General features: G+C 44.5%; 1 protein-coding gene and 1 long non-coding RNA gene across 6 annotated transcripts; one reads left to right on the forward strand and one right to left on the reverse strand.

Moving 5' to 3' along the window:
* Positions 1-18,742: 18,742 nt before the first annotated feature.
* EEPD1 (endonuclease/exonuclease/phosphatase family domain containing 1) lies at positions 18,743-143,979 on the reverse strand. Of its 5 annotated transcripts, XR_009696680.1 has the most exons (9): positions 143,518-143,979; positions 142,028-143,081; positions 61,655-61,706; positions 33,427-33,537; positions 30,414-30,548; positions 28,096-28,234; positions 27,249-27,333; positions 27,027-27,138; positions 23,262-23,387 (listed from the first exon to the last, which is right to left on the reverse strand). XR_009696680.1 is itself a non-coding variant. In XM_061165375.1 (8 exons), exons 2-8 carry the CDS (start codon positions 142,909-142,911, stop codon positions 19,186-19,188), a joined length of 1,716 nt encoding a protein of 571 aa, XP_061021358.1. In that variant the 5' UTR covers positions 142,912-143,081; positions 143,547-143,979; the 3' UTR covers positions 18,743-19,185. The 5 variants fall into 5 exon arrangements, 3 of the variants coding, with proteins under 3 accessions (XP_061021358.1, XP_061021357.1, XP_061021359.1); XM_061165375.1 differs by lacking the exons at positions 27,027-27,138; positions 27,249-27,333 and adding an exon at positions 18,743-19,385 and having other exon boundaries at positions 23,193-23,387; positions 143,547-143,979; XM_061165374.1 differs by lacking the exons at positions 27,027-27,138; positions 27,249-27,333 and adding an exon at positions 18,743-19,385 and having other exon boundaries at positions 23,193-23,387.
* LOC133072814 (uncharacterized) lies at positions 104,199-107,440 on the forward strand. The gene is made up of 3 exons (XR_009696814.1): positions 104,199-104,519; positions 105,555-105,727; positions 106,391-107,440. It is a non-coding gene; the product is annotated as an uncharacterized LOC133072814 (long non-coding RNA).
* Positions 143,980-281,289: the final 137,310 nt, after the last annotated feature.

Here is a 281,289-nt window from a genome sequence, read left to right on the forward strand (position 1 = left end):
GCTTCACTGACTACACTAAAGCCTTTGACTATGTGGATCACAACAAACTGGAAAATTCTTTAAAAGATGGGAGTACCAGATCACCTTACCTGCCTCCTGAAAAATCTGTATGCAGGTCAAGAAGCAACAGTGAGAACCAGACATGGAACAACAGACTGGTTCAAAATTGGGAAAGGAACATGTCAAAGCTGTATATTGTCACCCTGCTTATTTAATTTTATGCAGAGTACATCATGTGAAATGCTGGGCAGGATGAAGCACAAGCTGTAATCAAGATTGCTGGGAGAAATATCAATAACCTTAGATATGCAGATGACACCCACCTCAGTTATGACAGAAAGCAAAGAGGAACTAAAGAGGCTCTTGATGAAGGTAAAAGAGGAGAGTGAAAAATCTGGCTTAAAACTCAACATTAAAAAAACTAAGATCATGGCATCTGGTCCCATCACTCCATGGCAAATAAATGGGGAAATAATGGAAACAGTGACAGGCTTTATTTTCTTGGGTTCCAAGATCACTGCGGACAGTGACTGCAGCCATGAAATTAAAAGATACTTTCTCCTTGGAAGGAAAGCTATGACAAACCTAGTCAGTGTATTCAAAAGCAGAGACATCACTTTGCCGACAAGGGCCCATACAGTCAAATTTCTGGCCTTTCCAGGAGTCATGTACAGATGTGAGAGTTGGACTATAAAGAAGGATGAGTGCTGAGGAATTGATGCTTTCAAACTGTCATGCTGGAGAAGACTCAAGAGTCCCTTGGACACCTAGGAGATCAAACCAGTCAATCCTAAAGGATATCAACCCTGAATACTCATTGGAAGGACTGATGCTGAGGCTCCAATACTTTGGCTACCTGATGCAAAAAGCTGACTCACTGAAAATGACCCTGATTCCAGGAAAGACTGAGGGCAGGAGGAGAAGGGGGAGACACTGGACGAGATGGTTGGATGGCATCATTGACTCAATGGACATGAGTCTGAGCAAACTCTGGGAGACAGTGAAGGACATGAAAGGGTTAACAGCTAGGCAGGTCGCACCAGGGAGGCCAGAGGTCCCCAAGCCACAGGAGGAGACAAATGGCAAGCGGTGGATCTTTTTTTTCCCCTCCTGCATTCCTTTGCTCCTGCTTTAACCATGAAGGAGGCGCCTTTAATTCTGTGTTGCTATGACGACAATGGGTTCTGCCTGAAAGTTAACTTTTTTCCAACCTTGCTGCTGCTGCTAAGTCGCTTCAGTCGAGTCCGACTCTATGCGACCCCATAGACGGCAGCCCACCAGGCTCCACCCTCCCTGGGATTCTCCAGGCAAGAACACTGGAGTGGGTTTCCATTTCCTTCTCCAATGCATGAAAGTGAAAATTCCCCCTTGAGCTGCTGCTAATTCCCCCAACAAAACAATACATTTTACTCACAGAAATGTTTTTCTTAAGCCACATTAATGAAACTATGTATCTTGTTTGGAAGTCTGTTTTCCTTCAAGACTTATACAATATATCTCTCCCAGAGAGGACTCCCCTTGTGCAGATAGTATGTTGTGGGAGAGAGTTGCACCTGATCCAACTGTCTCAGCCTTGAGGTGTTTCTTATATCTATGATCAACAGCTTACTAAGGAGTATAAGATGCCTTGCAAAAACTGGCAAGGGGGATACTCTCCTGCCCCCTTCTAGTGCCTATTGCTGAAAGCTTTCTCTATCTCTGTTGCTTTAATAAAATCCACACAAAGCTCTAAGTGACTGAGAGTGTCTTTGGTCCTGGAGTTAAATCTTCAGAGGCCACAAATCCGGCAGCACCAGTCACTGTAAGCTATCAGACAGGGGAGCCTGGCATGCTGCAGTCCCTGGGGTCACAAAGAGTTGGATACGACTGATCGACTGAACAACAATAGCAGCTGAAATAAACACAATATTTTATGTCAACTATATTTCAGTTTTTTAAAAAGTGGAATTTCAGTACATGGCAACCATTAAGAAACTGGGAATGAGCTAAATGTGAAAAAAATCATAACACCATATATATAAACATCTAAAATTTAGATAAACCAGGTATTTGGTTTTCTTGCCTTTTACAAATAACCTTTATCATAATTATAGTATTTTCCTAGTTTATCACTGTACTTTGTAGTTTAGATTTTACATGTAAACTGATCTTCTTGGGTTCAGTGGAACAGGAGCTGTTTTTTGTATTGGAAGATAGAGTTCTTTCAATGGTAAGCTATTTGAGCACTGGAGGTTCTATGAGCCCCCCAAGTCAGAAAGTGTCCAATACTGGGGATCAGTGGAGGGCAATTACTAATAGCTCCAGAAAGAATGAAGTGGCTGGGCCAAAGTGGAAATGACACGCAGTTGTTGGTGTGTCTGGTGGTGAAAATAATGTCCAATGCGGTAGAGAACAATATTGCACAATAACCTGGAATGTTAGGTCCATGAATCAAGGTAAATTGGATGTGGTCAAGCAGGAGATGGCAAGAGTGAACATCAACATCTTAGGAATCAGTGAACTAAAATGGACAGGAATGGGCAAATTCAATTCAGATGACCATTATATCTACTACTGTGGGCAAAAATCCCTTAGAAGAAATGGAGCAGCTCTCAGAGTCAACAAGAGAGTCTGAAGTGCAGTACTTGGGTGCAATCTCAAAAATGGCAGAATGATCTAGATTTGTTTCCAAGGCAAATCATTCAATATCAGAGTAATGCACATCTATACCCCAACCATTGATGCTGAAGAAGCTGAAGTTGAATGGTTCTGTGAAGACCTACAAGACCTCCTAGAACTAACACCGAAAAAAAGTTGTCCTTTTATTCACAGGGGATTGGAATGCAAAAGTAGGAAGTCAAGAGATACGTGGAATAATAGGCAAGTTTGGCCTTAAATACAAAATGAAGCAAGGCAAAGGCTAACAGAGTTTTGTCCAGAGAACACACTGGTCATAGCAAACACCCTCTTCCAACAACATAAGAGACAACTCTACACAGGGACTTCACCAAATGGTCAATACCAAAATCAGACTGATGATATTCTTTGCAGCCAAAAATGGAGAGGCTCTATACATTCATTAAAACAAGACTGGGAGCTGGATGTGGCTCAGATCATGAACTCCTTATTGCAAAATTCAGGCTTAAATTGAAGAAAGTAGGGAAAAGCACTAGGCCATTCAGGTATGACCTAAATAAAATCCCTCATGATTATGCAGTGGCAGTGGCGAATAGATTCAAAGGATTAGATCTAGTAAACTATGAACTATGGATGGAGATTTGTAACACTGTACAGGAGGCAGTGACCAAAACCATTCCAAAGAAAAAGAAATGCAAGAAGGCAAACTGGTTGTCTGAGAAGGCTTTACAAATAGCTGAAGAAAGAAGAGAAGTAAAAAGCAAGGGAGAAAAGGCAAGATACACAGAACTGAATGCAGAGCTCCAGAGAATAACAAAGAGAGATAAGAAGGCTTCTTTAATGAACAGTGCAAAGAAATAGAGTAAAACAATAGGATGGGAAAAACTAGAGATCTCTTCAAGAAAATTGGAGATATCAAAGGAATATTTCATGCAAGGATGGGCATGATAAAGGACAGAAACGGTAAAGACATAACACAGGCAGAAGATATTAAGAAGAGGTGGCAAGAATACACAAAAGAACTGTACAAGAAAGGTCTTGATGACCCAGATACCCAAAATGGTGTGGTCATTCACCTAGAACCAGACATCCTGGAATGTGAAGTCAAGTGGACCTTAGGAAGTATTACTATGAACAAAGCTAGTAGACATGATGGAATTCCAGCTAAGCTATTTAAAAATCCTAAAAGATGTTGTCTTATCAAGCATCTTTTCTGATAACAATGCTATGAGATTGGAAATATAATACAAGAAAAAACTCTAAGAAATACAAATATGTGGCAGCTAAGCAAGATGCTACTAAACAACCATTGGATCACTGAAAAAATCAAAGAGGAAATAAATACCTAAAGACAAATGGGAATGAAAACAATGTTCCAAAACTTATGGGATGCAGCAAAAGCTGTTCTAAGAGGGACGTTTATAGCAATACAATCTTACCTCAAGCAATAAGAAAAATCTCAAATAATCTAACCTTACACCTAAACCAGCTAGATAAAAAACAAAACCTTTTAAAGTTAGTAGAAGGAAGGAAATCATAAAGATCAGAGAAGAAATAAATGAGATAGAGACAAAACAATCACAAAGATCGATGAAACTAAAAGCTAGTTCTTTGAAAAGATAAAATTGATACGTCTTTAGCTAGACTCAAAGGGAAAAACTAGAGGACTCAAATCAGTAAAATTAGAAATGTAAAGAGTTACAACTGACTCCACAGAAATACCAAGGATCATAAGAGACTACTATGAACAACTGTATGCCAATAAAATGGACAACCTGGAGGAAATGGACAAATTCTTAGAAAGGTACAAGTCTCCCTAGAACCAGAAAAAAATATAAAACATGAACAGACCAATCACAAGCACTGAAATTGAAACTGTGATTAAAAACCCAACAAACAAAAGTCCAGGATCTGACAGCTTCACCGGTGAACTTAATCAAAATTTAGAAAAGCATTAACACCTATCCTGAAACTGTTCTAAAAAATCACAGAGAAAATTTTCCAACTCATTTTATGAGGCTACCATCACCATGATACCAAAATCAGACAAAGATACCACACACACACACACAAAAAAAAAACCTACAGTCCAATATCACTGATAAACATAGATGCAAAAATCCTCAACAAAATACTAGCAACCCATATCCAACAATACATTAAAAAGATCATATTCGATCAAGTTGGATTCACCCCAGGGATGCAAGGATTTTTCATCATCTGAAAATCAATGTGATACCATATCAGCAAATTGAAGAATAAAAACCATTTGATCATCTCAATGGATGCAGAAAAAAACTTTATCAAAATTCAGAACACATTTATGATAAAAACTCTCCAGAAAGTGAGCATAGAGGGTACATATCTCAACATAATAGAGGCCATATATGACAAACCTACAGCTGGCATCATAGACCTCTGAAAGCTGAAAGCATTCCCTCTAACATCAGGAACAAGAAAAGGATGTCCACTCTCACCACTTTTATTCAACATAGTTTTGGAAGTCCTACCTACATCAATCAAAGAAGAAAAAGAAGTAAAGGGAACTCAAATTGGAAAAGAAGAAGCTAGACTGTCACTGTTTGCAGATGATGTGGTACTATACATAGAATATCCTAAAGATGATGCCAGAATACTACCAGAACTAATCAATGAATTTGGTAAAGTTGCAGGTTACAAAATTAATACACAGAAGTCTGTTGCATATCTATACAATAACAATGAAAGATCAGAAAGCCAAGTTCAAGAAGCAGTTGCATTGCATCAAAAAGAATAAAATACCTAGGAATAAACCTACCTAAGGAGACAAAAGACCTGTACACCAAAAACTATAAGATGCTGATTGGAAAAATATACCATGTTCGTGAATTGGGAGAATCAATATTGTCAAAATGAGTATACTGCCAAGGCAATCTACAGATTCTATGCAATCCCTATCAAATTACCAATGGCATTTCTCACAGAATGAGAACAAAAAAATTTCAAAATTTGTGTGGAGACACAAAAGACCCTGAATAGCCAAAGCAGTCTTGAAAAAGAAAAATGGAGCTGGAGGAATCAAGCTCCTTGACTTCAGACTATACTACAAAGCTACAGTCATCAAAACAGTATGGTATTGGCACAAAATAGAAATACAGATTCGTGGAACAGGATGGAAAACCCAGAAATAAGCCCTATGGTCAATTAATCTATGACAAAGGAGGCAGGATTACACAATGCAGGAAAGACAATTTCTTCAGCAAATGGTGCTGGGAAAACTGGACAGCCACATGTAAAAAAAAAAAGAAAGAAAGAAAAAGAAATAATATCATTCTTTAACTCCATAAACAAAAATAAGCTCAAAATGGATTAAAGACCTAAATGTGAAACTGGACACTATAAAACTCCTAGAGGAAAACACAGGCAGAATGCTGTTTGACATAAATCACAGCAATATCTTTTTTGATCCATCTCCCAGAATAATGGAAATAAAAGCAAACATAAACAAATGGGACCTACTTAAACTCAAAAGCTTTTGCAAAGGAAAGGAAACAATAAACAAAATGGAAAGACAGCTCACAGATTTGGAGAAAATATTTGCAAATGATCTGACCAATAAGGGATTACTTTCCCAAATTTACAGTTTATGATTCTTAGTAGCAGCAAAAACAAACTCAAAAAGTAGGCAGAAGACCTGAATAGACTTTTCTCTAAAAAGTACATACAGAAGGCCAATAGGCACAGGAAAAGATGTTCAATATTGTTAATTATTAGAGAAATGCAAATCAAAATTACAATGAGACTATCATCTCACACAGTTCAGAATAGCTATCATCAAAAAATCCACAAACAAATGCTGGAGAGGGTGTGGAGAGAAGGGAATCCTCCTGCACTCTTGGTGGGAATGTAAATTGGTTCAGTCACTATGGAGAACAGTATGGAGGTTCCTTAAAAAACTAAAAATAGACCTACCATGTGACCCTGCAGTCCCACTCCTGGGCATATATCCAGAGAAAAGCATGGCCTGAAAAGATACATGCACCCAGCGTTCATTGCAGCACTGTTTACAATAGCCAAGACATGGAAGCAACCTAAATGTCCATCGACAGAGAAACAAAGAAAATGTGGTGCATATATACAGTGGAATATTACTCAGCCATTAAAAAGGATGAAATAATGCCATTTGCAGCAACATGGATGGACCTACAGAGTGTCATAGTGAATGAAGCAAGTCAGATACAGGAGAAATATATGACATCCCTTATATGTGGAATCTAAAAAGAAATGATACAAATGAACTTACTTACAAAATACAGACTCACAGACTTAAACAAATTTATAGTTGCCAGGGGGAAGGGACAGTTAGGGACTTTGGGAAGTTCATGTACACACTGCTGTATTTAAAATGGATAACCAACAAAGACCGTATAGCACATGGAATTCTGCTCAATGTTATGTGCCAGCCTGTTTTAGAGGGGGATTTGGGGAAGAATGGATACGTGTGTATGTATGGGTATGGCTGAGTCCCTTTCCTGTTCACCTGAAATTACCACAACATTGTTAATTGGCTGTAACTCAATACAAAATGTTTTTGATGTTAAATACTAAAAGATGATGCCATTAAAGTGTTGCACTCAACATGTCAGCAAATTTGGAAAATTCAGCAGTGGTCACAGGACTAGACAAGGTCAGTTTTCATTTCAGTCCCAAAGAAGGGCAATGCCAAAGAATGTTCAAATTAGCACATAATTGCACTCATTTCACAAGCTAGCAAGATTATGCTCAAAATCCATCAAGCTAGGCTTCAGCAGTATGTGAACCAAGAACTTCCAGATGTACAAGTTGGGTTTAGAAAAGGCAGAGTAACCAGAGATCAAACTGCCAACATTCGTTGGATCATGGAGAAAGAAAGGGAATTCCCGAAAACATCTACTTCTGCTTCTTTCACCACATTAAAGCCTGTGACTTTGTGGATCACAACAAACTGTGGAAAATTCTTAAATAGATGGGAGTACTGTACCACCTTACCTGTCTCCTGGAAAGCTGTATACAGGTCAAGAAGCAACAGTTAAAATTGGACATGGAACAACTGATTGGTTCCAAACTGGGAAAGGAATATGACAAGGTTGTATATTGTCACCCTGCTTATTTAACTATCTGCAGAGTACATCATGGGAAATGCTGAGCTGGATGAATCACAAGCGGCAATCAAGATTGCTGGAAGAAATATCAACAACCTCAGATATGCAGATGATACCACACTAATGGCAGATAGCACAGAGAAACTAAAGCGTCTCTTGATGAAAGTGAAATAGGGGAGTGAAAAAGCTGGCTTAAAACTCAACATTCAAAAAACAAAGATCATAACATCCGTTCCCATCACTTCATGGCAAATAGAAGGGGAAAAAGTGGAAGTGCTGACAGATTTTATTTTCCTGGGTTCTGGAAAGTCACTTCAGTGACAGCAGCCACGAAATTAAAAGATGCTTGCTCCTTGGAAGGAAAGCTATGACAAACCTAGACAGCGTTTTCAAAAGCAGAGATATCAGTTTACCAACAAAGTCCATATAGTCAAAGCTATTGTTTTTCCAGTAGTTGTGTTCAGAAGTGAGAGTTGGACCATAAAGATCATGTAGGAATGTGAGAGTTGGCCCATAAAGAAGACTGAGCACCAGAGAATCGATGCTTTTAAACTGTGGTGCTGGAGAAGATTCTTGAGAGTCTCTTGAACAGCAAGGAGTTCAAACCAGCCAATTGTAAAGGAAATCAACCCTTAATATCCATTGAAAGGACTGATGCTGAAGCTCCAATACTTTGGCCACCTGATGCAAATAGCCTATTGTTTGGAAATGACCCTAATACTAGGAAAGACTGAAGGCAATAGAAGGGGGCAGCAGAGGACAAGACAGTTAGATAGCATCACTGACTCAATGGACATGAATCTGAGTAAACTCCAGGAGATGGTGAAGGAGAGATGAGCCTGGCGTGCTGCAGCCCACGGGGTTGCAAAGAGTTGGACAGGATTTAGTGACTGAACAACAACAAAGAGGTCTTGAGTGAATTTCTGGCTGCCACTCCACAACTGTCCACTAGAGGGACCACAAACCCTTTGTTCCCACTCTTAGCTCTTTTTCCTTTTCAGTATTTTATGTCAGACCAGAGGCCCGCTAGGGCTTCCCTGGTGGCTCAGATGGTAAAGAGTTTGCCTGCAGTGTGGGAAACCCAGGTTTGACCCCTGTGTTGGGAAGATCCCCTGGAGAAGGGAATGGCAACTCACTCCAGTATTCTTGGCTGAGAAATTCACAGACAGAAGAGCCTGGCGAGCTACAGTCCATGGGGTTTGCAGACAGTCAGACATGACTGAGCTACTAACACACACATACAGAGGCCCTCTGGGCTTCGAAGGTGGCACTAGGGGTAAAGAACCCTGCTGCCAATGCAGGAGACATAAGATACATGGGTTTGATCCCTGGGTCTGGAAGATCCCCTGGAGAAGGGAATGGCAACCCACTCCATTATTCTTGCCTGGAGAATCCCAGGGACAGAGGAGCCTGACAGGCTACAACTCATAGGGTTGCACAGAGTCTGACGTGACTGAAGCGACTTAGTACAGCACACCACTTTTCCAGGAAAGATTTGTATACCACTTTAAAGAGCTCTGGAGGAGGAGTTACTGACGTGTCTGCAGGTCTTTCAAAATCTGTTTCCTCCCTTCAATTTAAACCTCTTATTGGCCAGTTTGTCATAAAATCCCTTGAGATGATCTATACTGAAAAGCAATATATATACTCTGTATATAAATATACAGAGTCTAGTCTATGCTAAAGGATATACTATTTACAGTCTTGAGAGATATCTTTAATAACATTTTAATGTCTGTTTGAAATAGACAATACATGGAATGTGAGCAATTTGAGATTCAGATGGTATTTTATCTTAACACAGCCTCCTAACATACTTACCTAAGACATTTCTCAGGAAAACCAGTATTTTGCTTTTAGAGAAATGAGAGAGATGCTCTGACTGAAGAGATTTCTTAGCTCAGCAACTAACAGTGACCCACAACCTGGGGTCCCCCTTGTTTCTGGATCTCACACAGGTGAGCCTAGGAAGTGATGATTTCTCATCTTGTTTTGATATATTAACACAATAGCTCTGTGGTCTTTAGGTCTTGTGTCACAAACCAGCTGCATGTCACAATGCAGCTGTCAGACTTTGTAAGCTGGGTTATATTAAAATACTGGGAACCACAGCAAGTTCAAGCCATCTCTCACCTCACTCCCCAAGTAAACAGATCTATAAATTGGGATTCCTGAGGGCCTTTGGGAAACACTGGAGGTGTCTTGGGGTTGGATGTGTGACTAGATTTGTCAGGGATAATTTCGGGCTTTGAGAACTGTATGCTGCAGATGAGAACTGAGGCCAGAAGTTGCCTGTGAAGGTGGATGCGTCTGATCCTGCCAGGCATCCATTGTACCCTGATGACCTCAGCACCGAAACCACTCAGTCTGACTGCTGCTTGCGAGCAAGCAGGCCCATAAACCCCTCTGTGAGCTAAATGTGAAAATACTGGACTTCTAAAAATTTCTCTGGTAATTTAAGACTTGGATAAATACACGATGAAGAATATGTTCAGAAAAATTCAGAAGAAAAGTTCAAAAAAATTCCTAGAGCGCCAGTTGCTTAGCAGTTTTCTGAATATTAATAGTAAGGATTTACCCAACACAAATCTTTGAAAACTGGCCCTGTGTTTGGTTACTGAAGTAATGAAAGATCCTCTCTGCCAGTTGTACTGGGACAGCAAGCCAAGAACTCAGACTCTTAATAAAACACGTTTGTCACCTTTGACCCTTCATGTGTTGAGCACCTTGTTGATCTCCTTCACAGGTAGTTACTGCCCCTGGTGAAGGAATCCCTTACCTAGGCAGTGAGAGCCACACTAAAATTCTTATAAACTCGTGCATGTCTTCATGTTTCAGTCACCTCATCTCTATCTTGGGTGGTATTTATAGTGGATTCAGCCAGTCGTCTCCGTACTCTGTTTAAACGAATTCCCCTCAAGTCTCTCAATGTGTGTCTCAGGGTACCGTCACTGACCCACCCAGACCACACGCAGACCTAACCAGCATCCTAGCATGGACGCTTGGGGTCAGGGCTGCAGGCCAGCGAGCTCCTAGGGAGACCCCTTCAATGCACTGATGCGGGAGCCCCACTGCCCAGGAAAGAAACGCTCCTTGTTTGAAATCTCAGTCAGAGGTAACACTGTGGAGCAGGATGGAACCTGAGGGCCTGGGAAATGCTGGCCACAGGTGGCCCACCAGCTGGGCCTCATCCTGGCACTTCCTGACTCCCTGTCCTTAGGCTTTTAAAGTCAGTGAATGGGGGGATTTCTACAGCCTAGAAAATTCATAGGATTCCTTGAAGCATAGAGCAGTTGAGGGTGCCCCCTTAGCTGAGAGGTAAAGCCATCTCAGTAGTCTCTTTTAAAATGCCACTTTACGGTTTCAATGTGATTAAAGACCTAAATGTTAAGACCTGATACTATAAAATTCCTAGAGGAGACCATAGGCAGAACATTCTTTGGCATTAATCACAGGAATATAATTTTTAATCCATCTCCTAGAGTAATGAGAGTTAAAAAAAAATAAACAAATGGGACCTACTTAAACTCAAAAGCTTTTACACAGCAAAGAAAAACCATAAACAAAACAAAAAGACAACCCACAGAATGTGAGAAAATATTTGCAAACAATGCAACTGACAAGGGGTTAATCTCCAAAATTTACAAACAGTTCATGAAGCTCAAGATCAAAAACAAATAACCCAATCCTCCAAAGAACACAGATGGCCAAAGGCACATGAAAAGATACTCAATATTGCTAATTATTAGAAAAATACAAAACTACAATGAGATATCACCCTACACCAGTCAGAATGACCATCATCAAAAAATTCTATAAACAAGCAAGGACCTACTATATAGCACATGGAACTCTGCTCAATGTTATGTGGCAGCCTGGAGGGGAGAGGAGCTTGGGGGAGAATGGATCCATGTATGGCTGAGTCCTTTACTGAAGCTATCACAACATAGTTAATCTGCTATACCCTAATATAAAATAAGTTTTTAAAAAGTCTATAAACAATAAATGCTGGAGAGGATGTGGAACCTGTGTACACTGTTGGTGGAAATGTTAACTGATCCAGCCACTGTGGAGAAACAGTACGGAGGTTCCTTGAAAAGCTAAACAATAGATCTACCACACGATCCAGCAGTCCCACTGCTGGGGATGTTTCTGGAGAAAAATATGGTTCAAAATGATACATGCACCCTGATGTTCATGGCAGCACTGTATAAAACAGCTAGGACATGGAAGCAATTAAAATGTCCATTGACAGAAGAATGGATAAAAAGATGTGGTACATATATACAATGGAATATTACTCAACCATCAGAAAGAAAGAATGGCATTTGCAGCAACATGGATGAACCTAGAGATTATCATACTAAGTGTCAGAGAAAGATAAATGTCACATGACATCACTTGTATGTGAAATCTAAAAATATCATGCAAATGACCTTGTTTACAGAACAGAAACAGACTCACAGACTTTGAAAACAAACTTATGGTTACCAAGGGGAAAAGTATAGGGGGTGAAGGGCTGAATTAGGAGTTTGGGATTGACATACACACTGCATATATAAAATAAATCAACAAGGACCTACTGTACAGCACAGGGAATGCTACTTAATATTCTGTAATAACCTAAATGGAAAAAGAATCTGAAAAAAATAGATATATGTATTGAATCACATTGTTGTACACCTGAAATTGATGCAACATTGTAAATTATAAAAATTTTGAATAGAAAACCAAATTAATAAAAATGCCCCTCAGGACATCTCTGAACTCAGAGTGAAGACACCTTCCCAGGATACAGAGTGAGCCTGGGTCTGGAGGCCTGACACCCTCCTCCAGCTTGCAGACTTGGGTTCAGCCCAAAGCAGGCAGTTCTGATGCAATCACACAGTGCCAGCCAATTGTCCTCATTCACCATCACAGTAAAACCTGAGTCCTTAAAGCTCCCCACCAGCAACAAATCACTGAATTATTATTTAATCACTGAATTAAATAATCCATCATGACGGAGGCCGCAGGGCACTTAGGAGCACCCATCTTTCACCACAGACTACTGATGGGACCTCAGTTGCTCAGCACACACTAGGAGGCGCCCCAGAACCACAGGCACCTACTACAGGCTGCCTTGTGCAGTTTGACCCCCAGATGCAGGAACACGCCGGCAGGTGGGACATCTCCTCTGGGGCCTTTTCTCTCTCCTGTCCCCCTCCCGCCCAGGCCCCCTGGCACCCCCTGTGCACAAGGACCAGGCTCTTGGGGGACGAGGCAGTGCCCTCTTTCCTGCTGCTCTTCAGCCTGTGGGTATCACTGCTCTCACTGGCCTGCGTTTCCTGTGTTACCAGGCCCAACCTGGCCCCCTGGGTACCCAGATCTGAGGAAAAAGAACGTCTCCCCTCCAGCCCCCAGCCCTGAGGTGAAGAGAGAATGGTGATGCCAGGGTGCCCCAGACCACACCTTGCCCCTGTCTTTGAAGCGCGAAGCTTGTCCTCCCTGCTCCAGGCTGCAAGTATCTGGGGCCTGGCCACCCCGGCCCTCTGCCACCTGCTTCTCTGTGTGCTGCTGCGGCAACCCCAGCTCAGCCTTGGCCACTCGGCCTCCCAGTTTCCGGAGGGCAGGAGACCACAGAAAATGCACCTGGGCCTGTGGCTTTATTCCCCCCTCCCGCCTCCATGCCCCCTGCCTTTGTCACGGCCACTTGTTTTCCACAAGCCTCCTTATCTGCTTGACACGTTCCAGGCCAACTGCATTCCTTATCACAGCAAAACCTGAGTCCCCAGTGCTCCCCACCCATAACAAGAATCATTTAATTAAATAATTCATCACGATAGAGACAGCAGGGTGCTTAGGACAGCCCATCTCCCACCACTGACTATTGATGGGAGCTCGGCTTCTAAGCAGACACCCTTAAGTGTCTCAGAATCCAACGTGCCAAGTGAAACATGCATTGTGTGGTCTGACCCTGAAAGTGAGGGTCATCCCCCCATCCCCATGAGTGATCCGTTTCATGCTCAGCAGACTCTTCGCCAATGCAGGGCCCTCCTGCCTCCACTTTCAGGCAGTGGCCTGCTTCTCAGTGGTGGTCAGGTCTCCCCGCACCCCCACTCTTGATCAGACCCCGGCATCTGATCTCGTGTCCCTCTTTATGGCGTTGTTCACACAAAGGAGCCTCATTGTGCTTGGCTGGGGGCCGTGTCTGGGCACAGAGCAGCAGTCTGGGGACTCCCCAAACACTTCCACCTCCCAGAAAGGCTTGGCCACCACAGAAACTGCTGGTGATGAGGAAGGGAATTGCCACACACACCCAATAGTTCATTTCTTATTACAAGGAGGTAGAAACATGTCCATTTTTCAGCTATGGAAACAGGCTTACAGAAGGTCAAGTAACTTGGCCAGAGTCACAATAATAATAAGTTCCAGGTGGGTTTAAACAGGAGTCTGGGTCTGTAACACTCACTACAGTTGAGTTCTCAGTACCTCCTAGAGCTGTCCCGCCTCCACCTTGCTGGGCCTCTAGCTCGTCCTGTAAAAGTTCCAGGGCCCTGCTCCTCGGGGGTGAGGGGGACCACTGTCCTGGCCCCTCCATGCCCACCGCTGCTCTACTCCAGCCTCATCCCTTGCTCAGCACGTTTCTTGCCGGGCTCTGCGGAACTCCAATGCTGCAGCCTCTTTCTCTACTTTGCACAAGGTCTGCAGAGCAGCCTACCAGCTCCCAGGCCTGCTGCCTTTTAACTCTGGCCTTGGGTTCTGTTTAGTCTTCTCCCCACAACCCTTTATAAACTTGCCAGAGTGACTTAGACAGAGCCCTTCCCTCCTCCACACCCTTGTCCTCAGGAGCCCCTGCCCAGAATACTGTCTTCTGCCTGCCTGCACTGCCCGCACCAGTCTTGCCCATTAAAGCTCCAGCTCAGAAAACTTTCCCAGGAAGACTACTCAGATTTGCCGCCAGGTGAAAACATACCCTCTTCCTCTGATTTGCACAGCACTTTATATCTCTGCTTGACAAGTTATTTTGTTTATTCTTAAGTATGAGCCTCCCCGCGCCCCGCCCCCGCCCCCCCCCCCCCCAAGAACTTTAAAAACAAGGCCTTTGCATTCAGAGCTGAGTCAGGAATCCCAACTTTGTGACTTACCAAATAATGGGGGTGGTGGAGTCGGCCTCAAGTCCTCGGAGAATGTCCTCAGGTTAGCTGTGTAAGTCACTTGGCCAGCCGTGGAACACTCAGGAGGCAGATAGTGCCCGCTCCACTCCAGACCCCTTCTTCCCAGTTTCAGCAAAGCTACCCACCTCCACTCCTCTGAGCCTGCCTGGCTTCAGCAGCAATCAGGCTAAGCAGGCACTCCTGCGGTGGGCGGGGCTCTCGCCGTGGAGGCAGACATCCCAGGGGGCCCATCAACCCGGAAAGGGTGCCTCAGATGGGCAGACCTCATGCTGCCACTCTCCTCACTCTGGACTTCCTGAAGGGAGTCCAGACCCACCCAAAGGTCCTCTCAAGGGGCAGGAGTTGCTGGCCTCCAGGTGGGGTTAGGCAGGGAGACTCCCATCTGCCCCCACAAGCTGAAGATGAGGAAGCCCGTTCATGATTCCCTGGCTTGTTTCTTTGCCCCCTTGGGGAAAATCGGTCAATTGTGTCTGACTCTTTGTGACCCCATAGACTGTAGCCCATGAGGCTCTTCTGTCCATGGAATTCTCCAGACCAGAATACTGGAGTGGGTAGCCATGGGTTCCCCTCTCCAGGGGATCTTCCCAATCCAGGGACTGAACCCAGGTCTCCTGCATTGCAGGCAGATTCTTTACTGACTGAGCCACCAGGGAAGCCCCTTTGCCCACTTAGGTCTGTACCAAAGCTCATCTGTGCTGTGGGTGGGGGCATGCCAGCAGTGCCTTGAGGTCAGGGGTCACAGCATGGAGACCGGGCAGAGAGCTGGGCTGGAAGGAACTGGCCCTCCCCATGGAGCACCCACAGTCTGGGGGCTCAGGGTTCTGTTTTATGAAAGGGCCTATGGTTTTCTTATGAAATGGAAGATGCAGTAATGAATCACTTTGTCTGGCTCCTGCATGAGGATTCCCAGCTTCCTAAGGCCTAGCACTCAGATTCCTGCTGGCTGCTCCTTCAGGGGAAACCCCTCCACCTCTTCCAGGCTCACCAAGGGGAGAATGGAGAATACAGGGGATTCTGCAACCAGGCCCTTGCAGCAGCAGGAGCACCCTGCTGGAGACACGCACAGACCAACCTCATGGGTGCACCATGTGTGATGAATGAAAAGCAACCTAAGGCTTTTAAATATCCCTTTCTTCTCTTCATTCCAAATACCTATATTTTAATTTTACCTCCAAATACGTATATTTTATTTCACCATTCCAGAGTTAACACTTGATCACTTGGGTGACTCCTTCCTAGCAAAATGCCCCTTCAGGGAGTGGCATAAGAAGAAAGAGTTATAATGCCCTCCACATGTTTCCACATCTGCTGTGAGGACTTCAACATACCTGGCCTACAGGAAAATGGAGTATTTTTCTGTTTAAAAAGTATAAAACTTTGAACATTGTCATTTTGGGGCATATTATGTATGTACGTATTTCATTGTGACTACGAAACATCTAAAAGAGACAAAAGTAGAAGATTGTCATGAATCCCTATGTTCCTATCACCCAGCTTCAACAACTATCCATAATTTGTAAATTTAAGTATCGTTTGGATTTTAAGCTCTACTCAATTCTCTCATACTTACTGTGCAGGGGGAGAGAGAAGAGATGAGCCATTTTATTATTAATTAATCTTAACACTTCTAGAAAACTTGAGCTTTGAATTCTGTAAGTTTTAATGAAAATCCTGCCTCTGGGCTAAAGGCTTGCAGGGCAGGGAGGAGCCTAGGGAGGCACTCTCTGCTGGGGGAAACCTCCATCATCCCACAGCCTGGCTGGGAACTGCAACTTTCAAAGGCTAAGTGTGCCCACCGTTAGACCAGCGACGATACCACTTGAGATTCCACGTCTGAATTCAGCTGCTACTCCTTCTGGGAGACAGTTGGCCATATCCTGTCAACTCAAGCAGAAAAAAGCATAGGTTCTATTTCTGGATGATTTACTGGGTGTCCTATAAGGTTTCTTCGCCAGGGGGAGCTGTGAAGGGCAGTCTTGGACGCTTCCAGAGCCTTTACGTCTTTCTCAGTGGAATGTGGGGCGGGATGATCAGTGACAGGCTCCACTGGGTGCGATCGTTACTTTTGAGAGCTCAGTTGGACCAGTGGACAGTCCAGGATAGCATACTGTTGGGAAACCACGAAGCATCGGTTCCAGTTGAGGGTACCAGAAACTCCGGGGATAAAATGAAGACAGCAAAAAATGGAAGAATTATTTTTAAATGCTGCTGCTTGTTGAGTTCTCACCATGTGCCAGGGGGAATGGCTGCCCCCCCTGGAGTTGAGCATGCTGGGAATTTTATAGATGTTATTTATTCTCTGCAGCCCTGAGGAGTTCTATCCTCACTTAATAGATAAGAAACCTGGGACTCAGCCAGACAAACAGAACCTGCAGAGGCCACAGCTTGGACACAAAAGATCTGGGACTCGGCAGCCACGTCTGCTGCCTTCAAACCCTGGGCCTGTGGCTACCAAGCAATGCCTTCACTTCTGGGGTCCTCAGGTAACAAGCACTGCCCCCTCCCCATTCTGTGTCTGGGGTGAGAGGGTGCATCCAGCCAATGCTAAGAAGAGGCACTGAGCCAACTCCAGTGTATGAGCTACCATTCAGCTCCCCAGCCTCTGGGGAGAGGGACTTTCACAAAGGTCGTTTAACTGGATTTTTCTCCCCTCTTCTCACCTAAGAAGCCCTTTTCTTTCCACAGTTTTGTGCAAAAATCTGGCTAAAAGAACTTGGAGCATCTGAATGATGAATGCAGGTGGAAGTTTTAACTGCAGATAAATTACCAAAAAAGGTCAGCTCAGCTGAGAAGCACCCCTTCCTACCCACCACAATTTTTCATTCTAATGCGACTGCTTTCAGTCAAGACAGCTATCACAGGCTCCAGGTCTCCAGGCGCTGCTCACCCACCCACTGGAGAGACAGCTCCTGGGAGTAGTGATGGGTGATAACCAGGTACCCAAAAAGCCCCCGGAAAGGGGCTTCCTTCCTGTGCTCACAACCAGTGGTGCTCCTGGGAGCCCAATGCCCCAGGTGTCCATCCTTTGATGGACAGGACCCCTCTCACTGCCCATCCAGTCCTGGGCCCAACAAGTCACTAGATTCCCACTGGTGGTGATGGTGGTCCACACATTCACTGCCATTGTTAACTCTCTCACACGTCAGTGTCAGCAGCTTAGGGCTGACACGTGTGCATGGGCTTTGGACTGAGTGTGGATCCTGTCTATGTACTTACTGGCTGTGTGACCTTCAGGAGGTGAAACTCCGTAAGCCTGTTTCTTTGGCTGTGAAATGGGCATTATAATCCCAGCCTCATGAGGACCCAGAGGAGACCCCAACCTGGGAAGGAAAGAGTACTTGGTGGCAGTTAACCCACACTTCCCGCCCCCCGCCCCCAACTCCCACCCTCAAAGGCGGGCCCTCCCTCTCTTGATGCTCCCAGGCTTAGTTTCCTGGGGATCCAGAATCAACAGCTATTCCTCAGGGTCAGCAGATGGAGGCTCTGGGTGGGGAATGCCTGGGGAACTGAAAGTGAACTGAACTGAGCGGGGAAGGAGGAAAGATCATTCAAATGGTTCTTCAAAGTGATAGATGGTCCGGCAAAGGGGTCAGAGGATGAAGCACTGGATGGGAGGGAGGAGACAATCTAAAGATTGGACAGAGGTCTCCGGGGGTCAGTGAGGGTGTGACGGGTACCTCTGCGTGATCTCAAGGTGAGGATGCAAAAGGAACTCCCAGGGTTAGGGGTGCCGTGTGCAGGACCCTGCAGGCCAGAGCCTCTGCCCTTCCCCACCCCGCCCAAGACATCAGAACAGGCACGAAACCCACCCAGGACCGGGGACTGCCCCCAGGCTCTCACTGCAGCCAGGCAGGCTCATCTCTGTTTATTTTTTTCAAAACAAAACTAAAAACCATCACTCAAAATATTTGAGGAGAGTGCTCAAGTTAAAAGCTTTTCACAGGATTTGCAGTCAGAACATCGCAGACTGGTGGTCAGGAACGAGAGCTCGGCCTCCAGCCTCCACTGCTGTTCCCCGTGAGCTGCAGTCCAGGCACTGGGGTGATGACCCCCGGTGGCTGAGGCTGGCAGCATCCACAGATCAGAGACGTTCCAGTTCTGGTCAGACCATCCAGCACCTCGAGGGCCTGCTGGGTTCCCTCCCCCATAAGAGTCCAGAAACTCTGTGAGGAAGGCAGCCAGGTCACAGCCCAAGCACTGTCTGCTGTCAGGGCAGGCGGTTCCGGCTCTGCATCTTCACGGGGAAGGGCGAACTCCCCAGGGGCAAGGGGTGGAACGCCTATTCGGTGTCATCATCGCTCGTGTTTAATGATGGCTTCACTCCGCTCCAGGGTGAGCCCGTTGCCGTTCCGAGTGCCCTCCTTCCTGCTCCAGTCCTTCTCCGTGTAGAACTCCGCAAGCACGGGGCAGTGTTCAGAAGCCACTCCGCCCCAAGACCAGTTATCTGGAATCCAAGGGTTCGTGAGGCCTTCTCTCACTACAGCCCAGTGGCCTGGAGGCAGAGAGAAGACAGACCCAGAGGTCAGGATGCGGGGTGGGTGGAGGCCAACACTGTACATAGTCTGCAAGCCTGGGCTCCCTGAAGAGACCCCTCAGTCACCTGGCTTGCCTGTGCAAATCAGCTGTCTCAGCCCATTGGATTTCCCAGACAAGTGAGGGTTTGCCAAGGAGGCGCTGAAACTACCCTGGGTCCAGGTCTCCTGCCCATTCACACACCTCCTGGCCCCCATGCCGTCCTTACTTTGAAACACTTGCAATCTGACCAGCGAGGGTAAGTGTTCAACACAGGGACACAGGTCCCACAAAGGTGTCCAAAGTGAAGGTCCTATTTCACAAAGCAAAGCTGCAAAGGCAGGTGGGAAAGGAGAAAGTTCTACAAAAAGGGTAAAGAAGAGAAAGTTACAGAAGTTTATGATAGTAAAGGTATTTTTAAAGTCAAGATTTAGAAACATGTGAAACTCAAGGTGTGTTTAAGAAACAGTGGAAGAGTCACAGAAGGAAGGATGGAGCAGTTAGAAGCATGGCCGTGGCCCTCAGTGAGAACTGTCCCAGATAATCAAACGGACCCAGGCCTGAACTCTGGTGGCTTCCCTAGTGGCTGAGAGGGTGAAGAATCTATCTGCCTGTAATCAGGAGACCTGGGTTCAATCCCTGGGTTGGGAAGATCCCCTGGAGAAGGGAATGGCAAACCCACTCCAGTATTCTTGCTTAGAGAATTCCATGGACAGAGGAGTCTGGCAGGCTACAGTCCACGGGCTTGCAAAGAGTTGGACAAGACTAAGCAACTAACTGTGGAAAATTCTTAAAGAGATGGGCATACCAGACCACCTGACCTGCCTCCTGAAAAATCTGTATGCAGGTCAGGAAGCAACAATTAGAACAGGACATGGAACAACAGACTGGTTCCAAATTGGGAAAGGAGTACGTCAAGGCTGTATATTGTCACCCTGCTTATTTAACTTCTATGCAGAGTAGTCAGTCAGTTAGTCAGTTCAGTCACGTCCGACTCTTTGTGACCCCATGAATCGCGCAGCACGCCAGGCTTCCCTGTCCATCACAAACTCCCGGAGTTTACTCAAACTTATGCCCATCGAGTTGGTGATGCCATTCAGCCATCTCATCCTCTGTCATCCCCTTCTCCTCCTGCCTTCAATATTTCCCAGCATCAGGGTCTTTTCCAATGAGTCAACTCTTTGCATGAGGTGGCCAAAGTACTGGAGTTTCAGCTTCAGCGTCAGTCCTTCCAGTGAATACCCAGGACTGATCTCCTTTAGGATGAACTGGTTGGATCTTCTTGCAGTCCAAGGGACTCTCAAGAGTCTTCTCCAACACCACAGTTCAAAAGCATCAACTTTTCAGCATTCAGCTTTCTTCACAGTCCAACTCTCACATCCACAGAGTACATCATGAGAAATGCTGGGCTGGAGGAAGCACAAGCTGGAATCAAGATTTCTGGGAGAAATATCAATAACAGATATGCAGATGACACCACCCTTATGGCAGAAAGCTAAGAACAACTAAAGAGCCTCTTGATGAAAGTGAAAGAGGAGAGTGAAAAAATTGACTTAAAAGTCAACATCCAGAAAACTAAGATCATGGCATCCAGTCCCATCACTTCATGGCAAATAGATGGGGAAGCAATGGAAACAGTGACAGACTTTATTTTTTGGCCTCCAAAATCACTGCAGATGGTGATTGCAGCCATGAAATTAAAAGATGCTTGCTCCTTGGAAGAAAAGTTATGACCAACCTAGACAGCATATTAAAAAGCAGAGAAATTACTTTGTCATCAAAGGTCTGTATAGTCAAACTATGGTTTTTCCAGTAGTCATGTATGGATGTGAGAGTTGGACCATAAAGAATTGATGCTTTTGAAGTGTGGTGTTGGAGAAGACTCTTGAGAGCCCGTTGGACTGCAAGGAGATCCAACCAGTCCATCCTAAAGGAGATCAGTCCTGGGTGTTCACTGGAAGGACTGATGCTGAAGCTGAAACTCCAATACTTTGGCCACCTGATTCAAAGAACTGACTCATCTGAAAAGACCTCGATGCTGGGAAATATTGAAGGCAGGAGGAGAAGGGGATGACGGAGGATGAGATGGTTGGATGGCATTGCTGACTCAATGGACATGAGTTTGAGCAAACTCTGGGAGTTGGTGATGGGCAGGGAGGCCTGGCGTGCTGCGATTCATGGGGTTGCAAAGAGTCGGACATGACTGAGCAACTGAACTGACCTAAACTGAGCAACTAACACCTTCACTTTCAGGCCTGGGTTCTGTTGTGAGTTCTGCTGCCCAGGCAACAGTCCCACAATGGGGGCCACTGCTCCCTGCACCTCACTTTCTACAGCTGAAGAGCAAGGGGCAGATGCAATGGTTTCTAACTTTCCTCCAGCCCCGTCTGCTCAAGCACTCCAGCACCACCTCCCACTGCCACCGACCTCTGTCTGGCCAGTGGTGCATTTCTGCAAACTGCGTCTTGCCCAGTCTCATGACTGACACTCCCTCTGAGACCCACTTTCTTCATCCTTTGTATTTTCCTATGACACAGTCCAACAGCACACTGGTGCCCGGGACTGGAAACTCTAGTCCTGAGGATCCAAGTCTTGGCTGCACGTCCTGGTCTCACAGTGGGACTCCACCATTGGTACTTAAATTTTTTTTTTAACGTTTCTCTGAAGTATAATCTGCAACTATTTGTGTTTAGTAAGGGCTTCTCTGGTGACTCAGACGGTAAAGAATCTGCCTGCAGTGCAGGAGACGGGTTCGAACCCTGGGTCAGGAAGATTCCTTGGAGAAGGGAATGGCTACCCACTCCAGTATTCTTGCCTGGAAAATCACATGGACAGAGGAGCCTGCTGGGCTACAGTCCCTGGGGTCACAAAGATCGGACATGACTACAACTGATCAACTGACACTTTTCAAACTTTTGGTTCTTATCTTACTCTTCTTATCTTACATCCAAAGACCCTACTGCCGCGTCTGTATTTTTATGAATGTTTCATGACCCAAGGTCTGCTCAGCAAGTGACTGGTTTTGGGGGAGTGCTTTTCAGTGCTGAGGTTACCCACCACACCCTGGTCTGGCAGAGTCCTGCCTAAAGCCCTTCCACATCCTAGAGTGATGCCAGGTGACATGTCAGCTCACCCCCAGCTGCTGCTCTTCAGGGTGCTGATGGCATTGGTAAATCTCAGGCCACAACACACTGCCTGAGCATGACAGGGCTCGAGAAGTGTTTGCTGAAGGACTAAGTATCGTTAAAATGAGGCTAAGTCGGGGCTTTCCGGGTGGCCAGTGGATAAGAATCCACCTGCCAATGCAAGGGACATGGGTTTGAATTCCTGTCAAGTCGTGGGGCAACTACGCCCGTGTACTACAACTATCGAGCCCACGCTCTAGCGCCCGTGAACCGCACCGCTGAAGCCCACGTGCCCTGGAACCCATGCTCTACAATGAGAAGCCCACGCACCACAACTAGAAAGTGGCCCCTACTCAGTGCAACTAGAGAAAGTTCGCAGCAAGGACCCAGTGCTGCCAGTCGATAACCAGGTCTGGCCGGGACGCATTTGCTTTGTCCCTGATGTAGGTCAGTGAATGCCTTTTAATTAGTTTTCAGAACCCCTTCACTCTCAAAAGTGGCTCTGTGTGAATGATAATTATACAGCCACCTGAACGGTAACCTGGTAAATGCCCGCAGAGGAGGGAAGGGCACTCCTGCCTCTCGCTCAAACCAGACAGTCGTGAACTGCCAGCTCAGGCAGGTGACTCTCACCCTGTTTCTGAACAGCACACATGCTTTACCTGTGAAAACCTTCTTTAAGCTTTTACTGATCCAGATGTTGTCCAGAGTCTTCGAGCCTTGAGGATTCTTGGTGCTGATGTTGGTAAAGGTGTGTGCGGGGATCAGGTGGTGGAATTTTTCTTTCCTCAAGATATCATAGTCACTGCTGTCCGGCCCCTGGCCAAAATCCCCTAAAACTATCACGTCTTTTTCTCCTAGAAGTAGAAGAAAGAAATTCAGAAGTGTAAGAGGTGGTGGGGAGTTAGCCCAACACTGACCACCACTCATTTAAGTAGGATCGTGACTGTCTGATCTGACTCACCAGGGTTCGGACTGTGGCATGGTTCTTATTCTCCCAATTTTCCCAAGTGCTCTGTGCAATACCTCCTCACCGCACCCCCGGCCCCGCAAGCTTTCAGAGTAGTTCAGTGACACATTTGGTTGGTGTCATGTCAACATCACCTCTGTTCTGGATCATGGGTTCTGAATCTCATAGCACGAAAAGACCCTAAGGTTCTTGCCCAGATTGTTAACAAAAGCTCAACAAACATTTATTGAGCACAGAAGGAAGCCCGAGTGAAGACACAGGAAGAAGACAGTCATCTACAAGCCGAGGAGAGGCCTCAGAAGAAACCGCCCCTGCCAACACCTTGATCATGGACTTTCCAGCCTTCAGGACTGTAAGAAAATAAATGCCTATTACTTAAGCCATCCAGTCTGTGGTAGTTTGTTATGGAACCCCAGCACACTAATATAGGGCAAAATACTTTAAAGTATTTTCAACATCTCTCTCAAACTCAAGTTTGATTTACAAGAGTAAGTGGGATAGTTATGAAGTATTTTCCAAAGTGAGGAGACATTCAGAAAGGACAGTGGGCCCCAGCTTGGCTCCCTGGGATTCCCGTCCACTGCCTGACCATCACTTCCTGTCTCGAAGTTCCCCTCAGGGGAGCCACACACAGGGAGAAACATTGCAAGAAAAGCTTCAAGGAAAGCAGTTCATAACCAAGGGCCAAATGCACCTGAGACACTCAGCAAATCTTCGGGGACACAAATATGCGTCAACAATGGCTAGAGATGAAGAAATCTAAAGTGAAATGACACAAGCCACCAGCAGAGGGCACTCATGTTCTGCATATGACACCCTCTTCCGTGGGGTCCTGAGGGAGGGAAGGGGATAGAAGGAAGTCTTTCCTGCAGCCATTGTGTGACCAACAAGAGAGGCAACTGTGACCCTCATGCTAGATCCTAACAACCCTGGCACCCAAAGCGGGGCGAGCCCAACGAAGCTGGTCGTGAGAAATCAGTGAGAACTTCCAACAGGAAAGTCAATTTATGAATAATACTAATAACAACTCCTACGTGGCCAGTGTTAATGACCCTCCGCTGAGTCGTCACCGTGTGCCGGGGACCTCTTGCAGGTGAGAAGCTGAGGCTCTGACCAAAGCCACCAAGCCAGCCCTCAAATCCAGGACTCTTTACACAGAGCTAGGATGGAAAAGCCCCACACGCTTGAGAACAGAGTCTGCTGCCTGGCAGACATAAGATAAACACGCACGGAAGAAATGGTGAACAAAGCATGAGGAAAACTGCAGAATTAAGGTGCAACGTATTTTTTAAAAGGAATGAATAGAAAGATGCTACCTTTGTTAAATTTCAAGGAAAACAGGAAAGACTGAGACAGAAGGTTTCCATATAATGAGAGGTTTTCATTAGGATACAAACATGAAACATTTGAACCAAAAAAAGACAGCTCTGGGGGTTTTCCTGGCAGCTCAGTGGTAAAGAATCCACTGACCAATGCAAGAGACATGGGTTCAATCCCTGGTCTGGGATGATCCCACGTGCCACAGGACAACTAAGCCCGTTTACCACAGCCATTAAGCCTACACTCTAGAGCCCAAAAGCCACAGCTGATGAAGACTGCACATCCTACAGCCTGTGCTCCACAACAAGAGAAGCCACTGCAAAGAGAAGCCTTTGTACTGCAACTAGAGAGTAGCCCTCGCTCACTGCAACTAGAGAAAGCCCATGTGCCACAATAAAGACTCAGCACTGAAAAAAAAAAAAAAATATATATATATATATATATTTTTTTTTTTTTTTAAAGAAAAGAAAATTCTAAACCCAGGAGAGATGCTGGTGTCAGGTGTCAATAAACCAAGCTCTGTGTAACTTCAGGAATGAAAATAATGGCTCATTTTGAATTGGACTGTCCAGGTTTCTTACAACTGAGCTACTTTGGTTAAAGCAGTTTGGTGATGACATGGAGACACTCCCTGCCTCTGACAACCCACAGACGTGCAGGGCCCTAAATTCTCCTAGGAAGCTGTCCACCAGGGTGGGCTCCACAGTTATCCTCTGAGATTCTAGGAGTTAGGGCTTCCCAGGTGGCCCTAGTGGTAAATAACCTGCCTGCCAATGCAGGAGACCCAGAAGACGCGGGTTTGATCCCTGGGTCAGGAAGATCCCCTGGAGGAGGGCATGGCAATCCACTCCAGTATTCTTGCCTGGAGAATCCCATGGCCAGAGGAGCCGCCTGGCAGGCTACAGTCCCTGGGGCTGTAAAGAATCAGACACTACTGAGCACACACATTTTCCAGGAGTGAAGGGAGAATGTTTGGGGCTGACTTCCTCAGAGTCCTAGATTTATAAAATGCCGGTGACAACAGCAGGAGCCAGGCCCCACTGGGGGTGTCTTACTCTGATGCCAAGCATGACCCTGCCTTGTTTGACTCTTGCTGAGTTCACAGAGCAGGCCCTGGGGGGGTGGGCAGTCTGAATGAAGAAAATTCTATCAGTGGATGGGCACCCCACCCTCAGCCCTCACTGACGTCAATCAATCTGGGTGCACATTCCAGACAAAGGTGGAAAGGCCCAGAGTTTGCTAATCAAATCGACTCTGTTTGCTCTGATAGAAAGAAGCCTGTGGAATAAAGGTTCAGTCTTTGTTTGAGCCAAACCACCTCTGCTCATTGATTTACCCAAGCTGCCCCTTGGGCAGGTTGCAGCACTTCCTGATTCCTTGGCTCTGCCGTGTCACTAGTTAACAACAGGTTGGATGTTAGTTACACGCAGGGGGACACAGGGACATGAGTTACTGTCCTTACCTGGGCATGTCAAGGCTGACAAATACCTGATCCCTACCTGAACATCAGAAAAGACAGCAAGGGCCTAAAAGACAGCAATGGTTATCAGAGAAGTGAGAGACTGGCATATTCCCTTCCTCCTCTGTATAAAGGAAAAGCTTGAAATCAAGAACAACAGAAATATCCACAGATTTAAAAGCTATCAAGTCATCCTTCATAATGGGTTTAGAGACTAGCCGTGGGTGAACAATCTCCCACATAGTTGCCCCTTGGATGAAGTATCTTGACTTAAACATCTTTCTGACTTTTTTTTTTTTAGCCCAAAGGCTCATAATTTAAGGAAAACGCTGGTCACAGCACATCCTGGTTTGAAATGTAAGCTGTACATCAATGTTCATAAAAGCATTATCCATAACAGCCAAAAGATGAAAACAAGTGTCCAAGTGTCCGTTGACTGACAAATGGAATAGTATTTGGCCATAAAAATGAAAGGAAATTCTGATGTATACTACAAGCCATAAAGACATAATGTAAGTGAAATAAACTGGCCAAAAAGGGACAAATATTGTAAGGTTCCACTTAGATGAGATGCCTAGAGTGGCCAAGTTCATAGAAACAAAGTAGAAAGGTGACTGTCAGAGTCTGGAAGGGAAGGGAATTTGTGTTTAATGGGCACAGAGTTTTAGTTTGGGAAGATGAAAAAGTTCTAGAGATGGCTGGTGGTAATGGTTATAAAGTAATGTAAATACACTTAAAACCACTGACCTGTAACTTTAAAATGGTTAAGATGGTAAGTCTCATGTCACGATAAAACTCTTCAACTCTTCAAAATGAACTATCTTTGAACTATCTTTGTAGCCAAATCTTCATAAGTCACCTTGTAGGGGGCCAATTTAACAAGGGAAAAAAGGCTTAGCAAGCTAGGAATATGGATTAAGACTCTAGAATACAGAAGAGAACTGCAGGCCTCCAGCTGTGAAACCTCACCTGGAGAAGCTCAGTGCTCTGAAAAACCAAGCCAAGCTGAACACACCCCAGTCTTTATAGCTGTGTCAACTTTCAACTCTTCCTCCTTGAAAACCACACACAGAAAATGTTTGGTATTATTGGGGGCAGAGCTGGAAAGCACAGAGCCCACCTGTCTTCTGAAGTCCCGCTCTTTTCAGTGTTCTCTTCATCCCCCTGGCATGTTTTTGAGTCAATTCATGTCCGCTGAGCCCCTACTATATGCTGGGTCCTTCATCAGATGTCCACCTAGCCCTGGGCACCCTGTGAGCCCCTGAAGAGTGGTGACCTCCCAGACATCCTACAGCCATTTGAAGGAGCTAAGATTCAAGTCCAGTGTTTCTGTCAGTGTCAGGGCTCTGCCAGCAAGATCTGCAATCCACCAGGAATAAAAGGATTCATCAGGACTCCCCCACTCCCCTAGTCACCAACTCTCTTTCACAAGAAAAGCAGGCACACATCTTCAGGAGACACCATCACCGGAGCACACGGGGTCAGTGGAGCCCATGATGAGGGTCACAGGGGAGGGTATCATCACTCAGTTTCTCCTTCTCCCAATGCTGTCCATCCAAGAGAGGCTGGAGAGCCAAAAAACCCCCACCGTGGAACCCACATGCCAGACCCACAGAGACAGCTGTGAGCGTGCCCACGGCACTGGGCTTCCCAGGATGCAGGAGGTATAGCGGTTTCCTGTACATCACTCAGTATGCATCACTGCCCACGGGACAGCCAGCCTAAGGGAGGGGAGAGACGCCGGGAAGGGGCACCCCTCACCTATCCTGCAGAAGTGGGAGCTGCTAGCCCAGCCGTACAGAAAGATGGTCCCTACCTTTCAGGGTTTCCTGCAAGGTCTGTGTGAAGCTAGCCCAGCGATGGCTGTCACCGTGATTCTTGCTCAGGTTCTCACCCCCTGGGAGGGTCAGGGTCGCCAGGTGAAGGTTCACCAGCATCAAGTCATGACTTCCTACCTGGGCAAGATGAAACAAGGCACCAGAGACAGGTTGAGATGCTCTCATTGTCTGCGTCCATTACCTCCAACCCCGAAGCAGCTTCGCGAACAACCCTGATGATAGGAAATGCACACGAGGCAGCTCACCCTGGTGGAAAGGGAGGCAGCTATCGTAAGAGCTTCCTGAGGCCCTTGCAGGACCGAGGCCTCTCTTGTCCTGTCACGGGGACCCCCTACATTGCACCCCTTTACTCCTCCTTAGGGCCTGGAAAATCAGGCACATCTAGAAATGTCAATTTTTTGTTGTTTTTTTTTCCTTCTGAGCAACTATAAAGGGGACATCATCTTTATATGATGTTAGCAGCTGGTTGTTAATGAAGACCTGGGGCTCTCCCTACAGGGCCAGCCTGTCACCCCCGACCCCTGCCAGGATTTGCAGCTGGGCCCCGCCTCCTTCCCCACTTCCCCACATCCCACCCACCCCTATGCGCTCCCCTCCCCCCTAGAGATCACGGTGCCTGATGCTCAGTGATTTCAAACATGAAGAATAAAAGCTGGCTGAGCCCTGGTAGCACAGGCTATGCCCCTCCTGCATCCCCAGAGCAGGGGCAGAATCGTGACATCAGAGTCAGTCTCCTGGGCACCAAAGCACTGCTCAGTGGCTCTGGGTTTGGCAACCCCACCCTTCTGTTTGTCATGGCAACAAACACTAACATCTGCCAGGAAGCGGGGGTGTGCAGAGGGCACCCCCAAGTGGGGGCTGCCAGTTTCCTCTGACAGAGGTGACCCCAGTTTGCCATCGCCACCGCCCCGCCGGAGAGCTCTCTCTGCAGCCGTGGCTCTGACCTCAAGGGAGACACCTTCCGGCCATGGGCAAGGAAACCCTGCCTGGGGAGAGGAGCCACGTCTCTGTCCCCACAACCTGCCTGGCCTAGGATGTGACACGAAGCACAGTGGCCTCATACCTGTCCAGGGGATCACTTCCTTCAAAGGATTTGAGCCAATAATTCACAATCTGAGAGCATTTCTTAATGATCTTTAAAACCAGCCCACCTCTGAGAGACACTAGCTGGTTCTGCCTGTTGCCTTGCTTGGCCAAAGCCAGTGCAGCCACTTCACATAGAAAAGGGACCTGGGGAGGAGGGTTCAGGGGTGATCCCTGGCTGACTGACACATCAGTACCAAAGCACAATCCACAGACACCCCGGGTTGTGTGTATGCACATGGAACGCCAGCATCTCTGCAGCTTTGCGAGTGAGGAGAGGGCGAGTGTGGGCTAGACCCCCAACCACAGTCAGCACAGCCGCCAGCTCACGGGCAGCCCCAGCCCGGAGCTGCCAGAGAGAAACTGCTGAGGTCTGCGGCAACCCTCTGGCTCCAGAACTGCTCTGGAGCATATAGGAGGGGGTGTCCCAGACGCCCGGCAGCTAGCTTGCTGGGCTCTGGGACAAGGGACCACTCTCGCCCAACCCTGTGACTTCTGAGGGGAAAGGCCAACTGCTGACTTGGTGATCTGTTTTGGCTGCTGCCTTTTCCTCCTTCCTGATGCCCAATTTCTGACTGTTTGCTGTGCATGAATATTTCCCAGGGCATCCAGGGGAATCGGAGAGACAGCTCAGGTCGGTCTGCTTGCTGCTCCCAAATTCTGGAGAGAGAGAGCTCGTCTGGAGGTGTCAGTGGCCCCACCACCCAGAAGCTCCTTCTGGGCCCCTGCCAAGCCCCAATGACCCCTGGAGGGCTCCCTAGTAAGAGAATGGTGTCCTCAGAGCAGTTCAGCTGTCCTCTAATCCAGAGATTCCAAAACACCCAGCTTCCTTACCCAGCGCTGTGAGCACTGATGAAGCGCAGGAGGTGATTCTGGAAACCAGGCATTGTGTGTGTCTGGAGCAGGGTCCAGGAAACCCTGATTTTGAGAAAATCTCTCTAGGTGATTCTGCTGCTTATCAGGTTTGGGAAGCAGCCATTTGACCTCCTTCCCGCCCAGAGGTCCAAGTTACCAGAGCTATGATCTCCCCCAAATTCCTCTCCTTCCTGCTATGGACAAGTTCCCAGTTGAGGGAACCCCGACTGTGTGTGCTGACCCAGCCCTGAGAGAGAATCAAACCCAGGCAAAAAGCTGAGCTCCTCTGGCTCACAGTTCAAAGTAGGCTTTTCTCCTTTTCAGAAGGAGTGGCCCCGCACAGCAATAGGAGCGATACCTTGAACCTCGCGAGGTACGGGCTGGGGCACGCCGGCTTTCCATGCCCGTTGCTGGGCGAACTCTCCTGCCAGGCGGCATCTCTCAGCTCCACCCCGGCCGCCGTGTCCCACAGGAACCCTGCAAACCCGGCACCCTGCGGGAGAAGAAGAGGTGTTAGTGTGCAGAGAGGTCTGTCTGGTGGGGTGCTCAGCCCCGAGCTGGGAGCAGCAGGCAAGGCCAGGAGGAGACAGAGGGAAAGCTGCAGACTCTACACTGGGTCTGGGGGTGACCTGCGGGGTCACTGGGTGACCAGGGGCTGTTTCTGAGACAAAAGCATATCCCTAAACCACAGCATGGTCCTCCTTGTCCCCCCAACAAATTTCCCAGACCAGCAGTTTCAGAGGGGTTCACACAGCTGGGGTGCCTGGGCTCTTCTTTAGAAGGGGCATGTTGCAGGGAAGATCCCAGACTAGGCACAGGATTATCTTTTTAATCATCACATCCCATAGGATGGCCACTCACATGCCCATCTGTCATGTGAAGACTCAGCTGCTCAGAGAGGTTAAGTAACTTCCCTGAAACCCCACAGTTGGTAAATGGCAATGCTGAGGATCAAATACAAGACTCCAAGAGGTGGCTTTGGTTACTGAGCAGCTGCCAGCTTCCAGCTCAGCACCGCCTGCTGCCTCATGGGTACCCTGCCAGGCACTGGCCCATGTCTGCTAAACAAGCATTCAATGCACAGTAGCTTTTAAAATTCTATAGCCACTCTGTGAGTTGAGGGAGGAGCTGTTGATCCCATTTTACAGAAGAAGGAGTTGAGGCTGAGCGATCTGAGAGGCAGCCACACACTGTTACCCAGTGGCCTTGACACCCGACCTGGAGTAGGTTTACCTGACTTGAAAATCTCCAACAGGCTCCGTCAGGCTCAGTCAAGGTCCTGGGCTTGCAAAGAGTGAAAGAGGCCAGGTTTCTGGGTCTAGTTTTCTCACCATGAACATCTAGTATGTAGCACAGTGCCTGACACACAGTAACTTTTCTAATAATTTGCTGAACAGATAAACAGTGTTAAATGGACTATAAATGTCCTGTGAACCTATATATATACGTGTGTAAAGTGCCTTTTTAAAAAATGTGTGAAAGTGTTAGTCGCTCAGTTGTGTTTGACTCTTTTTGACCCCAAGGACTATATCTCACCAGGCTCCTCTGTCCATGGAATTCTCCAGGCAAGAATACTGGAGTGGGTAGCCACGCCCTTCTCTAGGGGATCTTCCCGACCCAGGGATTGAACCTGGGTCTCCCGCATTGTAGGCCGATTCTTTACCATCTGAGCCATTAAAAACATTTTTTAAATGACTTTTATATATTTATTTATGGCTCTGCTGGGTCTTCATTGCTACACCAGCTTTTCTCCAGTTGTGGCAAGTGGGGGCTAGTTGCAGTGTGTGCATTTCTCACTGCAGTGGCTTCTCTTCTTGCAGAGCAAGGGCTCTAGAGGGCTTCAGTCATTGCTGCATGTGGGATCAGTAGTTGTGTTTCCTGGGCTCTAGAGCACAGACTCAATAGTCATGGTGTGGGCTGAGTTGCTCCGCAGCATGTGGGATCTTATCGGACCAGGGATGGCACCCCTGTCTCCTGCACTGGCAGGCAGATTCTTTTCCAATGAGCTACCAGGGAAGCCCCCCAGCCCTGTTTTTTAAGTTTATTTTTATTTTACTTTTGGCTGCACCGTGCAGCCTGTGGGAACACAGTTCTCTGACCAGGATTGAACCCGGGCTCCTGGCAGGGAGAGTGTAGAGTCCTAACCACTGGACCACTAGGGAAGTCCCCTGTTAGTATTATTTCTATGATAACTGAGAAGGGACAGTCATGGGCTGGAGTGGTAAAGGCCAGATACCTTCCAATTATCCTGTATTTCCAGCCTCCTGGCTACCCCCTGCAGTAATCACTTACACCCCAAACCCGGAGAAATAAGATTTACAGCACACTTTAAAGTAGGAGCTAAAAAGAAAGCTTATTGTCAATAAGTGACTGGATACTTTTAATCCAGTAAACATTACAATTTTAAAGGTCCCAGATCTCCATATCACTCAGATAAGTATTTATATCATGTGTGTTTATAAGCATATTAGGTATACTAGAGATACAAACGGGCTTTCCACATGGCTCAGTGGTAAAGAATCCGCCTGCCAATGCAAAGCCACAGGAGATGTGGGTTTGATCCCTGGGTTGGGAAGATCCCTTGGAGAAGGGAATGGCAACCCACTCCACTATTCTTGCCAGGATGATCCCAGGGACAGAGGAGCCTGGTGGGCTACAGTCCAAGGGTCACGAAGAGTCAGACAGAATTGACATGCACACAGCACCAACACCTAGAGATAAAAATATAACATCTGCATTTATAGGAAAATTTTGTAATCCACTCATAATTAACTATCAGGAGCCTTTTTTTAAAATCTAAAACTCTACCGATGTTGAATATTTCAAGTGAGTAAAAACTGGTCTTGAATATATGTAGGAGTGAAAATATATACATAGAGATATTTACCTAAACCCATATGGGCAATACTAGTGAGAGAAAATTCAAAACTAAAATCTGCTGAACGTTTCCACAGACCATTTCCATATGCACAATTCTTACCACTAAAGCGAATATTTCATGTATGAATTAAGTGAATCTGAAGTTCTCAGTCAATGAACAATGGGCTCTCTACAAACTTGGCAGAGGCTGGAACCGTGGAGAAGGGATTAGAACGACAAAGGACAGAAATACCCCGTTTGCTGCCTTGGCTCCAGACAGGATTTCTCCTCTCCTCCCAACACCCAAGTTCCCATTTCTGTCTGGGCAGCAGGCCATTCCTGATCCAAACAGGAAATAAGAACCAGGGCATTTTGCAACAAATGGCAAAGAGCTAAAAAATGGGCAGAAATACAACATTACATCAAGGATGTTGGCAAAGGAAAGGTTTTAAACGTCTGTGATTGGAAAAAAGAAAATGGAAAGAAAATTCCCGTTCTGCAGGTGAGGGTACCTTTTGGAGCTGAGTCGAGGGTGCCTCTGAAACAACGGCCTTCCAGCATCCCCGGGGCCCTTTCCACTTGCGGATGTTGGGCAGGATTGGCTGGTTTAGCTCCGTACAGAACTGTGAAGACAGAGAATGCGTCGGTCTGTGTTCCCGCCTAAAGCAGTTCCTGCTGCAGGCAGCCTGACAAGCCAGAAAATGCGGGATCCTGACTCCTCAGCCTGATTCAGACACGTGTCAGACCTCGTCCTTGTGTTCTTAGAAGCCAGGGTTTATGAAGATCAGGATGACAAAACAAGTCTCGAAAATTAAAAAACAAACTGTCTGCCGGTGAAATATACAATTATCACCTAGAGAATTTTAGCTTAGAGCAAACCATTCTCTTTGTAGCAATCCACCACAAATAGTTCAAAAGCAGTTGTCAGAATCTTTTTAATCCTTGAAAATATCAGTGGTTAAGGTCCCAGGAGAGTCTAGAACAGTATCAAGTGCAGAGGGAAGAACATGGATACATGGTACTTTTCCACCCCTGTTAGAGGCACAAAAATAGACCTCCAGAAAGTAGTCAATAATTGTGAAATAACTTTGAATAGTGACAGGTGGTCACTAGATTTAATGTCGCGGTCATTTCATAATGTATAAAATTACCAGATCACTATGTTGTACATCTGAGACTAATACAATATTGTAAATCAATTATACTTCAATTTAAAAAAAAGTACCAACTGACCCTCCCTTCACCATGCACCACCATATTGTTCACCTTGATTTTCCTCTGAGAAGAAAGACCCCTCATGGGTGGTTACTAAGCCTCATGTATGTTTTCAGGGTGAGCTCCTTTTCCTGTATGTGTGTTTCACCAATATTTAACTGTAAGGTGACTTTATCATCAAGGCAAAATGAAATCGTACAGACAAAGTATTAATAAAATGAGGAATTGAAAAACTACAGGTTTCAGAATCCATGGGCCAGTTCCTCTGAGTCGTGCCTCAAACACAACCCCATCTCTTGGGGCTGGTTCTTTTAAGGGGTCTCTGGAATTTGTCCGATTTGGGCTGTTGGAGATGCTCTGATACCTGGTGCTGCCCGTTCCGGGTGACACCTCCGGTCCCTTCACTTCACGCACCTTGGGCACCCTAATCAGCCCTTCCTCTGCCCGGCCCTATCAGCCAGTCTCTGGGCTTCCTTTCGGAGGCATCATTGCCATCTCCTCAAAGAGCCACCCTTAAGTAACCTCAGCCCCACAGCTTCAGCTTACACTTCTACCCCAAGCGCCCCCAAATCTGTACCAGCAGCTCAGATTTCTCTCTTGAGTTTTGAATTGTATTTTTTACTTCCTTTTTAACATTTCCATCAGAAGATTTCCACAGAAGCACAAACCCAGCAGGTCCCAAAGGAACATGCCGTTCCCCTCCCCCAAGTGCATCTCAATTCCTGGCATAAGCATCCTTGCAGCTACTCTGACTCTGCCCTCTCCTCCCACGGCTAGCGCTCCCCAGACCACATGCAGCATCACGTCTGTCGGAAGCGCCCTCTTTCTATTCTCCAATCCCACTGTTATGGTCCATTTCAGAGCTCCATATTCTCCCACCTGGCTCACTGGCATAGCTTGTTAGAGGTCTCTCTGCCTCTTGTCATTCAATCCCCTCCCATCTGTCCACTGGGTAAGCTGTGATGGCTATACTGACACACCATCCCTGTGGTTCTCAAAGTGTGGTCCAGGGCCCAGGAACATCAGCATCCCCTGGGAACTTGTAGGAAACTCTCTGGCCCCACCCTAGACCTGCCAGATCAGAAACTCTAGGGTGAGGCCCAGTAAATGTGTTTTAACAAGCCCGTTGGTGATTTGGATGCCAGCTAAGATCTGAGAACCACTGCAACTGACACTCTTCCCTAAGCATCCGCCTCAGATCCAGGTGGTGTTGCGGGCTGGCAGCAAGTGGTCTGCAGGCAGCCTCCTCCAGGGATGCCTTGGCTGCAGAGAGTTGCTCTCATGCCCTTCCTGGGCCATTCACATCCAGCGGCTGAGAGAGGCCAGGGTCTGATGGTCTGGTCTTTGCTCTCCTGTTGCTCGAGCTCTGAGAGAGAAGACGAATCATTTCTCTAGTGACAAGCACTATGCAGGAAACAAATTCGGCCAAGGATGGAGCCTCTGGGGAGGGTTACCTGCTTTTACAGTTACATGATTATGTGTCTGCCTCTTCCCAGTAGTGGATGCCAAAAGAGCAGGGGCTCTCCCCAAGTCGACTTTAGAAAGCCCATCTGGCAGAGCATGGTGCCCAATGAAGCTCTACAAGCATCAGCTGGTGAAGCAGGAAATTTCAGGGAAGATCACCATCCCCAAATCCAGGGACAAATGAGAGACAAAAGGAGGAATTTCTTCTTGAGGCTATTTAAGTAACTGCTTCAATCTTAATCTGACTTTGAGTTTGCCTGGGAAGGGTTCTCTCTGGGATCTGGTCCTCGGTGACTTTTATCCATTCCCTTTTAAACACTGCCACGGATGGTGTTATTCCCAATGGGGGGACTTCGCCCCGGATGAATCCCCATAGCCAGATGGTCCTGGCTGGTAGCCACCCCTGGGTAGGAAATGAAGCACTCCGGAAATGCATGCAGAATTTATCGACTCTAACTTTAGGAATCCAGCGAGGAAATGTACTTCCAGAGGGTCCAATTTCCTGCCGGGGAATCATTCACTTGTGGAGTGATCATTAGAGTTGAATCCAAGAGTCATTAAAAGGAGCATAGCTCTCCAGTGTCCATCTGGTGCCTCACTGCTCTCCACATAGGCAGGCCTGAACCTGGCTGCTTGCCTGTATCTCTGAGGATGCACCCCAGGAACCTCTGGCTTTTAAAAAGCCCCTGAGGTGATTAGCCAACCAGCTACACTGGAGAGCTCCAGCCTCTGAGGCCATGCTGTGCTGGGAAGAGCAATCTGCAGGCAGCCAGAAAGCTCATCTCTCCTGACCCTCACAGGTCAGGAGAGACACTGTTTTTCATGCACACCTCTCTCAAAGATGGGCTCTGGGGACAAAGCTTTGTGCTGGTTCAAGCGTGAGCATCAGTATCACCTGGGAACTTAAAATGCTATCAAAATTAGAGTGTCTGAGTGAGACCTGGCAAGCTGCATTTTAACATCCCTCCCAGGTGACTCTGATTCAAGTTTAAAGCTGGCATTATGGAATGAAGGAAATACATTTTCCTTTTCTTTGTTTTATATTTGAAAGTCTTTCCCTGACAGGTAAACTCTGGAAGACAAGGAACCATGATTCCTGAACCTTAAGCGTAGCCTGTAATTTGTAGATCTGAAGCTTTGCCCTTGATGCTTCTCTCAGCCCACAGAGTAGGTTATCCTCTCTGCCTCCTTTTTCAGTATTTCTTATGTTACTGGGGACAATTAATAATATAAGGGGGGCTTCCCTGGTGGCTCAGAGGTAAAGAAATCTGCCTGCAAGGCAGGAGATGCAGGAGACCTAGGTTAGATTCCTGGGTTGGGAAGATCCCCTACAGGAAGAAATGGCAACCCACTTCAGTATTCTTGACTAAAAAATTCCATGGACAGAGGAGCCTGGCAGGCTACAGTCCATGGGGCTGCAAAGAGTCGGACGTGACTGATCAACTGAACATGCATACACAATATAAGGGACCAAGGAGAACAGTGTTTATGGCTGAAAGCATTCTATGCCTCAATTTTCATGATCAGCATTAGGTAACAGGTATTTTCTCCTATTTCTAGAACTGAAAAAAGAATTGCCACAATTAAAAATGAAATTTAAAAAAAGAGCCAGAAAAAAATTGCCAGCTTGATAACTTAGCTGACCACTTGCACTAACAGTTCACAGCAAATCTAAGGAGGAGAGCACCTTTAAATCCTTGCTACTCAGTGTGTGGTCCACGGACCAGTAGCATCACCTGGGGGTCTGTTAGAAATGCAAGCTCTCAGGCCCACCCACACCAGTGCCCTGGAATCTGCACTGTCACAGGATCCCAGGGCGCAAGTTCGGCAAGCTTTGAGAAGCCTACTCCAACAGCCCCCTTGTTTGGTCCACACCATTCCTACTAACCACCAACAGATCACAATACCAGTTATTCAGGAGGAAAGTGCTGTTCAGAAATGTTAGGCCCAAACATAAGTGAGTTGAATGCAAGATTCCACAGCAGACAGGGTTTAGAGGGAGGTGTGAATTGAGGTCTGTCTCCTAATGCACCATCTCCTGGCCAGAACAGGTGGACCACGTGGGGCTAGACACGCTGCAAGGGGTGGGGCCAGCCGGCCTTTACCAGTCCTCAGATTCTTTCTCCCAAACACTTCAAAGGGAAACAAAAGCATCCTCTGAGAGCCCTCAACCTGAACTCTGCCTGAAGTTGAATTTGTTTTTAAAGAACAGCTGGTTCTCAAATTTTCTGCTTCACTCACACACCAGAAGGAAGAAAATATACTTTAAGCAAAAGTGGTTCCCAAGGGCAGAATGGGTGGAAATGGAAGGGGCAAGGTGGGTATGATTGGAAAAAAGCCTCCCAGGTAACTGATCTGCACAATCTCAACACAGGGCCCTTGCCTGTCACCTGTGTTTCTAAAGTCCCAGGGGCTAACCCATCACCTGTATTCAGCAGAATTACACCAGCTCTCATTTTAAACCACAGGTTTGCCCATCCCACCCTGACTGAGTCGGAATCTGAGGTTAGGGTCAAGCTGTGCACTCTCAAGTTCCCCAATTTTAGACTAAAGCTTGAGAAGTTCAGAGGAAGAGAGACAATAGTTGCTTTCAAACTTGGTCTTTGCATTTTTAATACCTGTAGTCAGGAAAGACAATTTGTATTGTTCAAAACAAATAAATACCATTTCAGCTCTCCCACTCTGCCCTGTGTAAGCATCTGACTGAGGTCCTTTGCAGATCACTCTGTGAGATAAAGGCATGGAGGGAGCCCAGCCACCATATACACACAGGCCTGCAACGGACGTTTGTTGAATGAATAAAGGCATGTCTCCTGGGGATCCCACCTTAGGCTTTTCTGTCCCAGGATAAATTACAAGAACCCCCCAAATGGGCTGGATTTGTTTCTTGAGCTTCAGACCAAGTAGGGGGTAATATCAGTCTTTAGTATGTGCCCCACAGTCAGCTACTCAGATGCAGAACTTGATTGTCAAGGCCAAATTCACCCCTCTTTCCACTTCGGCTTCTCAACAGGGAGCCTAAGTCAGACCTTTAAACTCCAATCTACAAGATGCCCAAGTTGCTGGCATCCAGAAATGTCAAGTCCTAAAAGACAGGACTCCTTTGGCTGTGCTTAGGATGTGCTGCACACATCAGGTCTGTCTGGACCAGCTGACTGTTCATCTCTGCAGAGACAAGAGGTTCCAAGGCTTGACACCAAACTCTTTCTTGGTTGGTGGACTTTTTGGACTTTGTTTATCCCTTCTATCCCTCTCCTTTCCTAAAATGAATACTCCTTGGTTCATCTGGTCCTGACCAGTAAATAACAATGGGAAAGATGTCCAACCTCACTCAGTGGCTTGTGCAATCACCAACGAGCTCCGTGGTCCCCTCATCTTCCCCGTCCAGTTAAGGTGAAATGAGACCTGGGGCTCTGGGAGCTAGTTACAAAGATGCACTGCTAGTGCTGACCATACAGTCAGCTGGGGACAGAATGTCAGGACGACAGACAGGCCTTCAAAGCAAACTCCATATGGTCACCCTTCTCCTGCTTCCTGGATGGGGAGTAGGGGTATGTTTTCATTTGGAATCCTCAGGGCCAAAGTTCCAGATGAAGCTGCCTCACTGAGTTGGCTATTTTGCTTGCTCTCCTAATTCTTGAGGTGACGTCTCTTTGACCACAAGCTTTCCACTTGTTACCCACCCGTTCCCTCTGGGTACTCAGCAGCAGCTCTTGGAAACACAATCACTGTGGTGGATGGAGAGGCACAGGTGCCTTAAGAGGATGAATGGCCATCATATGAAAGCAGCCCTTTTTTGTTTTTTAATTACAAAAAAATGTTCTTGGTTGCACCACTTGGCATGTGGGGCCCTAGTTCCCCAAACAAGGACTGAACCATGCCCCCTTACATTGGAAGCATGGGGTCTTAACCACTGGACCACCAGGGAAGTCCCAGAAGCCCTGTCTTAAGCCTGGTGAGGTCAAGAGACTCAACTTTCTTTCATTTGAGTACCACAGGAAACAGAACAAAGGACACAGACAGTGTTTGTTTTTGAAATGTTAATAGTAAGCAAGGGCTTAGCCTTGCCGGGATCACCAAGCACATGGGCAACATTAGAAGCCAGCAGATCTCTGGGTGTCTGTCAGTGATCACGTGGAGAGTGAAACCACGGGATGGTTAGGGTCCTTAAAAATGTTAATATACCCTCAAGGAACAGTGAACTGTGCAAAAGCTGACTAACGTCTGCATGCATGTTAAATTGCTTCAATCACGTCCAACTCTTTGTGACCCCATGGACTGTAGCCCGCCAGGCTCCTCTGTCCATGGGATTCTCCAGGCAAGAATACTGGAGTGGGTTGCCATTTCCTCCTCTAGGGGATCTTCCAGACCCAGGGATCAAACCTGTGTCTGTCTCCTGCATTGGCAGGCATATTCTTTACCACTAGCACCACCTGGGAAGTAATAATCATGCTTGGACTTCTAACGATAAGCCAATTACAAAGTTTTCTGGGCATATTTAGACTTTCAGATGTTGATACTTTGTAAGGTCATACTGCCTATGGAGCAGCAATACACTCATTTATTGCTCTGTCCTACTAAGTGCTAAGTGCCTTAACCGTTCTTAACCTTCTTAAAGGCCCTGGCCTCCTCTCCCCAGAGTAAGGCACACACGCAAAATGTAACACGGACACAGAGCCAGGGCAGAGTCTTTCGCTCCCCCTCTTTCCCAATCTGTATCGAAAAGAAAGAGATCATTCCCACAGAGCCGTGACAAGGTGTAGTCACCTCTGCTCAAATGCAAACACAGGCATGCATGCCAGAGGGGAGACAGGTGCAAGGTAGACCAGACAGCCATGAGTTTGGGGCCCTCAGGATTGCTCAGAGCCCCTCACCCAACACTGCTGCCGCAATGGGTGTGTCTGGGAGCCTTCCCCAAGGGCCCAGGTGTCTGTGGAGGGCGACAGCGTGGCCATTTCTCTGCCCCCGGGGGCTCACGGAACAACTACCATGTTCTAAAATTGAAAGAAAGAAGTGGGCTCATTGCCTTGTAGCTTTGGAAGGGCACTTCAAGTTCTAACACTGCATGGTTCCAGAACACTAGGAGAGAGGCAAAGAGGAAGGTGCAGGAAGAGAAGTACAAGACTGAAAGAGAAAACAGTGTTCTCAGAAACAGTAAAACGCCTTTCTCTCTCTTTCTCTGTGGTAATCGCCCCGTGAACTCCATAAAGGAGCTGACTGCTCTGACGGCACATCAGGTTAACTTTCTGAAGGCTTTCTCCCAAACATGGAGAACGGAGTCCACTCTTTTGAAAAAGAGCATCAGCCCTCCTTAATGTGCCCTGAGTCCCACCTGGAGACCCCTTGCTAAGCTGCCTAACTAAGAGCTTACGTTTCCTAGGCAGTCATTCTAATAGGTTTAAGTTTAGACACATCCATCAACTGTAAGAAAACATAGGTGGCCAGTAATTCCCGACCAGTTAGCTCTGAGTCCTGTGAGAAAGAGAGCCAGAGGCCAAGGAAGGGAGGGCAAGGGATGGGGACGAGCATTCATGAAGCGCAGCGATTAGGCGCTGTTCACACATTATCACATCTGATCCCAATGACAATCCTGCGAGGCAGTTAACGATGCTCTCATCTGACACGTGAGGAAAGCAGGGCTTAGAGAGGGACCACAGCAAGGTCACCCACGCCGGCGAGTGGGATAAAGTCCAGCGTAGCCAACTCGAAGGCTCAATTGCACTTCACTTAGGAGAGAAGTCTCAGAAAACACGGATTAGACCCACTGCCCTGTAAGATGATGTGTATGTGTGCTGCATCACATGTGTTCCAAATTTGGGATTCTCTGGGGCTAAAAGCCACACCACCACCACCACACTGCGACTGCCTGCTTCCTCACCAATGCTCCAGGTTACCTGGGTCCTGGGGACACCGTCCTCCCAAGGGAGGTCAGCACATCAGAATTATGGCCTTCCTCCCGGTAGGGGTCAGGGACCAGCGAGACACATAGCCAAGCTTTCAGAGCTTCGCGGGGCAGCCCCTGCCCTAAAGGCTCAGGCCCGTCCTTCTCCATCCATCCAGAGAAGCAGTGAGCTTTCCGCCCTTGCATCACCTGGCCTGCGAGGCCCTGCTCTGTCAGCTCTATGAACATGCTCTTCCTAGGGACCCGGAAGGATTCTGGAGGGCTGTTCATCCTTGTTTAAACACCCCTATCATGCTGAGGAAGACATAAAGCAAACAAGGATGCCTTCCCTCCACCTCCATAATCAGCTCATCATCAGCTGCTTCTTCAGAGTCAAGGGGAGGGATACCCGTGCACTCCTGTTGCAGAGTGGCTTCCGGTTCTAGTAACCTCTCCTCCATGCTCCCAGGAGCTCCTCAGCATACATTTCCCGAACAAGATGGTTAAAAATAAGCACAGGGGGAGGGAGGGTACTTTGCAAGGCAGTTATATATATATATATATATATATATATATATATATATATATATATATATATATATATATTTTTTTTTTTTTTTTTTTTTGCAAGGGCAATTATAAAATGGAGAGTAAGAGAAAGCTGAAGATTCCTGGAGAGGAAGGCAGGTTAGGATGGGGAGTGAGGGGCACGGGGCCTGGGGCCCTCCTATGAGGATTTTATGCTCCTATGTTGCTGCCTCCATGCTTGTCATCACCTCATCACCCCTTGCTTTCACCCTTCAGGGATGCTTTCAAAGGTTCTTTTCTTCTCTAAAGCTCTTTGGATGCTAAGACTCTTAATCTGAGATGCGAGTTAAGATTGTACTAGTAATTCTGTGGCTTTTCCCCCTCCTCCTCTTTAAACTGAGGCTTGCTCTGGTTTCAGTAAACACAAGCTCATTATAGGACGATTTGTAAATTAGAGAAACAAAGAAAAATTTAAGTAGAATATCACTGTGCAAAGACAACCACTGCTAACATTTTTGGTGGATTCCCTTCTAGGATGTTTCCTATGCGTTTAATTGATATGTGTATAGTTGATTATTCATAAAGACACACATGGTTTTCTCTAATGGTGCCACAGTATTACAAACTCTTCCAAACTCTCTTCACGCACCATCTAACACACCATCATACGGACACGGCATGCTATCCCACTAGTGGTGGATGCTTCATGGGCTGGGAGGAATTTCTGCTATTTAGGGGCTCGTTTCATTTCATTATAAACATCCTAAAATCACCTACTATGGTAGCAATAAAACCTCACTATTCTACCCTGTGCCATACTTAGTCGCTCAGTAGTGTCTGACTCTTTGCAACCCCGTGGGCTGTAGCCCTCCAGGCTCTTCTGCCCATGGAGACTTTCCAGGCAAGAATACTAGAATGGGTAACCATGCCCTCCTCCAGGGATTGAACCCAGGTCTCCGCATTGCAGGCAGATTCTTTACCATCTGAGCCACGTGCTCACAGTGCTTATATCCACATGTCTAAAAAAGATCCCAAATAAGTTAGTTTAAAATCATAATGTCTTTGTTTTTGAAAGTAAACAGGAGGCTTTAATTTTTTTCATGCACATACCTGTGATAAACAGGTGGCAGCTCAGGGGCCTAGAGAGTAAAGGACCAGAGACATCAAGCCCCTGAACTGTGAGATCAGAAAGGAAGCAATAGACTGTTTCTTCCATCTCTGACTGACAGAAGAGGTGGGAGTTTTCCTAAATAGTTTCGTTCATCTGCAGATAAACCATTCTCACCTTTATTTTTTCCCTCTAGCTTTGTTTTTAATGTCTCTTTAGAGAATTTGTCCTGACATCAACCTGTCAGGGCCCTCAGGTTTAAAGGGCCAGCAGATCACAAGCCAGAATTCAGTGGGAATGTCACTGTGGGGCCTTTAACAAAACTGTCCAGGATCGGGAGAGCACCCCCAACACCTTCAGTGGAGGAATCCTTCCCACATGCTCAGTGCTTAAGTGGGTCACATTCATCAGTTAAGGGTGAGAGTCTGAAGAACACAGGCTCTGGAGAAAGGCTGGCAGGACCTAAACTTGAGCTCTGCCACTTACCAAGAGTTTTGACTTTGGGCAGATGGCTCCCTTGCTCAGGCCTCAGTTTCCTCGTCTATAACAAGGGGACAGAAATCATTCCGGCCTCATGAGTCAGATATTTCTAAAGCGGGGTGCCCAGGGCTTGGCACACAGCAAGTCCCCTCTGTTCCTGCGGTGGTCACACAGACTGGGCCCTCCCCAGTACAGGGCCACAGACAGGGGATCCTCACCCTTGACTCCCCACGCCTGGCAGCACCATTCCCCAAACACACCAGCCGGGCACGTGGGCGGGAGGAGGGGTTGTGGCCAAGGGCCACCACACTGCATGCCAGAAGCTAGAGCCACCCAAACTCAGATACAGAAGGAGAGACGGGACACCGTAGTGTTAGTATTCTTCTCGGGTGAAGAAGAGAACGGATTCATCCCATCATTCAATAAAAATGTAACTAGAACTAAGCACTTGGTTAATGGGAGCAAAAGAGTTGTGTTTCCCTGCCCCTCTGAGCTGACAGTCTGGAGATGAGGGGTGTGGGGATAGCAGTGTAGGTACAGTTATTTATTTTTTCAATTAAAAATTTTTTAAATTATTTTTAAAAGTTATACTGATTATACTTTTATTGAGATTATTTCAGGGCCATGTATGTAACACATATGAATTTATTTCATTCTTGCAACAGCCTTCTAAGGTAGGTATTATTATGATCCCTGTTTGACGGATGAGAAAACACGGGCACAGAGAGGTTAACCAACTTGCCCAAGATCACACAGCCAACAGGGACAGAGCCAGCATTTGAACCCAGGCAGCCTGGCTCCAGAACCCAAGTTCTGCGTGCATAGTTGCCTTCTGTCTCTGTAGGCAGTCATGAATCAAATGATCATCCAAATGTAAAAATGCGGCTAGAACTTGTGCTGCAAAGAAATGGTTAGGAGCCTGTGGGCCTCCATGATGGTAGCACTGGGGGTGGAGGTGAGTTTGACTGAGTCAGGGAAGGTTTCTCTGAAGAGGTGAGGCTTGCGCTGGCAATTCCAGGATGAGAAGGCATTAATTAGGCAAAGAGGAGAGGCTAGCCTTCCAGACAACAGGGATAGCATGTGCCAAGGGCCTGTGGTGGGGGAGAGCAGGGAGAGTTTATAGGACAGAAAGATCAGTGTGTCTGCAGCCCAGATGGGGAGGGGCAGAATAAGGAATCATTAGATACCTGGCCATGGCAGGACCTGCAAGGAGTTTTCTCCCTACCCTCTGAGCAATCCTAAAATCAATGTAGGGTGTGAAGAACAGATCTGCATTTGAAAAGGACAGAGGGCTGAAGTGTAGAGTCAGGCTGGAGAAGGGCCAGACCAGGTAAGTAGTGCAGCAAGAGACCAAGGTGGCCTGATAACAGGAGAAAAGTGAAAGTGAAAGGGGGCTGTCATGTCTGACTCTTTGGGACCCCATGGATGCATGGACCCCATGGACTGTAGCCTGCCAGGCTCCTCTGTCCATGGAATTCTCCAAGCCAGAATACTGGAGTGGGTAACTGTTCCCTTCTCCAGGGGATCTTCCCAACCCAGGTCTTCTGCACTGCAGGCGGATTCTTTACCAGCTTAGCCACCAGGGAAGCCCAAGAATACTGGAGTGGGTAGCCTATCCCTTCTCCAGAGGACCGTCCCAACCCAGGAATCGAACCAGGGTCTCCTGAATTATAGGCGGATTCTTTACCAGCTGAGCTACCAGAGAAGCCCAGCTAACAGGAGAGCAGTGGACAAATCAGAGAGATAACTAGAAGATAGCACAACTAGGATCAAAAGAAGGAAAACAAATACTGGTATGTGAATCTTCACTGCAGCACTACTCACAAGAGCTAAAAGACAGAAATGACTCAAGTGCCCATCACTTGAAGAACAGATAAACAAATGTGCTATATCCATATGTTGAAACAGTACTGAACTACCGCCTAAATGATACCTGCTACCTCGTGAATGAGTCTCCAAAACATACAAGTGAAAATAAACAAATTCAAAAGGCCTAATATGGTATGAAATGTCCAGAACAGGCAAACTCATAGAGACACAAGGCAGAGTGGTGGTCACCAGGCACCCAGGGGAGGGAGGGAGGTGGACTGACCTCTCAATAGGTACCAGTCTTTTTTTTCTGGATGATGAAAATGTCTTGGAACTACACCGAGGTGGCAGCCGCACAGAGTTGTGTAGCTACTAAATGCCAGTGAATTGTTCACTTTCAAGTGGACTCTTGATTAATTTTATGGTTTATGTCACTAATTTAAAAAGTGACTTGGGCAATGGACTAGATGTTTAAGATAAAGCAGAGGAACCATTCTCTCATTCAACAAATGCCATGTGCTAGTCTAGGTACAGCTGTGACGCTGGGCTGTCCCTGGATCAGGTGGGGAGCAGGGGAGCAGGAACACTGCACTGGGGAGGCTGCCTCTAGACAGGGTTACCCCAGCCTTCTCTCCACGTGGTTATAATGCACGTGGGAGAGACCTGCACAGCCTGGTAATTCTTGGACTATAGAAGCCTCACTGAAGCTTAAAAAAAAAAAAAGACAGTTTTAGGGCAAATAAAATAAGTCCTCTGTCCCAAATTAGACACCACACTTGTGAGTAATGATTGAAACTAATTATTCTAAGTGGAAGCAGTTCTGAAAATAGCAGCATTTTGGAGGATTTTTGCAGCTATTTTAGAAGCATACAAGAGAATTGCTGGCAGAGTTACGTACCCCAAGTCAGAGCAGAAACCCTGGGATGGTCCTGCCATGGCTTGCACCAAATATGCCATTCCACAGACCCTAATGTTTTTACATGGCTGGAGAAACACGCCAACAATGAAGGTGGATGGCATAGAGTTTCAGTTGGTACTTCCTACTGATACACTGAACTAAATTCAACAGGAAATGTCAACCATATATATTACAACATTTTCCTTGTAAAGCAAAAAGGCATCTCCATCAAGCAGATGTTAACATATCCTAAGACAAACTGTGATGACTTAGCCAACCACGGTTCTTTCTTTTCTCGAGTCTTCTTTCCTCTTTGACATTTTCAAGTGAACAGGCTCAAAGAATAAGATGGGTATAGATGGAGCAAGGACTGTCTCTAAGCACCAACAAACCATCCCACAGCACAACTGATTACTAACAGCATTTTTACTCATTAGCAAGATAAAAGGTAGGGGCAGAGGGGGAGAAAGACAACATAAAAGGGTGGGAAACAACCAGGTAGGTATTTAAATCCGAAGAAAATCATGGAGGAGCAGACAAAGCTGGCAGTTTACATTAGTACCCCATCCCTAATCTCCCACACGAACACTTATGTATTTTTTAAAACCCCAAGGACACATTTTCTCAATCCATAAACACTAAAGACTAGATCTCTCTTAGACTCACTCTATTCCAAGGCTCCAGCACTTCCTATATGAGTTTCTGTGAAGAACGCAGAGTTATTTAGGAACTGTCACATTAAACAGAATTAGTACTTATGGACCCTCAGGGAGACTGCTATGGTGGCCATTTTTCTTATAAAATGCCAGCCTCCAGCTATATTCTAAATGGTGTTTATGCAGCCTCCCGTTCTCCAGAGCAATAATCTTAAGACTTCAAAGCTGTGGGTGAAAGTATTACAGATTCATGACTTAATTTTGATTTGCATTATGCCAAACCCTAGTCTCTAAAGCCTGCATATTTCCTATTTTATTTCAGGGCAAACCACATAGATTTGATTGTTCTTTTCTGTGTGGGCAGCCAGGGATAGAAAGACCTACAATTTTTCACTCCCAGACACTTTATGGCAGTAAGAACTATAGGCGGAAGTTCATGAAACAGCGCTCTATCTTGGAGAATGTTCTGAGACTCCTTGGTTCTCAATTTTATGTGCTACCGGGAGGAATGGAGAGGCAGACCCCCAAACTATCTTCCAGTCAACTCCTTTCTCATCACGTTTTTGGCCAAAGGAAATTAAAATTGGCCAAACTGATGTTACTCTTAGAGGCTTTTCAGGCTCCCTTCAAATTACTGGAAGTGGGTAGCGTGAAAGCTAACGGGACAGAAGGGAGTGTCACTGAGGTCAAGCTGCACCCAGATGGGGACCATATAGATGCCAGGACCGTGCCACGCAGGCACGACGATGGATGCCTTTACTGGCACGCTTGCCACATGCCAACCACCACTGCTGGCTCTTCACACACATCACGGGATGCGACCATACCATGGCTCTGCAAGGGAGGAGTATCCTTGCTCAAGAAAGGAGGAATATAGGGCTAGAGGGGTTAAGATCACCCATAGGGCAAATATCTGAGCCAGAACCCAAGCCCATGTGCATGAATAGATTTGGAAGCTACTCGGCTTCCAGATGAAGCAACTACAAGGAGGGCAGTAAAAGGGTCAAACTTGCATTTCAGGAGGGTTACTCTGGTAACCATACAAATAAAGAATTGAAACAAAAATTATAGAGACCAAGTAGTAATTGCATATGTTTTAACTTTTCTCTCTGCATTCACATTTTTTAGAAATTTCACTTTTCTAGAAAGTCATACTACAAATATCAATTAAAATTGGCTTGAACTTTATCCATACAGCACATGTGTAAGTGCACACACACACATACACTTTTCTCTTCTTCATAAATAAAAGGTGATTAAGTGCTGTTACTAAATAAATTAGGCACCAAAACAACATTTAAAATTGTCCCTGTCATATCTTAACATGAAGGCTAAAAATAAGTGTTACTTCTTCCTCTCTTGTTCACAAATACAGCCGAGCAAGCTAAGTGCATAATAAGGATGTCTGGGTGATGAGGAACAAAATGAACAATCAATATACAGCAATTTATTTTCTAACTAGAGGTTTCAGCCAGATGGAGAGAGGGAGTGAGACAAAGCATGTCTGATAGAGAAGATCAGCAGTAATGTAAAACTACTGTCTCATGACTTCATAATAAAAAAAAAAGCAGGGAAGGCTCTAGCACTCCCACCCCCACTCAACCTCAGAGCTGGTGCAAATTTGGAAACTCAGGCAAAACCCCAGAAATTGCTACCTTCCCTTCCAGGTTCAGCCCTTCAGCTTATAAACGGTGGGGACTTTTAGTCCTGAGTGCTTCTGGTCCCTCTGGATCCCTAGAGCTGGACATATCAGGAAGATGCTCAGTGACCCAATAGTGTTTCTACAGAACATTGAAATCTGGTGGCTGATCACTTGTGTAGGAAGCCACTAACCACCAACTAGGAGGGCAGGTAATTTTAGAGTAACTCATACATGGGGTGTTGCCTTGTTTTCCCTGGCTGTCTTCTTCCAACCTAGTTAATTCTGCATAGGAAATAAGCCTGCATTTCATGGACAAGGGTGAGTGGGGACAGACCTAGGGCTAGAGAAGAAGTGGGGTGGCAATACTGAGTGTGGTGAGGAAACGAGTCTAGAATCTAGAAAGGGGTCTTGGATTATTCTCATAAGGGATATCTGCATGTTGTTCTGAATTTCTACAAAGACAGATCTACATCTCTAAAGGTGGGTTGGATGCTTTTGCAGAAGTTTGGAGTCTTGTTAAGGTCCAAACTCACCATTTCAATGTCTCCCAAAGGTTCACAAAAAATATTTTATCAACTGTGGGAATTCCTCATTCTAAGTGGGTAGTTAACAATTGGATAGATCTCGCCACTGAATTAATTCTGGCAAAGCCGGTCTTAATGACCAACTCAATCAGGATAATTTTACCTACTGAGAACATCCAGCATAAATCTTTTTAGCAACTGAACCAAAGAGTTTCACTTGCCTGCCCTTCTGTTTCATTTAAAATTCCCAACTGGCCTATACTTTGCTGAATCAAAGTCATGCTCTCAAGAAATGAATGAATGAATCATTCACAAAAAGTCTCAGAATTCTCTAAAACAGTGAATTGAAAGTTCTCTCAGTACCAACTCATTGTTAGCATTTCCTGATAACAGAAGCATTTGAGGGTGGGCCAAATAAAATAGGAAATTGTATATAACTTCTGTCATCATGGTTGTGTGAGTGTTTGTATAAGATGATGACTACATGCAACAATTTTGAGGGGGATGCAATGAGTTGGGCATATTTTCTTACTGTTGAAAAGCAAAAAAGAGTTGAGAGACTAATAAAGCAGGCGGGAAAAGTGCTTAGGATATACCCGAGAGTAAGCAGAACCTTTCCAGTGCTGGAAAAAAATCCTAGAACAGGCTGTCTTCCCCTCTTTCAAGCCAAAAAAAATGGTCTAGAATAGCAGTTTTCAAGCCTTTCTGACCATGACTCATAGCAATAAATAAAATTTTATATGGCAATCCAATATATGCTGTCTTCCTGCCAACTATGTATGTATACCTGTATCTATCTATCCATACATCCTTCTATCTATCCATTTATTCATCCATCTACCCATCCATATACAGCAGTGAAACAAATGATGACTATAACTTACTCAGTTGATTTCATAACCTATAATTTGAGAATCAAGCTCAGATATTTCTTACTACGAAGTCTCTGGTCATACTAGAATATCATAATGCTCTATACTTTCATTTCTATCTTTGCCAAAACCAAGTGAAATGTTTTGCTGGACTTTATGTAGATAATGCCTTACAAGTCTCCTCAAACAAATGAAATTGTATCACTAAAGTTGAATGAGATTCAGGACACTGAGTAAGTATGAGCCACTTGTAACCCCATCCCAAATAAAATGTGGCATGTATGGGCTCAGTCGTGTCTGCTTCTCTGTGACCCCATGGACTATAATCTGCCCGGCTCCTCTGTCCATGAGATTTTCCAGGCAAGAATACTGGAGCGGGGTGCCATTTCCTTCTCTAGGGGATCTTCCTGACCACAGATTGAACCCGTGACTCCTGCATCTTCTGAAATGGCAGGTGGATTCTTTACCACTTGTGCCACCTGGGAAGCCCCTTCATTAAAACATGGTGCCCAGGAATACAGGGGCTTTCAAAATCCACCTGTTTCTAACAAGATTAGCAGCTAAATTTCCATCAGAAACAATGAAGGTCAGAAGGCAGCAGAATGACATATTCAAAGTGCTGACAATGAAGAATCTTATATTTAAAAAAAAAAAAAAAAAACACCTTTCAAAAATGAAGATGAAATACACTCCCTGACTAAAGAAAGACAAACAAACAAACAAACTATGAGAATTTGTTCCTGGCAGACCTTCCTTATAAGAAATACCAAAAACACTTTATCAGCCATCAAGCAATAAATGCTGGAGAGGGTGTGGAGAAAAGGGAACCCTCTTACACTGTTGGTGGGAATGCAAACTAGTACAGCCGCTATGGAAAACAGTGTGGAGATTTCTTAAAAAACTGGAAATAGAACTGCCATATGACCCAGCAATCCCACTTCTGGGCATACACACTGAGGAAACCAGATCTGAAAGAGACACGTGCACCCCAATGTTCATCGCAGCACTGTTTATAATAGCCAGGACATGGAAGCAACCTAGATGCCCATCAGCAGATGAATGGATAAGGAAGCTGTGGTACATATACACCATGGAATATTACTCAGCCATTAAAAAGAATTCATTTGAACCAGTCCTAATGAGATGGATGAAGCTGGAGCCCCTTATACAGAGTGAAGTAAGCCAGAAAGATAAAGAACATTACAGCATACTGACACATGTATATGGAATTTAGAAAGGTGATAACGATAACCCTATATGCAGAACAGAAAAAGAGACACAGAAATACAGAACAGACTTTTGAACTTTGTGGGAGAATGTGAGGGTGGGATATTTCAAAAGAACAGCATGTATACTATCTATGGTGAAACAGATCACCAGCCCAGGTGGGATGCACGAGACAAGTGCTCCAGCCTGGTGCACTGGGAAGACCCAGAGGAATCGGGTGGAGAGGGAGGTGGGAGGGGGGATCGGGATTGGGAATACATGTAAATCCATGGCTGATTCATATCAATGTATGACAAAACCCATTGGAAAAAAAAAAATAATAATAAAAAAAAAAAAAAAAAAAAAACACTTTATCAGGCTGAAAGCAAGTGACACCACAGATGAGGCCAGCAAAATTCTCTCTAGTTGATGATAAACTGATTCTCAGCAAAGCATGGACAGGGTTGATTTTTCAAGGCCCCCTTGACTTTCAAGCATGAATGAAATGATCCTTCTGCTCTTGTTATAGGCCTTATTTTGGCCCCTGCCTAAGTTTGTATTCCACATGGCTATTATAAGACTTCTCTTCTTTTGCTCTATAAATCCAGAATCAGTTAGGAGGCTAAGAAGTAATGCAGATGTTAGTATGAAGACAAAGAAATAGAACCATCAAGGAGAGTGTCCCTAAGGACAACCATCGCAGGTAAAAGACAGCAGTTGATTCAGGCTCCCCAGGGCATGCAACTCACCTAGATAAGACAAGCTCTAGGAATGATTTCCTTCCCTTTCCCATTCCTAAATTCACAGCACTGTATCTAAATGGCTGCAAAATTTTAAAAAATATTTTTAACACAAAAGCATTATTCATGCATTATAAAAACAGAACTGACTCATTGGAAAAGACCCTGATGTTGGGAAAGATTGAAGGTAGGAGGAGAAGGGGACAACAGAGGATAAGATGGTTGGATGGCATCACTGACTCGATGGACATGAGTCTGAGCAAGCTCTGGGAGTTGGTGATGGACAGAGGAGCCTGGTGTGCTGTAGTCCATGGGGTCGCAAAGAGTCATACACAACTGAGCAACTGAACTGATAGAAACAGAAATAGGTACATATGCCACAAAAAAGGATAATTGCATATATAATTTTTAAGTACAATATAAAATTGTTTCACAATAATTTTTAATAGGAAGCAAAAAACATTTTTAGTAAAAATGCTGGGGTTAGAAGTTGGTAAGAGTAAACTATGATTTATTAGATTAACTGGGATAGGGGCTAGGCTCCTAAGGGTTAAGGACACCTGAAAGGGGATAGAGGCTGGTTGTGTAGGGTGGGAATTTACGTTCAGAGTAACTATGAGTACAGAACTTCCCTGGAGGCCCAGTGGTTAAGACTGCGCTTCCAATGCAAGGAGCATAGGTTCAATCCCTGGTTGGGGAATTAAGATCCCACATTATGTAGGGTGCAGCCAAAAAAAAAAAAAAAGATAACTATGAGTACATGAAAGAAGAGAAATAGGACAGCAATGGAGAGGAAAGTAGGACAAGTAGCAACACACTTCAGATTTCAGGAGACCTAAAAATGTCTCAAGTTACCAGGGAAGAAAATGATGCTAGAAAGAAAGGGGAGAAGAATGGGGTCACGGGTATTCTATGAACCAGATAATCTCCTTAGAATAACCAATATGGGATCAAGCCATAAATCACAGAAAGGTAACCCAAAGGATGCTGTTTCTGTGCCAATGGGATGGCTCACCTAACATCTGACTGGCCTCTTACCACGTGAAGGACCCTCCCTGCAGACCTTGAACACTGTACCTTCCTGGGAAGGGTTAGCCATCCACTCTGAGACACATTTCCTCACTAGGCTACCATGTTGCAATGAGAGAAGATATTTCAGCATTTCTGAGGTAGAGAAATGAGTCCTACTTTCATCAAGGACCAGAAGTATGAACCTGAGGGACTTCATGGAGAAGCCTCAAGAATATGTACATTGAACTACATGTATAGGTTCATATGTGCATTTTCTGGATGGCATCACACAGCTCTCACCTGATATTTACAGGGGTCAGAAGCCAAGAACCACTGATCTAGGAGTTGGCAAACTTTCTGCAAAGACCCAAGTAGTGAATAACTGGGGTTGTGTGGGTTATATACCTTTCCTGTAGCGACTACTTAATGCTGACATTGGACTGTGACAGCAGGTAAATGAATGGGTTTATCAGCATTTTAATAAAACTTTATGTATGAAAACTAGCTATTGCCAGCTTTGACCCGAGGGCCCATGATCATTTGCCTTGACGGAGAGAGACCCTCCCATGCAGGATTCCGGGGCACTCAGAGAGCACTTCTGCCTTGGTGCACAGCCCCATCCTCCAGGTTACCTGTTGTCCACCTTGCTCCTTCCCCCTGGCTCCTCCAGCCATCATTGGAGGTCTTATGGGATCTTAAAAATTTGATTCCAGGAGTACTAAATGAATGACAAAGGAAATTTTAAAGGAAAAAAGAATTACCTAATTGTTTTTTTTTTCATATTTCCTTGATGCTATGACAGCATTAAGTGCCCCCCACCAACCATGACTTAATTTTGTTTTGGTGTTTTTGGGGGGGGCGGCAGTGTTTATCACTATTGTGTGTAAGTGCACATTTGTGTAATTGCTAATGTTTTCCTCAATACTGATGTGAGTCACAGGTAGATAGGAAAGAATAGTCTTGGTAACAGCTGTATAGGTCTCCTAGCCCAGCACAAAGCCTGACACAAGTACTTAATAAAAATTGGTTGGAAGGATGAATACGTGTACTTTTACATAGTCGTAATTAGAGCAGGCACGACTGCTTATCCTTCTTTTTGTAAACATTATATAAAATTTATACAAAGCTTAATGATTATCAGTTTTAATGGCCACCACACACCTGTCCATGGGCAGACCTACCACAGACTGTTTAAACTCACCCTTCCCACTGAGCAGTGAGCTGCCTGCAATGATTCATAATTATAAAGCATGCTGTCAAATGCTTTTCCACATTTTTATGGATCATTTTCTCTAGATACACTCCTAGGAATCTACCTTGGTCATAGCGTAGGGACATCTCAAAGGCAATGAAATACACTGCCCCAGAGCTTACAAAAGGGCAGTGCCTTATCACCGCCCTCCTCAATGAATGGGGAGGCTGGTGTTATCACAACTTCAGTATTACATATTATTGTTTAAAAACCTTTACCAGTGTGATAGTACATTTAAACTGATCCCTCATTGCTTACTTTAATTATCTTTGAAAGCTAATAAAGCTAAAAGCAATTTAAAAGTCCTATTTGTGAACTTTACTTCTTGCTCACTTCAAACAAAAGCTTTTCATAATAAGAGAAAGGTAGTGGGAGCCCCTAAATATACATGGTATATTGTGATGGTTTTAAAAGAATAGGAGAAAATTTAAAAGAGCATGAATAAAGAAAATAAGGAGTTCAATGAGCTGTGAAGCCTGGCCCGTAATTCACCAAGATGCTCCATTTTCTGGCGGCTGAGGGGCCTGCAGGGGATTCCAGCCAAAAGCCCTTTCCCAAATGGGGTCACGACCCAAGTGTGCAGTCTGCAAAGTGGAGCCGGTGAGCAGCTGGTTGCGGTGGCCCCTGCGGGCCTGAGCTAGACTCCAAGCAGTGAACAGCGGGAGGCTGAGCTCCACAGGGGCCCCCATTTCTGCTCATTAGCCCTTCAAGGAAGTAGCAAGCTGTCTGCTGGAAGGGATTTAGCCAGGAACATGAGTACAAAGAGTTTAACCATAATTAGGCACTGATTGGCTCAACCCACTTAAAGAATCTAACAGATACATGAATACTGATTATTCAAGATGGCATTCAAATTAAGCTCTGACTATGGGCTTCTCTAGGCTTCCCTGCTGGCTCAGTGATAAAGAATCCACCTGCAATGCAAGAGACACAGGTTCAATCCCTGGGTTGGGAAGATCCCCTAGAGGGCATGGCAACCCACCAGTATTCTTGCCTGAAAAACCCCATGGTCAAAGGAGCCTGGTAGACTAAAGTCCATGGGGTTGCAAAGAGTCAGACACAACTGAAGCGACTGAGTATGCATGCATGCATGGGCTTCCTGGGTGGTTTATCCATAAAGAATCCTCTTGCAGTACAGGACATTTGGGTTTGGTCCCTGGGTCAGGAAGATCCCATGGAGAAGGAAATAGCAACCCATTCCAGTATTCTTGTCTGGGAAATCACACGGACAGAGGATCCTGGCAGGCTACAGTCCATGGGGTGGTAAAGGAGTTGGAGATGACTTAGTGATTAAACAACAACAATGTGAAGGACTAGGCATGGGACAAAAACAAATCCAGGTTGCTGAAGAATCTCACTCTGATATTTTTAAATCCACACAGAGTACTGTTTTGTAAAAGGCACATTTTATGTTAAGATTCTTGAAGCAATTCATTTCGACACTGACCCTACAGAGGGCATGTTTGGAGCGTGTTCTCTGTCCTCTTCCATGTTCCTCATGGCCATCCTTTGCAGTTGTCCCTGACTCTCTGCAGCCCTCACACCACTGAGAGTTCCTCTGTTCTCAGATGCTCCCCCAAGAGTGTCCGAATCCTGAGCCCTGAATCTCCGATTTCCTTCTCCTCCAACCTCCACCCCATGTTCTCTGTCTTCCCTGCTGGACCAAGGAGTGCCCATGGAGACAAACAGCACAAGTCCATGTCTGTTTTGCCACATGGATTAGAAGACCTGGGTTTAAATTCTTCATCACCTGGACCAGGGACCAACTGTCTGGATCTGCTCCCAGTCCTGGAATATGCAGAGACAGAAGCCCCCATAAAGTCCACTGAAGCTGAAGATCAGGATAAATGAGACGAGAGAACACAGGTGGTGGTCACGCTGAAGAGAACACTGGACGAGAACCGAGTCCACTGGGGCAGGTCCTGATTCTACAACACAACTGCCATGGGCCCCGGCAAGAAGGACGCTTCAACACCTCTGTGTGCTGTCTGCACAGTGACGGATGACAGGGCTGGACTCAGTGGATTAAACAGCTTCCCTCAGCTCTGGCATTCTGGGATTCCATATATGCCATTCAAGTGTATTTTTATAATTTTATCTCCCTTGGCATGTAGTACGATTTAGGCACAGCATGAGCACTCAACTGCTGCACAAACTAAATTAACAGGAAGTCTAAATCACAGATAAAAACACCCCAAAAGAGCATAATAACAGAGTTAGAGCTTATATTTGTGCCTACAATGAGGGAGACCTGGGTTTGATCCCTGGGTTGGAAAGATCCCCTGGGCAAGAGCATGGAAACCCACACCAGTATTCTTGCCTGGAGAATCCCCATGGACAGAGGAGCCTGGCAGGCTACAGTCCATGCAGTCACAAAGAGTCAGACATGACTGAGCGACTAAACACACACACATATGCATGTGTGTATGTTTATAACATACCACCACCATCAATTAGAGATACAAGCACTTGGCATCCTTAGTTTATTCATACAAATCTATGTGATAATCATTTACCTCTTATTTCCTTCTGAAAATCTCCAGGAAGCTACTAACTACTTAAAATTTTTTTTAAAATTTTGATTTGGGGTACAGCCAATTAACAATGTTGTGATAATTTCAGGGGAACAGTGAAGGGGACTTAGCCATACACATACATGTACCCATTCTCCCCCCAAATCCCCTTCCCTTCAGGCTGCCACATAACATTGAGCAGAGTTCCATGCAGGAAGCTACTAACTTCTAATTCCCACATTACTGACCACTAGGGTTCAGTTGGAAAAGTCCCTGCTTCGCCACCATATGCAAACACCACGTTCAATTTTTCTAGTCTGAGGCTTGTTGGTGAAATATATATGCTTCATCTCACATGGAAAGCATGAGGCCACAGAGGTCATCTGCTCCACCTGCAGGAAAACTGGACTAAGAGTGAGACTTCACAATGGAAATTCTAGGAAAAATGTCTAGCCGCAGCAGCAGGCATGGCGACTGGCAGGCATTTTGTCCTAGACAATTTTGCAAATGGGGTGGCGGCCGAGGTGGGATAGGATAGGCGATGACTATGAGTTGGGCATCCTGAACCCCCAGGAGACCTGGCTCTCACAGACAGCTCTTCAGGCAGACTTGGGTCTCGGTTAGGGTCAGCTGGTGCCCTGCCCTCTGGCCCTTCCAGGGAGAGGGTGACCTCCAGCTGGAGGGAACGGCCAAAGTATTATTTGCAGCTTTGCAGGAAGCTGTTTGAAAGGGTCATTGAAAAGTGATCTTACTAAATCAAGCTGTACTAATATTTTTGTTTCCTTTCATGCAATGCCATGTTTAAAGGCGTTAGATGGGGCCTATCTATAAAGCCTGGGAAACAAGTCTGTGTGACTTAAGTTCAGAAAAACAAAAGCATCCTGCTCTTAAAGCACAGAAAACAGAGAAGGTGGGAAGACCTACATCTGTCTCACAGCAAGTCCTTGCTCTTGGCACCTAATGGATATTTGACAAAAAAAAAAAAGAAACCCGAACACTTTTTCAAAGAAAGGTCACATATCCTGACAGTTATGCTCAAACGATAAAGAATCTGCCTGCCAATGCAGGAGACACAAGTTTGATCCCTGGGTCAGGAAGATCCCCTGAAGAAGGAAATGGCAACCCACTCCAGTATTCTTGCCTGGGAAGTCCCACGGAGAGAGGAGCCTGGCATGCTGCAGTCCATGGCGTCACAAAGAGTCAGACACAACTGAACAACTATCACTTCTCAAAGTTCTAACAGATCTTTAGAACAAGAAGCAATTATTAATTGTATGGTCTATAACTTATTTTTTAAATAAATGACAAATAACTGTCACTTGTCTGGGAAATGGCTTTGTGTAACATTGATGGAGAAGAGAAATTCAGAGACTTGACCTCCAAGATATTCCCAGTCTCCATACCAAACGATGATACCTGAATTCAGACAAAGTGTTTGAAGAGGTAAAAACTGGGAACCTGCTGCTCTGTGTATGGTGATCACTGGGCAGGTGTTCACCATTCTCCTCTCCATTCAGATGAAACACGGAAGCCCCTCAAACCAGTAAGAATTACTGGATCAAGGAGCAGAGAAAGAATTAACAGAGCATGAAAAGGAGAACTTTCCTCTCTTCACGATGTGATCAAGGATCATCTGTGAAACCCGACTTTTAACGACTTTTAGAGGAAAGATCCACAGGAGGAACAGAAAGCAGTTACGTGGATAAGGAAAGAGGCCAGGGCCTCTGAGGAAGGCAGTCTGCCAGGTCTAATGGCTAAACAGCCGGGGCTGGGAGGGGACCCCCGCTCTCCTACAACAGTCTCCCCATAGTTCCTCTGTGCTCTGTAGAAACCCACAAAGCCTTGGTACTTCCTAAAATGGACAAGTTCTCCACCTAAAGCCAGGGAAAGTACAAGTCAGACAAATGGCTGCTAGTTTTGAACTAAAATGCTAATATCACAACACTGTCTAACATTAGCAAGAAAAAGCACTAAAAGTCTTATTCTTGTAGCTGTAGCAGCCGCTACAAACCTGCTCCTGCTAGTTTGTAGCCTTTTATGTTTTACATAATTTAAATATTTTGCTGGTGAAATTTAACCTACAAATAGCTGTGAGGGAAATGACTCCTTTGGAAAAGCCTCCATCTTATAAGTGAAAGGCATGTGTAAGTCCCCACTGTTGGGACTGTCTGGAAGGGACCAGGCCTATTGTGGTAGGATCTAAGGAGTTCAGTAATTGCAAAACCCTAAAGCAGGTTGCCACATGAAGCCCAACTGCAAAGATAGTTAAAGAGGTGCAAGGTTTGTAGGATGTGTGTCTGAGGTCATTCTTGCTGGCTCCACTTATTAAATTAACTAAGCCTATTTTATCAATGAAAGGAAAAAGCAGGCAAACTAGAGATAAAAACTGAGTGCTTACAAATAGACTTCGGGTGTTTTAGTTCTCTTTTGACACAAGAAAGCAAGCCTGATTGCCCACTAAGGCAAAAAGCTGACACCTCAGAGGTTCTCTATGAAACTGGACTAGTCAACAGCAGTGATCGTGATAGTAACTGATACTCCTCAGGAGAACTTCTTGGACTTTGGTATACATGAACCACCTGGGATCTTGTCAGAATGAAAACTGAATCAGGCAATGGGGCCCGAGAGTCTGCATTTCTAACATGCTTACAATGCTGTCAGTCTGCAGAGCACGCTCTGAGCAGCAAAGCTATTGCTATAGTTTACTGAGAACTTTCCTTGGTGATTCTTTAATTTGTCTGGGTAGGTGAGAATCTGTAATTCATAGGCTCTTTAGGGAATGTATCTTATTCTAACATGAACTGAACCAAAGTGCAAAAAATAGCACTAAGCCAGGTATAAGCCACGTGTCACTCAAAATACAACTGGCTGCCAAGCTCAAGTCTACTGATCACTTCTGGGCTTTTCTAGAAATGTTTGCTACTTGCCTGCATACTGAAAGCTCAACAAAAGCCTGTAGTGTGAATGAATGAATGAACACACAAATGAAAGAGGGAAGAAGGAAACTGAGTGACCTTGACTTCTAGCTGGCCCCTGTGCATATTTAAACTACTTTATTGGTTTTTCTACTGTTCATTTATGGAGATAGGGCAACAGTACAAAACCATCATCAGACATGGTGAGAAAGAGGGAGGGAGGGAGGAGGAAGAGGAAGGGAAAAAAACACGGGCAGTAGCTGACTCTGCAGGACCACTGAGCACCAGGTATGGTGTTAAGTCCTTTACATAGGCTGTCTACTTAATCTTCTCAAATCTTCTGTGAATTTTGGGTTATAAAGAGTCCCACTTAACAGACTGGGAAAGTAAACCACAGAGAAGGCTGATAACTAAAGATAACCCGCTTGAGGACGAGGTGGCTCTGGGCCCTGCTGTCTGAACCCCACACTATTGCTTGTGTGTGCTCTTGTCCAAGCTTGTAGATGCTAAAATTGAGGCAGTGAGGTTAGGGAAATTGCTCTAACTAGGAAAATTAGCTAAGTGGCAGAGTAAGGATGCCCACTCCACGGGGAGCCTGCTCCACGGTAGCTCCCTTTCTGCTGGACTCCACAAGCTGTTAGTATCCCACAGCGGCTTGGCTGTGGAGCCTCTCCACAAAGGGTATTAACACAACTCTAAAGAGCTATAGGTATTTTTTGGTGCCTGTGCTTCTACTGTGCTGATACCCCTTAGCACATGGTCGCCATGTGTTTACCAGTTTTGTCTAATTTTTTTTTAATTGAAGAGTAAACAAATACCTGTAGTGAATACTGAGAAGAAAATTGTTTCTGGAGGGGTAACTTTTTTAAAGTTTCAAGAACATAGGAAGAATCTTCATGTACACCTAGTATGTTTTAAAGGCTGGATTAAGAATTGATAGGAGTAGTTAAGAATTCATGAGTCGAGAACTTTGGCACTTAGGAAGCCCTTCCGCCGCACTAACTCATTTGGTTCTCATGTCATCTTTCTGAGGTCAGGCAGGCAGCACCACCCTTGTTCCATCTGTGATACAAATAAGGCTGGAGGGACGTGAAATTCAGAGCCAGAGTTCAGATAGATACCTCCCTCCCCACACATCACTTCCTGGTGCTTAAAGACTTTGCTTTAATGACAACCAGGACTGACCACTACTCAAATATTTTAAATTATATGAATAATATCATTTGGGTGCTTATCTCGCTAACCATTTTCTTTTTCATTACCCTTAGAGAGTCTAATTAGTGACCATGGCCACATACTCAGCAAGAGCCCTGAGCCACCCAGGGGAACTGCGTGGGAGGCCCACGGGGTGCCACCTGGGCCACCCAGCACACGGATTGAACCCACAACTGGCAAAAGGTCCCCAGCTGAGTGGAACGTGGAGAACTAAGACATTGACTAGTTCCTTGCAGGGCACGTGTAGGATGGAGTTTCCCAAACCGCAGAAGTAGCCCCCAAAGGAGTTCAAACTCATGAACTTGACTATTCAACAGAAAAAAAAACACTGGTTTTAGAAATAAAACTATGGGGCTCAAATCCTTACTCTGCCACTTAGCTAATTTTCCTAATTAGAGCAAGTTCCCTAACCTCACTGCCTCAATTTTAGCATTCACAAGCTCGGACAAGAACACACACAAGCAGAGATGGAGGGAGGTACAGAATCTGGCATGCCGGCAGCATCGCGTGTGTGGTGTTTCCAGGCACAGAAAGCCTGCTCCAGAGCCTGGCCCACAGCAAGGCGAGCCTCTGCTTTCACTCAGCTCTGAAAAAGCCAAGCAAGAGAGAGTTTGCAAGCCTTAATGGCCTATGAGCAATATGGGGGCATTCTGATTAAAAATCTGCATGGTTCACTGACTGTTACGAATACAAAATAACAGACCAACTTTGTTGCAAATGCTGTCTCTGGCAATAGAGAGTTGATTTTTTCCTGTGTGTGGCACTCTGCTCTAAGTTTGTGAATCTGGGGTAGGAAGAATAAAATATTTACCTTTTCCAGGGCCTCTCTGTCAAGTAGTTCTTGCACAGCTAGCAGCTTGATGCTGTAAGAAAAAAAATAAAACCACACTTGAAAACAAAACATTTCACGTCACCAAGCATGAGACAAGTCATGAAAACAAAGGTCTGAAATTTCAGCCTGCATTTCTATACCACCCCCAGTCTGAAGGTGACCTTTCGTTTCAGCTGAAATGACCATTTCAGAACCATCTAAAATGTTTCTAAATTGCAAAAATGATTTTACCATATAATCCAGCAATTCCACTTCTTGGCATATACCCAAAAGAGTTGACTCAGATATTTGCACACCCACGTTCACAGTAGCATGATTCACAATAGCCAAAAGGTGAAAACAACTTAAATGTACATCAGTGGATAAACGGATAAACAAAATACAGTACATACATATGATAAAATATTATTCAGCCTTAAGAGAAGGAAATTCTGGCGCTTGCTACAACATAGAGGAAACTTGAAGACATCATGCTCAGTGAAATAAGCCAGACACAAGAGGACAAATACTGTATGATTCTTCTTACATGAAGTCCCCAGACTTGTCACACCCAAAGAGACTGAAAGTAGATTGGTGGTTGCCAAGGGCTGGGGGAGGGAGGAATGGGGAGTTATTACTTATTGGGTATGGAGTTTCTGTTTGGGAAAATGTTCTGGAGATGCTGGTGACGGTTGCACACAAACTGAATGCGCTTAATGTCAGTGAAATGTACACTTATTAATGGTTGAAACAGTAAATTTTATGTTGCATACATTTCCCCACAAAAATTTCTAAAAGTAATTGATAGTTGCTTACATAAGCAACTTTAATAAATTCAGAGGAATATAAAGAAGAAAACAGTTACCCACGTTCAGCACTAATCTTCCCTTGATGTCCCTCTGGTGAGAACAAATAGCTAAAATCACTCCTTATGAAGACGGCCTGCTAAGCCGCTCATTTGTTACTGCATATGGATGGAGCCCTACTGGGTGCAGGAAGCCAAGAGCACCTGATGACTATGACCTGCTCCCTGCCCACAAGGAGTTCACAGCCTCCCAGAGGCCACACTGAGGGAAAGGACCAGCAGGGTGCCAAGGGGACTGGCTGGGGAGCGGAGAGGAGCCCAGCCCAGCCGAGGGCAGAGGTGGCTTCCTCTAGGAGGGACCAGGTTAGCCATGCCAGGGGAGGGGACTGGGGAGAAAGGCAACCAAGGACAGAGGCACCAAGGAGGAGAAAGGGCTTGGAGTGTATACAACTCGCCAGTTTCCAGTTCAGCAGCCAGAGCCCAGACTTCAGCCAGCAGCTGAGATGAGGGAGTTCAGATGTGTGGGAGCAAGTCCCTTCTGTGATAAGTTGCTTTTAAAGTGTCCTGGGACACAATGAGCAGGCAGCCAGGGCAGGACTGCCCAGCACACAAGAGGAGGTGGGAGCTTGGTGAGATCGTTTAGGGGGCAGGTCAGCTCTCCATGGTGTCATTCTGCTCCCTCCCCACTCAGCTAATCTGCTTGTGGTCACTGGTCACTGCACCCCTACCAACCTGCACAAGCTCCCCAGAGCAGAAATGGGCCCCACCTATACCACACACCTCCCTCAAAGGAAGTTATTCCCGTAACAAGTTTCACCTCAATCTATAGAATTCTAATAATCTTTCTATACAGATAGGCAGGCACTGCCCAACCAAATGCAAAGGTTTACTTAAAAGCAAGTTCAGCAAGTGCAATAAAAGTGTTAAAGGCCTACAAGAAACCACCACCACCACCAATAATTTAGCAGACATCAGGCCTAAGGGACAAGACCCTGTGCATTCCCTCTGCTCCAGTCACTGAGTTTCCTTCATCTCTTGGATGTGTTTGCTTTTGCTGTTTCTCTGGCATGGAAAAGTCTTCCCCAAGACCTTGACAACACCAATTACATTTAATTACATCATTCCAGGCTAAGTGCAAATGTTAACTTCTCCAAGCAGCATTCCTGGTCACCTTGGATGTTTTTTTTTTTTTTATGTGCGCTTACTGGTTGTTGTCGTTTAGTCCCTAAATCATGTCTGACTCTTTTGTGACCCTATGGGTTGTAGCCCACCAGGTTCCCCTGTATAAGGGATTTCCCAGGCAAGAATACTGGAGCAGGTTGCCACTTCCTCCTCAAAGGGATCTTCCCGACTCAGCAATCCAACCCGAGTCTCCTGCATTCGCAGGCGGGTTTTTACCACTGAGCCGTCTGGGAAGCCTAAAGCATTTATTTGTCAGGTTGCTTTTGTCTGTTTCCTCTCACTAGCAGGAAAGCTCTTTGAGGCCGGGGGCTCAAGGGTCTTCTCACTACATCTGCGGTGTCCATAACTGACATGAAGGACACCCAGGAATATTTATTTACTGGCCGCCTATGAGGGCCCAGGGGCTTACAGACCAAGTCGCTATTGGTATGGACAGCTAAAATCACTGGTCAAGCCTCAGTTTCCCCATCTGAAAAGGAAGGCCTCCAATGAGATGGCTCTGTGTGTTTTGTGTTTTCCTCGGGGTGGACAGTGCTACACACATTTGTAGAAATGCCTGCTCTGTCTGGTGGCAGGTCAAAGCTACCAGCCACTCCTCAGCACCCTCTAATTCCCAATGCACACCTCTAGATTCCAGGTTATCAACATGGACAGCAAGTTACAGGCTAAGGAGAGTCCAGCTGTAACTCAAGTTTCAGAAGCTTAAATTGCTTCTGAAATAACTGCTGGAAAATATTTATTTTGGAGGAACTTCTAAAACAGTCTCTTGTTGCTGCCCTTCTCTACAGTCATGAAGTCCAATTTAGGATCCGATATCAACAGGTTAGAGAAAAAGATGTAAACACTGTTAATATACTCAACTCTGTTTTTCTCCCTATTCATAAAGATACTATATTCAAACCACTGTAGAACATGATCTGAAAACCAACAGTCTCAGGCTTTGAGTGAAGATGAAATTAAAACAATTTCTGTTGACTCTTTTCAGAGTCAAAATCCGAAGGATGCTATTCCCTGCTTTCACCAGGTTACTTTCCTCTTGAACAGGGATAGCAAATATTTGGCAAGCACACTCTCCAACCCTCTTCACCTCTTTGCATGAAACTTCCCCCTCTAGCTTATATACAGCTTCCGAACCCTTCTGAACACTCCAGTAAGCCACAGCCAATCCAGTGAAGTTGGCATGTGAGATGAAACCAATTTAACTTCTGCTCTAAAATCAATACCAAATAGGATTTGCGTATTGAATGGGAGCAGAAAAAAATAAAGACCTTTTCACACTACTAAAACCCAGCAACACAAACGAGCTTGCTTTAGGGGCAGGTGGAGAAAAGATAACAGGACACTCAAATCTAGATGGTTTGAGGTTCATAATGGAAACAATACATGTTAATCAGAAGTTACTGCTACAGCTGCTCATAACAGTGGATTTCTTCAGAAAGCTCGGGTTTTTTCCTCATTAGAGTTGTAATCTTCAGGAGTTTCAAGATTTTTCCCGTTACATAACTATCCTACTGTTAGTTCTCACCTTACTGGAAACTCTCCAGGTTTGGAGTATTTGTTTCAGGGTTTATGGTATCAGATTCTTCCAGCACATCAGATACTCCCTGGGAGGAAATTTCACACACACGAAGCAGCAATGGACCAGTTGACCAAATCCTCCATTTGACACCTCTAACTTCTTACCCTGGAAGAAATCTCATCTCTCAATTTCAGTTTCACCCCCCTTCTCTCCCTCCCTTTTTCCATGTCTCTCTCCTTCCTGCCCTCTTTCCACCCTTTTGCTAATTCCACAAACATACATCGGCACCAGGAAACCAAAGATGAATGCATTATTGTTTCTGACCTCAAAGGGGCTAGGATGCTGCTGGGGCACAAGCTATGGGAAGCATGTCTCTCTGAGGCTCTCCAGGTTCCAACGTGGACCAGCAGAGCTGGGCTAAACAGGGCATGACTGTGGGGTGACCTGGTGCTGGGTCAGCATCCTCTGAAAACAGCAGAGCTCCCACCAGATAGAAGCTACAATTTTCTTTTTCACACTTGACTTTGAGAAGAGAGGCAAGTCACACAAAAGCAGCTGACAGCCATGATTTATTTGGAAAACTGGCCATTTCAAGGACATGTTCTGAAGTCAAGATGGGCAACACTTAGAAGGACCTAGAATGCATGCAATTAATGTTTGCTAAGTAAGCAACAAGGAAGCAAAGCACTTGAGGGCAGATGTCTTATTCAGCTCATTAGTGGCTGGCACAGTGAGGTCTGTAATGGAATTTGAAGTGGTGAAGGGAAACGAGTCAGGTAGACACTGACAGCAAAGAAAAGAAGAAGCAAAGTTAAAGAGAAGATGGAGGCACCCTGTTGCTTAGGGTGGCAGGCTGGATGAACCTCAGCGACCCCTGTAAAGGCAGATAAAAGGTAACTATGTGGATGCACAAAAGCACTTAAAAGAATAAACTCCCAACTATACAAAAACTCTCGCTTCTAGAACAGATTATGACTCACGTGGCACCAGAGTCAAGAATTCACTCTAGCCTGCTTTCTCTGAGGATTCTGACACTTTGAGTTTCCACTGCATTTATTAAGTGCCATAGCTTAGTGCATGAGATATAGTAGGTTTCAATAAATGCAGAAAGGGTGTAATACAATGGAGCCAGCATTCACTGCCCAGATAAAGTATTTAAGTGGTAAGTATTATATACCAGGCACTACTGGATGCAGAGCAAACAATGATGTACAATGATACAACGTTGCCTTTGCCTTCAAACTTCTAAGTTTAACAGAGGAACCAGGTAAATGCATCAGCCAGGTGAAGAGCGCTCTCTAGAGGCACACTCAGCTGCTATGAAGCCCTTTGGAAGAACGTAGTAACACAGAGCTGGGAGGCTTCCTGGGAAGTGACTCCTAGGCTGACACTTGCGGGCTTGCAAGGCAGAGAGGTGGGGTGGCAGGAATAGCACAAGGTGGGAGGTGAGGCACCGCCCCCAAAGGGACCGCAGAATGACCAGGGGACATGGGGTGTCCGGGGTGTGGCACACGTGCTCAGAGTCTTCTGCAGAAACAAGCAGGGCCAGGCCTCTGAGAAGGCTTGTTAAGCCACATTAAGGAGCTTGGCCTGTACTTGGGGGGCAAGGAGTGGCCAGACCACTTAGGGCTGTGGTGTGGCAGAGGACCCAGGACACAGGAGATGCCTAATAAATGTATAAAATGGCTCTGATGTGGAGAACCCATGGGGGTGAAGTGGGATGGAGGACAAGACTGGAGGCAGCGAGACCTAGGAAGAGATGAAGGAGGCTGGTGTGGGGAAAAGGCACTGGGCTATTTCCAAACAGATCAGCAGCTGGCAGGACCTGATGAAGAAGCAGCTGTGAGGGGTGTGAGACAGAAACATCCCCTTGGCTCCCAGCCTGTGAAAATGGGGGCTGGAAGGACCAGCTATGTGGCCTGAAGACAATGAGTCAGGTCCTGGACACGCTGACGCTGGGGCCTGTGGGAACTCTCAGTGGGGTATGAACAGCAGCTGACTGTCCCTCCGCAAGTTCCAGGCTCTGCAGTGGACAACAGGTGCATGAGGATGGTGACTGAGGAGTGAGGCCACCCGGGGGCTGTGCAGAGGGACAGAGCCCAAGGACCATCACCACATAAGAGGCAGGCAGAGGAGCAGGGCCTGTTGGGGGGACAGAGAAGGAACTGCCAAGAAGGTGAAGGAAAACCCAGAGCACGAGGCCCAAGAGCCAAGGGGACAGCGCTACACACAAAGGTGGGGGCGCTGGCTCTGACTCTGAGAAAGCCAGGGGAGCTGGGCTGGCGCTCTGGAAGAGAGAGCTTTCAGGAAGTGGTACAGACAACCAGGTTTCACGGGGTGAGGAATGGATGGATGGGAGGCGAAGAAGGGGAAACAGTGAGATTGAATTCCAGGTAGAAGAGGTAGGGTGGTAGGTCCCCAGCACAATTTGCCGCAGGGGCAGAAGGTAAGCCAAGAATTCCTCACCTTATTAAGTGCACATAATTATTATAATAATAAATAAATATCAGTTTAGTTCAGTCGCTCAGTTGTGTCCAACTCTTTGAGACCCCATGGACTGCGGCATGCCAGGCCTCCCTGTCCATCACCAACTTCTGGAGCTTGCTCAAACTCATGTCCATTGAGTCGGTGATGCCATCCAACCATCTCATCCTCTGTCATCCCCTTCTCCTCCCACATTCAATATTTCCCTGTATCAGGATCTTTTCAAATGAGTCAGTTCTTTGGCATCAGGTGGCCAAAGTATTGGAGTTTCAGCTTCAGCATCAGTCCTTCCAATGAATATTCAGAACTGATTTCCTTTAGGATGGACTGGTTGGATCTCCTTGCAGTCCAAGGGACTCTCAAGAGTCTTCTCCAACACCACAGTTCAAAAGCATCAGTTTTTTGGTGCTCAGCTTTCTTTATAGTCCAACTCTCACACCCATACATGACTACTGGAAAAACCATAGCTTTGACTATACGGACCTTTGTTGGCAAAGTAATGTCTCTGCTTTTTAATATGCTGTCTAGGTTGGTCATAACTTTTCTTCCAAGGAGCAAGCATCTTTAAATTTCATGGCTGCAGTCACCATCTGCAGTGATTTTGGAGCCAAAAAAAAAAAAAAATAGTCTGCCACTGTTTCCCCATCTATTTGCTATGAGTGATGGGACCAGATGCCATGATCTTAGTTTTATAATTATATATAAATATAAATATGGGGAAAAAAGTGATAGTCACTCAATCATGTCTGACTCTTTGCAACCCATGGACTGTAGCCCATTAGGCTTCTCTGCCCATGGAATTCTCCAGGCAAGAATACTGGACTGGGTTTCCACGTCCTTCTCTAGAGGATCTTCCAGACCCAGGGATCAAACTCAGGACTCCTGCACTGCAGGCAGATTCTTTACCATCTGAGCCATCTAAATATATATATAAATATATAACAAAGTGCAGACATGACCCCTCTCACGGCTTCTTTCCTTCTCTCCCTCTCCCTCCTTCTCTCTTGCTTTCACCACCCCTCCCCTGTGGTATCATAATCCCCCTCCACCATAGGTATCATCACAAGGCTCAGATTTTCTTTCAGAGCATAATCACCATTTGTATAATTCGGGGGAATCATAAAGGTCAGAAAGGGGCTTCCCTGGTGGCCCAGATGATAAAGAATCTGCCTGCAATACAGGAGATCCTGGTTCGATCCCTGGGTCAGGAAGATCCCCTGGAGAAGAGAATGGCTACCCACTCCAGTATTCTTGCCTGGAGAGTTCCATGGATAGAGGAGCCTGCTAGGCTCGCAAAGAGTCAGACACAACTGAATGACTAACACACTAAATATCAAAAGAGTCCTAAACAATGCCAGGGTGGTTTTGTTTTGTTTTTTGGTAGTACAATATTTCCACAACCTCTTGGGCATGAAAAAAGGGAAGGAGTGTGCAATTCCTGGGAATGCAAGTTCTGTGCCACTGCAGCAGCCCAAACTGTCCCCGGGCCTGGCAGCCAGGCCACTGAGGACAGCAGGGTTTCCATGCACACCTTCAGCAGGAAGCCAGAGTCTTGGCCACAGCAGAATAAACTAGTGGGGTGGAGACAGGCAGTCTTCCAGCAAGGAAGAGGAGTCCCAGGAGGAGAGGATGGAGAGAAGGGCAGAACTGTAAGCAGGGCCGTTGGTCCCAGGAACTGGCTGCTCTCTACTCATGTGTCCCATGTAGGATGGGGTGGGGGCACTTATGAAACTTCACAAAAGTCAAATTCAGAAAGCATATCAATCCAGTTGTCTGAACACTTTCCTTTCAAGGAAAGCTCTCCATTGTCTTCCCCTGAGCAAAGTAAGGAAGAGTTCCCTCTTTTGATCACCAAATTTTAGAAGTTGCCGTGGGTGTTAGGTTCAGACTCATTTTCCCTAATGCTTTATTATTTTCCACCAACTGGCTGAGGGTTGAGAACACAATGGTCATCAGCCTCTGGATGCAAGTGGGCATGTACTTGGGAAGAGAGAACCAGCTCCCAGGGACGGCGGGGTTCTTCTCACATGGGACCTTTCAACCCCATCACAGCCAAACATGCTTGCATCCCACCCTTCCCCTCCAAAGTCAAGTCCTGAATCGGCACATTAGGACGAGAACAGTCTATGTGGAATTTAGCTTGGGTAACTCTTCTTGGCAAGTTTGCAAGAACTAGTCTGTAAAACAGTGGGCAGGAAACTTCTCTGATGATCTTCCTGTGGTTTTTGTTCTATTCAGGTTTTCAACTGCTTGTATCAATTACAATAAGTTCCATTTCTTGGAAGACTGTCTAATCCATTTCTTGGAAGACTGTCTAATCCATTTCAAATTTTAAGCCCAGAATTGCACTAGTAATCATTTTTAACTTAAAAACAACTTCTGATTCTGTGGTCAGGCCTCCTTCCTCATTAACGTGTCTAGATATTTTTTCTCAATTAAAAAATTAAGATTTCTGAGAAATCAGTCTATTTTGTTGGTCTTCTGAGAAAATCAGCAACAGGATTTATCAAGCCTAACAATCTTTTTCTAATTAATTAAGGTCAATATTTATCTTTATTGATTTCTTTCTCTGACTTCCATTGTTTTCTTTAGTTTCTCTATTTGCCTTCTTGAGTTAAATATTCATTGATCTAGATCTTGTATATATAAAGCCATGAATTTTTCTACAGGTAAATATTTGTCCTTGTTTCAAATCGGGTTATGGAGCCTTCTTGTTACTTTCTGTCTAGTCTGCTTTGGTCTCTTATGTACTCCATAGTGCTTGGATTATGCTTTTTATTTAATCTCTTAAGTATTTGGGCTTCAAAGTTTATAATTTTGTGTTTTCTATAATTCTAGTGCACTGTGGTTGAAGAAAGTACTCTGTGCCTTTTCTGCTTTTAAGTGCTTATCAGTGCTCTTTTTGGTCTACTTTATGATGAGTTCTGTTTCTCTGTCTCCAATGTTTGAGATGTCCCAGTTGTTTCTGAATCTTCCAGGATTTACCTGTAAGTTTTTCATCTTAGCACAGGGACAGAGAAGAGCTCTGGGATCAGCCAGCCTGGGGTTCAAGCGGCACCACCTACTGGTTCAGGATCTTAGGAACCTTAAGAACGGTGGGTGGGAGGGAAAGGGCCTGGCAACCGCAGCTGTGGCCTTGAGCAGAGATGATGAAGGCAGAGTTGTTAGCATGCTGCTTAGCTCAGAGCAAACCCCCTTGTACTAGTAAAAGGTAAAGACCTGGTAAAAATCTCCTTTTACCAGAGTAAATGGCAGTTACTGGTACCAATACTATTCAGAATCTTTCTTTAGCCATTAACAATTCTCTAAAGATTAAAATAATACAGGAAATAACTTTTTTTTTTGGTACAAACTTATTTCACATAAATAACACAACAAACCTTTACCTCCTCTTCCCTTGTTTATTTCTGTTAACAACACTCTAGGGTTTAGCCAGAACACAGGCACAATGTTGACTTTCCATTCTACAGTTTATCTTAAGAACAATTTCTGACATTTGTATTTGCTGGATAACCAGACTTAAAATAATAATTTAAACTGCTCTGTAGGTTTACTGATTACAGTGCCTATGCGACCTATTCTTGAGCTCTATTCTTCCTTACCACTTCAGCTTCTGCAACATATCTTTAAAATTTAAAAGAAAGGAACATGTTTATTTTCCTAAGCCCTTGCATGTCTGAGAATGTCTTTCTGATGGGCTACATACACAGACGACACCTCAGCAAGTATAAAGTAGTTGGGCTACAACATAACCCCCTCTCCCCCCCAAAAAAACTTTACAGATGGTTCACAAACTTACTTGATAAGCAGAAGAGCTTTTACTGTTTCAGATTCCCAACCCAGATAGGTGTGAATATATCCAAACTTAAAAAAACAAAACACCAAAACTCCCTGGTATTCTAATCTGACAGGTTCGGTATGGAGAACAGATCTAAAGTCATCTTGATTTTTATGATACTTCTGTTTGGGCACTTCTGAGATGTGTTTTTTCCTCCTCTTTATTCTTGTATTCTGTATGTGCCCCAGGGTATGCCCAGATATGGGCCTCTTTCACCTGAGTTTGTTTAGAATGTGGTTAGTGAGCTCTTTACACAGTCTCTCATTAGCTCAGGGAAGTATCTGATCAGTTCAGTTCAGTCGCTCAGTCATGTCTGACTGTTTGTGACCCCATGGACTGCAGCACACCAGGCTTCCCTGTCCATCATCAACCCTTGGAGCTTGCTCAAACTCATATCTATCGAGTCTGTGATGCCATCCAACCATCTCATCCTCTGTCATCCCCTTCTCCTCCCACATTCAATACTTCCCTATATCAGGGTCTTTTCAAATGAGTCAGTTCTTTGGCATCAGGTGGCCAAAGTATTGGAGCTTCAGCTTCAGCATCAGTCCTTCCAATGAATATTAAGGACTGATTTCCTTTAAGATGGACTGGTTGGATCTCCTTGCAGTCCAAGGGACTCTCAAGAGTCTTCTCCAACACCACAGTTCAAAAGCATCAATTCTTTGGTGCTCAGCTTTCTTTATGGTCCAACTCTCACATCCATATATGACTACTGGAAAAACCATAGCTTTAACTATATGGACCTTTGATGGCAAAGTAATGTCTCTGCTTTTTAATATGTTGTCTAGGTTTGTCCAGGGCACTAACCCCAATAATCACCAATACCGATAAGCCGAATGTGGGCTGTCAGTTCCATCTTCTGTATCTAAACCCTGTCTCTTGTTCTCTATCCTCTATTTTCCAGAATAGTTTCTCAAGTTTCTTTTCCCTTCACCCACATCACTGATTTGATATTCCATAGTATTTGTATTAGCTTTCCCTGCCCGCCCTAGCAAATTATCACAAACTCGTTGACTTGCCATGACAGACATTTATTCTCTCTCAGTTCTGGAGGCCTGAATGCTAAGATCAGTGTCACCGGACCAAATAAAGTTGTCAGAACAGCCGTACCATACTCCCTTGGGAGGATCCAGGGGAGAATTTGTTCTCTGACTCTTCCAGTTTCTGGTGGCAGCTGATATTCCTTGGCTTGTGGTCACACGGTCCCAATCTCTGCCTCCATGGTCACACTGCCTTCTCTTCTATCATCAAATTTCTCTCTGCCTATCTTTCATAAGAACACTTGTGACTGCATTTAGGACCTATGTGGATAATGCAGGATAACCTCTCCATCTCTCAAGATCCTCACCTTAAACACATCAGCAAAGTCGGTTTTTGCATATAGTGTTCACAGATTTCCAGATTAAGATATGGACATCTTTGGGGGGGCATTATTCAGCCTCTCACATATTAATATTCCTGCAAATTTGGATCTTAGTTTTGCAGCTGGATTTCTGTTTCCTCAAAACCTTTCTTCATTTAATCTGTATCTTTTTTTTTTCCTTTTTGTTGCCTTTTCATATCAACCCATCTTTGCCTTACATTTTTCTGCTCCTACTACAGGGAGGCCATGTCTTTTTGTAGATACTGAGAATGCTACACATTTCCCCCAAATGTTCTTCTTGAGCCTGCTGTAGGTAATTTTTCCAAAAACAGACCTGCTTCTGGGTCTTTAGAAGCTATTACCTTTACCTTATCCTGGAGGACTTTCCCCACAGTCTTTTTTGTCTTTGCGTGCATGTTCAGTTGTTCAATTGTGTCTGACTTTTTGTGATCCCATGGACTGTAGGCCACCAGGCTCCTCTGTCCATGGGACCTCCCAGGCAAGAATACTAGAGTGGAGGTTACCATTTCCTCCTCCTGGAGATGTTCCTGAACCAGAAAATCAAACCTGTGTCTCCTTCATTGCCTGCATTGGCAGGTGGATTCTTCACCCCTGAGCCACCAGAGAAGCCCTTTTTTTTGTCTTCATTAATCCTTGAATAAGGAAAAGTTTGTCCAGACTAGTGATGAAATTTCAACAGATGTTATGAGTAGACTGGCAGCGGTTCCATTTTCTGCCCACCTGCATAAAGAATGGATCTCCTTCTTGTATCCGCTGTGGGAGAGGACAGGGCAAAGACATGGCTTCCAGTGATTCAGAACCCTTGCTCTAACAAAGTTCATTTCCTTCCCTGAGACTTAACTCAAGACAGAAAGCTTTCTATTTTCCCACATACACAGCTCCCAGGGCACCCTCCTTACAGCACTTTGTTTTGGGGAAACATACTTACTAGAATGCACTGAGATCCTGCCAGTTTCCCCTATTCCCCGTCTGGTTTTATTCCCATGCTTTCTTTCTCTACTTGGATACAGGGGGTAAAAAAAGAGAAAGAGAGATGAATTTACAAAAGACCACATCTGAGGCCTGCAGCTGAGAGGAGGGAAAATAAAGTGTGTGGGGAGGGGGGTAGGGGGAACCAGTTAGAATTTACTTCAAGTACATCAGTCAGGAACTAAACAAAAGAGAAGGTATAAAGTACTTTCTGACTCTTCTCGGGGCAGGGGGGTTGGGGGTTCCTTTCCATGAATCTTCACACCATCAACTACACCTTGGACAGAGCCCCATGGCCCAGCTCTGTCTTCTCGACATCATCAGTTGACGCTTCCAAGATCCTGGCATTTGTCAGTCCCTTTTTTTTTTTTTTTTTTTGCTGACTTGTGAGTTTTGTTATTTTTCTGTGTCATCATGGGTATATCAGGGAGAAATCAGGAGGAGCTGCAAGCCACAGGGCACCTGGAACCAGGGTGGAGCCTGTGTCTTTCTGATGAACAGGAAGATGGTTTCGGCAACAGCCAAATGCTTCCAGAGATAGCATCTCTGAAGGGCAAGACAATGTCTGGTCTCCTGTTTTTAGCAACTGGATTGTTCAGCAGATAGGAAGACAGGCTCCCCCTCAAACTGCAGGGCTCTGGATCCTCCACATGAGGAGACGTTCCCCAAAGGGAACCCATTTTCCTGAGGCAGGTTCAGTCAAGCTTCGGGGGCTTCACGCCTTCAGGCTCTTGAGTACTTGGCAGGCATCCCAGATCCTGACTCTCAGGAAGCCCCTCTGTGTGGAATCAGGCCAGGGCCCTCTGGAAATCACCTCAAGCAGAAACCACGGGAATTGCCAAAGGCGAATGACTTTAACTGAAAATGGCTGAAGATGAGCAGGCCTAACGGCGGACAGTGGAGGGGAAGGTGGCTCCTGGTGGAGACTGAGAAAGGCTTTTCCAACCTACACTTCTCCTCTGCAGCAGCAAATTACCCACTTCATTCCACCTTCTAAAAAGGTTAAAACATTTGGCCTAATCTAAGGTCTGAGGCCCCATAAGGAAGCCCATTAGGAAGTTAATGGCATGGTTTAACAGCGAGAGAGAAAACTACAGTAGACTGGGCAGTTTTATCCCTGGGAAGTTTGGAAGAAAAGACACAAGAACAGACTGAAATGTGGACAGGACCAATGAAGGGGAAAAAGAAGATGCTTTTAATTGAGTGTTTTCCAGATGTCAGGTTCTCTGCTAAGGCTTTATTCTTCTATTTCACTCATACCTCAAAATTTCTCCTCCGTGACACAGTGGTAACAAACTGCAGATCACAAAACTGAAGAGCACTCAGGGAGTGGCTATTTGATTTGGATGCTACAAAATTAGTCTTTCTTATTCTTGGCTTTGGGATATTTTATTCTCAACTGAAGAGGCAGGAATTTCTACTCCTATTTTGCAGCTTCAAAGTGATTTGTGCAAGGTCCACACAAGAGCTAGAAATGGAGGGAATTGAGCCCAGGTCCGTATGACATAAAAGGACTCACTTTTTCTCTAAGTCATTCAACAAATATTTACTGAGCACTCACTACATGCCAGGCATGACTCTGGGCACCAGAGAGAGAGCAATGAACAAAACAAAATCTTTACTCTCACTACTCAAAAGCAAAGTGGTCATTCAAACTTGGCTCAGGGCCCTAACTGGTACCTCCTGATTTCATCCTAAACTTCCTCCCCAGTGTCATATTTAACTGTTAAGAGATGAAGCCTTAGACCTTAGATGAGGTTCTTATTGATCATTCTTAATCCAAGTGGTTATGATAACACAGGTCCAGACATCCCTAAGTCAAGGAGGCTTTCAAGTTGTTACCATTCATCTCTCTGATCCAAGTGAATTGGGGAAGTCTTGGAACTTGAGGCTTCCTCTTCAATTTTTTTCAACACAGGTTTACACAAGAAGGAGACATCTGGCTAATACAATCAGAAGATGCTACAAATATCATTTGAAGATAGTTTTTCCTGGATGAAGAAACCCTTTTCACCACCTTCCCCCAACTGTTTTTCCTGAACCCTTTTTGTTTATTCCTTGGCTTTCATGGTGGCAGTGGGATCAGGGGTGTGGTATATGAACCAACCAGATCAAACGCACCAGATCAAATATCTACAGTGGGGACTGTGTCCCCATCCTGCATGGCCTAACCTGGCAAAAGGTGGGCTGTAGCTGAGCCTGTTCCCTCTGTACTTCCACTTTCCTGTTGTCTTCTCTTAGCTACTGGTCCAGAACCATGTGAGGTGTCTCCAGGGTGATCTTGTCATGTTTTCCTATCTTCCCTTTCCATTCATTAGGTTTCCTTCTGGCATTTTCATCTTTTGCACTGTAGGATCTCTCTGAGGACCAAATCCTCACACATATACACACACATTTGGAGGTCACACATATACACACACATTTTAAATGTGTGCTGGCCAACTAACTCTTGGGTCAATAACTAAGGGTTTGGGGCTCTTTTAGATCCCAGGTTTTTGTATTTGGGGATTCCTATGGGAATTCCATGTTACCTATCTTTTCTATAAATGTCATGAGTTTAGGTTTCGCCATCTAGTTGCTCTTTCTGGTCCCAATATTTTAATTTTTTTTTTTTAAAACCTTCAGTGAAGTTTATAGAACTGTACAGTGAACACCCACACACCTACCACCCACATTCCACAACTGTTAGCATTTTACCATATTTGTTTTCTCACATATTTGTCCTTCTAACCATCTACCAATCCATACATGCATATATATAAATACAGTTATAAAATATTATTGATACATTTCATAGTAATGCTACCCTCCAATGATTTGATTTCTGATATTTCACACAAAGGCTGGCCTCAAAATAATTCTTCTTCTCACTTTCAACTGACCCACTCCCTGCAGACCCCAGGTTCCAATGTGAAACCCCAGCCTCCAACTCCACTGCAGACCAGATTAATGCTTCTCCTTCAGGGCCTTTGTCTGGGGCTTTCTCTGATGCTTTTGTCAGCCCTTCCTAACCAAAATCACTGCAGATGGTGATTGCAGCCATGAAATTAAAAGACGCTTACTCCTTGGAAGGAAAGTTATGACCAACCTAAACAGCATATTAAAAAGCAGAGACATTACTTTGCTAACAATGGTCCATCTGGTCAAGGCTATGGTCTTTCCAGTGGTCATCTATGGATGTGAGAGTTGGGACTGTGAAGAAAGCTGAGCGCTGAAAAATTGATGCTTTTGAACTATGGTATTGGAGAAGACTCTTGAGAGTCCCTTGGACTGCAAGAAGATCCAACCAGTCCATCCTAAAGGAGATCAGTCCTGGGTGTTCATTGGAAGGACTGATGCTGAAGCTGAAACTCCAATACTTTGGCCACCTGATGCGAAGAGCTGACTCATTGGAAAAGACCCTGATGCTGGGAGGGATTGGGGGCAGGAGGAGGAGGGGACGACAGAGGATGAGATGGTTGGATGGCATCACTGACTCGATGGACATGAGTTTGGTTGGACTCCGGGAGTTGGTGATGGACAGGGAGGCCTGGCGTGCTGCAGTTCATGGGGTCGCAGAGAGTCAGACACAACTGAGCGACTGAACTGAGCTGAACCTGGATGAAACCACCATTCACTCTCATCCTCTCCTCTTCAACCATCTAATGTTTCCATTCTAAGCCTGTCAAGCTACCATGAAATGAATATTTCTAAAGCCCAACTTTACACTTGATCACATATTTTCAGCCGAGAAGAGTGATATTTTCACACAATTCTCAGTATAAATGATCCCTCCAGCTGTTCCTCACAAGGAAATGTGACTGGCTCTGCTCTTGGCCCCTCCCCCATCACCCAACCCTGAGAACAAGCAGCATCACTTGTGCCCAGTGAGACTGAACTGCTGCTGCTTTCAACTGTCACTGCCACTGTCTCAAGAATTCAGTCACTCGTTTCATTTTTCTGGGAGAGAGTAAGAACCATTAACTGAATGTGCGAGAGAAAAAAATTTCCACTTTCAGAACACACTGGAAATCAGAAAGTTATCTAACACAGTACAGGGTCTGTGATTCCAGCTTAATGCGCCAGCCAAAATTCTTCATCTGGCTTTCGGTGCTGAACTTTCACCTCTTACCAAGGCTTCTCTTCCTTTCAGGCCAGATGAAATTCACCTCTGCGTTTTGTCAGAGGCAACGGCCTCCTTCCCCATTAATCAGTAAAAAGCAAACGTTTATTCCTTCTTGTAATGCAAACCAGCCAGTTAGATGCTCTGGGCAGGAAGTTGTTTAAAGCAGAAATTATGAGGGCGTATTTCATAGGAATCTTTTCTTTATTTTTTAAAAGAAATAATTTACTAAGCCCATATTTATTGCAGAAATTTTAGAAAATTAAAAAAAAAAGGAAAGAGAGAGAAAGGAAACATTAACCATAGTTCTGCAACCTAGGAATTACCATTAACATTTTGATATAAATCCTTTTAGACTTTAAAAAAAATTAAAAACATATAATTTATAAAACTGGAATCATAATGTTATTTCTATTATTTTTAAACTGTTAAGTTATAAACTATTGTCATTTTTATTAATTGACATGATTCCATGTTATTAAGTACTGGCTGATGTAACTGTAATGAAGATATACATATAGATACAGATATAAATATAGATAAATGCTATAATTTAATAATCCTTGTTGGACATCAAGGCTGTTTCTAATTTTTTACTGTTCTAATTATCATTTTGGTGAAAAACTTGGAACATACTACTTTCTGCATAGCTTTGTTTCAAACAAAAAATTTCCAGGAGGTCAAGGGCTATATGAATTTTTAAGATTTTAAATAAGTTTTGCAAAATTGCTTGGCAGATTTAGACTTCCACCAGTAGTTCTACAACCCACTCCCCTGTGCTGGGTAGTTTCTGCACATCCTCCCTCATCCAATAGGTGGGAAAGGTGCTGTTATGCTACTAAAATTTACATTTATTTGACCACCATTTTAATGGCCATTTTCAACTCTTCTTTCATCAGAACTAGTGAATGACAGGGGGGCGTGTGTCAGTCCTGGGAAATGTGTTCCAGCACCTATGAGTGACACTGGAAGGCCCACAAGAGCTTTAGCAGCCCTGTACAATGAGCACTCAGACCTCTGGCACTTAACTGAAGTTCTGGAATCATCTCTCTCCTTCCTCTCCTTTGTTAACTGGATATTTTCCTCTGGAGACACTAGAGCAGTCGGTACAGGAATTTTAGGTTTCCAAATACTCTTAATAAATAATTATTTTCAATATTTTGCCCCCAACATTTTACATAGAGGCCCACTGGTGGGGAAAAAAGTACGACTAAAGCCCACTCATAGAGAGAAAAAAGAAAGTATTTGGATGTAGTCATTTTCTCAAAATTATATGAATAAACTAGAACCAGAACCAAGTGCTCCCATCTTTCCTGTGATTTTGGTAGCAGAGGAAGATTTACCTTTACAAGTGTGCAAAATGAGAAAGAACTCAGGCTGGACACAAGTCTGTGCTCTGCAGGGAGGCCCAGAGTTCTTCCCGGAGGGGAAAGGGAGGTCCCAGGGACAGTGGAGGTACTTACCTGCTCTCGCCTCCCTCCATGAATAGTCCCAGCAGGGGACAGGGTAGGTTCCAGCTCCTCAGAATCTACCCATGACACCGTGCTCAACAATGCAGAACAGACTGGAACACAAATCCCAGGCAGCAAAGCCTCCAAAACATCGTGTCCACAGGCTTTCAGAATGCCAGTAGGCACCCCACTGCAGGGGCAAATGGGCACTTACTCTTTGCTGAGAGGCTTGGTCATCTGGGAGATCTCAACCCCTGGTTTGTGGGGTCACCTTCAAATATGTGGGAATCTGGCTGGTGTCTGGATATCTGTCCCTCTGAGTTACAAAGAGGAAAAAATCCACTCTACACCTCCAGCAATTAACATTTGCTGCTGAGCATCCACACAGCAAGCTGCAGCTAAGTCAAGCCTCTTGAAAGTAACAGCAGTAATCAGGGCTGCCTAGCTCTCATCTCTGGGGAATCCCAAAGTGCAGCAGGAGCTTGGTGACCCAGAATGGTGCTGAGCCCTGGCGAGGATAGAGGCCAGTGGGCTGAGGCTGGGTTTTGTTAAGCAACAGCATCTCACCAAGTTTTCAAAGCTACAGGTCCCAGACATTGTGGCTATGAATTCCAGCTGCTTGGTGTGAAACCTTATCCTCTAGTCTGTAACCCCTGGGGTCCTTCACTGTCTTCAATTTAAAATAGCAAATTCAGGGAGGCCCAGGAGGCTCCCCTTCCCCACCCCCACTTCTCTAACTGGCTGGCTCAGAAACTCGTGCTCAGAGTCAGGCCAGGAAAGCTGCCTGGAATCCCAGCAAAAACTGCTGATCATGCAACAGGGAAGAAGCCTCTGCAAGACAGGGGCCTCTATCTTATCAGCCTAATTCCCCAACCTCTGGGAATTCCAAAGCAAGTTTTGAGCTGACAACTTCAAAAATTCTTCCAGAAAGAAGGCAGTAAGAAAACGGACATCCCTGCTCTTGGAGTTGTTTTGTTGCTGGCTCCTGCATAAATGTCAGGGGAGCAAGTTAATATCCAACAACCACTTGCTTGTAGTTTTGGGGTTAGGGCAGTGGTTCTCGAGCTTTAGTGAGCATCATCTGGAGGGCTGTTTAAATGGATTGCTGAGCGCTACCCCAGGGTCTTCTACTTAAATATGAATTTGCCTTTCTAACAAGTTCCCAGGAGAGGGAGTTGCCAGACTGGGACCCATACTTTGAGAACTCCTGAATTAGCGTATAATAGCTAAGAATGCCACTTTCATAAAGATTTCATCACAGCCAACTTCACATGGTTCACATCTAAGATCTCCAGACCAGACTTGAGGAGGAGTGCTCTGAGAGAATCCCAGTATCTGTGGATACGATGACCAACTGTAGCCATTGTGCTAGGCCATTTAATATAAGAGATTTGAGCACCCTTGAATTTTGAAATCCATGGGGTTTCCTGGAACCAATGTCCCATGGATGCTAAGGGACAAATTGTATTTGTCCCTCCCTCCTTACTATCCTTCCACTCAGATCTTCCAGTCCTCTTTTCCAAGACCAAACAGTCCACCTTTGCTCGAATGACTGATCACATTCCCTTCCCCCAGGACCTGACTGCACCCCGACTCGAACACTGCTTTCTCCATTGATTTCTTTTTCCATCTCTTACCATCACGGGCACCTGGTGTCTGCTCTCTCCTTGAAACTTTTCTCCTGAAACTCTCCTGGGCCCCCTGTACCTTCTCTGAATCTTTCTTATCCATTATCTCTGAATCTTTCTTATCCATTATCTCTTTGGGTTGCTTGCTGTTTTCACTCACTCATCCTCCTGGAAAACCTATGTCAGGCAACCCTGATTAACAACAGTGGACAAGACAGACCCTGCCTCGCTCTCATGCAGCTGACAATCCAGTGGGGGCATCTACACTGATCAATTAATTACACAAGTGGTCACTTAATTACAAACAAGTCGAGTGCTCCAAAAGAGAAGAACAGAGTGCTGAGACCTCAGCCGATGGGGGTGGGATGGGGTTATTCAGCCTGGGGCAGGAAAGGATAAGGAAGAAGTGTCAGAGATACCAGTTAGAACTGGTCTGGCACTGCTTTTGCCAAGTCCTTAAATATTAGTGAGCTCAAGAATTCAATCATATTTTCTCTCTCACAGTGATGACCAGTAATTCAAACAGACATGCCTTTCTCCAGCCCCCACACTTCTCTTCTGAACTCCAGCTCTATATTTCCATTATCTTCTGGACTCTTAACTACAATGCGACAGAGGGACCTCAAATTCAACTTCTTAGAGGAGATTTCCCCCCACAAAGGATATCATAACAAAGATATCCTACATCCCTTCCTCCAACTTGGACACCATCCAATCAAGGCCTGAGCTATATTATTCTTGAACCCACCTACTCTCAGCCTCATCCATCATCTAAAATGTCACCAACACCAGTTAATTCTATTCATCTAATAATTCTCCTGAATCTGCCCTTTATCATATATTAATATCTCCAAACCCACAGCCATTCTTTTAAAATTAACATATATTTTTTACTTATGACAATAAAATAGATACTCATTAGGGGAAATTTTGAAAATATACAGAATAAGATATTAGAGAATAACCACTGATAACATTCTGTCATATTTCCATATGTGCATGTGTCTCTAAGTGTCTCATGTTTACGAACTGCAATCATGAATATATGTGGTAGATGGTTATGCCAGTGGTTATCAGTAGTCACCTCTCGTGTGGTCTGCTTTCCCTGAGTCAATGGCTTGGTCATATGATGTGCTTTGGCCAATGGGACATTAATGAGCATGATGAAAAAAGGTCCTGGTTAAGAATGTATATATAAATAACCTTAGAAAAAATATTTTTAAAGTCTGGATGATATTTCCTGTGTATATGTATCATAACTCACTATTCCCTCTATTGTTGGATATGTAGATCTTTTCCATATTTTTATTATTTATGAAAAATGACTATCTTTATTATTACATATATCAGATGCATTTCTACTTATTTCCTTAGGTTAGACTTCTAGAGTTGACTTTACCAGGTCAAAAGGTATATATATAGTTAAGAATCTTCAAACTTTGTGCCAGAGAAGTTTTACCCAGGTATACTCTTACCAGCAATTTAGAAAAGTACCTTTCTCAACACAACCCCTGCTGGGTAACCTGAGTGGAAAAAAATGCTATCTCACTTTACTTTGCATTTATTTGATTACCAATAAGTTAAATATCTCCCCCCCCCCCCCCCCCCCGCCCATGCCTGCCTGTACTTCTTCTGTGCATGATCTATGTCTTCTCTTTGGATAATTTTTCTACTGAGATATTAATGTTTTTCCCCTACAGATTTACATAAGCAACAATTTATATAGTAAAGGACTTTTTTCTGTTATATATGGCAGTTTTTCTACATTGACTATAAACTTTTTTTTTTAATACTTATGATACACAGAAATTGATTTGTAGAAACAGTCCAAGCCACTTGTCTATTTTCCCCAGTGCTTTGTCTTAGAAAACCAACTCTTACCTAGAAAATAAGATAATCTCATATATTCTCTTATTTTTCTATGGTTTAACTCGAAACATCAAATTGGAATTTATTCTGGTGTATGCTGTGGGAGAGGATGTAATTATTTGCATTAGTAAGTAATCGCTTACTAAATAATCCATCCTTTCTACCCTCTGATTTGTGATGTTCCATCATCCCATTTTAAATTCTCATAAACACTAGGATTGGCTTTGAGATATTATTGTATTCCTTTATCTTTGTATTCCTTTAATCTTTGTCTCTACTCATACACCAAACACTTTTAATTACTGTGCATTTATAATAGTTTTACCATCATGCTTTCATGTATTCACTCAACAAACATTTATCAAGCCCCTACTGTGTGCCAAGCACAGTTCTGGGCAACGAATACACACCAGTGAACCAGGCAAAGCGGTCCTCTGTCTGCTTTCCCTTTCTTTTGGGGGAATCTACATTGAACAAGTAATAATAACATTTGCTGAATACTTACTCTGTGTGCCAGCCAGAGAGTACTTGGCTGTTGGGCACTTTATGTGTCAAATCTAATCCTCCCAATAGTACCTGACATAGGCAGTGTCATTCCCATTTTACAGATGAGGAAAACTGACACCCAGGTGGCCACATAGCAATAAGGGGCAAAGCTGGACGATAATGCAGGCAGTGTGGATTAGAGCCCACCTCGCTGTAAATAAAGTGCATAATCCAGGTAAAAGCAGAGGAGAGTGAATGATAGGAGAGAGAGTGGTTTAGACAGGGTGATCAGGGAAGGCTCCCTGGAAGAGGAGGTGCTTTTTGAGCATAAACCTGAGTTGAAAGAAAGAGTGAGGCAGGAGACAGTCCAGACCAGAAAGAAACAGTTCTGTGTGCAGGCAGCAGTGAACCTGAAGGTGGGGTGTTCTCCAGGACAAGGAGGAAGCCAGTGTGACTGGAGCTTTAGTGAGTGAGAAGGTGGCGGGAGGCAAGGTTCGGGAAGCCAGTCATTGAGGGCCTACAGGTCCCAGTACAGAGGGAGATTCCACTCTGTGTGACTGCATGACACCATCAGATGGGACCTGACTCATGTTTTAAAAAGATCACTCTGGGCAGTGTGCAGGCAACAAACTAGAAGGGATATCATTACCCCCCGCTTCATGAAAAAAATGTCTTGACTATTCTCAGCTGTTTATCCTTTCAAAAGAATCTTAGACTCATTCTGTCATCTTCCCAAAAGCCCAGTGGGATTTAATTGGAATCATTAAACACTCTAGGCACTGACTTTGGCAGAAATATCATCTTTGCAAAATGCTATAGTCTCAGGAAACTAGGAAACTAGTTTATCTTTCCTCATATTCAAGTCATTCAAAAATCTATCAGTAAAAATGTTGACATTTTCTTCAAGATCCAACCTATTTCTGAACCCTCACTGTCACTTGCCTGCACTGTTACAACCAATCACCTCCTGAAACTGGGGCCCTCCCTTCCCTCCATGCCCCCACCCCCTGGCCAGCCCTCCAACTACCCCTCTGCTTGGAAAACCCTCACTGTCCACATGATGCCTCAGCCCCTCCCTTCCTCCCTCCTCTTTGTCCTCAGTGAACTCAGTCACCTCAGGGCCAACCTGTCATGGCATTCCCTCTTCTGAAAGACCCACGTGGATATCTGAGGCCAGGTGTCATGGCCAGGTGTTGAATAGTATCCCACCCCACCCAAATCCATATGCCAAAGTCCTAATCCCTAGGACTTCAGAATGTGACTGTAATCAAGAATGGTCTTTAAAAAGGTAAAGTTAAAATGAAGCCAATAGAGTGGCCCTAATAAAACACAACTTCAGCCTGCCAGGCACCTCATCCATAGGATTTCCCAGGCAAGAATACTGGAATGAGTTGTCATTTCCTTCTCCATGAGATCTTCCTAACCCAGGAATGAAACCTGCATCTCTTGCATCTCCTGCATTGGCAGGTGGATTCTTTACCACTACGCCACTTGGGAAGCCTAATAAAATATGACAGGTGTCCTTAAAAAAAAAAAAAAAAAAAGAGGAAATTTAGACTCAGCTGAGTATAGAGGAAAGACCATGTGAAGACACAATAGTCATCTACAAGCCTCAGAGAGGAGCCTCAGAAGTCAACTTTGCTGACACTTTGATCTCAGATTTTTACTTCTCAGAACCATGAGGAAACAGATTCTGTTGTTTAATTTGCGCATTCTATGGTACTTCGTTATGGCAGTCCTTCCCATAGCTGCAAAATGGGACTAAAAGCCCCTATTAATCATGATAAAATGGAAAGATATGTGGCCAGGATTCAGAAAATACTGATTCTCAACCAGCCCTTTCCCGTGGCTACCGCCACCCACATTTCCCAAAAGCAACAGCACCAGACCAATTCCTGGGCCAGGCAAGGCCCACAAACCACACGCAGCCTCCTGCCGACCCACCCTGAACATGTACAGCCCACACAACTCCTCCGGCTTGCCACATTAAGCAGTCCCTCTTAATAGCCTTCCTTTAAAGCCCAGTGACAGAACGGCTCAGAAATTCACACTAAGTTGCCTGATAACCGGCAACAGCAAGAGGAAAGAACCCCACGTGTATCATACACACTAATCAATAAAGGCAGCCACACGCTAAACTCGGCCTTGGTCTTAAAATCTTTCTCTCCCTGGTCAAGCAGCTCCTACTAAGGAACTAGAGCTGGCAGGGAGAGAGGAGACCCACCCGGCCAGCAGGCCTACAGAGCAGCCTACAGTGTTTGAGACATGGTGACGGCTAATTGAATTTGATTTCTAAGGGACGGCTGGTCCCATAAAATGAGTAGATGGCTTTGAGGTCCAGCAGACCTGGGATCAAAGCCGGCCGACTCTGAGTGAAGGAGACCAAATACTTACGGTGTGCTCACCACGCGCCAGCACTGCCCTAGTTTCACCATATACTCCTTAATGTAATCCGCACAGCCCCGTGAGGTGGGTGCTATTCACACCTCCAATCTACAGGGGAGAACACCAAAGCAGAGTGGTTGCCCGACTTGCCAAAAGCCACATGCCTGAGGTCTGAGCCCAGATTAGCTCTGGGCCTGTGTTTTTAACCCCTGGAGTAGAGGCTTCCAAGCTTTAGAGTGCATCGGGCTTGCCTGGAGGGCTTGTTAAAACACAGATGCCTTGGCCCCTCTCCAGAGTCCTCATTCTGAAAAGCATGAGTAGGGCCTGAGAACCTGCATTTCTAACAAGTTCCCAGGTGATGCTGCTGGTCCAATTACCAGGAAGCAAAACTACCTCTATAATGATAAGCCCACAGAACAACTGTGCGGGACTCATGCGCCTACAGAGGAAAAGCACTTAACACAGGTGTGTGTGTGTGTGTGTGTGTGTGTGTCTGTCTGTCTGTCTGTCTGTCTGTCTACAGAGGAAAAGCACTTAACACAGGTCCTGGTACAGCGTGTGTGTTAGTCACTCAGTTGTGTCCGACTCTTTGCAACCCCATGGACTGTAGCCCGCCAGGCTCCTCTGGCCATGGGATTTCCCAGGCAAGAATACTGGAATGGGTTGCCATTTCCTTCTCCATGGTATAGCATAGGGGGCCCACAAATATTACATTTCTTCCCTCTGACTCATGCCAGCTTCATGAGCCAGCAGTGGGGTGGGGCAGGCCTTCTGTCTTCCTGTTTCTAAAACTTCACCACATCCTGCCCTGTGAGCCTGGGGCAGCCGTCACTCAATTCCAGGGAAAGAGCAACCCCCCAACTCCTGTGCCCAACCTCTAAGTATGAAATCATGCTGTTCTGATGCATCAGCATGGATGAAATCTCAGCAGAGCCTCATGTGTGGATGCCAAAGGCAACAGGCCTGAAATCCACCCACAACCAAACTGGAAGAGGTATGCCTACTTGATTTTGTGTTTCTAAATATTAACATCGGAATTTTGCAAACTTTGCTTGTTCTTTTAAAAGGGCTGTTACGAAGGGGATGAGGGAGAGGGGAATACAGGGTCTGGTTTACTTCAAGATTAACCTTCTCCTAGTTTGAAAACTTGTCCGTCTGTCAGGCCACTTTGGCTCCCTGCCCCGCCCCATGCAGTCACACTGGGAACCCCCATCCCTGCCACCCCAGACCAGGGCCGCCTCTGAACTGGAGTAACCTAGGCCTGCTGGCCCAGGCCCAGACAGACAGCTCATTCGGGTCACTAGGATTCACACTTTAAAAGGAGGAACACGCTGATGAGATAAAAATAAAAACTGCTGAGTGCAGAGGAGGCTCACCATTCCTGGAGGGCAGCAGGCCCCAGGCAGGCCTGTGGGTGCTCTATCTTGCCTTAGTGGTGGCCAACGGCCTTGTATGGACAAAAGGCAAGAACCCAGCTCCTTGTGTATTAAAATCCTTGCACTGAAATTCCAGATGGGTGGTCGGTTCACTTGGGAATGGAAACATCCAGAAATGGTGCTGTCTCCCCCAGGACTACCCAGTAACTACAACAGAAATACTGCAAACAGCTCTTAAAGCATGAACTTTAACAGAGGGAAGGGATTCCCTGGTGGCTCAGACAGTAAAGAGTCTGCCTGCAATGTGGGACACCCAGGTTCCATCCCTGGGTCAGGAAGATCCCCTGGAGAAGGAAATAGCAACCCGCTCCAGTATTCTTGCTGAAAAATCCCATGGACGGAGGAGCCTGCAGTCTACAGTCCAAAGAGTTGGACACAACTGAGCGACTTCACTTTTTAACAGAGCGATCTTAGAGAATTGTATACAAAATGTTCTCGTACCAAATAAAAAGAAAAAAAGGTAGCTGAAGGCAGAAAAGGACAATGGAATGGAGGTCAGCTGATCATTAAGTTTCAGGGCAGGGCTCTTCCCACCACTTCCTTCCTTCCTTCCTAAAGACCATATCCAGGGACACATTTTAGATGAAAAGCTGCTCCAGAACTAGCTAATCAGAACTCTCCCAGAATCTATCGCCTATGGACATCTAGTAGGATTTCAAGCAGGTGACCTAACCTGCCACCTGTCTGGGCTGTAAAATGGACATTCCAGGTTCAGAAGTTCTAACCCAAATGGATGACATTCAGAATGCATCTTCCTTTCACTCCAGTTTATCTTCCTAGCAAAGATATCATTCCATCTTTCTGCTCAAATCTCTCGCCTCTCAAGTGCTCCCCTGACATCTTGGGCAGAATTAGAAGTGTTTCTTTTGTGCTTCCATAGCCCCTGCTCATACCCACGACAGTTCTAACTACAGCGATGCATGATGCTTTTTCTCTCCACTGGAATCTGAGCTCCAAGAAGGCAGGAGTTGCCTGCCAATCAGGACCCAGCCCCCAGCATACCCTTAACAAACATGTGCCAAAGGAATGGTTCCTGCCTGGCCTCTCTCACAGTTTTAGGAGAGCATACTAAAGTATCCTGTAATGGAAAAGCCCTATGAAAATGGAAAGTATTACAATCTACGGTTTAAGTTATTAAGGTTGAAAGCTTTTTTTTTCCCCCGTGGCAGGAGAATGCTATGAAAGACTCGACACCAAATGCTACAGTGATCGTTACAGGCCCAGACCACATCCTAGCGGCCTTTCGGCCTCACTCATAAGATGCTGAGTGATACAGGTTCTAGACCTGCACTGTCCAAGACAGTAGTCATGAGCCACACACTGCTCCCGGGCACTTGAAATGTGATGGTTATGAAGTGAGATGTGCCGCTAAGGGTAAAACACACTGGATTTTGAAGAGCACACAAATAGAAGGTAAACTATTTCATTGGTAATTTTTATGTTGATTATGTACATAAAAGTTGAATGTTACTATTTTGGATCTACTGGGCTAAATTAAAATTAATGCCACCTGTTCTGTCTTACTTTTTTTAAACTGTGCTTGCAGAAAACTAAACGCCACGGTCCCACATGCAGCACTGTATTTTGACTCTGTGCTGTTTCCTGGATAGTCCACCAAGAACAGTTCTCTCCGACCCAGCCCTGGAGCCTGACGAGGTCTGCTCATTTCCTGGGATTCTTATGATAAAAGTCTGTTCCTTAGTGTCTCTATCCAGGGACACAGCCTTGTTATCACCCAGCCTTCAGCCAGGGTCCTGGAGCCAGAAACCCTCTCTGGGAGGGTCTGGGGCAGCCTGGCTGTCTCTAGACAGCAGCATGCTTGTCGTCTGGGGCTTGAATGCACATGGGACCGGCATGTGAGTGGAGGATGTCACGGCCTCAATTCAGCCCATCTTGGCAGTGTGAGCTCATTGTATTGGAGGATTCCTGCTCTTATTTAGGTCAGTGGCCCCATTACCCCAGAGTCTGAGAAAGAGTTTCTATGGAATTTTGTCTTTACACTCTTTGCTATCCTTGTCGCATCTTTGCAGAAAATGCCACTTTGCAGGTGTTAAACCTATAAAAAATAGCTGGAAAACTGGTTTCCAAGTGCTATATACTCTGCCATCCTGATAAAATCACCTGATAAATTCACTTCGGGAATTTGTTAACCATTTTCAAAAGTAAAACATGTGAAAGTCACATCATTTGGGGGAAAAGAGTCACATCACATGCTTTCCACCTGCAGCTCAGTTTTCTAAATCAAATGAGACAAATGCCTTCACACTTCCCCACACAGCACTAGAACCCAGAATCGAAGGGCCACATTGCCCATGAAACTTGAACCCCCTTGCAAAACTCAAGAGAGGCCAGAAATATTCTGCAGGCCACTCCCTGCCTCCCATGTGAAATATGGGACATGTCTTCCTCATTGCAAGATAATCATGGGGCAGTGACTTACATACGATACAGTTTTCAAAGGAGAGCAGTCTTTGGAGTCCAAGACTGTTAATTTTTTCCCATTGTTTATCTCCTAAGAGCACAGAAGTGAATGATAGAAGCTCACACCATTACCACCCTGTTCTCGGCTTTAGTTCCTAATGAAGCATGATGTCTGTGTGTCATGTTCAGTTGCCATCCCTCTCCCCTACCCACCTTGCACTGCCTTGAGGACCAGGCCACCAGGCACAGCTAACCCTTTCCCTGCTGAGAATCAGCATAGTTGAGAGACAGAGAGGTAATTTGTGTATACAGGCCGCTGGTGGGAACAGAAATGAGCTTGAACCACTGTTCCTGGCTCTATGTACAGCTAACCTTTCACCCAGTCAATAACCATTCCAAGATGGTCTTCCCACCAGTTCCTGAGATTAAAGAGCCATGATTCATTCATCAGTACACCTACAGTGTCCAGCATGGGTTCTGGTGCCCAGGAAGGTATCAATAGACATTTGCTGATGCTGAAGCTCCATTACTTTGGCCACCTGATGTGAAGAGCCAATTCGTTGGCTCCAGACCAAACGAGTGGGAAGAGGAGATGGGACAGAGAGTGGAGACTCATTCTAGGATGATGGGCAACAGGCATCAGAGCTTTAAAATATGCAGACTCTTTGACCCAGCAGCAACCTACAGGTAACCAAGAGTGTGCTTAAATATGTATGCTTAGTACAGAGTTGTTTAAAACATATATTTTTAAAAGGAAAAGCTTAAACACCAAACAACAAAGGTTAAATGGGAATAACGAGAGTACCTATCTCACAGCACTGTGTGATGATAAAGTGAGTTAACAGAACAGAGCTCAGAATAGTGCCCAGCACAAAGCAAGTTCTATACACATCCTACTCAGGGTCATCCTTATCCTGGTTGCTGCTATCCTTAGATGAATTATGATGCCTTTACCTAACACAGCCATTTCACTACTAAAAAGAGCACTTAATAACATGAGGGAAAGACTGAAACAGTACTGAGGGGGAAAAAAGTGCTTTATAACACTGCACATTAGCATGATCCCAATTCCGTACAAATAAACATTCATTCATGAACAAAAGGAACGGAGATCGGAGGTGTATTTGCCAAAATGCTCAGAACAGTTCATCCAAATGGTGGTATTAAGGGTGATTTTTCTTTATTATTTGTGCTTTTCTGACTCCTCTAAATTTTCATAGTAAAATGTGCTCATTTTGTGAGATTTTTTTCAAATTAAAAAGTGAGAGAGTGGTGACTTTTGGCCCACTGCCTAATTTTCCTTAAACCAATAGGCTGGTTTTCTTCAGCTCCTGCAGAGGAGGGTCCACAGTCTATTTTTATTGCCATGTTCCCATCCCAGTACAGATAATGGCTACTCCCACGAGGCAGCTTTTTAAGGTGATGATATAGTCTTTCTAGAACAGCTAATTACCTCTGAGCCTTTCAGTTGCATCTGAAAGAGAACCAGATTTTTAAAAACACCAGGCTCTATCCCTCACTGGAGTCTTGGAGAAAGGATGAGCCAAACTGGCTGGGTATTAATTTAGAATTTCTGATGGTTTTCCGCTTTCCTCTGCTCATCTGTTAGAAAGGGGGAAGAAACGGAAGGAAACTGACTGTAGAACGGGAACAGCGACTGCATAGCACAGCCTCGACCCGTGGCGCTTCCCTGAGCTGCTCCCTGCCCCGGTGCAGCCCACCCTCTGACTGCCCCAGACCTTGTTGAAGTGGCCACATTTAAAGCCACTGTGCGGAGCCTGGACGCTGGCCCAGCCCTGCCTCCAGGAGCCGAGCACTGACTGCCCTACATTCTGCCTGGTCCCCCAGCCCGCCACTCTTCCTTCTCTGGGAATTGCAGTTGTATAACCAAAACCCAATATCTGTCCCGTGTGCCAAGAGTGACCGTCAGCATGTCCAGCCCCACTGGACATGTGGTCCTGACAAGCGGTCCACCCAGGGCAAGCACAAAAAGACAGGAAGGACACTGCAGGATCACCACCTCCACGCTGTGTATGAGAGGGCACTCGGATGGCCGTCCTGCTTTAGGCACTGAAGGGAACCTGGGCCAGTACAACACAAGGTTCAAGAACTGGGCTTGAAGGAAGCTCTGGGTTCAAATATCAGCTCCACTTACACACCACATGATCTTAGGCTCCTATTAGCCTTTCTAAGTCCCAGAGTCCAAGGCTACAAAATGGGGCTGGTGGTGGTCTCAGCTCGTAGAGCCTAGTGGTGGTTAAACTTAAAGGCATTTAAAGCTGGATCATCCAACAAAGGCTAACTTCATTTAAAAGACAGCCTGCACAGCGCCTGAGTCCAGTGGAGAGGAATCCGGTCTGCCACAAAGCCTCTGTCACTTAGAAGCAGCCTGGGCTGCAGTCTGTTTCCTGTGGGCACCCTCCACAGCTGGATGCCACCAGCCTGTGTGTGGAGGCTCCAGGCTTGTTTGGCACAGGCGAGTAAACAGAACAAGAAACCCAAGTCCCACAGAAAACAAACAATCCCTTCCAGGCAAGACCCTGGCCAGGCAATCCCATGTAGAGGCCCCAGTTGGAATCCCAGGCTGTTGGCAGGGCCTCAGGCCTCTAAAATCTTTAGGGGAGAGAATTCCGCACAAGGATGGGCCTGGAATGATGTATTTTGAAGACTTTTCTACTCTGAGCTCACATTTCTCAGCTCTCACATCAACTCTCATCTAGCCCCCTATGTAGATACAGACAAGGAGACATTGCTCTCCTGCAAGTCAAGTCCTTTTATGTCAAGTCCTCGAGGAGAGGATTTTTTGAATCTCAAATCACCTGGTAAAATGCAAGATTCTGAGTCCCTGGGTCTGGGGTGGGGCCTCAGACTCTGCATTCATGACAAACTCTCAGGTAATGCCAATGCTGCTGGCCTAGGGTCTAGAAGGCTTTGACAGAATCCTAAAGGATGCCTGAGATGGCAAAAGGGCTGCTGAAGCAGAATGGACCAGGACTCAATCCTGCCTCAGGCTTCATACAGCAAGAGCCAGTCAGAGAGTTTCTCATATCAACAACCTGGGAATTGATGCTTTTGAGCTGTGGTGCTGGAGAAGACTCTTGAGAGTCCCTTGGACTGTGAGAAGATCAAACTAGTCAATCCTAAAGGAAATCAACCCTGAATATTCATTGGAGGGACTGATGCTGAGGCTGAAGCTCCAATACTTTGGCCACCTAATGGAAAAGACCCTGATGCTGGGAAAGACTGAGGCAGGAGGAGAAGGAGGTGACAGAGGATGAGATGGATAGATGGTAACGTTGACTTCGATGGACATGAGTTTGAGCAAACCCCGGAGACTGGCATGCTGCAGTCCACAGGGTTGAAAACAGTTGGACACAACATAGCGACTGAACAACAACAACAAACTGCTTTCTAGACTTTGGGTGTAAATGCATGTGTAGGTTTCTGAAAATACCACATCAGAAGGTGCACGGTGGAGGACGACAAGAGATAAAGGGCAGGTCAGGGAAAGGCTGGAAGGCAGGAAAGAAGAAAAATCCCTTCTTTATCACTAGGGAAGGGAATGTTACACACTGTGGATTGCACATGCATTTATCCTCAGAGAAACTCCAGTGGGGGGGCGGATGAGGAAACAGAGGCTCACACAGGAAATGCAACCTGTCTTGTGTCGCTCAGCTAATAGTTATCAGAGGCAAGATCTGAACCCAGACCAGGCCTTTCCAGCTCCAAACTGCAAGCACTTTACTCCACACCCTGTTGTGAAAAAGATGCCAGGACCTTTCATGCAGCTTCTCCCAAAGTTAATACCTTACGAAACACAGTGTAATTATCTAAATCAGGGCCTTAAGTGACCCAATACTATTAACTTTTAATTATAGTACTTTACAGACCATATTCACATTTTGCCAAGTGTCCACTAAGGTTCTTTCCTGCTCCAGTTCAGGAGCCCACAATGCATCATGCTCTTTGGGTCCACACCAACCTGTGACAGTCTTTGACAGATTTAAGAGTACTGGCCGGTTATCTGTAGAAAGTCTCTCAATTTGGGTTTGTTCATTGTCTCCTTGTGATTAAATTCAGATCATGCATTTTGGCAAAAATGCCACAGAACTGAGGTTGTACCCTTCCGGGGGGGAATTGTATCAGAAGATACTTGAGGCTGCTATGTCCCACATGGTGCTGTCTGCACGTGTTTCCACTGCAAAGTTACCGCTTTCCCCTTTGCTATGAATAGCTACCCCAAGAGGAGTTACCTGGAGACAGCCCAAATGTCTGAACAGGTGATTCTGGGGCAGGCTCATGATCAAGGACTGCAGGGCTGGAGGAGCTGTGAGGAGAGCCAGACAGAACTCAAGAGACTGAGTACATGTTTGGCCAGCAGCTGGCACAACAGACAAGTGACAGAAGACTCCCACAAATCTCCAACCACAGCCTCAGGCATGAATCCAGCTTGGGAAATTTGGTAATCTCAGTAACAAAACAACAATCCAAAAACATAAACCAAAAACACCCTCAGTGTCAACCTCCCAACAGGACTGTTCCGAAGGGCAAAGCCAACACTCATGGCATCCGACCTAGAAAAGGCAATGTGCAGGCAATGATTCCCAAAAGTGAGCATTTCTTTCTAGAACTGAGCTCTTACTCTGGAGCAAAACTGGGCTCACTTAAAGAAATATGATGCTGGGGGAAGAAAAAAAAACACAAATCTTATAAAACAGCACTAAGAACTCAAGATTTACAAGGTGATAAACAATGGCTGTCATTTATAAACACCTGCGAAGGGCCAGGTGCTCCATGTGTCATGTGTCGGGGCAGGTCTTGTGACAACCTTGTACAGGTGAGGGGGAGTTCACTGCAGTCCCCTGGGTTCCAATCCTTCTAATGCTCACAGCTCCCTTCCCCAGGGGAAGTTTCCCTCTCCCTTCTGGATTCTGGGGGCATCATGGCTTCGAGACAGAGGGTATAAGTCCCAGTCTAGGGAAGAAGCAGCTGGAACTCAGAGAGGATGCCATCACCCAACCAGGAGAGGGAGAATGGGGATCTGAACCAGGCCTATCCAATGACAGACTGCCTCTCCACCTCTATTTCTTCCCCACAGTCTCTGCAAAACTGGTCCAGAGTCCTGGAAGTTTCAGAAGTCATGGAGTTATTAATCCCAAACATTACTATTAATTACTGCTTACTATTAATCCCAAGCATGAGGCCTCCCTTCCTATAACCAAAATGTCCCCCCATCTCTCAGCAAGTCCCCGTCCTCCCTGCTTCCTTCCAAGGGCCATGCCAGTAATCAGAAAAGCTTAGGGGCTTCCCTGGTAGCTCAGATGGTAAAGAATCTGCCTGCAATGCAGGAGCCCCAGATTCTAACCCTGGATCGGGAAGATCCCCTGGAGAAGGGAATGGCAACCCATTCCAGTATTCTTGCCTGGAGAATCCCATGGACAGAGGAGCCTGGTGGGCTACAGTCCACGCGGTCACAAAGAGTCAGACTGAGTAACACTTTCTTTCAAAATTCTAAAGGGAGGGGATGATGAGCTTTTAATAACAATGATAATAATGATAACCCCTCCTTCCTAGAAAATCTTTATCATTCAGATAGCCCTTGCACTGGAAAACCAGGGCAACTCAGTTTCCTGATACCAAATGAAAAACAGCTGGTGAGGCATAGTACCTAGATAAATGGGTCTGAGGCAGAATGTGCTGCGTGTGGGCAACACACTACACCTTTTGGAGAAGTTTCTTAAAGATTTCTCAGAGAAAAGAGAGCTCCCATCCTCCGCGAACAAGCCTGCATTTCTGGGCAGGAATGTCAGTCAAAGATACTATACAAAGCTGTGTGTCCTGAGACTCTCATTGATGTATAAGGTGCTCCTCTGCATTGGAGCAACAGCAAGGAGGCTCCCTGCCCACTCTCCCCACCCCTCCCCCAGTCCTGTGGCCCTTCCCGTCATAGAGAGAGCTCCCAGCACAGCCAGCAGGGCACTCTCATTCTACCAGCCTCCCTCTCAGACCACAAAGCAAGAGGAAGTCAGTGGAAGGGGGGTGGTGGGCTCCACCCAAGTGACCATGAGCATGCACTTAGGAAAATGTGTCTGACTGGGGCCTCTGGGAAAGAGACAATCATGACCAGAGTACTCATCAATTTTATAGCCATGCCTTAATGAAACACAGCATCCAGCGTGCTCCCACACAGAAGGGATGCAGGATGTCTAATCTTATAAAGCCTCCTTTTTATCTTCAGGGAAGAAGGTCCTTGACATCACAGCATTCAAGTGCTCTACACTTTGTGGGCAGACCCAGAGAGTTCCCTGCTCACCATTGTACATTTTGTCAGAGGTCTTTAACTAAAATTGGAAAAGATATCACAAACTCAGTTCGTTAAGGCATCAGGACTTAGAGGATGGCTTTCTCAGCTTCTTTTGTGAGTCATTAAGAGGGGAAGCATTCTTCAGATCCACCCCTAATCTCACGGCGAGGAGCAGGTAACAGTATCCCATCAGGAAAGCTGGTCACCAGGCCTGGCTCTGACCCGGGTGCCATGGGTCAGGGCAGCTCTGGGTCACCTCTTCTCTCTCATGAGCAAATCACATGTTTCCCCCTGCCCTCCTCTTGCCTCAAAGTCTGTCAGGCCTCAGTGTTCCTCCAATAAGCCAGCCCTGTTAGCCCTCCCATCTCACTGCACACAAATACGGTGACTGCTTAGAGTACTTGCAAAGGGGGCCCTGCCCCTTGAGCTTCACTGTATCACCAGGAGTGGTCAGGTTCCTGCAGAACAGGCACTCAATAATACCCGATCACTGAAGGAATATAGCCATGGGCAAAAGAAGAAATGAGTCAGCAAGACACTGTATCAGGAGTCCCAGTTGGGGCATTAGGAAGGATTAGCTTCAAAAAGAAAGTTTAGCTGTCTCCAGGGACAGGAGTATTCATGTTGAGTAACTGGAGACCAGGTAAAGATACACCCAAATCACCAATGGAATCAACTAACAAATCCCAGCACACACAGGGATACATGGATTTCTGATAATGTGCCCACATTTTAAAAATGTGTACTTCTAAGCTACAGAGTTAGGTGAACTAGGACGAGGAGGGCTGATCTAGGACCCAATGCAACCTCTCATTCACTTCTCTCATGGTTGTCATTGTGATCGTTCAGTCGCTAAGTTGTGTCCAACTCTTTGCGACCCCATGAACTACAGCACGCCAGGCTTCCCTGTCCTTCACTATCTCCTGGAGTTTGCTCAAACTCATGTCCGTTGAGTCAGTGATGCCATCCAACCATTTCATCCTCTGTCACCCCCTTCTCCTCCTGCCCTCATTCTTTCCCAGCATTCTTCCCAGGCCAGTCCAGATGGAGCCAGGGACCCCACCACCCAGAACTACGTGCATTGTTCACCCTGCTGTTCGTTTGACCCAGAAACACCTAGGATTCTGTTAGGGATGATGACCACTGGCTGGCAGCCCATGCTCAGTCAGACTCACTCAGACTGGGGCTAGAGAATCTGCATCTAAAAAGATGCCCAGGTGGCCCTTCAGTAGAGGGTCACTGAGGACGGCTGCTCTGGCAAGAATTAACAATCACTTAGAGGCTGTCCCATTTTCCATCCCTGGGCTAGAATAGTACCCCTGGAAAGCCACATAGGTGCTCTTCCCATGGGAATAAGATCTTAACTGAGTCTTCACAAGCTCTGGGGGATGTGATTCAGACTTATGTTTTGATGCAAGGGAAATGCAGAGGTAACAAGCTGCAGAAAGAAGGTGGCAGCAGGAGGGGCCAGGCCTGGAGAAGTCCTGTCAGGTGCCCCTGCCCCAGGGGATACTCACCTTGGAGACGGCCACAAGGATGGACAGAGAGGGAGGTCGAAAGAACTACTGGGGTGAAAATCGTCAACTTGAAAATTGTACCTCAGGTTGGAACTGGCATTCATTCATTGATGCATTCACTCTTTCATTCGTCATTCCAGGATTTCTTCCTTCAACATGTAATTAACATGCCTGGACCCGGATCGGACCCTAAAGAATGAATCTGGCTTTACATATACCCAAGTTGTTGCCAAGGAGGACCTCAGGGCCTGGAAATCATGCCCAATCAAGGACGTCCACTATAGACATCCTCGTCTTCCTACATGGAACCAGAAACCTGAAGTCCCTCATATATGAACTCAGATCTTTTCTTGACCTCACAACAGAAATAGTCACAGTTCTTCTGGAGTGAAAAGGACTCAAAACATGAAGTTCAAAGGCCACCCAAAATAAATCTAGGACTGGGGAGTCTCACGATTGGTGGGGGCTGCTTGGCCCAAAGGACTCAGGTGGAGCCAGAGTCTCTAGGCAAAACTCTCCAACCCCCTCATGCTGTGTCCAAGGCTTAATTTTGCTGTCAACTCTTGCCAGTGCTGTGATATGGCCCTAAAGGGCACCTTAGAGGAAGATGATGATTATTTGGGGGAAAAAAACCTTAAGAACAATGTACTGGGATGAACGAAGCTGCTCTGCTACTGGGTCATCCACTCAGTGTTGGCCTGGATTCCTAACTTCCTCCTAGAAAACACAGCCCTGGGCGCATGTTAACAAGACTGCTCCTTATGGAACATGAAACAATATCCCACAATGTCCTAAGGCAGGGCTTTCTAGAAGTTGCAGCCCCTGAAGCATTTCCAGACACTCTCTACTAGGAGAGGGAACCTGCCATCTCAGGATGGGGCTCCATCAACACATGAAAAATCCAGAGCTTCATTTGGTCTTCCGGCCCCTCCTGTTATTCCCTCTGCCCTCGGCATAACCTCTGGGTGGCCTCTTAAAGCCTGCTTGAAGGGGTCCTTTTCTTCCTGCCCAGACTTATTGCTCATTTCCCCTGAAACTTTCTCTCTGTACCCCATCCATACTTTGCCTTCTTACTCTACACCCCTGCACTCTCCTCCTCTCAGGAGCTCTGTTCTCTGGGCCTCTTCTTCATCTAACTTCTCCTGGTGGGCACTTTGGATCTTGGCATTTATCATCAGCTCTTCCGGGAGCCTTTCTTGACACCCAATTCACCCCAAGACTCATTAGCATCCCTGCTGCTAACTTCAAACTCTGTGTCCTGCTTGCCTCCTGCACTGGACCAGCAGTTTCTTGGGAGAATGGATGGGGTCAGGGCCGGGCAGAGCCAGGCTGTGACTATCTGGAGAGGGAAAGTGAAGGGCCCGGGTTCCGCAGTCCCTCCCTAGGCGCCCTCCCTCCAGCAACCTGAGCCCCATGAGGGAAACTGAGGGACAGAAGGGATTCTGGGCCACAGCCTTCCGTTCCCACCCAGAGCATCAGGGCATCACTCATCCTCAGGGAGAATGTGCAGACCAACCAGCCCTGACCTCTGAACAGAGAAGTAATTCCCCCCACGCATGTTTTTCGTTTCTTGATCCAGAAGGTCTCAAATTTCATTCATGGAAACACAACATAGTCCTACTAGTGGCCCAAGGAGTATCATTTCTACTCTTAGATTTTAATACCAATTTTTTTTTTATATAAGGGGAGTTGGGTTATATGACAGTCTCTGACTTTAGTAAACCAGGCCTGCCTAGTATCACCTAGTGCTGAGATGCAGGCCCGGTAAGATTCTCCCACTCAAGTCCCATGTTTGTTCCCTTTGTGATGCTACTGCAAGCTCTATACTCCTGATTTTTTTCTCTCAGCAGGTACAAGCCAATTATTGCACCTCATTTTAATGAAAGAGCAATAAGGAATACATGCACACAGAGATGGACATCATCAGTACCCTGAAAATCAGAGACAAAGGATGGTGTCAGTTACCCCAGAGAAGACAAGTGGACAGAATCTGCTGCCTGTTGGTTCCAGTCACATGGGTCTTCCCTCTGCTGCTGCTCAGAAATGCCTCTTGCAGAGTTTTTCCCTCGAGTCACATGACACGAGGGGTTCACTGCATCTGTTCTTTGACTTCTTCCCTTTTAACAATAATTTGTGGTTTGTGTGCTTTTACACAACACAGATTAGCTGGCAGGGGATGCGTCACTGCTCGCACACAGCGTTTAAAAATAAGTATCACATCTGCAATGCAAAACTCACGCGCTCTGCTTTTAGAAAAGGGTTGAAGATTGAAGACAGGAGGAGAAGGGGATGACAGAGGATGAGATGGTTGGATGGCATCACTGACTCAATGGACATGAGTTTGAGTAAACTCCCGGAGTTGGTGATGGACAGGGAGGCCTGGCGTGCTGCAGTCCATGGGGTCGCAAAGAGTCAGACACGACGGAGTGACTGAACTGAACTGAGAGACTTGGGTGCCCAGCGCCTTCTTGTCCGTGCAACTCAGCCCCACGTGCCTGTGCAGAGCAGGTAGAGATGAGGCATTTTAACCTGCAGGCTTCTGATAACCTGGAAGAGTCTCAGTGCCCCAAACTTTGACCTCCTCAACCCGCCCGTGTATCCTCAAGGGTGTGGGGCAGGGGTCACAAATAGCCTCAGGATCCTGGATTCCCAAGGCAGAAAAGGCTGTGGTCTCTGGCCACAAACTGTCCCTAGGATAAGCCCCATCAGACTAACAAAAAAGTGCAACCTTGAGTCACAAAATGAAGCACGTCTGGTTAGAGACCCAGCATTGCATCTGGGATGGTTTTAAGTGCCCACATCTACACCTCCTGGGATGGTGCACACTAGACCAGGCAACTGAACACGTCACTAGTCATTCCCAGTCTGAGTGCTTGCCGCTATCCTTCAGTGTGGGCTCAAGTCTCAATGTGGAAAGTGAATGATAGCCAGCCCCCACTAGGGCCACCTTTGTCTCAGCATAACAGGAGGGGGACTCAGCAGGCCAGGTGACAGCTGCCTCCGGGCTCCTCCACCCCCATCTCTCCAGTGAGCAGTACACACCCTCGCCCACGCTCACCTACAGCTGTGCCAGGAAGGTTCCACCCGCAGCAGGGGCTACAGCCTAGAGCCTAGAGGCTGAAACAGTGGGTTTATTTTTTATTTTTTTTAAACAGTGGGTTTTAGATTCTCAATCAGACCCATCTCAGCCTAGCTGACTTTGGGGCTCCGACTCCCTATCCTATTAACTCACTCTTGTCGGTCCAACCACGCACTTAATTTGAGGACCAACAACCCAGCTGCCCCGGGTAATGAGCTCTGGCGCACACCAACTCTTCTCAGAGACTGTTTCCCTGACAAGCCACCAGCACTTCGTGACTTGGTGCTGCCAGGGTCATTTCCCCACGCGGCCCAAACAAGGGAACAAGCTCCTGTGTAAAAGCAAATGTGGAAATTGTTTCAAGTTCAGAGACCTCTCGAGCATTCTTCTGGGGAAGAGGTCAATGACCGGTAATGACTTCAGGGAAGACGTCTGGCAAAAGACCAAAATGAGGAAGCCGGAGCACTGGCGGGGGACGGGGGGCAGGGGGTGTGAGTTCAGGTCACGCTCCCGGCTGGCCTCGATCAACCCCAGGGGGCAGGGACCAGGAAGGATGGGTGGGCACCTGAGGGTGGGCTTCTCTCTAAAAATAATGGGGAGGATCAGGCCACAGGCTTCACCCCCGACGCTCTCACTTTCAAAGAGCGAGCTGTTTTACAACTGTACTCGGATGAGAGTTATTTTTACGTGCCAGGCTTCCATTAGGTATCAGACTCAGAGGACTAAAATAAACCTCAAAGAACAAAGGAGGCTGGTGGAAGGGGCCAGGTGCTTTCCCGCCTGCCAGAGTGTGAAGGCCACCCTGTGTGCTGGTCGCTGTTCCCATCATGTCACCTTCAAAAGTAATCCTGGGCTTAAGGATGAAATCATGCACAGCCTTTGAAAAACCAAGCAAGAATCATTTCTCGGTCAGCATCAGACTGATATTTTCTTTTAACTTTTTATTTTACATTGGAGTATAGCCCGATTAACAATGCTGTGACAGTTTCAGGTAGAGAGCAAAGGGACTCAGCCACATACATCCATTCTCGCCTAAACGCCCCTTCCATCCAGTCGGCCATGCAACATTGAGCAGAGTTGCATGTGCTATATAGTAGGTCCTGGTTGTTTGTCCATTTAAAATAATAACATAGCAGTGTGTACACGTCCGCTCCAAACTCTCTAACTATCCCTTTCCCCCAACCTTCTCCCCAGTAACCATAAATTCATTCTCTCAGTCTCTTCCTGTTTTGTAAGTTCATTTGTATCATTTCTTAGATTCCACATATAAAGGATGTCATGCGGTATTTCTTCTTCTCTGATTTTTGTCTGAGTATGTCACAGGAATGGAGAGTGGAAGATGGTCACCGAAGCTACACCAACAGTCACCCGAGCTAAAAATAGTGGTCGGCATGGACTGCAGGTTTCCTGTGTGCACCTCTCACCGCTCACCCTGTCAGCAAAACCCAAGGGGTGCCTGCTGCTTTCATTTTATGGATGGGGAAACTGAGGCACAGAAAGGTTATGAATTTTCCCAAACTGTCAGACACAGGTAGCCTGGGGTACAGGACGTGAACCAAGTCTAATCGCAGACCTCTACTCCTATCCAGGGTTAAATAACCTCAGGAAGGAAAAGTGGGTAGGTTGTTTTGCGGAAGCCTTCTCTCTCAGTCATTTTGGGGAGCGCACTTTTTTTTTTTTAATCCCTAAAGCACCTATGTTGACTGGAGCTCTTAACTCAGGGCAGGTACTCAGTAAAGACTGACTGGCTGGATTTCAAGACTCAAGATTCTCACATTTTCACATTAACCTCTGAAAGTTAATACAACCAAATAACTCCAAAAAGATTTAGGGAAATTAACATCTGCTGATAACATAAAGAAGTTCAATTTATCTGCACATTTAATAACAACATGAGTCTTAATATTTCAAGACTAAATAAAACTATTCATGGATTTTATTTTTGCTAGGATTTGATATTTAAAACCACAACAACAACATATTTTTCAACCAGAGAAACGATCCAGGCTTCACAATTTAGATTACCACTCATCTTGAAATTTCTATAAACTGGGTTAAGGAATTGGCAAATATAGGTTGGAGAAGCGCAGTGTGCCAGGCACTGGGCTAGGTCGCCCCTCACAACCCTGCAGTGTGCTGTTCACTGAAACCTCACATGCTGGCGCTGGGTGATGGGAATGGTCAGAAACCCACCACTGCTGCAGCGGAGTGAAGGGCAGGAATGTCTCAATGGCACTGGTCACTTACATCAGACTATTCAAGATGCCCGACATCTGCCAAATCAAATCCACTTCATGATGCTCAATTTGTCATGCCTTAAACACATACTTCTATAATGTGGAAGTCAATATCGGATAATGAGTTGCTGTGAAGCATTTCTAAGTATGAAATTACTTAAATCCTTGATAACCTTTGGCATTTTCATAGTAAAACATCAGAACTAACTAATGGGCCTCATAAGCATTCATCTACTCGTTTTTCAACACATTTAAAAATAAATGTCTATAAATAGCCATCCATCTACACATTTCAGAGCTCAGGTTTTCAAATGCAAACTACTTATTTCAGCAGATGACTAGGAACCAGGACACAAAGAAAGAGATGCAGAATTAACTTTCAACTATTGACTGGAGAACTCATCTGAGCAAAGGCAAGGTCCTGATGGAAATTTTGCTTTTTGTTTTTTTTTAATTGAAGCTGATTATTGATCTGCAAGGAGATCAAGGCAGTAAATCCTAAAAGAAATCAATCCTTAATATTCACGGTAAGGACTGATGTTGAAGCTCCAATACTTTGGCCACCTGATGAGAAGAGCCAACTCACTGGAAACGACCCTGATGCTGGGAAAGATTGAAGGCAGGAGGAGAAGGGGATGACAGAGGATGAGATGGTTGGATGGCATCACTGACTGGATAGACATGAATTTGACAAGCTCTGGGAGATGCTGAAGGATAGGGAAGCCTGGCATGCTGCAGGTCATGGGGTCGCAAAGAGTTGGATACAATTGAGTGACTGAACAACAAACTGATACACAGCCCATGGGATCATAGGGCCATCCTGGATGACAGTCACCCAGCCTGTCTCAGTTGCAGTAAAAAAGCTGCTTGTTGTGGCATCCTACCTCTCAACAGAGTGTGGTGGGAATCAAAAGCCATTACCACACCATCCAGACTGACACCAGCACAGTGCGGCAGATGTCAGACACATGAGAAGACTGATAAAATGCCATCATTATAACTGACAGATGGCGGGGAGAACAGGAAGTGCCGCCTCTTACTCATTTCTAGCCTCATCCTCAAATACAATAATTTTTCTTATGTGCGTGTATACTTAGTTGCTAACTCATGTCTGACTTTTTGTGACCCCATGGACTATAGCCTACCAGGCTCCTCTGTCCATGGGATTTCCCAAGCAAGAATACTGGAGTGGGTTGCAGTTTCCTTCTCAAGGGGATCTTTCTGACCCAGGGATTGAACCCATGTCTCTTGTGTCTCCTGCATTGGCAGGTGGATTCTTTACCAGAGTCACCTGGGAAGCCCTATTTTTTTTTTTTTTTGCTATATTGACTATCAGAAAAAAAAAAAAAATACATGTTCTAAAAATCCTGTAGTAAAAATAACAGGGCTGACAAAAATAAAAAGATACAGACTGTTCAAGACTGATGCAAATTTGTACCCAGAAAATTAACAAAGCAAGTAACAATTACAAGTGAAAAATTAGCAGCACAGTTAGAAACAAGTAAAATTATGAATAAGTAGAGACCTGGGACTAGCAGATAGATATTTGTACATCCATGTTCCTAGAGGCATTATTCATATAGTAGCCAAAAGGTGGAAATGACCCAAGTGTCTATAGATAGATTAATGGATAAACAAAATGTGGTATATACATAGAGAGAAATATTACTCAGTCACAAAAAGAAAGGAAATTGGACATTTGCTACAGCACAAATGAACCTTAAGGACATGATGTTAAGTCAAACAAGCCGGCCACAAACGGACAGGTACTGTATAATTCCACTTATATGAGGTACTTAAGAGGAGTCAGATTCACAGAGACAGAAAGGATCACAGTTGTTGCCAGGAGCTGGGGAGAAAAGGGAATGAGGAGTTAGTGTTTGATGAGTTTGTAGTTTCAATCTGGGCAGACAAAAAGCTTCTAGAGAGGCATGGTGGTGACAGCTGGACAACGACGTGAATGTTCTTAATGCCAATATACTTAAAAATGATTAAAGTGGTAAATTTTATGTTATGTATATTTTACCACAATTTAAAAAATTTTTTTAAAAAAGGAAAATCCACTTAAAATTCTTAATGGTAAAGGTGGCTTGACTGAAGAGGAGGCACAGAGGAATTGAGGCTGCTGAGTTGTAATGACAAGAGCAAAATGCAGACGGCTCAGACAGAGCCATGCAAAATCAGAACACGCAGCCAAAACGAACCAAGAACAAGGGGAATGGGTTCTGTGTTCTTCATCACCTTGCAGAGTTCTTCTGGATTTGTGCACTGCTGCAAAATATTAATACTCTGGGAACAACTGACTTCCACATTATACTGACATCATTCCCATATATATAATCATAATAGCATATGAGCTAGCTGTGTTATAGAAATACACATTGCAGCTAAAATGTTCAGTATTTAACACTGCCAATAATAGTTCCTAAGACTACTGAAAGAATGGTTAGTGTACTAAATTTTAACCAGTCCAAATTTGGCATTTACTCCAGCCATGACAATGACCTTGCCTATACTTTCACCCACACAAGTACGTACTCATTCATCCTTATTTGTACATTTATCTGGATTTTTTTTAATTGAACATCTTCAATTTTTTTCTATATTTTTATTTTATCTTTAGCTATTTTTAATTGCTCACCTTGAATCATTTTACTTCCCTCAGATCAATGCAGACATCTTAATTTAGTCATAAAGGGGAAAACAGATAATTATTAAGTCCTTCCAGTAGACTGCTGCTATTTCAAAATTCAATAGGAGGATGTGGTAATGCACCTTTGTTGTCTTTTTGTTCCCCCCAGCATGGTATGTAGAACTTTCCCGACCAGGAATGAAACCCATACCCCCTGCACTGGAAGCATGGAGTCTTAACCACTGGACCACCAGGGAAGTCCTTGTTATTGCTAAATACGGCTTCAGAACCCTCTATGGAACCCAGCAGATTCCAGCTGAAGGTCTAGAGTTGGTGCCAGAGGTAAGAAGGCACTGGTTCTCCTCCTGGGAATCACACTTGGAATTTCAGACTGATCCCACCTGGGATACACTTTCTGGGGGTCAGAGAGCCAACATGCCACAAAGCACTTTCCCCAATGGCTGTTATCAACCTTCACTGTGAACCCAAAGGAAATAAGAGACTAGACTTTTGAGGAACAGGAGGGCAAAAGACAGAAAGAAGGAAAGCGGTGGAGAAGGGGAGGGCCCTGCGAGGTGCTGGAGTGAGGTCCAGGTGCTAAAAAGTCTCGGTCGCTTGGCCTCTGGGTCCCTGGGGTATGCAGAGATAGGATTCCATGCTGCTGGTTTTCTGCATCCACCAGGAAGGAACCAACCTACCATGCAACATAAATACATCCCTCAAAGGAAAAAGTGAAGGTAAATGCACTTCAAGTGTCTGTAACAGTCAGTTATACTTGTTCCAGTTGGTAAAGGAATATTCTAATTTATGTTATACACGTCTGTGCCAAGATAAAGGTTGTCTATGGAGCTTAAAAGAAACTTGATATAGAATACAGGATCCCTGCAAAACTTAATGACACACCAAACAAACACACTGCCATCAATACAAAGGGCACAAAGTGAAACATCAAGACTGCTTAGGAGCTATGAGCAGTCACAAAGGCACGATTTTATTTCCCTACAGGAGCCATCCCCAACTCATGACGCTGGTATCCGACCTGTGACCTTCACCAGCTGGAGATAGCAGCACCTTTCTAGGGTAGCAGTGTGATGGCCCACAGCCCATGGGAGTTAGGGCAAGGGATCTGGGGATCCACACTCTTGCCATTGGTACATCATGTCCGGCACAGGGCTGCTTGGTGATGGTGTGATCAAAGAAATAATTCTTCAATCAGACAGCAAAAGCTGGCCACTCTTCCTCTAGCCTATTCCTGAGAGAAATTCTCGGTCACACGCACCAAGAGATGCAGCAGCGGTACTGCTGCGATAACCCAAAGCTGGAAACAACCTGAATGTCCATCAGTGGTAGAACGGATAAGTCAGTTGTGGTACCCACCACCCACACAGTGGAATGTACAGTGGTGGAATGGATAGACCACAGGTATGCATTTCTGCCCGGATGATGGGAGCATGAGACTGAGTAAACAAAAAGAGGTGCAGAGAAACACACGGCCTGTTACTCCACTTACATGAAGCTCAACTATGTGTCTGTTTAGGGATACAAACATGTGTGTTAAAACTCTCCAGAAAAGCAAAGAAATGATGAACAATGATGATATTTCTAGCAAGTAGTGATTTCTGTGTGGGTAGGGCACAAAGGAAACTTCAAAATAACAGTGTTCTCTTTCTTAAGTTGAATGGTAGGCATATGAGTTTTCCTGGAATCACTTATTCTCTATATCTTATACATATGTTGTGAAAGTCTTAGTAACTCATTTTACAAAACTACTATTTTTAAAAGCTGCCTGATTATGAGAGAGAACTTCATATAGAATCATTCATGCCTCAAACTGAAGGGATTGAAAATCTTCAATGGAAGGAAGATCCAAAGGGTTATGGTTCCAGAGCTTTTTCCTGTCCTCACACAGTCCCAGGTTTGATATTTCCAGGGTACACTTGACTCTTGACTCTGCTACTGTCTCTCACCTAAGATGGATTCTGGGTTAAACATGGTCTGGGGGCTGCTGAGTGTACTTAACCCCTTCCCTTTCTTAGAAGTGACCAAAACACAGCAGTGGTTTGGGACAAGCATCAGCCAACTGCAAGCCCAGGTGCCACACCCAGCCTGAAAAACATTTCTGTACTGCCAATAAACTCAGAACAGATTTGACTTTAATTGTTAAAACATATCAAAATGATTAATATTTTATAACATCAGAAAGTTAAACGGATTTCAAATGTTACTCTCCATAAATCTTTACTGGACCATCACCACATTCATTTACCTGTGGTTGCTCTCATGACACAGCAGAAAATGGGAGTAACTGGCTCAAGTATCTACTACCTGACACTTCGCAGAAAAAGCTTGCCACTGGTGTCCTAAAGAAAAATTTAAAGACTAAATTGGGTCAGGTACAGAGCCTAAGACACAAAATTTGCTTCTGTGCTTATATCTGACCTCATTTCATATGGAATATACGTTGGCTTATGAGAATATGCAAGAAATTATAATATTTATAATTATTAAATTATATAATAATGATAATAAATTATATTATATATTTATGTAATATAAATTATAATAAACATAAAATAATTATAATTATTAAAATTAATAAATTTACAAAACAAGGAAAAATCTGGCTAGAATGGGGAGAGGAGCCCAGAGGGAAAGACCATCCAGGACATGAGACTTACACAACTATCAACACTGGAATACCAATCTGTGTTATGAGCAGCCAAAGCAGAAAGGTAGGCCATTGCAGAAAAAGTCACATAGTTTGAGGAAAACAAACAAAAACATAAGCTATTCTGAGCAAAGCTGTTCTTTGATCAGGTGTGAAGTCGTAGCACTGACTGGTGATGTCCTGACAACATCCCCACAGTGACAGCTTCCTGTGACCTGAGCCGCCTGTACCACCGGACCGCACAATAGCAAAGTGGTGATTCTGTGGAGCTCTCGGTCAGGTGGGCCTACTAAGGAGATGTGACTGGATTTTATCACAAAGAGACCACACTCAGACTTACTGCGTCTCTGTTACCTTCTTCCTCTCCCAGGACCACAGCTAGACTGTGTGTTTGCCAAGTACAAAACTTGCGCCAAGCACGCCAGGTTTTGGCGCCCGTGGAGAACAAGATGAAATGTGCAAACCATCTGCACATCCTAAGATACTCAGAACAGCCCACGGTCAGCTGGCATGTGAGCTGGCTCAGGAGCGGGGCTTAGAAACAGGGACTACCACCCTTCAGGGCCTCATCTCTGAGGACTGCCTGGCTCCATCCACCTGGAAGCCCTGACTCACCCCCAAAGGAGCTTTAGGGTTGCTATGGTAACCTAAACGGTCCACTGAGGAAGGAAGAGGCAAGAGGTGAAAGATCAACATGACATAAAGAGTAGAGACTAACTGGGTGTGGACACCCAAAAGAGCATCTAGAGACATGAAGTGAACCTTTAAAAGGGTGGACAGGTACAAGACGCTGGGTTTAACTTCAAGGGCCTGTTTTAGGGCCTGCCCCTGTGAGCTGGTCCAGCAACCAACTGCTGAAGGACAGGCGCCTATTTGCTTCTGTTGTACAATGGCACAGAAGGAGCCCCAGGTTGGAGGTGCAGGAGTTCTAATCCTGCCCTGAAAGCTTGGTGGGAACTTAGGGTAAAAGCTGCTGAAACCAGTTTGGTTTTACAGTCATCTCTAGGTACCCATGGGGGGGCGATTGGTTTCAGGATGCCCTTAGCTATCATAATTCAGGGGTGCTCAAGTTCCTTATATAAATTAGCATGGAATACTATGCATATTACCTAAGCATATCCTCCTTTATAAAGTCATCTCTAGATTATAATAATTTATAACACCTAATAGAATGCAAATGCTATGTAAATAGCTGCTGGCACCCAGTATATTCAAATTTTATATTTTTGGAATTTTCCTCTCAAAGATTTTTGATCCAAAGTTGGTTGAATCCATGGATGTGGAACCCATGGATACAAGGAGACAAATGTAATTACAAAAGACTAATCAGTTCATTTATATAACCTATTTTAAATATTACAGCTATTTCATTTCTATATAATTTTGAAAGGTGATGCACACAGTTCAAAAAGTCAAAATGCTATGGACAGACACACTGAGAAATCTGGCTCCCATCCCCTGTCCCCCAGGCATCGCCCACCATAGATGATCATTTTATTGGATTTTTGGTGTTCATCCAACTTCTCTTGGGGCTACCCTGACAGCTCAGTTGGTAAGGAATCCATGTGCAATACAGGAGGCCCCAATTTGATTCCTGGGTTGGGAAGATCCACTGGAGAAAGAATAGGCTACCCACTACAGTATTCTTGGGCTTCCCTTGTGGCTCAACTGGTAAAGAATCCACCTGCAATGCAGGTGACCTGGGTTTGATCCCTGGGTTGGAAAGATCCCCTGAAGAAAAGGGAAAGGCTACCCACTCCAGTATTCTGGCCTATAGAATTCCATGGAGTTGCAAAGAATAGGACATAACTGAGAGACTTTGACTTTCAACTTCTCTTAATGCATTTACAAGTAAACATGAATACCCAGCCTTATTTTCTCTCCCTTTCTTACACACAAATATATATGCTATTCTCTACCTTACTCCTTCCCCTGACGATATAGAAGGGAGATCTTTCCACGTGGGCCCTCTCTCCCCTCTGTTACAGTTGCAGAGTGTCCCCCTGCGTGGCTGGCCCCCATGTACTGCAGTAGACACACGGGCTGTTTCCAGGCCCTGTGTGTTGCATGTCACAGACAACATGCAACCTTATCCGGACTTCACTCTCTGCGCGCAGGTTTGTTTGTAAGATAAATTCCAGAAGCATATCAGAGATTTTAATTCCCATTCCCTCCAGGCTACTATTTTATAAATTATGTTTGTTTATTTTTGTCGATCAGTTCAGTTCAGTCACTCAGTCGTGTCTGACTCTTTGTGACCCAATGAACCACAGCACATCAGGCCTCCCTGTCCATCACCAACTCCCGGAGTTCACCCAGACTCATGTCCATTGAGTCGGCAGTGCCATCCAACCATCTCATTCTCTGTTGTCCCCTTCTCCTCCTGCCCTCAAACTTTCCCAGCATCAGGGTCTTTTCAAATGAGTCAGCTCTTCGCATCAGGTGGCCAAAGTACTGGAGTTTCAGATTCAACATCAGTCCTTCCAATGAACACCCAGGACTGACCTCCTTTAGGATGGACTGGTTGGATCTCCTTGCAGTCCAAGGGACTCTCAAGAGTCTTCTCCAACACCACAGTTCAAAAGCATCAATTCTTCGGTGCTCAGCTTTCTTTAGAGTCCAACTCTCACATCTATACATGACTACTGGAAAAACCATAGCCTTGACTAGATGGACCTTTGTTAACAAAGTAATGTCTCTGCTTTTTAATATGCTGTCTAGGTTGATCATAACTTTCAAGGAGTAAGCGTCTTTTAATTTCATAGCTGCAATCACCATCTGCAGTGATCTTGGAGCCCCGAAAAATAAAGTCAGCCACTGTTTCCACTGTTTCCCCATCTATTTGCCATGAAGTGATGGGATCGGATGCCATGATCTTAGTTTTCTGAATGTTGAGCTTTAAGCCAACTTTTTCACTCTCCTCTTTCACTTTCATCAAGAGGCTCTTTAGTTCTTCTTCCCTTTCTGCCATAAGGGTGGTGTCATCTGCATATCTGAGGTTATTGATATTTCTCCCAGCAATCTTGATTCCAGCTTGTTCTTCTTCCAGCCCAGTGTTTCTCATGATGTACTCTCCATATAAGTTAAATAAGCAGGGTGACAATATACAGCCTTGACGTACTCCTTTTCCTATTTGGAACCAGTCTGTTGTTCCATGTCCAGTTGCTTCCTGACCTGCATACAGGTTTCTCAAGAGGCAGGTCAGGTGGTCTGGTATTCCCATCTCTTTCAGAATTTTCCAGTTTATTGTGATCCACATAGTCAAAGGCTTTGGCTTAGTCAATAAAGCAGAAATAGATGCTTTTCTGGAACTCTCTCGCTTTTTCGATGATCCAGCGGACGTTGGCAATTTGCTCTCCGGTTCCTCTGCCTTTTCTAAATCCAGCTTGAACATCTGGAAGTTCATGGTTCACGTATTGCTGAAGCCTGGCTTGGAGAATTTTGAGCATTACTTTACTAGCATGTGAGATGAGTGCAATTGTACAGTAGTTTGAACATTCTGTGGGATTGCCTTTCTTTGGGATTGGAATGAAAACTGAACTTTTCCAGTCCTGTGGCCACTGCTGAGTTTTCCAAATTTGCTGGCATATTGAGTATAGTACTTTCACAGCATCATCTTTTAGGATTTGAAATAGCTCAACTGGAATTCCATCACCTCCACTAGCTTTGTTCATAGTGATGCTTCCTAAGGCCCACTTGACTTCACATTCCAGGATGTCTGGTTCTAAGTGAGTGATCACACCATCATGATTATCTGGGTCGTGAAGATCTTTCTTATACAGTTCTTCTGTGTATTCTTGCCACCTTTTCTTAATATCTTCTGCTTCTGTTAGGTCCATACCATTTCTGTCCTTCATTGAGCCCATCTTTGCATGAAATGTTCCCTTGGTATCTCTAATTTTCTTGAAGAGATCTCTAGTCTTTCCCATTCTACTGTTTTCCCCCTATTTCTTTGTATTGATCACTGAGGAAGGCTTTCTCATCTCTCCTTGCTATTCTTTGGAACTCTGCATTCAGATACTTATATCTTTCCTTTTCTCCTTTGCTTTTCACAATGGCTTTAGTCAATGATGAGAAACACAAGAGATGGAAACTGGGGTAGCAAAAGTCTTAGAATCTTTTTTTTTTTTTTGCTGGCAATGATAGAGAAAGAATTTTGTGTGGCAAGACTGTCTTGTGCCTTCTCCTCCCTCTCCTCATTAACACTGACAAATGAGGAGCTGAAGAAAGAAAAAACTGGGATATATCATAGAAGATACAGCAATAAAGACTCCTAACAAATCTATGCAAATTGAGCCCCACTTCCCTGCTGATCTGTGGTACTGAGATCAAGTGGGCACCAAGAGAAACTTCAGGTGTTTCCCAACTCTGCTGTTACATTTATTTATCTCCTACACCAATGTATTTCCACATATACCCACATTTCCCTCTGAAATGAGGAAAGGTGGCTGCAGGCTAGGAGCATGAAGGATCCATGAGATCCTTCAGGCCAGACTCAAAGTGCTTCTTACCCTGGCCACCCTCAACTAGCAAATTCAACTCAAAATTTCTTTTTTATTCCTTCCATGTCAGGTTGTGTGAGATGTCAGAAGTGGAAAGATATGATTGCTCATCTTTTTTTTTTTGGCTGTGCCATGTGGCATGTGGGATCTTAGTTCCCCGACCAGGGATTGAACCCATGGCCTCTGCAGTGGAAGTGCCGCATCTTAACCACTGGGCTGCTAGGGAAGCTCCATGATCTCTCATCTCAAGAAACCTACAAAAAGTCAACCCTAGGATGGGTAGTTCAATTTCACACAAGTAGAGAGCTTCAGTGAGGAGAGGCTACCTGACCTACTTGTGTGGCACTGACTAAAGATTTCCAGGTGAGGAAGGAAATTAGGGCAGCAGAATGTGGCCATGGAATGTAGAGGGTGAAGTAGGGTCACAAAATGAAGAAGGCATGTGGACAGGTAACTGCTGACCACCTGGTGGACCCTATTCAGTGGTCCTCAGCTGCCTGCACCAGCATCACCGGAGAGCTTGTCAAATGCCCATTTCCCAGGGAATCACCCAAGGAGGTCAGATCTCATAGGTATTAGGTGGGCTCTGGAATCCACACCAAAAAATTGCTCTGAGTAAATTCTGAAGATTATCCAACCTGACTTTAGGAAACTCCATTGCTGAAGGCAATGGAGGTGTGCAATGACAGGAATGGCAGGCAGGCCTTAACAATCCAGGTCACTCTGGAGCTAGAAAGATACGAGGAGATGGAAGGCAGGGAGACCAGTAAGGGGGATGGTGCTACATGAGGCCAGTACACAATAATGGGGCTGAGGGTACGGGGCTTGTAGAGCAAAAGAGAGAGTCAGAGGAGAACTGACTTATGACTGGTGCCCACTGTCCCAACAGGTACAGAGCCGGGAAGGAGACTGATCTGCCCAGGGTGGGGCCGGCTTCCCAGAGGAAGGGATTTTAAGTTGGGATCTGAGGTTGAGCTGGCACTAGTGAGATATCCAGACAGATGCATGCAGGCTCCTGAAATTCAGAGCCAGTGTTCTGTAGCCATATGCCCAAACTTCGTGGGGCTGCCACAAAGCCACACTGTGTGTGCCCTGAGCATGTCTACTAAGCTTTCTCCTGCCCACTGCCCTGGTCTGGGACAAGCTACAGCTATAGATAGAGTCACAGAATCCCCAATATCCCAACAGCTGTGCCGGAGAAGGGCACTATAGCCCTGGTTTTTGGAATGGGATAGAAGGGGAGACCCTGCAACCTTTCTGGACACTTTTCCTCCAACCCCGCACATACTCAGAAAAGGGAGTGAGCAAGTGGCTGGGACAGGAAGGAGAAAAGGGAGAGAAGAGCTGCTGCCCTCCAACCTCTCCTGTCAACCCCAAACAGAAAAGGGTGCAATGAAATGTGACACCCGGTGGTGACAAAGCAAAGGGGGAACGCCTAGGCACAGGTGGAGCATGACCCAGAAGCACTTCCTCCAAGCGTTGCAGAATTGTCCTAAGCCTCCTGTGCCCTGCCAACTACCTGATTCCTGCATCTATAAATGTATTTTTGGTGGGACAGAGTGTCCGTGGAGTCCCCCCGTGGCGCTACAGTGCTAGTATTCAGGTGGCTTGGCCTAGAGTCTCCAGAGGAGCCAATGCTCACCAGGCTGGGGAGAAGCTTCTTGTGCTCCCCACACTGGGGAGCACCCCCTGTGCTCAGAATCTGTGGGGAGCTCTGAGGAGCACAGCCATGCCCTGCCTCCTGAAGCCAGCAGGGGGGCATCTTGGTGGCAGCAGGCATGGGAAATAAGTGGAGGGTTGAGCATCACTGCCTGGGGAAGTGAAGTGGGTGAGACCCCCCAGTCCCAGCCTACGGCACTTCCGTCTGTGAGTCTACGGCTAGATTCTTGAGCTTACCTACTATTTCCTTTGAGGAAACTGCTGCTGATTTTTAAAGCCTGAAAACTACTGCATACAGATAATTTTCTATGTAATCATAATTCTGTTCTTAATTTTAAAATAAGGCACCACTATCTCAACCATCCTAGCAGCACTTTCAGTAATTTTGAGCATACGGCCTATTCATATATTACTTAAATATTGCTTTTATATCTGTAAACCATATAGAAGTACTAATGTAACAGTATGTACATTATAAAATACAGCTAAAATGGAAATATTAAATAGATGAGATAATACAAGTTCAGGGAATAGCCAGCCCCCATTGGCCCAGCAGTGGTGGGGGAAGGAAAGGCTGATGAGCAGGATGGGAGGTAAACCACGGACTCTCTCAGATTAAAACCCCGGAACATTGCTTCACTTAGATATATTTTAAAGACACACATGTGGGGAAAATAAAGAGGATCTCCACAGGAAAAAGTTGATTTGCAGGTGAACAGATGGTTAATGGGTGAGCTCTTTTATTTCATGCAAAGAAGGCATTTCTAATTTAGGGCTTTAAGATCCCAGGAGATCAGATGGAAAACAAATCTTCCCCTTAGAAAAGTACCATCAGGCAAAATGCCAAGCCTATAATCTCTTTTCCAGTTTAAGTTAAACCTCTGGAAGACAAAAAGGAGTTTTCTCTTGAGCAAAGACACAAAGAGAGAAAGGGTTCTAGACCTAAGGCTTCCTGAGAGGAACAGAACACCTGGGATCATGTTACTTCCCTGGGGAGATTGAGCAGGAAGGCAAGTCAGCACTCCAGAGAGATGGTGGGTGTTCAAGGGCTGTTGACCAAGTGCCAGGCACTGTGCAGGAAGCTATTAATATGACCGGCAAGGAGCAGGGCACGCCCTACTTCGTGGGGCTCACGGTGGATACATGACTAATTACAGTAATTTCGAATCCTCCGGAATTGTAATTTTAATAATTACTCATGTACCCACCATGAGCCAAAAGTTGGGGCCCAAGATTAAGAGGGCCTCACGGGGCTCTGGGCTATCACTGACAGGAAGAGAACGGGAGGAAAGATGATTCCAGGAAGAGCCCAGGTGGGGACTGAAAGAATTCCTTACTGGCAGGAGCCTCAAGGACTGAGGGACGGCTAAAGAGCTTGAGATGAGTCAGGAGACAGACAGGAGGGGACTGCGTGTGTGGTGGCGGGGCTTGCTGTTAGCTTGGAGAGTGTGGAATCTATGTAAAGCCCTGTGGGGAGCCACCATGGCAGCATTTTCAGAAAGGTTAGATCTTTCTTTCAGAAGTCATCCTCTGACTGCAGGATGTGGGGCAGAGCCGGTGGGAGGCTCTGCAGGAGGCCTGGACCAGAGCAAGGCCTCGGCCAGAGAAAGAGAGAGAGAAAACCACCACAGCCACAAATGATGGTGCAGATGACGGTCATGGTGATGAGGAGACTAGGAACCAGCAGCTGGTCAGCGCTTTACATCTGTTAATTCAATTACTTGTCCCAACTATCTCTGGGTAGGTCCACCATCTCTCCTTTTCCAGGACAAAATGAGGTATGGGGAGCTCGTGTGACACTCTAAGTCAGGCATTTCCTGAAAAGACCAGTGAAACAAAGAGACATGGGAACAGTTGAGAAGTCTAATAGCATGTCATCCTAAAGCCTAGGGCAAAAACTCTGTGAAAGCTTTAGTGAGGTAAAATTTATATACCATAAGATCCACTAAGTGTACAATTCGATGATTTTCAGAAAATCTACAGCTGTGCACTCATCACCACAGTACTGATTTAGAACACTTCGATCCTCCCCAAATTTCCTTCAGCCCATTTGTAGTCAGTCCCCATTCCACCCCCAGCCCAGACCACCAATTCACTTTCTGTCTCTAAAAATGTGTGCAGTGACATTTTAAGTCAAAATACATTGAATCATTTGGGGATTTATTATTTTTCCTTCCACCAAAGACATTCAAAGCTCCTAAGAGCTACTTGAGGAGAATCAGGCAGCTTTATTTTTAGACTGTACAATTTTACACCATATGCTATGTCCCTCCCACCTCTTTGTTCCTCACAGAAAATGATTTATTCTGCTTTCTGGCATTAGCGGTTTATTTAGTACTATATTTATAATAGAGTCAAGCACATATCAAGCTAGCATGATCTAGAGTTAAACACAGCTATTTATTAACTTGAGATGTTTCTCTACACAAAAAAACAACGTTTTATTTCAACTAGGCTTTCATTTTTATCTTAAGGGTGGTGGTGGTGGTGTTTAGTCACCAAGTTGAGTCCAACTCTTCGCAACCCCGTGGACCGTAGACTGCCAGTCTCCTCTGTCCATAGGATTTCCCAGGCAAGAATACTGGAGTGGGTTACCACTTCCTTCTCCCAACCCAGGGACTAAACCCACATCTCCTGTATTGCAGGTGGATTCTTTACCACCGAGCCACTTGGGAAGCCATTACTAAGGCAATATTATAACGTCTCCCACAGAAATATAAACATGAATACTTGAGTATCTCAAGCTCTGCTAATGTTTTTCCTATATGTTCACAACAGTAACAGTGGTACTTCCCAGCATCTGAACGGAAATATTAATATTTTTTCTATTCTGTAATTTGAATAAATTTTATTCAAATAGCTACTGCATAAGAAAACTTGCTGCATTTACTGGGCTCCCATGAGACCTGATTTTTCTAACATGAAACAAGGCCCAGGGATAAGGGGCCCTACCTCTTCTCTCCTTCTTCCAAATTCCTGCTCTGTTCTGGGCTGTGTGAGGGAGGGAAGCTTCTCCAGGCCATTCTTGAAATAATTTGCCATCAAGCAAGCGCACTGACCTACGCTGAAAAGGCTTGGCTTGATCCTCTTTGGGAAACTTCCTTCCGTGGGGTCTTTGCTCAGCTTCCCTGCCCTTCTCACAGCCCCAACCTCACCCCGTGCCGGACTCACCCTCATCACCAGGGAGGTGGGTCCATTTGTGATTTCTGAGTTTCCCCTTTACTCAGAAGCCCAACAAGGGGCATGGGTACAGAGCAGTCCCTGGGCCTCACCTCCTCAGCCTCACCTTCTATTCCTCGGCCTACACCTTCTTCTGTTTCAACTTCATCCACACTACCTGCTCCACAGCTAAAACTCTACACGCCCCACAGCTAAAACTGTACATGCCCAGCCTCCATCCCCCCAGCCCTCCAGCTAAAAGAAGTCACCCACACTTCTTCAACCTTGCTGGGACAGGATAGTCTGCCTCTCAGCCCCTGTGACTTCCCCTTTTCCCTGTTTAGCCTGGGCCCCAGGATCCAGCACTTCTATGAAGTCATGGAAAAGCCATCAGGCTGGGCCCTAATCCCCAGAGTGGTCACATTTGCTGTTGGTGTCTCCTTTATGAATGCCCCTAGAGCAGTGACTCTTAACCAGGGACAAGTTTGTCTCCCAGGGGATATTCATCTGGAGACAGTTTTGGTTGTCATATGTGGGGCAGGGGGTGCTCCTGGTATCTAGTAAGTAGAGGCCAGGGATGTCGATAAACACCTTGTAGGCCAGCCCTCACAGCTAAGAATCACCTGACTCAAAATGTCATTAGAACATGAATTTATGATAACCTCAAAACAAAAAAAAAATTGTAAATTCAGAAATTTCAAGGTTGAGAGACCCTCCTGTAAAACACATCCTTCTTTACAAGTGAGGGTGAATTTCAGCCCTTCCTGATTAGTCAGTTGTTAAGTTTTTAAAAATCTTATAAATGAATTTGTGTTTTGAAGACGGCTCTCAAGAGGGACATATAATAAATGTCCTTTGATCCAGATGTCCACACGTGTGCGAGGTTTGGGTCCAGGAATAGGCCAGGTGTATCACCATTCACCTGGTGAGAACAACAAGAAGGCAGAGAAGCCCAGGGTCTTAGAATGGGCAGCACACAAAGAGCCTGAAATTACAGACCATGAAGAACCAGTAGCAAATGCCATCCTCTGTTTGTCCAGGGGTCTCCTGGCAGAGAATAGGGCCTGGGTAACACAGGCAGGGAGGTAGTGACTGATCCCGGATCACGACATGTCCAGAGCAGTGGATTTCAACATGTCCAGGACTTTGTGTAGTGGAGACCCCTTCTGGGCCCCTAACCGTGAGCAGACCCCATTTAACTGAGTTTATAGGTTATACTTCCATATGAGACTACTGGTGGCTCAGCTGGTAAAGAATCTGCCTACAATGTGAGAGACCTGGGCTCGATCCCTGGGTTGGGAAGATCCCCTCGAGAAGGGAAAGGCTACTCATTCCAGTACTCTAGCCTAGAGAATTCCACAGACTGTATAGTCCGTGGGGGTCACAGAGTCAGACACGATTGAGCAACTTTCATTGGCTAAATTGTTTTAAAACCACTGGGTCCAGGAGTTACATATCCCAACACTGGCTGAATTAGGAAGAATAGTAGTTCATTAAAAAAGGATATTATGGAGAAGGAAATGGCAACCCACTCCAGTATTCTTGCCTGGAGAATCCCATGGATGGAGGAGCCTGGTGGGCTACAGTCCACGGGGTCGCAAAGAGTCGGATATGACTGAGCGACTTCACTTTCACTTTCACTTTCAACCCTCAGCTGAGAAGACTTTCAGCTCTAGTGTTTGCTATTGATTGTTTTCTTGAGTTCTCAAAGACCTGTGACCATATTTTTTTAAGTTGCCTGTTTTCTAATTGCATCACTTTACACACTGTTGTCTAATAAAATGCGGTATTTAGAATGCCTTCTTAATTATTTTGAGCAGCCATTGCCTGTATTTTCTTAGCACCTCCTTGGTTTTCTTATGTGAACTCATCTGACAGGGAAATGCAGCTTTTTTGTTTGCCCTCTCTGCATACTGGACCATCTGAGTCAGTGTTCTAACTAATCCCTGATGGTCTCTGAGCTACTGTTCTACCAGACTCAGTAGGTATGTGCTTAAGGAATTGTTCGGTAGAATTGGTCCTATTAGGAGACTCTTGGTGTCATCTTTGTTATTTTAAAAGCTGGTCCCTTCGCTGAGGCTCTTAATTTTTTGAAAACTTGTTTCTATTTCAGCTGAAAATTGGCAAGGCTATTTAAAAAATTGATGGAAGCCATTTAAGAAATTGAAAAGTAATCACGCTGGAGAGGGTGTGGAGAAAAGGGAACCCTCTTACACTGTTGGTGGGAATGCAAACTAGTACAGCCGCTATGGAAAACAGTGTGGAGATTTCTTAAAAAACTGGAAATAGAACTGCCATATGACCCAGCAATCCCACTTCTGGGCATACACACTGAGGAAACCAGATCTGAAAGAGACACGTGCACCCCAATGTTCATCGCAGCACTGTTTATAATAGCCAGGACATGGAAGCAACCTAGATGCCCATCAGCAGATGAATGGATAAGGAAGCTGTGGTACATATACACCATGGAATATTACTCAGCCATTAAAAAGAATTCATTTGAACCAGTCCTAATGAGATGGATGAAGCTGGAGCCCATTATACAGAGTGAAGTAAGCCAGAAAGATAAAGAACATTACAGCATACTAACACATGTATATGGAATTTAGAAAGGTGGTAACGATAACCCTATATGCAAAACAGAAAAAGAGACACAGAAATACAGAACAGACTTTTGAACTCTGTGGGAGAATGTGAGGGTGGGATATTTCAAAAGAACAGCATGTATACTATCTATGGTGAAACAGATCACCAGCCCAGGTGGGATGCATGAGACAAGTGCTCCGGCCTGGTGCACTGGGAAGACCCAGAGGAATTGGGTGGAGAGGGAGGTGGGAGGGGGGATCGGGATGGGGAATACATGTAAATCCATGGCTGATTCATATCAATGTATGACAAAACCCACTGGAAAAAAAAAATAAAAATAATAAAAAAATAATAATAAAAAAAAAAAAGAAAGAAAGAAACTAGAAAAAAAAAAAAAAAGAAAAGTAATCGCAAACAACATTGGGTAGTTGTGACTTTTAGTTCTGTATCAGTTGAATTTTTGTTCTCTTTTCCCTGTGTACGTGGTGGTTCTATTTTTCTCCAATAAAACTTTTTATTAAAAAAAAAAAAGGATATTAAAGAGCTAGAACTGTACTATCAGGAACAAGAAGCAAACCTGACCCAGAACTAAGGTAGTAAGGACCCCACTATTGTAATGCCAAATCATTGACAAAGCAGCCTGTGCAGTGGACAGCACCAGCCCTGGATATCACTCCCTGCCACTAGCGACACTCTCTCAGCTGTTCCAGAGACACAATCCTGAGCAAATTGTCCCCATGGCCAGAGGGAGCTCTTTTTTTTTAATTGCAATTTTTTTTTCTCTTTCTCTCCTTCCCCCTGCTCCCTGGCCTCCAGCATTGGAAGCATGGAGTCTTAACCACTGGACTTCCAAGGAACTCCCCTCTTCCTTCTTTATATAAAAAAACATAGGAATTTATCTGAAGTTTAGATGTGAATAGATGTTTAATTTTTTAAACTGAAGCATAGTTTTGGGCTTCCCTGGTAGCTCAGCTGGTAAAGAATCTGCCTGCAATGCAGGAAACCCTGGTTCAATTCCTGGTCAGGAAGTTTCCCTGGAGAAGGGATAGGCTACCCACTCCAGTATTCTTGGACTTCCTGGTGGCTCAGACAGTAAAGAATCCACCTGCAATGCAGGAGACCTGGGCTCAATCCCTGGGTTGGGAAGATCCCCTGGAGAAGTGCATGGCTACCCACTCCAGTATTCTTGCCTGGAGAATCCCCACAGACAGAGGAGCCTGGAGGGCTCGAGTCCATGGGGATTCTCTCAAAGAGTCGGACACAACTGAGCGACTAAGCACAGCACAGCATAGTTGATTTACAACATCACATTGGTTTCCGATGTACAACATAGAGACATTTTTATAGATTACAAAGTGACCTCTTCATAGTTCCTGAACTCTTAGTGCCACTGGCTCCCAACGCAGAGATTAGACACATTGACCTTCTGAGTCCAGGTCCTAACTGCAAAGCAGGCTAGGAAGGCAAGCCTTTATATTTCCAGCTTTCCCCATGGGTGGTGTACTCTGCTGCCCACCAAGTCCATAAGGAAGTAAATTTTCCAAGCACAGAAGGTGTGGGGTGTGAGAGCTCTAAAAGAACGACATCAAGATATAAGTGCTCTGAGTCCTCAAGAAAGCAAAGTTCATTGACAAGAGGGGGTAAAGGGCCCAAGGATTATTTATATTTTTTGTATGTTTCATATCAAAACTATGGTGTCCCTACTTGGACACCAAAAACCAAACTTCACAGTTAGGCCTAGAACCATGCAAAAGACCAAGGTCATGGGGGCAGCCACCAGGCTATTTGGAAAGCTGGGAAAAAAGAAAATTTCTAACTTCCACCTGGGTTGTTTTTAGGTGAAATCAGATGCCACTATCACTCAGCTTGGCTGATATTAACCTTAAAGGAGAGCTTGCAAATAATTAGAAGGCAGTGTGTAGCCAACTGCATACAGATCTTCCCAACCATACTTACTCAGTGAGAAAGTGGAAGAAGCAAAGATACAATTAACATTAAAGATAAAGATCTATTTAAAAGATAGGTATATTTATAACTCTTGCATACCCAGACACTCTGTGGGTGGAGGCATGTACAGACATTTGTCTGTGGTCAGACAAGCAGGAATCTATGGACACGTGAGAAGCAAAAAAGATTTGCAAAAATAAGACTCAATAAATGATATTTGAACTGTAAAAGATAATTCCGAGTCCTTTGATTTCAAATTTGACATAAAGTCTGACTCACTTCAAGGGTTGCTCTGCACAAAGAAAACTAATTTTAAACTTAGACATTTTATAATTTATGGCCACTACTTTTGGGAACTTTTGTTTGTTTTTTTGTATAAACCAGCAGCTGTGTTTTGGTTCTTACACCAGGCATGCTCATATTTGTATATCTACTTATATAAGGACAACCTGTGATTTAAAACCAGAGAATTGATTTATGCTTGAAAAATATAAATCATGGAGAAAGGCAAAACAAATTAAAATTATTCAGGGTGAGAATATAAGGTGGAAGGAGATTGAACTGAGGTCTCCAAACATACAGAGAGAGCCTCAGAGAGGTTCTGACAGGCTGTTTTTTACCTTCTACTAGTAAAGACTTAGAAAAATTGACATAAATTACAAATAAGGGATGTAGGTAAAGGAAGAGTATTGTGATAACAAGAGCAGTTAAAAACTGGAATGACTAACAAAGAAAACTAGAACTTTATTCTCTGGAAATTTTAAAAATAGGAAATCAAAAGAGCTAACCTCACAAAGAATGCACAGAACCTTCATGGAGAAATGTTAAGCTTTATTAAAAATTCCAAAAGAAAATGTAACTAAATGAAGAAAATATAGATGTTCTAGGAAAGGTTGACGTATCATTGCAATGATATCAGATTTTCTGAAATTTCATCTGTAAAGTCAATGCAATTCCAATCAAAATTCCAAAAGGATATTTGAGAAACTTAAACTGATTCTAAAACTTAAATGTTTAGGGTTTGTTTGGGTTTTTTTTTTTTTTTTCCAGCATGTACTAGCTCCCTGTTTCTAGGCTTTGCTCCTCCCAGTCCCTCTGTGTGGAATGCCCTTCTACCTTTATTTCCTCAGCTATTAATAAGTTCAGTCACCTTTCAAGACTCAGTTGGGCTTCTTCTCCTCTAGAAAGCCTCCTGAGGACCTCCAGGTTGGGCTAAAAGATGTATCCTCCATAGCTGGAGTTTACACCCTGATCTCAGCATTAGTCAGCTATTGTCTGCTTGTAATTATCTCACTGCTGAACTGTGAGCTCATCAAAGGGCGCGGCTAGGTCATTTATTCATCTCTGCCTGAATGCCTGGTACAACCTGGCAGAAGACATGCTTAATGAACTGGAACGCTTTCCTGTGAGATAACCCCCAGATGACAACTCCCACTTACTGAGCACCTACCATGTGCAGCCCAGGGGCTATATATACACCTCTTACCCTCTTCACTGACCAGCCAGTCTGCCCTGTTACAGGCCCTATCAAAGAGGCAAAGTTCAGTTGATTAAGCAGCCTGCCCCAGGCCGCAAGGCTAATAATGGGCGGGATTCCCAGTGGAGTTGGTTCCAAAGCCCTTCCCAGACTCTGCCTGCTTCCCTTTTCTTCTCAATGTTGCTGGTGAGTGCCTGTCGCTTGTGGGTGTGCAGGATGGTGCAAACCAAACAGACACAACACTGGCCCTGTGCCTGTACTGTGTGAGAAGAGGGTTGAAGCCTACAGCTGGTGCAGGAGATGACAGGAGCCTGCACAAAAAGGGGACTCTTCACTGCCCCTCTGATCAGAGCCTGACATGGGGAGCAGCCCTGTGGATGCTCCCGCCCCTTCCACAAGACCCACCCACACACCACATCCATCCGTCCTCACCCCCGGACAGGATCAGGCACTGGCACAACCCCTCCTAAGTGACCCAACTGCTTCTCAGAGCCTGGGCCCGACCCAGGGAAAGTGGTCCCAGTGGGACCACGGTCCCCACGGCCCGACCCATCTGCCCAATGCCTGCTTCCTCACTGGCACCACCCTTGGAGCCCATAACCCCTGCCAGGCTCAGTGGCCAGGCTCTCATCTCACAGCCGCCTGCAGTCGGGATCAGACACCCACGGCCCCAGGAATCTAGAGCTGAGGCAGCCACTCCTGTTCTCTACAGTTAGGGAATTTTTTAAGCCGAGAAACACAAGGAGAGTTACCTGACCAGATGCCACAATATTAACAACAATGTGGCAACAACACCCAAGCATGGGAGTTGCCACACATCAAATGTGATACACACATATGACAAAGGATAACAAAGGTCCCGGACAAATCAGTGGGCAAAGAACAAGTTGCTGGTGGCTGGGACTAGAAAAAAAACAACAACTATATCTGTACCTCACACCTACTTAAAGATAAACTCCAGACACAGTGAAAATTTAAATGTGAAGGATAAAACTACACAACTGAGAAGCTAAGAGGAAAATATAAGAGTGAAACTGGGGTAAGATGGATTTGTTAGATAGCATCCAAAAGGGAACTGATAGATTTGTGCTGTGCTTAGGTGCTCAGTAGTGTCCAACTCTTTGGGACCCAATGGACTATAGTCCACCAGACTCCTCTGACCATGGAGATTCTCCAGGCAAGAATACTAGAGTGGGTTGCCATGCCCTCCTCCAGGGGATCTTCCCCACCCAGGGATTGAACCCAGGTCTCCCGCGTTGCAGGCAGATTCTTTACTGTGTGAGCTACCAGGGGAGCCCAGGAATACTGGAGTGGGTAGCCTAATGCTTCTCCAGCGGATCTTCCCAACCCAGGAATCAAACTGGGGCCTCCTGCATTGCAGGCAGATTCTTTACCAGCTGAGCTACCAGGGAAGCCCTTGATAGATTTAACTACAGCAAAATTAAGAATTTCTGTTGTGTGTAGGGCACCACAATGTTAACAGAAGATGATAAAGTGTGAGAAGAGCTTTGCAATCTCTGAGACCAAAACAGGGACTGCCATCTAGAAGGTGCATGAACATTTCAAAACAACTGGGGGGTGGGGAAGCAACTTCAAATTTTATAATGTGGGCAAAAGCTGTCCCCCAAAGAGGGAATCCAAATGGCTGGAAAAGTATGTGAAGGCCATAATGGCCTCATTGGTAGCAGGAAGCGCAAGGCAGCCTGGTTTCCATCAACTGGTGATAGACAGGTACATGGAGCACCTACCCGTCCACGTGGCCAATGATTAAGCAGCAGTCAGGAGCAAAGAACTAGCTTGAAACCATAAAAACACAGGTTTTTTTTGTAGATGAAACTGTTACATTTTTCAAAGATATGTCTAAGGACATATATTTAACACTTCGCATTGAATCTATGGGAGGGGAATGAATGAGGATAGAGATGAAAAAGGAAAGAAAAATTTTAAATAAAACCAAATAGAAGTGGAACCTAGCACTGAAGGAGGATAGGGTGCCATAAACTGAAGAGTCTAATGATTCAACACTCTACAGCTTGGTTCAAAAGAATAAGGAAATAAACATTATACATATCATTTCATTTGTCTGGGGGGACTCAGTTCTGTGGGAGGTGCTCCTCCAAGGTTCTTTCCTGACCCAGCATTCTGGAATTTGCAGATATTGTCATGAACTAGGCTTCAATAGTATGTGACCCAAGAACTTCCAGATGAACAAGCTGCATTTAGAAAAGGCAGAGGAATCAGAGATCAAATTGCTAACATCTGTGGGATCATAGAAAAAGCAAGGGAATTCCAGAAAACACCTACTTCGGCTTCACTGACCACACTAAAGCCTTTGACTGTGTAAATCACAACAAACTGTGGAAAATTCTTCAAGAGATGGGAATACCAGACCATGTTACCTGCCTCTTGAGAAATCTGTATGCAGGTCAAGGAGCAACAGTCAGAACTGGACATATAACAACGGACTGGTTCCAAATTGGGAAAGGAGAATGTTAAGACTGTATACTGTCACTCTGCTTATCCAACTTATATGCAGAGTACATTATGCAAAATGCAGGGCTGGATGAAGCTCAAACTGGAATCAAGATTGCTGGGAGAAATATCAATAACCTCAGATATGCAGATGACACCACCCTTATGGCAGAAAGCAAAGAGGAACTGAAGAGCCTCTTGATGAAGGTGAAAGAGGAGAGTGAAAACATTGGCTTCAAGCTCAACATTCAAAGAGCTAAGATCATGGCATCTGCTCCCATCACTTCATGGCAAATGTGTGTGCTAAGTTGCTTCAGTTGTGTCTAACTCTCTGTGACCCCATGGACTGTAGCCCACCAGGCTCCTCTGTCCATGAGATTCTCCAGGCAAGAAAACTGGGGTGGGTTGCCTTTTCCCTCTCCAGGGGATCTTCCCAACCCAAGGATCAAACCTTGGGTCTTCTGTTTTGGCAGGTGGATTCTTTACCACTAGCACCACCTGGGAAGCCCTCATGGCAAACAGATGGGGAAACAATGGAAACAGTGACAGGCTTTATTTTTGGGGACTCCAAAATCACTGCAGATGGTGACTGCAGCCATGAAATTAAAGGACGCTTGCTCCTTGGAAGAAAAACTTACGTGAATCTTAGCAAACTCCAGGAGATAGTAAAGGACAGGGAAGCCTGGCATGTTGCAGTCCATGGGTTGCAAAAAGTTGGACACAAAGGAGTGACTGAACAGCAACAATCTCCAAATTGGCTTCCCAGGTGGCTCAGTGGTAAAGAATTTGCCTGCCAATGCAGGAGATGCGGGTGCGATCCCTGGGTCGGGAAGATCCCCTGGAGTAGGAAACAACAACCCATTCCAGTATTCTTGCCTGGAAAATTCCATGGACAGAGGAGCCTGGCAGGCTACAGCCCATGGGGTTGAAAAGAGTCAGACACAACTGAGCACTCAGGTACGCACGCATGCATATCCGGATCACCTTTCACAGCAAATCTTGGCATACATTACTTTTGACTTTGGGAAAAAGTAAAACAAGCACTAAAGTTCCATCCAAAACAGGTAACTTGAACGTGAAAATCAAAGGACACCAAGTACTTCTCAAGGACAGTGTTACAAATGCAGTGGAGCCAGACTGCTCCAAGTAGAATATGTAACGAAGCACGCCAAATGGAATTCTCCAGGTTCCTTCTTCAACAGGGGGACTGTTTCTGTAGGATGACAGGCAGTTTTTCTGTTACAAAACCATTATTCCAGGTTAGGCTCTGATATAATGATCCTGTGACTAAGAAGCAAGGAAGAGGGGAAATATGGAATGAAAAGGGAGTCAGCACCAAGGTATCTTATATTTTATCAGCTTGGAAACAAGTGTTGAGAACAGGTGTCCCAGCTCTAAACAGACAGTTCTCCAAAGATGATGTATAAATGGCCGATAAACACATGAGAAGATGCCAAAAAGCACAAGTCATTAGAGAAATGCAGCTAAAACCCCTAACAAGGTACCACTTCATGTCAATTAATATGATTATAATAAAAAAGAAGGAATAACAAGTGTTGGGGAGGATGTGCAGAAAAGAGAAGCTCTCAGATATTGCTGGTGGGGGTGTAAAAGGGTTCAGTCATTCTGGAAAACAGTCTAGAAGTTCCTCAAAGTGTTAAACATTGAATTACCATGTGACTCAGCAACTCCACTCTTAGGTATATACCCAAGCGAAATTAAAACATATGTCATACATAAACTTGTCCATAAGAGTTCATAGCAGCATTATTTACAATAACTAAAAAGTAAAAAGAATCTAAATGTCCATCAGCTGATGACTGAGTAAAGAAAATGAAAGTATTAGTCGCTTAGTCATTTCTAACTCTTTGTGACCCCATGGACCGTAGCCTGCCAGGCTCCTCTCTCCATGGAATTTTCTAGGCAAGAATACTGGAGTGGGTTACCATTCCCTTCTCCAGGGGATCTTCCTGATCCAAGGACTGAACCCAGGTTTCCTACATTGCAGGCATAAATGAGGTACATCCCTATAATGGAATATTATTCAGCCATAAAAAAGAAATACACATGCTACAACATGCATGAATCTAAGTAAAAAAAAATCCAGATACAAAAGACCATATATTATATAATTCCATTTATATAAAATGAACTGGACAGGCAAATCCACAAAGACAGAAACTAGATAAGTGCTTGCCTCGGGCTGGGAGGAGGGGTGTGACTACCGGTATGGAGTTTCCTTGTGGGTGATACAAATGTTCAGAAACAGTGCTGAGGGTTGCACAACTTTGTGAATATACTAAAAACCAAACTGTACATTTTAAAAGGGTGAATTGCATTGTATGGAAATTATATCTCAATTTTAAAAAATCTTGTGTCCCCAAAGCCCCACACCCTGACCTCACTGGATGATGGAATTGGATGACTTCCTCAAGTGCCAGCTGGGCCCCATTCCAGAAAGTACCCCCTTTGAAACTTGTCTCTCACACTTTCTAGATACAAAATGTTTAGGAAAGAAATGTCCCCTTCCTTAACCCCCTGGTGCCATCTCCAGGTTTATGGATTCTCTGCATCTGAATGTAAAAGAGTTTGGGCTCTGAGTAATTCTGCCCAGCTTTGAATTTCTGCTCTACACCCACCAACTATGTGGCTCAGGCAAGGTTACTTAAATTATTTGAGGCTCCTTATGTGCAAGGTGGGAAGACTTTGCCAGCCTCACTGGGATAGTGCAAAGATTAAATTAGTTAATGAATATAAAAGGCTAAGCAACAGTACATGGTGCAAAGTAAATAGTAGATGCCCGGGGTCATTTCTCCTTTCCACAAATTCTGAAGTGTTATTGTGCTGAAATTAGGTTGTATGTACAGTCTGGGAGTGCAGAAGGTATCATGCAGGCAATGACAACAGAGACTGTAATGGGAGGGGAAACACAGTCCAACAGGGGACCCCATGACTGGGATGCTTAACAGTAAGTCCGGGACAGCTGAAGGTGAGTAGGCTTCGGAGGTCCCCCTGAATCACGCCTCTCCACAGCAATGCTAAAGGGCACTAAAATTCTGAAGGGCAGACCAACTCATGTGTCACCATTACTTATAGCCAAGGGCAAGCAGAGAACTTGGCAAACTGGAGCTGCTGCCTTGGTGGGGGTAGGTAGAAGGTTCAGTCACTGCTGGCATTTTAGGAGAAAACCAAGGACTGGCAAGTTGGAAGGAGAGAAGTTCAAAGGAAAGAAATCCTAGTCCCTAACTGCCGGCGCATACCTGCTATTACCTGGCCAGAAAGCCATTTCTCTTGTCCAGTAGACTGTCACTTCAGTAACTCCAAGGCAGCTTTCTCCAGCTTTAAACTCTGTTAAACAAGTACTTGAAATCATCATTGCCCCAGGAAAAACCAAGAGGAACAGGTTTCCTCACAAGTAGCCAAAGAGGAAGTTCCTGAGCAATTTTTCTTACCCACTTCTTGTTACGGGCTGAATCAGGTCTTCCAAAAGTCATATGTTGGAGTCCTAATCCCCAGTACTCTAGCATGTGACTACATTTGGATGCCATTAATGTAGCCCCAATCCAATAAGACTGATGTCCTTTTAAGAAGACAAAATTTGGGGACTTACTTGGTAGTCCAGTGGCTAAGACTCTGCGCTTATAATGCAGGGGCCCCGAGTTTGATTCCTGATCAGGGAACTAGATCCCACATGCCACAACTAAAGCTCCCAAATTCCACAATGAAGATCAAAGATCATGCATGCCCCAACTAAGACCTGATGCAGCCAAATAAATAAATATTAGGGGGAAGAAAGAGGAAATTTGAACACAGGCAGGTGCCCAGGGAAGACCACGTGAAGACGCAGGGAGATGACAGCTATCTACAAGCCAAGGAGAAACCAACCCTGTTGACACCTTGGACTTCCAGGCTCCAGAATTGTGAGAAAATAAATTTCTTTTGTTTAAGCTGCCCAATCTGTGCTCCTTTGATATGACAGCCCTAGCAAACTAATACAATCTTACCTGCAAAAACAACTACTTTTCCTGTTCTGAATTGAAGGACATTTGGTAGAAATAGTGACCATTTTCCCTCTCTGTACAAAAACCCTCAGGGTTGGAAGGGACTTTCGTGACTCAGAAGAACTGAGTACATTTCAGTATATAGCCTTTACCAATATAATCAGTCAAGAAAAATGCCACAGTTGCTTTGATACACAGATACTGTACGTGAAATCAGGGGTTATGGTGATCACACATTCTTATCTTTCACTCATTACCCGGTTTATTTTTACATCTTGCTTTGGTAGATCAAGAAATTCCTGGTCTTCATAGGTTAGATACATGGTTGCAAATAGTAACATTTTAATTATATTTTTAATTGATTGATGATTGGTTTACAATATTGGTTTGATTTCTGTCATACATCAACATGAATTAGCCAGAGGTGTACATATGTCTCCTTCCTCTTGAATCTCCCTCCCACTTCCCACCCTTTCCCACTCCTCTAGGTTGTTACAGAACCCAAGTTTGAGTCCCTGGAGTCTGATGAACCTATTCACAGGGCAGCAATGGAGATGCAGACATAGAGAACAGACTTATGGACAAGGGCCAGGGAGAGGAAGGAGAGAGTGAGATGAATGGAAAGTAGTATGGAAGCATATACACTAACATATGTAAAATAGTAACATTTTAAACAACCATCTTAGAGTTTCAGATGCTCTTCAATTACTGAAAAGTTGAACGGACAGAAGCAACGTGTATTTCCAAGTTGAAACTCCAACAATATTTAAGTTGAAACTGCTGCTGCTACTGCTGCTAAGTCACTTCAGCCATGTCCGACTCTGTGTGACCCCATATACAGCAGCCCACCAGGCTCCGCCGTCCCTGGGATCCTCCAGGCAAGAACACTGGAGTGGGTTGCCACTTCCTTCTCCAATGCATGAAAGTGAAAAGTGAAAGTGAAGTCACTCAGTCGTGTCCGACTCTTCAAGACCCCATGGACTGCAGCCTACCAGGCTCCTCTGTCCATGGGATTTTCCAGGTGAGAGTACTGGAGTAGGTTGCCATTGCCTTCTCTGTAAGTTGAAACTAACACTATCCAAATATTACTTGCACTGTTACTGTCAATATTGGAAGCAACCAAACTAAAACAATTCAAGATTACAAATCCATTCCCAACAGCCCTGCCTGGCATTTAACAGAGCCCAGCGTGTGAGTACTGTGACACCACAGTGTCTGACACAGTTTCACATGTATGAACATGAATTTAAAAATCAAACTTGAACATTAAATCTAGAACAGTTTAAAAAGATGGTGCAGAGTTACAAGCTCGGGAAGATGTTTTATATACCACTGACTCCAGTCTACCTGCTTATTAAATCACTCCCAGCTCACATTAGTGAGCTTCATAAGCAGGCTCTCTACTGCACTGAAGAAAAGGCTGACTACTCCAGGTCTTAAGTAAAAATTTTTTTTAAAAGCTAATTACTCCTTCACCTCATATTTCTGAAAGTGGCAAAAAAAATTGGGGAAAGAAATTGGAGCAATGAACTCTTGGCCTTATATTTTTGAGTCAATCTAGAAAAAATAATAGTCTATCAGTAACAACCCTCAGTTACCGCCAGGGGTCTATAATATGTGGGGTTGGCCAAAAAAATTCATTAACCTGAATGAATTTTTTTGGCCAACCCAATATATCCACAGCAAATACAGTCTCTAGACTACAGAGGTAATGTAACTTGGGCCAGGTACTAGGGTCCTTAAAAACACAAAAGAGATTCTCCTAACCAGCCCCTACCCAAGGGACCCGCTCAGCAGAGTGTCCTCATTCCCTTCATCAAACACGCTGAGAGCTGGGCACCATGCCACATTGCATTCTCCCAGGTGATGAGTTCCCCTTTCTCACATGCTCACCCAGGTTCAGCTGGGTCTGTCCCCAGACTTGTTCATGCCCATTGTGCATATTGCCATGGTCTCCTAACTGTGACATCGGCTGTCGAAAGAGGAGTCTGAGCAGAAAGAGAAGTTGCTTCTAAGAAAAGGAAGATGAATGTTTGGAAAGCTTCTATGAAGGCAAATTGTTTGAAGAAACTGTTGTAAAAACAGGTGTGGGCAAGCTGATTGTAAAAGACTGAAAAGTTGTAAAAATATAGTATTCCACACTCAGACTGCTTTGCAAATATCCTTGCTCCACTTTGAACAAAGAAATACTGGATATACACACACGATGATAACGTTGTTAGCATACTTATGAAAGTTCATGACTATGAAACTCGAACCAAGTTGGTTAGAGAGCACTTAGTCTGGTAAAAAGGCTGGGGTGATGAATAAAACACAAAGTTGTAGAAAAGCATTAGTGAACTAAGTACTTTATCATCACACCTTGGAACCTAATTGCTTAGGTTATAATCCAAGCTCCGTCACCTAAAAGTTTTGTGACCCTGGGGAAAATTACTCAGCCTCCCTGAACCGTCACTTCTGCATGTGTAGGAAGACTGATGATGATACCCAAAGGAAAGCTACTTAGCTCTGGACATCAACCACAATAACGATCAGGGTTACTATCGTTGTTTTTGTTCTTATACAACTATTGCTTCCACAGTTGTGGACACTGAACACAATTACCATTATGTGGAAGAGGGACATACAGTATTTTGACGTTTAAAATGAGTCCTCAAGTTAAAAATGACTTTACAACTTTGCAAAGAACTCACCAGTAAAATGACACAATGAACTGCAGTTACAGAGGCGACCCAGCAAACACAGAAAGACGAAGCCCCAAGTCTACTGGCAGTCGTGTCTGACTCTCCACGACCCTGTGGACTGTAGCCCACCAAGCTCTTTTGTCCATAGGATTTTTCCAGGCAAGAGTACCGGAGTGGGTTGCCATTTCCTCCTCCAGGGGATCCTCCCAGCTCAGGGATCGAACTTGAGTCTCTTAAATCTCCTGCAGGTGATTTTTTTTTTTTTTACCACTGAGCCACATGGGAAGCCCAATCACTGGTACTGAGAGGCCACTAAAACATTTACTTTTTCCTCATATAAGAAAAGAGAGAATGCAAAAATATTTAAGTCAGACTCAATTTGCTTAATCAAAACACATTCTAGAGAATTTTTTTTTGTAACAGATAACTGGATCAGTATTTTTAAAAACAGCAATTTTACCTGACATCTCCCATTTTAAAAGACACCAAGATTTCTGCATTAGCTGAGAAAGACCAAGTACTGATTTCATTCTCTAGCTTTTGGGTGAGCAAATAGGATTCAGACGCCTGCAGCACAACAAAACCACACCCCAAACACACACAACCTTCAAAGTGGCCACATAACAACATTTGCTTGGCTTCGGCATCGCATTTCAGGAGTTTACAGCAGTCTCTAGATAAAGTAATTGAAGTCCCAGATTAACAGCTTAATCAGGTAATGGCTGAATCAAAATAGAACTCACTAGAAACGAGGGTTTGTTGGAAACAAACAACAAAGCAATAGAGGTAGAGGGCTGTACTCAGTAAAGAAAACTCAGGGTTTCTCTCCCCAGTAGTTTAGTAGAAGGAGTTAAGGCTTCTCAATAAAGAACTGCTTACTCTGAGCACATCTCCTCAGGGTTCCTATTCGCTGGAGTCCAGTTGTTTGGCAGTTGTCAATCAAAACATTACAATAAGAACTGCTGTCCAGATGAGGCCTGTGTACAGTCATCAGGAGTAGGATAGGCAAGTTTCTAGGTTCCTAAATCTCTGTTGAGAACTACAAGCCTGCAAGGAGAGCAGGGCATTTCTGCATAATATCCTGGATGTTTTGAAAAGAGTCACAGGTGTGGAATTTCCACTCAGCCGTACATGACAGCACAAAGACCAGCGTGTCCATGAGGAACATGTCACATATCAGTGAAATGCATGATCTTGTTACTGGCAGAGACTGTTAAGAACTCTGGGATAAAATCTTTTGTAAGATTAGGTCATTTTGAAATAAAAATAACACAAACCGCAATGCTATTCTCTACCATGGAGCTCCTTGTCTGAACGATTCACATCTTGAGTCTGTGCAAGTCAGGAACTGACTGACTTCCTACTCCTCAGCTGATGGCTGCATGGGAAGCTGCTGATATTCACCTTCACCCTGATGGCCACCACTCCCGCTGCTCAGATCCTGGCCTCCCCTCCAGACTAATTCCTTTCCAACCACCTTGATCCTGTCCCCACATCCTTTCCCTATGCTGAGTTCTCTATCCACCTCCAGAGCCAGGCAGACAGGTACCAGACCCCTGAGCTTAAGCTTGACCTCTTTCTTCAAAATGGACATGGACCCGGTAAGTCCCTGGGAATGTGTCTCCTTGTGAGACTGTGAGCTCCCTGACGTCACCCTGTGCCTCTGACCTCACTAGGTAAGTGCACTTAAATTCAATCCACATTGAATTTAACTTCTGTAAATGTCTTTTGGGATTTCCCAGGTGGTACAATGGTAAAGAATCTGGCTGCCAATGCAGGAGACATGAGAGACGTGGGATCAATCCCTGGTTCAAGAAGATCCTCTGGGAGGAGGAAATAGCAACCCATTCCAGGATTCTTGCGAACAGAGTATTCCATGAACAGAGGAGCCTCGCGGGCTACAGTCCATGGGGTTGCAAAGAGTTGGACATGACTCAGCACAGCACAGCACAAATATATGGTTAGGCCATTTGATATAACTGTTCTCTTGCTCTGTATGTCCCAGCTCGACCAATCTGTTTCACTCACATGTCTACCCAATCCTCTTAATTATGGGACTTAACTAGTCCCTGGTAACTGATGAGCCCACCTGACTTCAATTCTTACCTGTAACGGTAGCCTCCTTCTCCCCTAAGTACCAAAGATTGCTCTCGTCTTGCCCCGCAGTCTGCCACACCAGGTGGTGTGTTGCTCCAGGACCCTTTGTGTTAGATCCTTGTCCAATAATCCACTGATGTCTCTCACTGTCCCTGGGCTCTTTCTTGGCCCATGGGGTGCAGTCCAACACCTGGTCTACACAGAGGACCTCATGGCCTCTTTCTCCATCTACTATGGACCAAGATCCCACACTTGTCCAGAGTGAGGCAACAGCAGACGGAGGGGTAAGGTCACCAAGCTGCATCATACCGACATAATGCAGAGGCATGTGAGTCAGCCTCCAGATTTCCTAAATGCCTCCGAGACTGTCTTCTAGGAATCTACCCAGTTAATCTCCACAATATCCAAAACACAGGCAAGTCTTTTCAGTTTTTGTCTCTAAAAGATCCTCTTATTGCCACCCACTTCTGCTCTCCTGTCACCATCCTGTTCAGCCTGTATTCTATAATAGCCTCACTTAGTCAACTCCTAGGACACACTCCAAGAGACCCCCCCCAGCAGACAGAACACTCTGATAACAGCTAATTCATCAATTTCTGCTTCTAATCCTCTGCGGCCCCACCCACCTGGCCCTGCCTCCCCCTGCAACCATAGCCACCTTCCCAGCCCGGAGCTCCAGCTCTCTGTCTGAAGCAAGCTCTCTCAGGGCCTTTGCACCTGCTGGTTCCTCTAGTGAAGCAGAGGAACTCCAACTTTTTCCATGCCTGGCTCCTTAGCTTCTCAGGTGAGGCTTCCTTGACCCCCATCTACTCAGCAAGCCTCCATCACCCTCAGCTTTCACCACTATCTGTAGGTATTTATATGTGTACTGACTTGTCTGTCTTCCTGCCTAAAATGCAAACTCCATGACAGCACTGGCTTTGTCTTATCCTACACTTTACTACCAGAGCCTGGTACTTAGTGAGAGCTCAAAAAATTTCTGTTGAATGAATAAATAATAAAGGAATGAATATCTTCTGGAAGAGTCAATACTTTCAACACATACCGCCCCCCCCCCCACCACCCCCACTACTAATCAGATCCCAACGGGCCCAGCTTTCTGGAATGACCAAAGGAAGAGCTGTTCCTTTGGTGAAATAAGCCCTGTGTCTGCCCACCCCAGGCCTTCCCTTCATTCACACCCTCTTCTCTCATTAATCCTCAGCAGTCTTACTACTGACTACCTTTCTCTCTGGAAAACCAGAGCTCCCTGGCTCAGAAAACCGGAACTCGACCTTGGAGTGGAGCCAAGGTCGCAGACTCACATTTGAGGGTCCCAGTGCGGGGGGCGGGGGGACCTGGCACCCTCTGGAGTGCTCCACCTCTGGCCCAAAGCCCTGTCCTTCAGAGGAACAAAAACAGGAAGGGAGCAGAGGTCTCCAGAGGCCTGAGAGTTTAGGTAAAGTTCTGATGCCTGGCCAGCCTGAGGCCCAAGAGAGGGAGGAAAGAGCAGGTGGGTGAGGGTCAGTCAAGGCCATGGAATTTGGGAAAAGATACCTCTGTTCCCTGCTCTGAAATCAAACAAATGCCTGCCTTCAAAACCTGATTCCAACATCTTCGTTTCTGAAGGCCACACGGATGCTATTTAATCTCTCTGAGCCTCCGTTTCCACAGCTGTCAAAATAGATTTCACTATTTCTACTTTAAGGCAACTGCTGGGCACTTTGCCCCCAGATGGTATGTCTGGCTGCATCCACCAACTTCAGTCCCTTAGGATGAGCCCATTACTCTTATTAAAAATTCAACCCAGTATCAGTCCTACTCAGTCACTTCTGATAAAATGTATGGATTTTTCCAAATGTTTTGAGGCTGAGCCATAAAAGGTGATTCACATTTGCTTAACTTGGTTTAAAAACAGGGCCAGTCTGACTCCCAAACTTAGCATATACATATACATAGCAGCCATTCAATACATGTTTTTCCATGAATGAATCAAACAACAAGATGGGCTGTGTCTATACTGAGCCCATTAATCAAGTCTGACAAACTAAAATCCCTTTTTTCACAAGGAGTGCATGCTGTCATGCACTAATTCACCTTGTGTTTTGATACCACAAACAAACATGAGGCAAGAAAACAGATTCAGACCATTACAAGGCTCAAGACTTTGACACGCACATCGCCTTCTGATGGAGACCCTGGGGAATGTGCAAGTGGGATGCTAAACTCCTTATTTCTTCTGGAGATTATCTGTCAGCTCCTACAGTGCTTATGCTTTCAGAAACCAAAAGGACTGTTCAAAACTGAACAATTCCTCAGCAAAACAAAAAGTAAAATTCAAACAATCTTCTCAAGATCACTAATTATCAGCAGATGCAAGTTAAAATCACAATGAGATATTTCCTTACACCTGTCAGAAGGGCTATCATCAAAAAGACACAAATAACAAATGTTGACAAGGATGTGAGAAAAAGGAACACTTGTGCACTGTTGGTGGGAATGTAAATTGGCATAGCCACTATGGAAAACAGTATGAAAGTTCCTCAAAAAAACTACAACTAGAACTACTATGTGATCCAGCAATTCCACTCCAGGGTACAGATCCAAAGAAAAAGATATATGTACCTGTATGTTCATTGGAGCGATGTTTACAATAACCAAGATATGGAAGCAACCTAAGTTCCCACTGATAAATGAATGGATAAAGATGTTGTATACACATATAGACGTGCACACATATAATGGAACTTTACTCAACCATAAAAAGAATGAAATTTTGCCATCTGCAACAACATGGATGGACTTGGAGGATATTATGCTAAGTGAAATAAGTCAGACAGAAAAAGACAAACACTATATGTGGAATATCCCTGGAGAAGGAAATGGCAGCCCACTCCAGTATTCTTGCCTGAAGAATCCCAAGGATAGAGGAGGCTGGCAGGCTACTGTCCATGGGGTCGCAAGAGTAGGACATGACTTAGCGACTAAACTACTACTACTATATGTGGAATTTAGAAAACAAAGCAAATTAACAAACATAGCTAAACACAGAGTCACAGATACAGAGAACAGTTGCCAGAGGGGAAGGAGGGTAGAAGAGAAATAAGTGAGGGAGATTAACAGGTAGAAACTTCAAATTACAAAAGAAGTGAGTCACAAGTACAGTGTTCAGTGTGGAGAATACAATCAATAATCATATAGTATCTTTGCACAGTGACAGATCACAACTAGACTTATCATGGTGATCATTTTGAAATATATAGAAATATTGAATCATTATGTGATACATCAGGAACTAACCTAGTGCTATAAGTCAAGTTTACTTCAAAAAAACAAACTCCTAGGAAGAGAGATCAGATTTGTGGTTACCAGAGGTGAGGCATAGAGGGAGGGGAAGTTGGATGAAGGTAGTCAAAAAGTACAAATTTCCAGTTAAAAGGTGAAAAAGTACTAGGGAGACAATGTATAACATGATTAACATAATTAGCACTTCTGCAAGTAATCCATGAAAGTTGTTAGGAGAGTAAATCCTAAGAGTTCTCATCACAAGGAAAAAAATTTTTTTTTCTATTTCTTTGATTTTGTACCTATATGAGATGACGGATTTTCACTAAACATATTGTGGTCATCATTGCATGACATCTGTAAGTCAAATCATTATGCTGTATACTTTAAACTTCTACAGTGCTATATGTCAACTATATCTCAATAAAACTGGAAGAGAAAAAAATAAACAGTCTTCATTTCATATGTGGGCTACCATCAATTTTGCAAGAGTATTTAGCAGAAGCATTCCTCTTTTAGTCTTGCTCCATAAATCCTGAAAACAAGGAAAAACATTGCCTAAGATTGACACTTGGCAAAGGAATCTGATGAAACCTGTCAGTTCTGTGCCACAGCATGACATCCTTAAAGGTTCCTGGTAATCGTGTGATTATTGAGCTTTCTGCTCTATCTCAGGCTGCATGTGCAAAACATGATTTCTTGTAGCTCACACACACTTGTCCACCAAGGCAGCAGCATCTCAGGGCCAGAAAAGACTCTATCCTGTTAGAGTCTCAGCAAGGCAAGTTTTAGTCTAAGAAAACACACACACACCCACAGAGAGGAAAACAAGAGCCAGCTATTCCCTCTGCAAAAAATGTGCCCAAGGGTTTGTGTTTCTCTCTGCGTATGTGTATGTTTTACATTAGCTACATTTATCATATGGAAAAACTGAGACATCGAGAAGTTAAGGAATTTCACCAATTTAACACATGAAAAGGTGGAGCTGGGGGTTTTATTTTTTCCTTTACAATGAATTTAATGTATGAAAATAGGACTAGTACACAATCTGGCAAATGCCCCTGGTTAGGCAGAGTGTGGAATGTCTGAAAAAGAGGCAGGATAAAAGTAAGGTGCTTATAAAACAGCACACTTGCAAAGAGCACAGGTCTAAAGTCAGAAGGTTCTGGGTCCTAGTTCCAGCTGACATGCTAATGAGCTGTGGGATAGAGGCAAGTCACTTAACCTTTTTGGTTTTAGTTTCCTTACTCAAAGATGGAGACTCAATAATAAAAGCATGCATTACCTACTTCCCAGAGTTACTGTGAAAATACAAAAGCACATTCAAAAGTCACATAACTCTTATAATATATGTATTATATATGTGTGTGTATATATATATGAAAGTGAAAGTGAAGTCGTTCAGTCGTGTCTGACTCTTTGCGACCCCATGGACTGTAGCCCACCAGGCTCCTCCATCCATGGAATTTTCTAGGCAAGAGTACTGGAGTGGGTTGCCATTTCCTTCTCCAGGGGATCTTCCCGACCCAGGGATCGAACCCGGTCTCCCTCATTGCGGGCAGACGCTTTACCGTCTGAGCCACCAAGGAATCCCATATATATATATATATATAAAGAGCATCCCAAAAATTACCTGCATTCATTCTTGCTCAAATTAAATTTCTTTCCTCTTGCTAATAAAAGGATCAACTGGAATGTGAGATAATTTTGTGAATCAGGATGAACACAGCTCCTGGAGAATGTGCACAGCTGTTTCGAGGACATGTGATCCACTCTGTCACAGCCAGGCATCTTTCAGTGCCCTAAACCAATGGACCCATTCCAGTTCTGCAGGGAGTCAGGCCCTAGGCCAATTACTTCAGGTTTACCAAACACTAACAAGGTGTTTAGAGTGCCCAGAACACTGAACACATCATGAATAGGCAAAAAGAAACACCAACCCACAGGACAACAGATGTGGCCAAGTGTGAGAAATATGATGGCGACATGGGTCACATTTAAAGTGGCTCCCAGATGCTCTCTTCTACACCCTTCTGGGTAAGCTCACCCTTTTGGGTAAGCTCTTCCTGAACTCTCACCTGAGGAAAGTAGTCAACTGTCTTCAGCAAATCATCACCCCTCTAGGAAATCTAAAGAAGAGACACCTGGACAAATCCCTCACTGGGCGTTACCACTGTCTCGGTGCTCCTGGTTGATGTGGTCCACACTGCAGACTGGAGCTCGCTCTGAAGTCAGCTGTTTCCTGCTCACTCTCCCATTTTCCACCCTTCACATTCATCTGTTCTAGAACCTGAGTAAGCCCTTCAAACTCTGTTCAGAAGGACCATCACATGGTTGAACAACTACAAGGATGATTGGAACCATCAAAGAAAATATACCTAGAAAGCGCTGCCTGGACTCACCGGACTTGTCAGAAAAGACACTTCAGGGAAAATGTTCACAGAGCAGCCCACAGGACTGGGGCTGGTGACTGCCAACACACAGTACAACAGGATGCAAACTTTATTGTGTATCAGAACCACCCAGAGGTTGCGGAAAACCCAAGGTTCGCATGGCAGTTGCTGATGCTGGTTTCCAGAGACCACACTTGAAAAATCTCTGTCATGGTAAGTGGGCAAGGGCTACCCAGTTGGTCATCCCCATGGGGGCAACTTCAGCTCCTGATTCATCCTCTTCCATCCCCAAACTAAGCCTTAAGAAAACTCATAATAGGAATTAAACAGTCAGCCCTCCTCCTCCCTTCTCCTTGCCCAGACGTACAGCCATGCAGCCACGGATGAAAAGAACAATTGTCCACTCATTCCCCACAAGTATCTCCCGGGTTGAGTCCTGTCCTCCCCTGTGTACTACATGATTTTGCAAAAGGAGTGAGTTATGATGCCAAATAGAGGATGTGGAGTTGCAGGAAGTGCATTCGGGTTCCCCAGGTCCCGTTCCCTGAGTGGCGCACGTTTCTAACACTCAGTGACGGAGCACGCCAGTGGAACAGTGCCAGGGAAATGCTCTGACCTGGTTCTCTCCTCATTCGTTTTTCCTGATGCTCTGCCACAATGCACTGTGATTTCCCGCTGAGAACTCACTTCATGTCACCAACAACCCAGTACAAAAAAACCAGTGCATGGTCCCAAGCACACTGCATCTCAAGGCAGGAATGGGCGTGGGGTAGGGGATGGGGGTGGTGTGGAATGGTGGCAGGGCCAATTCCCTTCAGAGCAGGATCAGAGGGGTTTTGCCCTGGAAGGGACTGTTAGAAATATTTCTTTCCTTCCCAAAGTTGATTGTGTTATATAATGCACTATTTCACTAACAGGGGGAGTTGCTGCTACAATAATATTGTTTTGTTTTAGGGAGTGTTAACGGAAGTTCCCACAGAGAGTCGCGTTGTGAATAAGGTAGACACTCAGTGATAAGAGAGCATCATACAACTCTCTTCTTCTATGGTTCAAATGTGGAAATCCGGCCAATGTTCACCATACAATCAGCTTGGCCTTTTCTGGCCCTCAGACAGGGGAGGTTTACATATATTTGGGGCTGTAACTGTGGGCCTAAAAACCACCTTCAGGCTAAATAAGGAAAAAGAATGAAGGGTGATTCATTTGCAACATTTTGGTAAATATATTTACATAGCGTGTGTGTTTGCAAATACCTGGTCTTTGCAAAGATTTTTCTGGACACAAATAAGCATATTTGGTAGAACAAATGTGACTTTGCGCCCCAAGAAAAAAAAACTCTGACTAGCTCTTTCACACATGCAGAAGGGCAACAGTTCCCAGGCTCTGAGAGCCTCATCTGGTGTAAACCCCATGAAGTCTTGGGAGTCAAACATTTTCCAAAGCAGTAACACTAATACAGTCTCCACTGACCCCAAATTTAGGAATTAATCTCAGATATACCATGTTCAAGACACAGACCTCAAGTCCAGAAAGCTCTATTTAGAAAATTCTGGAGCAGGAGAACTCAGCCACTCAGAATACTGCACCATATTGGCAGCGGCCTCAAGCCCACTAATTTAAAAATCTTACCTTCTCCCTACCCTCCCCCAAATCCATTTATTTGCATGCACAGATGAAGCCATGCAAGAGCTGCCTTCATACCCAATGCCCTTGCTGGTTCTTATCCTCACCTGTTTTCCAGGAGCGTCATGCACACCACCTCTCGCACCCCGGGGTTGTTGGCCTTCTCCACCGAACAGCCCTGCAAGTTCCAGGTGGCCAGCCTCAGCACAGGCCGCCCGTCCCTCGTGCCTCCAAAGGCCTCCACCGAGGGCCTCGTGGAGATGATCTGAGTCGGACCCCCAGGAGGAAGGTCCAGGTCTTCACTCTGCAAGCTTAGTGAGGTGGGACTGGGGTGGGGCTTGGCGGTGAAGGTCAGACCGCCGTTGGTGTGGGTGGACGGGGGCCTGGACCTCTCGGCAAACACCTGGTGCCGTATCCTGTCCAGGAAGGCGGCATTGATCCCGCCCATCCTCACCAGGTCCTCGACACTGCGGAAGGGCCCATGCTCACGGCGGTAGTCCACGATGCTGACGGCCATCTTCTCCGTGAGGCCCCGCACGCTCATGAGCTGAGCCGGGGTGGCTGTGTTGATGTTGACACGCGGGGTGAGAGGCACAGCGGCGGCGGTGGCCAGGTGGTGAGGCTGCTGCTCTGCCATCAAGTCCCTCCGCAGGGAGCTGGGGGAGTGCTGCGCCGAGCTGCCCTTGCTGCTCACGCAGATCTCAAACTTGACCTGCTCCAGCTTGGTGGCACCCACGCCACTGACAAGGGCCAGGTCCTCCACTTTCTTGAAGCCACCGATGTACTCGCGGTACTCCACAATGCTCCTTGCCACGGCGCGCGTCACCCCAGGCAGGGTCATCAGCTCCTCCTCCGTGGCGGTGTTGATGTTAAGTCTCTCCTGGTTGACCAGGATGTTGCTGAAGTTGCAGGCTGCGCTGAACTTGCGACTATGGGACAGGTCCGAGGGGTCCCGGGGGATGGAGCGGTGGCAGCCCAGGGTGCTCCCCATGGCTGGCCAGGATCAGGAGTCCAGGAAGCCTTTTGGCTAGGGAGGAAGCCCAGTAGACCTCACAGGCACAGAAGAAGGGAAGGTGCAGGATTCAGGGCATGAAATGGTTACCTAGACAAACATTAAATAACCATGCCCCAAGTGTCCAAAACTACCTTTCACTTGGCCACCTGGAAAACAAATAAACACAAATCGATTGAATGAGTTAATCAGTTTGCATTAGCACTCCCTACCTACAGCTGGGATTCTTAGCCAGGAGTCCATGGCTGATGTCTGTCCGTGAACGTCAGAAAACACACACAAGGGGGCTGTCCCATGAGGATTTTCCTCTAGTGAAGCCCAATTTTTATCACGTTAGGGTCAAAAAACGCTATAAGCAGCTTCTCCTGAAAGGAGACCTATCCCCGCCAGCCTACACCTCTCCTTGCCTCTCAACTCTCCCAGCACTGGGGCCATCTCCCCGCCTCCAGTCGCTCCCATTTAAACTCTCAGGCAAAAGGGAGTAGGCATCCTCACGCCCCCCGCTCCTGACACTCAGCACCACCAGCAACTTTGGAATTCCATCCTCACTAGTGCGGGCTCAGAGAAAGGGTTTATCATCTCTACCAGATTCGACGCCGTTCTTGGCGCCCCACCTCTCAGCTGCTCCTCCGGGGCGTCCTCCTTCCACCTGCGGCTCAGAAGCCTGAGCCCAGCCCGGGACAGCGCCGGCGCAGGTGCTGATCAGTGGCTGGCCGCGGGATCCCTCCCACGCCACCTCTGGCTGCGCGTCCCAGCTGTTTCTGCTGGAGAAAACTCTTGAGTGGCTCTCCCAGAACCGGCAGGAGCTGCAGGGCTTCGCAGAGGCGGCAGCGGCGGTAAAATCCGGCCGCTGCGGCTGCACCAAGTCTTGCAGCCGCACCAGGACTGGCGGCGCTGCCGCAGTTGCGTTGATCCAAACGAAAAGTCCTTCCCCCGACTCGGACGCGGGATCCGCAAGAATCGGGTCCAGAGCCCAGCACCAAAGGCACAGCCGCCGATCGCCGTCTGTGTCAAAGCCAAAGTCCCGGCCGCCAGGCCCGCGCCTCCTCCCGCACTACGGCCACACCTCCTCGCGAGCGCCAACCCCTCCCCCGGACTCCGAGGGCACGTGGGGGCGGGGCCGGAGCTCTAGGCCGGGACACCAGGGCTTCAAACCCGCGAGCGCGGGGCGGGCCCTGATGTTCAGGAGGCGGGGCCGCGGGGCGCGGGGGCGGGGCCAGGACGCGAGGTGGTGGAATGCAAGGCCCGAGTGTGAGAGGCGAGGCTACGCTGCGACAGGGCTGGCCCCAGCGCGAAGAGGTGGTGATGGGACCCTGAAAGCAGAAGCGGGGCTCGGGCGGAAGGGGGCGGGCCCCGCGAGCTTAGAGGCGGGACTTAGAGGCTGAAGAGGCGGGGTCGACGCCACAGCGGCGGGTCACCCACAGGCTGTCCTGCGGTCCGCTCCCCCTGAGCTCGGGTTGCTACCGGGGACCCAAGGCTGGCGGTACGGGATAGAGGATTTTTAGTCTCGCCCTAGCCGAGACTCTCCCGACAGCTTTTCGGTGGGCTGCAGCTAGGGGTGCGGCAAAGGCTACCGGGCCGTCAGCGCAAATTTAGTCCGTCTTTGGGGCGTGGGGACAGGGCGAAGACACTCCCTGTGTGGGAGGCACACCTACGGGTCGGGAGTCTAGCCTGCGTTCCGAGAACATTCGAGGGCTGAATGGGAACTTTTTGTCTTCCGCCGCCCTCTTTCGTCGTCCTCTTTTCTTCCTCTTGTGTATTACCTTTACCCTGCTTACGTACAACCCTAGCAACTCTATGCTACTAGGAGAGGGCGCGCACCGCCGGTTAGAGCTGTGTTCGCGCAGGTCACTTTCTGCGTTGCTCATTTGCACGTTTAGCGCTCTGAGTAAATATGGATATTTTCTGTAAGTATTAAATCTAGTTATTAAGGAGGAAGAACATGCCAGTTGGAAATGGAAGCTGGCTTCCCAAAATTCAGAAGGCAGTTTAAAAATTAAAGAGTCGGCTGTATTACAGCGGATACATGGAGCTAGAGTATTCAATTAAACAAACCGTGAGGTGATACCACTGAACACTTTGATCCTGGGTGTTCAGTGACCTCTGAAGTTTCATCCCCAATCAATGTGACCGATGTTTCTGTTTTAAATCCCCCAGGCTAGGTCAGCAAAAACCAACTCTCAGGGACGGCAGAGGTACTTCAGATGTGAAATGTGAGCCAACCAAGATTTGGCAAAATGCTATCGCCTTTCTGTGTATACTAGTTGGGACTCTTAATTGCAGATGACAGAAATCCAAGTCAAACTAGCTAGACAAAAAAAGGGCATTTCCTGGTTTTTGTGGGGGAAAGTTAGGGAATAGATCTTATCTATGTTCCTCATGACTGCATGCAGCCCAAAAGTCAACAGGATCTTGTTTGACCCCCTTTATCTCCTCTACTTGCTTCCTTGCCCTAGCACTGGGCTACCTTATGCCACTTCTTTCCTCCTGTAATCCTGTTGTGATAAAGAAAAAAGAAATTTAACCGGAAATATCTTAAGAGGAGGGAGAAATCTTTGTTGATCAGAATGCCTTAATGGGCCTTTGTGGCTGTGGATGGACAGCCTAGGGGCATTGCTAGTTGGGCTGGAACATTTTTATTGTTTAATCTAGAACACTTTGGAGGGTAAGAGGGAAACTATTAACTTCACTGGCACAGCAGACATAATTTGATTTTGTTTCCTATAAACAGAAGTGTATGTTCCACCTTTTAGAAATTAAGCCAGGGACTTTCCTGGTGGTCCAGTAGCTAAGACACTGTGCTCCCAGTGCAGGGGCCCTGGGTTTGATCTCTCCTTAGGGAACTAGATCCCACATGCTGAAACTAAGAATTCCCTTGCCACAACTAAGAGTTTGCAAGCCACAACTAAAGATTCTGCATGCCACAACTAAGACCTGTCACAGCCACATAAATAAAAGTACTAAAGAAGAAAGAAAAGAAATGAAGCCATAATGTAGCTAAACTACTGTGCATCGAAACAAGCAAAAATCACAACAGGATGGCTAAATTTTAAATGATTGACCATACCAAATGTTGATGGGAATGTGGAGCAATTGACGCTCGCATACATTGCTGGTGGCAGTGTGAGAAGAAGATACAACCATTTTGGAAATCAGTTTGGCAGTTTCTTAAAAAGCTCAACATACATCTAGCATGAAAAGTTAAATATCAGTTGCTCATGTCTGACTCTTTGAGACCCCATGGACTATAGCCTGCTAGGCTCCTCTGCCCGTGGGATTCTCCAGGCAAGAATACTAGAGTGGGTAGCCATTTCCTTCTCCAGAGGACCATCCCAACCCAGGGATCAAGCCTAGGTCTCCTGCATTGCAGGCAGATTCTTTAGCATCTGAACCACCAGGGAAAAACCCAACAATTCCATTCCTAAGTATTTACCAAGGAGAAATGAAAGCATAAACCCAGTCTTGCACATGAATTTTAATAGGAACTTTCTTATATAGCAAAAACCAAGAAACAATTTAAATCCACCAGTAGAGAATGGATAAACAAATTGTGGTATATCATCCATACAGTAGAATACTACTCAGTAATAAAGAAAAAACTATTAATATCCACAATATTGAAGAATCTCAAAACCATACTGAAAGAAAGCCATGCCCCCCCAAACCTAAATATTTTATGATTCCATGGAAAAATACAAACTAAATACAGAGAAAGCAGATCAGCAGTTTCTTGGGGATAGGATTTATAGGTTAAAAAAGGACACAAGGAAACTTTGGGGGATGCTAGAAATGTTTGGGGTTTCATGGTTGTATGTATTAGTATGTCAAAACTGATAAAATTGTACTCTTTAAATATGTGCAGTTTAGTGTGCTTCAGTCAGACCTCAACAAAGACTGGGAGGAAATCTTAAAAAAATAAAAAGGAGTGCTCTTTGAACTCAAAGGGAAAAAAGAAAGGATAGTATAATTTTAGGGAAGAGGGATATGTGACCCAGGGTGGAGAAGAGGAAGTTGAAGGCGAACAAGGGTCCAAGAAGGCGAGTCTGGAGCTAATAGAAGAGACCCGTAAACATCCCCAAGTTAGGATCGGGGACCCAGAAGGCCAGGTGTCATGAGACAGAATACAGATGCCTTGTTTTAAGCTTATAAATACTGAAGTGGTTGCCTCACAGCGAAGTATAACATATAGATGTGATCCTCAGGTCTTGTTTCTCCAGCAAGAAAAGCCAGTGTCATGGCTCCACATGTTGTCCCGTTTACAACTCATTGACCTTTGTCTCATTCTTAGGAAAGTTTCACCAGGCTTTGATTTCCTCCAGGAAAAGTGGTTTTTGTTTTTATTCAACTGGGTCATGAGAAAATTTTGGCAAGGGCCTATCTCTTGCCCAGTGGTTGATGAGTGTCTTGTGACACTTTATTGCTATAGCAATAAAGCAGGGTAGTTTTTTAAAATGATAATGTTTAAACAAAATGTTTCATATATATATATAGGCTGTACTGGGTCTTGGTTGCTTTGTGGGATTTTCTCTAGTTGTGGACAGCAGGGGTTACTCTCTAGTTGTGGAGCTCGGGCTTCTCGTTGTGGTGGCTTCTTTTGTGGAGCATGGGTTCTAGAGTACATGGATTTCAGTAGTTGCAGCTCCCAGGCTCAAGAGCACAGGCTCAATAGTTGTGGTGCACAGGCTTAGTTGCTCTGCAGCATGTGTGGTCTTCCTGGATCAGGGATCTAACCCATGTTTCCTGTGTTTACCCAGGGAAGCCCCCCAAATAAGCTTTTTTATTGCATTTATTTCTACTAAGCTGTTTCCCCTCCTCCACAAACACAGAAGACAGGATGGAGAAGAGCAGGGAAGAGGGGAAATGCCCAGGGTAACAGTCTAACCTCAGAAGTTCAGCCAGGCTCAGGGCACAGGCTGGCCTGGGGCTCCAGCCAGTGTCCTCTCCTCATCTCCTTAGTGCCCCATGGCAGTACTTTGAACTGCCAGTTATCTTGGATACTATGCTTTTGAAGGCCATAGCGATGGTGGATATCTCCTTATCTGAACTCCTGAGTGAAGACCGGACAGATTGCACGCCTGCATCCTCCACCACGCAAAGTCCTGTCCAGGAGGGGCCCTGTACCCACAGCAGCTCAGCTCCCACCCACAAATGTTTTCTTCCAGTATCTGATCTCCTGAACCACCTCTTTGAGCTCCATGGATCTTGTGATCGTCATGCTCCTTGTAAAGTGCAGGGAGCCCACTTGACCTCCCGATGTGCTTTCTGGTTTATATTACTGCCTGGACTACTTGAGGTTTCCTCTTGGCTCGGCTTTCAACTTCAAGCTGGTTCTTTCTGATTGACCTGAAACACAGGTGCAGATGAAGGCAAAGGGCTTTTACCTTCCCATTGGCCCCTGGCTGCTGCTGGGGGAGAGGCTGGGGCCACATTGTCAGGCAAACTCTGGTGGTCAGACCCTGTCTAAGCTGCCCAGTGTGGATGGAGTTTTCTTTGGAGGATACCCTCTGGGGAGTTTGGTTCCATCTGGGGGTTCTACCAGTGCTGCTGGTGATGTGTGGGTTCAGGGGGAGACCACAGAGCCACACCAACGGTGGTACTGGGGTGGTCTTCTCCAGCCAGGGAGGGGCTTGGCAGCACTTTGGCTGCTGCTGGGCTTCCATCGTAACTACTGATCCCTGCTGTCAGGCCACTGATGTTCATGTGCTGCTTCTCTGACTGTTCTCAGAGTAGGAATGAAGCTCTGCTGCTTTGGGTGAGCTATACTTTTCAGGATAGATAAGGAGGGCAGCTGTTGGTTAGATTAGTCAAAGGAGCCAGCTTCAGGGTAATGATACAGCCCTCCAGCTCAGATATCTTGTTGTCTAGGAACACATAGGTGACCATCACTTCAGTTCATCATACTTCTGGCCCATTTACAAGTCATGGATCCCTTCCCATGTGTAGCCCATGGACACCATCAGCTCAGTCTACCTGGGATCCTTGTAGTCAGGTAATGGCTCTATGTAAGGTATTGGTCCCTCCCATGGCCCATGTTGATCCATGAGTCCTTTATGATTTCTTCTCAAGAGCCTCCCTTGATGAGGTTGAGGATGATGGATTTTTTGAGCAGTTTTTCATACTCCATGGACATGTTGAAGGGAATATTATGTGTTCTGCTCAGTGCCCACCCCCATAATAAAGAAAAGGGTGAGAAAAAATAAAGAAAAATGAGGGAAATTGAAAAGAAGAAAAACGTGAGAAAAAAATGAAAAAAAGTAAAACACAATAAAGACAAAATAAAAGTGGGATGAAAATTTTTAAATTAGAAAAATTAAAAGGATAGAGAAAAATGAGAAAAAGGGGGCAAGGGGAATAGTAAGCAAAATAGACACAAAGCTAAAGAAGAAAAAATATAACTTTGATTAAAATTCTTCAGATGACCAAAAGCTAGCTTCCAGGGCTAGACTGACCAATAACCTTGGCCCAGCTAGGGACCTACATAGGTGTCTGGAATTCTATAACAATGGCTCCTTATGAGGTCAGAGCAAGAAATGAACCTATCACAGCTAGAGATAACAGAGTGATATTCTCTTTTCTGATTCAAGAATCATTTACTGCCTTTTTTTTTTTTAAGGTGCTTTTTGTTTATGTGGATTATAGCAATTGATGTTTACCTTCTTTGAAATTAAAACCTGTAGGGTGATTCAGTGCCCTTTTCCTTTTTAGTTTGAAAATCTATAATAATTTTTGACTTTTAAAAAGTTCATAATGTCTACACTTAAAATTTTAATTCTTTTTTTTCTTTAAACTCTGAATGACTGGTCTCAAAATGGTGCCACAACTCCACTAACATCATAATACTATACAGAAATGTTCCTTTGCATGAACTAATGCAATGTTTTTGTCTGATTTTGGTATTAGTGTAGTACTGGTCTCATAGAACAAGTTAAGAAAGTATTCCTTCTGCTTCTGTCTTTGGGAAGGAATCATTGAGAACTGGTATCATTTCTTCCACATTTGTTTGGCAGAATTCACTGGTGAACACATCTGGGCCTGGCGCTTTCTGTTTTGGAAGGTTATTGATTCAGTTTTCTTAATAGAAATAGACCTATTCAGATTGTCTATTGAGGAAACCTTCCCCCCTCCTCACCAAATCCTGTTTTTTAAGAGAATTAATCAAAACATTTCTATGACAATAAAGTAAACAGAAAGGATTGTAAACAAAAAATTTCCCATTGGCAATCCATTTTTCTGTTTGTAAATGTGCCAGTTTATCTGCCAAAGGGTCACTGCTGTTAGAAGAACCTATTTCTCTGTTGAGATACATGGAAGAAACAGCTCTCATTCTTGTAAGCAAGGCTGCGTCTGTTTTGGTTTTACTAAATGGCTTAGCCTGAGCCCCCACAACTGAACTCAAGAGCAGTTATAAACAGGCACCTCAATTTACACCTTCTAGGGAACCCAGAAGTGTTATTTTTCCTTCCTTCAGTGGACTTGGCCTTCTTCCAGGAAAGTGGATTGAAAGGCATGAAAGAAATTTTGACAGTACCAGTTTGGATTTCTTTGTATCAAATTCCTCCTTACAAAACTCATCTTCAGAGTTTATCAATGAATTTAGTAAAGTTGCAGGATATAAAATTAACACAGAAATCTGTTGCATTCCTATACACTAACAATGAGAAAACAGAAAGAAATTAAGGAAACAATTCCATTCACCATTGCAATGAAATGAATAAAGTACTTAGGAATATATCTACCTAGGGAAACAAAAGACCTATTTATAGAAAACTATAAAACACTGGTGAAAGAAATCAAAGAGGACACAAATAGATGGAGAAATATACCATGTTCATGGATTGGAAAAAATCAATATAGTGAAAATGAGTATACTATCCAAAGCAATCTATAGATTCAATGCAATCCCTATCAAGCTGCCAACAGTATTTTTCACAGAACTAGAACAAACAATTTCACAATTTGTATGGAAATACAAAAAACCTTGAATCGCCAAAGCAATCTTGAGAAAGAAGACTGGAACTGGAGGAATCAAGCTGCCTGACTTCAGGCTCTACTACAAAGCCACAGTCATCAAGACAGTTTGGTACTGGCACAAAGACAGAAATATAGATCAATGGAACAAAATAGAAAGCCCAGAGATAAATCCACGCACCTATGGACACCTTATCTTCAACAAAGGAGGCAAGAATATACAATGGAGAGAAGACAATCTCTTTAACAAGTGGTGCTGGGAAAACTGGTCAACCACTTGTAAAAGAATGAAACTAAAACACTTTCTAACACCATACACAAAAGTAAATTCAAAATGGATTAAAGATCTAAACGTAAGACCAGAGACTATAAAACTCCTAGAGGAAAACATAGGCAAAACAGGATTCTCTATGACCCACCTCCCAGAATATTGGAAATAAAAGCAGAAATAAACAAATGGGACCTAATTAAACTTAAAAACTTTTGCACAACAAAGGAAACTATAAGCAAGGTGAAAAAGCCCCCTTCAGAATGGAGAAAATAATAGCAAATGAAGCAACTGACAAAGAATTAATCTCAAAAATATACAAGCAACTCCTGTAGTTCAATTCCAGAAAAATAAACGACCCAATCAAAAAATGGGCCAAAGAACTAAACAGACATTTCTCCAAAGAAGACATACAGATGGCTAAAAAACACATGAAAAGATGCTCAACATCACTCATTATCAGAGAAATGCAAATCAAAACCACAATAAGGTGCCATTTCACACCAGTCAGGATGGCTGCTATCCAAAAGTCTACAAGCAATCAATGCTGGAGAAGGTGTGGAGAAAAGGGAACCCTTTTACACTGTTGGTGGGAATGCAAACTAGTACAGCCACTATGGAGAACAGTGTGGAGATTCCTTTAAAAAACTGGAAATAGAACTGCCACATGACCCAGCAATCCCACTACTGGGAATACACACCGAAGAAACCAGAATTGAAAGAGACACGTGTACCCCAATGTTCATCACAGCACTGTTTATAATAGCCAGGACATGGAAGCAACCTAGATGTCCATCAGCAGACGAATGGCTAAGAAAGCTGTGGTACATATACACAATGGAATATTACTCAGCCATTAAAAAGAATACATTTGAATCAATTCTAATGAGGTGGATGAAACTGGAGCCCATCATACAGAGTGAAGTAAGCCAGAAAGAAAAACACCAATACAGTATACTAGCACATATATATGGAATTTAGAAAGATGGTAACAATAACCTTATATGCAAGACAGCGAAAGAAACATAGATGTATAGAACAGTCTTTTGGACTCTGTGGGAGAGGGTGAGAGTGGGATGATTTGGGAGAATGGCATTGAAACATGTATATTATCATATGTGAAACGAATCACCAGTCCAGGTTTGATGCATGAGACAGGGTGCTCGGGGCTAGTGCACTGGAATGACCCAGAGGAATGGGATGGGAAGGGAGGTGGGAGGGGGATACAGGATGGGGAACACATGTACACCTGTGGTGGAGTCATGTCAATGTATGGCAAAACCACTACAATATAGTAAAGTAATTAGCCTCCTATTAAAATAAATAAATTTATATTTAAAAAATAAAGTCTCAGAAAAGATTCTCAAAAAAAAAAAACACAACTCATCTTCTATTGACTCATAAATTGCTTCATTTCATGTCTGACAGTTGAAGGCTTTTGTCATTTCCCCCAACATCTTAAATGCCTCTCTTGAGTGGTATTTTATTTCTTATGGAGCATTTGGCTGGAGATTATTATAGCAAAGTCCCAACAGAACAAGGTGGCTTCATTTACAGTACCAGAATGGAGAACATTTACCATCAGAGGCTCTATGTTGCCTCTGGTGGTAGTGCCCAGAGTTATTATTACTACAGAATATAATATTCATTAATATTTAAAGGCAATGTGATTATCACCATCACACTTAGGAACTCTAGCTCCCATTTGCTTTATTCATTTCCTCTTAAAAGCAACATGTGCAGTTAGTTTCAGACTTCTGCTTTCTCACAGTATAGCTGATTCCTTATTGTTGATTAAATTGGAGGGTTTCTGAAACACACTTCTTGGTAAAGCTTAGCACTTTGATTTCTGGGTGCCTAATTAGGAGACTTTGCTTAGCTCAGAATGCTCCAGAAGCAGAGGAGGGATCAGGCAATGCCCTTGGGCCCCGCACTTCTGTGAGTGGGGTGAGGAGCCTCCTTCGAGCAGCCCATGGGCCAGGGGAGGAAGTTCCTCTGGCTGCAGTTAGGGGAAACAGCTCTCATACATACACAGGCAACAGGTGGACCTCCTCTGCTCTGCCTCCCATTTTAGGCTCACTTGGCAACATTGGTCCCAATGTCAACACCATGCCAAGTTCAACTTATGATGCACTTTTCTGGTTCTCACCTTCTCTCCCCTTTCACCATTGCCATTGCCATTCTTTTTAAGCTACATTTCTCCTAAATATTGGAAAAGTAAGGCCTGATAATCTGGTAGTCATAGTCCTAACCTCATAGTCCTACTTCCAGGAATGACTGCCTTAAGAAATAACCTTGAAGGATTTAAATAGCTTCCCCCAAAGTGTGATCCAGTGGTGGTAAGGAAGAGACAGTTAAGAAGACACAGAGCTAAAAACAATTGAACCTCTCAATGGGGAATCTCTCCCTTTTCATTTATCTGGCCATCACTAAGGGGAAAGTCTCAGGTCAGGGCTGCTGTGACCATAACATGTTCTCAGATCTGGTAATCTCTTTCCATATCCAATCAGTGATCTCATCAAATCAGTGATCTCATCCAATCAGTGATCTCAGGTCCAGAATCTTGACAGGCAACAGTATTAAGGTAAAATTTAATTATATTGTTTTCCTTTGGGGGTTTGATGTAGCTGTCCCATATACAGTCATATATCTCCAGGTCCAGATGGTGCTCAGATATGGCAAAAAAAAAAACCCGAAATGTATTCAAGAAAGACTGCAGTATAAATACCATGTTTTATAGGCAGTGGTTCTTCCCTTGGCGCCACATGGGAACGCCAGGGGCACTTGTGAAAATCTCAATACACAGGCTCCTCTCCCCCAGACAAATTCCATTAGAAGCTCTGGGTATTTGTTAAACCTCCAGATGACTCTGATTCATAGCTTGAGAACAAGTGTTTTAAACTAATCTTAGATTAGAGTATAAATGAGATAGAGACCGTTTAAATTTAATGTGATGATTAATATGATTGTTTAAATTGACCATCTTGATGTTTATATTCTCTTTGTTCCACTTAATACTTTTTCCCTCTCTTTCTGCCTACTTTTGGATTGATTACTTTTTTGTAACAGTTTTTTTTTTTTTGAGATACAATTCACCAATTTAAAAAGTATGTAATTCAGTGATTACTAGTATATACACAGAATTGTGTGGCCATCACCATATTTATAGAACATCACTCCAAAAAGAAACCTCATACCTTTAGCTATCACCCCCAAATCCTCCCATTCCTACCCTGCCCCCAGCCCTAAGCAAATACGAATCTACTTTCTGCCTTTTTAGATTTGCCTAATCTGGACATTTTATACAAATGGAATCATATAACATGGGCCTATTGTGACTGGTTTCTTTCACTTAGTAGAATGTCTTCACAGTTCACCCATGTTGCAGTACGTATCCATACTTCATTCCTTTTTATAAATGAATTTCACTGTATGGATATACCACATTTGTTTATCCATTCATCAGTTAATGGACATTTCATGAATAACACTGCCACAACTATTCATGTTTTGTGTGGACATATGTTTCATTTCTCCTGTGTATATTCCTAGGAGTAGAATTGCTCGGTCATATGATAATTCCCAGTCCTAAAGGAAATCAACCCTGAATATTCACTGAAAGGACTGATGCTGAGCCTGAAGCTCCAATACTTTGGCCACCTAATGCGAAGAGCCAACTCGTTGGAAAAGACCCTGATGCTGGGAAAGATTAAGGGCAGGAGGAGAAAGAGGTGACAGAGGATGAGATGGTTGGATGGCATCACCAACTCAGTAGACATGAGTTTGAGCAAACTCCAGGAGATAGTGAAGGACCGGGAAGCCTGGATGCTGCAGCTCATGCATTTGCAAAGAGTTGGACATGACTTAGTGACTGAAAAACAACAGCAAATGACAACTCTGTATTTGAATTGCTGCCAGTCTGTTACAAAGTGACTGCCCCATTTTACATTCCTACTAGCAGTATATGAGGTTTCTAAATTCTCCACATTTTCTCCAAAATTTGTTCATATCTGTCTTTACATTTATAGTCATCCTAGTTGGTATAAAGCAGTATCTCACTATGGTGTTGATTTGCATTTCCCTGACAACTAATAAGGTTGAGCATCTTTTCAAGTGCTTACTGGCCATTTGTTTATCTTCTTTGGTGAACTGTTCCATTTTATCTCCTTTGTGACTCATTAGATATAAATCTTTGAATCATTATTTTAGTGGTTGTCTTAGGGTTTATATTATAGTGTATATCTTTAATTTATCACTGTCTTCATGTGATATCATACCACTTCACATATATTCAAAAATTGTACACAAGTACACTTCCATTTTTTTACCCCCAACTTTTGTGCTATTGTTGTTACATCTCTGGTTAGAATAGATGCTCTCTTCTTTGTAGAATGCTGGTGCTCTGTGACCCTGAGGGAATAAGATTTGTCATGGGAAACTAATGGGTAGCAAATGGGTTCATTTTTTAGCGTTTATATTGTTCCTCAAGGGCAGGCCAGGTTCAGCTGTCAGAGTCACCAGACAGAACACCAAGAAGGGCCTGGATTGAAAGGCAGGGAAGAGAAGAGGAGATCTTAGAGTGGTAGAAACCTTTTGAAATCTTTGAGGCACCTTCAACGGGTTCCTTATTCTCCTGAGGACCTCCCTGGCTGCATTCCTCAGCATTCACACTGCTGGGTTCATGACTAATAAGTTTGTCTGTTGCAATGATTACATATGAGTCAGGGCAGGGCAACAGAGAGTCATGGCTTTGTAACAGAGAAACTTGGATTCAAATACCAACTTTACCACTTATGATACGTAACCCAGGGATAGGATCTTAACTCTTATGAGCCTCAGTTTCTTCACCTATAAATTTGGAATAAAGATTCATACCTCCTAATGTTGCTAAAAGGATTAAATGAGGTGGTACAGGAAAAGAGGCCTGTACCTCACATGTGTCACAACATATGTGACATAACAAGCACACCACTAATATTTTTATCCCTTCTATATGACTCATTACCTGCATTAGACAATTGTATTTTTCCCATTCCTTATGTTTCTTGGGAATTCATAATTCAGGGACAACACTGAGTTTGAGAGCCTTTTTCCTATTCCTACCCTGAAAATTCTAAGGAGTTCACATACTTTTATGAGATTGTCACAAACTCTACTTTTCAACATGTAGACCTACCATTTATTGGACTGACACAATGCCAGGCATGTACTGGGCAACTTGCCTGCCTTATTTTCAAAGATTATTGTCAACCCCATATGATGGACAGGGTTTCTCCACCTCCCAACTATTGACATTTGAAGCCAGATAATTCTTGGCTGTGGGGGCTGTCCTGTGTGTTGCAGAATGTTTAGCAGCATCCCTGGCCTCTCTAGATGCCAGCAACATTCCTCAACTGTGACAATCAAAAATATCTGCAGGTATTTCCACATAGCTCCCAAGGGGCAAAATCTTCCTCAGATGAGAACCATTGGTATCAATCCCATCTCCCTGTGAGGAAGCCACAGTTCAGAGTAGTAGAGAGCTATGCTCAGAGTCATGCAGGTACCAACTGGTGGACACAGGGTTCCAGAGCCTAGCTGGCTCCTAAGCCCCGCATTACATTGACTTGAGATATACCCTCATCTGCAAAAATGGTCTCAAGTACTCTGGACATACTTGGCCCTAAATGCTACCTTTCATGCTGAAGGTGCCTAGACTCCGGATTCTCCCCTCTCAAAACCAAAACCAGGCCCCAAAGAAGAGATAAGATAGTCATTGTTTACCGGTAGGGCTCAGAGGGACAAGTGCAACATACCAAATGCAGCTGGCACCCAAACATGCTTTTTTCCTTTGGCTGCACCACACAGCTTACAGGGTCTCAGTTTCTTGACCAGGGTTTGAACTCAGGCTACCGCAGTGAAAACCTGGAGTCCTAATAACTAGGCCACCAGGGAATTTCCTAAACATGCTTATTGTTTGGACTTCCCTGGTGATCCAGTGGCTAAGACTCCATGCTCCCAATGCAGGGGGTCCAGATTCTATTCCTGGTCAGGGAAGTAGATTCCCCAAGCCACAATGAAGAGTCAACACAGTCAAATAAATAAATAAAATTTTAAAATATTTTTTTTAAAGGCAACACAACTTTCACAAAAGACCAAAGCATGCTTTTTCTTAAAATGAGGGGTGTTATGTTTTGAATTATATCCCCCAAGAGATATGCTGGAGTCTTAATCTCTGGTTCCTGTGACTGTGACCTTGTTTGGAGAAAGGGTTATTGTCAATATACTCAAGATGAAGTCATGAGGGTGGCCCCCAATCCAATATGACTGGTGTCCTTTTAAGAAGAGGAAAATTTGGACACAGATCTAGAAGGAAGAAGGCCATCTGAAGATGGAGGCAGAGATTGGAGCTATGCTGGCAAGAGCTGGAAAACATCTAGGGCTATCAGAAGCTGGAAGAGCCAAGGAAGGCTCCTTCGCAAGGAGCTTTGTAGGAATATGGTATTGTTGACAAGTTGACTTCAGACTTCTGGCCTGAAGAGAATGCTGTTGTTTTAAGGCACCCAGTTTTCAGGTACTTTCTGAGAACAGCCCTAGAAACTACTACAGGAGAGCACTTCCCAGCTCTGGCAGCCCCGGCACCCCATATTTTGATGTCACAGTCCATCTTGTTCTCCAGTCAGTTATACTATCTGGCCATTAACCAAAGTCATGAAAACTAAAGTGCAAGTAAGTCAAGTGAAAAGTCGCTCAGTTGTGTCTGCCTCTTTGGGACCTCATGGACTGTCCATGGAATTCTCCAGGCCAGAATGCTGGAGTGGGTAGCCTTTCCCTTCTCCAGGGGATCTTCCCAACCCAGGGACTGAACCCAGGTCTCCCGCATTGCAGGCGGATTCTTTACCAGCTGAGCCCTAAGGGAAGCCCGAAAGCTACTTAACTTTCCTACAATAAACCCACAAGTTAGATTATGCCTCCCACTAATTACATGGCTGAGATACTGATCTGGCAGTGATATGAAAACTCAGGGGACTTCCTTGGTCACGGCTGCCCTCTCAGATGCCTTCACATGGTGTTTCTGCCGCAGTGACCTGGTGTGCCAGTGCCTTATCTTTCTTGGAAATAGGAGGTACCACGTCACCCCGAGATAAGGGGAAACAACTTCATAGAATCTGACTCAGTGGCCTTGGTTACCTTCAGTTCATGGGTAAACAGAGGAAAACGAACCTCAGACAACCATGAGTGAGCAATATATACAGGAAACAACTAAAGGTAGCCAATCTAAAACCCAAAGCAATTTCTCCTGGGTGAATAGACACGAGGTGGTGAATGGATTTATATGTAGTCAAAATTCTTGGAGGCTAAATCAGCCCTTAGAATTATGTGCATCCCAAACAGATGTTTCATCTTCCCTGCCCATGCCACATAGGATGTCCAATTTAAAGGACTATTGGGACAAAGGCATCTGGGAAGTGTTCTCTCTCTGGAAAGTTTGTAAGGTCCATTATCATGTGAAAGACTTAAAGGAATTCTGCTGGAAAGACACTCATTCAACTACTCTGGGGAGATGGAATGGAACACATTTTGGACCACTGGTGGATTTTAGCCCATTTATGCTGCAGAATTTGAGGCCAAAGCCCAGAGAAATTAGATGCTTTTTCAAAGGTCACAAAGGTTAACCTTGGGTGCCTCAACTGGGGTCTTCAGATTCCAAATCCGTGTTTCTGGGACTTCCCTGGTGGTCCAGTGGCTGATACTTCATGCTCCCAATGCAGGGGCTTGGGTTTGATCCCTGGTCAGGGAACTAGATTCCATATGCCACAGCTAAGAGTTCACATGTCACAGCTAACAATCCTGCATGTCACAAAGAAGATCAAAGATCCCAAGTGCTGCAGCTAAGACCTGGTGCAGCCAAATCAAAATAATTGTTAAAAAAAGAAAAACAAATCCATAACTCTCTGTTTTCATCTGCCCATTAATTAGTTTATTAGCAAACTTTTGACTGCTATCATATGGTGATTTGGGTGTATAAAAGTGAATAAGGCAGGCCTTGTCTTATGTATAACTTATTGTTTCCAGAGTGTATGAGCAACAGAATAACAAATAATGGTGTGCAGTTCTGGGGACAGTGAGGGGAGGAAGAGATGGCTGACTTTGGGATGGATAGAGAACCAGTAAGTTCTCTGAAGGGTTCCGATTAGGTCACTACTGTTCCAGTGAATCCCATCCTCAGGACTCCCCATTCCTGCTGCCCATTGAGGGTTGGGTGGCCAGAGCCCTGTTGACTGGACTGCCCAGGAGGCTGTCTACTAACCTGGCAAAGCTGACTGGGGCAAGGGTACCAGCCCATAAACTTGCCAGACACTTATAATGTGCATGTGTCCCCCAGGTGGGATGACCAATCTGATTTCTTGAAAATGTGAACTGGGGGCTAAAGGGAAGAGGAAGTGAGAAGGAAAGCTGAAGATGAAAGAACCTCTCTGGAGAGTGAGGTAGGGAGTGCCCTGTGAGTTCATGTGCAAGCCAGGAAATTGAGAAAGTGAGCCAGCTTCTAGAGCAGAAGCTCTGAGGCTGGGGGACAGCACAGCAGAGAAGGAGAACCACAACTATTGAGTCCACGTGCTGCAACTTCTGAAGTCCACACACACTAGAGCCCATGCTCCACAACAGGAGAAGCCATGGCAATGAGAAGCCCACATGCTGCAATGGGAGAGTAGCCCCCTCTCACCGCAGCTAGAGTAAGCCCAAACCTAAATGAAGAGCCAACACAGCCAAAAGTTAACTAATTAATTATAAAAAGTGTCTAACTCCCTTTTATAAAATTGTGGTAAATTACACCTAACATAAAATTTACCATTTCAAGCATACAGTTCAGAATTTGAGTATTAATACATTCACACTGTTATGCAACCATCACCACTATTTAGCACTACAACTTTTTTTTTTAATTTTCCCAAACTGAAACCGTGTACCCATTCAACAACAGCTCCCCATTCCCTCCCTCCTTCTATGTCCTGGTAATCTACCTTCTGTTTCAAGGAATTTAACTCCCCATCTAGGTACCTCATACAAGAACTGCCCTTTTATGTGCAACTAGGGATTATCATACTAAGTCAGAAAGAGAAAGGCAAATACCATATGATATCACTTATATGTGGAATCTAAAATATGACGCAAATGAACTTATCTATGAAACAGAAACAGACTCATGGACATGGATACCAGACTTGAGTTTGCCAAGAGGGAGAAGGGTGGGGAAGGGAAGGATTGGGAGTCTGAGATTAGCAGATGTAAGCTATGACATATAGGATGGATAAACAGCAAAATCCTACTGAATAGCACAGGGAATTATATTCAATATCCTGTGATAAATCATAAAGGAAAAGATTATAAAAAAGGATGTCTGCATGTGTACATTGACTCTCTTTGCTGTAGAGCAGGGATGGGCACAACACTGTAAATCAACTATACTTCAACAAAAAAGTTTTTTTAATTAAAAAAGAGAATTTTTTAATTCTCTTTTTAATTTGTTAAATAACTAACATTTTGTTGAGAATAATTGTCCTTTTATGATTGACTTTTCAGGAATACACATATGTATAACTGAGTCACTTTGTTGTACAGAAAAAAATGAATACAATATCACAAATAAACTATGCTTCAATAAATTTTTTTAAAATATGACTGATATTTCATTTAGCATAATGTCCTCAAGATTCACTCATGTTGTACTGTGTGTCAGAACTTCCCGTCTAAAGCTGAATAATACTCCACTGTATGTACGTATCACATTTTGCTTATCCATCCATCCATTGGTGGACACTTGGGCTGCTTTCATTTTTGGCTTTTTGAATAATGCTTCTGTAAACAGGGCTTCCCTGGTGGCTCAGATGGTAAAGCATCTGCCTGCAATGCGGGAGACCTGGGTTCGATCCCTGGGTTGGAAAGATTTCCTGGAGAAGGAAACGGCAACCCACTCCAGTACTCTTGCCTGGAAAATTCCATGGAAGGAGGACCCTGGTAGGCTACAGTCCATGGGGTCGCAAAGAGTCAGACATGACTGAGCAACTTCACTTTCTTTTTGTAAACATAGATGTCAAATACCCCTTTGCAATCCCATTTTCAATTCTTTTGAATGTCAAGACATCTGTTGAGGGGAGAGGAGTGGGCAGGAAGAAACAGGGGCTGCCTAGGGCTGAGGGGGTAAGCATTCCACTGAGGTCCAAGGAGGTGGGATGATGACAGAGCGTCTCTTTGGGATCTTATCCTGGCACAGAGCTTTGGGTGTGCTACCCTCCTACCCTACACCACAGGGAACCTCTCTCTAGGCAGAGACAGAAGATCAGTCTGAGGCACAAATTCCAGGCACTCTTGCTTTCCCTTCCTGTCTCTATGCTTTTCAAACAGGCTTTCTAGAATATAAGCTCCAGAAGGGTTGTGATTGCCCCAATCTATTCACTTACTCTACTTCTAGCACCTGCTGATTCCCTGGCACAAAAGGTAGGCTCCTATGTTCTTTTGTCTGTCCTCCCCATAAATTTTCACCCCCTTAGTTTTGCTTTTTATCAACCAGAGTCAATAGTTTACATTAGGGTTTACTCGTGGTATTGTATATTCTATGGGTTTTGACAAATGTATACCGGCATGTATTCACCACTACAGTTATCATACAGTGTAGTTTCGCTGCTGTAGATTTTACCCTGTTCTCCGAGTATTTATCCCTCCTGTCAACCCCTGGCAACCACTGACCTTTTTGATTCTCACTGTAGTTTTGTCTTTTCCAGAAGGTCATATGGTTAGAATCATACAGTACATTGCCTCTTCAGATTGACTTCTTTAACAATGTAATATGCATTTGAGATTCCTCTATACCTTTTCACAGCTTGATAGCTCATTTTAGTACTGAATAACATTCCATTGTCTAGATATATCACAATTTATTTATTCCATTCACCTACTGAAGAACATCTTGCTTTCTTCAATTTTTTTTGTAATTATGAACAAAGCTAATATAAGCATTTGTGTGCAGATATTTGTACAGACATTAGTTTTCAACACCTTTGAGTAAATACCAAGGAGTGTGACTGTTGGATGGTATGGTAAATGTGTTTACTTTTGCAAGAAACTACCTAAGTCTCTTCCCAAGTGGCTGTACTGTTTTGCATTCATTCCAGCAATGAATGAGAGTTCCTTATGCTCCACACCCTCACCAGCATTTGGTGTTGTCCAGTATTTTGGATTTTGGCCTGTCTAATAGGTATGTGGTGGTAGCTTATTGTTGCTTTAATTTGCAATTTCCTAATGACATATGATGTTGAACATCTTTTTGTATGTTCATTTGCCATCTGTATATATTCTTTGGTGAGGTACTTATTCAAGTATTTGCTCATTTTTTAATTGGATTGTTTGTCTTCTGATTGTTGAGTTTGAAGAATTCTTTGTATATTTGGGATAAAAATCCTTTATCAAACATGTCTTCTGCAAACAGTTTTTCCCAAGCTAAGATTGTAGCTTGTCTTCTCATTGTTTTGACTCACTTAGTTTTAAAGCAGCAATAAAACCAACAGAAAGCCCCTTGTATGTGGGAAATCTTATGCAGTGGTGTTCATTACAATCACCTGATGCAGATTTTGAACATTTTTCTAGCTTTGGACCCCACTTCTGGGATTCATGTTCTATAGATTTGAAGTGAGACCCAGGTATCAGTACCTTTAAAAATCCCACCTGGTGGTTGGGAAGATCCCGTGGAGAAGGGAAAGGCTACCCACTCCAGTATTCTGGCCTGGAGAATTTCTTGGACTATACAGTCCATGGCGTTGCAAAGAGTTGGACACGACTGAGCAACTTTTGCTTTCACTTTCCGCTTTCACTTTCCTGGTGATTATGACAGACAGCTCCATTAGGAACCATGACATTAAAGACAGAATTCCAAACACCCTAAGAGACAAAAGGATGGTCTCATCAGAACACTGTGCAGGGTGCTGCCTATCTGGCCTTCCTACTTGCCCCATCCCACAGCTCCATCTGAAGGCCAGGTGAGACCCAGGCCTCTATAATTCCCTGCTAGTTGAACAGTATCTCTTGCCATCTCAAACCCGCTTCCCTAAGTAATCCCATGATTGTCCTCCTCCCCACTTGGAAACCAGCTCCACATCTGATCTTCTGACCTTGGAAGATGGCATTTCCAATCTTGTAGCTGCTCAGGTCAAAACTCTCAAAGTCACTTTGACTTCTCTCCCTCAGACACATCTACTCTATCAGCAACGTCTGGGGTTTGGCCTTTAAAATAAAGCCAGGATCTGATGATTTTCACCACCTCTGCTGCCCCAGCTAAAGGAGGTCTCCTTGCTTCCGCCCTTGCCCCTTCCTGTCTATTCTCTACCCTAAACCAGAGTCAATTATAGCAACCGAGGTCTGAGCACATCCCCCTCTGCCTGCTCACAACCCTCCACTAGTTCCCATCTCACTCAGAGTAAAAGGCAAAGTTCTTACAACAGCCTGTAAGTTTCTTCACAGTCCTTCTTGCCCTCACATCACCCTGCAGCTCTCTTATCTCATCTGCTATACTCCTTCCTGGTCCTTCCAGCTACACAGGCGCTTTGAAGTTCCTGCAACAAGCCAGACATACTCTGCTCCAGGGCCTTTGCATTGCTGTTCACTCCGCCTGGAATGCTTTTCCCCAAAGAGCCACTGGGCTGGTTTCCTCAGGTCCTGCAGGCCTTCACAAGCCACTTGTCTAAAATTTCAAGCAGCCCATCCTGTTTATCAGGACTGCTATCTTTTTTTTTTTTTTTTTTTCTCTTTTGGCCTTGCTTCAGGATCCCCTGACCAGGGCCAGAACCCATGCCCCCTGCAGTAGAAGTGCAGAGTCCTAACTGCTGGACCACCGGGGAATTCCTTGCTATCTTTATTGTCCTCCAGCTCTGGTTTATTACCTACAGACTTGCTTATTTCTGTTTGGCTCCTCTTATGAGATGCCAGAGCCATCAGGTGGGGCTGTCATTCTGTTCTGTCCATTATGGAGCCCAGGCGCCTAGAACAAGGCCTGGTGCATGGTGGTTCTCATCCTTCACACTCCTCTTCATCACATCCCCTCTGTCTCCCATAGCCTGAGGCCACTCTCTTTTTACTCTCTCCCATCTCCACCTCCCCTCCTTGGTTCTCCACTCCCTGGAATTATTGCTAAGAACTGGGGGTTTCCTCCCATCTGATGCAACTTTTTTTTTCCCACCCTGCTATGTGGCTTGTGTGATCCTAGTTCCTCGACCAGGGATTGGACCTGCGCCACATCAGTGAAAGCACTGTGGTCCTAACCATTGGACCTCCAGGGAATTCCCTGATGCATCTTCACAGCTGCCAAAGGCTTCTTTCTAAGAGTCAGGTCTATGGCAATCCTTCCACGACAGCCCTTACCTTTAAGAACAGGGTTCAGACTCCCTGGTTTCAAACCCAAGATCTCTAGTGATAGTGATAGTGTTCCTATAGTGATAGAGTCCTTCAATCTGGCAAGGCCATCCTTGGTCCCTGAGCCCTAGACCCTCCTATTCTACACCCAGCAAGACCCTATTGGCCATCATATTCTAGCTGTTGAAACCACCTTCAGAAAGCCTTCTAGGAACCTCAGTCACATTGACAACCCCTTTAACAGGTTCCCTAACTCCCGAGTGTACTTCGGGAGCCCTGCTCCATATAGCAGCTAGTTGTGAGTCTGTTTCCGTCATTAGTCCATTCAGGTTTTCTGCATGCTTGCTTCCTTACTCTGGGCCTGGCACTAAATAGTGTCACTAATAGTGCTGTGTGTATGCATGTGTGTACTAAGTCGCTTCAGTCATGTCTGACTCTGTGTGACCCTATGGACTGCAACCCACCAGCTTCCTTTGTCCATGGGATTCCCTAGGCAAGAATACTGGAATGGGTTGCCATGCCCTCCTCCAGGGGATCTTTCAGATCTTCCGGGGCCAGGGGATTGAACCTGCATCTCTTATGTCTAACCTGCATTAGCAAGCAGGTTCTTCACCACTAGCACCATCTGGGAAGCCCCAGATAGTGTTATACATACTATATCTTTCCTAGGTGATTAACTCTCCAGAAATACAAAAATATGGCCCAAACCTGTAAGACTGTTTCAAATGTCCATGGCACTTTTGCCAGATAATGAACTCACTATTTAATACTACCAAGAATGTTCCAGAATGCATCATTGCAAGTGTGCCTAAAAGATAGGACAGCTGACCTGTTGGGGGTGCCTGTATAGCTCAAACTGAACTAGTTAAACAGTCTCCCCATATTTTATTATTCCCTTGTGTATACATACATAAACATACAAAAAATATATGCATTTACATATAAAAATGTTACATATACATGTATCAGTGTATAATGGAAGATTCTGGAAATATTCTCTGGGGTATGGCTGGCTGGCTGGCTCCCCTGTAATAGCCTCCCACATCTGGTTGAGCTTCCTGTATTCAGGTCAGTAATGGAATAAACTGTTAAAACTAACAGTCATTTTCCCCTGAAGTCTCTAGAACTAAAGTCTTTACTCAGATGTATGTTTCTAATTGGTAGGACCTCACTACAAAATTTCTCTTATATTAATTTTGGTCCATTTTATCCTGTAATCGTGGAAGCCCCCAGTCTAATATTCTCATGAAAAATTCCAGTATGTTAAAGACAGTAATTATGTAGAGGATCATGTCATCTGCAAACAGTGAGAGTTTCACTTCTCCTTTTCCTATCTGGATTCCTTTTACTTCTTTTTCTGCTCTGATTGCTGTGGCCAGAACTTCCAACACTATGTTGAATAGTAGTGGTGAGAGTGGGCACCCTTGTCTTGCTCCTGATTTCAGGGGAAATGCTTTCAATTTTTCACCATTGAGGGTGATGCTTGCTGTGGGTTTGTCATATATAGCTTTTATTATGTTGAGGTATTCCTGCTTTCTGGAGAGTTTTAATCATAAATGAGTGTTGAATTTTGTCAAAGGCTTTCTCTGCATCTATTGAGATAATCATATGGTTTTTATCTTTCAATTTGTTAATGTGGTGTATTACATTGATTGATTTGCAGATATTAAAGAATTCTTGCATTCCTGGGATAAAGCCCACTTGGTCATGGTGTATGATTTTTTAAATATGTTGTTGGATTCTGTTTGCTAGAATTTTGTTAAGGATTTTTGCATCTATGTTCATCAGTGATATTGGCCTGTAGTTTTCTTTTTTTGTGGCATCTTTGTCTGGTTTTGGAATTAGGGTGATGGTGGCCTCATAGAATGAGTTTGGAAGCTTACCTTCATCTGCAATTTTCTGGAAGAGTTTGAGTAAGATAGGTGTTAGCTCTTCTCTAAATTTTTGGTAGAATTCAGCTGTGAAGCCATCTGGTCCTGGGCTTTTGTTTGCTGGAAGATTTTTGATTACAGTTTCGATTTCCTTGCTTGTGATGGGTCTGTTAAGATCTTCTATTTCTTCCTGGTTCAGTTTTGGAAAGTTATACTTTTCTAAGAATTTGTCCCAAAGAACTAAACAGACATTTCTCCAAAGAAGACTTACAGATGGCTAACAAACACATGAAAAGATGCTCAACATCACTCATTATTAGAGAAATGCAAATCAAAACCACAATGAGGTACCATTACATGCCAGTCAGGATGGCTGCTATCCAAAAGTCTACAAGCAATAAATGCTGGAGAGGGTGTGGAGAAAAGGGAACCCTCTTACACTGTTGGTGGGAATGCAAACTAGTACAGCCACTATGGAAAACAGTGTGGAGATTTCTTAAAAAACTGGAAATAGAACTGCCATATGACCCAGCAATCCCACTTCTGGGCATACACACTGAGGAAACCAGATCTGAAAGAGACACGTGCACCCCAATGTTCATCGCAGCACTGTTTATAATAGCCAGGACATGGAAGCAACCTAGATGCCCATCAGCAGATGAATGGATAAGGAAGCTGTGGTACATATACACCATGGAATATTACTCAGCCATTAAAAAGAATTCATTTGAATCAGTCCTAATGAGATGGATGAAACTGGAGCCCATTATACAGAGTGAAGTAAGCCAGAAAGATAAAGAACATTACAGCATACTAACACATATATATATGGAATCTAGAAAGACGGTAACGATAACCCTATATGCAGAACAGAAAAAGAGACACAGAAATACAGAACAGACTTTTGAACTCTGTGGGAGAAGGTGAGGGTGGGATGTTTCAAAAGAACAGCATGTATACTATCTATGGTGAAACAGATCACCAGCCCAGGTGGGATGCATGAGACAAGTGCTCGGGCCTGGTGCACTGGGAAGACCCAGAGGAATCGGGTGGAGAGGGAGGTGGGAGGGGGGATCGTGATGGGGAATACGTGTAAATCTATGGCTGATTCATATCAATGTATGACAAAACCCACTGAAATGTGAAGTAATTAGCCTCCAACTAATAAAAAAAAAAAAAGATAATAATTAAATCTATTACATTAACTATTTTTAACTTTTCCAAAATGGTTCATGGGATGTCAACTAGTGATTTAGCATCTATGAATATGTTGTTCATTCATTCATCTTCATTTAGAGGCTCTGCCAGTCATTCAGCAAATGAATGCTCCCTGGGTATTTACTAGGTCAGGGAAACATATGATGTCCAAGTGAACAGGTAAATGAAATGTTTAATGATAGATGCTGTGAGCAAAATAAAACATGTCAGTATGAAAGAGCGCTGGGAGGAGGGGCTGCTGCAAATCAGATGGACCGGAGCATCTTTTTGCAGAAGTTAACATTTCAAATGGAACCTGATGGCAAGAGGAGCCAGCCATGCAGGGAATGGAGGGAAGACATGAGAGCAACACAGTGGGGACACACAGTGGGACAAGGTCCTTGCTAACCTGGAGGAAGCAGGCCCCATCGCCACTCCCCCCTCTTCCTCCAGAAGCCTGGCCAGGTGCCCTTCCCCCTCCACCTCCCTCTGCCCTGCAGGCCTTTGTTGGTGCAACTGTCTCCATGTCACCCAAGACACAGCTCCCAGGGCTGGCTCAGAGGTGGTTCACCTTTTTACCCTTGTAACAATTTACAATGTTTGGCAAACAGGTGAAGGTCAGTAAATGCCCATGGCATTGTTGAATAACAATGTGTGCATGCTCAGTTGTTTCAGTCGTGTCCAACTCTTTGTGACTCCATGGACTATAGCCCACCAGGCTCCTCTGTTCATGGAATTCTCCAGGCAAGAACACTGGAGTGGGTTGCAACGCCTCTCCAGAAGATCTTCCTGACCCAGGGATCAAACCTGAGTCTCCTGTGGCTCCTGCATTGCAGACAGATTCTTTACCATTGAGCTACTGGGGAAGCCCTGAATAACAATGACTTGTCTTCAAAGCAGATATGATAAAGATTCACAGGGCTGTGATGTAAAGATGAATTTCCAGAACCAGAAGAAATGTGTCTTTTAATCTGGGAATTATCTATAAGTGATTCTCAGGGCAGGGGAGAAACACATGTAGTAACTATCAAGAAGGATTTAGACTGTAAAATCATAAAGGGGGAAAGTGGGAGTGATTTGGAGCTTTGCTGAAATGGAATTTTATGTCTTTGCTGCAAATTCCATCAGCCTCAGCTCTAGAAAGCATCACCAGTCCCAGCTAGAAGGGCTCCTGGCACTGGGCACAGTGAGGGTTCGGAGCTTTCTCCACTTTTGAGCACAGCCAGAGCTTCCCTGATAGCTCAGTTGGTAAAGAATCCACCTGCAATGCAGAAAAACCTGGTTCAATTCCTGGATTGGGAAGATCCCCTGGAGAGGGGAAAGGCTACCCACTCCAGGATTCTGGCCTGGAGAAGTCAATGGACTGTATAGTCTATGGGGTGGCAAAGAGTCAGACACGACTGAGCGACTTTCACTTTCAGAGCCAATCACGGCACTCCTGTTGGCAGATGAGATGGAAATGCTGGATGTGTGACTCAGCCAGTGGGGGCCCCCATGTGTCTGCTGGTGCAGCCAGTGTCCAAAGAGCAGACACACCCCAAACACTGGCCAGCTGTGGGATTTGTCTCTGATGACCCAGCACCTAGAGAAAGTACTAGAAATATAACTCAACAACTTCTGATCTAAAATCCCACAAACTAGCTTATCTAGGGTGCTATTTTTGTGGCATTTGTAGAAGGTTGAGCCTGAGGGGTGTAACTCAGACTGGTTACTGAAAATCTTTGGTTTAAATTAATAATAGGTAACAGGGAGTGCTAACTATGTGGCAGGTGAGGGAGGGAGAGTTACCTTAGTTAATTCTCACAGCAAACCTATGAGGCAGGCATTGTTACTAATCTCATTTTACAGAACAGGCAAAATAAAGCTCAAAGAGGCTAAAAAGCTGGCCAAGGTCTCTCAGCATGGGGGGACATTTGTCCTCTGGCCAAGAAGGTGCTATGACTATTGCAAGGGTCCATTCTGTTACTAGGATTCGTACTATTCCAATCTATTTGCAAGAGAGGAACAACATGGCATATATTTACACAGCAATAATATTAACATATAGAGCTCCTTGCTGAAATTGAGGCACTGGTTTGAATCCTATGGTGGGAGATTCCAGATATTGCACTTTAGAAATAAAATCAAACAAGTCTGTATTGAGTACCTGCTGTGCTAATACCAACAACAGCTCACACTGAGCACTTACTAGGTGGCAGAAATGGGATTCAAATCCAGGCAATTTGACACTTCTAAACAAGTTATTGAATGAATATTTAAGAACATTTTGTGTTTTGACTTACGGATAAAACCCAGGAAAGCTCCTTAGGATCTTCAATCCTTTTAATGATATCAAAGAGCCCTGGGAGCAGGAGATTTGAGACTGGCTGCACTAGGCAGGTGGAGAAGGCAATGGCACCCCACTCCAGTACTCTTGCCTGGCAAATCCCGTGGATGGAGGAGCCTTGTAGGCTGCAGTCCATGGGGTCACAAAGAGTTGGACATGACTGAGCGACTTCACTTTCACTTTTCACTTTCATGCATCGGAGAAGGAAATGGCAACCCACTCCAGTGTTCTTGCCTGGAGAATCCCAGGGATGGGGGAGCCTGGTGGGCTGCCGTCTATGGGGTTGCACAGAGTTGGACACGACTGAAGCGAGTTAGCAGCAGCAGCACTAGGCAGGACCATCTGCCTGATGGACTCGGTCCTGTGCCCACTCATAGTCCAGCCTTCTTCCTGCCGTGGATGTGCTGAAACAAGTGCTACACTCTGCCAAGCCTTGTCTCACCCCCATCCTAGGCTCCTTCTGCGGCATCTTGGCTCCACATGGCAAGCAGGCTGAGAGGGATCCGGCTCTGCTCAACAATAGGCAGCACGATCTGTTCTTACAAAACCCTTCCCTCCCAGTGCCTGTTCCTCTGAACACAAGGGCACAGCCTCAGATTTATGAGCCTTACTCCAATGATGAGGCCACAATCTCTTTTTCAAGGTCTCTCTGTGGAAGGCAGCATGTGGAAATCAGCAAGTTCACTGTCACTGGAGATTCTCAGAGGCAGGACAAGAGTTCACTGGGTGTGGGATGGTTGTGGAGGGGATTCAGCAACAAGAAAAACATCCCTGTCCTCTGGGAACCCTCTCGTATGAAAGCTGACTGCTCACAGAGGTCCATCACTGTTGATGAAACCAACCAGCTGGTACTGCTTTTAGACCTGGAGAAGCCTAAGGGGCAGTATTCATGAAAGGGCTTGCAGGAAGCCCAAATCATGAAGCTTCTGCAGGCGGCTGCCTTGTCTGTGGGGATATTGCAGAGACCAGGACACGAACCACAAGAAGTTAAGCCCCAGCCTTTTTAAAGCAGAGCCAGGCAAGTGGAGGGAGCATGACACTGTCAGATAAGGAAAGCAGGTGATGGTACAGCTTTGCAGGGCCACGCCCCATTCTAGCTGTGCTGGTCCTTTCTCTGTGCTCTCACTCCTCATTATTATTCATGAGGTCCTGTGTTTACATAGCCCTTGTGCATACACTGCCTACATAGGATCACTAAGAGCTTTGTGACGGGAAAGTGGAATCTGCATTGTGCTAAGTGACTTGCACAGTGGTAGAGCGAGTTTCCAGCAGAAGCTAAATTCAAACCATGCTCTTCTGGCCATGAATTCAGTCCACTACACACCAGCCAACAATGACCCTAGAGGGGCAAAGAGGGTGCGACCCTCTGTGAACCCACTGAGTAGCCCCATTGAGGGAACAGATGTTCTCTTGGCCTGGGCCCACGGAAATCTCCTAGACACCCCCCCTCACCCCAGGTCTCAGACTGTGGACATCCCATTATGACCCAGCTATCCCTGACCCTAGACCCTGTGACATCATTGGAAGGCCAATGCCTGGACAGGTGAAACCAGTGAGGATCATCCAGACACTGGCAGGCTGGCAAAGGAAAGAGAGGGAAGGAATGGACTCACACTGTTGAGTCCTCTGTATTGGCAGACACTGTCCTAGGTATTTGTTTTAAAGGTAAACTTTCGATTCAAGTAAAACATACATGGAAATTGTACTGATTGTAAGTGTATATAGCTTAATGAATTTTCATAAAGAAAACACACCCATGTAACCAGCACTGCGATCAAGAAGCAGAATCCTGCCAGCACCCCCAGAAGTCTCCCTGGTGCCCTCTTCTAGGTGACTGCTACTCTGACCTTCAGCAGGATGCATTGGCTTTGAGTATTTTGAAATTTAAATATATGGACACACAACATGAGGGCTTCCCTGGTGGCGCAAACAATAAGGAATCTGCCTGCAATGTGGGTTCAGTCCCTGGGTGGGAAGATCCCCAGAGAAAGGAATGGCAACCCACTCCAGTGTTATTGCTTGGAGAATTTCATGCATAAAGGATCCTGGTGAGCTACTAGTCCACGGGGTTGCCAAGAAGCAAGGACATGACTGATCCACTAATGCTTTCACTTCACTTCATACACTGTGTACTTTCTGTGGTCAGGCTTCTTTCTGTCAGAACTGGTGGTGAGATTGATCCTTAGTATTGTATGCAGTTTGTTTATTCTTGTTGCTATACAGTAAGTCCTCCACTGGATGAACATACCATGATTTATTATTGGGGACATTTAGGTGATTTCCAGTGTTCGGCTATGGTGAATAGTGCTGTGAACATGTGGACATTCTTGTATGTGTCTTTTGGTACCTATATGTACTCATTTCTCCTGGGTTTATAACTAGAAGTGGAGTTGCTATTATGTGACTTTTAACCATTTAACTTTATAAGACCCCAGCATGGATGTACTAATTTCCACTCCTACATGCAATGTGTGGGTGTCCTGGTTGCACCAAACACTTTGAATGTATCATTTTGAGGCAATCTGGGTGGTTATTAAAAGTATGGACTCTGGAGTCAGACAACCTGGGTTCTTAACCTGACTCTATGACTCTACCCTTGTACTCACTGTGTGACTTTGGCTGACTTCCCTAACTACTCTGTCTCTCAGCTTTCTCATCTGTTAAGTGGGAAAAATAACAATGGTCTCATCCTCTTGGGGTAGTTATGTATTTATCATAATGCCTGTTACATAGTTGTCACTCTGCAAATGTAGGTCTTACAGTAATTTCAAGTGGGCACCAAGAGGTCTTCACAGTGGTCTTTAGGGGGTCCCTGGAGAATCCCTTCCCCTTAGCCTCCTTCCTGGCCCATAGCCATGGTCATCATGATGCTAGTGTCTGTGCTAGATACCCTGGGAGGGCGATCCCCACACCTGAGGAGTGAACCAGCTATGAATCAACTGAAAAAGAATGGGGAAGGGCAAACGAAGGGCCAGGGAGGTAGAGGGTGGGTAGGTCTGTTATCTCAAAATGCTTCCAAAGGGATTATCTGGCTTGCACTGACAGTTGTCTTTTGGCCTCTCTTCTCATAGCTTTGGAAGCACTCATGGCTAGTTAGAAGGCAGAAAGAGGGGAAGCATCTAAAACATTCAGAATATTTTTAAAAAATTCAGAATAATGTGGAGAAATGTAATTGGAACAACAACTGGTCTGCTAGGCTACACTTTTAAGTAAATGAAAGTCTAACCAATATTTATTTTTATTTATTTTTTAGAAATGATTGTTTCCTACCCTCATTTACTTTTGTCTTATAATTCCTGCCAGAATAGAAGCCCTTCTATTTTTAGCCCAAGCATGGCTGAGAATCATGCTACATTAAAAATGAAAGTTTGCACACATGGCAACTGATGGTGCTGGGAAACAGAAACATCATCCTCTATTAGAACTGTGTGAGACTAACAGTGTCTCTGAAGAACGCTTTTTAAAGAAAACTAGTCCTGCCATTTCTTCAGGCCAAAATACACACTGAAGTTTCCCTTCTCGGAGTCATGACTAACTGAAATAGAAGTGGCTTCCGTGGAAGGGACGTGGTGTGACAGGAATTACCAAGTTCAGGGTGGGGAGACCTGAGCAAATTCCTCAGGCCCTTGGAGTCACCATTTGCTCATCTAGGTTGCAGTAGATTTGACCAGCAGTTCTCAAACGATTGCTTCTAGCTCCACCATTTGGAGATTGTAAAAGCAACTTGGCAGGAGAGAATATCTGGCTAATTTTCTCTTCTAATTTTCTTTTAACACTATCCTCCTTGGCCCATTTTCCCTTGAATCTTAGCATCAGAAGACCCCACTGCTTCACAAAACTCTTGCCTCCTTGCTGTTCTACCACTAGAGAGGTTACTCCTAAAATGCTTAGGGACTCTCTGGCAGATCCCAGGAGGACAATGACAGGGGCTTCAGCCTCACCCCATCCCCAAATTCATTCCTAAAAACCTGATGCCCTTCTCTTGAGACTCTTTCAACACTAAAACTAAAATTCCTAGGAGGAAAACACTTCTCTTCAAAATTTTAATAGTAAAATAAAATCCGTCTAGAAACCAGCCTTTCTGCACCTCTTATTTCCAAGGAAGAAACATTATACCTAGACGGGCAGAGCAATGTCCCACAGGCTTGCACAACTGTTCATGACAAAGCTAGGACTATATTCCAGGCTTCCCTGTCAACACCATGGGGTTTCTATTAACCAGGGAAGGGAAAGAAGTGAACATTTGTGAGGACCTATTACATGCCATGAATCCTGAGTAACCTGGGAAGACTGATAGATATCACTGCACCCATTCTACAGATGAGGAAACCAAGGCTCAGAATAACTTCACCAAATTATTTTTTGTGGCAGGAGAAAGCAAAACTTTCTTACATCCAACATCTTGCTTTACCCCCCTTTGATGTTACTTTTAATTCAAAAGAAGACTTTTTCCTCTGGAACCTTTCTTAGTAAGAAAACAGATATTAAAAAGAATGGATCTTGGGCTAGAAGATGAGATCTTAAGGGGGCCTGAATGTGATGTAAACCACTTTGTGTCAGGCGAGATTAATAATTTGTTGTTTGAGGGACAGGAGGGTGGAAACAGAGAGCTGACAAAAAGTCACATGTGGACCTCAATGTGACCCCTCTTGAGACCCCAGAAACCTCAACACATCTCTTCAGCTCATGAAGTGCTTGAGTGTGAGGAGATTTCTTAGTAGAAAATGGTGAAAGATGGACAGAACCGAAGTGAGTCATGTGGGAATGTGAGACTAATGAGAAACCCCCAGAGAAATGTCAGGGAGGGCCATGCTGCCCCAAAGCCAGGGCATTAGTTAGGCTTCAGGTCAAATCTTCCAGAAAGTTGGGGCAGGAAGTGGGTGACCATCTGACATCCCATGGTTTGAGGCTGGTGACCCCAATGAAAACTTACCTAGGAAAACTCCTACCTCAAACCTTGATTCTTAGAGGGGACCTTGTCTCTTGCTTAGTGAGTTACAGCCTCATCGCAGGAGGCCTCACAGATCCCCATGAACACACATGCACACATACATATACAGTATCGTGTATACCCCAAGGGGCATGTCCACTGAGTTTCCCTGTCAGCGGTAGGGTTTCTGCAGGACGGCACATATGTGTTAGCCTTAGATTTTATTTAAAGCACCAACTCTGACTCAATATTTATTGGGTGCAACTACGTGAAATGCAGAGACGAGTGTGTCTGATGGCTGCTGAGGGGGGCATCATTATATGGTGCGGCAGGAGATCCAAGGATGAAGTGCAATCTAATGGCTGCGGAGCATCCTGCCCTGGGCAGGTAGAGAGCACTAGGGTGTGGGGATACTCGTGCTTGGGGGCATCAAGGAAGGCCCCTCGGAGGCCATGACTGGAGGGAAGGACAGGGAATCATGTTCCAGGAGCAGCAGCAGAAAAGGCAGGGGTCATCCAGGTGGGGGAAATCGAGTCTCTGATTTAAAGGCAAATGTGATTTTAAGGGCAGAATCCACTAGGGAAACAGAAAGACATTCGGCCTGGGTCAGAAAAGGGCATAACCCATTCTCAAGATAATTGGCGCAAGGGCTGCTTCTTCCCGCAGAAACATCATTTTTATTAGTGTTGTTTTAACTTATCCTTATGGTTAATGGCTTACAGTCACCCACTCCCCAGGCAGCTTCCTGGCAACCCCAGATCTCTGATCTAATTTTATCCCTGAGAAATTTGGATTTAGAAGAAAATGTGCAGAAGCCTTGCTTGGGAGAAGGAGGCTGGAGGAAAACAGTAACTCCAGACCCCTGGGGAGCACATAGGCTGAAAGAAAGAGACTCGGGGGAGCGTTTCCAGTGGGTGAGACCCGCAGAAGGCCACTGTTTGTCTGAGTGACAACGTTTTATGCCACCGCCCAACCACTGTATTTACCCAGCTCTGGGGAGGGTGACACAAGTCTCTGGAATGTGTGTCTTATTTTTGTCCCGCCTGCCTTTATGGCCATAAAACGAGGTCTCTCCCTTCACAGCAGAAGGACTAATTAGTCCAGTTGATCTGGGCAGGAACATTGCCTGTATTTTCCTTGGGCTGGCACCTCTTTAGGCCATAAAAGGGTGCATCCCGGGAAGCCTCCACAGGTGTCTGCAGCTATGGGCCACAGTGTGTGAGTGTGTCTGTGCAGAGGTGTGTTCTCAGCTCTACCGAAGGTACACTGGGAAAGGTACAACCGTGACGCTATGACTCAGGCCTGAGGGTGGGCGGAAAAGGAGACGGCACCTATTAATATAAAATTCAGCCCTTCCTCCTGAGCAGCCACTCCCTGCTGATGCTGGGCTGTCCTGATGCTTGGCAATTTCTCCTCGGTAATCTATTGTCAGCACAAATTGACCTACAGGCTCAATGCAATCTCAATCAAAATCCCAGCAGAATTAAAAATGTCTGCTCTGTGACAGACACCGATGCCATTAAGACAAGCCACAGACTGGGAGGGAGAAACTATTTGCAAAAGATGAATCTGATAGAAGACTGTTATCCAAAACATACAAAGAACACTTACAGTTCAACAATAGAAAAGCAAACAACCCATTTTAATAATGTGCAAAAGGCCTGAACAAACACCTCACCAAAGAAGATATACAAAGGCAAATAAGCATACAAAAAGATGTTAAACATAATATACAAATTACAAAGACCATCAGATACACTAAATATCTATTAAATGGCCAAAGTCTAAAACACCAAATGCTGGTGAAAATGCAACATGGCATTGCCATTTTGGAAGACAGTTTGGTAGTTTCTTACAAAACCAAACACACGCTTAACATATGATCAAGTAATTATGCTCCTTGATATTTATCCAAAGGAGTTGAAAATATATCCACACAAAAAGTACCCACAGATGTTTTGAGTAGCTTTATTTTTGATTGCCAAAACTTGGAAGCAACCAAGATGTCCTTCAGTAGCTGAATAGATAAATAAACTGTGGTTTACATCCAGGAATACAATTCAGTGTTAAAAAGAAACGAGCTATCAAGTCATGAAAAGGCAGAGAGGAACCTTAAATGCATATTACTAAGTGAAAGATGGCCACTCTGAAAAGGTGACATACTGTGTGATTCTAACTGTATGACATTCTGGAAAAAGCAAAACTGTGCAGGCAGTGAAAAGATCAGTGGTTGACAGGGGTTGTGGGACAGAAGGATGAATAGTTGGAGCACAGAGGATTTTGAGGGCAGTGAAACTACTCTGTATGATACTATAATGATGAGTATGTGTCATTATACACTCACCCAAACTCATAGAACGTACAATACAAAGAATGAAGGGTTGTCATATAAACTATGGCCTTTGGGTAATAATGGTGTGTCAGTGTAGGTTCATCATTTGCAACTAATGTACCAGTCTGGTGGGATGATGGTGGGGGAGGCTGTGCCTGTATGGGGGCAGGGGATAGTGGGAAATCTCTGCTTCTTCTACTGTTTCTCTATAGACCTAAATTGCTCTTAAAAATGTCTATTATTTGAGTCAGTTCTAATGAGGTGGATGAACCTAGAGCTTATTATACAGAGTGAAGTAAGTCAGAAAGAGATAAATATCATATATTAGTGCATATATATGGAATCTAGAAAGATGGTACAGAAGAATTTATTTGCAGGACAGCAATGGAGAAACAGACATATAGAACCAACTTATGGACATGGGGTCAGGGGAGGAAGAAGAGGGTAGATGTGTGGAGAGAGTAACATGGAAACTTACATTACCATATATAAAATAGAGAGCCAGTGGGAATTTGCTGCAGACTCAGGGAACTCAAACAGGGGCTCTGTAACAACCTAGAGGGGTGGGATGGGGAGGGAGATTGGAGGGAGGGGACATATGTATACCTATGGCTGATTCATATTGATATTTGGCAGAAAACAACGAAATTCTGGAAAGCAATTACACTTCAATTGATAAATAAATTTTTTAAAATGTCTATTAAGTACTCCAAAAAATAAAGAATTCTTGCTCTGTTGACTTACAGATGCATCCATTACATCTAAAGCTACCCTGATGGACATAAAGAGTTCTCTGGCTTGTATAAGGGAGGAATCTGCTCAAAAACTGCAAATAAGAAATATAGTGAAAGCTATCACCCCCTCAACTTTAGAGGTGTTAATAATGTATTTTATCATGTCTTATCCAATGGAACATCTTGATATCGTACCACAATGCCAATTAAGTTGTGGCATCATTTTGAGACCAATCATTGAGAGTTTAAAGAAAAGGAAATTTAATAGTTGAGGTGTCAACGTTATGAGATCTTTAAAGGTCAAAAATTATTATAGTTTTGTGAACTAGAAATAAAAAGGTCACTGAAGCATCCTACAGGGTGTAATTTCTAAAAGATCACTACAATCCAGATGAATGAGAAGCTCTTTGGGGTTGTAAGAGTAAAAGGATTTTGAGTCCAAAAGTAAGAAAGCTACTTTGGCTTATCCATAGCAGTGACAGGTCCATTTCTTGCTCTGACTTTATAAGGAGCCATTGTTATGGAATTCCAGGCACCTAATAAGTCTTTGGCTGGGCCTAGGGTTTTGCTCCTTCTAGCTCAGGCGTCTGGCTCTTGGTCACCTAAGGGAGTTTCACCAACCTTAGCTTCTTTTTCTTCTTGAATTTTGTTTCTGTCACAATACTTCTGACACCTAATGTGTAGGTTTTCCACATCAGACAATTCCCTAGTTATCTGCGGACACCAAGCGGGTGCCCTATATTTTTTTTAATTGGGGTGTAGCTGCTTTATAATATCGTGTTAGTTTCTGCTGTACAACAAAGTCGATCAGTCACTTGTGCACATATATCCCCTCCCACTCGTACCTCCCTCTCACCTCTATGATTTTATTCAATTCTGACTCTAACTGCCCCATATCAGTGCTGACCCCGTAGGTTAAGGGCTCAGTTCCACAAGACTGCCCTCCATTCAGATGTCAACTACAAGTAGTGAACCCCTAGGCTTTTCCCAACCCCTGTTTGACTTAGCTACAAACTGAGGGTTCCCATGCTCTCAGGGCCAGTAATTTTCTATAATGACTCACAGAACTCAGGGAAACACTTAGTATTACTGATTTACTGCGGAGGATGTTATAGAGGACAGGCAAATGAAGAGCTACATATGGCAAGATGAGAAGGTTCCCAAGCACAGGAGCTTCTTTCCGCATGGAGTTTGGGAGTGTATCACCCTCCTGGCAACTGAATGCATTCACCAACCCAGAAGATCTAGCCCCTTCAGATCATTAACCACTGGTGATTATCCCCAGCCCCTTTTCCCTCCCTGGAAGTTGATGGTGAGATGGGGCTGAAAGTTCCAACCCACTAATCACATGATTAGTTACCATGGCAACCTCCTCATCCTAGGATGTCAGCTACCTAGGATGCTATCTAGGGGCTGCCTAGGGGCTCTTAGCTACCAGTCACCTAATTAGCATAAAATTCGGTCTGCTTGGAAAGGGTTTATTATGAATAAAAAATTATATTCCTTTCACCACATCACTCTGGAATTCTACTAAGATTTTAGAAATTAGAAACTCTGTGCCAAGAACAGGGGATAAAGACCATATATATACATATATATATATATCTTCATACATCACAGTCTGTTTTGCTTGTTATTTTTTTCCTCTTCCTCTACTTTCCCCTCTTTCCCCATTTTTTCTTATTTTTTCTATTTTTCTTTTCATTTTAATTTTCTTTCTTTGTTCTTTTAAACTTTCTCTAATTTTTCTTTTTTACTTTATTCTTTTATTTTTGTCACCTTATGCTTTTTCTCATTTTTTCATTACTTTTTTTCTCATTTTTCTTTATTTCTTTTTTAATTTAGTAAGTTAGTATTGTTAGCAATAAGTCCAAAACACTGCAGGGTTGCATGGCCACCTCTGCTGAAGAAGAGGTCCATATACAGAAACACAGATTTCTCAAGGTCATTGGCAAGTACAGTCACACCCCTCAAAGTATCTGTACTGCCAGCATCATGGATATTGAAACTGAAAACTGAAAAACACTTTCACTTCTTACCTTCTACCACCTCTCCGTTTGCCTGAACTACCATTTACCTTTGACTGCTGACAGAGAAGCAGAAGGCCAGTGACCTTTGTGTCTCTGACGGGGTCCCAGGTGAGAACTCTGCTGTAAGAAGCAGGGGCTACCGGATGTGGCATTCAGCTGGAATGATGTGACCCCTGCCCTTTGATACACTCATGTAACACAGATGTCAGCAGGCCTTAAATTTTCCTGTCCTTTGTGAGTTCATTTCCTGTGTAATTTCCAGCCAAGTTCCCAATTTCAGTGGGGATTCTTGAAAGTCAGACATTTTACCAGGTCACCTTAGACTGTGATTTTCTGCTTCCAATGAATCTCAGATCTTTCTCCCAACTTGCATGAATTAGTTGTCCCCTTCTTACTGTCCTAAATCCAACCAGAGAGACTCAGTTTCTTTATTTCCCCCAAGCAACACCCTTCCAAGTCTATAACATTTCCAGTTAGAGATTCAGGGGATAGCACGGCAGATAAGAGTGACTGTCAGACATCATTGGTCTTAAAGTCTTTTGGTACCCTCTCCTGGGGCCCTCACCCTAACTGGGGAATGATCCCTGGTTTTCTCTTCTGTTAGCTCCAGATTCAACTTCTTGACCTCATGTCCTCCCCCTCAATCTTGTTCTCCACCTTTGCTCACCTACTGCAATGACCTGTTCCCTCATGTAAACACCACCCCCCTCCAATCTATCATTTCTTAAAGCTTTTTAAGAGCATTCGTTTCTATTTTACTTTTTATTTTTATAAAGTTTTCCAGCTTTACTGAGGTATAATTGAAGTACACTAAACTGTACATATTTAAAGAGAAAAATTCTATCAGTTTTGAAATCACACATAAAACCATGAATAATCAGGGTTGACTTCCCTTAGGATTGATTGGTTTGATCTCTTTCCAGTCCAAGGGACTCTCAAGAGTCTTCTCCAGCAATACAGTTCAAAAGCATCAATTCTTTAGCACTCAGCTTTCTTTATGGTATAACCCTCACATCTGAACATGACTAGAAAAACCATAGCTTTGACTGTACAGACCTTTGTGGGCAAAGTGATGTCTCTGCATTTTAATATACTGTCTGGGTTTGTCGTAGCTTTTCTTCCAAGGAGTGAATGTCTTATAATTTCACAGCTGCAGTCACTGTCTGCAGTGATTTTTGGAGCCCAGGAAAATAAAATCTGTGACTGTTTTCACTGTTTCCCCATCTATTTGCCATGAAGTGATGTGACCAGATGCTGTAATCTTAGTTTTTTGAATATTGAGTTTCAAGCTACCTTTGTTCCTCTTTACTTTCTGCCATTAGAGTGGTATTATTTGCATATCTGAGATTGTTGATATTTTTCCTGGCAATCTTGATTCCAGCTTGTGATTCATTCAGCTTGGCATTTCACATGATGTACTCTGCATATAAGTTAAATAAGCAGGGTGACAATATACAGCTTTGTTGTACTCCTTTTCCTATTTGGAACCAGCCTGTTGTTTCATGTCCAGTTGCTTCTTGACCTGCATACAGCTTCCTCAGGATACAGGTAATGTGGTCTAGTATTCCCATCTCTTTGAGAATTTCCCACAGTTTGTTGTGATCCACACAAAGGATTTAGTGTAGTCAATGAAGCAGAAGTAGACATTTTTCTGGAACTCTCTTCCTTTCTCCACAATCCAACAAATGTTGGCAATTTGATTTCTAACTCCTCTGCCTTTTCTAAATTCAACTTGTACATCTGGAAGTTCTCGATTGACATACTACCAAAGCCTAGCTTGAAGGATTTTGAGCATCATGTTCCTAGCATGTGAAATGAGCTCAATTGTACAGTAGTTTGAACATTCTTTGGCATTGCTCTTCTTTGGGATTAGAATGAAAACTGACCTTTCCAGTCCTATGGTCACTGCTGAGTTTTCCAAATTTGCTGACGTATTGAGTTCAGCACTTTAAACAGCATCATCTTTTAGGATTTGAAATAGCTCAGCTAGAATTCTATCACCTCCACTAGCTTTGTTCTTAATAATGCTTCCTATGGCCCACTTTCAGAGAAGGCAATGGCAACCCACTCCAGTACGCTTGCCTGGAAAATCCCATGGACAGAGGAGCCTGGTAGGATGCAGTCCATGGGGTCTTGAAGAGTCAGACACGACTGAGCGACTTCACTTTCACTTTTCACTTTCATACATTGGAGAAGGAAATGGCAACCCACTCCAGTGTTCTTGCCTGGAGAATCCCAGGGATGGCGGAGCCTGGGGGCTGCCGTCTATGGGGTCGCACAGAGTCAGACATGACTGAAGCAACTTAGAAGCAGCAGCACCATGCCCCACTTGACTTCACACTCCAGAATGTCGGCTCTACATGAGTGACCACACAATTGTGGTAATCTGAGTCATTAAGATCTTTTTTGTACAGTTCTTCTGCGTATTCTTGCCACTTCTTCTTAATCTCTTCTGCTTCTGTTAGATCCTTACCATTTCTGTTCTTTATCATGCCCATCCTTGCATGAAGTATTCCCTTGATAAGTCCAATTTTTTTGAGGGATCTCTAGTCTTTCCCATTCTATTGTGATTTTATTCAGCAATAAAATAAAATGAGATTTTGAGCCACCGAAAAATTGGAGGATACAGCAGAAACTAACACAACATTGTAAAGCAATTCTACTCCAATTAAAAAAAAAAAAAAAACATGGGGGAAACAAATGTACAATGCTAAGTTAAAGAAACCAACCTGAAAAAGTTGTATATGATTCCAATTATCTGACATTCTAGAAAAGGCATAACAATAGAGGTCATAAAATGATCAGTGATTGCCAGTGGTTAGGGATGGGGAGGGATGAATAAGAGGAGTATGCAGAATTTTTAGGGTAATGAAACTATTGTGCATGATTCTCTTAATGGTGGATACATGATACTAGGCCTTTGTCAAGATGCATGGACTACAGAACACAAAGAGTGAACTCTATGTAAACTATGAACTTTAATTACAGTGTATTAATATTGTTTTTGTTGCTGAGTCATGTCCAACTCTTTGTGACTCCATGAACTGTACTCTTTGTGACCCCATGGACTGTAGCCTGCCAGGTTCCTCTGTCCATGGACAAGAATACCGGAGTGGGCTGCCATTCCCTTCTCCAGGGGATCTTCCTTACCTAGGAATTGAGTCCAGATCTCCTGCACTGCAGGTAGATTCTTTACTGTCTGAGCCACCAGGAAAGCCATTATTGATTCACCAGCTTTAACAGGTGTACACATTACTGCTACATGTTATTCAAAGGGGAAACTGGATGACGGAGGATATATGGGGACTCTACGTTCTGTTCATTTTCTATGTTAACTTAAAGTTGTTTTAAAAAAGCAAGTCTAGTATTAAAGAAAAATTCCAGAAGATTTTGTGTAGAAATTGACATGCAGTTTCAAAAATTTATGTAGAAATACAAAGAACCTAGATTTGTCAAGGCATTGAAAAGAAAACTAGAAAAACGGTACAGATAAACCTATTTACAAAGCAGAAATACAGACACAGACATACAGAACAAATGTATGTACACCAAGAGGGAAAGGTAGGGGGAGACAAGCTGGGAGATCAAAATTGACAAATATACACTACTATGTATAGTAAAGTCAAGTTACTCAGTCGTGTCCGACTCTTTGCAACCCCATGGACTGTAACCTACAAGGTTCCTCCATCCATGGAATTTTCCAGGCAAGAGTACTGGAGTGGGTTGCCATTTCCTTCTCCAGGTGATCTTCCCAACCCAGGGATCGAACCCAGGTCTCCTGTATTGCAAGCAGATGCTTTTACCCTCTGAGCCATAGTCCAGGAGGAAACTACTATGTATGACAGATAACTAATGAAAACCTACTGTATATCACAAGGGAAAAGAAGAAGGTACAATCTGTTTGTAGGAGAGATATTAATTAAGCCTTAAAAATTATTTTCAATGTACACTAGGTATAGACAAATACTATTTGATTCCACTTGTACAAGCTACCTGGAGTAGTCAAATTCATAGAGTCAGAAAGTACATTGGTAGATGCCAGGGGCCAGAGGGGGTGGGGGTGAGGAGGAGCCACGGAGAATTAGTGTTTAATGGGGACACAGTTTCAGTTCAAGAAAGTGAAAATTCAGGAAATGGATGTTGGTGAGAGTTGCACAACAATGTGGATATACTTAGCACCACTGAACTATACAGTTAACTACTGGTAAAACTGTGTATTTTATATTATGTGACTTTTACCACCACAACAAAAAAAAGGAAAAGAAGTCACAGTTACAGACCTTAACACTTTGTGAGTCCCAGGTTTCCTGTAAAGTTACAGTAACCGGGACAGTATAGTATTGATGTAAGGACAGCTGAGCACATGAATGAAAGAGGAGTTCTGAAACAGACCCTCAGGGCAGTCAATGCACTTGCTCAGGAAAGGGAGTATCTTTTCAACCGACAGTGCAGGAGCAACTGAACGTCTTGTGAAAAAAAAGATCCTTGATTCCACCTTCCACTTCATGCCACACACGAACAAGGAATTCAAGATACATGATAGATCTTAAGGTAAAAACTAAAACTAGAAAGTTTTCTAGAAGGGAGGAGCCAAGATGGCGGAGGAGTAGGACGGGGAGACCACTTTCTCTCCTACAAATTCATCAAAAGAATAACTGAACGCAGAGCAAACTTCGCAAAACAACTTCTGATCGCTAGCTGAGGTCATCAGGCGCCCAGAAAAGCAGCCCATTGTCTTCGAAAGGAGGTAGGACAAAATATAAAAGATAAAAAGTGAGACAAAAGAGCTAAGGACGGAGATCCGTCCCGGGAGCTCTTAGGCGGCATTGCTTGGGGTAGGGTCCGGGCCTGAGTGCCCTGAGGACAATCGGAGGGAGCTTCTGTGAGTTGCCAACATGAACTGTGGGAGACCAAAAGAGAGAGAGTAAATTAACCGGCCCGAACACACTGCCGGCCGTTCGCAGAACAAAGAGACCGAGAGGGTCTAGAGAGGAGCTCGCAGGCTGCGGACCGGCCCAGCTCCGCCGGAGGCAGGAGGCAGCGGGGAGGGGAAGGTCGCGGCGAGACACAGGGCGCAGGCACCCGACCGGCGCGGGCGGGGACTGGGGCTGGGGACGCGGAGGGCAGAAGGCGCGCGCACCCGACTGGCGCCAGCGGAAACTGAGACTGGGTCCGCGGAAGGGAGGGGGCGCACCACACCTGGGGAGAGTGCACCCACCAAGCCCCTGGCTGCCTGGACCGCTCTGACGGGGAAGGCACAGAGAGCAGGCGCAGCTTTTCCTTCCGCGCTTTTGTGGAACACCCGAGGGCTGGAACCTCGCGCAGCGCGGGGCGCGCTCCATATAGAACAGCCGGGAGCCTGAGCAGCGCAGACGGAGACGGCAGCGTCAGCCCCTCCTGGCAGCCCCAGCCCATCCCCGCGGCGCAAGCCCCTCCCCGCGGCGCCAGCCCCTCCCCGCGGAGCGACGGAACTAGCTACCTGAATAAGAGTCCACCTCCGCCCGCCTGTGTCAGGGCGGAAATGAGGCTCTGAAGAGACCGGCAAACAGAAGCCAAATAAACAAAGGGAACCGCTTCAGAAGGGACTGGTGCAACAGATTAAAATCCCTCTAGGAAACATTGACTACACAGGAGGAGCCTGTAGATATCGAGAAGCGTAAGCTGGAACGAGGAGCTATCTGAAACTGAGCCGAACCCACACTGACCGCAACAGCTCCAGAGAAACTCCTAGATATAATTTTACTTTTTTCTCTTTTTTTTATTTTTTATTTTTTTATTTTTTTCTTTTTTCTTTTTAATTTTTTCTCTTTTATTTTCCTTTAAAATCCCCTATTACTCCCCCATTACTCCTTAACTTTCATTTCCATAGACTTTTACGATTTTTTAACTAGGGGGGAAAAAAAAATTTTTTTTCTTTCTTTCTTTTTTTTCTTTTTCTTTCTTTCTCTTTCTTTTTTTTTCTTTCCTTTTTCTCTTCTATTTTCTATTTTTCTTTTTCTCTTATTTCTTTTAAAGTCCTCTAGTACTCCTCTACTGCTCCTTAATTTTCTTTTCCAATACACTATAACCTTATAAAAAAAAAAAAAAAAGAAGAAGAAGAGAAGCCCTATTTTTAAACCGAAGATTATTCTCTCCCAATCTTGACTCTCTGTTTTCTACCTCAGAACACCTCTATTTCCTCCTTTCCCCTTCTCTTCCCAATCCAATTCTGTGAATCTTTGTAGGTGACTGGGCTACGGAGAACACTCTGGGAACAGACAGCTGCGTAGATCTGTCTCTCTCCTCTTGAGTCCCCCTTTTTCTCCTCCTGTTCATCTCTATCTCCCTCCTCCCTCTCCTCTTCTTCATGTAACTCTGTGAACCTCTCTGGGTGTCCCTAACGGGGGAGAATCTTTTAGCCATTAACCTAGAAGTTTTCTTATCAGGGCTGTATAGTTGGAGAAGTCCTGAGACTACAGGAAGAATAAAACTGGACTCCAGAGGCAGGAGACTTAAGCCCAAAACCTGAGAACACCAGAAAACTCCTGACTACAAGGAACTTTAAGTAATAAGTGACTGTCCAAAAGCCTCCATACCTACACTGAAACCAACCACCACACAAGAGCCAATAAGTTTTAGAGCAAGACATACCACGCAAATTCTCCAGCAACGCAGGAACATAGCCCTGAACATCAACATACAGGCTGCCCAAGGTCACACCTAACACATAGACCCATCTCAAAACTCATTACTGGGCACTCCATTGCTCTCCAAAGAGAAGAAATCAAGCTCCATGCACCAGAACACTGACGCAAGCTTCCCTAACCAGGAAATCTCGACAAGCCAATCATCTAACCCCACCCACTGGGTTAATCCTCCACAACAAAAAGGAACCACAGACCTCCAGAATACAGAAAGCCCACTCCAGATACAGCAATCTAAACAAGATGAAAAGGCAGAGAAATACCCAACAGGTAAAGGAACATGAAAAATGCCCACCAAGTCAAACAAAAGAGGAGGAGATAGGGAATCTACCTGAAAAAGAATTTAGAATAATGATAATAAAAATGATCCAAAATCTTGAAAACAAAATGGAGTTACAGATAAATAGCCTGGAAACAAAGATTGAAAAGATTCAAGAACTGTTTAATAAAGACCTAGAAGAAATAAAAAAGAGTCAATTACAAATGAATAATGCAATGAATGAGACCAAAAACACTTTGGAGGGAACCAAGAGTAGAATAACGGAGGCAGAAGATAGGATAAGTGAGGTAGAAGATAAAATGGTGGAAATAAATGAAGCAGAGAGGAAAAAAGGATCAAAAGAAATGAGGACAACCTCAGGGACCTCTGGGACACTGTGAAACGCCCCAACATTCGAATCATAGGAGTTCCAGAAGAAGAAGACAAAAAGAAAGGCCATGAGAAAATACTCGAGGAGATAATAGCTGAAAACTTCCCTAAAATGGGGAAGGAAATAGCCACCCAAATCCAAGAAACCCAGAGAGTCCCAAACAGGATAAACCCAAGGCGAAACACCCCAAGACACATATTAATCAAATTAACAAAGATCAAACACAAAGAACAAATATTAAAAGCAGCAAGGGAAAAACAACAAATAACACACAAAGGGATTCCCATAAGGATAACAGCTGATCTATCAATAGAAACCCTCCAGGCCAGAAGGGAATGGCAGGACGTACTGAAAGTAATGAAAGAGAATAACCTACAACCTAGATTACTGTATCCAGCAAGGATCTCATTCAGATATGAAGGAGAATTCAAAAGCTTTACAGATAAGCAAAAGCTGAGAGAATTCAGCACCACCAAACCAGCTCTTCAACAAATGCTAAAGGATCTTCTCTAGACAGGAAATGCAGAAAGGCTGTATAAACGTGAACCCAAAACAACAAAGTAAATGGCAACGGGACCACACCTATCAATAATTACCCTAAATGTAAATGGGTTGAATGCCCCAACCAAAAGACAAAGATTGGCTGAATGGATACAAAAACAAGACCCCTATATATGCTGTCTACAAGAGACCCACCTCAAAACAAGAGACACATACAGACTAAAAGTGAAGGGCTGGAAAAAAATATTTCATGCAAACGGAGACCAAAAGAAAGCAGGAGTCGCAATACTCATATCAGATAAAATAGACTTTCAAATAAAGGAAGTGAAAAGAGACAAAGAAGGACACTACATAATGATCAAAGGATCAATCAAAAAAGAAGATATAACAATTATAAATATATATGCACCCAACATAGGAGCACCGCAATATGTACGGCAAACGCTAACGAGTATGAAAGAGGAAATTAATAGTAACACAATAATAGTGGGAGACTTTAATACCCCACTCACAACTATGGATAGATCAACTAAACAGAAAATTAACAAGGAAACACAAACCTTAAATGACACAATGGACCAGCTAGACCTAATTGATATCTATAGGACATTTCACCCCAAAACGATCAACTGCACCTTTTTCTCAAGTGCACACGGAACATTCTCCAGAATAGATCACATCCTGGGCCATAAATCTGGTCTTGGAAAATTCAAAAAAATTGAAATCATTCCAGTCATCTTTTCTGACCACAGTGCAGTAAGATTAGATCTCAATTACAGGGAAAAAATTGTTAAAACTTCAAACATATGGAGGCTAAATAACACGCTTCTGAATAACCAACAAATCATAGAAGAAATCAAAAAAGAAATCAAAATATGTATAGAAATGAATGAAAATGAAAACACAGCAACCCAAAACCTATGGGACACTGTAAAAGCAGTGCTAAGGGGAAGGTTCATAGCATTACAGGCTTACATCAAGAAACAGGAAAAAAACCAATTAAATAACCTAACTCTACACCTAAAGCAATTAGAGAAGGAAGAAATGAAGAACCCCAGAGTTAGCAGAAGGAAAGAAATCTTAAAAATCAGGGCAGAAATAAATGCAAAAGAAACTAAAGAGACCATAGCAAAAATCAACAAAGCTAAAAGCTGGTTTTTTGAAAAAATAAACAAAATTGACAAACCATTAGCAAGACTCATTAAGAAACAAAGAGAGAAAAACCAAATTAACAAAATTAGAAATGAAAATGGAGAGATCACAACAGACAACACTGAAATACAAAGGATCATAAGAGACTACTACCAGCAGCTCTATGCGAATAAAATGGACAACTTGGATGAAATGGACAAATTCTTAGAAAAGTATAACTTTCCAAAACTGAACCAGGAAGAAATAGAAGATCTTAACAGACCCATCACAAGCAAGGAAATCGAAACTGTCATCAAAAATCTTCCAGCAAACAAAAGCCCAGGACCAGATGGCTTCACAGCTGAATTCTACCAAAAATTTAGAGAAGAGCTAACACCTGTCTTACTCAAACTCTTCCAGAAAATTGCAGATGAAGGTAAGCTTCCAAACTCATTCTATGAGGCCACCATCACCCTAATTCCAAAACCAGACAAAGATGCCACAAAAAAAGAAAACTACAGGCCAATATCACTGATGAACATAGATGCAAAAATCCTTAACAAAATTCTAGCAAACAGAATCCAACAACATATTAAAAAAATCATACACCATGACCAAGTGGGCTTTATCCCAGGAATGCAAGGATTCTTTAATATCCACAAATCAATCAATGTAATACACCACATTAACAAATTGAAAGATAAAAACCATATGATTATCTCAATAGATGCAGAGAAAGCCTTTGACAAAATTCAACACTCATTTATGATTAAAACTCTCCAAAAAGCAGGAATACAAGGAACATACCTCAACATAATAAAAGCTATATATGACAAACCCACAGCAAGCATCACCCTCAATGGTGAAAAATTGAAGGCATTTCCCCTGAAATCAGGAACAAGACAAGGGTGCCCACTCTCACCACTACTATTCAACATAGTGTTGGAAGTTCTGGCCACAGCAATCAGAGCAGAAAAAGAAGTAAAAGGAATCCAGATAGGAAAAGAAGAAGTAAAACTCTCACTGTTTGCAGATGACATGATCCTCTACATAGAAAACCCTAAAGACTCTACCAGAAAATTACTAGAGCTAATCAATGAATATAGTAAAGTTGCAGGATATAAAATTAACACACAGAAATCCCTTGCATTCCTATATACTAACAATGAAAAAACAGACAGAGAAATTAAGGAAACAATACCATTCACCATTGCAACAAAAAGAATAAAATACTTAGGAGTATATCTACCTAAAGAAACAAAGGACCTATACATAGAAAACTATAAAACACTGATGAAAGAAATCAAAGAGGACACAAACAGATGGAGAAACATACCGTGTTCATGGATTGGAAGAATTAAAATTGTCAAAATGGCTATTCTACCCAAAGCAGTCTATAGATTCAATGCAATCCCTATCAAGCTACCAACGGTATTTTTCACAGAACTAGACCAAAGAATTTCACAATTTGTATGGAAATACAAAAAACCTCGAATAGCCAAAGTAATCTTGAGAAAGAAGAATGGAGCTGGAGGAATCAACCTGCCTGACTTCAGACTCTACTACAAAGCCACAGTCATCAAGACAGTATGGTACTGGCACAAAGACAGAAATATAGATCAATGGAACAGAATAGAAAGCCCAGAGATAAATCCACGAACCTATGGACACCTTATCTTTGACAAAGGAGGCAAGGATATACAATGGAAAAAAGACAACCTCTTTAACAAGTGGTGCTGGGAAAACTGGTCAACCACTTGTAAAAGAATGAAACTAGAACACTTTCGAACACCATACACAAAAATAAACTCAAAATGGATTAAAGATCTAAATGTAAGACCAGAAACTATAAAACTCCTAGAGGAGAACATAGGCAAAACACTCTCCGACATAAATCACAGCAAGATCCTCTATGACCCACCTCCCAGAATATTGGAAATAAAAGCAAAACTAAACAAATGGGACCTAATGAAACTTAAAAGCTTTTGCACTACAAAGGAAACTATAAGTAAGGTGAAAAGACAGCCCTCAGATTGGGAGAAAATAATAGCAAATGAAGAAACAGACAAAGGATTAATCTCAAAAATATACAAGCAACTCCTGCAGCTCAATTCCAGAAAAATAAATGACCCAATCAAAAAATGGGCCAAAGAACTAAACAGACATTTCTCCAAAGAAGACTTACAGATGGCTAACAAACACATGAAAAGATGCTCAACATCACTCATTATTAGAGAAATGCAAATCAAAACCACAATGAGGTACCATTACACGCCAGTCAGGATGGCTGCTATCCAAAAGTCTACAAGCAATAAATGCTGGAGAAGGTGTGGAGAAAAGGGAACCCTCTTACACTGTTGGTGGGAATGCAAACTAGTACAGCCGCTAGTTTGGAGATTTCTTAAAAAACTGGACATAGAACTGCCATATGACCCAGCAATCCCACTTCTGGGCATACACACTGAGGAAACCAGATCTGAAAGAGACACGTGCACCCCAATGTTCATCGCAGCACTGTTTATAATAGCCAGGACATGGAAGCAACCTAGATGCCCATCAGCAGATGAATGGATAAGGAAGCTGTGGTACATATACACCATGGAATATTACTCAGCCATTAAAAAGAATTCATTTGAACCAGTCCTAATGAGATGGATGAAGCTGGAGCCACTTATACAGAGTGAAGTAAGCCAGAAAGATAAAGAACATTACAGCATACTGACACATGTATATGGAATTTAGAAAGGTGATAACGATAACCCTATATGCAGAACAGAAAAAGAGACACAGAAATACAGAACAGACTTTTGAACTTTGTGGGAGAATGTGAGGGTGGGATATTTCAAAAGAACAACATGTATACTATCTATGGTGAAACAGATCACCAGCCCAGGTGGGATGCACGAGACAAGTGCTCCGGCCTGGTGCACTGGGAAGACCCAGAGGAATCGGGTGGAGAGGGAGGTGGGAGGGGGGATCGGGATTGGGAATACATGTAAATCCATGGCTGATTCATATCAATGTATGACAAAACCCACTGGAAAAAAAAAATAATAATAATAATAATAAAAAATTTAAAAAAAAAAGAAAATATTTGGTCAAGCAAAAGATAATTCTACAGAATAAATGAATAAATAAAGAACAAGTAAAGTCTAAAAAAAAAAAAAGAAAAGAAAGTTTTCTAGAAGAAAACATAGCAGAAAAATACATTCTACTTAGGGGGAGGCAAAGTTTTTGAGACAGAACAAAGAAATACTAAATATGAGAGAAAAAATTGGTAAATTATATTCCATCAATATTAAAAACTTCTCACCAAGAAGTATGCTTAGGAAAATAAAAACAAGCTTTAGACAGGAAGAAAATATATTTATACATGTTATACACACACACACACACACGCGCACACACACACATGCGTGTATGCTGTGCATGCTCAGTCATGTCTGACTCTCTGTAGCCCACCAGGGTCCTCTGTCTATGGAATTTTCCAGGCAAGAATACTGGAAGTGAAGTGAAGTGAAGTCGCTCAGTCGTGTCCGACTCTTTGAGACATCGTGGACTGTAGCCCACCAAGCTCCTCCATCCATGGGATTCTCCAGGCAAGAACACTGTAGTGGGTTGCCATTTCCTTTTCCAGGGGATCTTCCCGACCCAGGGATCCAACCCAGGTCTCCCGCATTGCAAGCAGATGCTTTAACCTCTGAGCCACCAGGGAAGCCCAAGAATACTGGAGTGGTTGCTATTTCCTACTCCAGGAGATCTTCCCGACCCAGGGATCAAACCTGTGTTTCTTGCATCTTCTGCATTGGCAGGTGGATTCTTTACCACTGCACCACCTGAGAAACCCATGCATACATGCACACATGTGTGCATATACAGATACATGTGTATATGTGTGTATACATGTGTGTACACATGTGAAAAATACAATATGCAAAGATAGCAAGTTCCCACAAAGTGGTGATAAAATGACAAATAGCAAAAGGCACTTATTGCTAGAAAGGACCATCTTTGTGGTTTGCTTTGACTTTTTTCTCAGGCATGTCCAGGCCGCCCCTGCCCACTGGTGCCCACCCTGTCTATCCATCACTGGGGTGGCTGTTGTCCCCTTCCTTAGTCACAATAACTGTTGGTGGGGAATTCACACATGTTTACAGAAGTCCAGTGACATCCCTGATCTTAGGGGACACAGCTGAGCTTTCAAGGGACACTGTGGCCTGGGGCAAGTCACTGTGTCCACCTCCTGTCTGAAAGTGAGGTGGTCAGGCCACTGATATTTATGGATTCTTTCTGCTCTGACCACTCAATAACCCTATGGCAGAGGACTCCACTGTCCTGCACAATGACAGGATAGGGGTGGGGTTTTCTTCCCATCAATTACTTCCACCCCAGGGCTGTGCATCCTGCTTGCTCCAATGGCTTGCTTAATTCAATTCCCAGAATTAACCTTTGCCTAGATTCCAAATTACATGACTTAATAATAACAAAAATAACTACTGTAATGAAACATTCTTGGCTGACCTTATCTCAGCTCTGAACAGCATGTGTGATTAGTATTTTATGGTTTAGAAAAATGAGGCTCAGAGAATTTAAGCCACTTGCCCATGATCACACAGCAAATATGGGCAGAGCCAACCTTCAACCCAGCTTTTTCTGATCCCAGGAGCTTTCTACACTCCTCAGGACATGATTTTAAAGGGTTCTATTCAGTTAATGAAGAGGCTGCCTTAGCAGGCAATCTCCAGTTCCTTGATACATGGGAAAAGGGCACAAAGTCAGCAGGGTGGTGGGGGAGCTCCTCCTCCGTGCTCAGGGGAGTTCACTGAAGCTTGAAGCAACTCTAAATACAGTTCTGAAACTACTAATAATTAGATTACCTAACATTTAGTGACCATATGCCATGTTCAGGAAGTACACCGATCCCATGGAATAGACATTACTTTGCAGAATTCTCACACCCTCAGGTGTAGCTACCATCATTACCCAAACTTTACAGATGAGGTCACCAAGGCATGGCACAGTTAGATCTTTGCCCACAGCAGCCCCCTACTAAGTGGAGAGTGGACGTGTTCCAGAATCCCATTGAATCACTCCATTTTAGTCTCTGTTTAGTTTCATCACCGTCTGATTTATGTGCTTATTTTCTATGCTGTGCTGCCTATCCTCTTAGACATTAGTCCATAAAGGTTGGGAGCTAACCTCTGTTATTCACATCTGTACCCCTGGCTACTGGATACACAGTAGATGCTCCAGGACTCATTTTTGAAAAAATGAATAGGAGACTCGCATTGCTTGCTCTTAGCATCTGGGTTCATCTCTTGTAATGAGAAAAGGAAGAGCCTAATTCATGGGAATTCAAGGGCAGGGTTTTCATGGGAGGTTGAGATGTCTTCAGAACTTTGGTGGATGGATTTGAATGAGTTTCATGGAGGTGAGAGGAAGCTTCAGTTCATTTTCCTTTTGTCTCTCCTAGTCCCACCCCAGTTCTTTTTCCAGGTTCCTTTTCTTTTTACTTTCTCATGTAACAGTTCTGAATTTTCCCATATATATAGTTTCATGCAATCACCGCAACAGGATATAGAAAATCTGTCATCCCCTAAACTCCTTGTGTTTCTCCTTTGCAACCACATACCCCCAACCCTAATCTCTGGCAGCCACAGCTTATTCCTCATCACTATAATTTTTTTTCGAGAACATCCTTGTCTTGTTCCCAGTCTCAGGGGGAAATCATTCCCTTAGTATTTATTTTAGAGCATCTCTCAGTTTTCCTTCACTGAGACTATTTGGGAAAACAACGTTTTTTTACCAGACAAAGAATTTTGGTTGACAGTTTCTCTGCCAGCATTTTAGAAATGTTGTTCCATTTCCTCTGGCCTCCACTGTTTTCTATGAAAAATTGACAAAGACTCAAGTCAGTCTTTCTCTATAGTGCAAAATGAAGCACTATTTTTCTCTAGTTGTTTTTAAGAGTTTTTTCTTTGTCTTAGTTTTTAGTCGCTTGATTATGATGTGTCTGAGCATAGATTCCTTCGGGTTTGTCTTATTCAAAGTTCACTGAGCTTTTTGAATCAGTAAGTTTATGTCTGTCACCAAATCTGAGAAGTATTTACCCATTATTTCTTCAAATAGAATTTAAAACAATTTTTTTTTTTTTTTTTTGGATGCACCACACAGTATCCTAGTTCCCTGGCCAGGGATCAAATCTGTGCCCTCTACTCAAAGTCTTAACTATTGGACCACCAGGGAAGTTGCCTCTTCAAATAAAATTTTCACACCATACTCTTTTCTCCCTCCTTCTGAAACTCTGATAAGGCGAATGTTAGAATTTTTGGTATTGTTCCACATGTACCCAGGACTCTGTTCATTGTTTTTTTTTTTGTTTGTTTCTCAATTTTTTTCTGTTTGTTCAGATTGGATAATTCTTATTGACCTATCATCACGTGACTCCTCTCTATTTTGCTATTGATTCTTTCATGAATGTTTTATTTCAGTTATTGCATTTTTAAGTTTCCCCCAAATTTCTATTTAGTTCTTCATTATATCTTCACTCTCTTTGCTTAAATTTTTTTTTTATCTTTCCAGTCATTTGAAGAGAATTCACTCTTACCTGGAGTTTAAATACAATAGCTGCTTTAACATCTTTATCCAGTAATAGTAATTTCAATGTTTGTGTCATCTCTTGATTGTCCTTTCCCTTATAAGTTGATATTTTTCTGGCTCTGCAAATGCTGAGTAGTTTCAAATTATATCCTAGACATTTGAATATTACATTCTGAGAATCTATGCTCTACTTAAATCCTAAAGAGAATGATAAATTCTGTTTTGTTTTATTTTAGCAGGTTATCCATCTAGAAGGTAAGCTCCAGCCTCAAGTCCTAACCCTTCTCTACAGGCTGTGGTTTCAATTTCAGTTCAGTTTTCAAAGACTTTGTAAGTGCTACTTGGATCTGTGTGCTACCCAGTGGCCATTTGGGAGTCTGGGTGATTCTGTAATCCACAGTCCAGTCCTCAAAACTCACAGAGCTTAGAAATAAGCCCAGAAACTCTTCTCTCTTAAGCTCTTGCCTTTCTGAGATCTGAAACATTTAGCTCCCTTGTGGCCCTCTGGTCTGAAAACTGGGGATTTCGTTTCTCCGAGCATCTGTGCACCTCCTCTGAGTGTGTCTGAGTATAAGCCAAGCAGTGGAAGGACAGGCAGGAAAAAAAGCAGTCAAATTTTGTCCTACATTCATTGCTACTACCACAGGATCAGCTGAAGGTCAAGGTGGGAGATTGGAGAAAAACAACCAGGGGCTTTCCTCACTTTCTATGACACTTAGGAGCCCCTCTTTCCCCTCCTCAGGCCAGATAACAAGTGTTCCTTTTGCAGTCATTTCTGTTTGCATCTGGTGCTTACTTCCAGTTTTCAGGCTGCATGTGAGTTGAGGTCAGATGATGCCCAAGGGAGAAATATAGGGACTCACAGTGGTATCGGTGATATTTGAAATTCTGATCTCCTTCCCCAATCCACCGGCTCCTGTTTCCTTTTCATTGTCCTCCAGTAGCTGCTCCAGGAATTCTGTCTGAGAATTATTGTCACATTCAGTGGGAGAGGCATGTTGAATTGTGCTTATTGCATCTTGCCTAAAATGAGAACTCAAATATATATTTTGTATCCAATGCTATAAACAGTAAGGAAGCCTTGCTTTCATCAGCAGGCACAGGACTTCTGTGGTGGCCCAGTGGTTAAGAATCTCTCTGCTAATGCGGGGGACACAGGTTCAATCTTTGTTCCAGGAACTAAGATTCCACATGCTTCAGGGCAACTAAGCCCAAGAGCCAAAACTACTGAAGCTTGCATGTCCCAGAGTCTGTGCTCCACAAGAGAAGCCACCACAATAAGCATGCACATCGCAGTGAGACAGTAGTCCAACTAGAGAAAAGCCCGTGTGCTGCGAGGAAGACCCACTGCAGCCATAAATAAATAAAATATTTTTTTAAAAATGCAGCAGGCACAATGTCCAACACTAAATCCCAAGATTGCTTCACCTAGCCCCCAGTGGCTGTGTTCTTCCTGCTGGACTGGCCCTTCCAGCCATATCCGGGATTGGCCCGGATATGCACTGTGTTAATGTGCATATTGGACTCTTTGTGACCCCGTGGACTATAGCCCTCCAGGTTCCACCGTCCTTGGGATTCTCCAGGCAAGAATACTGGAGTGGGTTGCCATTTCCTTTGCCAGAGGATCTTCCTGACCCAGGGATCAAACCCACATCTCTTAAGCCTCCTGCATTGGCAGGCGGGTTCTTTACTACCGACACCACCTGGGGCCAGGCTAATAGAGCACCCCAGAGGCAGCCCTGTCTTCACCTCCCTAACGTCCCTCATACAGTCTGTGTGCCAAGTAAGGCGGCCTCAGAGCTTGCTGAGCCACGACGGGAACAGCAGGAAGTGACACCTGGAATGCCTGACGGAGACAGCTGGCTGTGGCTTCACACATAACATAACAGGAAGAAGCTGAAGATTCTCAAGGAGCAACATCAGGTAATCATCATCATGAAAATAGTAACAGCTAACATCATTAAACCCTTACAATGTGCCATACACTATGCTATTAATATATACATTTTATACACATTATTGCATTTATTACTACATTTGATCCTCCCAGCAGGTTATGGGATAGATACTACTTCTCCTCAGTGGCAGATGAGGAAACCACTTCTACCCAGAAGGGACATGTGTTACCAACATTGAGGGGCTAGGAAAGTACAACCCTTGCTTATTTTGGGAAAAAGAACTGAATAACTGGATTGGGATTGTTTCTGAAGAGCCCTAAACATGACCCCCAACACTGATAAGCTGACGACCCTAGGCACTAATTTCCTCTCCTCTAATGTGAGGATGATAGTGGTGCCCACTTTGCCGAGCAGCTAGGACAAGATTATGGGTGCAGTATGCTTTGCCTGGTGACTGGCACGTAAGAGGCACTCAGTAAAGAACCATTTTATTTGTCCCTCCTAGCTGTGTGGGGCTAGCTCTACCAGCAATGGAGCTCTCCTTGAATCTCCAAGCACAGGCAGGATACTGGGACCAGACTCCATTTTCAGTGATAATTGGATGCTTATTATCACTCAATAGCTGACTTGACAGCTATTTAACACTTGACCAAAAAAAAACCAAGCGGCTGTGTCCTGGTGGCAGTCAGATGGTCAACACTTTAAAATTAGTTGGCATGACTCAGTACTTTACCTACAGTCAAGTTTTGAAAGACCTCATCTATTTAAATAACTCTAGTAATATGTTCTCTCAATTTCTGTGAAGAGGCATGTATACAAACACACAAAATAATACATATTCACTGTTAGCATTTTCACTTAGTGAGAAGTCACACTTAAAAACAACTTCCAGGGCTTCCCTAGTATCTCGGTGGTAAAGAATCTGCCTGCGAATGCAGAAGACGCGGGTTCCATCCCTGGTCCAGGAAGATCCCACATGCTGTGGAGCAACTTAACCCCTATACCACAACTACTGAGCCATGCTCCGTAACAAGAGAAATCACCGCAACGAGAAGCCCATGCACCGCAGCTAGAGAATAGCCCCTGCTCTCTGCAGCTAGAGAAAACCCCATGCAGTAATGAAGACCCAGCACAGCCAAAAATAAATTTAAAAATAAAATTTAAAAAAAAAACTGCTTCCACACACTTGGTGGATCATTCAGGGACAGCCTGGGCAGCAGGGGAGATTAATGTCCCCACAGAAAAGGTGGGAGCGGGTGACTGGGTCAGTAGTACTCCACTGGCTTCCATGAGAAACCTAACAGGGAGAGGGGTGGGAGGGAAGGAAGAGGAGAAGCTGGGGGGAAGCAGAGCACAGCGCCTGCCTTGTGGGGGCCTGGGGATTGTCAGCCAAACCCCTGGACTGGTCTATGTCCAGTGCTCTATTAGTTCTTATGATGAAACCTGGCACCAATGGGTCTAGAAATGGACCAAAGTGAAAGGACTATCACGGCCAGGCCAGGGGAGCCACAGAATCAGGAAGGGCTGTGACATCAGATAAATCTGTTCTTAATAGTTGTTACTGCCCTCCGCAAGTTGTTTAACCTGCCTGAGCCTTGAGTTCTTTATCTACAAAGGACGGACGGAGAAACTCTCTCTTATTGACTGAGGGAAGACTGTGTGAGACAATGTGTATGGCAGGCCCATGGGACTGGGTGCATGGGGGACTCAGCAATGTGACTTCCCTTTCACAACAGCAGTGCCAGATAGGACCCGCCTGCCCTTCAGACCCAGAGATGATCTCATCTGCCCAACTGCCCAGAGCCAAGGTAGGATTTCCAGTAAAGCCCCAGGCATCAGATTTCTTGTTCCTACTCCATCATATTTTCCTCCATTAGGTTTTAATCTAATCCAGATGTGGAACTCAGCTTCAGACACACGCACACACATGCGCACGTGTGCGCGTGCGTGCGTGCACACACACACTCATACATACTCACACACTTTCTCATTCTCACACTCATCATCCTCTCAAGCCCATGTGTGTGGTCCAGCTTTTCTGAAACCTTGGGCATGTGGAGATTTACACTGTAAAAACACAGTTGTACTGAACCTAGTACAGATAACCTTGCTGTTGTTTTTTTTTAATATTTCTGACTTTTCTGCCTCCTCTTAGCTCTCCCTCCTCCTTTCTGGCCCCCGCAGTATACTGGTTCCAACCTAAAAAGCTGCAGTCACCTCTTCATAGTCCTTTTCCAACCCAAGCCCGCAGGCTGTCATCTTCTGCTTCCAAAGGCTTATTGAATTACTGTTCTAAACTCACATGATTCCTTCCCTGAGGCCTTTAGGAACAGCCAGTAAAATACAATATATCTGTTTTGCTCTGTGACCTTCTTTCCCACACCAGTGCTCAATGACCAGAAGCACTGGTGGTAGTGGGATTCATTTTCTATTTGCCTCCTGGGGAGCAGGAGGCTCCATTACTGGAGCCCAGGCCCCTGCACTGCCCCAGCATAAAAAAAAATATGCCCTGGATAAACGTGAATAAATTGGCTGATGACATGGATCATTTTAGGATGCAGATGAGATAACCCGTCTTTCTGGAACAGTGGCAACTCCCCCTCCCCCCATCAGCACCACCATCAGAGGTTATTGGAAGCCACCCAGCTGGGTCACATGGAACTGATTTGGGTTATAATCCTAGTTAACTCATTTTTGCCTGGTGTTTGACCTTGGGTAAGTCACTTCACCAATCTGGGCCTCAATCTTGTGCCTTCTTTTAAAAAAACTCTTTTACTGGAGTATAGTTGATTTACAATGTTGTGTTAGTTTCTGAAGTACAGCAAAGTGAATCAGTTAATCACACACATATTTGTTGTTGCTTTAGTTGCTAAGTCGTGTCTGAATCTTTGTAACTCCATGGACTATAGCCTACCATGCTCCTCAGTCCATGGGATTGCCCAGGCAAGAATACTGAAGTGCGTTGCCATTTCTTTCTCCAGGGGATCTTCCTGACCCGGGGATCAAACCCAGGCCTCCTGCATAGGCAGGCAGAGTCTTTACTGCTGAACCACCAGGGAAGCCCAGTACATATACATATACCCACTCTTCTTTTCATGACCTTTAAAATGGGAGTGATGATCTCTATGCCCAGAGAACAAAGCTAAATAGCTATGTAGCCCTCACTTCTAGATAAATATCTGGTTTTGTTCTGGTATCTGCTTTTTGCATTAGTAAATTTATGTTCATTTTCCTTAAAGGCTCCCCAAGTTGTTTACTCTTTAGGCTCCACAAAACCTGGCTTCTGGTGGGGAGGAGATAATGAGGTGTCATAACTGCGTGTCTTGGAGTGCCCCAGGGGTGGATCCCTGTGAGGAATGGGTGGCAGGGAGGTCTGAACACGGTTTGCTGGCACCCCTCCCCCACTCCCTGGCCCTGCAAACCTGGGCTAATTTTCAAAGGGCCAGTCACATTGGCCTCTATGTCCATGTTCTCACTGGCAGAGGCTGACCCCCCATTTTCTGGGGGCATTGAAAACAGGACCTGTTGACTCACACAGGTGCAGGTGGCAGTCTCTCACTAGACACAGTCAGCTCTGCTCAGCTTGACCTCCTGCCAGGCGCCCTCTGGGTGCCAGGGTAGTCCAGAAGGAAGTGTTGCCGCCTGACTCCCCTCCCCTCAACAGAGGCCCTGCTGAGGCCACTGGAGATGTGATTTATTCCTGCATTCTATTTCCTGGATCTCAGGTACACAGAATTGGATTAGGGATTAATCACCGTCTTTCGTTCACGCCACTCTGTTGTCATTGGTCCATGTCTGGCTTCCCATTACTTCCTTAGGCTTTTTGTTTTATTCTTTAATGAAATAAGGACTGGAAAAACCATCATTCAGAACAAAAGCTAGGACTGGGACAGAAACCTGCAGCAAACTCCACATTCCCTCCTTAACCTGTATTTTCAAATTTTTGGTTTCTAATCCAGAAAGCTTTCAGTCAATCAGCCCCCGACTGCTGTGGGCTGCTAGCTCCTGCTTCGTTTCTTCTTTCCTTCTTGGCTACACATCTCTGGGGAAGAACAAGTCAATCATTTTAGCAACTCAATAGCACATTCGGAAAGAGTCTGGGGTTACAGAGCAAGAGAAAACCAATAATTAAATGAGGCTTTTTAATTTACATTCATTTTTTTCATTCATCAGACCTCCTTTGCTCTCTTCCTATCTTTTAGGCTTTGCAGGTTCATCAAGATGTCCTTGCGATTCTGAGGGAAACTGCACAGGGCCTCCTGATGAGCAGGTGGGGGCCCAGAGCAGGGCAGGAGCCTGGGAGCCTGGGCTGGGCCAGGGGCTGTGGTGGGAGGTGGTTGGGCATGAGCCTAGGTGTGTAAACATACTAAGTCACATCTTAAACCAGAAGAGGAAGAAAGCAAGCAAGCAGACACTTTAGCCAGGTCACCAATATGAAGGAGCAGGACAGGAAGCATAGTGGTGGGAACCAGGGGGAGGGGAGGGCTGGGGATCTGAACTACATGAGGAGGGACCCTGGCCTGGGTGATTCTCAATGGAGCCTCTGTCCCCTCAGTTGCAACAGGACACCTTTGCCTCCCCCCAGACTCTCTATGGCTATTCTGCATATAGATTTGCTTACTTTTAAAGCCTATTCCTCTCCTGGGCAGGAAGTCTCTGGGCCTGTGATGGTAGATGGGAAGTTGGGTCATTTGTGGATGACATGAGAATGCAGAAAAAACAGGACATTGAGTGCCTACCTACTGGCTTTAGCTGGGTATTCCCGCCAGGAGCTTTGGACATACCACTGTCATTACTGCAGCTTCCAAGTAATCATGTGTGAAAGGGAGAAGTGGATTTTGAACCATGAATCATTTTCCTGGTTATCTTTGGGATGCCAGTAAATTCATCTCAGGGAACTTTTGCCCACAGCAGAGGAGTGGGGCTTACTGTAGGTGAGGGAGAATCCACGCTCTGCTTATAGAGAATTACCTTGTGGACAGCTGACAGTCTGCATATGGGAAGGTTTATGGCACCTGCACTCCTGAACCCCCATTTCCATATGCATTCAAGAAAAGGATAGTAATAGATGCTCAATTAAACTCCAGAGGTATTGAACGAGTACCAGGCTAACGTTGAATAGGAAACTTCAGGTAAACAAGCCTTTTTGGTGCAGAACAGCAGCATTAGCAATCACAGAAAGGTGGGTAGTAGGGGTTCAGATAGTGGAGAAAGAAATGGAGAGAATATTTTTGATTACAGCTGTATTTTCATGGGAAGAGTTTACGAAATGTGATACGGCGAAGTGAAGAGATTGTGACTAAAAAGCAAGCTGGTTGACGCAACAGCAACGTGATATATGCATCACTGAATCTCTTTGCTGTACAACTAAATGACATTGAAAATCAATTACACTTCAATAAAAATTAATTCATTAAAAATTTTAAATCAGTGTATTAGTCTCCATTGCTGCTATAATAAATTATACATAAATTTGCGTTAAGCCAACAACCAAACTTATTCCTTTACAGTTTTGGAAGTCAAAAGTCTGAAATAGTTCTTAAAAGCAAGGTGTCAGCAGGGCTAGACTGTTTCTGGAGGCTCTAGATAGAATCTGCTTCCTTACTTCTCTCGTTTCTATAAATGAGCTTATGAACCCTTTCTCCATCGTCAAAGCCAGCAGGGTAACATATTCAAGTCCTTCTCTCCCCCACCGTCCTTCTCACATCTGCTTCCATCATCATATCTCTGCCCCTTATAATGATTCTTGTGATTACAACAGGCCCACCCAGATGATTCTAAATAAACTTTCCACCTCAGGATGCTTACCTTACTCTAAGCATCTGCGAAGTCCCTTCTGTCAGGTAGGGAAGGTAATAGATTCACAGGTTCAGGATGTGAACATCTGCGGGTAGGGACATTATGCTGATCCCCATGATGTTGTAAATTGTGAGTCTATTTTTAAAACTCATTTTGGCATAATGTTAGATCTACAGAAAACTTGTCAAGGCAGTACAGAATTGTGAGTCTTTTTTTGAAATCTCTGTTCAGGTTGTACAAATGATTTTACATTAAAAATTATTTGAAAACATATGAGCCATCTGTGAAAGCGCTTTGCATTCTTAGGAAGAAAAGTGCTGTCTAGTGCAAGGCATGTGTGATACCTGTACTCCTCCAGAGAAATACTCTACAGGGTTCCTTGATGGGGGCTGCCAGCCTTTTCCAGCCCTGGGAAATTCCTGGGACTGATTCCTCAGAGGGCAGGACCCAGACCTCATGACGATTACTGCCCCAGGCAGACAGTTAAAATTAATATGATTTCTACCTGTTGAGAAACACATACAGTTCAGTTCAGTCACTCAGTCGTGTCCAACTCTTTGCATAAAGTCCTCCTTTGTACAGCCTCCTTCCTGTTTCCCGAAGTTGTTGCCTTGGGCACACTAGGCATTTGCCATCTGTAACTGGCTGGGCAGGTGGCATCTGGAAACCTCTGCCAGGTAGCTTGCCTGAATCACCTGTCTTCTGTGGTGAGCCAGCCATCCTCAGGGATGCAGCCTGGGAGTCTTAAGGAATATTGAGTTTCCTTCACTAGCTTCTGCCCAAGAATATTCCTCTGCCTGTTGCTATGGATTCTGGCAATCAGAGCTAACCCTGTTGGTGATTTCAAGCTACTGATCAACATGATGGCTTCCAAAACTCAGATGTGCATCAGAATCACCTGTTGTGCTTTGTAAGAAATACACCACAAAATGGATCTGGAAAGTCTTGTACACAGGAAAGCAAGGAATTACTCCAAGAGTGATGAGGACATGTCAAGAGGACACAGGGGCCAGAAGGCTAAATCTGAAACAATTTGGCATAAAACTAGCAATAATAATGGGCTATAAGACATTGAATAAAAAAATACTTAACTATAACTAGTCGGTACTCAGAGAACTAGACAAGTAAGTAAATAAATGAATGCGCATGATATTCTCTCCCTGAAATGTTGTCTCAAGTAGGTCTGGAGTGGGCCCCAGGAATTTCCGGTTCTCAAAAAGACTATAGGGAATGGTGATATGCAGTAAAGGTTGAGAAATACTGGTTTAGCCTCTCTCAGTAGAGCCCAGACTCATAGAAGTTATAGAAGAAAGAGCTGAAGCATTTGCTGTCTCATCCATTACTGTCTCATTATCATGTACTGAAACCCACTATGTGTAAGGTGATGTACAGACTGGGATACGAGAGGGTAGAAACACTTCCTGTCCCCCTGGAACTCACGGTCAAGAAGCTAGTCAGCCCTGTGAACAGTCTCCTTTGGGGGTGGGCCCAGGTTTGGGAGCCTGGAAGGATGAAGAGGACTTTGCCAGTGGACTGGGGAGAAAAGGGCATTCCAGTTCAGTTCAGTCGCTCAGTCATGTCCGACTCTTTGCGACCCCATGGACTGCAGCACGCCAGGCCTCCCTGTCCATCACCAACTCCCGGAGTTTACTCAAACTCATGTCCATTGAGTCAGTGATGCCATCCAACCATCTCCTCCTCTGTTGGCCCCTTCTCTTCCTGCCCTCAATCTTTTCCAGCATCAGGGTCTTTCCAAATGAGTTAGCTCTTCACATTAGGTGGCCAAAGTATCGGAGTTTCAGCTTCAGCATCAGTCCTTCCAATGAATATTCAGGACTGATCTCCTTTAGGATGGAATGGTAGAATCTTCTTGCAGTTCAAGGGACTCTTAAGAGTCTTCTCCAACATTACAGTTCCAAAGCATCAATTCTTCAGTGCTTAGCTTTCTTTATAGTCCAGCTCTCACATACATACAAGACTACTAGAAAAACCATAGCCTTGACTAGATGGACCTTTGTTGGCAAAGTAATGTCTCTGCTTTTTAATATGCTGTCTAGGTTGGTCATGACTTTTCTTCCAAGGAGTAAATGTCTTTTAATTTCATGGCTGCAATCACCATCTGCAGTGATTTTGGAGCCCCCCCAAAAATAAAGTCTGCCACTGTTTCCATTGTTTCCGCATCTATTTGCCATGAAGTGATGGGACCGGATGCCATGATCTTAGTTTTCTGAATTGTTGAGCTTTAAGCCAACTTTTTCACTCTCCTCTTTCACTTTCATCAAGAGGTTCTTTAGTTCTTCTTCCTTTTCTGCCATAAGGGTGGTGTCATCTGCATATCTGAGGTTATTGATATTTCTCCCAGCAATCTTGATTCCAGCTTGTGCTTCCTCCAGCCCAGCATTTCTCATGATGTACTCTGCATATAAGTTAAATAAGCAGGGTGACAATATACAAACTTTATGTACTCCTTTCCCTGTTTGGAACCAGTCTGTTGTTCCATGTCCAGTTCTAACTCTTGTTTCCTGGCCTGCATAGATTTCTCAAGAGGCAGGTCAGGTGGTCTGGTATTCCCATCTCTTTCAGAATTTTCCACAGTTTGTTGTGATCCACATAGTCAAAGGCTTTGGCGTAGTCAACAAAGCAGAAGTAGATGTTTTCTGGGAACTCCCTTGCTTTTTTGATGATCCAATAGATGATGGCAATTTGACCTCTGGCTCCTCTGTCTTTTCTAAATCCAGCTTGAACATCTGGAAGTTCACGGTTCACATATTGTTGAAGTCTGGCTTGGAGAATTTTGAGCATTACTTTACTAGCATGAAAGATGAGTGCAATTGTGTGGTAGTTTGAGCATTCTTTGGCATTGCCTTTCTTTGGAATTGGAATGAAAACTGACCTTTTCCAGTCCTGTGGCCACTGCTGAGTTTCTCAAATTTACTGGCATGCTGAGTGCAGCACTTTCACAGCATCATCTTTTAGGATTTGAAATAGCGCAACTGGAATTCCATCACATCCACTAGCTTTGTTCATAGTGATGATTTCTAAGGCCCACTTGACTTTGCATTCCAGGATGTCTGGCTCTAGGTGAGTGATCATACTATCCTGATTATCTGGGTTGTGAAGATCTTTTTTGTATAGTTCTTCTGTGTATTTGTGCCACCTCTTCTTAATGTCTTCTGCTTCTGTTAGGTCCATACCATTTCTGTCCTTTATTGAGCCATCTTTGCATGAAATGTTCCCTCGGTATCTCTAATTTTCTTGAAGAGATCTCTAGTCTTTCCCATTCTATTGTTTTCCTCTATTTCTTTGCGCTGATCACTGAGGAAGGCTTTCTTGTCTCTCCTTGCTATTCTTTGGAACTCTGCATTCAAATGGGTATATCTTTCCATTTCTCCTTTGTTTTTTGCCTCTCTTCTTTTCACAGCTATTTGTAAGTCCTCCCCAGACAGTTTTTTTGCTTTTTTGCATTTCTTTTTCTTGGGGATGGTCTTGATCCCTGTCTCTTGTACAGTGTCACGAATCTCTGTCCATAGTTCTTCAGGCACTCTATCAGATCTAATCCCTTGAATCTATTTTTCACTTCCAGTGTATAATCGTAAAGGATTTGATTTAGGTCTTACCTGAATGGTCTAGTGGTTTCACCTGCTTTCTTCAATTTAAGTCTGAATTTGACAATAAGGAGTTCATGATCTGAGCCACAATCAGCTCCCGGTCTTGTTTTTGCTGACTGTATAGAGCTTCTCATCTTTGTGTGCAAAGCATATAATCAATCTGATTTCGGTATTGATCATCTGGTGATGTCTATGTGTAGAGTCTTTTCTTGTGCTGTTGGAAAAGGGTGTTTGCTATGACCAGTGTGTTCTCTTGGCAAAACTCTATTAGCCTTTGCCCTGCTTCATTCTGTACTCCAAGGCCAAATCCGCCTGTTATTCCAGTGTTTTTTGACTTCCTACTTTTGCATTCCAGTCCCCTATAATGAAAAGGACATCTTTTTTGGGTGTTATTTCTAGAAGGTCTATTTCTTGTAGGTCTTCATAGAACTGTTCAACTTCAGCTTCTTTAGCATTACTGGTCAGGGCATAGACTTGGATTACTGTGATATTGAATGGTTTGCCTTGGAAATGAACAGAGATCATTCTGCCGTTTTTGAGATTGCATTCAAGTACTGCATTTTGGACTCTTTTGTATCTACTACTCCATTATATCTACTACTGTGGGCAAGAATCCCTTAGAAGGCCATTCCAGACACAGAGAAAAGCAAAGGTCTGGATGAGAACGGGGCGTGAGGCTGGCTGATCTGCAGGGGTGACAAAGAGGAGCGGCAAGCGGCAATAAGGGCCCACGTGCACACCCGCACTGCAACCAGACACTGGCCTCGGGGCGTTTCATCCACTGAGCCCTGTGATCTTCATCGCAGCCACATTCTACAGAGAAGGAGATAGCAGAGCCAGACAGAGGGACATTCCAAAGGTCACATTGCCCGAGAGCACACATTTAACTCTTCTGCTGACCTTTAGGTACCTTTCAACTGCCCAGCAGCCTTGGCCTCCCTGTGCTTGGTAGTCACACAGGGTCTGAGAGATCTGCATTTTAGTAATATAACATGATCCCCAGGACCTGTGGGGGCACTTTGGAGTTTGAGAAGTGCCGGTCCAGGCAGATCCCTGATGGTGCAGGAAAGATGGATTGAGGGGCCACAGGGGGCACTAGCAGACCAAGCAGAGGCTGTAATGGTGGTCTCATGAGAGAGGGTGCTGTGCTGAACTGGCCTTCTCCCCCACATGGGCTCTCTCTCTTTGTGCCTTGAAACATTCCACAGTGCTCTCCCCTAGGGCCCCGGCAGACCTCTGCTGCAATGTTCACCTATCAGGGGTCAGTAGGTATGAGCTGATTCTGCTCTGTGGACAGATCTTTAACCCCAGACCCGGAATCATGAGATTGCCCACAGCCTCACATGCCTCCAGCAATCCCACTGGCCTTCATCTGAACATGGATCTCACAGCCTCAGGGATCTCATCCCTCCCTGAAGCCAGTCCAGCTAGCGCCTGGGCCCAGACTCCTCCTGCTGACTCAGCCGCTCTAGTGGCAGGTGGGGGCCATGTAGATGATGTTGGCTGACAGATGGGAGGTAACTGCTGACACCCACACAGTGGCCAGAGCACCATTCCCTGCTGAGGGCTGGAACATCACTCGTCATCAGAACAAAAAAACCCCATGGCCACTGTTGCTGCTCTCATTTTGAACAACAGCAACAAACATATCCCAAGGTAGCAGTAACTACAACAGAACTTGGGATTTTTCTGTCCTGGGGAGTTTAGTACAACTGAGAAGGCTAGAATATGACTTTGTGTCAAGTGACAAGTGTAATTCCTCTTAACTTTCATTTGTTGTTGTTCAGTCACTAAGTTGTGTCCAACTCTTTGCAACTGCAGGGACTGCAGCATGGCAGGCCTCCCTGTCCATCACCAACTCCCGGAGTTTACTCAAACTCATGTCCATTGAGTCAGTGGTACCATCCAACCAACTCATCCTCTGTCATCCCCTTGTCCTCCTGCCCTCAATCTTTCCCAGTATCAGGGTCTTTTTCAATGAGTCAGCTTTTCACATCAGGTGGCCAAAGTATTGGAGCTTCAGCATTAGTCCTTCCAATGAGTATTCAGGGTTGATTTCCTTTAGGATTGACTGGTTTGATCTCCTTGCAGTCCAAGGAACCCTCAAGAGTCCTATTGTTAAGGACTCAATCTCAGTCCACAAATGACCTGGGCTTCCGTGGTTGGCCATGATGCTGCTGGTGTTTTGCCCTCCCTTTGCCCACATGGATGCCCCATGCATTTCTTCCCCCCAGTTAGGATCTTGACTGAGGATCTGGGGGCAAACTAGAAATGTGTTTCCATTAAAAGAATTTCTATTGCCATGGGGGAACTTCTCCCAAGTCATTCTGATATTCCCATGACTCATTCATAATTAATAGTGATAATGATAAATAATATGCAGTGATGTTCTCTCCTTAAGAATTTCCACTGCCATTAAGTTGCTCCAGAATTCCCTGGGGAAAGGGAGAGACCTGGCTGTTTTCCCTCAGCCCCCTTTTGAGTGTCTTTTCTCTCTCTTTGAGAGCAGGGACCGTGTTTTTCAGCCCATTGGCCAGTACAAAGCAGGTGAGGTCAGAGCAATGAATGGACATTCTGGCCAGTTTTGACCCCAGGAATCCTGCATATAGGAAAGCTGAAAGTGTGGAGCTGGTGGAAAGCTCAGGGGTGGTGTGGCATAGATCACAGGTCCATCCACACACTCTTGTTATTATATGAATACAGAGCCAGTGGAAGGAAGGGAAATAGTCAAAGTGATAACATTACAAAGCTCTCTGGGAACTGATGGATAGATGTAGTAATCATGGATGGTTAGGTTTCCCGGTAAGGTCCAGTCCCACCAAACCACTAAAGAGATGAGCATTGCCAATCAGGAGAGTCAAGAGACATTATGGTGACAGAGGATGGACAGGATTATGGGAGTTGGAGGGGGGCACTGAAGGTGGCATCTAGACTCTCCTAGTGCCATCCTAGGTTAGTTCCTTGTTGCTGGGACGAGAGAGAAGTTGATGAGTCTAGGGGAGGAGGGTGCGTGCTTGGAGAGCAGACAGTGGAAGTATGTCTAGCCATGACCTGGTCTGATTGATATGTACCCTCTGGGGCCAGACAGACAAACCCCGAGCCTCCATCCAGCCTCATCTGCTAGCGCTACCCATCAGCCCTCTTCCCACCACGGCTGTGTGGGCCCTGCAGGGCTGCACCTCTGTGTCCCTCCCTTTCCCATGCCCCTGTTGAGTCCCTGCTCAATCATCCACGTCCATAAGCAAAATGGATCCTCAGTCTCCAGTGCCTGTTTCCCTCTAATCGGCCCCATTGTAATTCCACCACCTTGGAGCCCAGAGAAGCCACTCTTGGGCTCAGAGGTCTCTCTGGGGCTCATTTTCCTCATCTGTAAAGTGGGGTAAGTGTCACCTGGGGGGATACTTTGAAGACGTGTTGCTCAGAACCTCACAGACATCAAACAACCCTGTTGCCGTCATTTACACTCCGGTCACTCGGCACAGCTATGTGGAAAGACAAGAAGGGCAGTGTGACCTTCCTGTGTCATAAAGAGCCTGGCTCAGGAACACAGCCTGGGGGGCCCGGAGGATGGGTGGAGGGAACCAGCACTTGGACCTTCCTGGATTAGGGTGCCCTGTGCTTTGGAAACAACTGGTCTGGGGAGGATCCTCCAAAAACCAGCCTTCAAAACAAAAGACGGGGTGAGGGTGGGGCAGAGGAGGTGTGCAGGAGCAAAAGCCTGCTGGCTGAACTCCCTTCCACAGAGGAGTGGAAATGGGTTCCCAAGGTATGGGGGGGCAAGTCAGCCCGCCAGCCCCTTCCTATCCCACCACAGATGGCAAAAGCTCATGCCCCTGTGGGGTCTGTGGGTTTTCTGAGTTTCTGTGACAAAAGCTAAAACAAACTGTGACATCCAAAAACTTATGGCTGGCAGTATTATTACTGAAGAGTTAAGTTATTTGCTCAAGAACTAAAATGCTGCGCCTGCCTGGTGCACAGACTAGGTACTCCAGCACCTCCTACAGAAACCGAAATCCTACCCTATGACATAAAACTCGCTCAGAAAAAGGCACATGTGTTCCAAGAGAACAAACAGGCCCTGGGAGCAGCATCAGTGACCCACCAGAACTATCCCACAGGGACAGAGCACGGCTTCTCAACGCACCTCAGAACGAGAAGAGAAGCCAGCTAGCAGCACCACGGCTTTCCTCTGTGGTCCCACACAGGGTTTAGAAGAACTGAGGCTGGTGCCTTGAAACCTATCCTGGACACTGTTTTGTTTTACAGCAACCTTATGAGAAACCTAGACAGTGTATTGAAAACCAAAGACATTACTTTGCCGACAAAGGTCTGTATAGTTGAGGCCATGGTTTTTCTAGTAGTCATGTACGGATGTGAGAGCTAAAGCATAAAGAAGGCAGAGTTCTGAAGAATTGATGCTTTTGAACTGTCATGCTGGAAAAGACTCTTAAGAGTCCCTTGGATTGCAAGGAGATCAAATCATTCAATCCTAAAGGAAATCAACCCTGAGTGTTTACTGGAGGGACTAATACTAAAGCTGAAGCTCCAGTACTTTGGCCACCTGATGCAAAGAGCTGACTCATTGGAAAAGACCCTGATGCTGGGAAAGATTGAGGGCAACAGGAGAAGGAGGTAGCAGAGGATGAGATGGTTGGATGTCATCACTGCTTCAGTGGACATGAATTTTGGCAAACTCTGGGAGATGGTGACCGACAGGGAAGCCTGGCGTGCTGCAGTCCATGGGGTCGGAAAGAGTTGGACATGACTTGGCTACTGAACAATAACAACCTTGAGATGCAGTGGTAAAGAATCTGCCTGCCAATGCAGGAGATGCAGGAGACACAGGTTCGATCCCTGGGTGAGGAAGATCTCCTAGAGGAGGAAATGGCAATCCATCCAAGTATTCTTGCCTGGGAAATCCCATGGACAGAGGAGACTAGAGGACTAGAGCCCATGGGGCCACAAAGAGTCAGACACAACTGAGCATGCACAACAACCCTGAAATGCTCTTCAAGGTTTGAAATCCTCTCAAGCATTGGCAAGGCTGGGGGTGTGAGTTGGGGTGGTTTCCACAGGATCGGCTCCCAGAGACCAGGAACTTGTCCCTGGAAACGTAGGCCTGGACCTTGCAGACCACTTGCTGATCAAAGAAGACCTCTGACTGACAAAACTTCTGCCATGGCTGGCACTGTAGTGATCTAACCATGGGGACACAGGGGCCTTACTGCAGACTTTCAGCTTGGATTTACGAGAGGATTCTGGGTCCCAACCACATTCATGTTACCAGACAAAAGAACGTGGGGGCAAGGAAGGAAACTGTTTATGGATCACTTTATGGAGAGGACATCTTATGGAGCATTTAATGGACTTTACTCCTCACAAGAACACCTGGAGGTAGGGCTTATCATGTCCATTTCAGAGATAAGGAAACTGAGCCTCACTTTGGTGAAATGCAAGACTGCCCAGCGTTCCAGGGCTTGATCTGCCAGACCCTGAAACCCATACACTTTACACTGTCAGAGTGGCTCCTGTAGTGATGGTCCCCATAAGGGGACCCCTGTGGGGTCAACTGACAACCCGATAGCACATCTGGTGCTATCTTTACTACACTTTCAGCCCTGTGAACTTAATATCTAGCCCTGTAGTGGGTTGATTTGTATTCCCTTCAGAAGAAATGCACAAATCCTAACGACTAGAACCTATGAAAGTGATCTTATTCGGACATAGGGTCTTTGCAGATGCAATTAAAGGAAGGATCTCAAGACGAGATCATTCTGGATTAAGGGTGGGCCCTGAATCCGGTAATAAGTGTCCTTATAAGAGAAAAGATGGGAAGTTTTGACACACAGAGGCCACATGAAGATGGAGACAGATCAGAATGATGTGACCACAAGCCAAGGGATGCTGAGGATTGCCAGCAGCCATTGGAAGGTAAAGAAAGGCCTGGAACAGATTCTCCTTCTGAACATCCAGAGGGAACCCACCCTGCCTGCACCTTGATTTCTAGCTTAGAGCCTCCAGAGCTGTGAGAGAATCAGTCCTGTTGTTTTAAACCACTAGGTTGTGGTCATTTGTTATGGTCATGGATACAGGTCCGATCTCCCTAGTGAGAGTAGTACAAGCTCTTTCTTATTTAGTGAGTGTCATGTGTGTTCCAGGCACTGAGCTGAACATGCACTAGCTCCATGGAGCTTCTCGCTCATTCTATGCTGTGGGATCCATTGTTACTATGCTCATTACCCAGGTAAAGAAACTGGGGAGTCATCAGGTCCAAGCTAAGCTGGTGGTTGGTGGGGCAGACTCTGTTACAAAGCAGTTAAACCTCACACCCCCAAACTCACAGACCCGGACAGTGATGCCTCTGGTGGGGGAATGCCTGCCCAGGGGTGCAGAGACTTAGTCCTGGTCTGGAGGTCTGCAGAGCCTCACTGCAGCTTCAGAGATGCACAGGGCCAACTGCCCCGAGAAAACCCAGAGCAGAGCTTCCCCTCTGCTCTCTCCTCACTTAGTAGACCAGAGAGGTTCAGCACTTTCCCTAAGGACACACAGCTCTCCATGGCAGTCAGTCAAAGAGCTCAGCAAGTCTGGCTCCCTGGTCTTTGTGTCCTGAAAATGCCCAAGGACTGGGATTTCCTCTTCAGGTACAGCTGAAAGAATTCCAGACCAAGCCACTTTCATGTGGAGTGTGCCTGCTGGCCATACTCTTGCCCAGCAGACTCTTCTGAAGAGGATTTAGAGGAGAAGGGCCCTTAAGCACCACCTGCTGATCTACCATGCCTTACAGTGACTCCCAAATCCCTAAGACTCTGAAAACCTGAAATTTGGCATATCTAATTTGGTAGCAAAAACCTGACCTAAATTCCCATGTGGCTCTTTATAATCTTTATTATCCCACTGCTGTGAATATTCCATTGCAGAAATACTGATGTGATTCATTTCAGGGTGTGGCCCCAGACCTACCAGGTCTTATGTAAGACAAGACACATATACAATAATTCCTTTATAAAATCTGAAAAATCTTGCATACTTTTTTTCTGATTTTAAAATGCATCTGGTCCAAGAATTTGGAGATAGAGATTGGGGTCCTCTTCCAGTTTTCCTAAGACTGACCACTTAGGAAGGAACAGAGGGGTGGGTCACAGGCGACAAGCCAGTCTCTCACTTCCAGGTGTGTGGGAAGATGTTTAATTCTCAAAAAAAACCCACAAAACTTCTATTTGAATTCAAGATAGCATACGTATGTGAAAGTCACTCAGTCGTGTCTGCCTCTTTGCGATCCCACGGACTATAGAGTCCATGGAATTCTGCAGGTCAGAATACTAGATTGGGTAGCCTTTCCTTTCTCCAGGGGATCTTCCCAACCCAGAGATTGAACCCAGGTCTCCCACATTGCAGGCGGGTTCTTTACCAGCTGAGCTATCAGGGAAGACCCCAAGATAGCATGGAGATAGGAAAATGGTATATTTCAAGTTAGGGAGACGGGTATGAATACAAGTCTCAGAGGTTCAAGGCTCTGCTGCACCTAAGCCATAAATATCTGGGAAACATCTGTAAGACAGAAGCAGCCGCAGCTACTCTGCAGGACTGTGTGGGTGTGGGGCTCGATGAGGCTTGGTAAGGAGAAACACGGTAACTCCACAAATAGAACCCCCACCACCCACCCACAGTCCTTAATGAAATTCCTCCCCCATTGCCGGCCAAATTGCAAATTCTCAGAAAGAAAATAATATTCTTCCCAATTCTTAGCAACAGCTATTTGGTACCTGGAATGGAGATTATTCTGGTGGTGTCACAATCACACTTGGCATCTGCCAAGTGCCTCCCAGTGAATCACGCCAGGACTTTAAAGACTCTGGCAAACTCACCCGGCACAACTGGGGACAAAAACGGGAACAGAGACCAAGGGCAGCAAAGGCCAGCCCAGGGCTCACATCTGACCACTTCCAACAGCTGTTAAACAAGGGATCCTCTTTTAAATGTCCTCGTGCCCCCTGTGAGTCCCCAGCAGACTCTGGATGAAGCCATTTCCCTAGGACATTAGGCAGGAACTGTGAAATTTAAAGATCCTGGGGATTTGCAGGGCAAAATCTCACAGGAGACATGCTCTTGACTCAGAGAGGGGGCCTAGGAGATTATGCTGGAGGGAGAAAAAACAATCTTGTCTCTTATTCAGCTGGTCTCCTTTTATTCTATTTGAGAATGTAGGACCTTTTCCTCAAGTCATATTATTGTCATTAAACTGATGGCCTCATCTACCTAATCAATAAAAAGACTTCGGGATCTTTCATTGTTCAGGGAATGGTGGGAGGTGCAGGGGATTGGAGCCCCCCTCCCAGTCCAAGCCCCTGATGCCAGTCCCTCCCTCAGTGACCCATAAACTTCATACTTCTTGTGGGATTTGTGAACCTGACCTTGAGGATGTTTGGTCTGGCAGAGGGGAGATTGTATTTTATTCAGAGGGCTATCTGCTGCCTGCAAGTCTCAAAGTGATTTTCAGACAAGGACAAACTATTCTAATCTCCCTGGTTTCAGATCAGAGAGGTGAAGCTTCCAAAACTTCCCCAACTTCACAAGGCAATGCTGCAGCCAAGCTACACGTTGGTCAGGTTCAGACAAGGATGGGAAAAGAACATCCGCAGTGCTGACTCTCTACCTCACACCTGAGGGCAACAGGTGCTCTCATTCAAGGCTGCTGCATAGAAGGGTGTGTTAGAACCTCCTGGGAGGTCAGGAGGATGAGGAGATGATTAAGTAGTTTGGGGGAAAATCTATTTCCCAAAATGATTTTCAGCTCATCCTCTGTCCTCCTGAGAATAATCAAGTTTTGAGCCCATACATTCACTAATTTCCTCACTCCCTCATTCATCCAGCACCTTCTAGGCCCACAGACCTGGCTTTTTTTGTACTTTTCATGGCATTGCACATGCTGCAGGATCAGGGTGGGGTGGGGTGGGGTGGGGGTGGGGATTTTGCCTGAAATGGAGCCCTTGCTGGCTTCCCTCCCCATTTACCATCCACCCACTGGCAGTTCCTTAACAAAGTAGGGTCTGCTTTGGGAGTGGGTGGGCTTTCTGTGCCTCAGCTTCCTCACTTGTAAGACGGACACTAGAAGAGTGTCTGCTTTTGTTGTGAGGATTCCACCAAGTAACCCAAGTAAAGCCCAACAGAGCCTGGCACTTAGCAAGCACTTCAGTGACAGAATTCTCACCCTGTAGCTAAGCACACTGGGCCTCCCGACACAATTGTCCAGTTTTCACCCCTTGGAGCTTGATGTGGCCATGCGACCAGGTTCTGGTCAACGGATTTGAGCAGAAGGGATGAGGGCAGCTTATAATGTCCCTTAAAAGTAGGGGGAGTGCTCCACTCCTGCTGGCTGGAATGTGGGCTGTGATAATGGGAGATCTTGGTCAAGATCTCCAACCTTGACCATGAGGTAGAAGCTGCATGCCAAGATTGGAGAAGCAAAGTGGCCTGGGGTCTAGATACCACTGAATCACCCTGCAGGCCTGAGACCACCTAAACAGATCTGATATGACTCAGAAAGCAAAGGTATGTAAGTGAAAAACTTCTAACTTGTGTTAGACAATGGATGGGGGTGAGGATCTCTTTATAATGTAGCCATATCTGCACCTTCAATTCTGCAGTCTCCACGTGGCATGATTATTTTAGGAGAGAACTCTGAATGCCCATGGAAACAGCCAACTCCAGCACTGACAAGAAGAGAATCCTGCTTAAGTTTGTGGGGGATTTCTTTCCTTTCTCTCATTTGTTGGTCTATCTCTCTTTGTGCGTGAAAATGGAGTTAGAATAAGGAGGTACATTGTTAAAAAAAAGAAAACCAAGAAGTCTAAAAAGAAGGGACTATCACTTGGGCCTGATGGAAATAATGTGAAGGCAGACAGGGGTGAGTAGGAAGACAAGGCCCAGAGGCAAACTGTTCATGAGTCTTAATTTTAGAATGCTCCTCTGCTGACCTTTTGCTCACTTCCAAAGCTCATCAACAGAAATGGGTTGAATTGACCACGTTCCTCCCATAGCGCCTGTCTCTTTTGCAAGGCCTCTGGAGACAGTTACTGATGCTGCAACTCTGCCATTTTAGACAAAAGTCAGGCAGTGATTGCTGCAATTTTTCCAAAAACAATAGACTCAAGGCATTAGTTTATTTAATCAGTGAGCCAACATAAATAAGTACTTGGTGTCTCCTTTGTGTTGTTTACTTGGTCATTGCTACCGTCCAGGGACGCGTTCTTGTCTTTGGAAGGGAACATAGAATATGGACATTCTCCATATTTATCAGGGCCTGGGTCAAAAGCAAGGAGGCATTTAGAAAAGGAGGAAAGGTGGCTTTCTTGCCTGGTCCCATCCTCTAGGGCCAAGTTTCTCAACCCTGGCACTGCTGACATGTGGGTATGGTTAATCCTTGTGTGGGGGATTGTTCCATGCATTGAAGGATTAATACCAGTTTCCTAGCCTCTATCCACTATATGCCAGTAAGCACCACCGCCTCCCCAGTTGTGAGACTGAAAAGGTCTCCAATCATTACCGAATGTCCATTGAGGGAGGGTTGTGTATGTGTTCAGAATCATGCCTCATTAAGAACTACTCCCCTGAGGCCTGCCTCTATGAGGGGAAGCAGTGGAAGCAAGGCCTGCAGACAATAGCAGGGAGAACATGCAGTCTCTTTGGGGCCCCACTGACAGAGCAAAGCTCAAACATGCTTTACTCTCATGCTTTGTTTAAAAGAAACCCCAAGAATGTAGCATCACCAAGAGACTCTGAGGGTTGCCAGCAAGGGCAATGGACATGCTGAGAAAGGAGAAGAGCAGACAAGGAAGAAAAGAGCAGATGCCAAGGAGAACCTGCTTTAAGTCACCAATGGCTGTCTCATTCCTTCTTGCCAGTGAGTGGACTATGCCAAAAAAGATGTTCTTCCCTGATAACAGAGAGGTAGCTGGGGAGGAGGACCCGTTTCTGCCCTCCTCTTCCTGCCCTAGCCTATGCCAGGATGGAATGTTTGGCGCTGCTGGCAACCACTTTGCAACCATGAGGCAAAAACCAAAGGTCAGAATCTATTGCTGACACATGAGGAAAGTCTGCATTCTTGATGATGTGGCTGAGCCAATGAACCAACCTCAGGATCATCTACTTTTAGTCTTTCTGTTAAGTAAATAATATATGTCCCTATGATTTAAGCCAGGGTTAGTTGGGTTTTCCATCATTTACATTGCTAATTGATGGAAATGTTTTCAATGGCAACTAATAGAATACCCAACTAAAATAAACTTATAAAGGGAGGGGGTATTTTCTCACCTAACAAGAAGTTCTGAAGTAAGTGATTCTAACGTTGGTTTGGTGGCTGTTTAGTATCAGAGTTCTGAGTTGACTCTTGGGCTTTTCTTCATGTTCACAATATTGCTGCCACGACTCCAAATGTTATGTTCACACTCAAGCTATGTTTAAGACAAGAAAGAAAGAGTCAAACTTTTCTTGCCTATCCCTCTCTTTTTACCAGGTAAAAGACAATTTCCCCTCAAGCTCATAGGAAACTATCCCATGGTCTCATTGATCAAAACTGGACCACATACCATAAAATAAGAATTATCATATGATTCAGCACTCCCACTCTTGGGCATATATCCAGACAAAACTATAATTCAAGAAGATACATACACCCCCATACTCATAGAAGCACTATTCACAATAGTCAAGTCATGGAAACAATCTAAATGGTCATGACAGATGAATGGATGAAGAAAATATAGTATATATATACAGTGGAATATTGCTCAATCATTAAAAAAATGAAATAATGCCATTTGCAGCAACATGGATGCAACTTGAGACTATCATACTAAGTGAAGTAAGTCAGAAGGAGAAAGACAAATACCATATATCACTTACATGTGGAATCTAAAATATGACACAAGCAGACATATCTATGGAACAGAATCAGGGACAGAGAAGAGACTGGTGATTGCCAAGGGGCAGGGGGATGGGAGAAGGTTGGATTGGAAGTTTTGGATTAGCAGATGCTATAATTGTTGGCATATATAGAATGGATAAACAATAAGGTCCTACTGTATAGCACAGGGGACTACATTCAATATCCAGTGATAAACCATAATAGAAAAGCATATGAAAAATGTGTGTATATAACTGAGTCATTTTGCTGTACAGTAGTAATTAACACAACAATGTAACTCTACAATAAATAAAAGAAACTGGACCACATACCAAGACAGTTTGAGAGAGTGAGCATTTGGCATTTCAAGTCTCAGTCATGGGAGGTGAGTTCTTCCAGAAAGGGCTTTTCCAGAGGATTGTTGGGTTAGCGGACAACAGTTATTTGCCACAAAATAACTGTCCATCCCATATACTCTATTATCAAGAAACAAGGCTCTCCCTACTGAGGCCTCTCTTCCCCCTGCAGCCCTAACTGTCCTTATGCCACTCAGAGTGGATTGGTCCAGCTTCTCACACCCACAGAAGAGCTAACTAGAGCTAGTCTGTTCAGTTCCAGTGGTTCTCCCGACACATGGTGTTGTGCAGAAGACTATTTCCTTGACAACAATGCTGCCCATCCCTGCTGAGAAGACCTTTTGCTGGTTGGGAAGACTAAGCAGGGTGCAATGTTTTTTCTAGGGAAGACAAGCCCACCCCCAAGCCCTGAACCAACTAAGGATGCTTGAGTCCTGCCCCCACAGTGTCTCTCAAAGTGCTTCATCTCTTCCCAGGGCTCAAGCTGGTTCCAAGTGGTTGGGACCCAGAGCCACTGGTCCCCTTCCTCTAGGTGAGCTTTCCTTTCTCCCTGGATAGCCTCCCAGCTACAGCAGGCCATGGGCCGTGACTTCCAGGGGACCCCTAATGCCCTTTCTGGAGGACGCTGTTATGCCCTTAAGACCATTTCCGGCATTCATTACTCCAGGACATGGCCCATATCTATTGTGCTGAAGAAAAGGAAATAAAACAAGTTCAGTCTCTAACAGGGCCTCCTCTCTGATATAACTTCCTGATACATAAACACATATGAGCCCTGAATTTAATCATGGTAGGAGGTGTCCCCTCCACCAAAGCACCTGCTGCATCAGGTCACAACCCCTGGTGGATTCCCTGTAGGTCTGTCCTGCATCCTCCCATGTTGTTCTCTTTTCTGCCCTGCCTGGAGTCCAGTGCAGTCTTTCCCTCCATTCAAGATTGGCACTTGTGTAAAATGTGGCCTCCAGTGAGCTCTTACTCCCCTGATGGGACATTTGGAAGCTTCTGTTTGTTTTTAGAAACTGCTGCCTGAGAGCTTTTCATTGACAATGGGGAGCAACTTGACATCGTACATAACCCCGGATTACCAACGTGGTTAATATTTCATGATGTTTATAAGTCATTTACATTTGTAGAAATATGGGTCATAAAAAATTAAAGCTTTAATTGCTTTGGGTTTCCTTTTTTTTAAATTTGTTTTATGGTTGGGAGCTTTTCTCTTAGCGGAACAGTCTTCCAAATGTTGGGACCAGAATTACTCAAAAGAAGCAGAAAATGTGGAGATATAGTTTGAGGACAGATTGATAGATAGCAAAACAGTGAGGTATTTGAGATCATGAATACAATGCCTCAGCTCAGCAGGAAGGCTCTGGAATATAGGAAGGATCCAACACAGCCCTTTCTCTCTCAGTAAGGACAGCTTTTTACCAGGAAACAAAGGTTGAATCTATAATTGCAGAACTTCAGGCACGAGAGCAGCCCAACATCAGAGATCATGAAAGACGACACCGGGATAGCCTGGTCTGTGCACTGGTGTCTGTGGTGACAACACTTTGGGTTCTCTGGCATTAATTAGGCACTTCAGATGTGTTTAAGGGCTTCCCAGGTGGTGCTAGTGGTAAAGAACTCATCTGCCAACGCAGGAGACAAAAGAAATGTGGGTTTGATCCCTGGGTAAAGATCCCCTGGAGGAAGGCATGGTATTCTTGCCTGGAGAATTCCATGGACAGAAAAGCCAGGTGGGCTACAGTCCATAGGGTCGCAGAAAGTCAGACACAACTGAAGCGACTTAACACGCACACACAGATGTGTCTAAACCACAAGCATCAAACATACAAGACATGAAATAGCTGGAATAGTAGCTGATAGGTTAGCCCCCACCCCTGAGGATCACCTCGGGAGCTAACCTGTTTAGTTAGGCTTCCCCAACCGACAGATCCATGGCTCTCTCAAGGCTGCTGAAGTCCTGAGGAATAAACATTTGGTCTTTGATGTTCTGCCCTGCTGTCATGTCACACCCCTCTTTATGTTAGATTTTGCTTGGTGATTTCAAACAAATGTCTGACTTCAGTCTCTTGGCTCAGTCTCCCTGGGGGTATAATGTTTATGTGAAGTTGGAGATTGTGAGGATTTGCAAAGTGGAGTCTTCAGTTTCCGTTTTCTAAAGCCCGCCTCCCCTCAACCCTGCAACAGAGAGGGTGGGAGGGTGGGCTGAAGATGTTCAGAGAAGAGGAGGTTCATCTTGCCCTAGTGGAAAGCTCTGGAAATCAGCCTCAAAGGGTGAGTGACACAGAAAGCAAAGGTATGTGAGGCAGAAGGCATGTGTTTGTGTGCATGGCACACACACATGGCAGACACAGATGTGTGAAATGTGACCTTCTATCCTGAATACTAGAACAACTTTCCCAGGGAAATCATCAAATCTCTATGCTAATTGCCAATTAGACAAAATGCAACATTTTCTAAAGCCTACTTGAATTATGGCTGTGATATAATACATTTTTAGATGAAAATTGTTTTATGTCACTTCAATTTAAACCCTTTCACCATGGAAATTACTTAATTGAAAAGTGAACATTTCTTTTTAACCTCTAAATTATGCAGAGCTTTATCAAACCAAATTTGCAGCAACATGATGCTTTTAACTGTGTAATACATAACTTGTCATGGGTTGTCACAGATTTATGACACCAACCATGCAGTGCTGTGAAAGTTTCTACAATGAAGATACTGTATACTTAGAATAAATGAGCCAGATACTTTGTCTCAAGGATTAATTTCTCTCTAAGCTCCTCCAGATTTGCATGAACATGCTTAAATTAAATTGCTTTTCTATGATGTTTGTTTTCAGTATTCCATAAAACTCAAAAATATAGGCCATACCTATTACATATTTTAGCATGTTACCATAAGACATGGGGTTTCCCAGGTGGCACCAGTGATAAAGAACCCTCCTGCCAATGCAGGAGACCTGGATTTGATCCCTGGGTTAGGAAAATCCCCTGGAGGAGGACATGGCAACCCACTCCAGTATTCTTGCCTAGAAAATCCCATGGATAGAGGAGCCTGGCGGGTTACAGTCCACAGGGTCGCAAAGAGTCAGACATAACTGAAGCGACTCAGCATGAATTCATACCATAAGATGATACTGTTATTTAATAACTTTTTGAATATATTTTCATAATATAGTACAATCTTTTAAAAAGAGGTGAAAGCATACCTTTAGAACATTAGCATTTTATTTCTTGGTTAGTTCAAACTATTTCATCAACTGAATTCCTTGAGACATGTAAAGCAAGTTGACCCTCTAAATGGCCTGTGGTCAGGACCTTGCTGGACTTGTGGTGAAATGAATATTCCAAAGTAATTCATTACGAAAATGAAGAAAGCAAGTATATAGACAATGCATTTTAGAATTTTAAAGAATGGAATTTTATTATTATGCAGTATATCATTATACTGAATTCTGTTACTATTATGCAGATGAGGCTCTGAAACATTATTTTTATTTTATTTTTTTACAGAACATTGCCAGAGACAGTCTTTTTGCTGCTTTATAGCTGCTAGTTACTCCATCCTCCTGAAAGACTCCTTGAAGGTGAACAACACAGTGCTATCATTCACTGCAATTCTGTGTGCTGCAGAAAAAGGCACATAGTCTGCCTGATACAACCACTGGGCTCCCACTATTACAATGGCACAGGAGAATTATCAAGAAAAATGAAGACACACAAAGACAGCAGTTGCAAAATAGAACCAGGACAGCTGCCCCTTATGTGCACTCGGGGCTGCCGTGAACACAGCTGTGAAAGGCTAGTTAGGCATGGGCCCAACCAGGAGTGAGAAGGCCTATCCCACCCACGACAACTCAGGCTATTAACACAAACAGACATACACACTACTTTAGCAGAAAGTGTAAAGCCCTCACATTTGGGATAATAAGGTAAAAAATAACAACAACAAATTTGGCCATTGTGCATGTGCTAAGTTGCTTCAGTCATGTCCGACTCTTTGTGATCTCATGGACTGTAGCCTGCCAGGCTTCTCTTTCCATGGGATTCTCCAGGGAAGAATACTGGAGTGGGTTGTCATGCCCTCCTCCAGAGGATCTTCCCAACCCAGGGATCGAACCCGAGTCTCTTACATCTCCTGCGTTGGCAGGTGGGTTCTTTACCACTAGCGCCACCTGAGAAGCTCTAAAACTGGCCATAGCGGGAAGTTTCAATGGATTCACAAAGCCAAAGGCCACTGATATGCCAACTTCCTCTGTCCACTTTTCTCTTAAAGCTCATGAACTTGGATTAACAAGAGGACAAATGGAACCAGAGTCTATTTCTTCTAGAGAATCTTCAGCCCTGACAGGAATCCCAAGATAGCGCTTCTAGTGCTTGAAACAAGAGCAAGCAGTTTGGAAGAGTGACTCTATCTACACTAGTATTTGGGAACACTATAACAAAAATTAATATTATAGATGCACTACCATACACTCATACCCAAATTCATACAGAGAAGACAAAACTGAACTAGAACAGGGAGTCAGTTTCTAAGTACTTGTTAGCAGACTGTCAGAAGTATCACAAAGAAGAAAACATGGTTTTACGACTCAAGTTGGGGAAGTTTCCTTATCATTTTAGTTTGCAATATATAGACTCATGAGAAAGGTCATATTTTCATAATGTTACAGAACCTCACATGAGATATCTCAGAAATTCTTTTCTTCAGTATCAATGTTGTACTATCAGTTTGTTCACGTGGAAGATCATAAAATTTTACAGGAACATGCAGAGGTTCACTCAGAGCAATATTTATAGTTTCTCTGTAGTACAAACAGCAAGATAATTTCAGCATCTGCCGAAAAGCAAAAACAAGGCAGCTTGTCTTCCACGGGATTCTCCTGGACACTGTGCCTCTGTGACTTCCAAAGACGGAAGTCCCAAAGGCAAAAACAAACAGTTTGTCCAAAACAACTGAGGGAAGCAGCACTGAGGAGCCCACCCGTGTCCTGTCAACAAGTGGGAGAGCCACACTAAGGGAGCTTCGCTGTGCCAAGGGACAATGTCACCCTCTGCAGGCAGTCTTAGTTGACCAGACGCTCCAGTAAGCTGAAGCATCCCTGAAAACGTTGGTTTTCATGCGGCAGAAGAATCAGGGCCCAACTCAGAGGCTGCATGCAAGTCCATGGCCTTATATACCCGTTCCCCAGGACTACTGCTTCAGGAATGTCCACTTCCATATCTGGAGCCTGAGTGCATTAGCCTGCTGGGGCCACCATAACCAAGGACTGCAGACTGGTGACTGACACAACACTGCTACTGTGTCACAGTTCTAGAAGCCAGAAGTCTGAAATCAAAGTGTTGGCAAGGTTGATTTCTTCTGAGACCTCCCTCCTTGGCTTGAAGAAGGTTGGCTCCTCTCTGTGTCTTTATACGGTCTTGTGTATGTCTGTGTCCTGATTTCTTACAAGGCCACCAGTGGATTAGAACCATCCTAGTAGCCATCCCATATCAACAACCTCAGATATGCAGTGGAGAAGGCAATGGCACCCCACTCCAGTACTCTTGCCTGGAAAATCCCATGGATGGGGGAGCCTGGTAGGCTGCAGTCCATGGGGTCTCGAAGAGTCGGACACGACTGAGCAACTTCACTTTCACTTTTCACTTTCACACATTGGAGAAGGAAATGGCAACCCGCTCCAGTGTTCTTGCCTGGAGATTCCCAGGGATGGCGGAGCCTGGTGGACTGCCGTCTATGGGGTCGCACAGAGTTGGACACGACTGAAGTGACTTAGCAGCAGCAGATATGCAGATGACACCACTCTAATGGCAGAAAGCGAAGAACTAAAAAACCTCTTGATGAGGGTGAAAGAGGAGAGTGAAAGAGCTGACTTAAAACTCAACATTCAAAAAACAAAGATCATGGCATCCGGTCCCATCACTTCATGGCAAATAGAATGGGAAAATATAGAGGCAGTGACAGATTTTCTTTCCTGGGCTCCAAGATCACTGTAGATGGTGACTGCAGTCATGAAATTAAAAGACGTTTGCTCCTTGGAAGAAAAGCTATGACAAACCTAGATAGCATATTAAAAAGCACAGACAGGGGCCCAAGTCCTTCTGATTGAGCTCCTCCCCCAGAAAAAGCAAAGACATCACTATGTCAACAAATGTCCATATAATCGAAGCTATGATTGTTCCAGTAGTCATGTAGAGAATTGGACCATAAAAAAGCTGAGCACTGAAGAATTGATGCTTTTGAACTGTGGTGTTGGAGAAGACTCTTCAGAGTCCCTTGGACTGCAAGGAGATCAAACCAGTCAGTCCTAAAGGAAATCAGTTGTGAATATTCATTGGAAGGACTGATACTGAAGCTGAAGCTCCAACACTTTGGCCACTTGATGCAAAGAGCTGTCTCATTAGAAAAGACCCTGATGCTGGGAAACATTGAAGGTAAAAGGAGAAGAGGGCAGCAGAAGCTGAGATGATTAGACAGCATCACTGACTCAATGAATATGAATTTAAGCAAACTCCAGGAGATAGTGGAGGACGGGGAAGACTGGTGTGCTACAATCCATGGGGTCACAAAGAGTTGGACCAGACTTAGTGAGTGAACAACAACAACAGTAACCTCATTTTAACTGAATTATTCCTTTAACTTAATTATTCCTTTAAAGGTCCTGTCCCCAAATTCAGTCATTTCTGAGGTACTGGGAGTTAGGACTTCAACCTATGAATTTTTGGAGGGGGACACAACTCAGCCCATAACTTTGGGGTGATAAACCTCAACTTTCTCTTCCACCTGTCTTTTTCTTTAATGGTCATAATTTCTAGGTGAAAATAATGTTTCCCATTTATGCATCCTCTGTTGACTTTTTACTATACAAGGTGAAAATGGAATTCTCTTACACTTTCTTCACACACTTTCACCCTCTTTCACAACTGAGACTAGTAGATCAATAGAGTCATTTCTTTTCTTGTACTTAAAAAAATTTTTCCTAGTATTAATAAAAGCTTCTTTTTGTAATTTTAGGAGTCTCACTTGCAGCCCTCAGCGTCCTGTTCCTGTCCACACTGGTGGCTCTCATGCCTGCTAAGCAGCAGTCTCCCTGGGGAATCCTCTCACCTGCTGCTCTGCATTGGTACCTCGGTTTTCGAGAGCCCATGTCTTAACTCTTCCTTGGTTTTCTCCTTTAGTCCTTTCCTAGCATCCCCTCAGCAATACTGAGGTTTGATTTCTCTGTGCCACTGAAGCAATTTCCCCTCATCCGATCAACTGACTACCCTTTAACTTCCAAAACTTGGTTGATCTCATTTTTTCTGTTGTTCTCCTACTCTTCCACTTTTTTTGTTCTTTGGGTTTACCCTTAAAAAATTCTTTATTGTCATTTAAAAGGGTTTCCAAAAAAAAAAGAAGAAGAGATAAATATACATATTTGATTTGCCTTGGTTAATTCACACCCTACCTCCTTAACCCTCAAATTAGAGTCTTGGTTCATAATTCATGTCCTTTAGGAGATTTTGCCACTCACCTGATCAGTCTGTTTCCTCTGCATCTCTTTGTGAACTGCGTGTTAAATCTGCTGGTGAGTTTACTGAGTTTATAATAGATATATGCCTACAAAGCTACCTAGACTCCCATTTCTCCTTCTTTAAAGTAAATTTTTTACTTTAGAAAAGTTTTAGATTTATGGGAAAATTGCAAAGATAGTACAAAGTGAAAGTCGTTCAGTTGTGTCCAACCCTTTGTGACCCCATGGACTATATACAGTCCATGGAATTCTCTAGGCCAGAAAACTGGAGTGGGTCGCCATTCGCTTCTCCAGGAGATGGATCTTCCCAACCAAGGGATCAAACCCAGATCTCCTGCACTGTAGGCTGATTCTTTACCAGCTGAGACACAAGGGAAGCCCAAGAATACTGGAGTGGGTAGCCTATCCCTTCTCCAGTGGATTTTCCTGACCCAGGAATCGAACCTGGATCTCCTGCATTGCAGGCAGATTCTTTACCAACTGAGCTATGAGGGAAGCCCTAAGATAATACAGGGAGTTCCTATATATCTCATAACCAGCTCCTTCTAATTAACATCTAACATCTTATAGCATGGTACTTCCATCACAGTTAATGATTGTTACACTATTAGTAACCCAAGTCCATACTCTGTTCCTATTTCCTTAGCTTTTACCTAGTGTTGTTTTTCCCATTTGGGATACCACATTGCATTCAGTTGTCATGTCTCATTAGGCTCCTCTTAGCTGTGACAGTTGACTCCTACTTTTCACAAGGTGAATCCAGATACTTTCAGCAATAGAAGGATGCATCCTTGAGATCCATTGACATGTTTCATTGTTAGAAAGTTCACAGCCAGAGACGGAAATAGTGCTAAAGGGAAGGGATGTCTTCAAATATGCTCTCAATAGTCCCAAGAGCAAAACGATTGGAGAATATGATTTAAATTCAGATTAGAGAAGGAGAGAGGGGAGCCCCCTCAGGCAGAAGGACCCCTGCTAGCCAACTTGAAGAGGTTGCCTCTGGCCAAAGATAAAGCAATTGAGATTCAGAAAGAATAATTATTCCAAAAGATTGACACTCATTTAACATAACATATGTGAGCTCCTAGTATTTTTAATGTAGGTGGTCACCTGGAGAGTATGATAGAGAAATAATTCATTATCTTTAAAGGTGCTAAGTAAAGGAAAGAATGTTTCATTCATCTTGCCTTCCCTATATGAAGGGTAGCACCAGCTAACCAAATTGTAGATGAGGGAAAGCTTCACTTCCTACAGTTTTTCAATAATTAAATAAGTAAGAAATTATAGAATTAGACTGTCACAATTTTTTCAGTCCCTAATGAATTAATGGCTTCTGAAACTGATCACAAACATCAATGGTGGCCAACAGCATGAAGAGAGGGAGGGAGGGGGAGAGAAAAAGACAGAGAGAGGAGGAGAAGAAAAGTGGGAAGGGGAGGGAGAAGGAGAGAAGGGAGAGAAAACCAGACATTATGTGCCTTCTGATGAAAGAACACTGCCTATAGTCTTGCCAAATGGATTGGAAATGAGACTGATGAAACCTCTGATTCCAGCTGCCAACTTTCAGGAAATACCAAGTACAAAGGAACATGTTGAACTGCACCATGAGTATGCAATCAGCAAAATCCAGCCCATGAGAAACTCTGCAGGTTACATGCCCCTCAATCTTATAGGGCTGTGGTGGTTCAGTCACCAAGTCACATCCGATTCTTGCAACCCCATGGACTGTATAGCCCACCAAGCTCCTCTGTCCATGGGATTCTCCAGGCAAGAACACTGGAGTGGGTAGCCATTCCATTCTCCAGGGTATCTTCCTGATCCAGGGATTAGATCTGGGTCTCCTGCATTGCAGGCAGATTCTTTACCAACTGAGCTATGAGGGAAGCTTGTTTTAGAGGGCTAGGACTGTGAATCTAATGGGACATTAAAGACATAACCAATGTTTTTAACAAATGGCAAGATGAAACTATAAAGACCAGGTATACACAATCAGGTGATAGAACTAGAAACATCAGAAAGTGATAACTTTAAAAGTCAAGAAAGTACTTACTTTCAAGGGACAGGAAAGAGTTAAGAGGGTGCAAAGGGGCTTCTGGGGGACTGGCAAAGCTATTTCATGAAGTGAGCAGTGATTAAGAAATCACAAACCTATACCTTTATTTCATGTGGCTTTCCATTTTTGTTTTATAATTTTTTTTAAGTGGAGGAGAGGAGAGGCCTTAATTAAATGGCCTTCCCTCTCTCCCAGAATTTCCATTCATTGCAAGGATGGTTTCTGACCCTTGGAGGTCCTGAATACTATCTGGAGTCTTCTGAGAACAGTTCAAATTTCCAGTATATTTTTTAACATGGAGTGCATTGCAGTGAATTCCTTATATCAAGAAGTGGTGATTCCAAGTATAGTGAGTTACAAAGCAAATGGCAATCAAGGTCTCCACTCTGCCTCTCGTGGATGGCATGATCTGGCAGCCATGTGAGGAATGCGAGTTCTGAGAAGTCACAATTTTTCTGAGTCTTCTCTCTCTTCCTCACACACAGACCACAAGAACTGTTTGCTAACTGAAAAAATGACAAAATGTCATAGCTAGAAAGGACCTCAGAATTTACCCAACCCAGTGTTATTAAAATGTGCCCCCCATTCCACTCCTGGGACCCACCTACCTCAGCACCTCTGGGGCTCATCTAGAATGTGGCCCCAGACCCACTCCAGACCTGCTGAAGGGGAGATGGACTCCACTTGACCAAAGCTCCCTAGCAACTCTGACACTTAGTGGAGTGTGACACCCATGGTTCTGGGGCTTCCCAGGTGGTGCTAGTGGTAATGAGCACTCCTGTCAATGCAGGAGACATAAGAGATATAGGTTTGATCCCTGGGTTGGGAAGATCCCCTGGAAGAGGGCATGGCAACCCATTCCAGTATTCTTGCCTGGAGAATCCCACGGACAGAGGAGCCTGGTGGGCTACAGTCCATAGGGTCACAAAGAGTCAGACGCAACTGAAACAATTTAGCACACACGCACGGCACCCATGGGTCTAATCTAGCCCCCTTGTTTATCAGGGGAGGAAACAGAATCTGAAATAAGGAGTAGCTTCCCAAATTGTTGTGTAGCAGCAAATTGGCACCAAACCAGGACTAGAACCCCATTCTCCTATTCCTGCTTCCACACTCATCTCAGGTCATTCATTCATCCCTTCCCTCCATCAAAAGTATAAGGCCCAGGAGGTACAATTTTGAGTGAAACAAACTTAGTCCCTTGCCTTTATGGCACTTACCAACTAGTAGGTGAGACCAATATTAAATTTTAAAATTCACAAGATATGTAATTACAAAACATGATGTGTTCTAGGAGAAAGTGCAGAGGCACATCACCCCACCCCAAGGGAAAGGGCAGACTCCAGGAGGCAGTGACATGCAGATGCAAGGAGGAGGCAGACAAGGGATGGGAAGGCTTCCCAGCAGAGGGGAAGCCCTGAGGTTAGAAGGAATTAGGCTGAGTGGAAGAACTCAGAGAAGCCTAGGATAACCGGAGGACACTTAGGGCTCTCGGCTGAAAGAACATGGACGTGGCACTCTGGATTTCCCCAAGCACTCCTGGCATCGCCCTGTCGCCATCTGAATCTTGGACAGCAGGACTCTGCAAACAAATCACCTTGGGAACTTACTGTCCCTGCCCAAAACCATGATTTACCAGGACTGGGGTAAATCTCAGGAATTTGTTGGTTTTATTTATTTATTTTTTTTTTTTTAGTGTCTCCATTTATTCTGATATGCAACCAGGTTTGGGAACTTCCAGCCTAGGAGAGTTGAAGAAAATGTAAACAATTGAGGTTAAGTGATGCGCTGGCTTTCAATTCCTTCTCAGAACTTTAATGTGCTCATTTTTGTGGTGGGGAAAGAAATACTTGCTTCATGGGGTTGGAGCAGGGTTACAGCAGATAATATTGCAAAGAACCAGCTTGGGCCTTGGTACCTTGGCACATGGTCACTATAAAGTGACTGCAATTAAATCCAGGCCTCTGGTTTCTAAGAGGGCTATTTTTAGAAGGAAGGATTATTTTTATCACACTGCAAAATAATGGATTGGTTTTGGGAAACTCTTGCGTTGCACACCCCGCTAAACCCAGAACAATTCCTATCCCTTCCAGCCACCGACCACTGCCCCTCCCCAGTTCCACCTGAGAGCAGGAGATTTAGGGTCAAGGCTTTTTTAAGTCTCTACCCCACCCCCAGCCCCAGTAATGCTCTATTCCTAGCTGACCATATGGGTGAGTAATCTTTTCCCTAAATATAGACAGTGGGCACATGCTCTGTCCAGATTGGATTTCACCTCTTGTTTTTAAGACTGTCAATCTGGCAACCAGCGCTTAGCTAAATTATCTTCTTAAAAAATCTTAAATGATGAGAGAAAAGCCTCGGGGGTATGAATTCCTGGCGTCGGAATAGTTATGTGGCAAAATCTCCAGATCTCAAAAATTGAGCAAGAGATTTATTTGAACCACAACTATTTATTCTTGCAAAATCAGAATCTACTCTTGGACTGTTTCAGCGGCAAGGCAACCACCAAGACCATGTAGCACAATGAAGAGAAATGGGGTCCCAGAGTTCACTTCCAGATTTTGTCAAAGTTACCTTCAGGTCTAATATCTAGCATCTTCCTTCTTTAAGGAGAGAATAAAACAGAGTATAAATTAAAAGAGACAAGGAGGATGTGATGATGGGGAAAGGGAGTGAAAAGCCGAAAGGGAAAACAGGAATGTCTGTGGCTGAGGTTTGCTCGTCACCTCTCTCACTGGACCACTGCTCCACACTCTCTCTGACTCCCTCAACATCTGTTGACAGTTTAGGCTCCTCCACACTGAGCCCATCTTCCAGGTCAGCCCCACCCCTAAGAATATGCCTAAGGAATAGGTCCCTTTCTTTATTCTCTCAAACACAGTTGACACAAGACATTTGGATTCGGCAAACTTTACTGAAGATTTAGAGTGACAAAAGAGGATTACAATGACCATATGTGAAATAGATCGCCAGTCCAGGTTCAGTGCATGAGACGGGGCGCTCAGGGCCGGTGCACTGGGACAACCCTGAGGGATGGGATGGGAGGGGAGGTGGGAGGGGGTTTCAAGATGGGGACACATGTACACCCATGGCTGATTCACATCAATGTATGGCAAAAACCACTACAGAATTGTAAAGTAGTTAGCCTCCAATTAAAATAAATAAATTAATTTACAAAAACAAAGAGGATTACAATGCAGAAAAAGAAAACTTTAAAACTTGACGGTCAGAGTTCACCCATTGTCCCTAGAGACTGTCAGCCACATTCTAACCACAAGGAGGCCCCCTACTGGCTGTCTCTCTTCTTGGTCCTATCCTGCTACCATATTACATTGCTTCTACCCACCAGGCGCCAGATTACCTCAAATGCTAATTGTTTCCATGTCCAGCCTCAGGAAGACGCTATCAAATTTAAACCAAGTTTTCCCACCAATCCCATATGCTTGGGTTAGTGTCTTTCTCTTTCTGCCCTCTGGAAACTACCTGTGGATTTCCTTTATTTCTAGGTCCATAGAACTCAGAATAGTCATATCTGATCTGCAAAAGGATGTGACTCCTTCTCTAGTCATTTTCACATCTGCCCCAGGCCTGGGGCTCAAGCAAGTCTGACTTCCTATGCAACTGGAAACTCAACAAGAAGACTCTTTATTCCAAACCAGCTCCCTCCATGTACCTCGAGGTAGGTATTAGAAACACCTCTAGCTTCAACATCAATTGATTCCTATTTTAAAAAGAAGTATACATGTATTTACCAAGTATATGTGTGGCTTCATTCCCTTTGTCCCTACTCTTGACTCTTGGTGAGTGGAGGGTAGTGGTTTCTTGTTCAGGCAGGAAGCTAAATAGATTAAGTATTTGCCTTGCAGAATACTCCACCAGCAGATGGATATATGTCTTGATTTGGGGCAAATGGCAGCAAGCTTGATTGTGATTGCAGGTCCATGCTACAGTATCTCTACCCTGGCTCTACTGACAATAAAGCTGTTAATTTTATCTCCAAAAAAAAAAGAAAGAAACACCTCTAGGGTTTCTCAGGTGGCTCAGTGGTAAAGAATCCCCTTGTCAAAGCAGGAGACACAGGAGACATGGTTTCAATCCCTGGGTCAGGAACATCCCCTGGAGGAGGAAATGGCAACCCACCCCAGTATTCTTTCCTGAGAAATCCCATGGACAGAGGATCTTGGCAGGCTACAGTCCATGGGATCGCAAAGTGTTGGACAAGTCTAAGCACGCACACACTTGACATTAGAAACTCGTGTCAAGCATAAATCTCTCTTTTCAGCTGTCCATGTCCTACCTGCTGGAAGGATTTGGGGGAAACAGGAATGATCAAAGGAGAAGGATAATTGTGTCCCTAAATTGTGACTTCTTCCTTAGTTGCCACTCAAGTGCCATCCCTCATTTGAACTGCATTGCCTTATTTGGAGTGAAGCGAGCACTGAGATTCAAGTATGAAATATGACTAGAAAAAAGAAGCAAGCACTAAAAAAGCTCATAAATATTTATATTATGTAAATAATACTTTACATATATGTGCATGACCAAGCTGGGATTCTAAATTCTCTTTGACTGACATCAGTGACTAGGACCAGGTCATGGTTACCTGGGTGCAATGGGAGGCTGCGCTTTGAGTTGATCTTGTGGGGAGGCACAGCCAACGAAAGGTTGATAGAGCCTTGGAAGCCCTCGGAAGAAAGTTGGTCTGAAAACCTCACTGAATCAATGACACCAGTCCTAATTCAAATACAAACAGCATGTTCTACACAGTTCTGGGGTGTACTGGAAGTTTGCTTTTAAGTGGGAGTGTTGACTTGAAGCAAATGGGATTCTGATTAGCCAAGGGCCATGGGAAAGCACAAAGCCCTCTTGGTAACACTGAATGATAATCTTATAGTCACCACAACTGGCTCCAGGTGGCCAGGCCTGTCTAAACATCTCTCTGCAAGCTCAGACTCTTGAGCTGGGCTTCACACGCGTACAGGAGAGCTAATGGCGGGGGTAATGGGGGGTGACCTGTGGATAACTGTAATCCAGACTCCAGCAAGGCCTCCCTGCCCCTCCAGCTCAGGGTCTGTCCTGCCTCTGTTTTGCCTGCATCATCCAGGACAGTGCTCAACCCCTTCACCACCTTCTACCCTGTAAAACTGGTAGCCCATTTGCACCAAGCATGGCCTAAAGTTATCCCCTTGAGTAAATATTAAAGTATGTGGGGGCAAGAACTGACTTCCACTCCCACTCCTTCCCTCATTCTCCTCCCCTCCCCTCTCAGGAGGAATATGGACCTCTTCTGGTCCCTCTGACTTCAGCAACAACTTTCAGCACTTGGTCATGTCCACGGGGTCTTACCCTCCCTCCCAAGAGGCAGGGCAAAACATTTCTTTCCACATATACAGTATTTTCTCCGAGAAGAAGCCTGAGAAATAAGATTTCTCCACCTCATTACACAACCATGACTGGGAGATCCGACAAGAGTAAAGGTTTTTTGGAAGCCAAGAGATCTGACTGATTTTATAAAACAACTGGGGGCATGAGGAGAAGTTCATCCACCAAGAGCCTGAGAAACTTGAGTTTGGGCCACTACTGCTTTAAATTGCTGATCAGAAGCTTGAGCTGTCAGGGTACTCTGCTCAGTATTACGTGACGACTTAAACCTAAATGGGAAAAGAGTTTGAAGAAGAATAGATTTGTGCATAACTGAATCACTTTGCTGTGTACCTGAAACTCACCAGCAGCATTAACCAACTATACTCCAATTTAAAATAAAAAGTTTAAAAAAAAGAAATGGAGTAGCCCTATGTTTCTGTGTATCACACTCTTTGGCAGGTTGCATTTTACTCAAGTTTCATTGCAGTCTGGGGTAAAGGCCTGATTTCTTCATGTGAAATCCAGGGATGCCAGAATATTCTCTCATTTGAACACAAGGGTCACTTCATTGCTTCCTGTTGTGCCTTCATCTTTTGACAATTTAGATTCTGCCCAGGAATTAGCTCTTCTGTCAAAAATCCTTCCTGACTGCCATTTATTACCCTTTTCAGACTTTTGCAGTGCCCCTGGTCACTGATGGGACTGAGGCAGCACGGGAAGTGGCCTGTCATTTCTGATCCCCCATTGCTGGTGGAGGCATCGACAGTCAAAGTCACTCAGAATCACCTCCTCCCTCTCTTTTGCCCACTCCTGGCTCCTCGTGCCCTCCTCTGTCATCTTTTCCTTTAAAGCAGTTAAAAGCAAGGGGAAATTTTTTTTACCACAACAAAGCTCACTTCTAACACTCACACTGTTACAGGGGTTTAGAGATTACTCATAACACTGAGAATTTGTCTAACACAGAAACTGTGCAGACTGAACAGTTTGGCACGGACAGGGACAAACCATTTGAGACAAACCATATCGGACAAGCTTTCTACTTACCTCTCAATGGGATCATTATTATAATAGCTAATGTGTGCATTTGTGTGTGCTAAGTCACTTCAGTCATGTCCAGCTCCGTGTGACCTTATGGACTATAGCCCACCAGACTCCTCAGTCCATGGGATTCTCTAGGCAAGAATACTTGAGTAGGTTGCCATGCCCTCCTCCAGGAGATGTCCCGACCCAGGGATTGAACTCATGTCTCTTATGTCTCCTGCATTGGCAGGCAGGTTCTTTACCACTAGCGCCATCTGGGAAGCCCAGCTAATATGTATTAAGTGATTATAATATTTACATTAACTATTTCATTCTATCCTGAGATGGGATTGTTATTATCCCCAATTTATAGAAAAGGAGACTGAGGTTTAGAGAGAATAGGTGAGTTGCTTTAAGGTTGCATATCCAGGACACTTTTAGGGTCAGAAGTCCCACCCTGATGGTCTGGATCCAAAAAGCACTCTTGGTCTCAGAGCTGCACTGACATTGGAGGTTGGTGTCCAAAGACTGGCCTTCTTGTAAAGAAAGCACAGATGGAATTCCTTTTTCGGAAGTGATAGTCTCCAGATTTGAATGACTGTATTGAAAGTAGCAGAATTTCCCGTCCCCATCTTCTGCCAAAACTCCTCTCTACAGATTTAGCCGCTGCTCCCCCACTGAATGTTTAAACTCACATTCTCCATCCGGCAGCCAGAATGCCTTCTTCACTACATGTTCATTCTTCTGCAGTTGCCATTCCCTCTGCCAGAAACGCTCCTCACCCAGTGGCTTGCAGAGCTGGCTCCTTCTGTGTAGACTCAAATACCTGCTCTGCACATAACTTTGTGGTCAGGTAGTTTGCAGTAAGGCATTATTACAAGGAGATGGAGAGGATGCGGGGTTGGGGCAGGGACTGGTTTTAGTCCTGGACTACTAGAGCCATGGAGGACTGAAAGAGAGGTCTTTAATTCACAAATTCTATAGATTTTTCTTTGAAGTGTCTCATTTTGAAGGCAATCCCCTTACCTGGCCCCATTCCTGAGATGCTGCCACAGCCCTGGCACAGGCTCACCTGCTCAGATGCCCTCGATCCAGGCCATTTCCAGCCCCAAATTCAACATGAGTCCCACTTTTCTCCACATGGGTCAACCTCTCTAGTGCTTCAGGGTCATCCTTAACTGACCCTCCTGCATCTCCCATTGATTTCCTCACACTGCACCGCACAGGGCCTCGCCTCCAGTCAGGCTGTCTCCTCAGTCTTGGGGTGAGCTAAGTATAGACCAGTCTCTGTGCTTCTGCCATGAGTCCTGGGCCTTCTTTTTTACCTACACACCTCCCTTGGATTTGTTGATGTTCAGTTACTAAGTCATGTCTGACTCCTTGTGACCCCAAGGACTGCAGCACTATCAGGCTTCCCTGTCCTTTACTGTCTCCCAGAGTTTGCTCAAACCCATGTCCATTGAGTCGGTGATGCCATCCAACCATCTCATCCTCTGTCACCCCCTTCTCCTCCTGCCTTCAATCTTTCCCAGCACTGGGGTCTTTTCCAACGAGTCGGCTTTTCACATCAGGTGGCCAATGTATCGGAGCTTCAGCTTCAGCATCAGTCCTTCCAATGAATATTCAGGGTTGATTCCCTTTAGGATTGATTGGTTTGATCTTCTTGCTGTCCAAGGGACTCTCAAGAGTCTTTTCCAGCACCACAGTTCAAAAGGATCAATTCTTTGGTGCTCAGCCTTTTTTATGGTCCAACTCTCACATCCGTACATGACTACTGGAAAAGCCATAGCTTTGACTATACAGACTTTGTCAGCAAAGTGATATCTCTGCTTTTTAATATGCTGTCTAGGTTTGTCATCAGTTTGGATAAACTCATTCAATTCATAACTTTAAATACTCTCAACAGCAACTTTCATATTTGCTTAAACTCATGTCCAAGCTCCAGGAGTTAGTGATGGACAGGGAAGCCTGATGTGCTGCAGTCCATGGGGTCACAAAGAGTTGGACACGACTGAGCAACTGAACTGACTGACTGACTGAGGTTTGTCATAGCTTGGGATAATCTCATTCAATTCATAACTTTAAATACTCTTGACAGCAACTTTCGTATTTGCGTCTGCAGCTCCTCCTCTTTTCCCAAATCCAAATTCATGTCTTTCTGCCCACTTTGATATCCAGTCAGCATGCTAGATTTAACAAGTCCAAACTGAACTATTGATTTTCCTACCCTCCCTAAACATACTTCTCCAGCCCACCCCATCTGATGGTGGCAAGCACCACCATCACCCACCCACTAACTGTCCCTCTCCCCTCACTCCCAATCATTTAAGGATTCCTGTTGATTCAGTCTTGAGACATTTTTTCATCTCCACTGCTAGCACCCTAACCCAAGTCCTCACCATCTCTAGCCTGGATTCCAACAAAAGCCCTGACTGTCCCCCCAGCTTCTAGCCTCACACAGTCCATTCTCTACAGATCTTCCAGAGTCATATCTACAAAAATCTGAACTGATGCCATTCCTTGGATTTAAGCCACCTAAGGTTTCCTATTACACAAAGAAACTTTGTATCCTGGCCACAATACCCTACATGACATGGATTGTGCTCTGATTTCTCTCATTACGGCCCTTCCTCTTTACTCCAACCATGCTGGCCTTCATTTTATTCTTCCAGTGCATCAAACCTGGTCCTGACTCAGGGCCTTTGAATTTGCTTGCCCCTCTGTCTGGGACACTCTTCCTTACATATGCCCATGGCCTGCCCTTTCTTGTCCCTCAGACTCCAGCTTACATGCAAGTTTCTCAGGGAGATTTTCCCCAATCACTCATCTCAAGAGCCACCTGGCCACTCTCCATCACAGCACCTGGTTTTATTTTCATTAAAGCACTTATCATTCACGATACTTTATTGTTTGTCTTTGTCTAGCCTACCCTGCTAGAATAAACATACTGATAGGCAAGCTCTTAGTAGGTCTGAAGGGTTCATAGTCTGCTGTTCTAAACAAGAGGGCTGTCTTCACTCATCTCAAGAAATCACCAACCAACCTGACCAGCAATACAATCTTAGCTAAAATGTACATGGCCTGAGATAATAGCTATGAGTTCCAGAAAATGAGTTTTGATATAGATACACAAGGTTAAGAGTAGGATGACCTAACTTCCATGTTAAGTCTTCCTAGAGAATGGGTAAGAGTCAGATCTGGGTTTTGATTTCATCAGCTCTGTGACATTTGTTAAACCACATACCCTTTAGAGCCTCAGTTTGTTAATCTATAAATTTGGGTTATTGATATTAAATGCCTAATTAGATTGTGAAGGTTAAATGAGACAGTGCTTATAGTTTACTTAACACAGTAAATCCTGGGGAAAATGTTAGCAGTTAATAATGTTTTATTACTTTATTCCTTCAAATGGAGTTGAGCCAGCTCTCAAATCACTGGAGTCAAGATAGAGTTTTTAAGAAATAATGCTAGGAAAAGTAGGTAACCATATGGTAAAAATCATATTAGTACCATATCTTATACCACACACAAGAATAAAATCCAAATGAATGAAAGACCTTAACATAAAAAATGAAGCCATACAATTACTAGAAGAAAATATGGGTGAATTTCTCTATAACCTTGACACAAAAGTAAAGTTATCTATGGTTTACAATCCAGAGGCAAGAAAAGATTGATAAATTTGATGACATAAAAACAAAAAGTTTTGCATGACAAGATACCTTGTAAACAGAGTTGAAAGTCAACTAACAAACTGGGAGGACATATTTGCAACATATAACATAGACGAGGGGCAAGGGGTTACTAATACACAAATTACTTAATACACAAATTACTTGTAAATACTGAGGGACCAAAACTCAGAAAGCTGGGAAAGAATATGAGAAGACAATTCACACACACAAAAGATATGAAAGTGGTCCTCAAAAAAACAAACCATTTGGTAAATCTGAACATGTACACATCCATGAAACCATCACCACAAGCAAGATAGTGACTATATCTGTTGTTTCCTCCAAATTTCTCCATACACTTTTGTAATCCCTCCCAACCACCCAAACATCCATCCCTACCCCTATGGATCATCATTTCTCATCCACAGGCAACCACTGATATGTTTTCTGTCACTACAGATTTAGTTTCATCTTCTAGAATTTCATATAAGTACAGTCATATTCTGTCTGGTTTCTTTTGCTCAGCATAATTATAGCATGTATCCACAGTTTACTCTGTTTTATTGCTGAGGAGTATTTCAGTCTCACATACAAAAGGCAATTATTAATATTTGTAGTGTTTCCCCCTTCTCCTTTTTAAGCCTACAAGAGCTCATTCTATGGCTCCACTCTGGTCAGAACTCCCTTATAATTAAAAAATGAGAACAGTCCACAAATCTTGCCTTCAGAACTTGCAACCTCTAACCTTCCTTCAACATTTGAACAACCTGGCAAGAGAATGTAAACAGATCAAAAGTTCTCCTGCTCTGCATGAAGCAGGGGTCTTCTGGTAAATGTTCAACAGTAAGCTATCAAAAGAAAAAAAAAAAAGCCCTGATTTATAGTATTTGCCATTTTCCATGGTGCAACTCCTCCTACCATGGCAGATGTGACGCTAAGATGGACCACTGAAAGGGATTCTGGGAAGGGATGTTCTGCAGTGAGGCCAGCTCCAGCACAGCACCAGTCTGAGGTCTGCTTAGATCTCTCCTGTCATTGAGAGAAGGCCACGCCCCCTGCAGGATTCCTGCCAATGTCAGTATTGCATGTGGAGGGGCTCCCATTCCCAGGGCCACCTTGGGCTCTAGGGTCCTGATTCCACACTGGCTGAACCTGCTCCTTACCTCATGGGAGCAGACAAGGATACACCCTTTTCTACAGTTCCTGCAAACAAACCCCACTCATAAGAAGAATTCTCTAGCAAGGTTTCAAGCAGGTTTGGGGAGCACCACAAAGGCAGTCATAACTGGAGATTTTTCCTGGGCACTTGGAGTCACCTATCCCCAGGCTCTCTTGACATCTTGCTGACCTTCTTGCCATCCTTCTCTCCACCTAGTCCCTGCCCCCGACCCCAGGGCGGGGGGCTCGGCCTCTGCTTTGGTGTCCTAGCTGAGGCTCCTGCCCTTTGGGCCTTACTTCCCACCCAAAGTGTTCATAAAGATACCTAAGCAAATAAAGACATTTCCTCTCTTAAAAAAAAAAAAAAAAAAAACGGTGCCCACTATAAACAACAAAAGTTTAACTATTTTAACCTACATTTTTTGCCTTCTCTGAACCTCCATGTTCTGATCTGCAAAATGGGTGACAGGGAAATTAGAAATGAGATTATGTGTATAAAGTGTAGCACCCCTCAAAAGAGCTAGCCTCCAATAATTCTAATCCCCTTTGACTTTCTTCCCCTGGACTTAGAAGGTTGAATTTAACCTCCTTTTGCTCAAAGATAGATGATGAGGAAGCTGGCCTAGGCAACCCTTCTACTACCCGAAGGAAGTATTTGGGAGACTGTAGGAAGTTCTGCCAGAGTTAGAAAGCTTTTTCCCTCCCTGAAGCCCAAGATCAAAGTCAGGAAATGAGGGCAGCTCTGTCCCCCTAAGCTTATGTTGTAGTCAGAGGGCCTCAGAGTCACAATACATGGCCAAATAGCGCTCATTCATTCCGTAGCATTTGTGATCCTTTGTGTGATCAAAAGTGTGTGAATATTTGCTGTTACATACCTTTTTTGTTGTTAAGGCACATTCTGGGCTCTACTAGCTCTCACTGAGACAGCATCACTGACCCCTGTAGAAGGTCAGAGGTCAGGAGACACAGACTTAGGTTCAAATCCCAGCCTCACCACTTAGCAGCTGTGTTGTCACGTCAACTTTCTGAACATCGTTTCTTTATCTTCAGCTTCCTTCCCATTTTCTGCTTAATTCATCTGAAGCACAGAGGCCAACAAGTGGTGTCTGGTGAGCCAAGCAAAAGGCAAGGGAGAGTGGAAGTATGAGGAACAGGACCCTCAGTGGCTTCAGAAGGATAGGCCAGCATGAGGTGGGGGGTGTATCACATCAGACCCTCCCCAGAGCTGAGCATCCCAGAGGCTCAGCCGAATCCAATGCTGAGGGTGAGGGCGGTAACACTGGGAATCCCAGCACTGCTGGCCTGGCCCTTGCCACTTAACAGACAAAGCAGGCTGTCAAACCCAGCTCCATTTCTCAATACCAAGCAATCCACTCAGAGACCCAGGATGGGGCAGCTGGCCAGATCCAGCTTTAAGGCCACCGGTTTTCAGCAGAAAGAAAACTGCTCCTCTGCACAAGTCATTAAGGAACAGATAATAATCTGTTGCCAAGGTAGCTATTCTTGCAAGACGGTCAAACAGAAATTACTCAGATAGTCGATAGTGATGTAATTTTGAACCCAGTGGTTATCTGGCATCAAGTCAAGAAGCACAGCCAAAAGTCCATGCAGTTTTGTTTTTTTTTTTCTCCTTTGCTTGCAATTTTCCTAAGAGCCCAGGCATGGGAACCGTGTCTACACCCCCTGGCCCTTACAGCCAGAGGGAGCAGCAGTATTTGTCATCATGCCTGGGAAAGAGAAGAGGTCCTTTGTGGAACAGCTCGAGAAGGCTCCCGTGCCAGTCTCCTCTTCCAGCCCTCGTCAACGCTCCCTGTGGAGGGGCGCCTGGAGAACAGCCTGTCAGCTCTTTTCAGGGCTGAGAAAGTCAGGCTTTCTGTCGCCTTGGCTGGGCTGAAGGACTTGATCACTGGTCGGGAGCCCAGGATTTACACAGAGAGGAGCAAAGAGGGATGGGAAACATCGGACCTTTCACTGATTGACAATTGGGGACTTGGAGCTGGAAGAAAACTTCCAGTCACCCTGCTCTCTTGACTGATGAGAAATGGAGCCCAGGGAGAGTCACACAGTGCAGCGCCTGGGGCTCCCGCCTGCCCAGAGCCAGGAAGTCTGAGCAAATCCGGCATCTGGCCCGGTAGTACCCTTCTCTGGACAGTCCATCGCACCAGCCTGGCCTCTGAAGCCTGACTCCTTGGAGCCACGCTGCGATGCTCCTAACTCTGTGGTTCCCCAGTAAGAGTGGATTCATATCCAAACTCCTTCTCCACCTCCACCCAGCCACCTTAGCAGGCTGCCTCCAATTCAGCCATCAACTGGTCCTTTCTAGCTCAAGCATGAGTAGGGATACAGTTTCCCAGAAGAGCAACTCTAGGATGTCATCCTGTGATCACAACTCTAGGATGTGATCCTGTGATGTGATCACAGAAAGACTACAACCAAAAGGCTCGAAATCTGACTCCACCACTTTTTATATTGGTCAAGTAACTTATTTTTCTGAGTCTCAATGACTTTACCAGTAAAATGGAGATGGTAAAATGTACCACAGATGGTTTAAGAGCTAAATGAGAGCCTACAGGGTGCTCGCAGCATTGTGACTCCGCCCCGGGGATTAACAGCTGCTTCTTTTTGGGATCTTCCATCTTACCTGGCAGGCCCAACTCTTGGTGGGTCCCTGCTGTCTGCTTTCTTTGGTGATCTCGGCTGTACATGTTTTTGATTCCAAATTCCTCAAATGTTTACTGAGCACCTACTGTATGCAGGCTGAGTGCTGGGGGTACAGAAACCACCCAGCTGCAGTTCCTGTCCCTCGGACGCTTACAGCCCGATGGGAGGGTGGAGCAGAAAAGCACAGAGCAGCTCCACCAGGCAGAGAGGGTCACAGGTGACAAACATATGTGACCTGGAGAAGCCAGATGAAAGGCTGAGTGCTTTGTGGTTTGAGTGTTATTTAAATGCCTCTCCTGTTCCAGCAGGAATCTGACTCCCCTTCCCATGTCAGAGACCCAGGCTCCTGGCCTGAGAGTAAAGGTTCCCTGTCAGGCCGCACAGCATGGAGTGAAGGCTTGACAGTGTCTGAGGGGAAGCCTCAGTAAAGAACTCTGCAGACTGTCAGCCATAGGCCATGCTCCCAAAATCTTCCAAGAGCCTAAGGCAGGGATTCAGTGCACTTGCTTTATTATGTTGTCGTTGTTCAGTTGCTCAGTCGTGTCCAACTCTTTGCGACCCCGTGGACTGCAGCATGCCAGGCTTCCCTGTCCATCACCAACTCCCGGAGCTTGCTCAAACTCATGTCTACCGAGTCAGTGATGCCATCCTACCATCTCAACCTCTGTCGTCCCCTTCTCCTCCTGCCCTCAATCTTTCCCAGCATCAGGGTCTTTTCCAATGAGTCAGTTCTTTGCATCAGGTGGCCAAAGTATTGAAGCTTTAGCTTCAGCATCAGTTCTTCCAATAAATATTCAGGGCTGATTTACTTGCTTTATTGGGGGGATGCTTTCAAGACAAAGGGAGAGAGGGAAGGAGGGTAAGGCAGGTGATACGGCTTCAGCTGGTGTCTGGCTTCAGCCTTCCCATGGGGTGCTCTGGAGTAAGAGTTGCAGCACAGAGTTGACTTCACCATGACAAAGAGGCCACGCTTGTGTCTCTGTCGGGCATTAGATGCATTTGGCGGGGGAGGTGGGGGCTGGTTGATACCCCCGGGAGAGGTGGTTCCTGTTGTGCTGGGGACAGTTCTGGAGGAAAGGGGTGCACTTCTGAGCCCTCAGCAACCCACACCCACAGCTCCGGGAGGACAAGTGCTCTGGCCCACTGCACTGTCTGATTGGAGGTGTTAGAACTGCAAAAGAAAAGAGGCCCTAAAATACTAGTGTGTTTATATGAGAGAAAGAAAAAGATAGGGACAGAAAGATGACAGCGATTCTAGCAGTTTATGTTTACTTAGCTCTCACTGCATGCTTGTACCAAGCCTTTTATAAGTACACATTTTATAACTATAACCTCATTGAATCTTCTCAAAAACTTTATTAAAATATACATTTTTTGTGTGTAAGGAAACTGAAGCTCAAAGAGGTTAAGTCAGTAGCCAAGGTCACACAGATAGAAAGGCCAATGCTAGGAGCTGAACTGGATTACTCTACAAATCAAGCTCTCAAACCCTGCCACACTGCCTACTCAAACTGCCAGGCCTGTTTGGATAGGCAGCTTTTAAGAGGGGTCTCAGGTGGTAACATGGATGAACAGAGGCCTCGAGCAACCTTCCCAGTTTCCAGAGCTGGTCACTTTCACTCTCCCTGCTCCCTCCTTCCTCCCAGCCATCCACGGCCAAGTCTTGCCACATGGCTACAGCTGTTATCATGAAAGTATACTATACGTATATATATATACATGTATGTACATGTACACACACACACACACACACACACACACGTGCTCACTCTCAGAGTCTTTATCCTTAAGTTCTTGCAGGCATTTTTCTCTGGACCCTTGCCCCTCTGGCAGGCCCTCCCCAAACTGGTTTAATGATGAACACACAGTTCATCCTGGTGAGAGGAGAGACTAAGAGATCGAAGAGCAATCTCAGAAATGGAGATTGAATCACAATCATGATTTCAGCCCTGACTGCATGCTGGACTCATCTGAGCAACTTTTAAAACTCTCAGTGCCCAAGCTGCAGCCCAGACCTGCAACCCAGACCAATTGTATCAGAAGCCTCAGAGTAGGATCCAGACATCAGTATTTTTCACAAGAAAATAGTGTCCAGAAACAAAAACTTCAACTTGAACATGAAACAAGAGAACCATAGAACTTTACATCCTATTCTGGAAACTCAACCAACATTTTGTTTGCAAATCATGTGTTGATCACCTACTATGTGCCTTGAACACCCAGGCCTTGAGACCAGAAACCAGCACCTGAGGTCACGGAAATGAATGAGCACAGAATTTTACCTGAAGGAACACCAGTCCATGGGGGAGATGCTCACATCCAGTGGCCAGCAAGTCCCACACCAGAGGCATAGCTGGGGAATCTGGGGAAAGAGGAGGAAGCAACGAATACTCTTTCAGGAAATGACTGCACAAAAGGAATTGACTTTTAACCTAAGTCTTAAAAGATGCAGCTGGAGAGAAGGTTGCCAAACCCAAGGACACAGATTAACAAAGGCTCATGGATGTGTGTGTGTTGCACCCTCATTGGAGGAGTAGTGCTCTGACACGGCTCTGTTGAAGGTTTCGGTGCTTATTCAACTAAACACCTCCACTGTGTCTCTTTAAGGACTCTTGCTTCCACTGGATTTCTAAAGCAAGCCCTGCTTATCTCCTTCCAGTTTAGTATAGACTCTGTTGGACTCCTTGCCTCCAATCTCATCTGCAGCTCAACACCTACAGGCATAGCCTCAGAGATACTGTGTGTTCGGTTCCAGACCACTGCAATAAGAAGAATATTGCAATAAAGCAAGTCACATGAATTTTTTCATTTCCAAGTGCATAGAAAAGTTATGTTTACACTATACTGTAGTCAATTAAGTGTGACTAGCATTGTGTTCATTACAAAAACACATACCTTGATTTAAAATACTTTATTGCTAAAAAAATGCCATCATCTGAGCTTTCAGTGAGTCATAATCTTTTGTCAATAGTAACAAAGATCACTGATCACAGAGCACAATAATGAAAAAGTCTGAAATAATATGAGAACTACCAAAATGTGACACAGACACGAACAGAGCAAATGCTGTTGGATAAATGGTGCTGATAGACTTGCTCAATGCAGAGTAACCACAAAGCTTCAATTAAAAAAAAAATCAATATCTGTAAAGTATGACAAAATGCAACAAATAAAACAAGGTGTGCCCCTTCTATAAAACTCAGTTTTTCAAACAACAATCATTTTTTTACATCTTAAGATTGTGTTTGCATTTGAACAGGATTCAGCTGGGTGACTCTTCTTCTCCATGTGATGTCCACCGAAGTCACTCAGGGGTTCACAGCTGGCAGACAGGCCTGTCTGGATGGTCCAAGACAGCTTCACCCACAGATCTGGCATTGAGCAGAGCTGGCTCGAAGCTGGAGGACCTAGATATAGCCTTTCTAGCATGGCAATCCCAGAGTAGTCTTACATGGCTCAGGGCTACCAGAGAGAGACCCAAGATTGAGGAGATGGAAGCTTCCAGTTTGCTAGCGCAGGGTGGTACTCTCATCAAATCAGTCACAAAGCCTGCTCTGTGTCAAGAAAGATCCTACCACTCTGGGAAAGGAATGTCTGGGAACGTATGGATATCTTTAATCTGTTCCAGCCTTGCACCCATTTCCAGATGAAGTTCCCCAATTTAACAGTCCTTGGTTATTCAAAAAAAGTTACACTGGTTTCCCTTTACCTACAGCATAAATTACAAATTGCTTATTTTGGATGCACAGCCCTTCAACATTTGATACAAAGCATCCTTTCCCCAGTTGGAAGACTCAAGGGTCTCTGGCACTCCGCACCTCTTGCCAAGGCCTTGGGCTCCCTTTAGCTGTTTCCGGGCTGTTTCTCCAGGTTGTGCTTTCAGCAAGCTCCAGCAGGGGATGAGATATCTCTCCTTCAAAGAGCAGGCTGCTGTAAGGTGCTGGGCTCCCAAGGCCCAGGGTCCCTTTCCTGGGTGTCAGCCACTGTGGCTGTGGGTGTCTACCTAGACCCACTTGTGTAGCCCCTGTGGGCTTGCAACCAATGTGACTGTCCTGACACTCGGGATTCTGCTATTGCTACAAGTAATAGAGTGCTTGGTCCCAACTTATGGTCCTGACTCAGGAGTCACATGTCTTCTGTCAGCATCCACGCACTGTGGCAGACCAACTGATTCACATGCAAGCAGAAAAAATCTCAACCCACCCCCCCAGCCCTTGGCATCCAGCATCAGTCACCCTCACTTCCAGCGACTGGAACCTGCTTACTGCCCCCATGAACACGTGGAAAATTCCACCCAAAATATCTATAGGTCTCTCCTTGGTCTCATTCCTTTCCACTGGTAAAGCCAAGTTGCTCATTACTTTCCACTTATGCCAGGTGTCTTCACAGCATTCCCTGCCTCCAGCCTCTGGGTGGTGTTTCTGGCAGCAAAATCCTTTGTGATGGACTCTTCCAGGTACTACGGCCTCGTCTCTGAGCTCTCTCGCTGCAGTGAAACCAAACCTCTCTCTTTTCAAAGCAGTTTCATGCTATCCATCTTGCCTGAACGTATCCATCTTCATCTTTGTCTGCCTCATTCTTCAAGGTCCAGGTCTAGAGGCATGTTCCCTAGAAAGCCTTCTCTGTGGTCTAGTTAGTTCAGTTGGGGTCCCTCCCCCTGTCCACCTGGTCTGCCTGCACAGCACACAGAGAAGCATCAACTATTACCATAACCACTGGCAGAGTCAGCTCTTCCAGTACCACAAGCTCCTTGGAAGCAGGAACTTAATCTTGCTCATCCCAGTACCAGTGCCTAGCTTGGGTGATGCTCAGAAATATTTCTTTAAAAAAGAATGAGGGACTTCCCTGGTGGTCCGGTAGTTAAGACTTTGTGCTTCCACTGGAGGGGGCATGGGTTTGATCTCAATCCCCAGTCAGGGAACCAAAATCCCACATGCTGTGGGGTGTGCCCTCCCCAAAAGGATGATGATCACTCCCTATATTCTTCCCTCACCACCTCTGGCCAAAATTATCTCATTCCTCCAAATTCCCATTGGCCAGGTTTTCTTTATTACAGTATATATGGGATGATCTGGCACTTCTCATATGCACCTCTTGAGGGACAATATCATATCTCCTTGTTCAAATCAATCTTAGATGACTTTGGAGTTCTTCTAGCTTTCCATTCTGTAGATACACTATTATTATTGTTTGGCCTTGCTAGGATGCTTGTGGGAACTTAGTTCCCCTACCAGAGACTGAACCTTAGTCCACAGTAGTGAAAGAGTGAGCCCTAACCACTGGACGGGGAATTCCTGTAGATACATTATATTAAAACCCCTAAAAACCTAACCCAAGGATAGCAAGAAGAGATTTGTAATAAGTTGAATTTTATCTGGATTAATGGACAGATTTCCAACTGGCTCTAAGCACATGCTAATTTGCAATTCTATTTCTAATAAAATAACAAAATCAATCTCCTGGGAGAAGGGTACTTTTTCTCACCTCTGACTATTCACCACTTCTTAGTGGGTTTCAGGGGATGAATTTATTCAAGATTCAACAAATATTTATTGAGCCTCTAATAACATTCCCACCCACAGGCACCTGGCCATTGTCCCAGGCAATGTGTTGGCAGGGAATGGAGCTCCGCTTTTATTTATAGATTGGAGATGGACCAGAGTCCCCACTGCGGTATTGACATACAAGCTTCCTAGCTGTTAATCAGAAAAATCAGAATCTGAAAAGATCACGAACAAACGTATGGATGGATGGACGCCTTTTGACAGCTGTACTTCAAATGTGGTTTGTCCTACTGTTTCTCCACTCATCAGAACACACTTCTCCCAGAAGCAGTCTGGAACGTTCAGCAGGTCAGTTCAGAGAAGGGCTCTCCCGGGGCAGCCCTGGAGGGTGGGAAGAGTGTAAAGGGTCCCTGGGTAGCAAGGCAGAGAAAGTCCTGTGAGGAGAGAGTTGGGTTTCCTTGTCAAGTCACTATGAATCTCTTTCAAATTTTAGTTTAGTTTTTTGAGAAAGACATCTCTACTATTTTGTCACAGCCAGATGTGTGAGATGGAAACTAGCAATATACTTAAGTGAGATTCCAGTCAATGTCACCACATGACATTGTGAGGTTCCGGGGTCTGAGACCCAAGATCTGGATGTAGCTGGTAAAATTTGGAGAAAGATATTTCAGTTAAAAGCAGTAGTGTGGTTCAAGGTTAAAAACATGGTCTTTCAAATCAAAAAGGACTCCAGCTCTACCTTCTGCCACCTACCAATAGCATGATCATGGGTGTGCAAGTTACAGTTTTATCTTGAGCTAATTTTTCTCATCTGTAATCAGAAATGATAAAGCTACCTCTCAAAGTCATTATGCTTTCACCGTGTATTTAAACTCTACCCCTCCTGAAACTCCCATTCATCTTGACATAACCCTCAAACATTTGTGTGACTTTCCCAGATACACCCCCCCTCCCCAAGACCCCAGGAGAAGTCGTGCTGGCCTCTGACCTGCCTTCCTTTCACACTCCTCCAACAAATAGGGCAAGTACCTGGTTCCTTTCGTCTCTGTATGATGGAGGCATTGTGGCCAAACCAGGCTCATTTTGCCCCACGCAGCAAGCTGAGATACCAAGATGCTGAGGTTTGTGGCAAAAAAGAGGGTTTACCTGCAAGATGTGGTGTATTTATATGATAAAGAATATAGCAGCAAAGCAGTCTGGGGTGTAGGGAGCATGGGGAGCATATGGAAAAGTAAAGAAATGCTCGGTAATCATCATTCTGCACAGGTGCAGCTAAGCTACAGGCCTCTGCACGCTCAAAATGGAGGCACTTAGCATGATCTGAGGGTGGAGTTTTCAGTCCTCTGACATCAAAAGGTCACTGAGCCGACACTCACACAAGCCACTCACACAATTGGAGAGTCAGGGGTCTTAACACGCTCAGCTCAAACTATACACAGATGACTCCATGTTCCTAGAAAACAGCTCTGGTAAACATCTTATTAGACTACATGCCACTTGGAGGATACACAGGTCTTTTGTAGCAACAATTAAAACAACCTTGATGAGTGAAGGGAGGTCACAGGTGAAATGAATGTGATTAGTGATTACACAGGATTTCAGTATTTTCTCTCTCTCCACCCACCCCTAAGCAACTAAAGATAATTTTGTATTTACCTACTCAGATTTTCCTTTTTGCTTACTCCCTGAAAAAGAATTTAGTCTTTACAAACCAAGCTACAAAATGCTTGGATGACCCTGGAAACATGGGTGGAGAGAGACAGGCCCTGAGCTATAGGAGGAAACTAGGCATCAATAGGAGTTCAAAGGCAATTTGACAAGTAAGATGTTCTGGAGCATCTATCACATGCTGGAAAAAGAGACAAAAGAGATTTTAGAAGGCTTTGAGGAGTTATAAATTTGTTCCCCATTAATGTTTCTTAATTCTTTTGGAAAGCAAAAAAGTATAATTTGGCTTGACTTAAGTATAATTAATTTTGGACTCTCGCTTTAAATGTGTTTCAGTACATAAACCAAGTCATACTGAGCCTCAATATGTATCTGGTTTACACTCCTGTCTTCAGAGCTTAGGAGAGTATATGACATATACTAGGTATTTCAACTTGTGGTTGAATCAACTGCTAGAACCCTAGTGGCTAGGGAAAATACCTGAATACCATTTCTTGTTGTCTGAGCCATTCCATCATCACAGCCACAGTGATGTCACCATGGAGGGAGCCGAAATTTGAAGGGACAAGCTCAATAACAGATAACCTTAAAGGTATATTTTCAGCCCTCAGTTTTAGCCATCTTTCTATTACATGACAATGACTCCCTCACCCCCACTCCACTCCCAGACAGAGTTCATTTAAATGAAGACGATCCAATTCTCTCTTTGGAGCCTGGAGTTGGTAAAAACACATGGGTCTCGGCCTGGGCTGGTTAGCTTGAATGAGCCAGTGGAAACCTGTCGAAGAGAGAGAAGGAAAGATTGGAGAAAGAGGGAGCAATAAAGAGTATCCAGGGTGCTCTGAAATCTCTTTCTTTAATAATAAAGGTCCACCTTGGCTGAAGCTGTTTTGAGATGACTTTCTCTTTAGCTACAACCAAAGTAACCTTGATCTAGGTAATGACATCAGTGTCTTGAACCCAGGGCTTTAGCGCTGCTGGTTGTCCTTCTGTCAGTCTCATCCCCACAGCCTGGGGGAAGCACTGCAGTCTCATGGGGATCTTACAGGTCATCTGAATATCTTCTGCCCTAACTCAGTCCATCTTGTCTGGTAGAGGGGAGAGGGCAAAGAGCCATTAATGCTTTAATCTCCCTTTGGCACCAGTGAAAATAAAAAACAAGCCAGCAGAACCAAGAGAACCAGCAGAGGCACAAGTAATCCATTTTTCTAGGCAGCTAGCAGACACTTTTGGGGCCTGTTAAAGATAACCAGACGCAAAAACAAGACAATTCTGCAGCTTTGTCCCCAGGTAAACTGAACTCAAAAACGAAAAATGCATGGCAAGAAAGCTTTCTGGGAAACCCATAAAAGAAGCCAGTGTTACCTGAGTGCCATTTTTCTTAAAGTCAAATGTACAGTCTGTGTTTTTCTATCATGCTTTTATTCTTCAGTTCAGTTCAGTCACTCAGTTGTGATAACTAAAGGTAATTTTGTCTTTACCTACTCAGATTTTCCTTTTTCCTTACATCAGTGTCTTTGCGACCCCTTGAACTGCACCACACCAGGCTTCCCTGTCCATCACCAACTCCCAGAGCTTGCTCAAACTCATGTCTATCGAGTTGGTGATGCCATCCAACCAACTCATCCTCTGTCATCCCCTTCTCCTCCCGCCTTCAATCTTTCCCAACATCAGGGTCTTTTCCAATGAGTCAGTTCTCTGCATCAGGTGACGAAAGTATTGGAGCTTCAGCTTCAGTCCTTCCAATGAATATTCAGGACTGATTTCCTTTAGGATTGACTGGCTTGATCTCGTTGCAGTCCAAGGGACTCTGAAGAGTCTTCTCCAATGCCATGGTTAAAAAGCAACAATTCTTCGGCACTCAACTTTCTTTACGGTCCAGCTCTCAAATCCATACATGACTACTTACTTGAGATCAAAAGAAAACCACTCACTCACAACTCTGTAAACCTATGGTCAGGGTGATCCAATCTTGAAGGTCTAAGGAAATGGTAACCCTTGGATAAGCCCATAGTGAATGCCTTAGAGATCTCCTTATGGGAAAGCAACTCTGAGATCAACAGCAGAGTCCTCCTCAGAAAGAACAACCAGAGGGTGACTGTCAATTGTAAAATCTTGATGTGACTGAATGCAAAGTTCTTACAAGAAGATTTTAAAAATTGTAATGCAAGGTATTTTAAAAAATACCCCACCCCCCAGCCATCTGAAGTTCTCTTGGCCCCCTCCAGTCCCCTCAGAGATCCATGGCTTGAGTCATGCTCCCACCACAGGGTCTGGAAGATGATATCACAGCTCTTCCTCTCTTCCCTGGGCATTTTGAAGCTTCTGCCAGCCAGTGTGTGTGTGTGGCCAAAGACGGTGACTTCTGAGTAGGGCTTCTCTGTTTGAAAAGAAACACTGACTGTCCTTTCAGTTGTGAAAGTTGAAACCAAGAAGAGTTTGAGTGAGAAGTTGGGAACAAAAGAAGGAGATTCCCAGTTTCTCTCAGAATTTGTAGGGAGGTAGGCTAGGGATGGTAGAAGGGGAAGAGGGGACTCAAGAGTGGGGACCAGCACCCTGGCAGGAGGCCTGGGCTAAAAAGGCAGGTCAGCTAGTCTGAGACTCTCCTCTGTGGGACAGGAGGTGAGCTTGGGGAACAGAGTGCATGGCCTGTGCCTGAATCACCTACCATTGTCTCCAAACCTTCAGTAAAACCAGTGACACAAAAAGGAAGACCATGTGAATGTTCTAGGACAAGCCAGGGGGCTACAATGCCAGAGAGGGAGCAAGAAGGTGCCCAAAAGAGGTCAGGCAGAGGCCTGGACAGGGTTCTGTGTAAGAGTCAGCCTCCTCCCCATTTCCTTTCCCAGAGTTCCTGCCTTCTCCATGAGGGTCCTGGGTATTTGGGGATAACTGGGACACACAACTGTCTCCAGCACTTTGTGCTCTAATATCTTTCTTCCCTCAATATCTTCATCTTTCCTTGTGTCCATTTTCAAATCTGTGTCTTAATTTTCAAGGAAATGATACATTTCTTCTAAACACAAACTGGTCTCTGCTTTTTTTTTTTTTTTAAATTGAAGGATAATTGCTTTACAGAATTTTGTTATTTTCTGTCAAACAACATGAATCAGCCATAGATACACAAATGTCCCCTCTTGAACCTCCCTCCCATCTCCCTCCCCATCCCACCCTTCTAGATTGTCACAGAGCCCCTGTTGGAGTTCCCTGAGTCCTACAGAAAATTCCCATTGGCTACCTGTTTCACATGTGGTATTGTAAGTTTCCATGTTACTCTTTCCATACATCTCACCCCCCATCCTCCTCTCCCCCGGCCCCATGTCCATGAGTCTATTCTCCATGTCTGTTTCTCCATTGCTACCCTGAAAATAAATTCATCAATATCATCTTTCTAGATTCCATATGTATGTGTTAGTATATGATCTTTCTCTTTCTCTTTCTGACTTACTTCACTCTGTATAATAGGTTCTAGGTTTGTCCACCTCATTAGAACTGACTCAAATGCATTCCTTTTTATGACTGAATAATATTCTATCACATATATGTACCACAGCTTCTTTATCCATTTATCTGTCAATGGACATCTAGGTTGTTTCCATGTTCTAGCTATTGTAAATAGTTCTGCAATGGTCTCTGCTTTTAATTATGCTCTTTCTATTTCTGTTGTCTCTCAGGATGAACGAAGCAGCTACCATCCAGCCCATCATTTCCCCAGAGGGAAGTGTCCTGGCCTGGTCCCTAATGCCAACCATGAAACAAACACCAAGGAAGCACCTACTTGGGGCAGCCCTAGGCCAGGCACTGCGCATGAAGTGGTTGAAGATACACTTCATGAGGCTGCCTAATAAATCACAGTTTTAACTTCCTCTTTGATCCAAAAGTTCTAGGCGAGGTGTGCATGAGTTAAGTACACATGTGCTCAGTCATGTCGAACTCTTTGTGACCCCATGGACTACAGCCTGCCAGGCTCCTCTGTCTATGGGATTTCCCAGGCAAGAACACTGGAGCAGTTGCCATTTCCTTCTCCAGGGAATCTTCCCGACCCAGGGATTGAACTCTCATCTCTTATGTCTAATGAATTGGCAGACGGGTTCTCTACCAGCTGTGCCACCTTGAGAGTGTGTATTTCATAGGAAAACATAAGGAACTGAATTGATGCTTTTGAACTATGGTGTTGGAGAAGACTCTTGAGAGCCCCTTGGAGAGCAAGGAGATCAAACCAGTTAATTTTAAAGGAAATCAGTCCTGAATATTCATTGGAAGGATTGATGCTGAAGCTCCAACACTTTGGCCACCTGATGTGAAGAACTGACTCATTGGAAAAGACACTGATGCTGGGAAAGGTTGAAGGTGGGAGGAGAAGGGGACAACAGAGGATGAGATGGTTAGATGGCATCACCGATTCAATGGACATGAGTTTGAGCAAGCTCCAGAAGTTGGTGTGTGGACAGGGAAGCCTGGCATGCTGCAGTTCATGGGGTCGCAGAGTCAGACATGACTGAGCAATTGAACTGAACTGAAGGAAGTAAAAAGACACCTCTGTGGTCTTCTTTCCCAAAGTCCATAACCCAAATCTAATCATGAGAAAAACATTAGACAAACTGAGGGATATCCTACAAAATACCTGATCAGTTCCCTTCAAAAGTACCAAGGTCATGAAAAGCAAGGAAAGACTGGTAAATCCTAAAAAAACAAAAGAAATCTGTAGTTAATAATATCAGACAAGTGTGACTTTCTTATTTTTTACAAATAACCATGGTTATATAAGATTTTAATATGATGGGAAGTTGGATTAAGGGTATGTGGGAACTGTCTGTACTATCTTTGCCACTTTTATGTAATCTAAAATTACCACAAATTTTTTTTAAATTAATAAGGGAAATGCATAAAAATGAATCAATAGTTAAGCAAATATTCAAGCTGGCATAATTCTATTTTTTTTCCCCCTAATAATCAAGAAAACAGACTGAAATAAAAAAGACTACACATCAATAGCAAAATGTTAATAGATGTTAGCACGAGATAATAATAGATAATTTTACTTTTGTTTCCCGCATTTCTCAATTTCCTTCCATGAATATATTTACTAACTTTGTAATAATTGTTTTAAAAGCTATATGGAGAGAAAATGACCTACACTCTGTGGACCCAAGAAGGCCTAGAGGCCAGAAGATACACCCATGGTAATTCTGTGTGGTGCTGAGCAGAAACGAGATGAAGCCCTGGAGAAAAGACAAGAGAGCTTTCCAGGAAAGCAGAGCATCGGAATGCAAAGCTTGTTCAGGCTCTGAGAGCACTGGGGGACACAAAAGCCTTCAGCACTTTTGGCAGTAAGTGCACTCCCTGCTTGAACAAGACGAGCATCTCAGCTGGGTCAGTTGCCTCTCTGCGTCCTGCCCGCCGACACTCAGGAGGCAGGAAAGGTTTTCCAGGCTCAGGTGGCCTATTGCCAATCACTAAAAAGGAAACAGCAGGAACGTGGTCTGGCTGCCTGGTGGGAAAGGAGAAATGCATAGGTGGGTGGCAGATGAGATAAGAGGGCTCTGTTCACTGGGGACAGTGACATGTCAGGTCCCAAAGTAAAGCTTAGGCACAGTGGGAGGCATAGGAAGCATGACCGCCCTCACACAGCAGTGAAAGGCTCACTGGTGAGTTTAGAAGAGACCAGACTGAAGGGCATGCTCAGTCAACAAGATAATCTTTCTCTTCCCCACTTTCCAAAGGTTTTGATGAAGCCATAGGATCAAGGGGAAACATTTACATCACTAGTCAATCTCTTACATTTAATTAACCAGGAAATGCAGAGATTTAATTTCCTGGCAGTCATCCAGAGATTTAAGAAAGGGGATTTGGCAAAATGCAGCAGTTTCTGCAGGATTCCATCTCATAATCTTTGTGAAAGTGATGTTGAGTCATTGCTTCATTTACTTAAAATGCATTCATTCTTAAAACCAATGTTTACTGAGCATCTATTTTGTACCAGATTACAATAGACTTAAATTGAAGAAAGTAGGGAAAACCACTAGACCGTTCACGTATGACCTAAATAAAATTCCTTATGACTATACAGTGGAAGTAAGAAATAGATTTAAGGGACTAGATCTGATAGACAGAGTGCCTGATGAACTATGGACAGAGGTTCGTGACACTGTACAGGAGACAGGGATCAAGACCATCCCCATGGAAAAGAAATGCAAAAAAGCAAAATGGCTGTCTGAGGAGGCCTTACAAATAAATAGCTGTGAAGAGAAGAGAAGCAAAAAGCAAAGGAGAAAAGGAAAGACACTCTCTTTTGAATGCAGAGTTCCAAAGAATAGCAAGAAGAGATAAGAAAGCCTTCCTCAGTGATCAAGGCAAACAAATAGAGGTAAACAACAGTATGGGAAAGACGAGAGATCTCTTCAAAAAAATTAGAGATACCAAGGGAACATTCATGCAAAGATGGGCTCAATAAAGGACAGAAATGGTATGGACCTAACAGAAGCAGAAGACATTAAGAAGAGGTGGCAAGAATACACAGAAGAACTGTACAAAAAAGATCCTCACGACCCAGATAATCACAATGGTGTGATCATTCACCTAGAGCCAGACATCCTGGAATGTGAAGTCAAGTGGGCCTTAGAAAGCATCACTACGAACAAAGCTAGTGGAGGTGATGGAATTCCAGTTGAGCTATTTCAAATCCTGAAAGATGAATGCTGTGAAAGTGCTGCACTCAATATGTCAGCAAATTTGGAAAACTCAGCAGTGGCCACAGCACTGAAAAGGTCAGTTTTCATTCCAATCTCAAAGAAAGGCAATGCCAAAGAATGATCAAACTACCACACAACTGCACTCATCTTTCACGCTAGTAAAGTAATGCTCAAAATTCTCCAAGCCGAGCTTCAGCAATATGTGAACCATGAGCTTCCAGATGTTCAAGTTGGATTTAGAAAAGGCAGAGGAGCCAGAGATCAAATTGCCAATATCCTCTGGATCATCAAAAAAGCAAGAGAGTTCCAGAAAAACATCTATTTCTGCTTTATTGACTATGCCAAAGCCTTCGACTGTGTGGATCACAATAAACTGTGAAAAATTCTGAAAGAGATGGGAATACCAGACCACCTGACCCACCTCTTGAGAAATCTGTATGCAGGTCAGGAGGCAACAGTTAGAACTGGACATGGAACAACAGACTGGTTCCAAATAGGAAAAGAAGTACGTCAAGGCTGTATATTGTCACCCTGCTTATTTAACTTCTATGGAGAGAACATCATGAGAAACGCTGGGCTGGAAGAAGCACAAGCTGGAATCAAGATTGCCAGGAGAAATATCAATAACCTCAGATATGCAGATGACACCACCCTTATGGCAGAAAGTGAAGAGGAACTAAAAACCCTCTTGATGAAAGTGAAAGAGGAGAGTGAAAAAGTTGGCTTAAAGCTCAACATTCAGAAAACTAAGATCATGGCATCTGGTCCCATCACTTCAGAAATAGATGGGGAAACAGTGGAAACAGTGTCAGACTTTATTTTTTTGGGCTCCAAAATCACTGCAGATGGTGATTGAAGCCATGAAATTAAAAGACGCTTACTCCTTGGAAAGAAAGTTATGACCAACCTAGACAGCATATTAAAAAACAGAGACATTACTTGTCAACAAAGGTCCATCTAGTCAAGGCTATGGTTTTTCCAGTGGTCATGTATGGATGTGAGAGTTGGACTATGAAGAAAGCTGAGCGCCAAAGAATGGATGCTTTTGAACTGTGGTGTTGGAGAAGACTCTTCAGAGTCCTTTGGACTGCAAGAAGATCCAACCAGTCCACCCTAAAGGAGATCAGTCATGGGTGTTCACTGGAAGGACTGATGCTGACGCTGAAACTCCAATACTTTGGCCACCTCATGTGAAGAGTATTGACTCATTGGAAAAGACCCTGATGCTGGGCGGGATTGGGGGCAGGAGAAGGGGACGACAGAGGATGAGATGGCTGGATGGCATCACCGACTCGATGGACATGAGTTTGGATAAACTCCGGGAGTTGGTGATGGACAGGAAGGCCTGGCGTGCTGCGATTCATGGGGTTGCAAACAGTCGGATACGACTGAGCAACTGAAATGAACTGAACTGAACTGACAATACCAGTGTGCCCTCCTTTGTGAAGTGAAAAGTGTGGAAGTGTTACTTGCTCAGTCATGTCTAACTCTTTGCAACCCCAAGGACTATAGCCGGCCAGACTCCTCTGTCTATGGAATTCTCCAGGCAAGAATACTGGAGTGGGTAGCCATTCCCTTCTTCAGAGAATCTTCCCAAACCAGGGATCAAACCCAGGTCTTCTGCATTGCAGGCAGATTCTTTACCATCTCAGCCACCACGGGGGAATAATGGAGAGAGGTGGACTAAAGTGGGGGGCCTGGAAGTGATAGAGCATTACAGCAAAAAGTGCTGAGCATAACCGGCAGCATCATATTTAATATGACACGGCCTCAGTTTTTCCAGATTCATTGCTTTTCTCTTAAAAGGAAAAAAAAAAAACAACCCATAGCAAATGAAGAGGTTTTTCAGGGTCTCTTCAGGGTCAAAAGGAAAATTCAGATCTCACTGTAGCTTCAGGAAACTTCTCTAATTGCTATGGAATCATGGCCTAAGGGCAAAAATCAGATGACAGATGCTTTTTTTAGTATAATGACTAGCTAGGAAGTTTCAAAGTGCATTTCAAAAGAGTTCAGGTGACAGAGCACCTAGAAGTTGTGAGACCTGGAGTCTCTTCCCAGTTTCCTCTTTTACAATACATGGGTGACCACAGCACCTATCTCATGGGGTCGCTGCAAGGAAGAAATAGGTTATGTATGTGCCTCATTCAGCACTGGTCTGGCACATATTAAAACAACAAATGTTAGATATGAATTTAATACTCACATACTATAACTTGTTGATATATTAAATTCCATTGCATAAATGAGTTTTACCTAGTGAAAATATGACCATGTTCCAGGTATTCTTATCTCATTAAAAATATGTTATTAAATACTTTCTGAACATTTGAAAGTTCATACTCAGCACTTGTGCATTTGTTTATCTGCCAACTGACAAGCAGGATCATCTGCCAAAGGTGTTTAAAAACTTAGAAAAAACTTGAACCTGAACCCATTCTATCTGCTGACTTACAGGTTCCTTGTGGGACACGGCTGTTGTCATTCAATGCAAATTTCAAGACTTTAGCAGAGTCCTTTGGACGCACTCTGAGAGCCGCTAGAGCCACTCTAGAGCCAATATATTGAGGGCCAAATATATTGGACAGAATATTTATAACTACTTTGAGTTTAAAAGAGAACCAGTTAGGACTCATAACAAGGCCATGAAAATTGCACTGCTTTCCGCCAACCCCTCTAAGAATCCAGTAAATCTGAAAAATCCTAGAACTGAAGGAAAACAGTGCAAATGCTTGGGCTGTCAGCAGTGAGACACAAGATTCTGTTGCGTAAAGGATCTTATCACCTATCTTATCAAGAGACAGGACCCTTCTGAGAGTGAAAGAGGCCTTTTAAAATCATTCTAAGACAGCAGATATACACACACGGCTTGTCTCTGGCAAACTGGGATGCCACCTTCTCCACAGGCAGCTGAGTCTCAGCAGCAACAGTTCAGAGATCCAAGTGCATACACGTGCTGTCTATCCTCCTTCACACGGCCAGTGAGGGAAGGTGGGAGGCCAGCATCTTTGCACCGACAGGCACAGCTCAGAGGTGGGAAATGGGTGAGCAGATCCACACCCTCACTGCAACTGAAGAAACTGACTCTTAAGAACAAGTACTGAATTTTCCAAAAGAAACCAGAGTTTGGCAGTAAATATCAGAGGAGGCCTTCTTCCCACAATAAACAAGGCGATTTTCATTCAGCCCATGAGCAGGTCTTTACGTGGCTTTCTGTGCCAGGTGGCTCCGGAGAGCAACCTGAGGAAAATGGCTCCAGTTTTTGAGCTGGGTTTCCGTCAGCAAGTTGGAAACTCTGAAGGTAGCTCCTTACTTCTGGGCATGAGGTTGAGATGACAAATCTCCACCATGAGCTCAGAACAGCACTAATGGGTGCTTAAGAAGGGCCAGGAGGGAGCAGCATTAAGACAAGTCCAGGGGTCACATTAAAAAGAGGCCCAAAGGCACTCCAGTGAAAAATCAGGGGACTGCCATGTGATGCTAGTTATTGCAAGTAGGACAGCCCCTGCCAACCACCCACACCCACTCATTTTCATCTGACCCTGCTCCACTTGTAAGTGGAGGGTAAATGGTTCTTACAATGTCCTTGGAAGGAAGAGGCTCCCTTGAGTCACCTACATTTTTTTTTTTAGCTCCATCCTTGAAGAGACTCTCCCCCAAAAGGGATTGCTGTGGGTGCTTCTGGGATTGGTTCTGTCAGCACTGAGTCTGCATCTTCTGGATGACCCGGTGAATCCTGTATCCTCTGATGTAGCCGATTCCCAGCTGTCACCTTAAGAGTCTCCTTCTCTTGAATGCTTTTTTCCTGAACCAGTTTTAAGTGATAGAAATTAGTGAGTTTGGTTTTGATAAAATTGCTACATAGAGTCAAAGAGCAGAGCACAGGCCACTCAGTTCTTAGAAGCAGAAAGGAGTTGGGATCCCCCTAGGCCCACAGCTTCACTGGCTCCCTTCAGTCCCTGGTAGACATATGCTGCAAAGGAATGTGTTTGGAGGCAGAAGTTGCCTGGTCACCATGGTGATGAAGATGTGTTACTTGCATCATACAGGGTGTCCTATATATTTAGTAACAGCAATTAGAAAGGCTGCCGTTGCAGACAGCTGGGGCACATGACTGGCTGGCCTGAGCATCCTGAACAAGATGCAGTCCTTACAGAAGGGCCTCAGTGAGATTTTGGTGAGGTCTGAAGACCTTCCCGTGGCATAGTTCAGTCTTTCTAACAAGCCTGATTTGGGAGAGGCAGCATGGCAGAGCAAGCCTGTGTGGCTAAGACATTAATGAAGATGGAAGGAAAATTGTAGATGCCAGAAATATTTAAACAATAGAATATTTTTCAAACTTCCAATTCCTGGAACCACATTAATGAGACAAAAGACTCCAAGAACTACTGAGTTTACTCTACAACCCAGGTTCCCATTTGTTCTTATAATAAGATGAAATGTTATTATCTTAGCAGGGTGGGCATGCCTCAGGAAAATTTTCTCCCTGGGGCCTCAGACTCCCTTATACTGCTTGCTATTTAATGATTTTCCCCTTATTTTGAAAATAGCTGAGGTTAATAATCATTGATGCCGGCTGGAGGGGGTGATAGGTAGTAATAATATTTTGATTATTTACTGTATGCCAGGAAATATGCAAAACACTTTACATTATTTTAAAAGCTTTTAAAGCATATCATTGCTATCAACCATTTTAAAATATATAATTCAGTTACAGTTAATGCATTCACAAATGTTGTACAACTACCGCTTCTTTCTAGTTTCAAAGCTTTTTAATCACCCCAGAAGAACATTCTATATCACTAAGCAGTCATTCTTCTCTGTTGCCTCCTCCCCACCCTTACGGTCTCCTGGTAGCCATCAGTCTGTTTTCTGTCTCTATGAATTTACCTATTCTGGACACGTCTTTAAAAAGAAGTCATACGATATGTAACATCTTTGTCTGGCTTCTTCACTCAGTATCATGTTTTTGAGAGTTACTCCGTTACAGCAGTACCGCAATCCTTTTTCGTGACTGAATAGTACTTCACTGTGTGATTACACCACAGTTTGTTTACCTGCTTCTCCACGGACGGCACATTAACTTGTTTGGTCCTCTCTACAATCATATGAGGACTTTTTGTCCATTCTTTACAGAACAGGAGGCTGAGGCACAGAGAACTGAAATGACTTGCCCAGAGTAACATCCAGAGAACAAGGTAGCTCAGGGATTGGAACCCAAGCAGTTTGGCTCCCTTCAGGGCTCTGCTTCCCTGCAGAAAAGCTGTTTTGGGGGGCAGAAAGCGAGACTATAAAGATACATATAGAAAACAAACACACAAAAAGTGAGTGATGTTATAAATGTTGTTTTTGTTCCTGCGTAGGAGGGGGAAGCAAAAAAGAGAGGAAAGGAAAGGAAAGAGAAGAGCAAAAAGAGTCAGAAAGAGACAGGGAGCAGGAGTGCTGTGGGTGCTGCAGCCAGTGAGAACTTCTTAGGACAAACATGGATTTCAAGTGGTTGCAGCCAAAGTTCTGCTACATGCAATGATTTGCTTTCACCATTGTGTTAGGGGAAGTACGAAAATAGAAGTGTTGTGCCTCTGGTTTGGGTCAAAGGAGTGACACAAATGAAGAACAGCCAACCCCAAGATGCAGAGAGGTTTTGGGCAAAGAAATGAATTCAGTGGGAAGTTGATCATGAAAAAAATGTCAAGAATTCAGAAGCATCTTGCAAGTCTTTAGACTTCTATATTCAATGGGAAAAGGTTCGAATTAAGCCTATAGATCCTGAGACTGTAGTTGATATCTGGCTTATACTATACAAATTAAAAAGCTCCCCAGGTGGTGCAGTGGTAAAGAATCTGCCTGCCAATGCAGAAGATGCAAGAGAGGTGAGTTCAATCCCTGGGTCGGGAAGATCCCTTGGAGGAGGAAACAGTAACCCACTCCAGTATTCCTGCCTGGAAAATTCCATGGACAGAGGAGCCTGGTGGGCTACAATCCATGGGGTCGCAAACAGTTGGACATGAAAGATACATAGACATAGACCATATGAATTAAACACCCTACATCTTTCCAATGAGGAGTTGCCTGGCATAGATTTCTGAAGTATTAATGAGATGACATCTGCTTTCTCATAAATACATCATATGCTGGGAAAAATGGAGGTGGTGGAAACTTAGCTGAGTCTGGAAGGAAGCTGTGGAACCAGAGTTCACAGAGAAAATCTCACAACTCGTATTGCAGAGGTCACCAAAATCCATGAACTCAAAGAACCAAAGATTCAGTCCATCAGTCACCAAAAGTCTAAACCAGTCACCAAAATGAGGTCCCAACTCAGCTCTCTGAAGGCAGAGTGTGAATCAGGGCTCTCTGAGTCCCCTGGAAAGCTCTGACAGCGCAGAAGCAGGCCCTGGAACTCCCTGCAACAGACACTTGAGTGCAAGCCAAGCCTCGGAGGACTGGCTATGTTCAAACAGTCAAGTAATAATGAACGAATTATTAATTTGAGCCAAAACTAAGTCATAATCATTAATATTGCAATAGACTAACTCCTGGCTTGTTCACAGGAGTGTGTGTGCTGTGAGAAACATCATCCTTCCAGATTGCCATGGTCAAGACCGAAGCTACCTCAGCATTTTCTGCCTGAATGGGGGCTCTGAACAATACAAACAGTTGACATTCATAGATAGTATCATATAACCCTCACTGGAGATAATGTTTGCAACATGACAGGATTTTCCATCTTTGCTCCCTTCCTGTACTTTGATGGATATGTTAACTGAGAGAACTGGCTGATAAAAGGAGATGGGAGGGGGACAGAAAAAAAATAATCACCCGTAAATGGTCTGACCAGCTACCAAGTAACCGAGAGCCATCCGTCCTGTGTCAAGGATCCTTTATGCTTATTTCTAAACCACTTGCCATGATTTAAGCAGAGAATTATTGATATCAACCCAGGAGTAACAGAACTCATGTTCTTAAACTTAACTTCCTAAAGAGGCACACACTATTCTTTTTTGTATATATATTTCCATATATTACATTTACTTAATATTTCCATTATAAAACTCTTGAAAGACATGGAAAACCATTAAATGTCAATTTATCAGCTGCTGCATGGAACAATCACTTCTGACATGATCTGCTAAAATAGAACAAGACAGTGTGGCCTTTTGGAGCAGATTCCTTTACTGAATACCTGGAAGTTGGCGGGGAAAAGGGAATGTGCAGACAGATGCTGTTTCCTTCCATGTCTGCATCTCCTCCCACCACTATTTGATATAAAACGTCCCAAGCCCTGAAATGAAATCCCATGATAGGATCCAAGCTGGGACTTAATGTTTTCAAGTTCATGGTAGGAGCTTAATTTAGCAGCATCTTGAATCTGCTTGGGGTGTAGAACTGAAAGCTTACAAAATGAAGAAAACTCAGAACTTATTACTTATTTGATTTCACTGTCTGGTTTGATCTTTGCTTCATTCCGTAAACAAGAAAATCTGTTACTGTTATCTCCTACAGAGAAAGTTACTGAAGCGTATAATGGTTACAATGATTAGTTCAAGTTCACAGACTGAATTCAGAACCATGATTTATATCCAAGACTTGAGACTATAAGGCTAATGTTAACGTCTATGGCCCTTCTTCCTCATCATTTGCTATTGTCTGAAGTGAAAGTGAAAGTGTTAGTTGCTCAGTCTTGCCTGATTCTTTGTGACTCCATGGACTATAGCTCGCCAGGCTCCTCTTGTCCGTGGAATTCTCCAGGCAAGCATACTGGAGTGAGTAGCCATTCCCTTCTTGAGGGGATCTTCTTGAGCCAGGGATCAAACCCAGGGCTCCTGCACTACAGGCAGACTCTTTGAAAGACGACTAAATGTGCCCTCCCCTACCAGCAGATATTGTCCATATCTTTTTTCCTGCTGCCCTGACCCTTTTTCTAACTATGAATTCCTCTGAGTTTTTTTAACTTATTTTTAAAATGCATATTGGTCCCTGGACGAAAAACTTCAATGGATCCTCATGTTCTGTGGAATAATGTCTATGCTCATTAGTTTAGCATTCACAAATCTTTACAGTGCCTCCAAAGTTTCTGCAGTGGCACTACTAATTGTGTTGCTTCTATATCTGCTAGTGACTGCTGCCATGTATGAGTCCTTCACATATGTGCTCAACACTAGTTAGAGACAGCCATTTCATTTAATCTTCTCATAAATTTTAAGAGTTGCAGGTGATGCTGAAGCCATTTTACAGGTCAAGAAATTGAGATGCAGCTAAGTCAGGCACTTTACTCATGACTTCATTTCAGGTTACATGTACTCTTGTTTAGCCTCTGGGATCATATCTTCCAGCTCCTATCATAAAATGGGGGTGGTCGTGTTTTTATTCACCATAGCATCCCCTCACTCTCAGAGGAGACTCTAGCTCCAAACCCAGACTCACTGGGAGAGAAAAAAAATTCTTTAGTAGACTGGAGCATATGTAAATTGGTAAAGGAATCTGTGTTGATAAATGGAAAGAAGTTACATATTCTGTGACTCAGCCATTCTACAACTAAGAATACATCCTGAGGAAATCATCAGAGCCATGAGTGCACGTTTGTCCACAAGAATGCACACTGGAGCATTACTTGTATCAGTGAAAACAAACTTCAAGTCCAATAAGAAAGGGATGGTTAAGTTGTATATAGTTTGTACACATATCCAGATTATAATAATTGTTAAGATATATTGAGTGCTTACCAAATGCCACTCATCGCTTCAAGGGCTTTACTGGTGTTAACTCATTTAATCCATGTGATGGATTACAGAGTGATCCTTAAAATAAGACTGCACAGGAATACTTATGGATAAGGAATACTTATCTTTTTTTGTTTTGGCTGTGCAGCTGCAGGATCTGACCAGAGATTGAACACATGCCCCCTGCAGTGGAAACATAGAGTCTTAACCACTAGACCACCAGGGAAGTCCCATTCATGATCTATTGTTGAATGAAAGAAGCATATTACAAAATTATATTTAAAAACTATAAGTTTATATCAGTTTGATTCATAGTTGCCAAAATGTCGAAATAACCAAGATGCCCTACTGTAGATGAATGAGCAAATAAAGTGTGGTACATCAAATCATGAAATATTACTCAGTACTAAAAAGTAATGAGCTATGCAGCCATGAAATGACATAGAAGAAAATTCAGTGAATATTTCTAAGTGAAAGAAGCCCATCTGAAAAGGCTATATACTATATCATTCCAACTATATGACATTCTAAAAAAGGCAAAACTATAAAAACAGTAAAAAACATCAGTGGTTGATTGCCAGAGGATATGGGGTTGGTGGGAAGGGATGCCAGGTGGAAGACAGAGGTTTTTAGGGCAGTGAAAATACTGTAAAGGATACCATAATGATGGACACAGGTCACCATACATTTGTCCAGACTCATAAGTATTAAGACACCAAGAGTGACCCATAATGTAAACAAAGTATGGACTTCAGGCAATAAGAGTATGTCAAAGTAAGCTCATCCATTATAACAAATGTCCCATTCTGGTGTGGGCTGTTGATAACATGGGAAGCTATGCATATGGGGGCAAGGAGTATTTGGGTAATCTGTACCTTCCCCTCAATTTTTCCATGACCCTTAAACAACTCTTTAAAAAAGTCTTAAAAAAAAAAAAGATACAACTACATAGTGAAAGTAAGATGACACTAATTAGGTCTAAAAATGGAATTACTGTTTTTATTGTCTTCTTTGTAATTTGGAGAATATTCCAAAATAATAATCATTTATTTCTTTTTAAAAAACTGGTTTTAAACACATTAAAAAAAAATGTAGTCAAGGTATTAGATGACATCTGAAGGCCTGATGGCCAGAGCATCAGGTGAGGTCACTGATAAACAAATGGGAGATGAGCCCAGCTGGCACCATGACCAGGCAGCCAATGACCCTGGGGCTGACCACAGGGGCCCTCAGCAAAGTAACCCAACCAGGGCCCCTCTCTGCTGTGGGCCCCTCCTACTGCCCTATTTGCTCAGAAGTTCTGCTGCTGTGAGGTCCTGGCACTGGGTCAGGAGGGAAGAATCCAGTCACTCTGGCCAGCACTAAATAGAGAGTTCAGGGCCTGACATTCCCAGGACCGAGATCAAAGCTCTTATTCTAGCTGTGAGGGGACTTCACCGTCTGACTTCTGCTGGTTTCATGGACTTGGTTCCTCATGGTTCTCTGTCACAGAACTTCACTCCAGAAAGACCATTTTCTCCTAACTTTCCCCTGTACCCATCATGCACTTTCCTCCTCCTGCACATTTTCCAAACTTTCCTGCCCTCAGCTCCAGAAATATCCTTCTTTGTTTCATGTCTATGGATGATGCTGATGAAACATGATAATGTTGATGCAACTGCTCTAAACTTAGGTGTAATCACAATAATAGCAGCTACCATTTATTTAGCAGTTAGCATGCATTCTTTAAATACATTGAATCCCACTTAATCTTTACAGCTCATCTGTGGGCAGGTACCTGTGTCCTTCCTTACAGATATTGAAGACTCAGTGAGGTGAAGTAACATTTCAAAGGTCTCATCATCAATAAATGGTAGAAATAAACCTCAATTCCAGGTCTGTCTGTGTGACTCACAAAGTGCTTCCACACTCATGACATTACTTGATCTCCCCATAATCTGTGAGGGTGGCTGGGCAGGTACAGTCATCCTCATTTTACTGATGAGGAAACTGCTAGCAAATGGTAATGGGGGTTTGGGTCTATGAATTCAGGTTTCCTAAACTCTCTTAGGTGTAGAAAACATTGATTATGCTGATGGACTAGTCATGCTGCCTTATTCTGAATTCAGTTCAGTCTAGGATTCAGACTTTCATTTATTCTCTGAAGTGCAATTCTGAAATCACCAGGGCTCAGGAGAGGCACTAATGGAAAAGTCACCCTCTGGATGGTGTATCAGATAGGTGTGCTTGATGTGAATACACACAGTTGTGAAGAAGCACTGCCAACAAACCAGCATTAAAGAAGAGATGTGAAGTTAAATTTAAGGAGAAATGAATAGTTATGCTAGAGGATGGGACAAATTGAGAAAGCAGCATTGAAATATGACTATATGTAAATACATATGACCATATGTAAATGTGTGTGTTAGTGTGTTAGTCACTCAGCTGAATCCAACTCTTTGTGTTTCAGCCCACTAGGCTCCTCTGTCCATGGAACACTCCACACAAGAATACTGGAGTGGTAGCCACTCTCCTCTCCAGGGTATCTTCCCAACCCACCGTATGTAAGATAGCTAATGGGAAGTTGCTGTATACCACAGGGAGCTCAACCTGGTGCTCTGAGACAACCGAGAGGGCTGGGATGGGGTGGGAGGTTGGAGGGAGGTTCAAGGAACATATGTATATCTATGGCGGATTCAGTTGATGTGTGGCAGAAACCAACACAACATTGTAAAGCAATTATCCTCCAATTAAAAATAAATCTTTAAAAATTAAACAAATAGTATAAACAAGCAAAACCCACTCAAGTCCTAAGAATGGGGAACAGAAGTTTGCCTATTGTAAAGGTGTGCCCTTTGATCCCTATTATTTGGAACTAAAACCACACTTGTGAGGAGCCCTGCATTCCAGAGCAAATATGCTCATAAGCCAGGGGACTGTGATTATTTTGGGGTCTCAATAGTTTGTCCCTTACCCTGCCACTAAGGATCATCATACAAAATATTTGACCTATTTCTTCCTTACGAAACACTTCTTGGCCATGAACTTGTTGGCTGAACCCAGTGGTTCACCTCTTCGCTACATCTCTGTACAAACATGTTTGGTTGTTTATTTGATCAGGGCAACTTATAGTCAATGTCCCAGAGGATCGAGTGGGTGGCCCAGGAGTGGAACGAACATTTAGGAAGCCCTCAACGCATGACTTTCATCTGATTTCACTTGTCCTCTTGACTGCAGTCTGAGTACACTCTGAGTGGCCCTGGGCTCAGCCAGGCCCCCATGACCTGTTTAAGGCTTGGCAGAGAGGAAGATTGATTCAAGAGTGTGGACCCAACTTGAGGAACCACAATAAAAAGATAACTAGAAATAGTTTCTTTACATACACACTAATTTCTGCAATCCTTTCCTTAGGACAGGACAGGAGCTGAGGACAGCACATGTGTGCTTAGTCATGTCCCACTCTTTGCAACTTCATGGACTGAACTTCCATGCAACTTCCATCAGACTCCTCTGTCTGTGGAATTTTCCAGGCAAGAATACTGGAGTGGGTTGCCATTTCCTACTCTAGAGGATGTGGCATTTTTCTTGGGGATGGCATTTATGAAAGAGTGTATGAGTTGCGGGGGCCACTTGGATTTCTTTGGCTTTTTCATCTGTCCAAATGTCTAGCTTTCCCAATTCTCTTTACCACAAGCGAGGGTCCTGAGACTGCACCTGGGTATTAGGACCACAGCAAGAGGAGGCAGGAAGGTACAGTCCTCAGGCATACCCTGCTGGGGAAACACCTGTGGTCCCCAGAGCAGGACTTCACTGGGACCCCAGATCATTCAGTGCTTTGCAGGGCTGAAGCTCTCCTTCTGTGCCTGTGATCTGCAACGGTGAAGTTTATGACCCTGGGGTGACCTCTTCTGGCTCAAGAGGTCTGAAAAGCAAGCCAATTAGCTATGCGATAGAAAACAGCTTTCTTTTTTTCTGCCAAAGAGAGTTCTTTCCAGTAGATTTCTATGTGGCCTGTTCCCGTTTCTGCTCCTCTCTCTAATCAGCTGACCTTTTGCCACAGAGGTGGTGGTGTTGTGGTGTAGTCACCTATTATTTGAATGGATGTGACATTAACATTTTTCCATGTCAACAAGAATGGTTCAAAAGTAGCACTTGTATTCCAGCAAAATATTACATTGTCTGGGACTTCCCTGGTGGCCCAGTGGTGAAGATTCTTCACACTCCTAATGCAGGGGGCCCAGGTTCCTTCCCTGGCCAAGGAACTAGATCCCATGTGCCACAGCTAAGACCTGGAGCAGGCAAAGGAATAAATAAATATTTTTTAAATTACATTGTTTGGTTGTATCATAACTGAAGTTTAATCATTTATTCCAGAAGGAAGCTGGGACCTCTGCGGGGGCACAGGCACTTGGTCCCTAACAGACCTCCCTGGATGAAGCTGTGTATCATCAGCATTGATCTGTGTCATCAGCGCTACAGGTACACCCCGTCTCCCCAGCTAAGACAACCCAGAGACAACTCCCATCACTTCAGGGACAGGTGTGGCCTGGCTCTCGGTTTGGGTTCTTCTATAAAATCCAAAAAGCCTGATAGGCTTTGGCCTACAGAAGGAGAGTTTTCCCAGTGGGGTGTGTTAAGATTCTATGCTTTAAGTAGACCAGTTTACTTTTAATGTCAATCCTGAAAGAAATTAAACGGGAAGCTCCTGTTAGACGTAGGCTGTGTATAGTGTTTATGGAAACCAGAGAAACTGCTGGGTGAGCCCACGTGAATTCACCCAGGTGTCAGGGTCTGAGTGGGTCAACGCCAGACACTTAACATGAACAGAAGGGCAGACACAGGCCTGGAAAGCTCCCTGTGTGCCGAGCAGATGCCCTGAAGCCTCATAGCATCGTCTGTAGGTTGATGGCATCTGTGGCAGGATCCCCAAGGTTCAAGCCCATCGTTTTTGCATGTCTCTCACCTCGTCAGATGGCCCCCGCAGATCTGTCCTAGTCACCCTCCCAGCCTCACAACCCAGGCATTGGTGCCAGTGCAGGTGGCCCTCTATTGATGTCTTTTCTTTACCTGTGGGTTCCCTCTGTCCCCACATGCACCTCCCTTACCACTGTGAGACAGACCCTTGAGTGTATGACACATGCGGTGCCATTGTGTGTTCACTTGTATTTTAGTTAATAGGAATAGTATTGGGCTTGAGACCCTACTCTATTTCTTATCTTTCTCCCTCTGCCCTGTATTGTTGCTGTGTCTGTATGGTTTGTTTTTCCTCAGGCCTCTATCAGTTTGATGTCAAGAAAACCAAAACCACCAGATGAAAATTACACTTTTCAGCAGTTCTGTCTGGTGCTGACTTGCTGAGATTCCAAGACCCAAGCAAATGTTATCAATTTTAGCTTTGCATTTCACTCACAAGAAATTAATCTCGAGGCAAATAATATCAGATTTCCCCTCATCTAATTTACTATAAACCACCCACTAAGACTGGAAGGCATTTAAAATCGGGCTCCTCCTTTGGAGCCCACAAAGATTCTGGGTAGAGCTGGGGGGGTCACATAGCCCCAAAGAGGCCTCCTAGGAGTCCAGGTCAGGGTGGACCCCACATCTGAGCAGTGCTGTGGTCTCACCCCACAGCACATCCACTGGACTCCTGTCTTTATCTGGTAGAACCCTGAAAGGAAGGGGTCCCCAGGGCAACCCCATGATATCTCTGCTGGGCCTGCTCAGGGCTCCCCACAAGGGCCCACCATGCCCTGCACCCAGCTCCCCCTTACAGATGAGGACAAGGTGCTTCTTTCCAGACCCTGGGAGACAGAAGGCAGACTCCAGCCACTGTACCCTTTTCAAGTCTCCAAATTCATGCATTCTGCCCCTTTGCACTACTACAGGACATTGGCCTTAAAACCACAGATGTTTTCTGGATGTAAGGAGGGGTCCAGATCTTAAGAACAGCAAAGTCTGGTTCTCTTCCTAGAAGAAGAAAGATAGCTTTCATTTTTTCCTAATTAGTCATAAGACTACTCTGTCCCCACCCCACAAAGATAAACAGAAATACTTAAACAAAATATTCATGAAACTAAACAACCAAATTTCTCAACCTCTCACTCCGCATCCTGCTACACTGATATTTATTGAGCACTTACTGCACTCTGGATGCTCTCCTAGGCACCTGAGAGAAGCAAGCTCATTTAATCTGCACAGCAATTCTGCATGGAAGAAATGAGTGTCTCTGTTCTCCAGATGATGAACATGAGACTTAAAAATAAATGTCATGGAACTTGCTCAGGGTCAGGTAGCAGAGTCAGGACTGGCACCTACCTGATGCTCACGGTTGAGATTTGTGTAAATACTTTGGGCTGAATGGGCTTTTAAACTCGATGCCTTTTAGAAAATTGCATACCATCTGCTAAGCCTCCCTTTGTCTAATGGTAAGGATGACTTGCTGGACTGCCGTGCATTCTGCCTGCCCCGTCCAGGGCTCTGCCAGCTACAGTAACTCATCCTGTCACGTCTCATGCTACCCTGGCTTCACTGCCTTCCTGGGATGAGCAGGGCCAGGCTCTTTCACAAAAAGTTGACGAGAAGTTCAGCCACAAGGAAATTGACCTCCAACTCATTCTCCCTCTTCTCACTTTCAGGGCGATTGTTTATATCTGGGCAAAACAAGACAGCAAAAGGAAGATCTTGTAGTTGGATGTCCAATAGTGGGTACCACAAACCCCCCAACACACACCCTAAAGAGAGGCTTCCACTTGCTGTGAGGTCTCCACTGGCCAAGTATGACCTTGACTTTGTGGATTCTCCCTTCTTTTGAGGCCAAACAAGTCTAATGCTCTGCCAGCCCACCCACAGCCCCTTGGTTATGTCAACTTGCAGAAGCAGGAAGCATCATTCATCTGCCACATGTTTCCAACTATGGAAAATTAATTCCAAAGGACAGACTCATGAATCTACTTATAAAGGTGTGACACTGGCACATTTCTTCACTGTAGGAATGCCCATGACTGTGTGCCAGCTACTTCGAACATGGGGAAATCGTTTCTCATCAATTGCACCTTTTAGCACAACAGTTTCTTAAACTGTAGGTGCAGAAGAGATTGTCCCAGTCTGACAGATGGAGAAACTGAGGCAAAGAGGACAAAGGGCTTGTTTCTCATCAGAGCTAGAGAGCAGAACCTGTTTCATATTTTTTTCCTCAAACTAAGTTTCTCCACCTACTACTGTAAGGACCCTCACCAAGTTTATGACCCTTAAAATGCCTTTTATTTCTTAAAATCTAAAACTAATAATTATAGCCCCAAGAACTTAGCGCCACTGCAGCTGCCGAGGCCAGGAAAGGGTATTCTGTCAGAGCCTGACGCTGGAGCAGTGCTGCCCCCTGGTGCCCACGGGGAGTATTCCCAGCTTTCCCTAGATGGGGATCCTGGCGCGTACTTGCTCCCCACTTCATCTTCTCCAGCGAAGTGGGCAGGGCACCGGATGAGGGCAGACGGGCCTCCATCCACACACCCATTCCTATAAACTCACCACTTGCTAGGCAATGTTAGCAGGCTTTTCAAGTGGCCAAAATAACCCTGTGAGGCCCACTGTGTGCTGCCACAACCCCAGGAGGAGCACACGAGTGTGTGTCCAACCCCTTTTCCAGAAAGGCCCCCCATCCACCAAGAATATGGTAAGGCCCGGGGACGCCTAGTCCTGTGTCCGCTCCGACCTGGCCAAGCTGATACTCCAAGTAGAGATCAGTGCCTCCCCTTCCCCAGCCACCAGAAAGCTGATGCCCTACTGTCCTTGACCTCTGCCCAAAACGGGCACCCCTAGGGTGATCACCCTACCCTGAGCCTAGCTTCTCCCTGGCCCAGTCCCATTCCTCCTAAGCATTTCGCAGAGATAGCAAACTCCTCTGATACAGGCTGAAGGTTCCTTCCACCTCCTGCTCTCCCAGCTCTTCTGAGATCTGGCCTCTTTGAGATGCTCAGGTCCCCATGAGAATAAGCAAGAGAAAGAAGACCCACCATCAGGCAGACTGGGCAGGGCCACATCAAGATACGTAGAGGCTGTAAACCCTTAATGCCTAATGGTCCCTCCCTTCCCACTCATCTATCCAATTCAAAATAAAAACAATCTACAACTGTAAACAGTGCAATAAAATTTAAGATTCTGAAAAAAATCTTGGTTTCCCATGAAAAGCAATTTGATGGCTTTTTTAAAAATATCACTTCAAAAATTTCCCCTGCCCCACTTTTTGGAGACATAAGCAGAACTTTGCCATACCTGCTGGGCAGTGCACAGTGTTGGGGAGGGAGGGAAGTGAGGCAGGGTGTGGAGTCTCTGAGGTAAGAACAGGAGTGGGTGGAGACAGTGGTGGGATGGGGAGAGGGAACTTGAGATTTCAGAGGACAGGGCATGAGGAGGGAGCTGCAGGAGAGGGGAAGGTCTCTAGACATGAGGTGGCTATGGTAGCCCCAGTCATGGGGCCTAAGGAGGACAGAGGGGCCTCTGGGAGGCCACCAAGGTCCCCTGCCCGTTGTGCTAATCTGGGCTTTGAATGGGCCACACTGCGCTCAAGAGCAGTCTTAGTCATTCCATGTCTTGGGGAAACTTGGAGCCAGCATGCTAAAGGTCCAGGTCCAGGTCAGTCCCCCTGGAAAGGAAGGGAGAATGAAGTGGTGATTACTCACCAACTGGTGCTCCCAGGGAGATGAGATGCAAGGCTGCGGAAGGCGCCTGATCCTGGTGCTGGCTGCTTAGAGACTGGCGGTCCATCTGTAATCTCGCGTGGTTTGCAAACAGTTCAAAGCCTAGCCCTTCCATTTACATGACTCCAAACTCCAGTTAAATTACTTGACTTCTCCTGCTTCAGGTTGGTAGAATAGTAGAGAGGTAAATTCAATGTTTTCTCTTTTCTCTTAACTATCTTTTAAATTATAAAATACATATATGTATATAATTAAAACTTTCACTGAAACCATTTTTAAGTGTATAATTCAGTGACATGAATTACATTGACAATGTGCAGCCATCACTACCATTTTCAAAAATTTCCCATACTCCAAACCAAAACTCTGCACCCATTAAACAGTAACTCCAATATCCCCTCCCCAAGGGCCCAATAACATCTGGCCTTTCTATCCTTATAATTTGCCTATTCTAGATATTTCTTATAAATGGAATTACATGTCTTATTGTGTTCGGTGTCTTTTTTTTTTTCATATAGCATGTTCATCCATATTGTAGCCTGTGTCAGAATTTCCTTGCTTTTTATGGTTGATGAATATAGTCCACTGTATGTGTTGATATACACCATGTTCTGTTTATCCTTACATCTGTCCATGGACACTCAGGTTGCTTCCTTGTGGCTATGGTGAATAATGCTGCTGTGAACACAAATGTGCAAGTATCTGCTCTCATCCCTGCTTTTCCCTCTTCTGGGTATACACCCAGAAGTGGAATTTCTGGGTCAAATGGTAATGCTATATTTAACATTTTAAGGAACCTTTTAAACTGTTCATGCTTTATGTTTGGTTGTAATGTTTTGTTCAAGAGTCTTACTTTTGTAACATTCTTAAAACTCTTCCCCTTAAACAAATAAAAATAATAAAAGGTTTTGAAGTATTTCTTAAAACAATGTAAAATCCAACAATTGAGTGGTGTGGAATTCAGGGGCGCCAGGCACTCTGGAAAACCACCTCCCGGCACAGGTCTCAGCGTGCGTGGGCATGCAGCCACCTTCTGTCCCAACAGCCTCCATCTGCCGCTGATGCTCGAATGGGAGTAAGAAGGCAGAGGCTGTGCCCACAGACCCTAGGGCTGCATCGACTCGGTGCTGCCTTGAGGAGCCAGGCCCTGTGCAGGTGTCTGCGGCCGCTAGGGGGCAGCACGGAGCCTGCCTTCCACAGCACTGGCGAACCTGGCAGGGGCTACCACCTCCCACTGCTTTCATCTTCAAGGTGGCGGGGGATTCCTGTGCTGGAAGTCTTGCTGCAGGGCGGGAAAAATCTTGGCTGGCCCGGACTCAGAGATCGGATGGAGAGAATGAGAATGAATGAGTGAGAACGAGTCCATCCCACGTGGCAGAGAGAAGTGACACCTAGACTTAGGTGTCAACCTGGCCACTTGATCCATCCAAGCAAAGTGCAGTGTACATAATATGAACACAAAAATATATATATTTGAAGATAAGGACACTCAAGCAGGTCCATGTAGCAACAGACTTGAGGCCTCCTGACATTAACTTGTCATTAATCCGACAAAGAGGATCTATGTTTTTAAGTTTTATTAAAAGCTCATTAAATTTCATCAAGTTTTAACTATTATGAGGATTTGTTTCTAGGAAATACACACCTAACAACCTAACTCAAAGGGCACAGGGCTGCAAATGATTCAAAAATGGTTCAGAAAAAAGTACTTTTTGCCAAAACTGAAAATCAGCAGGAAAAAAAATTCCATAAATATCTAGAAATGGGGAAGAATTAGAGACTCTGCTGGAGGTACCAATAGGAAGCCAACCCTGTGAGGGGCTGTTGGAGAAGGAAATGGCAACCTACTCCAGTATCCTTGCCTGGAAAATCTCATGGACGCAGAGCCTGGTGGGCTGCAGTCCATGGGGTCGCAGAGTCGGACACGACTCAGCAACTAACACACCTATGAGGGGGGAGTGCTGAGATGTGGGCTTTGGGTGCATCTATGACCCGAGGAGGAGGGGCCCCTGGCAACCCTGGCCCAGGGTGGGCAGCAAGGAGGGAGGGAGAGAGTTGAAGGCTCATGAGGGCCAAGGTTCAGGGGCTGCCAGGTGGAGCTCCCACAACAGCCAACACAGGCAAAGACCCAGAACTGGAGTGTGGGATATGCATGCGTTGAGCGCAAATGCCCAGGTTGGTTGAAGAATCTGTACCTCATTCACCCATAATCCCTAGGAGGAGAAGTCTGTGGGGGAGCATTGGTGCTGGGTGGCTCAGAGTTATCTCTGTGACCACAGCTCTGCCACCCAGCCTCCTGGGTCTGCTGTAGATCTTCCCTTTTTCACACTTTCAGGCAGGGGGAGAACTCCTGCTCTCTTTTCAGGTTCAAACTGTAAAGATGGAGTTAATTAAGTCCCTGGGTTGGGTCTATGGGGACATCTGATCTGAGTGGGGATGGGGGCAATGGATAGAACATTTTACATGATGACTCACAGAAAACTTGACAGAGGCTTGTGAACCTAAAGGCACCAATTTGCTGGCTTTGTTCATGATGTGTAAGCCTACAGAAACTCCCATATTTGGGCAAGATGTGTACAGAAATGTTCACAGCATTATTTGTAAACGTGTTTATTAAAATATTTAAATAATTTTATTAAACTAAAATTTGAAAAAATATTTTGTACAGCTGCCTCCCACACTCAACAGGGCTGAGCTGCATCAACAATAAATGGCATATTGCAGAAAGGGCAGTAAGTGACCTTCAAAGCTAGATCATAAGTGGCATCATGGCTTACACCTTGCTCTCTCTTGGATCATTTGTTCTGGGGAAAAAAACCCATCACCATGTCACAAGGACATTCAAGGAGCCCTACGGAGAAGTCCATGTAGCAAAGGACTGAGGCCTCCTGAAAATCCACTTACCAGTGATCCAACTAAGCCATCTTGAATGCCAGCCCTCCGGACATCTAAATGACAGTCCCCAGTCAGAACCACCCAACTAATCTCTGACCTGCAGAAACTAAGAAATGTTATTATTAAACCGTAATAAACTATAAATGTTATTGTTACTCAGGTTAGCAGGTAGTTTTTGCTTTGTATGCAGCAATGGATAATTAATACCAACATAAAATTTTACAATGAAATTTTAGTCTTTTGCTTTTCCTTCTTTTATTGAAGCACAGATTCACAATGGTGTGCTTGTTTCAGGTATACAGAAAAGCGATTCAATTATATATATATTTCTCAGACTCTTTTCCCTTACAGCTTATTACAAGATATTCAATATAGTTCCCTGTGCTATATAGTAGGTCCTTGTTATCTTATTTTATATATAGTGTGTATTTGTTAGTCACAAACTCCTATTTCTCTCCCTTCTTTCCCCCTTGGTAGCCATAAGTTTGCTTTCTATGTCTATGAATCTGTTTTGTAAATATGTTCATTTGTATCATTTTTTTTTTTTTAGATTCCACACAGAATTGATATATTTGTCTTTCCCTGTATGACTTGCTTCACTCAGTATGATTGTCTTCAGGCCCATCCATGTTGCTACAAATGGTGTTATTTCATTCTTTTTTATGGCTAAGTAATATTCCATTGAATAAACATACACCACACTTCTTAATCCATTCTAGTATGCTTGTTTTTAATGAGGGGTTAAAATGGCCATGTCATAGCATTCTACTGATCTTTGAAATTTATGTGAAGTCTGTATCTGGCACATAGTTGGTACTCAACAAACATTTGTTGCTTCACCTTTTGCTGATTTTTGTCTCCTTGCCTCAATTTCCAACTGAGTTTTTTCTCCCTTGGTAAGTAGGAATTCTTCCCAGTTTGAATGTCGAAATGCTCCCACTTGGTAGGGTGAGTTCATCAGTCCTCACAGCACAAGTTAGAGAGAAAGTCCATCTCTTCTGGACGTGGATTATACCTGGGTCAATCCCATCTGAATGAAGACACCACAGAAGTGAGCTTGCCTCAGTGGCCTCTACTCCTTTTCCAAGTATGACTACAAGGGATGAGGTCTAATTAAGAACTAATGAAGTAGAGGGGTTTGGGAAAGAAAGTGCAAATTTGAGTTTCTTATACCTGTACCCAGCAACCTAAAGGTTGAAGGAGAATTTTATTTTGGTGTCTGAGTGTAAGAACTGTGATCCATTAATTACAACTTTTTTTTTGTCTGAAAAGCAAACCACATTAAGCTATAGATTTGTATAATCACGAGATTTATTCCTAGCCAAAAAAAAATAACAGCTCCCCCACTCCCAATCAGACAAAATATATACTCTTTACTTCTAAAAAGCAAGGGAAGAAAACGCACAGTAATTCCAGGGTCTGTGTCATGGCACCCATCACTTCATCTACCATTTGCCAAGTTGCTTAAATAACTAGCTTACCCAAAACACAGAACTTTCCTGGGCCTGGAGCATACATTTAAATATGAAAGACTCCACAGTGAAATTCAAAAACAATGGAACTAAATGAGGGGAAAAAAGTTGTAAGCCCCTGCTAGACCTAGTTCAGTACTCCACACTTGGATGAGAGCCAGCTCATGGGGCCTCTGTGGTCTGCTGTTTCCTTGTAAATATCCAGGGTGAGACATTATTCCTTGCAACACACCTGTAAGCTAAGAAAGACTCACTTTGAAGAGGAAGAGAACAAAAAATAGACACTTGTTGGCAGAGTCTTACCATTTCCCCCAATTAGCCTCTCCCCTTCTGCCAAGTTCTCACGGATCCCTGTTCTCAGAGGTGTCAACCACTACTCCCTCTCCATCCCAAAGGATTTCAAAAAGCCTGAATGGCACGAGGTTTCACCAGGTTCACAAACACTGCATCCAAAACTGGGTCTGGGTGGCCAGTGTGGTTTCAGGCTACCCTTTGAGAGCCTGGCACAGAACAAGGTCTCCTTTCACTTGACCCTCCTTTGCTAATACAATGCTGTTGGGCTGGGCCCAACACCCCATGGGGCACATTGTTCAGGCCAAGAATAGTCTTCATTCTTCCTGTGAAGCTTTGAAAGTCTTCTAAAGAACACAGGAAATTGTCAGTCCCTATTTTTTGTTGAAAATGGCTTACACTAAACTCTGAACATTCTATGGGTTAATCCCAAATCATGGGAACCAAGTCTGCTTGAAAAGCAGCAATATTTTCATCAGAGATGAGATACTGATAAACCAGTTCAGCATTACTTACTAAGAAGGACATATTTTTTAACTCTTGTTACTAGCACTGTAGAAAACCTGCTCTTAACCAAAATCAGCTTATTTCTATGGTGTACCCTATTGTTGAAACATACCTCATTTAGTAATTCCAAAAAGGCTCTGTGTACAAAGAAGCATGTCTAGAGGCTTAGCATGGCAGCATGCAAACTTACCTAAAAGTAGGAAAAAACATTTTGGTTTGTCATGGCCCTGGCATCACCACATCCATCAACGTTCTGGGAAGGGAGTAAGGTGTTGAACTGTTTTTCAGTTTAAATTGAATTTCTTAAAATTCAAGAAATTCTCTCAAGGTCCAGGCACCTTCACATGCACAGTCACAATGCAATCTGCACTCTGAACTAGCAAGGGAGGCATGAGCCTTATCTTAGGGCTGAAGAGACAAATACTCAGAAACAGAAAGTAACATACCTAATTTACACCGATGGGGCTTGAACCGAGGTGGTTAGTCAGCGTGTTTCGTGTTCTCTGGCACACACCAGGGGGTCATATGGCGTAAGACTGAGGCACACAGGCCCTGCTGTTGCCAAGACCAGTTCATACTCCAACTTCACCAGCCACCACCTCTCTACTGGGTAAGTCACTAACCACCTCCAAAGCTGCTTCCACACCTATGGAAAGGATGACACTGCTATCTAATAAGGATTAAATGAAGATAATGTACGCAAACTATTTAGCTGACTGTCTGAGGTAGGGCAAATATCCTGAATGAAGTACACAAACTTTTGTTTTTATTTGCAAGCTATTTTTTAGAAAAGATTTCAATTTATTGGACAAACAGTAATTTTTCCTTTTACATCAAGTAGGATACCATGGCAGGACTTCCTTAGGGATTCAACAGTAATATTAATGATCTACATACTACCGACTACCATATTAAACCAAGGGCTTCCAAAGTAGAGTATATTAGATAATTTACTGGGGCTTGGGAAGAGTGCTAAACTTTTTTTTGAGTTTTAAAAATTGTTTCATAATGTTCGTATTAACATGGTGCTTGCTTCAGTTGTGTCTAACCCTTTGTTGCCTCATGGACCACAGGCTGCCAGGCTTCTCTGTCTATGGGATTTCCCAGGTGAGATTACTGGAGTGGATGGCTATTTCTTCCTCCAGGGGATCTTCCCTACCCAGGGATCAAGTTCACGTCACTTGGGTCTCCCGCACTGGCAGGTGGGTTCTTCACCACCAGCGCCACCTGGGAAGCCCTAACACAGTGCTACCTGTATATAATTTACTATATAGGTATAATCACACATACATGCTCAAAAATATTTTCACAAAGAAACAGTATCAGGTTTGGAGACAGTGATCTAAATGACTTCTAAGTCAACACTTTGCTATTGTTGCAATCTTACATTCTTTCCACCTTTTTGCTCACCTACTATACCCTGACCTCCACATTCCTAGGTCTTTTTCCAAGAGGATAAAAGGTATGAAAGGTGCAAAGAGTCAGAATATGTGGGTGGTGGTGTGACACTAAGCTAATGAGTCTGAGAAGCACAAGTCTGTATCTCCTTAGCTTTCAAAATTAGAACCTGAGCTCCACAGAAATAAGCCACAGGTCCAATGTGAACCTGATAAAAACAATAAGCTCTCACTCCCACTAGGTGGCAGCATGACTCTGCCATGAGATGTGCACCTGGATTAGGGCTTCTCTGGCCTCATTTAAACAGCATAGTGGTTAAAGAGTTACTCCAGTTTATTTTAATGGCTCTCACAATGGAGACTAGGTACTGTCCACTTTGCTGTTTACAAGTTTGCTGTTTACAACTTCTGAAAGTTTCCACTAGGGTAATAGAATAAAGGTGACTTTACAGTTACCACAATGTATACAGAATTTTTAAATGGAACCTTGTTTCTAGAAGCAACAGTACTTATCAGTTAGACCGGTGGTCAATATAAACTTTCTGATTTTGCAGTCTCCAAATTCAATAAGTTATTTTTCCTAAAACCAAACTTTTCTCGTTAGGGGTGTTAACCAAATCTCTATTATAAGAACCAAATCAAACAAAAAATATCCCTGCATATTTATGTACAGTTATTTCTGAATATATGATTCTGGTCTTGGAGTAACAGCCAATTTAAAAAAAAAAAAAAACACACAGCAGAAAGCACTATATTTTCGAAGACAATCTTTAACTAGTGATGGCCAACAAGGAAGGATAAATTGTTACTGCAGTAATCTTAAATCATGTATGCCTCATAAGATCTGCTTTAAAAATAGTATCACAGAATGAACTTACATGTGAAGTCAAGATTCTGTAAAGTGAATGATCTTCCTAATATGCTCT

Source organism: Dama dama, chromosome 18, assembly GCF_033118175.1.
Source record: "Dama dama isolate Ldn47 chromosome 18, ASM3311817v1, whole genome shotgun sequence".
Lineage (NCBI taxonomy): Eukaryota > Metazoa > Chordata > Mammalia > Artiodactyla > Cervidae > Dama > Dama dama.

Bases quoted from the DNA above. Each gene is read 5' to 3' on its own strand.
- EEPD1 (XM_061165375.1), bottom strand. From the start codon at position 142,911: ATGGGGAGCACCCTGGGCTGCCACCGCTCCATCCCCCGGGACCCCTCG. The intron at 61,707-142,027 runs GTGAGGATAAGA...TTTTTCTTACAG, and splicing joins ATGACGCTCCTGGAAAACAG to CATCAAGCTGCTAGCTGTGC. The intron at 33,538-61,654 runs GTAAATATTTTA...CTGTCTTCACAG, and splicing joins ACAGAGAGGCCCTGGAAAAG to TTCTGTACGGAGCTAAACCA.